We start from the raw sequence: 206,070 nt of genomic DNA on the forward strand, positions 1-206,070 counted from the left end.
ACAAGAGGGGTTTTCTTAAAAAAAAACCCATGTAAGATAAGTATTTCGAAGTGCCAGCTTTGTACACAGTGAAGATGGTGAAGGCGGTTGGATTTGCAAAATATTTCATGTGAAATGACTGGAAATGTCAAACAAATAATGTTAAAAGTTAAGAAAAAGTTAACATCAAATACTTTGATAATGTAAACATGCTTGATTATACAGCTCCTTCTGATTCTGATTTCAGTACGACAAAAACCTGAAGGCATTGAAAAGAAGATCTGACATGTTTCACGCGGACATTTCACAATTTAATAGTTTTTGAGCGTACACTGCCAGTCAAAGGCTGACAGGATAATAAAACGGTGAGAAATGTTTCTCATTGTCTTAAAAACCGTTTGAGGTGTATGCTTAAATGTATTTAATTGGTTTCATAGACAAAAACATAATAACAGCTGTTCATCAAATAATAGGTGTATTCCCAGGTATTTTATCACGAATTTCTGACAAAGTCAGTTTTGAAATTCTGAAGAATGCAGAATATTGCACACACGTTTTCAAATACAGCATTGTACACATAACCTTAACATGTATCTTTATCTGAATGCACCTATTGTTTCATTGCCCTTGTAAGACATTTAGCTTTATAACTCCCTGAAGTCCCTTTGGATAAAAGCGTCTGCTAAATGAATAAATATACATATAAGGGGACAACATCGTGGTCAACTTCATGCGTCACTGCACAGATTAATCAGCGGATGACATCAAAGTACGCAAGAGCAATTACATTGTATAAAGTAATAAATTGAGTTTACTTGGAAATTCTGAGGTAATCACTTTCCACAGGTTTTCTAAGTAAATTCATTCATCATTTCTGAGTTGGAGAAGCTATAACAACTTTGTAGAGTTAACTTGTTTATTTGCAAAAGCTACATGAAAACCTAAGTAATTACAACTCAGTATAACAAGTTCAGTTGAATTAAATCTTTAAGTTAGGCTTACAGATAACTCAAATAAAACTGTTAATTTAACATGTCTGCTAGTTCACATTACTAGAAAAATGTGTGGAAAGTGATTACCCTAAATTTCTCAAGCAAGTTGTACTCAAAACACGAAGTTGTTAAAACAAATACAGAGATTGAATAGATTGTTGGTACAAAACAGGGTCATTTATTTGTATAAAACAATAGTTATTCAAGTCCATACTTGAGGCGTAATGTTAATGTTAATCATACTTAATGTTTAGTGGTTTGTTTTAGTAACATTTTAGATGTTTTTTTTGATGTTTGATAAAGAGAACAAAAAACGTGTTCTTACATAATTGACATAAATGACATAATTTAAAAAAAAATGCACATACTGTACTCCATTGCAAAATAGATCAGTCGCCCCTTTTCACAAATGTAACTTTCTTATAAATAGGTATAATGCAAATTTGGAATCAAAGTAGATTACTCTGTAAACTACTGTGTAAATTAAATAAGTACAGTGTATTTTCTTGTCTTGTCTAACAAAAACATATCCTGTCTTATTTAAAAAAACACTTCACGTTAATCAAACTGTCAAGTTTTCAACAAGAAACAACGTACATTTTCCATTACACTATAGAAAGAAAGAAAAATCGCTGACCCCTTTTCACAGAGGTAAAATGAAGTACTGAAGTACATTGAAGACTAAGTATTTATGTAAAGAACACGTTTTTTGTTCTCTTTATCAAACATAAGAAAACATCTAAAATGTTACTAAAACAAACCACTAAACATTAAGTATGATTAACATTAACATTAAAGTGAAAGCTCACTTACCAATGTAAATTCTGTCATCATTTACTCTCCCTCAGATCGTTCCAACCTGTATTATTTTCTTTGTTCTGATGAAGACAGAGAAAGATATTTGGAAGAATGTCAGTAACAAAACAATCACTCATCCCCCATTTACTGTCATAGTAGGGAAAATAAATACTATAGGAGTCAATCGGGATGAGATCTGCTCAGTTTCTGACAATCTTCCAAATATATTATATCGTGTTTAGCAGAACAAATTAATTTACATAGGTTTGAAACAGTCTGAGGGTGAGAAAATAATATCAGAATTTAAATATGTGGGTGAACTGTCCTTTTAAGTAAGATTTCCAACAGGAAATAAAATACATTTTCAGTTGTGCTGTACCATTTTTTTAACTTAAAGTGGTTAATCATCGACAATGAAAATGCTCTGTCATGGCAGTTACATTACTGCAGTAGAAGAGTTTTGAGGGATTGTATTTTAGGCTTTAGAGACTTGTGAAATGGCTTTGGGAAGATTTCCCAGGTTATCCATTACAATGTTTACCTTCCAAAATAAGGGCAATGGATGCGGCATCAAGGTGCAGTGAGGACAGTATGGATTCAAAGTCCTCAAGGATCAGTGACACAAAATGCCGATTGAAATGCTGGACAACCCTTCTGCATCATCACCGTCATAAAAACACCATAACAAAAATAAAGGCAATTAACATTACACATTTTAAAATAACAAATCATTGCTGTCCGACATAAATTTTGTTCCTTTTTGCCTTACATATATTTTACTTTCTTGCCTTCTTTTGCCTTCTTTCATTCACATAAGTTGTGACTTTATTCTTCTGTCTTAATTTCCAGCCTCATTCCATCTTTTCAATGGTCTCCTTTTTAATTGTTTTCCCTTTCCTCATGCCATTTCTAACTTTTTTATTGTTTATCAACAAAGCTACTTACGAAACACGTATTGTAAAAATCAATTGGATCCTCTCGAGGAGGAGTGGGAGGCCATGAAGAAACAGCTGTTCGCCTTTCATTGGCGTCAGATTTCTGGAAAATGATTCAAAGTAAAGTTTAATAGCATTAACACAACACCTGCAAAACCAAAGAACTGGGATATGACTGTGGAGCTTACATTATTGTCAACCTGTTGTAGAATCTTCTTGAGTTAACACCCAAGTTTACTCCTCAAAACTGCACATAAGACAGTGAAATATCAAAGGGGTGTCATCACATGGACTGGCTTGGCTACAACACCTGATGTTAATGATTTTTCGTTAAATGCACGATTATTGAATTAAATGATTTAAATAAGCACAGACAATCTGGGGATTGGGATTGGAGTTGTTCAAGTGTACCCTCCATCTGTAATGTTTCAACAGCTGAGCCCTCTTTTCACACGAAATCATGCAGAATTTACACTTCCACTCCATGAGTTTAAGTCTCTTATTTAATGGCGTAATTTAATGGCGTAATTTAATGGCGTGTTAATGGAAAAAACGTAACTCGAGCGTCTCACTGTTCTTTTACACGTGAATGACACATGCACGACAAGTGAAAAGCTTTGCAGTTTTTTTACATAATAATGGTGGAACACCAACTAACGAAAGATTACATATCTTACAAACTGTACTTAAAATTATTTAGTTAAAAATCGACGTTTTAAACCTAGCTAGTTAGGCACTGGTCATATATGGCGGTAAGAGTTACCTTGCCTTTCCAGCTATTGCGCATGCGCACACGAATAGAGTCTGCCAACTCAAAAATATGTTTAGGTCATTAATAAAGCTATTCAACACATATTATAATTGCAGAAACACCATCAAAAAATTGAAAACTTTGATACAATGCACGATTGACTGATTACGATGGTCTTGCAATAAGAATATCATTTGGTAGTTTTGGTTCTTGATTGTAAAAAAGAGAAGATTCAGAATACACATTTGTTTTAGTGTGTGGAGAGAGAGAGAGAGAGAGAGAGAGAGATAAACAAGCATTGTTTTCACTATTAAATGTATTACCTTTGTGTGTGTGTGTGTGTGTGTGTGTGTGTGTGTGTGTGTGTGTGTGTGTGTGTGTGTGTGTGTGTGTGAGTGCGTGTGTGAGCGAGTGCGTACGTGCGTGTGTGTGGAGAGAGAGAGAAATTAAACAAGTGTTTTTTAATAACACCTTTGTCACCATGATATTTGCAAAAGTGAGACCTTTAGTACAGCTCACTCGATGCTCTAAGGTACAGTATATTTAAGTTGTTTAGTTTAACTATTGCATTCACCTAAAAGTTCACACAACACTAATTAAGTAAAACCAACAAATTTGTCAAAATCAGTTAAGGAAACTAGGCTTACTGAGTAGATTCAGTTATTACTTTTTAAGGTGTAGAATGCACTGCTTCCTCTTTCCGGCATGACCACCTCAAGTCTGTCCCAAATATTTTTTAATCTTTTACATTTCCACGTAAAACAAAGTGTAGTATGCTAAGCATAAGCTAAAATAAATTGTAGTGAAATGATTAGATATTATAGTGTTTTTGAACATTACCATAGTAAATGATACTTTAGTATTTACCACAGCCTGTCAGTTTACAATATTTAATACAACAGAATACTGCAATGAACATAAAAACAATTTATGAAAAAAATGTCCATTATACATCCTACTACTGGTTACTATTACTATGCACATTAATATAGGCTATTCTATAGTAAAAAATTGAGTTTATTTTACAGGATTTTTTATGTGTGCTAGTGAACGTTTTTAAGAATGTGTGCCATCAGCTTTATGTTTGTTCACTTCCTCGGCTTATGTTCTTTTGTTCTTAGTTATTTAACCTATCTATTCATTTACTTGTTATTCTTATGTTAATAAATTCATTATTTTTAACTATTATCCAACTATTATACAGCGTGTAGTCTGGCTGTGACATTATAACGGAATGCTTTAATTTAAGGGAAATTAAAAAAAAAAAATCTACAACCAGTAATAAAGAATCCTAAACAATGTGGGATGTCACAACAAAAAACTAAATGCAAAATCTTAAATCTAATGGATCTTACTTATAATCATAGTTCTTTGTAAGCAAAATGTTTAAACATGTAATGGCCACCCAATTATATTTGGCATCACATTTTGCTTTTTTTACTTGTGATATTGACACTATCGGCAATTGACCAAGGAACGAGAAATATTTTAAATGGTTTGTATTATTAATAAAGAAATTGGAGGACAAGAGGGGTTTTCTTTAAAAAAAATCATGTAAGATAAGTATTTCGAAGTGCCAGCTTTGTACACAGTGAAGATGGTGAAGGCGGTTGGATTTGCAAAATATTTCATGTGAAATTAATGGAAATGCCAAACAAATAATGTGTTAAAAGTTAAGAAAAAGTTAACATCAAATACCATAATAATGTAAACATACTTGATTTTACAGCTCCTTCTGATTCTGATATCAGTACGATAAAAACCTGAAGGTTCCATCGAACAAAGGAATGCATAGTTGACTTAAAAACTGGATGAGTAACAATTTTTTACTACTGAACTCAGACAAAACAGAAGTGTTACTTACTGGACCAAAAACCGCTATACGTAACAACCAAGAATACTGCTTAACTATTGACGGATGCTCCATAAAATCTTCGTTGTCAGCTAAAAATCTTGGCATTGTATTCGATAGTACTCTGTCAATCGAAAGACATGTTGCCAACACCTGTAAAATTGCATTTTTCCATCTTAAGAATATATCTAAACTACGTCATATGCTGTCACTGTCAGATGCAGAGAAATTAATTCATGCATTCATGACATCAAGACTAGATTACTGTAATGCACTTTTAGGTGGTTGCCCTGCAGGCCTATTACAAAAACTGCAACTTGTTCAAAACACGGCAGGTCGAGTTCTTACACGTACAAAAAAGTATGAGCATATAACTCCAGTTCTGTCAACCTTGCACTCATTACCTATAAAGCATCGCATTAACTTTAAGATCTTGCTTATTACTTATAAAGCCCTACATGGTCTAGCGCCGCATTATTTAAATGAACTTCTATCGTATTACAGTCCTCCACGTCTATTACGCTCTCAGGGGTCCTGTCAGTTGGTAATACCTAGAATTTCTAAATCAAGTGCAGGTGGTAGATCCTTTTCTTATCTAGAGCTTAAACTTTGGAATATTCTTCACTGCACTGTCCGGGAGGCAGACACACTCTGTCAGTTTAAATCTAGACTAAAGACGCATCTTTTTAATCTTGCATACACTACACTTCCATAAAATGAATCCTCAGAGGATTTAAGCTGCAATATTTAGATCAACCAGAAACAGGAACACATCCAACAACAAATGATGTACTTGTTGCATCAAAGAGTGCAGAACAGTACTCTACTCTCAGCCAGTCTTGTCTCTTTGTTCCAAGGTTACCGCAGGATGCAGTTCATACCCAGACCTGAGGGCAGAGCTGAGAATGGGAAGCGGTGACCTGACAAGAGCTGAGATGATAGAACTGTATAAAGGACGCGGCAACTTGGATTTTCCTACAACATTTCAAATGCTATTAGATTGTTAATGATAATCTTAAAACTATCATTTACCTTAAGTTTTTTTTATTTCAATTTTTTTATTTAGCCTTGTGCAAGCACTGTTGAGCTTGTGCAGAGGCAGCAGCTTTTGCCAGAGGGGAACTGGAATCCCGGAAATTTATAGTCCGTTTAATATTTGACCTGTGGTTCTCTCTCCTTTATCGCCAATGTGTGCTTTTACTGTGCGAGTGTGTTTGTGTGTGCGAGTGTGTGTGTGTGTGTGAGTGTGTTTGTGTGTGTGTGCGTCTATGTCTATTTGTGTAAGTATGTTTGCATATTGTGTGTGTGGAGCATGTGTGTGTCTGTTTTTTGTTGTTTTCACCTTTTTCTTGATTTTACAGGTATATGCCTTTAGTTGTTTTTACTTGTATTCAATGTGTCTCATGTACAGCTTCTTTGTAACAAAGAAAATTGTAAAAAGCGCTATTTAAATAAAGTTGAGTTGAGTTGAGTTGAAGGCATTGAAAAGAAGATCTGACATGTTTCAGTCGGACATTTCAAGTGTAATAGTTTGAGCATATACTACCAATCAAAAACTGACAGGATAAAAAAACTGTGAGAAATGTTTCTCATTGTCTTAAAAACCGTTTGAGGTGTATGCTTAAATGTATTCAATTGGTTTCAAAGACAGAAACATAATAACAGCTGTTCATCAAATATGACTCAGAGGTAACTGGCTGTTTTGGAATGGGAGATTGTGGTATTGCCAAGATGGATGTTGAGATCCTTGAGACTTTTAACAAACATTTTCCCATGTTTCAGAGGCCCTCCCTGAGAATAACTCAAATATGTGTGTAGGTGTATTCCCAGGTATTTCTCACGAATTTCTGACAGAAAGTCAGTTTCGAAATACTAAAGAATGCAGAATATTGCACACACTGTTGTGCCTTAGGGAACAGTCCCTTGGGGATAGTAACCGGATAGAAAACGTCGAGAAACAATACATTCAGCAGAAAGTTATTTTACACCAGCAGTTAAACACGTGTAGCCATACTCTCTACCACCGTAGCACCCACGTGCAATATCAGACTCTTTCCTATTTCCGGTTGTACAGAGGGGCGGAACATCCCATAATAGCTCCAATAAGACACCTTGACATAACGTTGAACCAATTACGTTTAAGTCTGATACTGACATTCAGTTGCATGGTTGCAATCTTATTTTACTCTTGGTGTACAACACCACAGCTCCTCCCCTGTAAGCTTATTTCTTCACCTCAACATAAAACATATCCTTAACACTTTAACCACATTGTATTACAAACACAGATTACCTTTAGGTATGTTATATACAGTTTCTGAACAGGTTTTTTTTTAATATAAATTCAACCTCTGTGGAGCACGCCTGCTACTGAGTTTGTTCAGAAAGTCTTTCAGTGACTTCTACTGAAGTAGACGATGATCCTTTTGCTTTATCTCTCAACGATGCAGTCTCCGTACTTGTTGAATTAACACTTTCATTGTCTTTTGCAATGTCCATGTCAATTTCCTCAGGGTTCCAGTGTCCTCTGTCCTGAACCAGGTGTGGTCAACAACCAAGTCAATCGGGACCATTGGAAAATGATTGAATGACGTTTTTGGGGGAACTACGTATACATTTAATCATGACTTGATTTAATTTGACATATTAGACATTATACACATGGCTTCTTGGAACATACTGAATTAGTTACATGATTTTCTTTTAAACGGGGTTTTCTTTTCTTTCATTTCTTTCCATTTTTTATTTTTCCACAAAGTTAAACTGGATATGGATTTGAGATGACACGGGCCTCCGACTTGCCGTAGAGCGTTTAAACCCAGAAGAGGTGGGGCTATATATATTTGTTTTAATATGTTTGCATTTTGAGTGACGTGTAACGTTAACTTAACGTCGATCGGCGCCCGCCGTTACTTAAACACGTGGCGGCGTTAAGAAATCGCTGTTTTATTATTAATGCGTTGATCCAAGAAACGCGAATTGTGATCCTGGCGGCTTTCGATATTTTGTCGGTGCTGAACGTGTCAATTAAGAAACTCCCCTGGAACTGCATGACAAATGTCAGTGACATAGGATTTTGACTGGATTAATGTACATAAATCTGTAAAAAATGAGACTATGTTCCTAATTGCTGTCAAATTATGTTTGCCATGTATTCTATTGAAGTGTTGAATTTTTTATTTTATTTTTTTAAACATTTTGTGTTGTCCCACATTGTCAAATGTGATTGAGAATGTGTGTCAGCATGCTCGGGGTAATCTGGGACGTCTTCAAATGGTGGAAATCTGAATTTAGGGACTTTATAAATCCAATAACAAGAGCTAATATGCCCGGATGAGAAATGGGTGTTAATGTAGATTACTAGAGGTTCTAACATTGGGGGGATGATGATGTTTCTCTCTCACCTGTAATGAGTTTTTGTTCCCTGATTAGCCCCGATTTTAATGGAGTATTTGAATAACCGAACGAATAATCTATCAATCAAATTGTTGCTTAGATTTTAGTAGGTTTTTTGTTTGTTAATGCAATATTAAACAAATGATAAAATGTTTGTAATAAATTCACTGGGGTAACAAAGGAAACAAGAAACACCTGGGGAAACTAATTAACAAGAAAAACTACAAAGGACTACAAACATGGCACGCAACAGGAAAGAAATTAAAATCAAATAGTCAGATAAGAAAAAGTCAGATATTGGATCATTGTTCAGCTTTAACATCTAACACAGAGTCTGTATGGTGTTAAATGTTTAGGGGAGGAGCCCTATTATATGAAATAATATGTGTTGTGAAAATTGCTTATCAGATGTGATTGATTCCTGAACAAGACTGCTTTTAATCAGCAACACTTACATTTACACTGATAGAGTCTCATGTTCCTCTGTGGGGTTCTGCTGTGTGTTGTGATTTTGATGACAGATGTTTCTGTTGTAGTAGTGTTGTGTGAATGAAGACTGTGATACAGACGATACATACATTTACAAAACTACTCTCAGAGGAGAAGACAGTGATTCTCAAATCCCACAATGAACTGAGAACATATCAGAGCCAAACATGACATGAAACTTCTCTCACTAGTTTACACACACGCACGCACACACAAACACACCAAGCACTCTATAATGTATAAACTGTGTGGATAATTGTATAAATAAAACACTTATTAATAGAACTATAATGTTAAAGTGTTGTATTGACTCACCTTTTTTCAGTATCAGTTCAGTCATCAGTGCAACAGCGTTGATTAAAACAACACCAACTGTTCCAAACACAAACAAAATACTATTGCTCCTGCTATATGTAAATAAGTACATGTAAATGAATAAATGTATTAATTTTAATTTATTTGACCCCAAAAAATAAAATGAACATTTAATTAATAAAATAAAAAGCTACTTTTTTTATTTGGAATTAATTTATTTATTTGTTTCCAGCTTTATTACTACTTATATTTTTCTACAGATGGATTTTGGCATTGTTTGACATCCTGCTCTAATGCTTTAAAAATGTCAATGTCAACACTTAAAGTGCGAGTTTCAAATTTATACTATGCACAGTATTTTAATTAGTGATTTTTCATCAAGTTTAACACAGATCTGGCAAAAATATTAAGTCTTGAGCGTCTTTAAGTGAAAAGATTAACCAGTCCACAAATATCTTTAAAACTACTGTGTATCACAAGATCAACAACACAGAGATCTTCGAATTAAAACATAACTTAAATAGTGTTTTTATTTGGCATTGTTGTGATTTGACTATAGTGAGCATGACCTTGAGGGAAGTATGTAGCAAATGGAAGATACACATTTTTGGCTACTTTTTGTCCACCCATGATGTTTATATACAGATACAAGATATGACTTCATTTTCATTGGTTGAATACAAACAAATTATTTTACATTAACATGCCATTGTTTTATCTTCTTATACAGCTTAACATGTAGCACAAAAAACACACATTAATCATTGTACTGTAGTATTCCAAATCCAGTGACTAAAAAATGTCTTCTGAAGTAAAAATATGTGTTTTATGTGAGATTGCATGAAGGTGATAACAATTTTGAGACAATTTTCATTGTGCTACTCTAAAGAAAACTTCACTATTTAAATGATCAAATGTTGTTATTTGTTTTCTAAAAGCATCTGAAGTCTGCCTGAGCGCAATATTGCCTGAGGGCAAGTATAATTTTATTATATTAAGTATTATTTTAATGATTAGTATTATTTAATTAAAACAACCCAAGTGTAGTTTGATTGATATTTCTTGGAATAAAACAGAGTTATCAGTTTTTTTTCATTTCTTAAAAGACCTTGCAGATCACAATGTATTAAATCCATATTACTGAGATAATACTCAAACATACCTCCAACTTTCTCAGGTTCAGACATGGCCTTAGTTGACTTCAAAATGCTGTTAAAAACATGCATGCTCTAGTCTGCTGTACTTAAGGCGATGGTTGATTTATGTTTTTAATTTGTTTAATAAAAAGCTCAAAAAACTGCTTGAAAAAAAAGATGCTACTTTGACAAACTGTAGAAATTGTTGATACGATCAAGGAGCCAGGTGCAGTGCCCTCTAGATGCTATCATTGGCATTCCAGCTGACAGGTTAGAAATAGGTCATTATTTGATAGAAATGGGGAAGTGTCACTGTGTTAAATTGGAGAAATACCCATGATGTTTTTACAGCAAGAGATGAAACACTTTAGACAAAGTGAATTTTTTATAGATTCAGTTTAATGGATTTCATTCGTTAAAAACATTATATATTTCAATTTACAGTCTTGAATATCATGGCAACTTTTTAGATTTTCATCACGTTTGCTAAACATATTTTAAGCAGTTTCTTCCTAAAACTAAGCAACATGTGGCTTTGATTGTCAGTCTGATGTTGGAGAACAAAAAGGCTTCATCATCCTTGGAGTTTGACAAAACAGTTTGTTTGATATATGAAAATACTAAATCTCCAGTCACATGATAATGTTGCTCAGATCATTTTGAATTGTTCATCACACTTGCCACAATAATAATAATGATGAGAATAATCCCGATCACCGCTCCAGCAATGTTCAGGTTCCTGGCTGTCCTGGAGGAATCACGAGCTTTGGTGGTATCTCCAGATTTATTAGCCGTGTCTGCCTACACAATTGCAATAATATGAATTAAAAAACATTAAATTAGCCTTATTATTTCTTTTAGACATTAATTTACATTTTTAAGAAATGGAACAGAAGGTGACTTACTCTGCATGAGAATACAATCGCTGCAATTCCAAGTGGAAAACAGCAACATAAAGTGTTGAAGATGGACCAAGCCAGAAAAGTTGTTTGATCCGAGGTTCCAGCCATCTTCTCAATAAATGTCTTCAAAGCTTCTAAACTGTAGATTCAGCTTATAATGTGGGCTTATTACAGTGACACGGCCTTAAATAGAGTGGTGTACTGCTGTCAGTCAGAGAAAAAAAAAACAGGAAAGGGGAGGTCTACAGCTCCAGACGTAATTGTGGACAGCTCAAGGCAACAACTCATTTTTTTGCTTTTTGCAGTCTTGTGAACCAGCAGATGTAGATGGTAACATGCCACACATTTACATTCCACTCCACATAATATAACTGAACTGTTGTGTAAAATATGTTTACAAAGATTTTTAATGCTTTTCAGTTCCAGGTGCATGAAATGTGTTAAACAGGACTCACAAAATCATTGTTGACAAAGAGTTTCACATGAGGAATGACCTTTTCTTTTGAGATCCTGTGAGTTGTATTTGTATATTACCGTCTCAAAACTCTTGACTGATCAAGTGCTTCTGTTTTTAATAGTAATTTCTTTGTCTCTAAGAGCTATTTTTCACCCTTCAACAGAAAATGGTTGGTTTCACACATTTCTAAACTTTTGTTGACCGACAATTATTCTTGTGTGATGTTTTAAGGTTACATTGTGTATTTGTTTTCGTATGTCTGTTGTCAGGTTTTTGTTTTGCAGAGAGCCTCTTTTGAGGTGTATGCTTAAATGTATTCAATTGGTTTCATAGACAAAAACATAATAACAGCTGTTCATCAAATATGAATCTGAGGTTACTGGCTGTTTTGGAATGGGAGATTGTGGTATTGCCAAGATGGATGTTTTGGATAGATGAGACTTTTAACAAACATTTGTCCCATGTTTCAGAGGCCCCCCCTGAGAATAACTCAAATATGTGTGTAGGTGTATTCCCAGGTATTTCTCACAGATTAATAAGCGGATGACATCAGAGTACCGTGAGAGCAATTAGAAACTAACGGCTTCCTCTTTCCGGCATGACCACCTCAAGTCTGTCCCCCAAAAATTTTAATCTTTTACACTTGCACGTAAAACAAAGTGTAGTATGCAATGCATTAGCTAAAATAAATTGTAGTGAAATGATTAGGTATTATAGTGTTTTTGAACATTACCATAGTAAATGATACTTTAGTATTTACCACATCTTGTCAGTTTATAATATTTAATACAACAGAATACTGCAATGAACATAAAAAATATAATTTCCATTATACATCCTACTACTGCTTACTATTACTATGCACATTAATATAGGCTATTCTATAGTAAACATTTGAGTGCATTACAGGATGTTTTATGTGTGCTAGTGAATGTTTTTAAAAATGTGTCAGCAGTTTTAAAGCCATAATTTATCTTCCTCTTGTATTTTGAAATCCCGGTACCCTTGTCTATGTCACTCTCAGAAAGAGAGAGAGGGTTAGTTTTTTTCTTCATTTGCCTGTCAAGTATTCGCAGAAGAGATAGGTTGTAAGTAGTTTTTTAATGTTATATGGGACAGGACATTCTGGTTTTCATAGTTCTGTATTTCATATGGTGATCTTTCCACCTGAGCATTACGCAGTAGATGTTTGTAATGCAACTGCTTATGTAGGCTATATTCATTTATTTACCTAATGTGCTTGTTGTACAAACAAAGAATGTCATCCTGACGGAGATTTATCGTGCTGAAGCTGTGGTTTCTTACTTAAGGAATGAGTTAAAAGTGTTTTCACACATGGGCCCTTAGTGTTGGTAAATGAGTGTAGACTGTATCAGTATTTCCAGATAAAACCACAGAGCTATGAATTTTGCCTAATGTAGATAACTTCACAATTTTGAGAGGCACTTTCAAGTTTGCAAAACAGATAATGTGTTTGCAGATGAGTTAAATAATTGATGCTCCATGTCAATTTACTGATGTGTAAGCGACTATAAAATAAAAAAATATTATCTTAAGTAAATTTCTGTGGTGTAAAGTAAATGCTTGCCAAAAATAAAGCCTATTGCCTTTTTGACATCCCCTTATAGCTGGAAATCATGTTTTTGTTATCCGGAGGATATAGATCTTCCCACCTGATAGTTCTTGTTTGCAAAATCATGTTTATGCGCGCTCTTAAATAAAGGGCAATGAAAAACATGGATGTTTAGTTTAGTTTAAGGTTGGTGATCTCTTAAACGGTCTCCATTTATTGTTCTGGTTACTTCCGGAGTGATCATGCTTCCGGGGTGGGTGCCATCGGCTTTATGTATATGCGGTTCCTCGGCTTATGTTCTTTTGTTCTTAGTTATTTAACCTATCTATTCATTTACTTGTTATTCTTATGTTAATAAATGTATAATTTTTTACTATTATTCAGCGTGTAGTTTCTTTCTTTTTCACGGCTTAAAGCCGGCTGTGACATTATACCAAAATGCTTTAATTTAAGGGAAATTACAAAAAATTCTACAAGCAGTAATAAAGAATCCTATAGAATGTGTGATGTCACAACAAAAAACTAAATGCAAAATCTTAAATCTAATGGATCTTACTGATAATCGTTGTTCATAGTTAAGCAATTATATTTGGCATCACATTTTGCTTTTTTTACTTGTGATATTGACACTATCGGCAATTGACCAAGGAATGAGAAATATTTTAAATGGTTTGTATTATTAATAAAGAAATTGGAGGACAAGAGGGGTTTTCTTTAAAAAAAATCATGTAAGATAAGTATTTCGAAGTGCCAGCTTTGAACACAGTGAAGATGGTGAAGGCGGTTGGATTTGCAAAATATTTCATGTGAAATTAATGGAAATGCCAAACAAATAATGTGTTAAAAGTTAAGAAAAAGCACTCCATCCAGGGTGTATCCTGCCTTGATGCCCGATGACTCCTGAGATAGGCACAGGATCCCCGTGACCCGAGGTAGTTCGGATAAAGCGGTAGAAAATGGATGGATGGAAGTTAAGAAAAAGTTAACATCAAATAACATAATAATGTAAACATACTTGATTTTACAGCTCCTTCTGATTCTGATATCAGTACGATAAAAACCTGAAGGTTCCATCGAACAAAGGAATGCATAGTTGACTTAAAAACTGGATGAGTAACAATTTTTTACTACTGAACTCAGACAAAACAGAAGTGTTACTTACTGGACCAAAAACCGCTATACGTAACAACCAAGAATACTGCTTAACTATTGACGGATGCTCCATAAAATCTTCGTCATCAGCTAAGAATCTTGGCGTTGAATTCGATAGTACTCTGTCATTTGAGAGCAATGTCGCCAACACCTGTAAAATTGCATTTTTCCATCTTAAGAATATATCTAAACTACGTCATATGCTGTCACTGTCAGATGCAGAGAAATTAATTCATGCATTCATGACATCAAGACTAGATTACTGTAATGCACTTTTAGGTGGTTGCCCTGCAGGCCTATTACAAAAACTGCAACTTGTTCAAAACGCGGCAGGTCGAGTTCTTACACGTACAAAAAAGTATGAGCATATAACTCCAGTTCTGTCAACCTTGCACTCATTACCTATAAAGCATCGCATTAACTTTAAGATCTTGCTTATTACTTATAAAGCCTTACATGGTCTAGCGCCGCATTATTTAAATGAACTTCTATCGTATTACAGTCCTCCACGTGCATTACGCTCTCAGGCGTCCTGTCAGTTGGTAATACCTAGAATTTCTAAATCAAGTGCAGGTGGTAGATCCTTTTCTTATCTATCGCCAAAGCTTTGGAATATTCTTCACTGCACTGTCCGGGAGGCAGACACACTCTTTCAGTTTAAATCTAGACTAAAGACGCATCTTTTTAATCTTGCATACACTACACTTCCATAAAATGAATCCTCAGAGGATTTAGGCTGCAATTTTTAGATCAACCAGAACCAGGAACACATCCAACAACAAATGATGTACTTGTTGCATCAAAGAGTGCAGAACAGTACTCTACTCTCAGCCAGTCTTGTCTCTTTGTTCCAAGGTTACCGCAGGATGCAGTTCATACCCAGACCTGATGGCAGAGCTGAGAATGGGAAGCGGTGACCTGACAAGAGCTGAGAATGATAGAGCTGTATAAAGGACGCGGCAACTTTGATTTCCCTACAACATTTCAAATGCTATTAGATTGTTAATGATAATCTTAAATCTATCATTTACCTTAAGTTTTTTTTATTTCAATTTTTTTATTTAGCCTTGTGCAAGCACTGTTGAGCTTGTACAGAGGCAGCAGCTTTTGCCAGAGGGGAACTGGAATCCCGGAAATGTATAGTCCATTTAATATTTGACCTGTGGTTCTCTCTCCTTTATCGCCAATGTGTGCTTTTACTGTGCGAGTGTGTTTGTGTGTGCGAGTGTGTGTGTGTGTGTGTGTGCGTGTGTGTGCGTGCGAGTGTGTTTGTGTGTGTGTGCGTCTATGTCAATTTGTGTAAGTCTGTTTGCATATTGTGTGTGTGGAGCATTTGTGTGTCTGTTTTTTGTTGTTTTCACCGTTTTCTTGATTTTACAGGTATATGCCTTTAGTTGTTTTTACTTGTATTCAATGTGTCTCATGTAAAGCTTCTTTGTAACAAAGAAAATTGTAAAAAGCGCTATTTAAATAAAGTTGAGTTGAGTTGAGTTGAGTTGAGTTGAGTTGAAGGCATTGAAAAGAAGATCTGACATGTTTCACTCGGACATTTCAAGTTTTTGAGCATATACTACCAATCAAAAACTGACAGGATAAAAAAACTGTGAGAAATGTTTCTCATTGTCTTAAAAACCGTTTGAGGTGTATGCTTAAATGTATTCAATTGGTTTCATAGACAAAAACATAACAGCTGTTCATCAAATATGACTCAGAGGTAACTGGCTGTTTTGGAATGGGAGATTGTGGTATTGCCAACATGGATGTTGAGATCCTTGAGACTTTTAACAAACATTTTTCCCATGTTTCAGAGGCCCTCCCTGAGAATAACTCAAATATGTGTGTAGGTGTATTCCCTGTTATTTCTCACGAATTTCTGACAGAAAGTCAGTTTTAAAATACTAAAGAATGCAGAATATTGCACACACTGTTGTGCCTTAGGGAACAGTCCCTTGGGGATAGTAACCGGATAGAAAACGGCGAGAAACAATACATTCAGCAGAAAGTTATTTTACACCAGCAGTTAAACACGTGTAGCCATACTCTCTACCACAGTAGCACCCACGTGCAATATCAGACTCTTTCCTATTTCCGGTTGTACAGAGGGGCAGAACATCCCATAATAGCTCCAATAAGACACCTTGACATAACGTTGAACCAATTATGTTTAAGTCTGATACTGACATTCAGTTGCATGGTTGCAATCTTATTTTACTCTTGGTGTACAACACCACAGCTCTTTTCTTCACCTCAACATAAAACATATCCTAACACTTTAACCACATTGTATTACAAACACAGATTACCTTTATGTATGTTATATACAGTTTCTGAACAGGTTTTTTTTTTTTATAAATTCAACCTCTGTGGAGCACGCATGCTACTGAGTTTGTTCAGAAAGTCTTTCAGTGACTTCTACTGAAGTAGACGATGATCCTTTTGCTTTATCTCTCAACGATGCAGTCTCCGTTCTTGTTGAATTAACACTTTCATTGTCTTTTGCAATGTCCATGTCAATTTCCTCAGGGTTCCAGTGTCCTCTGTCCTGAACCAGGTGTGGTCAACAACCTCACTGTTACACATAAATGTGCTACTCAACATCTGATTAACATGTCGTTTTACACAGTTTCCATTTACATCCACCATATAAGTTACTGGACCCAATACTTTTGAAATTGTGCCCTTTAACCATTTTTCCCCTCCCCTGTAATTTTTCACCAAAACCGCTTGACCAACCGTCAAGGTTCGGACTTTACCGGGCTTGTAAGTGTTTTTATATGGATCACACTGTATAACCTGAGAGAACTGTGGCTTGACCAGAGACAATCTGCTTCGAACTGACCTTTTTAGAAATAATTCTGCAGGTGTCTTGTGAGTAGCAGTATGAGGCGTATTGCGGTAGCTGTACAGAAAATTAGCTACGCAGTGCTGCAATGATTTACCACCTCCTGCATTGATCTTTGCAAGTGCTTGTTTAAGGTTCTGCACCAACCTCTCAGCTAAGCCATCAGAGGCAGGATGGTAAGCAGGCGATTTAGTGTGTTCTACCCCATTAAGCAACAAGAATTCCTCAAATTCTACGGAAGTAAATTGGGGCCCATTGTCCGTTACGACTTCTCTAGAAAGACCGTACGCAGCAAACAGATTTCTTAACACATCAATTGTTTTTGTAGAAGTACAGGTTTGCATAGGAAAAATTTCAGGCAATCTAGCGTACGCATCCATTACCACTAAAAACATTTGCTGTTGATACTCTGTTGAATTCTCTCTCATGGTGCTGAAGACCATTTCCATGTGTGTACAGGGACAGGGGCAGGCATACTTCTATGTTGCTGACACACATCACATTGACTCACTAACACCTCAATGTTTACATCAAGTGAGGGCCACCAAAGAAAACTTCGGGCCAGTGATTTCATCTTAACCATACCCCAGTGATTATCATGAATTGCCAAAAGTCTACCCTGTAATGTTTTAGGTATAACTACCCGATAGCCCCAAAGAAGACATCCCTGTTCAACAGAAAGCTCAAATCTCTTCGAAAAATATCGTTTGAACATGTCATCAGGACAATGTTTTGGCCAACCACGCATCACATGTTCCTTGACCTGTGTAAGCACAGAGGCAATTTCTGTTTCTTGTGCAATTTCTGTTGCTGTGACTGGTAATCTATCAAGGTATGACACTCTAAACACTCCACTGGATCTGACCGAATCAACATCTTGTATGTGAAGTCTCGATAGCGCATCAGCATTCCCATGCTGTTCTGATCTTTTGTAATGAATTTCGTATCTGTACGCAGACAAAATTAATGACCATCTCTGGATCCTAGCAGCTGCAAGTGGCACATCTGACGCTAATACCATATGTAAGAAAATTCACTCCATTAAAAGTTTTTATTTTTGAACAGTGGACTTACTTAGAAGTAAATATAACACGACTTGACACCAACCTTTTCTGTTTCAAGCTACTTCAATAAATATTTGTTTTTTTCTTTTCTTAAGCATTTGAGTCTGTCCTAACAGAACCTGACTAGGGTTTTGAAACAGAAGTAAAACATACAAACAAATAAATACAAAAACAATATATATATTTGTAAGAAGGGCACATAATTATGTCATACAAAATACAAAAAATATAATATTGTTACTCAATTAAAAATGAGCTAAATGATAATAAAACTGGCCTCAACATCCTTCGATTCCATTTATAGACTTTGTTCTCTGGTGTTTGAGGACCTCTTGTGGACATCAGATACAACTGCAGATGTATATTTTGTCCCAAAATATAAAAAACGTCATGAAAGTTGGTGTCAATTGTAATCTTTTACACTTCCACGTAAAACAAAGTGTAGTATGCTAAGCATTAGCTAAAATAAAGTGTAGTGAAACGATTAGATATTATAGTGTTTTTAAAAAATATAATTTCCATTATTCATCCTACTACTGCTTACTACATATTCAATAGTGTAAATAGATTACTGTCCAAATAACTCTGTCCAAAAAGTATTTAGTTACTTATACAAATTACTTTCTATATCCTACATCAATTACTTAGTAACTAGTTACACTCAACACTGGTAATGATTTATATTAAACGTCGAATAAGAATAGTCAAAATTGTATAATTATTTACCCACTCTCTTTACTTTTCAAACCTCTATGTATAATGTGTATACCGTATATAACTATTTTATGTTAGCACAACACAACTCCTTTATGTTGTCACAACATGAATGGATTCAGTTATATGACTAAACATAAAACAATCCTGTTGTAACCATATTTTCCAAAAGTTGTGTGGATTTAACTAAGTAAATTGAACAGGCAGCAAAACATTTTTTTTTTAGTGCATTGGTAAATGATGAGAGAAATTTCGTGGAAAAATGGTGGAAATCTGAATTTAGGGACTTTATAAATCCAATAACAAGAGCTAATATGCCCGGATGAGAAATGGGTGTTAATGTGGATTACTGGAGGTTCTAACATTGGGGGGATGATGATGATTCTCTCTCACCTGTTATGAGTGTTTGTTCCCTGAGCCCCGATTTTAATGGAGTATTTTAAAAAACAAACGAATAATCTATCAATCAAATTGTTGCTTAGATTTTAGTAGGTTTATTATTGTTAATGCAATATTAAACAAATGATAAAATTTTGTAATAAATTCACTGGGGTAACAAAGGAAACAAGAAACACCTGGGGAAACTAATTAACAAGAAAAACTACAAAGGACTACAAACATGGCACGCAACAGGAAAGAAATTAAAATCAAATAGTCAGATAAGAAAAAGTCAGATATTGGATCATTGTTCAGCTATAACATCTAACACAGAGTCTGTATGGTGTTAAATGTTTAGGGGAGGAGCCCTATTATATGAAATAATATGTGTTGTGAAAATTGCTTATCAGATGTGATTGATTCCTGAACAAGACTGCTTTTAATCAGCAACACTTACATTTACACTGATAGAGTCTCATGTTCCTCTGTGGGGTTCTGCTGTGTGTTGTGATTTTGATGACAGATGTGTCTGTTGTAGTAGTGTTGTGTGAATGAAGACTGTGATACAGACGATACATACATTTACAAAACTACATTACATCATCACTTAAGATCAAATGTAAATGATACAAAAAAACCTACTAACCTGACTGTGTAGCTTCTTTGATCAGTTGGACACTTTAGATGCTGGAAGAAATAATAAAAGTGAATCAAAATGAAATTCAGTAAATTATATATTATTTATGTCACTAGCTGACCACATAAATATGATACTTGAAACATGACCATTTCATTAGATAAAAATATATAAACAAACCAACAAATACGGTTTATGTCATAGCTCCCTAATGATTCAGCTTCTTTCTAGAAATAATGATGTAAAATCAAATAATTCAAGAACACATGAGATAAATTGTCGTCAAAACGGAAAATCTATTTTAAAATGTCATTAAACTAAAGTTTATACTTGCTGTCAAATAGTTGTATAAATAACAGACATATAACAGTGAGACTCTCAGAGGAGAAGACAGTGATTCTCAAATCCCACAATGAACTGAGAACATATCAGAGCCAAACATGACATGAAACTCCTCTCACTAGGTTCTTTACACACACACACGCACGCACGCACACACACACACACCAAGCACTCTATAATGTATAAAGTGTGTGGATAATTGTATAAATAAAACACTTATTAATAAAACTATAATGTCTAAGTGTTGTATTGACTCACCTGTTTTCAGTATCAGTTCAGTCATCAGTGCAACAGCGTTGATTAAAACAACACCAACTGTTCGAAACACAATACTATTGCTCCTGGTATCTGTAAATAAGTACATGTAAATGAATAAATCTATTAATTTAATTTATTTTACCCCAAAGAAGAAAATGAACATTTAATTAATAAAATAAAATAATTTTATTAAAATTTTGAATTAATTTATTTAAGACTGTTTCCAGATTTATTACTACTTATATTTTTCTACAGAAGGATTTTGGCATTGTTTGACATCCTGCTCTATTTAAAAATGTCAATGTCAACACTTAAAGTGCGAGTTTGAAATTTATACTATACACAGTATTTTAATTAGTGATTTTACATCAAGTTAAACACAGATCTGGCAAAAATATTAAGTCTTTAAGTGAAAAGATTAACCAGTCCACAAATATTTTACTGTTTATCACAAGATCAACAACACAGAGAAAGTAAAAGATACTGTACCCCAATGATTAAATAAATGTGTGAAGTTATTAAAAGACCATCATAATTGAAGAAACACAATTAAACAGATCCATCCTGCACAATCTACATTAAAAATAGCAATTATGGCGATTTATATGGTGAATTTAGTGAGATTTGTAATCAATCATTTTGTTTAAAGACACTTCATGAAAGTTTGGTGGTGTTATAAAACTATATACATTCAAAATACCATTTTCCAGTGCCATGGTGATGGGGTGTCTCGAAAATGATGATCTTCGAATTAAAAGATTAACTTAAATTGTGTGTTTATTTGGCATTGTTGTGATTTTCTGATTTAGTAGTATGATTTAATAAAGTGAGCATGACCTTGAGGGAAGTATGCAGCAAATGGAAGATACACATTTTTGGCTACTTTTTGTCCACCCATGATATTTATAGATACAAGATATGACTTCTATTCATTGGTTGAATACAAACAAATTATTTTACATTAACATGCCATTGTTTTATCTTCTTATACAGCTTAACATGTAGCACAAAAAACACACATTAATCATTGTACTGTAGTAATCCAATTCCAGTTACTAAAAAATGTCTTCTGAAGTAAAAATATGTGTTTTATGTGAGATTGCATGAAGGTGATAACAATTTTGAGACAATTTTCATTGTGCTACTCTAAAGAAAACTTCACTATTTAAATGATCAAATGTTGATATTTGTTTTATAAAAGCATCTGAAGTCTGCCTGAGCGCAAATATTGTTCACCCAGAAATGTAAGTAAGGTGACAGTATAAACACTTAACAACTGAAAAATGATTTAGCTGTAATTTACAAGTAAGTGATGAACCTATAACAGGAATCAGCATTTAAGTCCTTCTTTCCCACAAATATAACAAATATAAAAACATATTATAATTTATAAACCTTCTGAAATGCTCCTGTGTAAACAGGCAGTTATTAATCATAAATGATTGGAAGCTACAATCTATAAAGACATATACTCAAAAATCTCAATAATTTCCTCAATTGTTTCTATATATCAACCAATACAGTTAATTAAGACAATACACAATACTTACTGTAAATGATGATGAGGCCACACATAATATGCACTACTGCAAACAACGTTGTTATCATTCCTCTTTCAAACGCTGAATAATGCAGGAGTCTATTTACAACATTCTTATAGAGAACTAAGACCAAAACAAATGAACAGTTTTTATTTGTAAAATGAATCAACTCAAGAACACATGAAGAATCAGTGTGTTTTATCATCATGTTAATGAATGTGGTGAAAGTCTGTATTATACAGTACCTGAGAAAACAACAATGGTGAAAATAATATTATGTTGCAAAGTTCTTAATGGCTTTTCTCCACTGTATGCTTACTGCACCTTTTTCATGCTCCACATTTACTTTTTATTATTATTATATTTATAATGATATTTTATTTTAATTAAACAAATTTCATCTTATAAGGCAAACACACAAGTCTAGACAAGAGTAAAAATACTGCCTCTTTAGTGCATTAAACAATCTGTGCTGTAATGTGCTACATGGTTATTTCTTTTTTGTTATCTGTGCAGTCAACTTCTTTTTGCTCTTGAAAAAAGATTTTTTTAGAAAAAAAAATTATGAGGTGCCTATTTCCTACATTTGTATGGAGTGAATTGTAAACAATGTATGATTATTAGAAAAAAGCCAAAAATAAAGTACCACCCCTAACTCTGCCTCTATGTTTTTTATTGTTTTATGTTTTATTATATTAAGTATTATTTTAATGATTAGTATTACTTAATTCAAACAACCCAAGTGTAGTTTGATTGATATAATTTCTTTTCATTTCTTAAAAGACCTTGCACAACACAATGTATTAAATCCATATTACTGAGATAATACTCAAACATACCTCCAACTTTCTCAGGTTCAGACATGGCCTTAGTTGACTTCAAAATGCTGTTAAAAACATGCATGCTCTAGTCTGCTGTACTTAAGGCGATGGTTGATTTATGTTTTAAATTTGTTTAATAAAAAGCTTAAAAAACTGCTTGATAAAAAGATGCTACTTTGACAAACTGTAGAAATTGTTGATACGATCAAGGAGCCAGGTGCAGTGCCCTCTAGAGGCTATCATTGGCATTCCAGCTGACAGGTTAGAAATAGGTCATTATTTGATAGAAATGTGGAAGTGTCACTATGTTAAATTGGAGAAATACCCATGATGTTTTTACAGCAAGAGATGAAACACTTTAGACAAAGGGAATTTTTAATAGATTCAGTTGAATGGATTTCATTCGTTAAAAAGATTATATATTTCAATTTACAGTCTTGAATATCATGGCAACTTTTTAGATTTTCATCACATTTACTGAACATATTTTAAACTGTTTTTTCCTAAAACTAAGCAACATGTGGCTATGATTGTCAGTCTGATGTCGGAGAACAAGAAGGCTTCATCATCCTTGGAGTTTGACAAAACAGTTTGTTTGATATATGAAAATACTAAATCTCCAGTCACATGATAATGTTGCTCAGATCATTTTGAATTGTTCATCACACTTGCCACAATAATAATAATGATGAGAATAATCCCGATCACCGCTCCAGCAATGTTCAGGTTCCTGGCTGTCCTGGAGGAATCACGAGCTTTGTTGGTATCTCCAGATTTATTAGCCGTGTCTGCCTACACAATTGCAATAATATGAATTAAAAAACATTAAATTAGCCTTATTATTTCTTTTAGACATTAATTTACATTTTTAAGAAATGGAACAGAAGGTGACTTACTCTGCATGAGAATACAATCGCTGCAATCCCAAGTGGAAAACAGCAACATAAAGTGTTGAAGATGGACCAAGCCAGAAAAGTTGTTTGATCCGAGTGTCCAGCCATCGTTTCAGACTCAATAAATGTCTTCAAAGCTTCTAAACTGTAGATTCAGCTTATAATGTGGGCTTATTACAGTGGCACGGCCTTAAATAGAGTGGTGTACTGCTGTCAGTTAGAGAAAAAAACCCAGAAAATGGGAGGTCTACAGCTCCGGATGTAATTGAGGGCAGCTCAAGGCCATAACTCATTTTTTTGCTTTTTGCAGTCTTGTGAATCAGCCGATGTAGATGGTAACATGCCACACATTTACATTCCACTCCACATAATATAACAGAACTGTTGTGTAAAATATGTTTACAAAGATTTTTAATGCTTTTCAGTTCCAGGTGCATGAAATGTGTTAAACAGGACTCACAAAATCATTGTTGACAAAGAGTTTCACATGAGGAATGACTAAACAGATTTTGTTGATTTACAGTAATGATGGAGCTTAATGACTTCTCATTGCCACCAGGAAGTGTTCAGGCCACCTTTTCTTTTGAGATCCTGTGAATTGTATTTGTACATTACCGTCTCAAAACTCTTGACTGATTAAGTGCTTCTGTTTTTAATAGTAATTTCTTTGTCTCTAAGAGCTATTTTTCACCCTTCAACAGAAAATGATTGGTTTCACACATTTCTAAACTTTTGTTGACCGACAATTATTCTTGTGTGATTTTTTAAGGTTACATTGTGTATTTGTTTTCGTATGTCTGTGGTCAGGTTTTTGTTTTGCAGAGAGCCTCTTTTGATGAACTAATTTTCAGAAGTGGTTACACCTTGATGTGGCTGAGGTTGGTGTTCTCTTAAACGGTCTCCATTTATTGTTCTGGGTACATCCGGAGTGATCATGCTTCCGGCGTGGGTGCCATCGGCTTTATGTTCTTTTGTTCATAGTTATTTACCCTATCGATTCATTTTCTTGTTATTCTTATGTTAATAAATTCATTTTTTTTAACTATTATCCAACTCTTATACAGCATGTAGTCCGGCCGTGACATTATAACGGAATGCTATAATTTAAGGGAAATTACAAAAAAAAAAATTCAACCAGTAATAAAGAATCCTAAACAATGTGGGTTGTCACAACGAAATGCAAAACCTTAAATCTAATGGATCTCACTGATAATCATAGTTCTTTGTAAGCAAAATTATATTTGGCATCACATTTTGCTTTTTTTACTTGTGATATTGACACTATCGGCATTTGACCAAGGAATGAGAAATATTTCAAATGGTTTGTATTATTAATAAAGAAATTGGAGGACAAGAGGGGTTGTCTTTATAAACTCATGTAAGATGAAATATTTCGAAGTGCCAGCTTTGTACACAGTGAAGATGGTGAAGGCGGTTTGATTTGCAAAATATTTCATGTTAAATGAATGGAAATGCCAAACAAATAATGTGTTAAAAGTTAACATCAAATGACTTGTTAATGTAAACATACTTGGTAGGCAAAATGTGACTTTACTATTGTTTTTGAATTGCAACATAATTCCGAGTTACAGTATATACCTCCTTTAATCAATTTGAGGAGTTTAGTTTTATTCTGAATTCTGGAAAACTATGAGTAAGTACATAAATGTTCAAAAACGTTTGACCTGTAGCGTAGCTTTAAAAAATACCTTAAAAATATCATTATCGTAACCCTTTTGAAAATTTCAATACATTAGACGTTAGACAACATTAGAGACGCAGGTTGACCGATGGAAAGCCCACCGGAGTGTGTAACTTTAAACAAACATGTTTAACATGTTTCAGCGGCCCCCCCTGAGAATAACTCAAATATGTGTGTAGGCGTATTCCCTGATATTTCTCACGAATTTCTGACAGAAAGTCAGTTTTGAAAAACTAAAAAATGCAGAATATTGCACACAGGTTCATCTCACCTGCGCATTGCGCAACACTTTCCAGTTAATGGTTGTGAGTGCTACAGGGCAGTAGTCGTTCAGGCATGTCGGGCTGGAATGTTTCAGAATGGGCACAATGGAGGTGGATTTAAAACATGCTGGAACCACTGCCTGGGTGAGGGACAGGTTGAATATATCTGTGAAGACCCCAGCGAGCTGCTCTGCACATGCCATGAGTACGCGACCAGGGATGCCATTTGGGCCAGCCGCCTTGCGTGTGTTTATCCTGCTTAGTGCAGTATAAACATCTGTGGAGTTTAGTGTGATGATTTGGTGGTCAGTAGAAGGTGTGAGCCTGATGGCGGGTTCCTTATTGTCTCTCTCAAAGCGTGCATAAACGTCATTAAGCTCACTCAGGAAGGCGGCATCTGTGGCTATAGGGGTGGAGTGGTTGGGTGTGTAGTCACTAACGGCCTGGATGCCCTGCCACATGCCTCGAGGGTCAGATTTGGAAAAATGCTCCTCTAGTTTCAGCGGCCCTCCCTGAGAATAACTGAAATATGTGTGTAAGTGTATTCCCAGGTATTTCTCACGAATTTCTGACAGAAAGTCAGTTTCGAAAAACTAAAGAATGCAGAATATTGCACACACGTTTTCAAATACAGCATTGTCCACACAACCTTAACATTTATCTTTATCCGAATGCGTCTGTAAGATCAGTATTAGTATTCCGTCATATAATCTTATAATCAGGACTCATCTGTGGTCTGTGACCAACAGTGTTGTGCAAGTCAGGGGCGCAGTCAACTGTGCGTACCATAAGAGGACGCTAGTTATCAGTTTATTTATATGTTTAAATAGTATTTTAAATGTATTATTAATCTGTGTACAGTATGACATATTAAGGAAGCAAGTTAGAATAAGAGTAAATAAATGATATAAATAGTGTATGTTGTAAAATCAAATGTGTGCCCATGGGCGTAAATCCCGGCGGGGACGGAGGGGACACGGCCCCCTCCATCCGAGGGTTGCCCTCCCCTAAATCATTTACATTACATTTACATTTAGACATTTAGCAGACGCTTTTATCCAAAGCGACTTACAAAGAGTTTAGGAGCAATAAGCGATATGTCATAAAGGAGCCATAATACATTAGGTGCCACTACAAAGTTACTGGTTTCAACTAAAGCTTGACCACAACCTGTTGAGAGAAAGTGTAATTTTTTTTATTTGTCAGTCAAGTATTCACAGAAGAGATGGGTTTTAAGTAGTTTTTTAAATGTTTTGAGAGATCTGGTAGAATGGACAGAATGTTCCACCAGGAAGGAGTAGTGATGGAGAGTGAGCGGGAGAGCGATTTACTGCCCTAATGGGAAGGCAATATAAGACGCCGCTGGTTTGCTGAACGCAGGGATCTTGATGGGGTGTAGTAGTGCAGGAGGGTGTGAAAGTAAGCGGTGCAGATCCAGTGATAGTCCTGTAGACAATGATTAGTGACTTGAATCTGATACGGGCTTCAACCGGTAGCCAGTGGAGAGAGATGAAAAGGGGAGTCACGTGAGCCCTTTTGGGCTGTTGAAAGACGAGGCGTGCTGCTGCGTTCTGAACCAGCTGGAGCGGTTTGATAGCATTTGCTGGAAGACCAGCAAGGAGAGCATTGCAGCAGTCCAACCTTGAGATTACCAGGGCCTGGAGAAGGAATTGTACCGCATGCTCAGTGAGATAGGGTCTGACCTTTCTAATGTTGAATAAGGCATATCAGCATAACTGTGTTGTCTTTGCAATGTGATCATTGATCACTGTTTATCAAATATAACTCTGAGGTTCCTGGCTGTTTTGGAATGGGTGATTGTGGTATTGTCTTGGCAGGCTTCAGCTGGAGGTGATGCCCTTTCATCCAAGCTGAGATGTCCTCGAGGCAGGCTGTAATGCGAGCTGCTACATTGGTATCGTCTGGGTGAAACGAGATGTAGATCTGGGTGTCGTCGGCATAACACTGATATGAGAAGCCATGTGCCTGTATGATGGTTCCCAGTGATGTCGTGTAGATGGAAAAAAGCAGCGGTCCAAGCACCGACCCCTGAGGGACCCCAGTGATCATGTGGTGAGCAGTGGACAGCGAGCCCCTCCATGACACCCTGAAGGATCTGTCGGAGAGGTAGGATTTGAACCAGCGGAGGGGAGTGCCTGAGATTCCTAGCGATGACAGGGTTGCTAGCTGTATCTGGTGATTGACAGTGTCAAATGCTGCAGATAGATTTAGATTCCGCCTTGGCTAGCTTCTGTGACCGATAGCAGCACCGTCTCAGTGGAGTGGTTTGATTTGAAGCCAGACTGCTTGTCATCCAGTAGTTTGTTCTGGAATAGGCAGGAAGACACCTGGTTGAATGCTCCCCTTTCAAGTATTTTTGCAATAAGTAGAAGGGTCCAATGTTGGTTTCTTCGTAGGGGCGTGACCTGGGCCTGTTTTAAATCAATTAAACTCACATTCTCTACTGTCATACATATGTTTATGTTTACCTTAACTAATTGTGTTATTAGAAGGAATTACAAATGCAAAAAATTCGTTTTAAATTTAGAAACTGTTGAGTTCCCCCTCCCCTGTCTTTCACAGTGGATTGGCCCACTGCCTGCTATCCCCGTTCATTTACCTGCGCGTTGCGCAACACATTCAAATCAGTTATGCTGCTCAGAACATCATTGGTTGTTGAACTCCAGTAAGAAGTCTATTTTATTCACTTTAAATAAAGAGATTGTCTTTCATGTAGTTGATGCTGACTCATTAATAAATTAATTGTAGCAAAAAATGCTGATTACAGATGTATTATGTTAGCAATTAGCAATTCAAACATTACTTAGCTAGTTAACGTTAGCTTGTTACATAGGTTGAAGAAAGTCGTTAATGTCGATGTACGGTGACTGTCAGACGATGTTGCAGTATAAATCAAGATAACATTTGAAAAGTGTTTAAAAAGAGACTCATTGTTAACATGTAGCATAATGGGTAGTGTGTTTTTATATTTGTTTCCTGTCTTGACAACAGAGACAATAAATAAGCTGTAGGCCTATTGTTCACTTGTATTAGAGTATGTGATAGTTAAGTTCAGCTATAATATGACTGCAAGTCTGCATGATAAACCTGTGAACCTAATGCATATTGTCGCTTTGTGTCGTAGTAACTCCTCATAGTTAGTACAATTTTGACTGCATTATTTGTGTCCCCTTCAAAAAGTCCTCTTGAGAAATGTTATGTGTATTGTCCCCCCTACTGTTAAACGATGTGTGTGCCGTTCTAAAGATCGAGATACCTCTTGCTGTATGGAAGGCTGTTTTTGCAAATATCTCTTTAGATGTAACGTATACAGACGATATAACACGTGGACACTTTATTTTGCCTAAATACGTTATTTCATGTACAGACGTCTTTGTTTTAGCCAATTAAAAGTCCGAAAACGCGAAAATTGGCGTAAAATTGATTAAACAAAGTCGTGACGTCATCATTTACGTAACAACGTGTCATTCATGCGTGGTGTTGCACGTGGTCCTATGTCGTCTGTTTTTCTATGGAAGGCTCTTTTGGCAAATATTTCTTTAGACTTAACGTGTACAGACGATATAAGGCGTGGACGCTTAATTGCGTGTAGACGCGTAAACCAAACACTTCCGTTGTCAAAATAAAAGTCAAACCAAGCAACGTAGCCCTTACTATTTTTATTTTAGCAAGGCTTTCCTTGTTTACTCTTCATGTTTATTTGTTCTTTTGTTCTTGATGCCCGTTTTAAATATACTACGTTGCTTTATAACATGATGATCATTTTTAATACATTTTGATAATCAGACAAATCCTTTAAAACTATTTATATATGACAAACTCTTATTAATATAATGAGTTTGAAAATCAGGAAGACAAATAGGTTCATACAGTAAAATAAATAAAAGAAAACACTGTAAACTGGTTAAAAAATATTTTATTCTCTTTGTGAATTAGGGCTTTGTGAATGCTGGTGGTATGTTATATTTTTATTAGGGCTTTCAAACGATTAAAACGTTTAATCACATTAATCCGAAGGTTTCTTCCTGACCTGACCTAGGGCCCAGGTCAGGAAGGAGACAGAATGGCTTAACCAACTGTCTGCTTGCCGTCTCGCGTTACAGAATACACAAAATATACAACATGTAATAATCCCTTCTTACAAACAACATAAAATAGAGACTGTGTCTGTCCCCCGGATTAGCAAACATAAGATATTGCGTAAACCTCTTGAAAGTAATTTAATAAACGTTAAACAAATCAAACATGAACAAAATACAGATAATCAGCTGTTACGACTCGGATTGCTTAATATTAGATCTCTCTCAAATAAAGCACTTTTTGTTCACGATTTGATAACCGATCATAAAATAGACATGCTTTGTTTGACAGAAACATGGCTAAAGCCAGATGATTTTATTACTCTAAATGAATCCGTTCCCCATGATTATTACTATAAACACGAGCCTCGTCTAAAAGGTAGAGGGGGAGGTGTCGCTGCACTTTACAAGAATTCTTTTATTACCTCTCAGAAGTCTAATTTTAAATACAATTCTTTTGAAGTCATGGTACTTCACGTATCGACACCTAATACTAAGGACAAAACATTTTTAAAATTTATTCTAGCTATTGTATATAGGCCTCCAGGGCACCACACAGATTTTATTAAAGATTTTGGTGGGTTCTTATCAGAACTAGTACTGGCCGCAGATAGAGTCCTTGTCGTCGGTGACTTTAATATCCATGTAGACAATGATACAGATGCCTTGGGACTGGCTTTCAAAGACACTCTTAACTCCATGGGCGTTAGTCAACATGTGTCAGGACCCACTCACCTTCGTAATCATACTTTAGATTTAATACTTTCTTATGGTATAAATGTGGACGATGTTAAAATCGTTCAGCAGAGTGAAGATATTTCGGATCATCATCTGATATTATGTTTGCTTCAATGGCCTACGGCTGCAAATCAAACTCCTTGTTACAAATATGGTAGAACGATCACTTCAACTACCAAAGATGCGTTTCTCGATAATCTGCCTGAATTGTCTAAAATATCTAGCATGAGTAATAACGTTGACGATTTTGACACTACTATTGAAAATTTTAACTCTACTTTCTCGGAAATATTAGACATAGTTGCTCCTCTGCGTTTAAAGAAAATTAAAAATAGCAGCCCAACACCGTGGTATAATGAACACACTCAGACTCTAAAAAAGGCATCCCGTAAAATGGAGCGCAACTTTAAGAAAACGAATTTAGAGGTATTTCGTATAGCATGGAAGGATAGTACTCGAAATTACAGGAATGCATTAAAAACGTCTAGATCCGCCTACTTTTCAACACTAATAGAGGAAAACCATCACAACCCTAGGTTCTTATTTAACACCGTGGCTAAATTAACAAAAAATAAGTTGTCATCGACGTCAGATTCTGATTATCAGCATAACAGTGATGAATTTATGAACTACTTCACGAGTAAAATCCAAGATATAAGAGAAAAAATTATAACAATGCAACCTGTAGTGAAATCCGCTGAACAAACTAACTACAGCACCCCTAAGGAGAAATTGCAATTATTTTCTACAGTAGATCACGATGAACTCTCTAAAATCATTAGATCATCCAAATCAACAACATGCGTGCTAGACCCTATACCTACAAAACTACTGAAAGAAATGCTCCCAGAAATTATAGATCCTCTTCTTAGTATTATTAACTCATCTCTGACATTAGGACATGTGCCTAAAGCATTTAAGGTGGCTGTTATAAGGCCTCTTTTAAAAAAACCCAAACTCGACCCTAAAGAACTAGGGAATTACAGGCCTATATCGAATTTACCTTTTATATCTAAAGTTCTGGAAAAAGTAGTTTCAACTCAATTATGCTCCTTCCTCCAAAGGAATGACATTAATGATGAATTCCAGTCTGGATTTCGAGCATGTCACAGTACAGAGACTGCTTTGATCAGAGTTACAAATGATCTGCTTTTAGCGTCTGACCGTGGCTGTATTTCGTTATTGGTGCTGCTAGACCTCAGTGCTGCATTTGACACCATTGACCACAGCATACTTCTACATAGACTCGAAAATTACGTTGGCATTAACGGAATAGCATTGAAATGGTTTAAGTCTTATTTATCCGACCGTTTTCAATTTGTAGCAATAAACAATGAGGTGTCCCGCAAATCACAAGTCCAGTACGGTGTACCACAGGGCTCAGTCTTGGGACCCCTGCTCTTCGCATTATACATGCTACCTCTAGGAGATATAATAAAGCGACACGGAATTAGCTTTCACTGTTATGCTGATGATACTCAACTTTATATTTCCTCGATGCCTCATGAAACCCAGCAGTTTCATCGAATAAAGGATTGCATAGTTGACTTAAAAATGTGGATGAGTAACAATTTTTTACTACTAAACTCGGACAAAACAGAAGTGTTACTTACTGGACCGAAAACTGCTATGCGTAACAACCAAGAATACTGCTTAACGATTGACGGATGCTCCATAAAATCCTCGTCATCAGCTAAGAATCTTGGCGTTGTATTCGACAGTACTCTCTCATTTGAAAGCCATGTCGCAAACACCTGTAAAATTGCATTTTTCCATCTTAAGAATATATCTAAATTACGTCATATACTGTCACTTTCAGATGCAGAGAAATTAATTCATGCATTCATGACATCAAGACTAGATTACTGTAATGCACTTCTAGGTGGTTGCCCTGCGGGCCTATTACAAAAACTGCAACTGGTTCAAAACGCGGCAGCTCGAGTTCTTACACGTACAAAAAAGTATGAGCATATAACCCCGGTTCTGTCAACCTTGCACTGGTTACCTATAAAGCATCGCATTAACTTTAAGATCTTGCTTATTACCTATAAAGCCCTACATGGTCTAGCGCCGCAGTATTTGAATGAACTTCTATTGTATTACAGACCTCCACGTACATTACGCTCTAAGGGGTCCTGTCAGTTGGTAATACCTAGAATTTCAAAATCAAGTGCAGGTGGTAGATCGTTTTCTTATCTAGCGCCTAAACTTTGGAATATTCTTCCCTGCACGGTCCGGGAGGCAGACACACTCTGTCAGTTTAAATCTAGACTAAAGACTCATCTTTTTAATCTTGCATACACTACACCTCCATAATATTAATCCTCAGAGGATTTAGGCTGCATTATCTAGATCAACCGGAACCAGGAACACATCCAACAACAAATGATGCACTTGTTGCATCAAAGAGTGCAGAACAGTACTCTACTCTCAGCCAGTCTTGTCTCTTTGTTCCAAGGTTACCGCAGGATGCAGTTCATGCCCAGACCTGATGGCAGAGCTGAGAATGGAAAGCGGTGACCTGACAAGTGCTAAGAGGATAGAGCTGGATAAAGGACGCGACAACTTTGTTTTTCCTACAACATTTCAAATGGTATTAGATTGTTAATGATAATCTTTAATCCTTAATTTTTATATTTTTACTAAGCCTTGTTGTGCAAGCACTGAGCTTGTGCAGAGGCAGCAGCTTTTGCCAGAGGGGAACTGGAATCCCCTGGTTGGGCCTGGGTTCCCCTGAGGTTTTTTTTCTCGATGGGAGTTTTGGGTTCCTCACCACCGTTTGCATATTGTTTTGCACTATCTGCCTGGCCGGGGGGGCTGCTTTAGAATTCATACTTGTATTAAATGTGTCTCATGTACAGCTGCTTTGTAACAATGAAAATTGTAAAAAGCGCTATATAAATAAAGTTGAGTTGAGTTGAGTTTCTTGAATTAATTTCGATTAATCATAATCCTAAATATGACTGAAATATTCACATTTTCTGAGTACTGTTCTCAGAACAGAAAGATAAATGACAAGAAGCGGTTATTATATTTGTCTCTTCTTTTATATTAATGACAAATCCAAAAGATAATTTAAATTTTAAATAAGGGTGGCAACTCAGCCATTGCTCTTAGCAAATACAGGAAAGGTGAATGGAACATTTTTATTTTTGAACAAACAATTTGACTTTCACAGAATTGCATGAGGTCCTTTTATCTTTTATTTATTCATCTTTGAACAGGTTGTAGTGATGTGATGCGCCGTCACACCCAGATAATTGTTGTTAGTCAAGGAGGCCCAGTGCCTATACAACCTATCTCTTCTGTGAATACTTGACAGTCAAATGAAGAAAAAAACTAACCCTCTCTCTCTTTCTCTCAACAGGTGTTGTTCTGGCTTTTGTGGAAACTAGAAACTTGGTAATAGCACCTATTGTATTATTGACTCTGTAAGACATTTAGCTTTATAACTCCCTGAATTCCCTTCGTAGTAAAGCGTCTGCTAAATGACTAAATCTACATATAAGGGGACAACAGTGTGGTCAACTTCATGCGTCGCTGCACAGATTAATCAGCGGATGACATCAGAGTAATGCGAGAGCAATTACCCAGCTAACAATTTTACGTTATAAAAACGTTCCTGTAACGTTTCAATTAAGTTTTAAAAACGTTTATGTTCTAACGTTCTTAGAACGTTCAAAACGCCCAGTTTTTTAGACGTTGTATTAACGTTATTGTTTGGTTATAAGAACGTTATTCAAAACGTTTTTAGAACGGTTCCATTCGTTGTTATATTAATGTTCTAAGAACGTTTTTAAAAACGTTATAAAAACATTCCATTTGCCATTATAACAATGTTCTAAGAACGTTTTTAAAACGTTCCATTTGCCATTATATGAATGTTCTAAGAACGTTTTCCTAACGTTCACATTAAGTTTTAAAAACGTTTATGTTCTAACGTTCTTAGAACGTTCAAAACGTCCAGTTTTTTAGACGTTGTATTAACGTTATTGTTTGGTTATAAGAACGTTATTCAAAACGTTTTTAGAACGGTTCCATTTGTTGTTATATTAATGTTCTAAGAACGTTATAAAAACATTCCATTTGCCATTATAACAATGTTCTAAGAACGTTTTTAAAACGTTCACATTAAGTTTTAAAAACGTTTATGTTTTAACGTTCTAAGAACGTTCAAAACGTCCAGTTTTTTAGACGTTGTATTAACGTTATTGTTTGGTTATAAGAACGTGACTCAAAACGTTTTTAGAACGGTTCCACTTGTTGTTATGTTAATGTTCTAAAAACGTTTTTAAAAACGTTATAAAAACATTCCATTTGCCAATATAACAATGTTCTAAGAACGCTTTCCTAACGTTCACATTAAGTTTTAAAAACGTTAAGTTCTAAGAACGTTCAAAACGTCCAGTTTTTTAGACGTTGTATTAACGTTATTGTTTGGTTATAAGAACGTTATTCTAAACGTTATTAGAACGGTTCCATTTGTTGTTATATTAATGTTCTAAGAACGTTTTTAAACACGTTATAAAAACATTCCATTTGCCATTATAAAAACGTTCTAAGAACGTTCCATTTTCCATTATAGTAATGTTCCAAGAACGTTTTTTAAAATGTTATTAAAACGTTCCATTTGCCATTACATTAATATTTTAAGAACGTTTTCCTAACGTTCACATAAAGTTTTAAAAACGTTTATGTTTGAACATTCAAAACGTCCAGTTTTATAATCATTGTATTAACGTTATTGTTTGGTTGTAAGAACGTTATTCAAACGTTCCATTTGCAATCATATTAATGTTCTAAGAACGTTTTCCTACAGTTCACAGTTAATTATAAAAACAATATGTTTAAACATTCTTGGAACGTTCAAAACTACCAGTTTTAAAACATTGTATTAACGTTATTGTTTGGTTATAAGAAAGTTATTAAAATCTTTTAAGAACGTTCCAGTCTCTTGTTATAAAAATGTTCTAAGAACGTTATATAAAACATTAGGAAACTAAAAATACTATTCCGGTTCTTTGTAGCAACAGCAAACAATACATTGTATGGGTCAAATGTATAGATACTATGGATACAAAATCAATGACATGTACAAAGAATCAATTAAATGTATAATTTATATTTTAGTTAAATTCAGTTTATAATATAATTAACTTGCAGATCAAACAGTATTTCCAGTTCACATCAATATAAAACATGAAAAACAATCAAAACAAAACAAAATCAAGAACTTTAAGATTTTTAAATGGATTGAAATTATTCAAAATATTTAGAACATTCATAAAAAAAGGTAGACATGGCAATATTTTTTCATGAAAACAGCTTAAACACTTAAATCTAAAACATAGACAAAAAAAAAAAAAATATTTAAAGATGCAGAGAAATATTTTAAGATGCAGAGATGTATTATACATGACAAAAGTTTTTAAGGATGTCACTGTGACTCCATGTCAGCTTCAATCAACGGGACATCTTAGTGGACCTAAGCTTCAGATAATGTCGGGAGATACTGGAACGACAAAAAGACAACAGTATTGTAAGTGGAAGTTCACCCACAAATCAATTATGTGTGATTTTTTACTCACCCAGATGACGTTAAACAGGTTTAGAGAACTTCCGGCTTCTTTGGAGCACAAATGAAGATATTTAGGTGACATCAGAGAGACTTCCAGGCCTCCTCATAGACATCATGGTGTCAGTTTTGGCCAAAGTCCAGCAAAGTACTAAATACATGGTGAAATTGGTCCACCCGTGCATAGTGGCTCAGTTGAATTTTTTGAAGCGACAAGAATGCTTTATGTTTGAAAAACAAACCAAACTACCGTTTTGTGTCAGTGTCTGACGAATGTCAGTGTATGCCACGCGTTCACAAGAGCACTTCTTCTGCATGAAGAAACACAGAGTTGCGCTTCCGTGTTATGAGTAAGAATGCCCAATAGGGGCAATCCCCATGCGTTGTTCGGCACACAAACCTAATACGCATGCGTCAATGTGCTCTCATCCAAGAAGAAAAAGATGAAGAAGTGCTCTTGTGAATACACTGAAAAGACAGAGGAGAATATATTGATTAAATCTGTATTTTGGTGTGTTGTTCGCACATAAAGCATTCTCATCGCTTCAAAAAATTTCAACTGAGCCACAATGCACGGGTGGACCAATTTGATGATGTCTGTAGTACTTTTCTGGACCTTAGCAAAACTGACACCATGATGTCTATGAGGAGGCCTGGAAATTTCTCGGATGTCACCTAAATATCTTTATTTGTAGTCCAAAGATGCCGGAAGTTGTATAAACATGTTTAACGTCATGTGGGTGAGTAAAAAAAAAAAATCACACAAAGTATAATTTTTGGTGAACTTCTCCTTTAAGTGAGGCGAGATTTTGTATAAAACAAATGGAATGCTGTAGTTGCTCATGTTAAAGATCTTATGAAAAAAGGAGCTAATATTTTGCGTTAGTTTTATTTTAATAAGTTAGTATTTGCAGAGTATGTTCCAAAATGAGATAACAATAATTCCAAAATAAAGTTGTTTAAAAAAATGTATTGTTCATTCCAGTTGAGTGATATCAATCAAACTGCAGTTTGTTTGTTTCTATTTAAGACATACTAACTCAAAAAATACAGCAAACTAACACAATGAAACATAATAAAAAAACATGATTTTTGAAAATTGAAAACTGAGTTCTCTCATCTGGGAACCAAACTCTCTCATTTGTATTTACTACTAATATTCAAACACTGAGCATTACTGCATCTTGCTATTGTATCGTTAAAAATATTATTTATTTACAAGAGTTTCAAAAAGGATTTTCTACCTGGCGCAAAATAATATTTTAAAGATATTTTTAACATGGCAGATATTGAAAATAATTTAATTTAAATATAAAAAATAATTTAAATAAAAACCAGCATTCTCTAAAAGGGGGAACAAAATGGCCAGTCCCGGTCAGACTCAATGAGGGATATATTTTGTGAAATTACCACTGTCAAAGAAATGAGAAAAGACAGACAAATTAATTAATCTGAAAATAAAACAAGCCTGATGCGTTATAGTGAAAAATATTCTGATAATTTGACAGTTGGTTTGATAACTTTATCTGAAACGATGGCAGAGTTAAATGAATTTAAGTACAGTATATTAAAAATAAAAATATGGATTCAGTACCGTAGATGAAAACATAACACGTGCAAATGCCTAAATGTCTAATGAATATCAAACGTCAAACTAACTTTAACTCTTTGGGTAAAATTGCGCGTCTTGTTCATCCGGTCATCTAATCTTAGCCCAGTGAAGGCAACGTCGCTACTGGAGATCCGCGCTAGCAGAGTTTAACTCGATCCAACCCTTATCAAACACAAGTCTTGCTATCTGGGTTAATAACGTTAATCCCGAATACACAGATTAGCTTTTTAGGGTGTGTTTTATTAAGGTTGGAGCTATAAACTCTAACGCGGCCCTCCAGGACCGACGTTGCTCTTAGCCGATTTGGTTTATGAAGAAAGTGTTCAAACGAAAAACATTTCTATAAATCAAAAGAGTGAACTAAATGTTCGGGAAAATATCGCCTTAGCAAAAACATTTATCAACGACATTCGACTGTATTCCTTACGTTAAATAACGTTAGCCTATAGCTAACAGCTCTGTGAATAACGGCCGCAGTTTTCAAGATAATTCAATCCTACGGTTAACTCAATCATAACCTCATTAAAACAATAGTAACTGCTGCAAAACTAAGATTATCAACATTGTTATTAATGTATTTTTCATAGAATCAGCAAATGTCTCTATTCTTACCTGAAATTCGAAGTAGCTCTGAAGTCGTCCGTCCGTTAGTCACGCTGTTTGAAAACGCACGTGGTGTGCTCTCTTAAACCACGCCCATACTATCACGGTCATCAGCATCGTAAATACTTGAAAGTTTTTCATATGTATTTATATATTTTTTTAAATATGGAAATTTATAAGACTATATTTGATATTATACTGCCTTTATATCAAATTACAAGAAACAAACTAGTTAATGCTAATGTGGGGGTGTTTCTTATGCAGCTTCTGTAAATTTGATTTCATTCTCTCTGCTGACTGTATTCAGTTCTATATTTTCTCCTATTTTGGGCTATTTTGGCTATTTGAGCAAATGGGAATGGAAAATGAATATTTGTGGGATGCTCCCATTCACTTCAACTTCCGCTGCTGAGAAATGTTGTGGAATTTGAATAAGTAGTTTTGAGAATTGTACTTCGGATCTGAAATATGAGCAAGCGACTGAGCGAAAAAAATCTCCTGACAGATTCGCTTAATAGGACTAGTTGGTATAATCGCATTACAGCACAGTTGAATTGCCCAATAAGACATTTCCCATGCCTTATACAGAGGGAAGCAGTCAAGAATATGAATAGAAGAAACAATGTCTGAGGTTGCACTGGTTCGTCGGGTAGCCATCCTCTGTGTCTGGGCATAAATGATTATAATACATAGCATACTTACCTGTCCTTGCCATTATCAGAGAGACACCTCATGAGTTCTGTGTCCCAATTTCTTCACAATACCATGCCTTTTGGTCAGGTGCTGCTGATAGTGCCCTTTGTATGGTTCCCATCAATGCGACACATCGTCAGTTGTGTACCTCAGCCTCATTGGGTGTTTCGGCCCTTTATCACAAGACACCCTCAGCCAAGGTAGGCCCACCCCAGATTATTCAGACCTGGGTGTGTGTCGCATTGTCACAAAGTTATCTCGCAGAAGCAGTGTGCAGCTATCACAGTAGCTCAAATTTAAGGCACCACAGTCGTTACCTGGTGGCCCTGAGAAATCAAACCGGCAACCTTCTGCTCACGATTCCGTCTCTCTACACCATTAGGCCAAGACCCAAACCGATAATGTACGCTCAGTCCCCCCACAGTCCTGTATGGCATACCATTACAACACATCAACGCAACCATATGCACCAACCCATTGGCAAAGGCTGTTATAGCCCCACTGGCTCCGTTAATGTTAGCTCAGAGCCCCTGGTCCCATATGGCATCACAAAACAACACTATTTTATTACGTGGTCACTTGGCAGCCCATATTCCGTCATTCTGTTTCAACCAGAGCCAGTGGCCTAACTCGCAACGACAGTGGCAAGTTCTTTGACTAGTGTTCGTTTGGTCTGTCCTCTGATCCCCGCTTTCTTAAGCAGCCTTATAGTGGAATTGGAAACACAGCCCCTGCAGCCCACTTCCACCGGGGAACACTTTCAATGTCTATCTCCGATCTTTAGCCTGGTTGATCTAGTTGATCTATAACGTTTTTAATGCTTACGTTTTAAGAACATTACATTAAACGCAAAGGTAACATTTTCAATGCTAATGTTTTTAGAACGTTTGGCTAACAATGCAACTATAACGTTTTTAATGCTTACGTTTTAAGAACATTACATTAACAACGCAAAGGTAACGTTTTCAGTGCTCATGTTTTTAGAAAGTTTTGCTAACAATGCAACTATAACGTTTTTAATGCTAACGTTTTAAGAACATTACATTAACAACGCAAAGGTAACGTTTTCAGTGCTAATGTTTTTAGAACGTTTGGCTAACAATGCAACTATAACGTTTTTAATGCTAACGTTTTAAGAACATTACATTAAACGCAAAGGTAACGTTTTCAATGCTAATGTTTTTAGAACGTTTGGCTAACAATGCAACTATAACGTTTTTAATGCTTACGTTTTAAGAACATTACATTAACAACGCAAAGGTAACGTTTTCAGTGCTAATGTTTTTAGAACGTTTTGCTAACAATGCAACAATAACGTTTTTAATGCTAACGTTTTAAGAACGTTTTTCTAACAATGCAACTATAACGTTTTTAATGCTACAGTTTTAAGAACGTTTATAAATTGCAGATAACGTTAAGAAAACGTTCTACAAACGTTATTGCAAGAAAGTTTTTGATAACTTTGAGAGAACCTTCAGAGAACGTTAGCCAAAGTTACGGGAACGTTCCCTGTTAGCTGGTAGGAGGCCATAGTTCAATATTATTTACTTTTGCTTTGTGTTTTTGTGAGATTGCTGAATAAAATGATCTTGTCAGCCACGCCGACCACATCTTCTTCTTTCCACTACAAAGAACCCTGTTACAGTCTGTAAGATTAGTATTAGAATCTAATGCTTCTATCATATAATCTTATAATCAGGACTCATCTATGGTCTGTGACCAACAGTGTTGCGCAATGGCGCAGTCAACTGTGCGTACCATAAGAGGACGCTAGTTATAATTTTATTTATATGTTTACATTTTTAAATAGTATTTAAAATGTATTATTAATCTGTGTACAGTATGACATATTAAGGAAGCAGGATAGAATGACAGTAAATAAATGATATAAATAGTGTTGTAAAATCAAATGTGTTTGAATTGTGGGTAAAACATGGTGGGAATGCGTTGATGCGTTAAAAAAATGATCGCCGTTAATTACAAAAATTAATCATATCACGTTAACGCAGTAATTTTGACAGCCCTAATTTTTATCCACTGAAATTAACTTTATGTATCAGATTCCATTAAAGAGAAGACTCAAGAGATAGAGAAAAGCAAAGAGCCAAAACAAAATGTGAGACAGAATATAACAGAGTGAGAGACAGGTAGAGAATCAAACACAGCAGAACAATCAACCTAGGAAGCTATGGTTAGAGAAAGGCTGAAACATCCAGAAATACACAGAGTAACTGCACAAACCATTTAAAGAAACTACTACAGTCACAAGTTCAAATCAGGAGAAGATAACAATACCAATAATGACGGAATGACTGGGAACAGGTGTGATCACCATGCGCAGCACATGGATCATCAATTATTTAACTCATCTGCAAACGCATTATCAGTTTTGCAAATTTGAAAGTGCTTCACAAAATTGTGAAGTTATCTACATTAGACAAAATTCATTGCACTTGGGTGTCATCTGGAAATACTGCTACACTCTACTGTCTACACTCATTTACCAACACTATAGTTAGTTATTTTTGATAATTTGGGCATTAACTACTTTGCATCATTTGGGCTAATGGTTTGCACTAAAAGCCATTGGAGGATTCTTTTCAGAAATTGTGAATAAACAACAATGTACAAAGGTCTACCTGATTAACAGGTGCATGCTGATGCATGATCAAACGATTATATTTCTAGTATGTCAATCAACCACCAAAACCTCATGCCTTCTACAAAATATGTTTTATTGAAACATTTGCTTATCTCAGCAAACAAAAAATATCCTATGTGCATAAAATAAAAATAAAATTCAACAACAACGTCAACAACATATTTACATAAATAAATAAAATTATACTGAGTATTAGAAATTCTCTCTAGTGCAGCCGAACACCTGACTGACTAGGGCCTCACTGTCATCAGGAATTGCCTGCAGGCCAGGAGGACAATGATAACATTTTAACTCTTATCATTTCAGTTCACCCTCTACACCCCATAGGATTTCAATTTAAAACATTTTTTTTAAAATACAACATATTCCAGACTCAGAGAATTCAGACTAAAACTACTAAAGTAATGGTTGGTCATTATTTCACAAGTCTGAGAATAACTCAAAAACTATTAAAGTGTTAATAACAAGTTTGTTGAAATTTGTAGATTAGAAATGGAGGAGCGTTGGAATCCTGAACTTTAGTCTGATAAAATTACTTATATTTTACTCGAAAATAATATGTATGATGGCAATTTCTGATCAGATGTGATTGATTCCTGAACCAGACTTCTTTCATCCAGCAACACTTACATTTACACTGACAGAGTCTCATGTTCCTCTGTTGGGTTCTGCTGTGTGTTGTGATTTTGATGACAGGTGTGTCTATTGTAGTAGTTTTGTGTGAATGAAGACTGTGATAAAGACAAAAGATACATTTAAAAAACTATGTACATACATCATCACTTGAGATCAAATGTAAATGTCACAAAAAACCTGCTAACCTGCCGACGAAGCTTCTTTGATCGGTCGGACTCTTCAGACGCTGGAAGAAATAATAAAAGTGAATCAAAAAATGTCAGTAAATTATATAATATCTGACCACATAAATATGTTCCTAGAAACATTAAAAAATATAAACAATCAAACACTGTTTATCACACACAGCCCCCTAATGATTCAGCTTCATTCTGGAAATAAGGATGTTAAATCAAATAATTCAAGAACACATGAGATAAATTGTCATACTTAATTTAATGTCATTGCATCGTCAAAACAGCAAATCTAGTGTAAATGTCATTAAACTAAAGTTTATACTTACTGTCAAATAGTTGTAGAAATAACAGGCATATAACAGTGAGACTCTCAGAGGAGAAGACAGTGATTCTCAAATCTGTCAATGAACGCTCACCATTAACTGAGAACATAATATTCACATATCAGATCCAAACAAGACAGTGAAATATAAAAAATTATCTTTACTATGTTCTTCACACGCACACACACATGCACACACACACACGCTATAATGTATAAACTGAATAAAAAACAGTATAAATAAAACACTGTATGATGTTAAAGTGTTGTATTGACTCACCTGTTTTCAATATCAGTTCAGTCATCAAAGCAACAGCGTTGATTAAAACAACACCAACTGATCCAAACACAAACACAATACTATTGCTCCTGGTATCTGTAAATAAGTACATGTAAATTAATACATTTAATAATTTTATTTGACCTCAAAAAATAAAACGAACATTCCATTAATAAAATAAAATCATTTTATTTAAATTTTGCATAATTTCTTTTCTTTTAATTTATTCTATTTAATAATTTCAATACCAACACTTAAAATGCAAGTTTAAGATTTATACTATATTTAATACTATTTTAATTAGTGATTTCACATCACGTGAAACACAGATCTGGCAAAAATATTAAGTCTTGAGCGTCTATAAGTGAAAACATTAACCAGTCTGTAAATATCTTAAAAACTATGGTTTATAACCAGAACAACAACACAGAGAAAGAAAAAGATACTGTACCCCAATGATTAAAAGAACGTCTGAAGTTATTAAACGTCCATAATACTTGAAGAAACACAATTAAACAGATCCATCCTGCACGATCTACATTAAAAATAGAAATTATGCTGTTTTTTGGTGAATTTATTGAGATTTGTAATCAATCATTTTGTTTAAAGACACTTCATGAAAGTTTGGTGGTGTTGTAAAACTTTATACCAATCTCATTTTCCAGTGCCATGATGTAAAGTAAAGCCAATATCACGTTCATCAGCAATGTAAATATAATCCAGCCTGTTCCCATGACAACACGTGAACCTTGAAAGAGATAAATGTGTTAAAATATGGGGTTTAGAAACAAACTAAATAGTCAAGTTGCATTTAATCTTTTGTTAACATGTGTTATACGTCTGGTGATGGAGTCTCTCGAAATTGACGATCTTCGAATTAAAACATAACCTAAATTGTGTTTTTATTTGGCATTGTTGTGATTTTAGTATAGTGAGCATGACCTTGAAGAAACTATGCATCAAATGGAGGATGCACATTTTCTAGCTACTTTTTGTTCACCCATGATATTTATATATATACAGATATAACTTCCTTTTTATTGGTTGAATACAAACACATAATTTTACATTATGATGCCGTTGATGTAAATTCTTATACAGTTTAAAAAAAACACACAACAATCATTGTACTGTAGTAATCCAGGTCCAGTGTCTAAAAAACGTCTTCTGAAGTAAAAAATTTGTTTTATGTGAGACGGCATGAAAGTCATTTTGAGATAACTTTCATTGTGCTCCTTCACTATTTAAATGAGCAAATGTCTGTTTCGCAAATCTGTTTTCGTAAAGTATCTGAAGTCCTGAGCGCAATATTGTTCGCCCATAAATGTGAGTGTGAGGTGACAGTAAACACTTAACAATTGAAAATTGATCAAGGTGTAATTTATGAGTAAGTGATGAACCTATAAGAGGAATGTGTGTATACTTACATCTGAGTCCTTCTTTCCCACATATATAACTCCAATCGAATCTTGCCACAATAACAATCACTGGTAAAACTCCAGCAATGAGAAATGCTAAAAAAAATGTAAACAACAATAATTTTGAATAATTTATAAACCTTCTGAAATGCTCCAGTGTAAACATTATTCATAAATTATTGGAAGCTACAATCTATAAAGACATATACTTATAAATCTTAACAATTTCCTCTATTGTTTCTAAATATCAACCAATAAAGTTAATTAAGACCATGACAATGTCAAGGACAAAAGCATCATGACAACTCCAAACCCCCCGCATCTACACCTTCTCCAGGCCGTTCCCGTTCACTTTCACTCGACTTTTGAACTCACGGACTACACTTCCCATAATCCCTTGCACCCGATTATTGCCATGATTGCATCACACTTTAACCTCATCCCCAGAAGACTATTTATTCCATGTCTTTTGTTGTGTTCTTGGTCAATAGTTGTATAGGCCTATGCACTAGTTTAAACAGTTTTGATTCATAAGTTCCACATAAATTCAAATAATATCTTTAATAATTTATAAAAAGTGAACTTACTTCCTTTGGCAATTCCAAATGCATAGAACAGGAGGATGAGTTGTAATGGAGGCAGAATATCAAAGCTTATGAAAGCCATAATGTTGAGTGTCAATCGAGGTATCATTGCTGTAAATACTAAATAGGAAATGAAAATCTTTATATCTATATCTTCATATACACGATGAACACAAAATCGAATTTAATAAACATATGAAACAAAAATACTTACTGTAAATGATGATGAGGCCACACATGATAGGCACTATTGCAAACAACGTTGTTATCATTCCTCTTTCAAACACTGAATAATGCAGGAGTCTATTTATAACATTCTTATAGAGAACTAAGACCAAAACAAATGAACAGTTTTTTTTTGTAAAATGAATTAACTCAAGAACACATGAAGAATCAGTGTGTTTTATCATCATGTTAATGAATGTGGTGAAAGTCTATATTATACAGTACCTGAGAAAACAACAATGGTGAAAATAATATATTCTAGACGAAAGCCGTAACGCACCCAATGTCCGGTTATACCTGCAAACAGAAAAGCTTCAAATTCAGTTGTTTAAAGGTGCTGTACAATGTTCTAATGAAATATTTCCTATTATCTGATTTATATTACTACAATTCATCACATTTTTTACCCTGACATTCAATTACAGTACTTTGATGACACTAAACACTAAAATAAAGCTTATTTTCTCTTAATCAAATAAACCCCAATAATGTGCGGCTCAATCTCGGATGACAATATTCATAACCTCTCCCAACACATTTTGAGTTTGATGGAGAGTTCTCTTCTGACATGTGATTTGATACCTGATGATCTTTGTTCAACAAATACCTGAAAGTTCATTTGCTTTGGGTACAGTCCAAAGCAACATTAGAGGCCGTAGAAAAAACAGAGCACAGCAAGTAACCGTCTCGTTCAGAAAACCTGGAACAAAACCAGATAATGATGAGAAATCACTACAGTAGATGAAAATAAGCTGTAACAGAGATAAAATAAATGATCTGTAATTCATGTAAAACACTAACCATCAGAAACACCCCAGAAGACGAATGCAAAGAACATGATAATATTTGGACAAAGGATCAATAACATCTGGAGATGAATGACTGCATCTGAACAACAAAAAAATGTTTTTCTTCTAGTCGGAATCAAAGTTGTAATAGTTGTTTTTACATTTTGATTTTAATTATCTGATAAATCACTGACATCAATGACAAACACAATATAAATGTGTCCCTATAAACAGACCTTTATGTTTTGATCTGCAGTAGATGAGAGAACAGAAGAGAAGAGCAGATCCACATGCAGAAATACACAGAATCAACACCATTATGTGTAAAGAAGAGAAACCTGTAACGCAAAAATACATAAGGTAACAACAAATCACAGAACAATTCACCAGGGCTCTACGGTAACTTTTTAGGAGCACTTGTGCTTCTTAATTAAAAAATGTAGGAGCACAGAAAATTGAAGTAAAAAAAACATTAATATTTCACTGAATAACATGCACAAAGTATGAAAAAGCATGATACACTATAAGCTATTTGGTTATTATTGATGATACCAAGAGGGCAGTTGAATGCTTAATTGATAAAACACTCACACACAGTTGCTCTGCCACAGACTAAGGACAACACATCACCAAAAATCAAAAGTAAAAAGCACTAAATGGCGTGAAAGTGTATTTTCCTTTCTCAGAACAGTAAACGCCACTCAGTTGACTAGCATGAAAAGCAGCCGATCTCATAATGTCACACAATATACAGTACATGTAGGCACATTTGGGACTCGTAGTTTTTCAATTTATTGTATTTCAATGGGTTGTGAGTTTAGATCGGGTCGGTCGCACCAGGGTGCCTAAATGTTTTTTCGCGGTCGCACAGATTAATTTCCAGTCGCAAATGTAGAGCCCTACACACATATAAAGTAAATAGATCAGTATTTACACAGTGAACACAATATTGTGAAACATCTGCTGCTGTCGAATCAAAAGATTCAGTTTTGTAGGATTGACACCTACTGCTGCTTAAGAGAAAGATCTGTGTGACTCCTAAACAGATAAACATCTGTTTTTTATTTTGGTCCAAACCCATGTGAGATTCTATTGGAGCAAATTTGAAGAATGCTTGGTTATTTGTTATAAATTCACAAAAGATAATGCAGAGCAGTCAATATTGACTTTCATTAAGAACAGCATTAACATTTCTCGAAGTCTTCTTATTTAAAGTGGCACACTTGCATAATTGATATTGTATTGTCGTCTCTCTTATTTTTTCACTCACTCACCCAGTTGTCCCAGTGTTACAGTCGTGTTGTCTGAGAATCGTCCAGCAAACACTTGACACATGTAAAGTCCTTTATCTTCAGTTCTGACTTTCTTCAGTCTGAGAGAGAAGTTTCCTCTGTGGATTTCATCATTGAAGAACTCAACTCTGTCTCTGTATTGCGCGTCTGATGCTTCTGGTTGAGTTTCTTTGTTTTGATAGAGCAGAACTGTGATGTGTTCATCTTTAACTCTTTTCTTCCATGAAACCTCTTCAGCTGGGATGTGAGAGTCCACAGAGCAGTTCAGAGTCACGTCCTCACCCACATACACTGATAGAGACTTATTTGATCCTGACACAATCAAACGCTCTGAAAGAATAAATTATAGTGCAAATAAACTCAATATTTGAAAGTTTTTTAAGCCTCTGAAACACAAATGTTTGTGATCAAACTCACCAACATCTTTAATCTCCATCACAGTTTCACCAGACTCTTGTCCACTGTGAACTGTACATGTGTATTGACCTTCATCTTCAGCTGTCACATTCTTCAACAGTAGGGTGAAGTTTCCCTGTTTAATGTCGTCAGTGAAGAAATGAGCTCTATCATGATAATCCTCATTCTGGACTTCTGGTCTAATATCTCCATCTTGATACAGATGAATGAGAGTCTGTGAGTCTGATCTTTTCCATTCCACCTCCAGATCCTTCAGTGATGAGAGTGAATCAACAGAACAGGGCAGAAGAACTGAACCTCCCAGAGGAACAACCAGAGGACCTGATGGACCCTTAACTGTGAAACCTTAACAAAATAAAAAGTCTTAATTTACATAAAGGCTACAAATTTCACTTATTTGGCTAAATGGTTGTTTTACTCTGATTGTTTCTTTACTGTAGAGCAAACTTTCAGGTAGGTTATCTACTACAATCAGAACAATTCTTTGGTATGTGGTCCTGAAGAAATAAAGTTTCTAGGAAATCCGAGATGGCGTTTTTGTGTCCTTGAAGGGCACTGTGGGAAGGACAGGGCACACATGAGGTAAATCCCAATGTGGATTCTGCACACTTGAAGGACGCATTTGAAGGTTGCAAACGTCATTGAGCTATCGATTCTTTAATGTGAACAGCAGAAGCAGACATGTCGCGGTCTACTCCACTCACATCAGTCAGATTAGAGACATCGGTCAGAGGTCCAATAATGTCACTGACTGCATGTAACCACAATGTCACATCACACGATCTCACATTAACACTAAATGCACAGCAAACACTGTGTGTTCAAATATCTTGTCTTGTTTATTATTTCATCAGTCTTACTGGAAGCTCAAGTTCTTTGTGCTTTTGTTGCTTGTGTTTTGTGATTGTGTGTTTGTCTAGCTGTATGATGATGAGTGTGCTGAACTGCTAAATGCATTTCTCTGACTGGAGTTTCCAGAAGACGACATTAGTTTAATAAACAGTGATTTCAGACTACTTGTGGAAATCTGTTTTTCACGTATGTATCAGATGACATGAGATAAAGTGCAAAGACTACTTTGTGGCGATCATTTTGTGATCACTGGTGTTTTTTTTGCGTTTGTACATTCACAGCCACATGAGAGCATGTGCAGTTACAGTAATGCTCATCAATCCGCTTCCTGAAGAGTTTCTTTCCAAACACAATCTAACACACCTGACTGGGATGTTCAGCGGAAAAGAAGAATTATGATTAGATGCTTCAGGTGGGTTTTTTTCAGGTTGTGTCTATGATCTGCACGATTATAAACCTACCGGAGCAAGACTGAGCACCACGGTAACGCTGAAAAAATCCCATAACTTCTTCTTGAAATAAAGACACTACAATAGCTATCAACTGGTTAGTGTCTCAGTCAAAGATGTGTGGGGGGAAAATAATCTCTCGCTTTTCACTGCCAAACTAGATCTGCAAACTGAAATAGAAGCTCAGACATGTGCTTTTATATGTCGCTTTTGTAACAGTTTGTACTTGTGTTTCTCTTTTCAGATGATTTTGTTTACTCTTACATGAAATTTCCTTCAAACTACAAATATTTTCTCTTTTTTATAATGGATAATGTATGCTGTTGTCTTTGAGCGTGATAATCTTAGTTGAAACAAACTTTGAATCATGCATGAAAAATATTTGGTATCTCATCCAGAGACATGAGAGAAACGTCTGAATACATGAATATTGAAATCTGATGTAGATTAAGTGACTGTCACAGATGGAACAAGGCAAGAATAAATCTGACAGCATGATGTTAATCTCAGACTTTAAGAGACAGAATCTGATTCACACGCTGATCTGAACAATGACAAATATTACTTTCAAACTCATGTACATTTCTTATAAAATGACACTTGGTACATTCACACATTTATTTTTTTGCTTTTGAGATTATTTATTTCATTCAGAATGTTTTTAATTGTTACATTTTAACCATTTTCCCCTTGGATGATCTTTATTACTTTTCTTATGAATGTAAAGCCACTTTGCAACAATGAAATTGTGAAAAGCGCTATATAAATAAAATTGAATTGAATTCAGTATAAATGTTCTATATTTCGCTTTTGTTAATGTTTTCAACACTTTATTTCACGTTTCATATATTTCCGTGTATTACTAATTAACTTTAGGTTTGCAATACATACAGTTTTGTCTGGCCAATAAAGCACACTTAAATTGAAACTATTGATGTACTGGTATATCACTCACCATAAGCGATGCGCAGCAGTATTGACATCAAAAGAGAGTTAGACAAGTTCATCTTCAAATACACAATAAGGCTAAATAATCATGTCTGCTAAAACAATTATTATAAATGTGCGAACGCTGATCGTGTTGGTTAAAATGTCGAAAGATCAATGTCCACTTTCACTTTGAGTTGTTGGTTACACTTGAATAGGGCGTAGTCAGTCATGATATCAGTTTTACTGTTTGTTGAAGTGAGATAAGGGCAGTAGTAAGCTACAATAAACACATAAACACAGCAGGGCCGTAGCTGAGAATTCTGAGCCCCCTGAAAAAACACTGATGTGGGCCCCCACTGCCCTCCAACTAATAGAGAGACATTAACATCAAGTTTTATATCACTTTGACAAAGTCTATTTACAGGTAACAGAAAATGGTTATTATTGTTAACACTTTATTTTATAGCTTCTCATCACTATTGATCGGAACAGCGAGATAGTCAGTTATTTATGTCTTATTTCCTTGTAAAAATATCTGAAACTTCTTAAAACAAGATACAATTAACTTGACAATGAAAATGTCATATTTTTTTATATGAGAATTAGGTAAATTTATTTATAAAACAAGCAAATCATCTGTGCAAAAAACTTTAATTTAAATGAACTTTTTTTCCTAATGGAGTAGTTCACCTCAAAATGAAAATTCTGTCATCATTTATTCACCTTCTTGTCATATTAAACCTGTATGACTTTCTCTTTCCTGCAAAATACAAAATAAGATATTTTTAAGAACGTTGGTTACCAAAAACCATTGGTCCACATTCACTTTTATTGTATGGACACAAAACCAATGCAAGTCAATGGTGGCCAACGGTTTCTGTTAGCAACATTCTTCAAACTACCTTCTTTTGTGTTCTGCAGAGTAAAGAAAGCCATACAGGTTTGAAATTTCAACAGTGAATAAATAATGACATAATTTATTTTGGCACTGAATTACTCCTTTAAGGACCTCCAGTATTTTCTTACCCCACTGCAGTTTTATTCTTATAGTGTACAGGCTCAATAGTCTCAGCTTTTTAAACCTGGAGAAGTGCAGTACACTGTAAAGGGACTTATCTTAACAGGATCTGAACACAAAATGATCTTGCCAATGTATTAGACTGAACATATAACATGCAACGGTGCACATGCACTGTAACGAATTGCTGTAAAAACTACAGCGTTATTTTACAGAAGCTGACTGTATTTTAAATAATACAGAATATTGCTGTAAAGTGCAATGCATTCTGGGGTCACGTGACGGATTAACTCAATGTACAGAATATTGCTGTAAATTTCAAATCTACAATGGCGGGATGATCTTCAACAGTCGAGATTGGGGTAGTGCGCAAAATGAATGATTCACACCTGTGGTAAGTAACTTATTACGTATTTTTTTTTCATATTTGGTAACTATCATACTGGTAACTTTATATAGAGGTATCTAAATTCGCGGTTCATATTGCTAACCCCGGATTCAACCTCCATCCGCGGGGACCGAAGGAGTCTTGCGGGGTTTCAGCAGCGCCGTCGCGGTAAGATTTCAAACATTCTCCGTCGCTATAGCACCTGAGGACAGAAGTTGTTCATGTTATTTAGAGTTTTTGTTCACACCAGGAGTGAAGGCGGTATGTGACGAGCTACAGTTCATTGTATTAGTAAGTTGACGGTTGTTTTTTTAATGTTGAACATCGCGCCCGCCGTAGACTCGGTAAAAGTTACATGCTTCGACAGTTGGGATACCACACTCGCTCGTGATTATTTTGTGGTGTAATTCAAATTTGCAAATGCAGTCATCCGTTAAATCGAGCGCCCAAATTAAAATGAGTCACCATAGCTTGAGGTAAGTCGATGTTCACGGAGGATAGCCCGGTAAAGTGATTAATGTACGTAACCATCTAGATATACAGTTTATGTATCGGAGGCCAGCTGAGAGCTTGAGCAAAAGACGTTAGCGACACCCTCATTGTATAGCAGGCCTGTCTCCCAAATAGGACCGTTGGAGGGTGGGAGTGAGACCCGTTACAAAATACTAGTGTGACAATTTCTTGACCGTGACATCCCTAACGTTAGTTGGATTACATTTCTGTATAAGTACGGTTTAGTGTAAGTATAAGTGTAAGTTACTCTGTTTAATTTGCTTAGAGTTTGTTTGTAGAGTCACTTATACTAAAATGTAGTTTAAATGTAAAATGCTTAAAGATAATTGTATATTCACTATTAACTATTACTATTGTCACATGTATAATTGTTTGTTTTAGAACACACTTGCAGGCCACTGGATGCTGACTACTGAAGGTTAGGTTGTGTGTGACGGTGCTCAGCACAGCTTCATGTCTGGCCTTCCCACTCTGTTCATAACATGTTACATATTCAGGCTTGAGTACCAGGATGGGGCAGCATGTACTTGGAGTCCAATGAAAGGTATTAATTGAACAACTTCCTTACCTGCATTTTATAGATATGTTAATGTTATATACCTGTTAAGACCTTTAAAACAATATTTCTCAACGAGAGATGCAATTTTTTTGGGCAAATTATTTAGAAGTCTCCCCTATTTAACACTAGCAAGCTGATGATTTAATTCATGTGTTTTAATATAATATATTTTGTACATTTAATATATAACATTTAGTTTTTCCTGACTCTTTGTAGATATTAATCCAGAGAGTGGAACAAGCAGCGTCATCTAAAATGCCAGGATACAGAAGAAACAGGTTGCAGTGAACCCACATGTCGCCGCTCTTCTAAACACAATGATGAATATTCAGTGTAATCGATGAAAAGTAAGAAGCACACACACACACACACACACACACAGAGACACACACACACACACACACACACACACACAGATCTCATCATTGAATTACATCATTTTATTATTCTCTGACTGTAGATGTTGTCCTCTGTTTTTCTCTGACTATAAATTGAATATCTAACATTATTCTCTTGTTTCGTTTCCATAGTTCCAGCTACTTGTTGTGCTCTGATGGATCAAGATGTGGACCGTTTTACAGACTCACTTGGGCCTTGTTTTGCAATGTTGTTTCATGATGGTAATGTTGGTTAACGTGTTGTTTAAACATGAGTGTTTAAAGAGCCATGTTGGATACTATGAAGTTCTTACTGAATAAAATTATTTCATGTACAACAACGTACACAATTTGTCTGTAATGTATTTTTGTATCAATTAAAAAAAAATAAACACTGTATATCCAGTATGCAAAACATACTGGATATACAGTGATTTATGTATTTCTTCTAAATAAAGTAAATTAAAATCAAGCAATTTGCTGTAAAAAATACAGCATTATACTGTTGCTATTCAAAATTACAGTTTTTCCTGTATTCTGCAATTACAGTAAATGGCTGTAAATTAAATTACAGTACTGTGGCTGTACAATTTACAGTAACTGGCTGGCAACCCTGCTGCCAGTAGTTTACTGTAAATTTTACAGGATTTTTTTTACAGTGTGCTGTATATGTCCTCACTGTTTCATTTCATCAGTAAACAAATGTCTTTGATATATTCTTATTTGAAACATGTTATTCCAAATAAGATGTTCAACTTATCAGAAGTTGAGCTTCAAATAATAGACCGTTTCTTATATTTTGGCTGACGATGCAAAAAATATTCACAATGAAAGAAACCGGCTAAAGTCGCAAGTTTCTTGCCTCGCCACCGCACTGACCTCATTTTTCTTGGTTGATTTAATATTATGATCAGTTTTAACTTTCTTATGGTAAGAAGGTAGTTTCTGAAACGAATAATAAGAAGCATGAGGCGTCAAACAAAGAAAGTGTCACAGTCACCAGCTGGAGTGCCCTCTCAAATCCACTAGAGGTCACTCCCCTCATCACCTGGACTGTCATTGCACACTACATTTCCCATAACCCATTGCCCGGACTCATTGAACACTGATCATTCTCACCTGTTTGTAATAACCTGATTAACATAATCTGATCCTGACACTATTAGACGCTCTGAAAAATATCAAAGCATACAAAGTAAAAAAGGAAAATATATTTTCAACATGATATGAGGAACGAATGACTCCCAGTGGAACAACCAGAGGACCTGATGAACCCTTCTCTTTAAACCCTAAAAACATTGCTGAACTCATGAGATTATGATTCAACGCACAATTCCGTCTGATGCCACAACTGGTGCAGATAATAAAAAAGAGAGAACAGTGACAGATCTCATGTGTCAAATCAGTTTTCAGTGTAATTTAGTTGCATAATTGATTTTCTTCAGGTTGAGCACAATCTCTTTATTTTAAACATATATAAGATACATACCATCACACATCCTAAAGACTCCAGCTGATAAACATTAACAGGTTCATTTTCACATTAAACTATGATCCTGTAATTACATTCTTAAGAAGCAGTTGTGTGTAAACATCTTGAAGTAAACTGACATTTAATTTTGTTTTCATCTGTGGAGATAAAACTGCTGTAACAGATCCAGATGAACATGTTCATATCACATGACTTTTCCTCATTCTTAAGCTTTACAACACTAGAATGAAACATTGAGTCTGTTATAATTAGACAGATTTATCAAATTCCTACAATACATTTATACACGAGCCCTGTCTGCACACAAAAAAGTGAATGTGAATTGATATAGTGAACAAAATACATTTGCGTTCAGTTATATTTTGTGTTTAAATGAATTCATACGAAAAAATCCACAATGTTCAATCTATTTAATCGAGAAGACATTTTTAATAATTCAGTGTCATAACATAAAAAACATTTACAGATTCAGTGCTGCAAACTGATTTAAACCTGAATGTTAAGTGCAGCGTTGTGACACATGCTTAAATATTTACAATATTAACAATCTCTCACTGAAATGATCAGTATGGATGGAAATGATCCAGAAACTGAAGATTTATTGATCCTGTACAATACTGTCCTGACATCACTGTGAACTTGAGACTCAAACCATGAACTCTGATCATATACAGTGTATTTGAAAAGTTCAGCACAGAGATCTAACAGTGTTTATGAATCATCTTCTGTTATGTTTGTGAGATCACTGACTCAGGCTGAGTTTCATTATGTTCTTCAGTATCCTGATCTTTATTCTTCATGAGAGGTTTCAGTTCTGTTGTGTTCTGGTCTGATCCAGTAGCTGGAGACTCACCTGGTCGTGCTGCTCCTGTTCACGATTCATTAAACAATATTAATAACTAAGAATATTAATTAGGACTGTTATCCAACATGATATTAATCATTTTCTTATCATGCAGGTCAATTAAATTCATGAAGTCTTATAAGATCCTCACCGGTGAATGTTGATTCTGGTCCTGCTGTGATCTGTTGGCTAAAGTTCTCATTCTCGTCTGTTTTAAGAGCAAAACATGTTATTTAAATGGTGTGATTTTCAGAATACATGTAGTATGAAGCTAAAAGTGTCAAATCAATGCAGTTTTATACATGATACTGACCTGACAAGACTTCAGACACGCTTGAATCTCTGTGAGATCAGAACAGTGAGAGAAATTTTTTTATTCCATTTTCTAGTCTATCAGCTATTAAACATTTGCTGTCAATCAAACACAAACTTACAGATCAACACACACATGAATGACACACTTTCACACAAGACAACAACAGGACAACAAATCTAACGATCAAAGTGTTTACAAAAGACACATGACTGGTCAGATTTATAAGAATCTGAAAAGAAAACACATGAGAGACAGAAAGTCATATGAAGGTCCGCTCATAATGGGCCCTATCTTGCACCCAGCGCAATTGACTTTGTACACCGATGCATGTGTCATTCCGATTTTGCACCCGCGCAAAGCGCGCTTTTCCCTCCACAGAAGCACGTCGCTAAACTAGTGAATGAACTTGCGCTCCCTGGGCGGTTCAGCGCAAAAAAGGAGGTGTGTTCCGGCGCAAACAATCCCTGGTGCTATTTTGCTGTTCCATTAAACAATTGCGCCACTGACCAGAAAAAACCTAGTCTAAAGTCAATGGCGCGTTGCGCGTTGTTCATTATGCTATTTTAAGGGCGCATGCTTGACCATAATGTATAGCGTACACAACGCGCATACACTGTGCTCATGTAATCTAGACAGATGCAACAGTTATTTTTGCAAATCATAAATTGTTACAATAAAAAAATATGAACACATGAGATGACGGAAATCATTGTGGTGTGCCACGAAGATGTGAAAAAATAGGCATAAATCTAGCTTACAAATTATTCAGGCAAATTGTAGTAATTAAGGATCAGACCTGTTTGCCCAATAGTGGCAAGACATATATGTATATAAGGACATCTGACAAATTGGTTTGTCCGTCAAGAACCAGGAAAAAAAAAATCGACTGAAAAACTGAAAAATCTGAAAGACTGAAAAAAAAAAGACTGTGAAATCACCTTTACCATAATGTAAGTACATTAAAAACCTTAGTCTTCAACTTACCAGTTAAGTTGAGCGTGCGCCTGGTAAATACGCCATAATAATAGCAATCCATAATTGAACTTGCGCACCTGCTTTTAAAGGGAATGTTGGATGACGCTCTGATTGGTTTATTTCTCGTTACGCCCAAACCACACCTATGAATAATGAAGCTACTTCAGACCAACCCATTTTAGATTTGCGCCGGCTGCAAGAGCCATTTATCCCGCCGGGAAAATAGCAACAGCGCCGAGACCCGCCCACAAAGTTACTTGCGCTTCGCGCTTTGACACTTGCGTTTCAGATCGTTAAAATAGGGCCCATAATGTCACCTGATGGTTTAAATATACAAGATCAGTTTTTACTCACTGGATGAAAGTTGTCCAGAAATCATTACAGACAATAAGAAGAAACATTCAGAGGGAAAGAGAATAAATCTCAGATCCATCACTGCACGCTCGCCATTAACTGATGAGAAACAAAGAGAAGACATTTATATATTATCATCATAGGAAATGATAATAAATGTAATTAACAACAGATGAGAAATAATGATTTAAATGTTTATGTGCTTTAAATTTAACTAGTTTGATTTTAATCATTTGAGATAAAAAGTTGAAATATTTCTGTATTCAGTGTCTCAATAGAGACCTACAGCACTGAATCTTGTTAAAACCGCTGATATTAAAGTGTTTTGTGTTTTCACCTGTTTTCAGTATCAGTTCTGTTATCAGAACAAAAGCGCTGATTAAAACAACACCAACTGATCCAAACACATACAGAGAGACAAAACGATGAAAACCTGTAATGAAAGACAAAGATCAAGACATTACTGCACAAATCAACTTTACTGACAAAAACGCTTTAATAACATCATAATTATTTAAACACATTAGTTAAATAGTTATTCTACTATAAACAGATGAATAGATTTGTATGTAAGAAAATGAGGCCACGGCCAATAATTAGATCCACAAAAACTAAAACATCATAATAATATAAAATAATGTCTGACTCTTTGTAATATGTAATCTCTTTGTTTTACGTTTCATCTGTGTGATATTTCAGTCCTTCAAAAGTTAAGTAAAAATGCCGTATTAGATTCATATTTAATGTGTAACAGTGTGAAATCTGTCTTCCTAAAAACTCTGTCTCTTTTAAACACTAAAGATCTGTTTATAATAACACTGATCTCTTAAAGTCTATAACTGTACATGTAGACAAACTGATGAAGATTAAAGCAGAGAAACACAGAATCACACAGAGAAGATGTTTAAAGTAGATCATCAATACTGTACCCAGAGGAATAGATAACCCATAAGTCTGATCTGTGAATCTGACAACTGCCCAGAGTATCTGCAGATACACCATCACACAGGCCCATCCAACAGGATCTGTGAATTAAAAACACCATAATATTTTTTCTATAAGATTGACAGATTTACAGCAGACAGACGAGGATGAAGAGAGAGAGAGAGAGAGAGAGAGAGAAAGAGAGAGAATGAGATGGATACATGACAGATCAAAGTCACAACAGATCAGAATATCTTCAGTATGAGTATCATGTTTACTGCACATTTAATGAAGTTAACTGATAAATATAAAGATGAATTTTACTTTAACTTCACTTCACATCCCATCATTTCTTAACAAGTGTCATAAACCTCCACACAGTTCTGTATATTCTGTATGGAAGTGTTGTGTCTAAAGAAGAAGTTCATGAAGTGTTTGTGAGGTCTGATTATATTTTCTAGATCAAGAACACATTATGTTTCAATCTTATGTTGTTAAGATATTTTCATACCTGTTTTATTTTCCAGTGTAAAGATGAAGAAGCCGATCATAAGTGCATTAATCCCTAATGTGACAATGAGCATCACTGTTCTCATGACCTCACCTGACCCTGAAAAAGTGTGAGAGTGTTTTCATGAATAACACTTTACATACAAACACAAACAGTGATCATCAGAGTTTAACACAAGAAGAGTCACGTGAAGATGATCAGATATCAGATTAAACATCTAAACACAGATCAAGAATCACTGAAGAATTAAAGATGAAAATATTTCTGCTCTTGTTCAACTCAAAACAATCAAAGACATTTATTAATGAAGACTAATAATGATAAATAAATGAATAATCAGTGTTGGGAAAGTGATGTATATAAATACACTACATATGTATACTATTGTAACGGGGTTCAATAAAAGGGAAGGAAGGAGACGGGAACCGGAAAACATTTAAACAGACATTTATTAAAGTAACACTTGCCGGCGGCCCCTCACGGCCGACCGCCTGCGAACAAAACATAAATACAAATACAAATACAAATACAAATACAAATACAAATACAAATACAAATACAAATACAAACATGTTCGGGCCCGGTCCTCTCTCGTCGTGCCTTCTGTCAGCTCGTTCTTTTATGCTTCCGATCTCCACCGTCAGAAATGCGGAGCCGGTGTGCGCACAGCTGATAGCCATTATCACTCACGCCACCGGCCCCGCCCCTTTGTCTGACGGCTCTCGCCCCGCCTTCCTTGCTACAACTATGTTCTGTTTGAATACTCGATTCTGATTGGTTGGAGGGTGTGCAATAAAATCCTTTAACGCACAGATAGCTCCAGTCAGTTTGATTACATTTAAAATGACCTTACAAATATCTGCCATTGTCACCAGTTTGAGCTAAAATTACACTTTAAACATATATAAAAGCTTTAACTTGGCAGGTGATCGTGGTATATCCGCTTCGCGTCGGGTGTTACTAGGTCTCCACATCGTTGATAAAACCCTTATACACATGGCTAGCTGTGGTTTATCCCTTACTAATATATATCATACTTAGTTCTATGCGATTTAATAGTGATTAAACATCGTCACAAAACCACACTTATGTAAAAACATGTTGACTGTAATTGTGTAATATTTCATTGAGAAAGAGACGCTCTCATAAAGAAGTGAAAGCAGATGTGATTCATGTCATGAAGCGACACTCAATGTTTCCAGAACTGAACCTCATTCACTTCAGTGTTTCACTGCTCAGATGATGAAATAACTTCATCTTTGACTTTTGTTTGATGAATATTTTCACCAGTTAACATAAACACTTAATGTATATTTTTAACACTTGATTGACAGAATAAAGTGATGAATTTCATTATTAATTCCTCATGTTTATGGCTTCATGTGACTCTATGATTCACTGTATGATGTCAATAATGTCACTTCTGTGTTATTGTCTCAACACATGTGGTTACGGTGTCTAGGGATTTTTATTTTCTATTTTTTTGTCATTTCTGTACTTATGTGTATGTTTGTGTATATAGTAGTGATGTCTATTGTATTGTGTCTATCATCTGTGGAGGAGCATGCAAAAGAGTTGTTTCATGTACTCGTACAGAACATATAATTTACTGGACATAATATAATTTACTGTACATATACAGTACAACAAAGAACTTTGATGGAGAGTCTAAAGCAAGAGAAATCTCTAAAGTCACGGATGAAGGGAGCCCAAAGCTGTAAACAAATGTGTTTTTTCTTTCATTTGTCATGATTCTCAGGGTGGGTGAGGTGAGAGACAGAGGACCCAAGTGCAGACAGGGATAATAACACGACAAAACAAAAACCTACAGGGGGGTTAAACAACATAACATAACGGGAAACAGGAACAAGGGCTAACTACACATCAACAAGACTAAAGTTAAACATATGACATAACTACAAATGACCAGACCAGACTAGACTAGACTAGACTAGACTAGACTACCTCATCCACAAGAGACAGAAACAATGAACCAGCCCCAGACAAGAGACACAAGATCCATATAACCAAAGCCAAATCAAGAGGGGACAGGTGCAGGGGATAAACTATTTAACACTAACTAGGAAACAGGAGGGCAGGAACAATGACAAGACCGGAGAGAGAGAATGGCAACCAATAGGTCCCAAAATAGTCTCTCTCCAACATAAAACAAATGATCCTGTCTGATTCTGCCTCAAAACCAAGAAATACCTGACATGGTGAGGTAGAATCATGACATCATTTGTCTTTATTTAATAGAGGAAAATACTATGACATAACCAACAAACCTCTATCAGACGTGTCTGTCATAAGGAGATATTCTAATACAGTTTAAGAGATAATAATTTATTTTTCATTTTCATAATTGTTTTTGTTAAGTGCCTAATGTGTGTGTTTCTCGTTTAATTAAATAACAAAATAAAAGCATCATAAATCAAGCAAATCATGTTTTTCCTTAAATCTGTCATGCACAAGTTTGTGTTATGGTTAAGTTTTAGGAGGAGGACATAGAATTGATCTTACCATCAATGATGACTTTATAATGTCTCGACAAGTAAAGCAAAACGTGTGTGTGTGTGTGTGTGTATGTGGGCACACTAACCACACATCTTCGATGACTTGTGAGCAGAATGATGGAGAGATGGAAAAGAAGAAAAAGATAAGAGACTTAAAGGGCTTTGTTGTACTTTTTTTCCATACTTGGACCACTTTGTAGGTGCCATTGTTTTCTCAAATTTACATGTTTTATTTATGTCCATCTAAATGTCATCGCTTGGATTACAATGTCACGCGCCTGCACTTTGAATTAGATTTTTCTCCAATGAGGGGGGGGGGGGAGGGGCTGAATGTTTTGACGAAATACGTTGATAAAAACACAAGCTCAAAGTCGCGGATTATAAGCGGACTTACTATTGAACTGTTCCGTGTGGTCTCTCAACCAACTCTCCAACGTCTGATTTACGTGACGTATCCATTCACACACACAGAAAATCTGTCATCAAAATAAAAGTCTCAGTCAGAAAATACATTCAAATATTAATGCCGTTACATATGTGTCTCCAGAACTATCAGCACTGACTCCATCAAGTCTCTGATGTTTCTTCTCTTCTCTCTGTTCACCAACAATCTGTCAAACTACTGAAGTTTAGACCACACCTCCCTCACTGGACTCATCTATCTCTGATGAAGAATATCAGATTAATCTGGAGCTCAATGCTGTGAAAACAGTGGAGATGATGTTTGACTTCAGGAGGAACACAACACCAGCCGCCCATCACTCTGTGTGACTCCTCAGTCGATACTGTGAACTTCTTCTGTGTACCATCATCATCAGTCCAGGACCTCAAGTGTGAGCTGAACATCAACTCTCTGATATCAAAAGCTCATCAGAAGATGTTCCTCTTACAACAACTGAAGAAGTTTGACCTTCTAGAGACAAAGATGATGCACTTCTACACCTCCATCATTGAGTCTGTACTCTCCTCCATCATCATCTACACTGATACCACTGCTGAAGGTCAAGACAGACTGCATTGTGTCATTCATTCTTCTGAGAAGATGATGATGATGACTGCAATGTGTCGACTCTCTAAAGGATCTGAACACTTCCAGGAGCCTGAAGTGAGCTGTTAGGATTGTGTCTGACGTCTCTGGACACAAACTCTGTGAAAAACTCTCTCCTCCAGAAAGAGACAAATATACAACTGCAATTGACCTCATCAACAACACACACAACCACTTATACCCCACAGACACTACACACTACACTTCACACAAATATTGTGTCATATACACAGAAGAGAACTGTTGAAATTCATCTGTTTATCTCATTATCTCATGTGTTTTTACACTGAGCCCACTTTAAACATCCACCGGTGTTCAGTGAATGTCTCTTTTCTTTATATTTATATATTATGTGATTTATTGTTTCCTTCTTGGGAAAGTCATTGTTCAGCACAAACACACTAAACATATTCCTGATAAGGTTAAACCCACAGCACTTGATAATAAAAGTGATTGTGATTTATCTGACAGTTAGATACGGTTAAAGGACGTCTTTCTCTCACTATAAGATGATGAATGAGTCTCTATGAAGAAAGAAAAGCTCATCTCCTCTCTTTATTAATATATTCTGTAATAAAGTGTTCTGTTTACTGAAACTGGTTGTCTTGTTTATTTTACAGTATCTAATAAATGTCTTTGTTTGTTCAATTGTGCTGTTTTCTACATTCATTGATATTTACTTGTTGTGAATGTTTATGTGAATGTCTTAACATCAGTTCATATGAGGATGAAATTATGATCATAGAAGCACGAGAATCATATTACTGTAAATACTGTATATATTCTGTTATGTATTCTTCCTTTCAAAATCAAACACAAATAAACTGATAAATGTTGTGTCTCTATCACTCTCTAGACACAATGATGCTGTAAATGTAGTCAATGTTGTAATCATACTGTAGGAGAGTACGCAGGGCGAGACCGTGGTTCGAGACCGGTGAGTAATTGTGAATGAGTGCCAGCTGTGCGCGCACCGGTCTTGAATCACGTAGGAGATTGGGAGCATATGAAGGAAAGAGCGACTGGACCGTCGATGAGAGAGGACCGGGCCCGGACATGTTTTACATTTGTATTTATATTTGTATTTATGTTATTTCGCCGGCGGTCGTCTGTGAGGGGCCGCCGGCTGTTATTATTTATATTTAAACTTTATTTTAAATGTCTGCCGGTTCCCGCCTCCTTCCTTCCATACTTTGAATCTTGTTACACGTACATTTATCAAAAATGACTGTATAATAGTCGTCACACTTAAAGCTTTTGTAACAGGATGACAGCGTAGATCAAGAAATCTCAATATCAATCAATCTTTCTTATAATCACTAAATCACACCGTCACAGACAGTTTTAATACTATTCTTTATATTACTCAATGATATTATTATTGATTATTATTCTGTTAGAGGCGTGTTAACACGTAACAAACATGAGTGTGCAGTAAATACAGTAAATCAAATAATCGGATCACAGGAATCTCAGATGAAACACAACATTACATTTGATTTCTGTGTTACTGAGAGAAATAATCACATGACTGAAGTGTTTTACTGTCAACACTGATGATCACATAAAACATATGAATGCATTTATAACAATCACATCATAACTCGTCAGATACTTACAGCTGAAGTGGCGATAACATTTATAAAACATTCTTTCATTCGTCAGTGTTAGTAAAACTGGTAAAATGGCAACAATGATGATTCCTAAAAACAGAAGAGAAATGATATTAATACAGATGTTGAATATTAATGAACAGATTCAGTCTGTGTGTATAATGAGTGTTTTAAAGATTCTTCATCATCATCTGACATCATAACTGTCCTGATCCTCCTGCATCTCTACTACATACTACACACTACATACATCTACTATCAGAATAAAAGAATATATTACATTTATATACTTATTACTATCCTCTTCATCTCAATGTCTCTGTATGTATATTTGAATTTAGACTTTGTATTCATTTAATTATTGTTGTTTGACTTTTCTCCAAGCTGATTCTTACACAAGTGCTACACAAATGAAACTAGTTTTGTGACTCATTTCATTAAATGTTTTTAATTTATTGTATTTTAGCCCAGGGACAATATTTGAGCTTATTCACTAAAGTAAAAAGGAAAGTCTTGACTTCTCTAATGATAATATTGTAATATTTGCTGAGACAAAATCCCTTGAACATTATAAGATGACATAAAACAGGTGAAATATAATGACATAATGCATATTTCAAATAGTTTTGATATTTAAATAGTTGTCAGGTTCATATAACACAAGATCAGTAAGTACAGTAGCTTTTGACACTTGATAACTCATTTGATGTAAATGAAATATTTGCTCTCGGGTTCTTTATATCATTGAAGTTTTCTTGTGAATGAGACACTGATGGTTCATAACACGAGAGATGAAACATTTATTTACACGTCCTCTGATTTACAGTCGTGTGTTTCTTCTGTTATATTTGATAGTTTCAGGTGACAGGTGAAGGAGAATCGCGGCTCTTAACTGTATTTTACTCCTTAACTGTTATTATAATAAAGTTTAGACGTGAACACAGCTGATGAAAAGTGAATCCAGTTTAATTCATCACTTCATCACTTTATGTGCAGATGAGACAAACTCCAGATAAACCAGTTAAACTTCTCATCAATGTTATTCTTCATGTTGCTTTTAAATCTTCAATCTGTTAACAAGCTGCTAGAAATCAAGTGATCTGTTTAAGTGAGTTTAAGTTTTATTAAACTGAAACAGAATGTTGATCATGATGAAGGAGTTACTGTAGTGGACGAGTAAACTCTCTGAACATGAGCACTTCTCTTCTCTGTTCAGATTAAGATCATTCAACACAACAGAAGATCAAACTGATGCGTTCTGGACAGAGAAAAGACGATCATGTATCTGAACTAATACATTTCCTAACTTTTAGAAATCATATGACAGCCCTTTATGTTTCACTTCACTTATTAACCTCTAAATAAAGAGGTAAAGACGGTTAATAAAAAATTGCTCTGAGGTGAATTTCCCAAACAACCACATTTGCTGTTTTATCTTGACAACATTCCCACACTCCTCATTCAAACCACATTGGTTCAATAATATAATTGTTGACATCACACAGGTGATGATGTAATGACGTAATAACTCTGTTCAGACTGAATTAATATTAGATTATTTAAATAAACTCGGCATCTGAAGACAATTTTCTCCATTAGTTTAGTTTTCACTTCCATCACCACATCATACTAGAGGACATACACACCTCACACTGCTCAAAAACAACAACACTTTAATTCTCCTGACAAACTAAATGTAGAAGTAAATGAGTATATATTTAGAATAATGGATATAGAACGCACTATTATTTGCTTCTTTTAAAAGATCAAGATCTGTGTAAGTCTACATTTCACATTTCAACTGCTTCTGTCCACACCTCCAGATCTGTCATATCAACTACACAACTTCATGATGCTGTTTGTTTAAACAATGTCTTCAGGAAACACTGAATCTGTGCTCAATGACAAAACTTGTGACAATAGTTTGTTCACAGTATTTTTGGGAAACACATCACTTCTGGTTTTAGGCGAGTCTGTTTTTGCGAGCTCAGATTCTTGAGTCGGGGTAGATAGAGAATCGAGTTCAACTTTAAAATCTTTGTGTTGTTGTTTTGGTTTGTACTGTTATAATATCATCAGATGTGTCATCAATGCAATGTTCAGTTTTGTTGTCAGATAACAGGATTTCTTTGACAGTGACTTTCAGAAGCAGTGATTCAGAAATGATATGAAGTTTCTTAGATTTTGCAAACAGTTACAATCTGCAAACACTTTGTTTTCAGGCTCCTGGGACATGGCATTCTCCGCGGGAGTAATGCACATGAGACCGTTCTCAACATCGGCTTGTTCTCGGAGTCTAGTTCCGAGGACAGCGTGGCACACCGACAGCAGGCGCATGGTGATCACCCTAACCCCTTGGTCTTTCATGACCTTCCTCCGGGCGGGGATCCCCTCGGGCAGGTAGAGGCACGTTGTGGTGACGACGGCGCCTCGCTGCAGGGGTTGGGTGCAGTGTTCAACGGGCACGCAGTAGTGGGGCACGGGACGGGCCCCCTTCTGCGCTGGCATTCAATTGCCTGGAGTTGTGGGCTGTGTGGCGTGTGCTAGAAGGCTCCGGCCTCTAGTGCAGGGCCAGCACGTGTTGTACCTTCAGACAGCACGACAGCCGTAGCGTACATCGCCAGGGTGGCGTACCCTCACGGCAGCTAACACAACTTGCCCGACGCCTCCTCCTGTGGAGTTAGCAGGTGATCCGCTCCCTGCGGGCCACACATATCCCAGGCTAACACTTCTTTGCCTCCCGCGAAACCACCCATTGTCTGCTTTGGTACTCCCTGACCGAGGTCCCTCGCGGCACGGATGCCCAGGCGTTCTACTGACGGGCGGAAGCACACCACCCCCCCCAGGAGCCTCCTCGCACAGACACTGTGCGAGGTCAGGGAAGAGGAGCACCAAGTGTTAGGGGTTACACCGCACTGGTCTAACCGCACTTGGCATCAGAGTTGATGCTCTGGACGGCTACTCCCCCCGACCCATTCCCCTGACAGAAGACCTGCTCTCTCAGGGGAAGGACACGTTCTGGCATCCCAGATCAGACCTCTGAAATTCCCATGTCTGGTCTCTGGACGGGACGAGAAGATCCTGAGATGGTTACTCCGCCTTTATGGATGAGACCATCACCCAGGCTAGGGCCCCGTCTACTAGGCGGTAACACGCCTCTAGACGGCGCCTCTTCTCGTCCTGGTGTCTCTCTCTCAACGAGAAAGACCCACTGAGGTGCTCGATCAGGATTGTGTTGTGCTTATGAGACTGGAGACATCTCCCCTCCACGCTGAAAGAGTATGTAGTCGCTATCGCCACTCATCACAAATCAGTTGATGGAAGTTTCTAGGGCAACATGACCTGATCATTAGGTTCCTTCTGGGCCCCCCATGAGCCCCTCGGAGGTTCCGATCTTCCTCGCCTGAGTAGGACGGCCCTCCTGATGGCGCACGCTTCCTTCAAGAGGGTAGGGGACCTCTGAGTATCCTCCGTGTCCCCGGATTGCCTTGATTTCGGCCCTGGATACTCTCACGTTATCTTGAGACCCATGCCCGGATGCGTGCCGAAAAAGTTCCTACTACTCCCTTCTGGGGCAAAGTGGTGAACTTGCAGGCGCTCCCCACCGGGGAGGAAGGCCCAACCCGATTGTGTTGTGTCCTGCGCAAGTATTGCGCCTTTACCCGGACCGCACTCAGAGCTCTGAGCTCTGACCAGCTCAGTGTCTGAATTGGAGGACGGCAGAAGGGGAAGGCTGTCTCCAAGCCGAGGCTGGCGCACTGGGTCGTGGATGCCGTTACTACGGCATTCCGATCTCAGAATCTCCCATGTCCATTGGACACTGGCAGAAGCGCCCCCTTAGCAGAAATTTGTTGAGCTGCGGGTTGGGCTACGCTCAAACACCTTCGCAAGGGTTTACAACCTGCGTGTAAACCCGGTGTCAGCCCATGTCCTATGTGGCGACATGTAGGACTGGCATCCGGGGGGCGTATGCCTGCGAAAGCACCATTCCACCCTCCAGTAGGTTGGGTCAGTGTGCTATCTACCTCTCATCTTACCCAAACATATGGCTAAGAACAAGTACCTCACCAACCTCCCTTCTTACCCAGATACTGGTTAGGAACAGGTATTCCATCCATCACTAAGCAAGCACCCCCTGGGGGTTGGCTGGGCAGAGCAGTCTTGCCCCTTAGGCCGGGATACCATGTGAGCTATCACAGATAGCTCTAACCGGACCTAGTGCTACCGGACGTCTGTAACACCCCCTCCGTGGGTTGTTCCGTCTCATGTATCCTCATGAGTATGGTTCCCACTCCTGGTAACCCATGATCTTCATCAGGTGGACCTCCACCTCGCGGCGAGACCATACCTATATCCACCATTTTTCCTTCCCACGGGTAGGAGGTGGCCTCTGCAGCGCATCCCTAATTAAAGAAGTTGCACTTACCCGGTGTAAACCCGAGCCGGTCGGCCTCTCGCCAGTAGAGAGCTAAGGCCTCCGTCCGTGAAAGGTTACCGGTCAGGGCTGTTCCCATCTTTCTTCAAGAAAGTTCTGGAACCCCCCGACCACCACACTGGAAGGTAACAGTTTGCGAAAGCTTCGAGCTGAAACGCGCAGGCCTGTTATCGTAGCTTCGCTAGAGATTGTGACACGATACAGTGTTGTGGCATTTTCCAGGGGTAACCCCATCTGTCGTTCTCGACACAACGTCGAGAGACCGAAAGAAAGGGAACGTCTTGGTTACATATGTAACCTCAGTTCCCTGATGGAGGGAACAAGACGTTGTGTCCCTTATGCCACAAACACGTATCGTATTCTGCTGCAGTCGTGAGAGGCTCTCAGGCTCTTCAGAACAAAAGGTAAGTGAATGCTGCACACCGGCATCCTTTTTTTTTTATACCGGATATCCGGGGGCGGAGCCCGGCATGCAAATTGCATTCGCCAAATTTCATTGCCCTTTTCTATAGTAGTCAGAGTTGATTGGTTCTCAAGGGCAAACCCCATCTGTCGTTCTCAACACAACGTCTCGTTCCCTCCATCAGGGAACCGAGGTTACATACGTAACCAAGACGTTTCACTGAAGATGAGGAGTTCTCATGTGGGACAACAAACATTTCACATCCACGTAAAGACATAAATCTCTTTCCCTCTATTTTCAGATTAAATTTTTTTTTTTTAGATGGTTGTCATTCTGGTATAGAGTCTGTTTGTGTTCTCGGCTGAGACGTCTCAACATTTCTTTTGTTTAAAGTGATAAATCTGTTCCTAAACTCTGTCCTGTCAATCACTGTCAATAAAGTGAGTGTGTTACAGTAGAAAGAGTGAGATGATCCACACTCATAACAACAGAATAAATACACATTTAACTTTACAGGTTATGTGATCAAAGGTTATTAACTGGCACAATAGTTATTGTAGGTTATTAAAATACTGAAATAAGAGATTCTGTGACACTGACATTAAACATGATTTGTGAGACAATTGTGAGACAAAATTCCTTATATGAATTATACTGAATTCAAGCTCAATTCCACAGGAGTAGATGTGGTTCATTTGGACGTGTGGCTCACATGAATTGATTTTAAATTGATTTCACTTCATTAGTTATGACCCAGGAGATACAGAGACAGATACAATGATGTGTTACAATGACTTTTATCATCATTTTGATCCCACACACACTTGACTTTAACTAATGCATTAACTGAATCCAGATCAGTGATAAATGTGAACTCACCTCCTCTGGATGCAAATGTGTAGAACAGAAGAATGAATTGTAATGTCGGCAGAATTTCAAAGGTAAAATCAGCAACAATATCAACTATTTTAATTATTGTTCCGCTTTTGTTTCCAACCTCTGCTGCTAAAACTATAAGAGAAATAATAATATTGACATGATTGAATATCATTTCTCAGTATGTCACTGGTAAATGATGACATATGACAGATATTCATACAGAAACACTTACTGTAAACGACTTTACAGGAGCAGAACACAAACATGAGAACATAGAGGATTATTACCAAGACTCTGTCAAATACTGCTAAATTCAGAAGTTTCTGCCAAGTATTGACAAAAAGAGCTGAAAGACAGAGAAGATAAAATCAACAATTTTACATAAAAGCACAAACACAACTGAAAATATACAATTTAAACAGGTCACTAGAATTTTCAGGTCACCAACTTTATTGTTTAAAAATCCTTTTTAACATTCAATCTCTCTGTAATTCTGACAATAAAAACTGTTTATGCATGGTATAATGTGTTCATGATGATGTCTGTAAAGTGTGTTGGGTTTGTTTACCTGAATAAACAACAGCTGTCAAAACCATATATTCTGCAACGTAACTGTATTTCAGTATTAGTGTTTTTCCTTTGCCTGTAAAACAGAAAATATGTCATTGTTTTATTTATTATAGTTTTAACATTTGACAAATCACTCAAATAATGTGAAGATTCAGTGTTTTACACATATTTTTAAATTCATTCATTGATCTTCTCTGATACACAAACAAACATCAAACCTTCAAAATAATTTAAATATGGAGCCGTCCAGAGTAACAGGAGAGGTCTGAGAATATAAAGAGCACAACAGCAGACCGTCTCACTCACAGATCCTGAAACACAAACACAATAATAATGACAAACATTGAAGAACTTTGCACCTTAAAACATTGTTTACAAGTAAAAAAACAGAAGAGATGATTATTTGCTGTATTACTCACAGATGTGTAATGAATATATTGAGTAATATAAAGATTATAAACACTGACCTTCAGAAACACCCCAGAAGACAAAAGCAAAACACATGATGACATTTGGACAGAAGACCAGAAACATCTGAAGAAGGAAACCTGAATCTAAAATTGAAAACAGAAAGTACAACAACAATAAAGATTAAAAAAACACACATAAACCTTTTTAATAATATTTATACCTCCCTTCCATTTCAGGCAATACAATATTTTCTTTGTTTTTATAAATGTCAACACACTTGTCAACACATTAGATTCACATCCAGATGCATTATTGGAAATTTCTACACAGTTACAGAATATATAATAACTATATAATCAGTGTTTCACTCTTTCCAAAACATTATTGTTTCTAACATATGTAATATTTCAGCATTAACATGTGAGAGAAAGATTTCTATTGTGATAATAAGTGTAGATGTGATAGACACCATGACTCTGACTCAAAACACAACACTTCAGTAGTTTAATAGTGTTCAGTTTGATTGATCTTTATTTTTTTTTATTTAACTTGTTTATTTCACTACAGTCATGTTGAGAGCAATAAGAAAACACACACTGTTACTCCTCTGGCCTGCATCTGTTGTTACATTTTGTAACAAAGTTTAGTAAATGTACATAATTTATTTGATATGATGTAGAGAAAATAAATAATATAAATGAAGGAATGAAATGTCACATTGAAAAACACTTTATCTGTAAGTAATGTCAATTAAAGTTGTGTTATGTTGTAAAGTAGAAAATGTTCCTGTAGTTGGTCTTGTGAAGTACAGTGATGTGTTCAGGAGTTTGTACAGCGGTGGCACACAATTGTTTATTAAACAAACATAAAAATGCATTTAACTCATTTTTTATTATTAATTTGTGTGACTTTAAAAGACTTCAAATGTGCTTGAAGCTACACAAGATATTTATCAGGACTTTGGTCTGATCAGATCAGTTTTGTTAGTTTGTCTGTTGTGTTGAGCACATGACTGTTGTTGCTCTTCAGGGGCGGAATTCACAAAACATACTTAAGAAGAAAATTCTTCTTAACTCCCATGTTTTCTCTTATATTCTAATTTAAGAATAAGATTAGATCTTAGATAGATTGATTTTAGGACAAAAATGAAGAAGAATCCAAATTCTCGAAACAAAAGCTGTCGTATATATCATATATCATAAATCGCAGTTCTCTTAAATCTCAAAAGCTAAGATGTTTAATATGTATTTGGTTGTTTCGCATGTGACGTGTATTGTGTTGAGTCATAATCATAAGTTTGACATTTACTTATGCCATTAAGGAATATTTATCTTGATATAATAATGATAAGGTCTAGCTCCCTTATTTTAGCTTTCATTATTAAACACGGATTGCTTTTTACATTATTCGGGGACAAAGTGATTTGAAGCGGAGGATTCACAAGTATTATGCTGTAGTAACACAAAAAGTATTATAATAAGTATATTTTTTAACGCTTGCAAACATATTAATGCTGTTTAACACATCGCTTGTAATATACTGTATATAGCCTTTATAAGAATGCAATGTGCTTGTGTAGTAGAGTAGGCGGGGCGAGACCGTGGTTCGAGTCCGGTGAGTAATTGTGAATTAGTGCCAGCAGTTGTGAAGTTTCTCTATTTAATTATTTATTGTTAAATGGTTGACTGAATTAATACATCTACAGTCATATATATTTACTGTTCAAGGTCTGCCGTTTGTCAGTAACGTTATTCATTCCTCAGGGATGGTCCAGCATGTAATCATAGTCCTTACGTGATTCTTCATCCTTTAGGGTTTCGTATGCGGTGGCGATCAGCAGGAATTTCTGGTGCGGAGACTCCCGGCTCTCCTCGGCCACTCCGGGCTCGAACCACGGTCTCACCCCGCCTACTCTACTACAGCTTGTTAAACACATAAAGTTTTTTAGATAAACATCTACAGTTACCACAGGAGCAAGCGAGTGTAATCATATTATTTTAATTTACGACTTTATGGTCTGTAAATAAGTGCACAAATAACTGGCCTTGGAGAAACAACTTACAAACTTATCGTCTGATAACAAACTGCATTTAAAATACTTCACGCAAGCCCCCCGTCCTCCTATTCTTGGAGACATCATCTAACATCCTCACATGTGCTTCTGTCTTCCATAAAACACACATGAGTGTCACGACCGGCTCAAAGCCATGACAAATGAATGGAGGAAATACTCGAGTTGGTATAGTAACAATAAAAGTGTTTATTAACAATAATAGAATAATAAATAAAACATGAAAACAACAGAATCAAAGAATATTACGCCTAACGCCAACGCGTCAGACAGAACCAAATGTAAATCAAAACGAAATAAATGGGAGCCAGCCAACTTCACACCAACAAGGACCAAACGGTTTTATAGTGGGTAGACCAGGTGGACATTGTTGACTTGATGAGTCTCCTAGCCACACCCACCAACCGATAAAGATTTCTGATTGCCCAAAAATGCCATGCATAAAGCTGTCATGGTTCCACTACCATGTCATGTTTTATTCTTGTCTCAAGTGGAGCCATGGCATTGCCTGATGGTTTTATGCGGGAAAGACATAGTTCTTTCTCGTGTCTCGTCATTGTTCCCTACATCTTGTTCCTCGTCAGCCTCTCCTTACTGCTAATCCCCAGCACCTGTTTCTCGTTATGACCCTTTGTCTGTTTCCCCTATAAGGAGTCCTCATGTTCCCTTGTCCTGTGCTCGTGCATTGTTTGCGGTATCTGTTTGCTGTATGCTGTTCGATGTTCCTGTTCGATGTTCCTGTTCGATGTTCCTGTTCGATGTTCCTGTTCGATGTTCCTGTTCGATGTTCCTGTTCGATGTTCCTGTTCGATGTTCCTGTTCGATGTTCCTGTTCGATGTTCCTGTAAGCTGTACACGTTGTTGTTTGAAGTCCTCTGTCGTTGTACCTGTACCTGTACCTGTATTCATAGTAAGTTTAGTTCAGTCTAGTGTTTGTCTTAAGTCTTTGTAAGTTTAAGTGTAGTTAGTATAGTTCCTGTTTACACTTCATTGTTAATATTATCTTGTCCTGTTTTTACCCCATCGTGGGTCTTTGTTTTGCCTGTTTTGTTAAGTTTTTATTTGTTAATAAACGTCCTTGTTACCCTTACCGTCTGTGTCTGCCTGCAATTGGGTTCCCACGCCATGTCTCACCTTGAGATTCATGACATAAAGCAGCCATCCCATAGCCCCCCAGTATAAAAAAGAGACATGTCATTGTTTAATGCCCATCCATCCCCGAACAACCCCCACCAGCACATTAGACAAACACAAATTTAACCCTGTAGAAACAAGCACCACCTCATTAACCTTTGGTTAGGGTTCTGTAATGAGTGTAAAAAAACTAAAGGGTTGTGATCAGTAAAAACCACCAGAGGTCCCTCAGATGATCCTACATATACATCAAAATGTTGCAAGGCCCAAATCAGAGCAAGTGCTTCCTTCTCTATTACTGAATAGTTAAGCTGAAAAGAATTAAACTTTTTAGAAAAGAATCCAACTGGGTGGTTAATGCCATTTTCAGAAGTCTGCAACAGAACGGCACCAGCACCCACATTGCTGGCATCAACTTGCAAATGAAAGACTCAAAACAGGACCCTCTGTAAGGAGCATTTTTACCCTTTCAAACGCTTCTTGACAATACGAAGTCCAACAAAAGACCACACCTCCTCAGTAGTTGTATCATATACTGTGTGTCAAATAGTTTGATTGATTTATGACCCCCTGTCAAATTATCTGTCCACCAGTCACTCAAACTGAGACTTTTATGGTATGACAGCCCTGATGACAGATATGTTTTATGGTTGTTTTTGTGGGTATCCTCTGACCCCAACCCTTCCTTTAGTGGGTCTAACTACCTCACCCCCCTTCACTACTTCCTTATCAAAAATGATTGTTTTCATCCTGTTTAGCTTTTACTGCAGGATATTAGTGAATAACAATTGTCAACTAGTGTGATAAACTAAATGTAGTATAAGTGTTTTTCCTCTAAGAGTGTTGTTTCCTTTGCTTTGTGGTTTTTATCATGCAAATGAGTGAGTTGGTGCTTGTTGTTTGAAATCTTCTGAATGTTTGTGTGTCTCCCCACTTTCCCCCCTAAGCAAGTCATTTAATCAGTAAATCAAAGTAAGTGAGTTTTTTATGATCTGGCAGTCTTGTTTGATAGTTTACATATTATAGCTGTGTTAATGTGTATTTGTCCTCATCCTGCTGGCCTGACATCCTGATGGTCAGGCAATGTTTGATCTCTCATTAAACGAGTGAAAACCTGGCAGGGGGTGTGTTAGAGTGGCGTCCTAACGTTTAACGCAATGTTTCAACTAAGAGTGATCTGGGGACATAGTTTTAAGTTTTATATGATAAATGATTAAAAGCGATTGGGTTCCGTTTATCATCAATGAGACATAAATTACATATGCTTCAAGGATATGTCTCTGATCTGTTTCTTCTAATGTGTGTTATAAATATTTTATAGAATAAGAAATGACAACGATAGCCAGGTACGTTTTATCATGCGTTTGGTGTCGTTCGGGATGGCTGTGTATTTTTCACATATTAAACAGGGTGGTGTTGTCTAACGAAAAAAATTGTAACGTTTTAGAGTTAATGCAATGATCCATTTTTAAACAAATGGTGTTCTGAGTCGCGTCATGGGTTACCGACTGAGTGGTGAGACGTCAGTGTGTCTACGTGAACCAAGGTGTTTTAAATCGTATTCTTTGAAATGTCCGTCACCTGTACATCACTTTTTAAAATAAATACTTCCTTATGTCTGAGAGGATATCGTGGATCTACGATGATTTCAACATGATAAAGAGTTTTGGGGTTTGTTGGAGACGGTGTGAATGGTCATTCATGTTTATCACAGGTAGTCTAGTGTTAGTGCGAGTGCATATGTGTGTGTATTGTTACAATGACCGGGGGTGTGTTTTGCATATGTTAATAGGGTCACCCCTTAACTTTTTAACACCAAGCCCGTATGTCTTTATAAGTTGAAAATGTTTTGGTTTCTTTCGTTATGGAATCCTGTGTGTCAAGACAGTCGTCCAGAGTCGCGGTAAACAGACATTCATCTCTTTGTCATTTTGAAAAACTACCCAATCTTCTAAAATGGCAAGATTCATTTACGGTATGTGTTTTTCGTTTTTTCTTTGAATCAAATAAAAACAAAAAAAGTATAACTAGTCATTGTATTGGTGCCTTGTTTAAAAACATGTTGTGTGTAATGAAATAGGTACATTGAACGACCCCCGATATTCCTGGCTTATAGAAGAAATTAACAAACTAAATGGTCCAACTGGTATGTAAATATAAATTTGTATATTAATATGGATCATAATAATAAATACTAAAATATATAATAATTGTGTACAATTTTATCTACAGGTTCGCCCCCTGTTGTAACAACACAACACAGCAAAAACCCCGGATGTTTAAGAAGAGCCGTTGGTACGTAGGCCTGTATGTGTGTTTGAGATAGTAGTGATTATTGAAAATCATGTAATACAATGTTTTACTGCCTGCTGGCATGACACCCTGATGTTCTCACATCACAGTTTGAAACCTGACGGTTGTCTTTTTAAATTTGTGATAGATAATGGTTATGTCTTGTTTCATCTAAGAGTTATTTCATTCCAGGTTTAAGATTTTTATCTGATAAATGATTAACGTTTTTGGGTCACCATTTTATCATTGTGTCATAACTATATCTTTTTGATTCAATGACATGCCCTGCCATGTTCATTCTGGTCATGGAGGAATGGGGGATTGTTTTTTGTTAGCACCTCTAAGGGGTGTCTTTCTGACAAATGTTATAGTCTTAAGACCACGACCCCCCAAAAAAAGAACTTTTAAATCCAGGAATAAAAAAAAAAAAAAAATCTAGTCAATATCTTCATCTACAATTGTCATAGGTCTACACTGTTTTATTTAATAAATGTTGCGTTTCAGATGATATCTTAAGATCTTCAAGAAGGATGGTGCTACCACTTATAGCTCTAACCATGGGTTAAAATACAACTGTTTAGCACTCTTTACAAAATGAAAGATCTATTATTGTATTCTTTAAAAAATGTAGAATAGTCATATAACTATTTGGTATCATGTTGAGTAAAGACTGAGTCACAACAGTGGGGTTTTAAATGTAGCTTCTGTTAATGGAGTTGTAGGTGAGGATGTGTTTATGGTAATAGGTCAAAGAATTTTTGGGAGACTCAAACTGGGGGATTGTTTTTGTTAGCACCTCTAAGGGGTGTCTTTCTGACAAATGTTATAGTCTTAAGACCACGACCCCCCCCAAAAAAGAAGTTTTTTAAATCCAGGAATAAAAAAAAAAAAAAAATCTAGTCAATATCTTCATCTACAATTGTCATAGGTCTACACTGTTTTATTTAATAAATGTTGCGTTTCAGATGATATCTTAAGATCTTCAAGAAGGATGGTGCTACCACTTATAGCTCTAACCATGGGTTAAAATACAATTGTTTAGCACTCCTTTCAAAATGAAAGATCTATTATTGTATTCTTTAAAAAATGTTGAATAGTCATATACTTGGTATCATGTTGAGTAAAGACTGAGTCACAACAGTGGGGTTTTAAATGTAGCTTCTGTTAATGGAGTTGTAGGTAAGGATGTGTTTATGGTAATAGGTCAAAGAATTTTTGGGAGACTCAAACATCCCTACATCCACTTTTCACAGCTTAAGTCATGAGACTGTCTCAGTCTGAGACTATAGTAGTTTATTTTTCATTTCATCCCTCTACATCGGCATTATTTCAGGTTGTACATCTGATAGCAAAGAAGTCTTAACAGATAGTGTTTCCATTTCACATTGTTTTAAGGGCATATATTTGTAAGTGTTAAGTAAATGATAACATGTTTTTATAACGGTTCTCTTAAGATCTAAATATCACAAACAACGTATAAGTTGACTCAACTGGGCATGTTTTGTATATTTGTCATCCTTTTCTTATGTTGCATGCTTTTAACTACTCATGTAATTCCCTTTCTGACACAAACCATCTGAATGTATTAAAAATAATAATAAGAGAAGGCCACAGCAAGTTTTTTAAGTACCACTGTATTTTCCTGTATGTGTTAAATGCTTGGCCAGACAGATCTGACAGTGTGTGTGCTGGATTGTGCATTAAACATGATTGGTAAAATGTGGTTGCATTAAAGAATATCTTTCACATGTAAAAAAAAAAATCTATATTTAAAGTTCTAACAAACTAAACTAAAATAAACTAAAAATGGCTTTTGCCTGCAGGAAAATAGGCAACTTATGAAGACAATGCGTCTTGTGAAACGCTGTATGGGGTTTTTTAAATGTTTAAAAACATATCGAGCTACAGAGATAGATTTCCTTTTAAAAGATTGGATGTTACCTCTAGTTTTTAGCCAAGTTTGGTCTTTTCATCTTCTTTTCTCGATTGCTCAACAAGCACTGGCAAACATGCATATCAGTAGAATTTTATGTGATCTTCACCTTAGGTCTTTCAGTGGTGAAGACAAATGGGAAGCCCATGGGACACTACCCCAATCCGTATCTTACGTGTTACTTAAGTTAAAGATGGGTTAAGTCATAGAGAGACACTATTAACATTGCAACAATATCTCTATAAACCAGTGCGTCAGTAAATGAATCAGTCGATAAATAAATAATTACTTGAAGGCTGAACACACGTTTTGTGTTACCTTGTTTCCCTATTATATCGATATCCTTTGAGAAATGAGTTTTGTGAAGTAATCCTTATACTATACCCTCAAATACACATCATGCACGCAATGTGGTTCTCTCACTATATATCTACAGTGCTGATCAAAACTTTAGACCTGTTTTACTACACAAGTTTGTATCCTCACCATGTGCATGTCAGGAACATTTTACATTTCTTAAATTGTTCATCTTTTGTAAACCTTTTAAATGGTTTCAACTTTTTTTTTATTCAGTACAAAGTTGTCAGGTATTTACACTTAGGTTTTTAGAAGTTTTTTAGTTTGTCACTTTTTTGTGAATATTTACAAATGACGAATTTGATGTGATGGGTCAGTGACGTTTTGTTAGCTTCGTTACATGTTTTACCAAATCTAACGAATGAATCCGAAGGTCGGCATTTCAAATGATAGCCAAAAAATGTAGGACAGCTCTTTATACTGATATAATCTACAGAAAGGTGATAAAACAGACATGGTAAGGCTACGGATTTGTATTAATTGTATTATGTAAAGTTTCTCATTTGAACTTTTTCATAATGTTTTCATTAGTTTTTCTGCTTTATTTTCTTAATTTAACACTTCTTAGTTATAACTAGTGGCCTGTTTACTTCTTTGTGATTTTTAGTTTAATTCCTCAGATAGCCTTTTGTTATAAATTTGTTATTTGACTTCGTACAAAAAGCTAATCCATACATTTTGACCTGTTTATTGTTTTGAGATCTTGTTCAATTGTCTTATTTTCCTCACAAATTTATCCAAAATGTCTTGCTTTAATGCTGGTAAGATCAGTTGTTCTAAGTTTTCTCATCGTTCCAGCCGTGTTTTAGGGTTGATTTAGGTTTGCTTTGATTTAATAAAAAACAAGTATTTACATCCAAAACCTTCTTCATCTTAATGCCTCTATTTTATTACACAGCTAGTATTTTAGCTGTTGAGTATGTATGTTTTTATTTTATACATCGGCACCAATATTTGGCACAATATTTGCATGTAGTCCTTATGATCTAAATATAAGATTACTATGCTGTAGCTCAGTTGTATTTTACTAAAGAAAGCATCTTGATTTAGATTAGTCTTTCTTTGAAAGGAGGAAAGAAAAGTTGTTTAATGTCTCAATTAGAAAACTTGTTTCCATGGAAAGTGCTTACATACTAGTTTGGTTACAAGATTTACGACACAACCAGTGTTTGTGTGTGTGTGTGTCAACACAACACTTTTTACAATATCCATGATAGTCTGATTTATTTATTGCTTCATAGTCTGTATGCCGTTCTTATGGCAATTATAATAGCAAATAAAGGAAATATAATTATTTGTCCTGAAGGCAGAAACTATTCGAAGGTAACTTTCTGAAAAATATCTAATTAGATCATAATATTACTGTTTCATTAACCGATCAAAAGCCAATTTTAATTTTTACAGACCTCATTGACCCCCGTCTATCCAAAATCATACAGTTTTAGCTCAAGCTCATCCATATTAAAAACATTTAATAATAATGTTTAGTGTACCTTTGAACAATCACGTACATATTGAACAGTGACACTGATTTTTGAAGTGTCATTGAGTTGCAGACAAGCACTGGTGAGATAAAAGATTTTACAGCTATATGTTTGTTGTTTTGCTCTTTGGTGGTATTGTAAGTTCTTGTTGTGTGTCTGTTTTTCATCTGTTAATTAATTTGTTAATGTCCCAATCTTAAAAATACACTTTTCAAGCAATATTTAGAAATGTTACCTTCCGTATATCCTTCCACACCTAATGTGCTACACTTACTTTTAAGTACAGTAGTACGTCTTATTTTTATTTCTCTTTCGGCAGTCTTCTGCAGTTGTAACATTAGCTCTCGACTCCAGATTTTACAATTTGGAACTATTTTCACAAACATTTCATTATTTCAATTTCTACTAATTTCACAACGGATGATAAAAAATGCATTTAAATTATTGTTTTTAAACTTGTGTTATTTTGTTGCAATAATGGACGGACACATCAAAAAAAGTGATAAAAGCATTTTTGATTTTAACTCATTTACTTTCTAAAGAACTCATTCATTAAGTAACTTTTCTTTGTGAATCAATTCTATGTAAAGCATTTTGAATTACCTTTGTGTATGAATTGTGCTATATAAATAAATGTTGCCTTGCAATGCCCAACCGTGAGAGAATCGTTGATGGCAGAAAAAAGTATAGATGGAAATTCAAATCAGAGATAAACATTTTGTAGAGTATGAATCACGAATTCCTCATAAACGAGACGTAAACAATAATTTAAATGCATTTTTTATCATCCGTTGTGAAATTAGTAGAAATTGAAATAATGAAATGTTTGTGAAAATAGTTCCAAATTGTAAAATCTGGAGTCGAGAGCTAATGTTACAACTGCAGAAGACTACCGAAAGAGAAATAAAAATAAGACGTACTACTGTACTTAAAAGTAAGTGTAGCACATTAGGTGTGGAAGGATATACGGAAGGTAACATTTCTAAATATTGCTTGAAAAGTGTATTTTTAAGATTGGGACATTAACAAATTAATTAACAGATGAAAAACAGACACACAACAAGAACTTACAATACCACCAAAGAGCAAAACAACAAACATATAGCTGTAAAATCTTTTATCTCACCAGTGCTTGTCTGCAACTCAATGACACTTCAAAAATCAGTGTCACTGTTCAATATGTACGTGATTGTTCAAAGGTACACTAAATATTATTATTAAATGTTTTTAATATGGATGAGCTTGAGCTAAAACTGTATGATTTTGGATAGACGGGGGTCAATGAGGTCTGTAAAAATTAAAATTGGCTTTTGATCGGTTAATGAAACAGTAATATTATGATCTAATTAGATATTTTTCAGAAAGTTACCTTCGAATAGTTTCTGCCTTCAGGACAAATAATTATATTTCCTTTATTTGCTATTATAATTGCCATAAGAACGGCATACAGACTATGAAGCAATAAATAAATCAGACTATCATGGATATTGTAAAAAGTGTTGTGTTGACACACACACACACAAACACTGGTTGTGTCGTAAATCTTGTAACCAAACTAGTATGTAAGCACTTTCCATGGAAACAAGTTTTCTAATTGAGACATTAAACAACTTTTCTTTCCTCCTTTCAAAGAAAGACTAATCTAAATCAAGATGCTTTCTTTAGTAAAATACAACTGAGCTACAGCATAGTAATCTTATATTTAGATCATAAGGACTACATGCAAATATTGTGCCAAATATTGGTGCCGATGTATAAAATAAAAACATACATACTCAACAGCTAAAATACTAGCTGTGTAATAAAATAGAGGCATTAAGATGAAGAAGGTTTTGGATGTAAATACTTGTTTTTTATTAAATCAAAGCAAACCTAAATCAACCCTAAAACACGGCTGGAACGATGAGAAAACTTAGAACAACTGATCTTACCAGCATTAAAGCAAGACATTTTGGATAAATTTGTGAGGAAAATAAGACAATTGAACAAGATCTCAAAACAATAAACAGGTCAAAATGTATGGATTAGCTTTTTGTACGAAGTCAAATAACAAATTTATAACAAAAGGCTATCTGAGGAATTAAACTAAAAATCACAAAGAAGTAAACAGGCCACTAGTTATAACTAAGAAGTGTTAAATTAAGAAAATAAAGCAGAAAAACTAATGAAAACATTATGAAAAAGTTCAAATGAGAAACTTTACATAATACAATTAATACAAATCCGTAGCCTTACCATGTCTGTTTTATCACCTTTCTGTAGATTATATCAGTATAAAGAGCTGTCCTACATTTTTTGGCTATCATTTGAAATGCCGACCTTCGGATTCATTCGTTAGATTTGGTAAAACATGTAACGAAGCTAACAAAACGTCACTGACCCATCACATCAAATTCGTCATTTGTAAATATTCACAAAAAAGTGACAAACTAAAAAACTTCTAAAAACCTAAGTGTAAATACCTGACAACTTTGTACTGAATAAAAAAAAAGTTGAAACCATTTAAAAGGTTTACAAAAGATGAACAATTTAAGAAATGTAAAATGTTCCTGACATGCACATGGTGAGGATACAAACTTGTGTAGTAAAACAGGTCTAAAGTTTTGATCAGCACTGTAGATATATAGTGAGAGAACCACATTGCGTGCATGATGTGTATTTGAGGGTATAGTATAAGGATTACTTCACAAAACTCATTTCTCAAAGGATATCGATATAATAGGGAAACAAGGTAACACAAAACGTGTGTTCAGCCTTCAAGTAATTATTTATTTATCGACTGATTCATTTACTGACGCACTGGTTTATAGAGATATTGTTGCAATGTTAATAGTGTCTCTCTATGACTTAACCCATCTTTAACTTAAGTAACACGTAAGATACGGATTGGGGTAGTGTCCCATGGGCTTCCCATTTGTCTTCACCACTGAAAGACCTAAGGTGAAGATCACATAAAATTCTACTGATATGCATGTTTGCCAGTGCTTGTTGAGCAATCGAGAAAAGAAGATGAAAAGACCAAACTTGGCTAAAAACTAGAGGTAACATCCAATCTTTTAAAAGGAAATCTATCTCTGTAGCTCGGTATGTTTTTAAACATTTAAAAAACCCCATACAGCGTTTCACAAGACGCATTGTCTTCATAAGTTGCCTATTTTCCTGCAGGCAAAAGCCATTTTTAGTTTATTTTAGTTTAGTTTGTTAGAACTTTAAATATAGATTTTTTTTTTACATGTGAAAGATATTCTTTAATGCAACCACATTTTACCAATCATGTTTAATGCACAATCCAGCACACACACTGTCAGATCTGTCTGGCCAAGCATTTAACACATACAGGAAAATACAGTGGTACTTAAAAAACTTGCTGTGGCCTTCTCTTATTATTATTTTTAATACATTCAGATGGTTTGTGTCAGAAAGGGAATTACATGAGTAGTTAAAAGCATGCAACATAAGAAAAGGATGACAAATATACAAAACATGCCCAGTTGAGTCAACTTATACGTTGTTTGTGATATTTAGATCTTAAGAGAACCGTTATAAAAACATGTTATCATTTACTTAACACTTACAAATATATGCCCTTAAAACAATGTGAAATGGAAACACTATCTGTTAAGACTTCTTTGCTATCAGATGTACAACCTGAAATAATGCCGATGTAGAGGGATGAAATGAAAAATAAACTACTATAGTCTCAGACTGAGACAGTCTCATGACTTAAGCTGTGAAAAGTGGATGTAGGGATGTTTGAGTCTCCCAAAAATTCTTTGACCTATTACCATAAACACATCCTTACCTACAACTCCATTAACAGAAGCTACATTTAAAACCCCACTGTTGTGACTCAGTCTTTACTCAACATGATACCAAGTATATGACTATTCTACATTTTTTAAAGAATACAATAATAGATCTTTCATTTTGAAAGGAGTGCTAAACAATTGTATTTTAACCCATGGTTAGAGCTATAAGTGGTAGCACCATCCTTCTTGAAGATCTTAAGATATCATCTGAAACGCAACATTTATTAAATAAAACAGTGTAGACCTATGACAATTGTAGATGAAGATATTGACTAGATTTTTTTTTATTTTTTATTCCTGGATTTAAAAAACTTCTTTTTTGGGGGGGGTCGTGGTCTTAAGACTATAACATTTGTCAGAAAGACACCCCTTAGAGGTGCTAACAAAAACAATCCCCCAGTTTGAGTCTCCCAAAAATTCTTTGACCTATTACCATAAACACATCCTCACCTACAACTCCATTAACAGAAGCTACATTTAAAACCCCACTGTTGTGACTCAGTCTTTACTCAACATGATACCAAATAGTTATATGACTATTCTACATTTTTTAAAGAATACAATAATAGATCTTTCATTTTGTAAAGAGTGCTAAACAGTTGTATTTTAACCCATGGTTAGAGCTATAAGTGGTAGCACCATCCTTCTTGAAGATCTTAAGATATCATCTGAAACGCAACATTTATTAAATAAAACAGTGTAGACCTATGACAATTGTAGATGAAGATATTGACTAGATTTTTTTTTTTTTTTTATTCCTGGATTTAAAAGTTCTTTTTTTTGGGGGTCGTGGTCTTAAGACTATAACATTTGTCAGAAAGACACCCCTTAGAGGTGCTAACAAAAAACAATCCCCCATTCCTCCATGACCAGAATGAACATGGCAGGGCATGTCATTGAATCAAAAAGATATAGTTATGACACAATGATAAAATGGTGACCCAAAAACGTTAATCATTTATCAGATAAAAATCTTAAACCTGGAATGAAATAACTCTTAGATGAAACAAGACATAACCATTATCTATCACAAATTTAAAAAGACAACCGTCAGGTTTCAAACTGTGATGTGAGAACATCAGGGTGTCATGCCAGCAGGCAGTAAAACATTGTATTACATGATTTTCAATAATCACTACTATCTCAAACACACATACAGGCCTACGTACCAACGGCTCTTCTTAAACATCCGGGGTTTTTGCTGTGTTGTGTTGTTACAACAGGGGGCGAACCTGTAGATAAAATTGTACACAATTATTATATATTTTAGTATTTATTATTATGATCCATATTAATATACAAATTTATATTTACATACCAGTTGGACCATTTAGTTTGTTAATTTCTTCTATAAGCCAGGAATATCGGGGGTCGTTCAATGTACCTATTTCATTACACACAACCTGTTTTTAAACAAGGCACCAATACAATGACTAGTTATACTTTTTTTGTTTTTATTTGATTCAAAGAAAAAACGAAAAACACATACCGTAAATGAATCTTGCCATTTTAGAAGATTGGGTAGTTTTTCAAAATGACAAAGAGATGAATGTCTGTTTACCGCGACTCTGGACGACTGTCTTGACACACAGGATTCCATAACGAAAGAAACCAAAACATTTTCAACTTATAAAGACATACGGGCTTGGTGTTAAAAAGTTAAGGGGTGACCCTATTAACATATGCAAAACACACCCCCGGTCATTGTAACAATACACACACATATGCACTCGCACTAACACTAGACTACCTGTGATAAACATGAATGACCATTCACACCGTCTCCAACAAACCCCAAAACTCTTTATCATGTTGAAATCATCGTAGATCCACGATATCCTCTCAGACATAAGGAAGTATTTATTTTAAAAAGTGATGTACAGGTGACGGACATTTCAAAGAATACGATTTAAAACACCTTGGTTCACGTAGACACACTGACGTCTCACCACTCAGTCGGTAACCCATGACGCGACTCAGAACACCATTTGTTTAAAAATGGATCATTGCATTAACTCTAAAACGTTACAATTTTTTTCGTTAGACAACACCACCCTGTTTAATATGTGAAAAATACACAGCCATCCCGAACGACACCAAACGCATGATAAAACGTACCTGGCTATCGTTGTCATTTCTTATTCTATAAAATATTTATAACACACATTAGAAGAAACAGATCAGAGACATATCCTTGAAGCATATGTAATTTATGTCTCATTGATGATAAACGGAACCCAATCGCTTTTAATCATTTATCATATAAAACTTAAAACTATGTCCCCAGATCACTCTTAGTTGAAACATTGCGTTAAACGTTAGGACGCCACTCTAACACACCCCCTGCCAGGTTTTCACTCGTTTAATGAGAGATCAAACATTGCCTGACCATCAGGATGTCAGGCCAGCAGGATGAGGACAAATACACATTAACACAGCTATAATATGTAAACTATCAAACAAGACTGCCAGATCATAAAAAACTCACTTACTTTGATTTACTGATTAAATGACTTGCTTAGGGGGGAAAGTGGGGAGACACACAAACATTCAGAAGATTTCAAACAACAAGCACCAACTCACTCATTTGCATGATAAAAACCACAAAGCAAAGGAAACAACACTCTTAGAGGAAAAACACTTATACTACATTTAGTTTATCACACTAGTTGACAATTGTTATTCACTAATATCCTGCAGTAAAAGCTAAACAGGATGAAAACAATCATTTTTGATAAGGAAGTAGTGAAGGGGGGTGAGGTAGTTAGACCCACTAAAGGAAGGGTTGGGGTCAGAGGATACCCACAAAAACAACCATAAAACATATCTGTCATCAGGGCTGTCATACCATAAAAGTCTCAGTTTGAGTGACTGGTGGACAGATAATTTGACAGGGGGTCATAAATCAATCAAACTATTTGACACACAGTATATGATACAACTACTCTCCTCTTAGCAAATTTGTCAGGGGTGCCCCCACTGTAGAAAAATTTCGACAAAAACAACGTTAAAACCCCACCATTCCCAGAAATCGCAAAAAGTTCCTTCTTGGTGGTTGGAGTAGGGTAATTATCGATCACTTCCACTTTTGCACGGACAGGGCGCACTTGGCCTTGTCCCACTACCTTCCCCAAATATACAACTGTGGCCTTGGCGAACTCACACTTTAACAAGTTCACAGTCAAATTGGCGTTCAAAAAACGATCAAATAGTGCTCTAATTTGAACCATGTGTTCGTCCCATGTTTGACTAAAAACTACAACGTCATCCAAATACACTGCGCATCCCTCCAAGCCAGAAATGACTCGATTCATTAATCGCTGGAAAGTCGCGGGAGCGTTTCGCAAACCGAAACTCATAACCTTTTATGAAAACAATCCTGACGGCACAATAAATCTTGCCAGTAACCTTTTAGTAGATCGAACTTACTTACGAATTTACCGCTTCCCACCTGATCAATACAGGCCTCAATTGGCAATGGAAACGAATCCGGTTTTGTCACTGCATTTGACTTTCGATAATCGGTACAAAATCTGAATGATCCATCAGATTTATGCACCAACATCGACGGAGAAGCCCAACTAGAAAAGGAAGACTTAGCGATATCATTTTTCAACATATAGTCAAGTTCATCCTCTAGTTGTTTTTTCTTATTCGCAGATACTCTATAAAAGCACTGACGAATTGGAGCTGAATCTCCCACATCGATGTCGTCTGTAATCAAATTTGTACGAGTCGGAGTATCAGGAAACAGGGTAACATATTCAGAAAATCAAGCTAATCAGATCGTTACGCTTTGCTTCTGTTAAATTACTAAATCGACGGTGCAAAGAGGTTAACTCCTCCGAATTTCGTAATCGACCCTGAAGAATAGAATCTCCTGGATCAATCTCCTCTTGGTCCCCATTTATCAGAACTGAAGAGGAGAACTCGGCACCACCAAAAAAAGGGCCTGCAAGCAAAACAGGTTTAACACAAAAAACAGGTTTAACCACATTTACTTTAGAGTCATTGATTTTAGTGTCCACGAAATCTTCAGAACCATAAAACGGTTTTAACAAGTTTACATGACACACTTTATTTTCCTTCTTTGATCTGGTGTATTGATCAAATAATTAAGATCAGAAACTTGACGAGCCACAGTATATGGGCCTGCAAATTTGGCCTGAAATGGTGATCCTACAAAAGGCAACAAAACAAGTACTTGATCACCAGATTGAAATGAACATAATTCTGTTCGTCTATCAAAGAATCGTTTCATTCGATCTTGCGTTTTCCTCAAAGATGTCTTTGCCAACTGGCACGCTTCAAAAACTCGTCTGCGAAAGTCACTCACATATGACAAAACGTCTTTAGGTGGATCATTTCGTTTCCAATCCGCAGACAAAACAGATAATGGACCACGTACATCATGGCCAAAACAAGACTGTTTGGGCTAAATCCAATGCTTTCCTGAGCAGCTTCTCGAGCTGACATTATCAACCAAGGTAACCCAGTCTCCCAATCTTTACCCGTCTCAACACAGTATGATCTCAGTAACGATTTTAGTGTCTGATAAAAATTTTCCAGTGCTCCCTGACTTTGGGGATGATAAGCACTGGAAAGATTATGTTGAATATGAAGCTGTTTCAATACTTGACCAAACAGATGGGAAGTAAAATTACTCCCCTGATCTGACTGAATAACTCGAGGAATTTCGAACACTGAGATAAACTGAGTCAACGCTTTTACCACTAACTTTGCAGTTAGAGAACGTATAGGGTACACAGCTGGGTACCTAGTCACTTGGCACATAACAGTAAGCAAGTATTCATTCCCGGCTTTTGACCGAGGCGACGGGCCAACACAATCCACTATAAGATGTCCAAATGGTTGGCCAAGAGCAGGAATTGGATACAGAGGGTCAGGTTTTACAGACTGGTTTGGTTTTCCAGTAAGCTGACAAGTTTGACAAGACTTAATATATTTTGATATCTAACGCTTCAATTTTGGCCAAAAAAAACTTTTCAGTATCAACTTATGTGTTTTTTTTACTCCTAAATGTCCAGACATGTCATGTGCGGTTTGTAAGACAAGTTGATGCAGAACCTGAGGTACCACAATCTGTTGCACAGGGTCACCAATTTCAAACTCAAGTGTTTTTTCAATTAATTCATTCCGTGACACAGACAAGAGGGAAGGGATTTCTTGAGTTAGACTCACCATTTTAGTTACAGTTTCAACATCAGGTTGCGTTTTACTCATAGATCGTGTTACTGCGCATGATGGAAACACGTTCGAAGGACAGGAAAAAAATTCATGACCCGTCTCAACAGTCGACACAGATGGTGTAACCACCAAATTTGGTGTAACATCGTGCCAAACTCGATCGCCAGCTAAATCATTCCCCAAAATTACCTCTACTCCTTTCACAGGCAAGGAGGAACGTACCCCAATCTCCACTTCTCCCTGGATCAAATCAGAGCGCAAAACAATTTTATGCAGGGTAACAGATATAACATTCAACCCAATACCCCTTATCAACACGTTGTTGCCCGTGTAAGAGTCATTTGAAAAAGGTAAGACTGAATCCAAAACAAACGTTTCTGATGACCCGGTGTCGCGGAGAATTCTTACTGGTAGATCTTCCGTAGAATTAATCAATCTCACAAAACCGTCTGTAACAAATGGAGAAAACGTTGACACACAGGAAGAGCAATTATCCTGTAGGCCTACATTATTCAATGCGGAGGCCAGAGCAACTGATTTCACTGAAGATGAAAACTTCGTTTTTGCAAAACATCTTTTGCTTTCAAGACGGACAATCCTTCTTCCAGTGACCAAGCACATGACAATAATTACAACTCCCCTGGTTTATTCTTTCCTTTTCTCCAACAGAAATATGATGGTCAGGTGAAGCACGCACATTTTTTGAAAACGTGCTCCGATCATTCGACGAACTCTTTCTGGAAACTTCCTTCAGACTTTTTGTATCCAAAATAGGTTTTATGAATCAGAAAAAAATCATCAGCCATGATGGTGGCCTCACACGCAGATTCAGGTTTACGCTCACTAATGTATGTGGCTATACGATCTGAAACGGAATTCTTAAACTGTTTAAGCAAAATTAACTCCTTCAAATCGCCTAAGGTTTTCACGTCAGACGCAGTACACCAACGATTAAAACAAACAGAAATATCATGTACAAACTCGGCATGCGTTTGTTTTTCTTTTTTCTTCCAGGACCTAAATTTTTGTCTAGGCCTCTGGAACCAACTCGTAAGCCCTCAACACTGCATTCTTAACAACCAAATAATTCTTAGCATTTTCCACACTAAGAGACGAATACGCTTCTTGAGCTTTACCTGTAAAAACAGACTGCAGCATAAGTTTCCAATTTCATGCTTCTGCCACGCGTTCAAATAACAAAAAGAAACGTTCAACATCCTTTTCATCAAACCGGATCAACCTCATATTAGTCACTACCCTGAATTTACACGAAGTCAAATCAGGTGCCACACCAGTGAAAGGAAGTTTACCATCTCGTATCAGATCTAAACGGTAACGTTCAAGATCAAGCTGTTGTTGTTGAAACTGAAGTTTAGACCTCTCCATAACATTTTGCATTTCTAACATTTTTTCTCTCGTCTCCTTTTGAATCAGCAACAATTGTTTTTGTTGCTCAAATGTTAATGACATTGTAGACGACGTCGCATTTTCCATATCGGACTCGAATTCGAACAATTACAGACTAAAATTCCACGTGCAATTAATTCTGTTTTTATCACTGATTTTACACCATCTTTCAGACGTTTATCTTGGCCTAACAAACTAACTTCGTAGTGACTGGCAAGTTCTATCAATTGATCTCTAGTCAAATCATTTAACAAGTCTTCTGACGGAGCCCTAATGAATTCTTCAATTTTCGAAGTCATTGTGTCAAACAAACGTTAGTCTACATTAATTATTTTCAAAAACATCTGAGGAGAAAACAATTCCCTCTAACCAAATTTCAAAACTACCTAACCTCAACCCTAGTCTTCATATAGCTACTTGCAGCGGGTTCTTATACACTGTAAACCAGTGTTTGCAAAAGTGACCTATTAACGAGCCACCACAACAAAACACGGACGTGTTCCCGAGAGAACTGCTCTAACTGCTTTCACCATACAAAAAAACAAACTAAAATAAAAAAATCTAAGCATTCCGTTTAAGGACACCCCGCTAAACCTAACAGGGAAAAGTTTATCCAAAATAATTTCTCCTCAAATATAGTAGCGAACACTTACCAGAGTTGAAGCTCCCGCAAAACAATACGAAAAAAACACAACACCTACAAGAATAATCCTTCAAAAATTTCGGAAACAATACAAATTTTACCAAAAATAATACATACTTAACGAATATACTCGGTTTAACGAGACATAACATATTATTGAATTGAATTACAAATAAACTAACCTTTGACTTGAGAAAATTTACGACGAGCCCCCATATCTGACACAATGTTCATTTTGAAACTGTCTGTATTGTTATATTTGCTCATAAGCTTTTCCTCTTCATTAACAATAAAAATACATTTGCATTTATGAGTTTGGCAGATGCTTTAATCCAAAGTAACGTCTTGGTTACGTATGTAACCTCAGTTCCCTGATGGAGGGAACGAGACGTTGTGTTGAGAACGACAGATGGGGTTTGCCCTTGAGAACCAATCAACTCTGACTACTATAGAAAAGGCCAATGAAATTTGGCGAATGAAATTTGCATGCCGGGCTCCGCCCCCGGATATCCGGTATAAAATGAAGCCGGCGTGCAGCATTCATTTACCTCTTGTTCTGAAGAGCCTGAGAGCCTCTCACGACTGCAGCAGAATACGATACGTGTTTGTGGCATAAGGGACAAGACCAAGGGGTTAGGTTGCGTCGGCAGCAGGGCTACATCACCATGCGCCTGCTGCCGGTGTGCCATGCTATCCTCGGAACTCGACTCTGTAGCCAGTGTCGAAGCGGTCTCATGTGCATAAATCCGAGGGGTATTATCCCCGTGGAGGACGCCATGTGTCCCAGGAGCCTCTGAAATTGTTTCAGGGGGACCGCCGACTGCCTGAAGTTTTCCAGGCAGTTCAACACTGACTGGACGCGTGCTGCGGACAGCTGCGCCGTCATGGTGACAGAGTTTAGTTCCATACCGAGGAAGAGGATGCTCTGCACTGGGGAGAGTTTGCTCTTTTCTCAGTTGACCTGAAATCCCAATCGATCTAGATGCCGGAGCACCAGGTCCCTCTGTGTACACAACAGATCTCACGAGTGTGACAGGATAAGCCAGTCGTTGAGATAGTTTAGTACGCGCACACCTTTTTCCCGAAAGGGAGAAAGGGCGGCTTCCACGATCTTCGTGAAGACGTGTGGAGACAGGGACAGACCGAAAGGGAGGACTCTGTACTGATATGCGCACCCCTCGAACGCGAACCGTAGGAACGGCCGGTGTCAAGGGGATCGAGACATGAAAGTAAGTGTCCTTCAGGTCGATTGCCACGAACCAATCCTGACACCTAATAGATGTCAGGATGCGCCTCTGCGTGAGCATCTGAACAGCAGCTTGTGAAGGTGCTTGTTCAGGGTACGCAGACCAATGGGGCGCAACCCGCCGTCTTTCTTGGGAATGATGAAGTGCGGGTCGTGACCCACTGAACATCTTGGTTTGAGGGACGAGCTCGATGCATGTTTTGCCAGAAGGGTGGTGGTCGCGGTGAGAAAAATGTGGTTAATTGCCACTGTCTGCTTCACCGTCAAAAATTGCTGAGCGCAGTGCTCGACGGTGTTTACCAACAACCCACCCTGAGAGATGAGTGCATCAAGAAAGCGGACTTCCTTGGTGTCACTCTTCTGCACAAGGTTTAGCCGGGGGTTTCTCTCCTGGACCACTACCGTGGACATCGTCCGACCCAAGGCCTGTGCCGCCGCCTTAGTCGCCCGTAGAGCACTGTCAGCTCCGGCACGGAAATCCTGCATTATACCCAGGTCGGCCTTACCCTCGTGGGGCTCTGTCAATGGCTTTGCCTGGTGGAACTGCAGGCTGGCCATGGCGAAGAGAGAGGAGGCAGCCTTGGCTGCCCCACCATCGAGGGAAGTAAGGGAGGTGGAGCTGGTTTTCACTGGAGCGGTCCGTGAGTGGAGCGCTCCAAGTTTTACACAGCTCCTCATGCACCTCCGCAACCCGGGTTAGCATGAATGACATAATTTCTGCTTCCTCCTAACTCAACCGCTTGGGGAAATGGTGGCTGGTTCCCGTAGGAAGACAGCCACCCGTGACTGCAACTTCTGAATGACAATCTGCCTGCAGTGCGCGCAGATGTGTCAACGAAAGCTGCTTCAATGTGCTGGACGCCCACACACCTAATGCAGCGATCGTGTCAATCCCCTGCCGCACCCAAGAGAAGAGTGGGACATGTGGTTCTTAATGTGTGTGCGTGAGAATCCGGACGGTATGCCACCGCCGGTTGGGGAACGTTCAGAAAAGCGTAACGGGGTGCGATCGGCCCGTAAGCACTTAGCTGGCGGGTTTACATTTGCAGAGTTCTCCATATCACTAACGCTGCTAACGTGGGTTGTCAGCCACCCGTGACCGCAACTTCTGAATGACAATCTGCCCGCAGTGCGGGCAGATGTGTCAACGAACGCTGCTTCAGTGTGCTGGACGCCCACACACCTAATGCAGCGATCATGTCCATTCCCTGCCGCACCAAAGAGAACAGCCGTGCTGGAGAATGCTCAGTCAGTCCTGAAATGGACTTTTGAGTTCACACCTCGGAACTGCCGAGACACCCAGGGGAAGGTCGCTGCAGGTAGGAACGATCCGCTGCTACACGTCGTAGATCCGGGAATGAAGAAGAATTCATTGAATTCGTTCTGTTCGTAGTCATGAGCGAAGGCTCTGAAGAACAAAAGGTAAATGAATGCTGCAAATTTAATTCGCCAAATTTCAATGGCCTTTTCTATAGTAGTCAGAGTTGATTGGTTCTCAAGGGCGAACCCCATCTGTCGTTCTCGACACAACGTCGAGAGACCGACAGAAAGGGAACTTACAGTTTTTACAAGAAATACATTTGATCAGTTTGTGTGTTCTGTGGGAATTGATCTTTGTTCTGCTATCATAATGATCTACAAATGGGCGACAGGAACAAAATGAACAAGTAAACATCACTGTAAACACCTTTTAACTAAGTCTAAGACAAATTAAGACGATTCATCTTAACTGTGAGTGCCACAAGTTACAATTTCAACAATCGCTGGAGACCAATAGATCAGAGAGAGTTTCTGTTTGTTTGTTTTTCTATAAATATAGAGTCAATATTCAACATGTTCTTGTCAAATCACTTCCAGCGAATACACATACTGATAAATATAATATATACCTTGAATGCACGTCAAAAGTATGAGCACAGCCAAACACATAAACATAAATATAATGTAAATTGTGTAACATTTTGGTAATAATACAGGTTGTCGTCTCCTCACACAATAAGAGAATCATTGATTCTGTCTCTCTATAGTCTCCAAATCATTTCCATTGGCTGAGACAACTTCTTATAGTTACTGTCCTGTTCATTCTGTCCGACTAGAAACAACACATGAAGCTCATGGGCCCTATTTTAACGATCTGAAACGCAAGTGTCAAAGCGCGAAGCGCAAGTAACTTTGTGGGCGGGTTTCGGCGCTGTTGCTATTTTCCCGGCGGGATAAATGGCTCTTGCAGCCGGCGCAAATCTAAAATGGGTTGGTCTGAAGTAGCTTCATTATTCATAGGTGTGGTTTGGGCGTAACGTGAAATAAACCAATCAGAGCGTCATCCAACATTCCCTTTAAAAGCAGGTGCGCAAGTTCAATTATGGATTGCTATTATTATGGCGTATTTACCAGGCGCACGCTCAACTTAACTGGTAGGTTGAAGACTAAGGTTTTTAATGTACTTACATTATGGTAAAGGTGATTTCACAGTCTTTTTTTTTCAGTCTTTCAGTTTTTTCAGTTTTTCAGTCGATTTTTTTTTTCCTGGTTCTTGACGGACAAACCAATTTGTCAGATGTCCTTATATACATATATGTCTTGCCACTATTGGGCAAACAGGTCTGATCCTTAATTACTACAATTTGCCTGAATAGTTTGTAAGCTAGATTTATGCCTATTTTTTCACATCTTCGTGGCACACCACAATGATTTCCGTCATCTCATGTGTTCATATTTTTTTATTGTAACAATTTATGATTTGCAAAAATAACTCTTGCATCTGTCTAGATTACATGAGCACAGTGTATGCGCGTTGTGCACGCTATACATTATGGTCAAGCATGCGCCCTTAAAATAGCATAATGAACAACGCGCAACGCGCCATTGACTTTAGACTAGGTTTTTTCTGGTCAGTGGCGAAATTGTTTAATGGAACAGCAAAATAGCACCAGGGATTGTTTGCGCCGGAACACGCCTCCTTTTTTGCGCCGAACTGCCCAGGGAGCGCAAGCTCATTCACTAGTTTAGCGACGTGCTTCTGTGGAGGGAAAAGCGCGCTTTGCGCGGGTGCAAAATAGGAATGACACATGCGTCGGTGTACAAAGTCAATTGCGCTGGGTGCAAGATAGGGCCCCATATGTTAACATACTACAATCTCAAACATCAGGTGTTACAAACAGATTCAGCAAAAGCTTTCTCCCACAGGCCTTTCACTTTGAATATCTCCTTATTGATCTTGAGACAGACCAGTGGTGTAGTGTACATGATACACAGGTTTACGCCGTATACACACTAGAAAAGATCAAGAATTTCCATATACCCACTAAAATAAGCGTGATGAAACAGGGTTGTGAAACAAAAGGAGATCATGAAAGGCAAGCATTTAAACGACACTATTTCAGTGTTTTTGTAAACGTGCCTCTGAAGATACTGTCGCTTCAGGTGACGCCGCAGAAGGTGTTACAGAACAGACAAGGCTCATGAGACACTGTATGGGTGGTCCTCATCCCTCACTATAGTATCTTGGGGTCACAATCACACACACTGTTCACCGGTGTATTACACTTTCTGCTGATAACTTTTAAAACCACTGCGTAGTCTTTAATACAACAAGCATATTTGTTATCATTAACATAACTGTAAGAGGATTGTTGGAATATTAAATATAATTGTTTTAGATGATAAGAGATGAGAACTCCTGGACAGCCTTGTGAAAGTTAAACTAGAGACACTGACAGCAATCTAGAAGTGCATCGGGTACTAAAACTGCACAAATGTTCATTGTTTATTATTATAGTTAACTATCAATGTCAATAATAGGCACAACTGCACTCATAAGTGTGACCCAATCTAGTTATTAGTGACGAGCATCAGAGTTTGATTTTAACCATTTAACCATTTTTTAACCATTTATTTCAATATGATTCACTCTTTGACACATCCCTAGTCCAACTAAATCTAAATTCTAAAGATAATACTTTCACGTGATATATATTTACGTTAGTTGTCCTGCTGAAAAAATAACAGAATCTACCGCTTCCTAGGGTCACGGGGAGCCTGTGCCTATCTCACGCACTCACACCCTACGGACAATTTTTCCAGAGATGCCAATCAACCTACCATGCATGTCTTTGGACCAGGGGAGGAAACCGGAGTACCCCGAGGAAACCCCCGAGGCACGGGGAGAACATGCAAACTCCACACACACAAGTCGGAAGCGGGAATCGAACCCCCAACCTTGGAGGTGTGAGGCGAACGTGCTAACCACTAAGCCACCCTGGCCCCCTTATTTAGTACTCAACACATTTAAATAAAGTCAAAACTCATGAATTGTACAATAACTTTGAATGATTATCTGTTGACTTACCTAGTAGTCTTGGTTCCAGTTTTGTGCTGACTGACAACACACCATATCTATTTGGTCTGTAGACTTTACATGTGTATTCTCCTTTATCTTCTTGTCTCACATTCTTCAACAGTAGGGAGAAGTTTCCATGTTTAATATCGTTAGAGATGAAATGAGCTCGATCACGATAATCCTCATGCTGGACATCTGGTCTAATTTCTCCATCTTGATACAATAACACTGGTTTCTGTGATCCTGATTTACTCCATTTCACCTTCTTCATTTCTCCTTCAAAGGGTTCTTTATTAAACCAGGGCAGAAGAACTGAACCTCCCAGAGGAACAACCAGATCACAAGAATAGACCACTGTGAACCTTGAATCTGAAAAATACATAATATATCTGATATGAAGTCATTGTAAAGGCAATATAAAAGTAAAGGTTAATTTATGCATAATAATGTTTGAACCCTGTAATATTATGATTAAAGATGTTTATATCAGTCTCATTGGAAAATCTGCTTCTTCACATTTTAGTAAAACATTTTGTTTGTACCTGATGCAGTGTTGCCAGATACAGTTATTGACTTCCAGTCCAAAACAAAACACAAAAAAACATGTCCAAAATTTTTTATCAATATTTAGTTCAGTACTTTTACTACCATGAAACTATCCCACACTATATAGAGACAAACACCAGCAGCGGTCAACACTGAAACCCTGTCAATAAACAGTAAGTCAAATTGGACAGCGTGACCAGTTCAGATCACGTTCTCTGTGCATCTCACACACACTTAAATCATGTAAAATCATTTGAGCATATACAGAGGTGGTTTACCGTACAGGGTTAAGACTAGTCCTAGACTAAAATAAATGTTAGAACTGTTAGAACTGTTTTGTCTCAAAATGTTCCCCACAAGTAATGTTTTTTTGTAAGACATGTTTGTAAAAACTACTTCAATGTCCAAATTTAACTGAAGCCTAGTCCTGGTTTAAACTAATCCCTGTCTAGGAAACTGACCCACAATGTTAAATGAATAATATTTTTTCACTTCATATTTTCTATAGACAGGTGTGTGACACAAAGCTTCATTTGAATGCTTTTTGTAACGGTCCTGAGTTCCTGAAACAAGGTGTGATGACGGATTCAACAGGTGTTACAGGAGGGAGACGTGGAGAAACATTTGAGCAATGATGGATCAACTCAAGTCATAAGAGAATATATCAGTTACTTATTAGTTATAACAGTGATCACATGACAGATGAACCAATTCAGAGCACTTATGTGATATTACTAATTTTAAAGTTCTCAATTACAACCAGTTGAGGAATGAAAAAAGTATAATTGTAAAAAAGTCGTGTCCATCATTCCATCTTTTAGAAATGAAAAACTTCAGTTATCAGAAACAATCCTAATAATTTACTCAAATAAATCCGCCGGAGCTCTTGCCAGTTGTTGACTATAAGGCTTATTTTCAAGAATCATCTAAACATCGAACAACAGCCATCAGACTGACCAAAGTGTTTTACAAGAGAAAAGATTTATACTACATATACATAAACAGACCATACACAAATTTAATACAACCCTGTTAAAAATGAATGTGTCTTTGTAGTCAACAATTGAATACAGCCCGATTAAAAATTTAAAATGGCCAAATCAAAGTAGTTTATACACTAAGGAAAATAAATAAGTTTTTACCAGAGTCTTAAAAACAGACAGAGAATGGGCCGTTCTAGTTTCTAGACGCAGGGCATTCTAAAGTCTCGGCCCTGCCACTGCAAATGCACGTTCATCTCTACACTTAAGACTAACATGAAGGACTGTCAACAATGCCTGGTCACATGATCATAGGCTTCTGGATGAGGTCTAGAGATGAAGAAGTTCAGAGAGGCAGACAGGGCGCCATGTTGTGTAGGGATTTATATACAAAGAGGATAATTTTAATGTCTATTCTCTGACAAACCAGAAACCAGTGTAGAGATTTAAGAACTGGAGTGATGTGTTCATGTTTAAGACAATTAACAAGAAGTCTGGCCGCAGCATTTTGAACAAGCTGAAGACGCGCAATTTTTACGTTTAGACATATAAAGAATTGCAGTAATCTAGACGAGACGTAACAAAAGCATGGACGAGTGTGAGGATCTAAAAACAGATTTCTAAATAAGGGCTTATACAATTAGTTCGGTCTTTTCTTCATTTAAGAAGAGGAAATTGTGGGCTAGCCATGATTTAATCTCCTCTAAACATTTCGCAAGAGAAGTTATCGCAGTGGAATTATTTCTTTTAATTGATAGATAGATTTGAGGTTCATCTGTGTAAAAATGAAATGACACGCTGTGATTACGTAGAATAGAGCCCAGAGGGAGCATGTAAAGAGAAAATAGAGAGGAAGCTAAAATCAAGCCTTGTGGAAGGTCACAGGTCAGGGGTGCAGGAGAAGAGGTAAAGTTTCCCATCTTCACTAAAAACTTTCTATCAGACAGGTATGACTGAAACCATCTCAGAACACATTAAGACCCTCCCAAGAGTCCAATCTTGACATTAGTGAGGAGTGGTCTACGGTATCGAAGGCTGATGATACATCTAAAAGAATAAGAACCACAGAGTCTCTGGAATCAGTAGAGAGGTAAATATCATTTAACACTCTCAAAAGAGCGGACTGTGAGGAGATTTAAACCAGATTTAAAAAACTCATAAATACAGTTACTTGACAGAAAACATTGTAGTTGATTCAGCACAATTTTCTACAAAACCTTTGAAATGAAAGGCAGACAGATATTGGCCACACATTGTTTAGGTCAGAGGAATCCAGTGAAGGCTTCTTTAGCAGAGCAGTGACCGTAGAGACTTTAAGATTGGCAGGAACAGAGCCAGACACTTATTAATAAGAGACATCAGACCTGACCCAGTCGAATTAGTTATTCATTTAAAAAATCTGCGGTGAATGATATCACAGGAACAGAAAGAAGGTTTAAGCTTGACAATCACCTCCTTCAATTCCTGGAGACTGATAAGTTTAAAAGCATTTGAAACGGCTGAAGCAGATGATCTGATCGGGGACACAGTTAAAGTGGGGGAGACGCTAGGTCTTAAATTTAAGTCTCTCTCACGTACCTTCTGCTACAAGATCTGCAGATTATGTCGCCATCTTTAAGAACGCGTCTCTTATGCCAACTCCTGACTGATCAGTTCTGACTTCTATCTCTTCTCTACTCTTTAAAAAAAAAAACTTCTAACTTAGCTCTGTATACTGTGTTAGGTTATATGAGACCAGTCTTCTTTTTTTATTGCACTTATGCTTGTTGTTGTCCTTATACAGTCCCAATTGTTCCATTGCTTACCTCACCTGTAAGTCGCTTTGTATAAAAGCGTCTGCTTAATGACTAAATGTAAATGTAAGTTAGTAATTTTGTCACTGAAATATCTCAAAAAGCTTTCACAGAGAGCAACAGAGGCAACAGACAAAGTGTTAACAGAAGGATTTGTAACAGATTGAATCACTGAAAACAAAACTTTAGGTTGAGAGTGATTCATTTCAATGAGTTCAGAAAATATGCAGCTTTAGCAGACTTAGCTGCAGTCTGGTAAGCTTTAAGATACTCTCTGAACATTTGAAGAGAGAAATGCAGTCTGTCCTTTTTACATTTTCTTTCTGTCTTTCTACAATTTTGTTTTAGGAGAAGGGTGTCAGAGTTTTGTCACAGTTCAGATTTGGGTTTGTGTTGTGAGGCCTAAGAGGAGCAGCTGCATTTGCTACCTTAACTAAGCCAGGCAGAATTCATGAGTATAAGATGTTGATCAGCATCAAAGTCAGATAATGGTTGATCCAATTGTTACTGTGAGCAACATTCAGCAAAGCACAAGTTTAAATTTATGCTAAACTGAGGAGAGCAGAACCGAGACAGAATTACAGGTGTAGTCGAAGAATGAGAGACATCTGAAACAGGTAGTGAGAATAGTATGGGCTTATGGTCAGAGATCATAAAATCTGAGAGCACAATATCCATCACATCAAGCACATATGACAGTACAAGATCTAACGTATGGACCTGAATATGGGTAGAGTCACTGATCCACTGAGATAGATTAAAAGCGTCAATAAGATTAAGAAAGTCAAGTGAAGGGGGTTTGACGACAGCAGACATGGGTATAAAAATCGCAAACCAATTCAAAGCGCTCGTAATCAGTGGCGATATTGCCGATCAGTTCAGTGAAGTGCTGTATAAAATCCTTAGAAGAGTGCGGAGGACGGTAAATAACCCCTAAATATACAAGACCATTACGGTCTAACTGAAGAAACTGAGCTTCAAAACTGGAAAAAGCTTTTACAGGGACCAGTCGACAGCGTACAGAGAGAGAGTTCTTTAAAGTTGTTACTATCCCAGCCTGAGTCCACACGGACGAGGAGACTTAAAAAATGTTTGCCAATCTATATCCAGAATTCCCTGATGAACATAAAATCTAATTTATGAGATGAGTAGAAATCGTTTAATACAAAGTGTGACAGATCAAACTGGTTTTAACACAAACTTGGATCCAGTGTGAGAGATACATGAAGAACAGAAGCAGAACAAGAGCAGCTGTCAGTTTCATCTTAAACATGATGCTGAAACACAACTGAACATTGGATGAATTATCTTATAAAATGTCAATGTCTGAAAACTACCAATCTGATACCAAAGCAGCACAGATTTCGTCCGCCCACTCTTCCAAACCAACGTTTACCCGCACAATCAATTCAAAACTGGGTGTGAACTGCCCAATCTGGCAACACTGAGCTTCACTAAATGTGATTTATATGATGTTTAATTCCTGCAGCACAAAACTGATCACAGAGAAAATGTTTCTTCTCAAAACTGTTGGTAAGACACAAATGTAAGTGACGTAGGATCTGATTTATCTCTTCACTGGTGCTGTTTAATATCAGTTTATCTTTAATTATAACACAGGACTGTTGAATGATTTATTCTGACTGGCTGACAAACGGTCTATGTGTGTGTGTTATTTTTCATTCAAACGCACACTTATGAAGTAGTTCCAGATCTGTCGACCGAATCACAGTTCAATATCACTGCGCAAGTAATTGAATGAGGTTTTACTGTACTGTACTGTCCACTACAGACTACAGATCAAACAACAAACAAAATGACAACAAAACGTCAATTTCCATTGTCTGTTAATATTTATGGACAGCATGAACATGTTCAGGACTTTCCAGACGAAAAATGAAAGCGTATATGAAAGTTAACGGCAAACAACATGACACAATCACCGTGTTAAAGATAAAACACTAAGGCCAAGTTTCACAGTCAAGGTTTAAGGCTAGTCCCAGACTAAAATGAATGTGTGACCTGTTTTAACTGAATATAAATATCTCAAAATATATCGGTGCCATTGATTTGTCTCAAGACGCACACCGGTAATGTATTCTTCTAAGAATAAAAATATCTTAATTCAACTAAGACTTAGTCCTGGTTTAAACTAAACTGTGTCTGTGAAACCGGGCCTAAGATACATGAAACGACAGCTTAAAATGTGTTTTATGATTGGCTTAAAGTAAAAAATCATCTGTGGAAGAGCTAACCACAGCTTTAAATACACAGCAGAGAGCTTTCTATGCCTCTGTGAGAACATGCATGTGCGCTGTCTGTCTTCCTCTCACTATCTGATAATTGCATATACAGACTCAAACAACGGCTTCAGATGAGATGGGTAACAAATGAGTCCTGCTAACAAGTGCATCCTGAGACACATGTCATGAGATAAATCTGAACAACATCTTGTGGTGTGGTAACTGGGGTATAAAATTAATAATTGACTCCGGTCCGTTGAATTCTTAGAAAACAATGAATGCATCTCGGCCGCATCACCACCTCAGGTGTGCATTATTATCAAATAATTCAACGGCCCGTCGTTAGTTATTCCTTACATATCTCACATACACATCTATATCTCACTTCATATCTCATATTTCACTCTGAAATAGCAGCTGATCTTTAGACTGAAGGATTAAACCAGTTTATATAAACCAGTCCAGTGCTGGATATCAATATACTGATAGATTTACAGGACTTAATCAAACTCACTTTACTGTCTGGAAACACACATGTGATGTAATAGACTTTTGAATCTCTTCAACTTACCATAAATATCTTTCAAATTCACACTGAATGAAAACACAGATCTCTGTTTGTTGTTCACTGTACATGTGTATTGTCCTTCATCTTCTTCTCTCATATTCTTCAACAGGAGTGAGAAGTTTCCATGTTTAATGTCCTCAGTGTAGAAATGAGCTCGATCACGATAATCCTCATGCTGGACTTCTGATCCATCTTCATACACACACACTGGACTCTTTAAACCAGATCTTCTCCATTTTATCTTCAGACCCTCTGTTATTAAATGTGGATCAATGAAACAGGGCAGACTCACTGAACTTCCCATATTAACCCTATTAGAATCTTCCACACGGAACCCTGAAAAAGATTGAACATTAAGAAAAGGAAGTAAAGATTGTACATGATTGAGGAAATCGTTTAGACATTTGTATAGTTTCAGATAAGTGCAGACTTAGAATCACAGAGGTCAGTTTAACTAATTTATTATCTCAAGTGCCATGTGAAGTCAAGAACAAACAAAGTCTATGAACTGAAGAAAATGTTTATTTAATCTCTCATCAATATCAGCAACAAAGGCTTTTATCATGTCAAACTCAGACTATTACAACTAAATCAAAATCATAACACCACTAAAACCCCTATAAATAACAGACCAACACATATACAATAATTCAATTACCCTTAAAACTAAATAAAAATAAAATAACAGTTAAAGCACTTTAATAGTAAGATTTGATTAAAAAACTAAAATTATACGATTTAAATTGTTTATTTCTCATAAACATACCTGTGTTGTTTCTGCAGTAGATGAGAGAACAGAAGAGAAGAGCAGATCCACATGCAGAAATACACAGAATCAACACCATTATGTGTAAAGAAGAGAAACCTGTCACACACACACACACACACACACATTAGATTAAAAAAACTTATTTGACTGAATTATGAGCCTTTTTATTAGTGAGGACCAGTAAAATAATTCACTGTATTACTGAGGACATTTTGCCCTCACAAATGTAACTAGACCTGTACACAAGACATGACATAATGTGAATAACTTCATGATTATTGTCTTACACACTAAATATAAACACATCAATATTCACACAGTAAACACAATATTGTGAAACACAGGACATCTGCTGTGACAGTGTTGAGTCATTAGACTGAATTGTGTAATACTGACACCTACTGATATACATGAGAAAGATCTGTTTAACCCACAAGATTAAATATATCTGTCATCATTTACTGACTGACCTGTTTCATCCGTATGACCTTCTTTATTTTAGAAGAACACAGAAGAAACATAAGAATGTTGATGCTTTTTATCTTTAATACACAAAACATGACACTGGGCAGAACTTTAGTTTTTTATATTTACTATAAGTGTATTTTTAAAAATGATCACTGTCAATATTCTTTAACAATTATTCTCCTGATATCACTAGTTAGTGGCACAAATTTTTATATTACTAAATTATTGTCAAAATATTTGCATTGAAATTGATAAAAAAAATGATAACACTGAGAGAATATGGAGTAAATAACTAAACGTTTGAGCTGTAACATGTTTTGATATTTATTCATTCACTCACCCATTACGTGCAGTATTACAGTTGTGTTGTCTGAGAATCGTCCAGCAAACACTTGACACATGTAAAGTCCTTTATCTTCAGTTCTGACTCTCTTCAGTCTGAGAGAGAAGTTTCCTCTGTGGATTTCATCACTAAAGAACTCAACTCTGTCTGTGTATTGCTCATCTGATGCTTCTGGTTGAGTTTCTTTGTTTTGATAGAGCAGAACTGTGATGTGTTCATCTTTAACTCTTTTCTTCCATGAAACCTCTTCAGCTGGGATGTGAGAGTCCACAGAGCAGTTCAGAGTCACGTCTTCACCCACATACACTGATAAAGACTGATCTGATCCCGACACTATCAGACGCTCTGAAAGCATATCAAGCAAAACAAAACCATTTATAAAATTCTATGAAACATGATGTGAAGAACTCATGTGATCAAACTCACCAACATCTTTAATCTCCATCACAGTTTCACCAGACTCTTGTCCACTGTGAACTGTACATGTGTATTGACCTTCGTCTTCAGCTGTCACATTCTTCAACAGTAGAGAGAAGTTTCCATGTTTAATATCCTCAGTGAAGAAATGAGCTCGATCATGATAATCCTCATGCTGGACTTCTGGTCTAATATCTCCATCTTGATACAGATGAATGAGAGTCTGTGAGTCTGATCTTCTCCATTCCACCTCCAGATCCTTCAGTGATAAGAGTGAATCAACAGAACAGGGCAGAAGAACTGAACCTCCCAGAGGAACAACCAGAGGACCTGAGGAACCCTTCACTGTGAACCCTGAAACAAAAAAAGTATGAATTGAATAATAAAGGATAAATCAAAAGCAAACATTCGTCACTTTGCTGATTGCAAGGGCAAATTTAGTTAAGAAACTGAATCTTGTTCAAATAAAACATTATTTTAGCTTGTCACAACCGTAATATGTGGTAAAAAGAGTTTATTTTAGTAAGTGTGAGAATCTGGATTTCGTCCTGTCCTCTACAAATATTGCATCTGTGTACAATACAATATTCATATATCATATGTAGTCTTTCATATTCATTCGTATTAGTATTAGCTTCTATTTACATAATATGTGCCTTACTGTCCAGTTGTTTAACTTCGTTGAGAGTTGTATCATATCTTATGCTGTCATATGTTGATATAAGTATCTGTTGGTCTCCATCTCAAGGTTCCTTATGATGTCAAGGGACAATTGTTTTGATGCTGTAATATTGAGTACGTATATTAAATACGTACTTTGTGATATCTGATTGTTCTCAGGAGGAATAAGACTAAACAGAAAGTCTGGTGATTTTCCACTCTGGTGGTTTTATATGACACCTCCTGTTTCAAGCATATAAATATTAGTCCTTAACACAATAAACATTGGACACTGATTGAACAAGCACCAGTGTCTGTGTCAAACTTTGTCTCCAGGCCTGAAACTCTGTGTGTTCCGTCGACTAGACTCTTCAACCATAGAATAGGGTTTAGACAATGGGACATAAGAGTTTTACATTCTTACAGTAAGTAATATGTTTTATTCTTATTTTGTAAATGCAGGTCTATTGCAATATGAAGAGATCACTCATCGCAATATTATTTTAAGCTGTAGTAGTCGAAGGCTTTGTTTTATCAATGTGATCTATCAATGTGTCACTGTTATCAATTAAATCTAGGACTAAATCTATGTTACTTTGTAAGGACCTTCCACTAAGGAAGTCAGACTGAGTTTCAAAAAATACATTGAATCTGTGAGTATGTGGATCTATAAAGATTATTGTAAAACATAAAGACTTTTAGCATCTTTACATTCTACTACCTTAATAGTGAAACTAGATACAGATTGTTTATGTCTTCTATTCTCTAAATTTAAGAAATATAATCTATTTTTATATCTTCTTATTCCATCCACTTTGCTCAAGACCTAATAAATGCACCTTCATTTCAATTAATGATCAGTTAAAGGTGCTCAAGGTCAAATGCAAATTCTCTAAGTGAATCAGGTTAAAGCTATAATCAATCTGAGATTTACAGGTGTTGTTAGGTTGATACCAGGAATAACATATTGTTTTAAATTAATTTACGTCTAATGCATCTACTTCATTATAATAACAATAAATCATGTTATCAAATGAAACATTCCTAAAACTGTTTTATTTTTATAAATTGTATGAAATGTACAATTTAATTGTGATTAAATTTTAAATTAGCTCATTTTGTGTATAAAATTGTAAAATTTCTCAGTTCAAACATTTGTTATGTTATCTATGTTCTATTGTGAATAAAATACTGGCTCATGTGGTTTGAAATTCCTTTAGTTTTAATTTTACTCAAATATAAAAAACGTCCCAACAAACAAAACAGGCAAACAATCTTAACACAATATAGACACAAATGAGAATCTTTGGTTGAGCATATCAGTACTGAACAATGAAAAATACAAAACTGAGAAAAAAGAAATAAATAGAAAACCAGAATGAAAGAAAGAAAGAAATGGGAAAAAAGAGAGAGGCCTATTCAAATTAGCTTATATTCCTCAAAAAGTGAAATCAAAGTAAGGGCTTTTATATTGTTATACCATTAAAATGTTTTATACATTTGCTTTATCTCATTTAACCACTGATTGAAGTTGTGCTCTGATTTAAACAACCTACATTAATGAATGAAAAACTTTGCCATACAAACCAAATAGCTAATAACAAAATCTAAATGTTTGTTTTCTTCAAAATCCCAAATGAAAAAATGAATATTTGGATTGTAAGCACTGTACATCTCTCCAAAAATGTTTAACCAATTCACAAAGAAAGAAAACATGGTCTAAACTTTCAATATTAGTTTTACAAAATACACAATTATTCACATTTAAATGTAATTATAATCTTTATAACTCGTTTGTGGGACAAATCTCATTTACAATTTTACAGTTAACTTCCTTAGCCTAATTTTTTTTTTATTTCGCACTTATCAAAATCTTTCAACACAGGCCTATTCTGATTCATCAGGGCTTGGGGGACAATGCTTGTAAAAGAAGATTTCTTAGCTAGTTTCGATTTCAAAAATGATGTTTTATTAACAAAGTTCGGGAGGAGCACGTGCAAATAATTAAGCAGCTGCACGGCATTAGAAATCACGCAGCTGCCCGGCATTAGCAATCACATCACCTATCCTTCCAAACCAGAACGAGCTCTATAAATTGTGAAACCGCCTTACCTCCTCCACTCATAGATTTTCGCAGCATACAGCAGCATGTCTGAGTACGATACTTCAGAAATGGATATCAACGAATCGCTCGCCGCCCAGGGCCCCTCGGAAAACCAGGCCGCCCAACAGAGCACCAGCACCGGTCAAGAAGCCGCCACGGGTAAGACGACAGTAACACCAAGAGGCCGCCAGCCCTCCCGCACCGTCCGTCGCACCCCAAAACGACGAAGCAACGCAGAGTCGTCTCCTCCGCCATCCAGGGCATCAGCAGCTTCTTCAGCCTCTTCCTACACCTCGGCCCAACGCTCGATTCCTGAGATGAGGATATGGACCGTAGTAACCCTAAGACAGGCCCTGGAAAACGCAGACATCCCTTTCTCCAAGAAGGCAACAAAAGCGGAGTTGTATGATCTATTCACCTCCAGCCAGCCCGAAGTTCTAACAACCGCTCCCACAACAAAACCAAAAGCCACTGACAAGACTCGCAGCACCACAATCCTCCAACACCAGGAATCGACTACTCCAACCGCGGCTAGGAAGAGGCGCCATTCACCAAGCATCAAGGACGGCCCTCGGCCAGCCTAAGCCACGCCCCGGACCACGCGGACACCAGCAACCAGCCGGCTGCAGGATCACCCGAGTCCAACACCTCTGACGACTCTACGCCGGCAAGCACGCGCCCGCCAGCGGCAACCCTCCCTACCCTATCAAACTATCCTCCGTCCCACTTTCCCTCCAGTCTCCGGCCTGCAGCCCCACTGCCATCAGATACCGCGAGGCTGCCGCCGGCACAGGCGCAGGCCCAAACCTTTTTCCATTTTCCTATTGCCACAGGCTCTGGAGCTGCCCAAAGCGTGATGCTGCATCCGTACGCTGCTCCAGCAGCCGCCCCTTTTTTCCCACGCACTCTATCCTACCCTAGCCACTGGCCTCCAGCCACACTGCCAATTGATAACGCGAGGCTGCCTCCGTTACAGGCACAGGCTCAGGCTCAAGCTTTTTCTCCATTTCCTATTGCCTCAGGCCCTGGAGCCGCCCAAAACGTGATGCTGCATCCGTACGCGGCTCCAGCAGCCGCCCCTTTGTTCCCACACACCACACCCCGCTCCCTTGCCGCCTTCACCATTCACCCCGCAACACCAATGGCCATCCCCCCGAACGCTCCAGCCTGGGAACCTCCTCCCGTAGCCAGCAACATTACGGACCAGATATTAGCAGAAGTTCAGGCAGCTAGCTTCAGAAGCAGTCCAACACCCCACCCTAGTACCTCCCTATTCGGAACTAATATTCCCCTAGACCACCCACTGAAGCCCCTCCTTGACGTCTCTCTCAGCCACATCATCTCCTCAGTCTCCCCAAGGACCCTACAATCTTACCTCACAGCTTGGAAATGCTTCAAATCGTTCCACGCTAGATTCATCCTAACATTCCCAGACTTCTCAATGCTAGCCATCACCTCATTCATCTCCCACCTAAACACATCAAAAAACCTCCAAGCCAGGTCTATTAAAGGATACCTAAGCGGATTACAATTTTTCCACAAACTCCTATTCGGATCACCTTCACCCCAAATAGCCAGCTCACAGACCTCCATGCTAATCAAAGGCATCCAAAGAGCCCACCCCTCCCGCCCTGACCCCAGAAAACCCATAACACTAGAAATACTAACTAAGTGCATAAACACTCTCCGCCAAGGCTACCACTCCACGCACACTGCCGGCACACTGGACGCCATGTTCATGTTAGCTTTTTTCGGTTTCCTCAGATGTTCAGAACTAACCATCACATCCAAATTCAACCCAGACATCCACCCCACCATTTCAGATCTCTCCGTAATGGATGACGACACAATATCTTACTTAATTAAACAGAGTAAGACAGACCAAACAAAGAGAGGCCATCTAATATACATTTTTAATCTACCATCAGCTCTCCAACCATACCAAACCCTCCAAGCCTACCTCCAGCTCAGAAGCACACAAACCCTAATCCCCTCTGACCCTCTCTTCGTAGACGATTTCAACCGCCCCACCACGCGTTTCTGGTTCCAGAAACACCTCAAGCTAGTCCTGATCCAATCAGGCATCCCAGCAGATAACTTTTCCAGCCACTCCTTCAGAATCGGAGCAGCCACAACAGCGGCCCAAAAAGGACTCTCCCAGCACCAAATCCAAACACTCGGCCGCTGGCCTTCAGAAGCCTTCAAAAGCTACATTCGTTCCGATCGTTCCCACATTAAAGAAGCATCACCGAACCCTCATCAACCAAAACCGTTAACCCCAGTCCGCCGGCAATCCCCCACACACATCAGCAGCTCACAGCACAGCCTTTTCCTATTTTTCCACACTGGCGCAGCAGTGCCGCCCCAGCAGGGGTCTCTATCCACATCTCACACTGCAGCAGCAGTGCTACCCCAGCAGGGGTCCTTACCTATATTTCACACTGCAGAAGCAGTGCTTCCCCAGCAGGGGGGCTTTCACCTGCATTTCCCACCGCAGCAGCAGAGACACCCCAGCAGGGGCTTTTATCTATATTTCACATTGCAGCAGCAGTGCCACCCCAGCAGGGGTCTTTACCTGTATTTCGCACCGCACCGCAGCAGCAGTGCCACCCCACCAGGGGCCTTTATCTATATTTCACACCGCAGCAGGAGTGCTCTCCAGCAGGGGTTTCCATCTATATTTCCAACTGCAGCAGCAGTGCCACCGCAGCAGGGGTCTTTATCTACATTTCACACTGCAGCAGCAGTGCTTCCCCAGCAGGGGCCTTCACCTGTATTTCCCACTGCACAAGCAGTGACGGCCCAGCAGGGGCTTTTATTTCAACTGCAGCAGCAGTACCGCCTCAGCAGGGGCCTCTATCTCACACTGCCGCAGCAGTACAACCCCAGCAGGGGTCTTTATCTATTTCACACTGCAGCAGCAGTGCTTCCCCAGCAGGGGCCTTCACCTGTATTTCCACTGCACCAGCAGTGACGCCCCAGCAGGGGCTTTTATTTCACACTGCAGCAGCAGTACCGCCTCAGCAGGGGCCTCTATCTCACACTGCCGCAGCAGTACCACCCCAGCAGGGGTCTTTATCTATATTTCACACTGCAGCAGCAGTGCCTCCCCAGCAGGGGCCTTCATCTGTATTTCCCACTGCAACAGCAGTGACGCCCCAGCAGGGGTTCTACCTATGTTTCACACCGCAGCAGCAGCGCCACCCCAGCAGGGGTCTCTTATCTATATTTCACACCGCAGCAGCAGCGCCACCCCAGCAGGGGCCTTTATCTATATCTAAATCCGCCGCAGCAAATGCCGCCCCAGCAGAAGCTTTCTACCGCCTCAGCCATAGCGTCGTCCCAGTAAGGGCTCCCATACACGTTGTTTAAACCGCAGCAGCAGCACCTCCCGTACAGGGGCCTCCATCCACATTTCCCATGACCACACCAGTATCCGTACCGCACAGAAGCCCACAAAAACCAACCCCGCAGAGGCCCCAGCCGGGACCCCACTCAAAACGAAGGCCAGCAACTCACCGCTGTAAACCTTGCTAATTTTTGGGGGGGCAATAACGCCCAGCTTTGGCTGCTGTCCTGCACTAGTCACATTTTTTGGGGGAAAGTGCTCGGGGCACGGGCAAACACAGAGACCAGAGCCCTTGCCCCGAACAAAGGGGGAGCGCTCCGGGGTCGGTAGAGAATGCCGACCCCGGAGCCCTCTCCCCGGACAGCACGCCAAATATGCATACTAAATTCTCAGCGTAACCACGCTGCCCCCCCTTTAATTATTTGCTAAGGTGAACTCGTGAATTGTGTGCCCTCTAGCGGCGGAAACAACGTAAAGCGCCTTTAATTTGTCTTCATGATAAGGAGTGGGTGTATTTTATATTGTTTTTTTTTATGCAGTTCAGCAATTTATTGTTTATCTAAAATACAGACAGCAGTTCCATTTGTCTTTTATTAATTGTTTAAACATGTCGTCTAGCCTCAACAGTCCGTAAATAAAATAAAAAAAACAGAGCAGCACATTTAACCACATGTTCGTTCAGGGTTCGTTTAAAAAGAATCCAAAAACGTAGTTTGCAAATACGTTAAATACTCATTTAAAACGTCATTGTTATTAGAGAGAAACCGTGAGCTCGGTAGCTTCTGGTCGTTAGTATCACTCACCCTCTGCGATCCTCAGCAATATTACTATTAAAAACAAATAATGTAGAAACATCCTTAAACATACAAATTAGACGAAGCACTATATTCAGCTATAAATTGTCGTAAAATATAATTTGCTGACGGACGATCATGTCCTTCAAATGTCGGCAGACCAGCTTTCACTTTCAGATTTAACATAGACTACTTCCTCTTTTAAATTGTGGCAGGGGCGGAAACAGTCAAAAGATCAGGAAATGTTCATTTAGTGAAAAATAGGCACCACAATAAACGCATAAAGAGCACAGTGGGCTTACTTTACCATATAATACATCAAAAACTACACAAAACGAGAGAAAACAAACATACAGTCACAAAGATTCTACAAACTACTGCTCCCATAATGCATTGCTCGGCACTGTTCCGGGGTTCTGCCTTTACATGAAACTCGAACGCAGGAATTCAAGACCAGGCTAAGTTTTTTGTATATAAGAAATAGAAATTAATATGTTCAAAATTGGGTGACATTTTTTATTTATCATATTTACATACTGACCGCTCCCTAGATTATAATATACATATATTTATTGAATTATTGACATATATTATATGGTAAAAGCAGTGTATTAGTGTGCTTAAGTATAAACTTTAGAAAAATTGATCATATGTAGTACATTTTGTGGTTGGCAACCCTTCTAAATCTCAACAGGTGACAAAACATGTCTTTTATTAGCCAATTTATAGATTTTACTCGCCTGTGATTAAGGATTGATGCAAAGCATAAATTCAGCACAGATTTCATTTCAACGCCTGCTCGCCAGCTCTGACAGTCTTTTAACTGAGAGCGCATGTGTCCCATCACATTAAATGGTCTTCTTTCTTTACTTTACATTGGAGTAAATGGTAGATTCAGTGGAAATTTAATATGAAAACAAAGAAAAATTTAGAGGAGTATGTTTCATTTATGTTCTTTTGTTCATTTGCACTCAAGCTTCATTGTGTCCGTAGAGGGTTGGTATAACCTACTATATTTTTTAACATGTTTATTTATGTACTAATGTCCATTTGTTTTAATAGTGTTTGTAATGTTGAATAAGACAACATTTTGCTGATCTGTTATAATGAAGGATTCATTTTTACAGACCTACACCAAGTCCATTGTTTCTTTAGATCCTGTTAAACAGCAAAATGATTTCACGGACAAAGATTAGGCTCAATATTAGAAATGAATGATCATAAAAGTCTCAATAAATGCAGTATATGCCCTGTTTTCTTATATTAGGAGTATTTGAAAGTGAACGGTCAATAAAATGATATTACAGAGCTTTACTAATCTCTCTCTCTCTCTCTCTCTCTCTCTCTCTCTCCCTCTCTTTATTTATTTCTCAGGAGTAAACTGGTAAAGCAGTGTTGAAGCAGATGGACAAAAGAGGGGTCATTTCTTTTTGTATTTTATGCTAAAATAAATTTCGGAATCTAACAATCAAAATCATGTAACCCAGAATAATCCTTGTGTCTTTCCCCTTAACACAGAGCTCCTGGGTGAGTTGACCAAAAAGTTGAATCTGGATTAGAATGATCAGGATTTAAAAACCGACTGTACAGACCTCAGATCAGTGTGATCAAACACTTTATAACATGATCACAGGCTTTCCCGATTGTTATTAATAGAACAAGAAAAACAATGGTTTAATTTCGTGAGGGTCAACACAATGTCAATGATAAAATAAACTTTAACCGCGATGATGCTCTTCATCTTCTCGTATAAGTTACTCTGTCTGAACTTCATTTAGAAGAGATCATCCACATGTCCAACTCACTTCCAGATGAGGAGCCCTTGACCTGTGACCTCTGGAGGGAGTGACGTAGCGCAATTTGTGCCTGTTTGAAATACACTTGGAGAACGAAGTAAAAAAAATAACATCATTTTCTCTTTCTGGGAGGACTTTAAATGCGCCGTCGTCTTCCGAAGTGTCCTTGAAATAAACTTTTTTTTGTCATCATGGGACAAAACTAGCTTTTGAAATTGTTTTTCTTCTTTTATTTGAGAGGTGGTCGGCAACAAACAATAAGGTGCATCACCGCCACCTACTATACTGGAGTCAAATAATATATATAACATAAAGTGATGTTCATTTTCATATCAATAATTCATATAGAATAATTGCAGTTTGAGGAAATGGTGAGATAAAAGTTGTAAAGATACATGACAAACAAAACATGTTTTTCTTTGCCATAAGAACATAATTGAATCAACTCATGTTTCAGCATGACTGAAAAGCACCAATGAAAAAAAGATCATTGTAGAACTTATAGTAAAGTAATTCATCTTAAGTGTGCTTATGTAGATTCTCTCAACCTCCTGTCATAAAATGTGAGCCATGCAGTCTTGGTGGAAGTTGGCATTTGTGAGGAACAAATGTCAGTTTTTAACAAAGGGAACTATCTGTGAAATAACCTCATAGAAATGAGTAGGCTAATACTTCATTTAATAGAATTTCAAAAAATAATGTTTAGCTCTGTATTGTGTATTGTGTATTGTGTATTGTGTATTATGTATTGTGGCAATTCCAGTCCAGTATCTGTGGAATTTCAATAGAAACAAACCTCAGGAATGGGAAAGTCACTCAACATCAATCTGAGAAAGTTGTGAAAAAAGCCTTTCCATTATATACTCATTTTGTAAATGATCCTAAAACACATCTAAAATACATCCATCCATCCATTTTCTACCGCTTATCCGAACTACCTCGGGTCACGGGGAGCCTGCGCCTATCTCAGGAGTCATCGGGCATCAAGGCAGGATACACCCTGGATGGAGTGCCAACCCATCGCAGGGCACACACACTCACTCATTCACTCACGCACTCACACCCTATGGACAATTTTTTCAGAGATGCCAATCAGCCTACCATGCATGTCTTTGGACCAGGGGAGGAAACCCCCGAGGCACGGGGAGAACATGCAAACTCCACACACACAAGTCAGAAGCGGGAATCGAACCCCCAACCCTGGAGGTGTGAGGCGAACGTGCTAACCACTAAGCCACCGTCACAGGACAAAAGGGTTCAATAAATGATAGCGGCCACTATCGGTGGTGTTGATAATTGCAATCTACATCTCACAGGCGAACAACACACTGAAGTTACGGACACAGGACAGAGATGTCGTCGTCTGAGACAGCAGAGAGTAACCTTTGCAAATCAAGTGACGAGGTTTATTTACAAAGAAAAACAAATTAATTAAATTGACTTAATTCATTATTTACTCTAATCGTTATAGTGAAAATTATTGTTACTTGTATAACATTGTGTCAGTGATGTATTCGCTTATTTTGCATAGCATTTTTTGGCACGGTAACTTGGTTCGTAACATACAGCCTATTTAAACCGCTTGCTAATGCTAAAGTAAGGCATCACCCCAATTGATCAATTGTATCTTCTCAAATCTTCGTTGACACTGTATTACTGATAAACTATGCAACGTGGAAGTTTGGATTTTATCCTATCAATTATTAAATTACACATTTGTATGCACAGAAGCTAAGCAGTATTATAATATAATTTACGACCGATGTATGCAAATTATGATTGTAAAAATGATTTCTAACTTGATTTGCACACGGCCATGCAAAAAGGAATTATAGTACAATAACAAAGTGCTAAAAACAAGAAAAACTCACTTGATGCTCATGCTCATCTATTAGCCAAAGCTATCAAACAAACACTTCACTTATATAGCGGAAATTAGACAAACTTACCGGTCCAGCAGAAAGCTTGCAACTTCGGCGTCGCTTAGCAAACCCTTTTCCTGTTTCAGTGCCCTCCATTTGGGAAAAGCCATGCCGATGTTTATTCGGGTTTTCTGCAGTTTTTTGTCTCGACTTCGCCTTGCTGCGTCGTATTTTCTCTTTTTTGAACGAACAGATTGACGCTCTAACGGCTCTTGTGCGGAGTATGTGTGGTCCGCCATTAGCGCAAATTTTGCTTCTTACTGCAACAAAGAACCGTTTATATTTCTACTAAAAAACACGACAAGTAAATGCTGTTATTGTTCTTCCTCTTCTTCTGCTAATCCTTCTATGTAGTCGCTTTGAAGCTGCTCCAAAAAACAGCCGAAGAAGAAGAACATATTCTCGCGCATCCTTCGTTTTACGAAACGCGCTCAGTTTGTCCGTGTAGTGCTACTATAGAAACATGGCTGTGCACATTAATAAATTACATGTAAGGGTGTGCCCGCGGTGTATATACATAAAATGGCTCATTGTAAGGTAATATAAACATTTCGTTTCATTTTGTAAGGTATTTCTTCACCACTCACAACATAGTTTTTTATTATATATTACATTTAGGTGAATAAATCCTTCAAAATCCTACACATTGTACCTTTAAGTAAAAAATTCAAAAGAATTAAAAAGTTAATTTGACCCATTTGAAAGGCCACCAGCAGATGGCACTGTATACACATGGAATGCAACTCCAAGTGTTCACATGTTCCTTTTTACCAAAATGTCACATTTCGAATCGAAATCCCTAACAGATTCTACTTCCCCTAACATCAGAAAGAGTACAAACCTGTTGGTAGTCAAAGACCTTTATTTATCCTTATAACACAGATTTTTTCAAATGACAGAGAACATTCTTGAATTTGAGTTCAAATGGTGTATAAATGGAGCGTTATTGTCTCTCGGTGAAGATGGGGACATTTTGTTTAACTGGTCATATGTGTGATGCTGGGATCCATTTATGTAGTTTATTTTAATTTCAATTGTTGTTTTTTATTTTTATTTGTTATTTTATTTTCCCCTGACATTAGTTTGTACTTTGTCTGGGGAAATAATTTCATGCCTGTTTTCAGGAAAACTTTTTAATAAGGTGTGTTTAAGTCAAAAGTCTTTCTCTCTCTCTCTCTCTCTCTCTCTCTCTCTCTCTAGTTGGTTAAGCAGTGTTGAAGCAGATGGACAAAAGAGGGGTCATTTTGTATTTTATGCAAAAATAAATTTCAGTATCAAACAAACAAAAAATACTGTCATTTGAGCTCCTCTTGTTACAGTGTAGTCATCTGTGGTCGTTTTTTTGACAAGGGGTCTTGCAGCCACCTTATATGCTTTAGGCACATGTCCTAATGTCAGAGATGAGATAATAATACTAAGAAGAGGATCTATAATTTCAGGGAGCATCTCTTCCCTTAGATTTGTAGCGTGCATGTAGTTGACTTGGATTATCTAATGATTTAAGACAGTTCTTCGTGATCTACCGTAGAAAATAAAATTTATCCTAGAGAGAATGCATCTTTTGTTCTGACACTTCTTATTTTTACAATTTTACGTGTCTAATACATGCACGGGCAACTTATAAGACAGCAAAGAGACAGAAAAACACATATTAGTGACCCATTTAATACCAGATATTTCAGAGCGGGCAGAGTGTGGGATTTAAAATTGTTTGAGAAACATACACTTTGTGTGGAGTAACACTCAACATTCCATTCCATTTTCTACCGCTTATCCGAACTACCTCGGGTCACGGGGAGCCTGCGCCTATCTCAGGAGTCATCGGGCATCAAGGCAGGATACACCCTGGATGGAGTGCCAACCCATCGCAGGGCACACACACTCACTCATTCACACACTCACACCCTACGGACAATTTTTCCAGAGATGCCAATCAACCTACCATACATGTCTTTGGACCAGGGGAGGAAACTGGAGTACCCGGAGGAAACCCCCGAGGCACGGGGAGAACATGCAAACTCCACACACACAAGTCGGAAGCGGGAATCGAACCCCCAACCCTGGAGGTGTGAGGCGAACGTGCTAACCACTAAGCCACCGTGCCCCCCTATCACTCAACATCATAAACAAATTTTGACAAAGGAGGATTTTAGAGGGTTTTGCATCTGAACTCTTCAAATACTGTGGAAGTAACAGCTGAACTTGATCTCAGAAATCATTCTATAATGTATAACAATAAAAAGCAAATGTATTACAAACAGAAATATACAAATCTTACACATAATTACACTCATTTTCAATTTGCAAAAACAAAAAAAAACATTTACATTATATAAAAAACAGTCTCAGTGTAACAGAAAAGTTCTCCGGTGTGTTTCCCAAAAGCATCGTTCACCAACTTGTTCGCTAACAGTTCAAGTGTTTCCCGATTCATTCGCTAACAGCATCGCAAAGCTGCTCTCAAGCTGTGGTTAGAAGTGTAGTATATTTTTATAATGACATGCAGACTTACATCATGCTTTTTAGCAAAATAAACAATCACCATACAGTGCATCCTATATTAATCATCCTAAATATATACAAATCCCATGTTGTGTCTTTTGGTTTGTCAAAAGAATTAATGCAGTATTTTGGCCCTTGAGGACTTAATCTTTTCATGCAATGTACATTATTACAGCAACAATTTGAACTTAATTCCATCTGTACGTTTTTATTCCTAGATGATATTACTACACTCCACCACCTGCCTCAAGTCATCAACTAGAAACAACAGAGTTACTATGGTTTCGGGAAGCAGCCGTGACAACGGTTCATTTCCTCAACGATGGATTGTATTAAGTCGATGTTGTGAAACGCACCCCTGGTAGATGATCGTCTCTCATCTTTGTGATTCCATAGATTCAGGTTGAGTTTCTTCTTAACTTCTATCAGTCTCTTGTTTATTCAATAGAGGATTCACGTCAAGAGATTCTTTGTTCTGTTTGGATTCATCAGTGGCTGGAGTTTCTGGTGCATTCTGAGTTTGAGAAAAGACAACCCACACCATAAGAGACTACTGTATGATACAGTATGAGATCACGGTTTGGCTGATACAAATCTGCTGTTGCACATTATCATAAGCTATAAAGGCAAACGTTTGCGGCTTTTAACATGACAGGTTAGCGATTCATTAGTGAAGAGCTTGAGAATATGTATGTTTTTGGGGTCAAGTTAGCCGATCAGGATGAATACAGATATTGAAGTCTTTGGGTAGCCTATTAAATATCTTACTACTTATGGCCCAAACTGCTTTGTGTCAAAAAAGGGAGACACCCAAAAAGTGAAATGCTGTGTTACTTCAGAAACACAACTGAGAACAACATCTCTCTAAATATTAAGAGAATGATTTAAAACAATGTAGACTATCTTCATATAATACTAACTAACCTGAGAAAACCAGTTCAGGTTCCAGACTGATTCCAATGAATGTAGTTTAATTTGACCTTGTTGCATTCTTTGTTCACAAAAGTACATTATTTAAACCAATAATTTTATATGTATAATTGTAAAACTCAGGAAAGTGTTATATGAGGTACTCACGGTAGAATGTTCATCAGATTTCTGTGTGAATGAAACCATGAATAATAAACAATATGACACAACATCTTTATACTTTTGGACAGTTATTCAACAGTTGTTTTGTTTCTTCTCATTAAACAGTTATACTTAAAGGGGTCATATGACAGGGCTAAAACGAATATTATCGTTTGTTTAAGATGTAATGCAATGTGTATGCCCCCGTGCATGTTTGTATCTTCACTTTGCCCCGCCTCTCTGAAACGCAAATATTTTTTACAAAGCTCATCGCTCTGAAAAGGGTTGTGCTATGATTGGCCAGTTAACCAGTGCTGAGAGATTGGTCGAATTCCGCAAGCGTTTGACGAAAATTCAACGTAATTTTAAAATTTTACCATATTTGGAACATCAGGTTCCAACGCAATTGTACTGACAGGTACACCCACCTTACTTGTGTATACATTTGAGCGGTTTTATTCAAATCATACCACCAACTGACGTAGATTTGTGGAGGTGTGTGGTTACACCAAGTGTTTCAGGCAGGTCTTGGTGAGCATTCACCTAAATTTTGCAATTTTACGTGTCTAATACATGCATGGGCGACTCATAACACACCAAAAGACACAAAAAACCTATTCGCATCATATGAGCCCTTTAAATAAATGAACAAAATCTTTCACAGATATGTTAAAAATTCTGGAGATACGTATGACTCTAATTCATATAAATGGTCTTAATAAAATCTTTTATATTGAACATAATGATGTTATTCCTTCACTGTTGCCATTTTGATACTACATCATCATTTCTCACTTTATCTCAGGAACTTTTTCTATTATTGCAGAAAATGATAATGACAAAGAATATAATTTACAAAAACAGTAACCAAAAGCATTTGCTTTATCATGATCTTGAACCCATACTTAAACATCTAACAAGGTCATATTGGTAATTGAAGTATAGAGAAAACAGTACATGTTTCCTTTACTAGTGAAAGTTGAATATTTAAGCTCAACTATCACAAAAAAAGATTTATATGTTTACATTATATTTGATACCAACCTGGCAAGACCCCACACACGGTTTGATCCCTGTTCATTCAGAGCAATGGAGAAAAAGATCATTAGATTGTTATTTAGACAATGCTCTCGGCAGATAAACCTCATATCAAATCAGTCTCCAAAATAAAAACTCAATCTACATTTATTAAAAGTAGAATCACGAAATATTTAGAAATGAGAAAAAATGATGATCATATCAAATAAATATCAGTCCTGAAAGTCTTTCTGGATAAAAGGGTCTGCTAACTGCCTGAATGTATAAATGTCAGTTTTTCAAACACACACAATCAATCAAACACCAGCTACACACACACACAAAGGCAAATGGGGCATGTGCAAGAGAAAGGATAAAGTGTTAAGACATTTTGTTATATTGACACAATAAAATCAAGTAAAGGAGGAGACACATCATGATCAGAAGGCATTATTAACAAAATGTCTAATGAAGTTCAGTTTTGTACTCACATGGTGCAAACACCAGTAAAATCAGCACAGATGAGATAAAGAGAGTTTCACAGGAAAATGTGATGATTCTCAGATCACCCATCAGACCTTCACCATTAACTGAGAATAATATATTTAGAAATTAAACAGGAGGCTGTTTTGTTTGAATGTTTTTGCTGTTGTTCCCAAAAAAACATACAATTCTGACAATAATGATATTTATTCGTCAAGTATAATTGATCTAAATAGCGTTCAAATATGGGTGAACCTGAATTCTTATTCGATCAGAATGACTTTGAGATGAAGATAAAGAGTAAACTGACTAGATTTATAAAAAAACTTTTTCCAAGCAAGTTAAAGATGTATGATATTAAACTGTTGACTCACCGGTTTTCAGTATCAGTTCTGTCATCAGTCCAACAGCGCTGATTAAAACAACACCAACTGATCCAAACACATACACTGTGATGACACGGGGAAAATCTGTGAATTAACACATTTCACCATCATCATTTAGAGTTAATAAGACACATTAAGACCCCTAGGAATACACAGACAGAATTACTGTCAGTAAAAACACACATTATCTTGATTCTGAAGCATCTTGAGGATTTGATATTTATTTTCATTCATGCAGAGTTCTAATTGTTTATAGAATTCATTTACATTTAGTTAATTATGTTATGTTTTCATTCATTCTATGTTTGTGTTTTCATGTTTCATAGTTAAATAAAAGTATAGAAAAAGCTTGCCAGTTAATTACTAGTCTATAAAAATGCCTGTCCGTATAGTAAGTAAATACTAAAATAAATAACAGTGATTAATAAGAAGAAGTAATATGTGAATACACACACACACCATATTTCTCACAACAGATTCATGTATTACTATAGATTCATCAATAAAGGGCTAGAGAATATAGGAGTGGAAGATTTTCTTCTGGAGAGATAAATAGATGGGTTTGGAGACAATAAACAAGAGCTGATAAATAAACATCACACAGAGAAGATGATCAAATCAGATGATTAATAATGTACCTGTATCTTCAAATGCCAAGGAAAAGTTCCAAATTGTCCATAATACTTGAACAAACCCCATCATACAGGCCCATCCAACACGATCTAAACAAGGTTAAAAACAATGTAGCACAATTTTTTAATTGAAATCAGTAAAATGTGTATTTAATGTCTCAAGTTATTTTACAGTTACTATAACTTAACTTGGGCAACATGTGTTAAGAACCGTTCCATTTGTGCATGTACATTCATTGTTTTGCAGAAAAGGAAACATTGATTAATCCCTTTCCAAAAAAAAACAAGATTATCTTTAAAATACAGTATTCTGATAAAGGAACGTTTAAGAGCTTAAAGAACGTTTGAGTTAATATTGTATGCTTACATTTAATTCTAAAGAAAAACATGAATATACCTTTTTCCTTTTCCAGTGCCATGGTGTAGAAAAACATCATTACTGTAGTCACCAACAACATCATTACAAACCAAACTGATCTCATGACCAAAGGTGAACCTAAGAAATATATTCATAATTTAACAGCAATATAGTTTGACTGAATTGTAAAGACAAAACTTGAAGATCATCAGTAGAAACATGGTAACCATTTGCCATAAGATCCCATTTGTAAACTATAATAGTTGATATGAAATAATAAATAAATAACAATACCTCTGAAGCTTCTTTAGCAGCTACTTCTATATGAATATTAATGGTAATTTCAACATTTATCAATACATTTTTATATCAAAAGCCACAAACACATCTCTGCTACAAATAAACACTTAAAATTTGGGTGTGTAAACCATACCCATAATGCACCTTGAGGCACATACTATTTTCAACCGTCAAACTAAAGAGAAGATGAGGCACGCACTGACTTAAAGCATCATCAGAAGAACATGTTGGACAAGGAATGACCGAATGTTGTCTTGTGTAACTGTAATCTGATACTGAAAAGTTTGGGGACTTCCTTGCTTCTGGACAGGGACTGCCCGAGACCACATAAGACTTACCGGTATGCCACGATGTACAGTTTCGCATGGTAAGGTTTGTGAGCATGTAAATGTCACTGAAACCTCATTGAACTCACAAGGTCTGCTTGCAAAGGTTAAACGATTGTTTCGAGTTTACGGCGATAGTGATGAAGTCTTGTGTAGGTGATACCTGTGCTTGCAGATGAAGTTATTCCAGTGTGTGCATGATGCTTAGCTTTATGCGCAAGCAGAGAGACGCTGAGAGTGAGCATGATACCGTCACCCAAACGATCTCAATAAATTGCTGTTAAACCTTCAAATTGCTGTGATGTGCGTATGGGTCGAACACAAGTAATCATTTCAGAGTTGACATCAACACCTTTCCTGTAGCTCAGCGGTAAGAGCATCGTGTTAACAGTGCAAGGTTGTAGGTTCGATCCCAGGGGATTGCAAATACCTACGTATAAATGTATAGGATAAACCAATGTAAGTCGCTTTGGATAAAAGCATCAGACAAATGCTTAAATGTTTATGTAAACATTACGGCTGGTGTTTTTTTTATGGCACATTTAGTCAAACTCCAAAGAAAGGGTCAAACTTAAGCAACAGTGCTACTCTATGAACATTGGTTTGTTACTTTTGAAAACAGTGTTCTTTAAGAGAGCTGATAACTTTCACTCACTAAATGAGGTTTGTTAAGATAAAGTCCAAATGAATTATAGAAATTCTATTGACGAACTCAGTCTGTTGATCTTTAGTTGAAGCTGTAGAATCTCCCAGATTCTTCTGTTAACTTCTTGTTGTTCCAGTAGTTTTGGTGAGTTGACTTCTCATCCGTCTCTCCTGGCTGGATCGCCAAATTGTTAGATTTTCTTGAATTTGGCTGAGCAGTTGTTGGGTTGCTGGCCAACGTATTAGAATGCTTCTAATATGTAAAAGAAGAGTAAGCTGAGTTCGGGAGAAAAGCATTTATTGAAGATGCTCGTGTAGCATATCGGTCTTCTGGAACTTAACCCAAGGTACAGTCTGTTTGACCAGACTTTATACCTGGCAAAAAATGGCTTTCAGACAATAGACAGATACCATGAGGACCTCCTACTGGAGAACTTACAAAAGACAGGATGGAAGGGGCATCAGTTGATCGCACCTTACAAATATATTTTAATTACAGGTGGGGCACAGACACAATCAATGTCAGACAAACATACGAAATAATGACACACAATCCTTCAACAGTCATTTTGAAATTATCGCGTTGCAGGTTAGAATCCACCTCTCGTTTGTTTACATTTTCACATCACATATCATACAGGCATTTATTTTCATCAAAATGAAGAAATTATTTCAAAAATGCCTAACAAGTGTTTAATAATAAAGTGTATGGTAAGGTAAGGGGTCGTAGGAGCTCTTTATTATCGACATATGCCGATAAATTGGCATTTTTTATTTTTATTTGAACAGTAATATAACAATCTCATCTGCCTACGCCACATTTATAAATATTGGCACATTTATAATACTTGTTACGTTATCTGTGAATAATATAAAAATGTTCTCCATGTGCCGGTGTTGCGCAGTCGCTTTTTTTGCACTAAATATCCACACGTCTTTTGGATTATGCCTACTACTTCTGCAATAAACTGCGACAAGGTAAGACATGAATTATATTTAATCATGTTTGCTGTTAATTAAATTTTTTGTTAGGCCAATATTTTTCACTCTCACCCGTTTAACGTTGTCTTTGGTAACTGTTATGACAATATCTGGCAGTGAAGCGATTGTCTCACACAGTATAAACAGCAGATGGTTTAGATATTTTGTTGGATTCGCCCTTCTGCTGCAGAAATTAGAGCTTTAAAAAGCACATTTTAAACGATATGAGGGTAGTGTTGGTTATCTGTAAGTCTTTGTGCATGTTCGTGCGTTCAATCACATTTCTAATTTAAGCATTTGCCAGATGCTTTTATCCAAAGCGACTTACATTGCATTATCCTATACATTCATAGGTATGTGCAATCCACTGGGATCGAACCCACAACCTTGCGTTGTTAATGCAATGCTCTTACCACTGATTAACAGTAACAGAAGTTTGAAGATAAAAAGATAAACTATTGTGGTGATTTAATTCTGCATTTATATCAGAGATTAGAAGATAATTCAAACACTTACAGCCTACATTCCGCCCACATGTAACATCCCAATTCCATCTTGTCGCAGTTAGTATCACAGGTAAAACTGCTACAATGAAGAGACCTGAAAACAGAAGAATGATTCTATTTATACTCAGACTAACTGGCACAGATAAGACAACACATGTTATTTTGTGTTTTGATGAAAGATCTCAACACATCAGTTATAGTTATCATCAGTAATTATGGCTAAAGTATATAAAACGTAAGATATTTATAACTGGTATATATAAGTATAAGGAATTATAAAGAAATTTTATCAAAATCAACACTACTTTTCAGATTTGAATGAATGTCAATGAATGCTGAAATCTCAAAGTGTTTTACTACATTTACTTTTATGCATTTGGCAGACGATTTTATCCAAAGCGATTTACATTGAATTATCCTATACATTAATACAAAGGTATGTGCAATCCCCTGCTCTTAACTCTGAGCTAGAGGAAAGCTGTACTATCCACGTAAAATATTTAAATCCCTGCAATAATTTTATTCACACCCCATAAATGCACGTATATAATTTATAAAGATGATCTCACCTCCTCTGTCTGATCCAAAAGAGTAGAACATGAGGACTAATTGTAATGACGGCAGCACATCCAAGAATATATTAGCCAGAACATTAAATACTTTAATCACCAGTTCACTTAATTTCCCAGAGATTTTGCCAAACACTGAATAAGAAAAACATTACAATCAATAAAATGATTTAAATGCTTGATTCAGTTTTCAAATAATGTTGTGACAGTTACGGGAGACTTTACAAATTAAAAAATTGACCTAATGACTGAATGATAAGTGAAGAAACATATTGTACAAAAATATCAAATAACAAGAACAACTAATAACATAAGAAGACAAAACTCTTCAAAACAGGATTAAATAAGTTCCCCAAATTTTTGTGTGAAGATTTTCCAAATGTATCCATGTCTAAACCAATCATAAAACAATAAGTAAGGACAAGATTACTGATCTCTGAGTATATTTACTGTTGCAATGAATTTGTGAGCATGGAACGATGTGTTTAGTAAGAAAATGTTCACATTTCGGCGAACCAGCAGGACTACGGCTGAACATTGTTAAGTGCCTCTGTGATCATGCTTCTAGAAAGTACAAAAGTTCACCAAGCTTTTTTGCATATTCTTGATGTACCTCGAAGTGATTTTGTAAAGCATTGTGTGTGCTCTGCTCTTTATAATAAACATGCCTCTGCCTTGCCTTGGACAGTTGGGCAAGGTTTTATGAAAGAAAGAAACAAATAAGTAAAAAATACTCACCGTAAATACTGTAGAAGAGGTAGAACAGAAGTGCTAATACAAAGAGGACTTTTATTATAAGGGCTTCAAATCCAGCATAATTTAGACTTTTCCCCCAGGCAAGGTGAAAAAGTACTGGAAGACAGGAAAAGATAAAATAATAATTACCAAATATAAAACTGGCAAAATATTAAAAATAAAAAATAAAGATTTTAACACCATTGTTTTAACACCATTGAATTAGGTTGGCTGCTAAATGTTTACATTTTAAAATAACATATTTCAAATCAGGTAGATCAAACTAACATTTGATGGTTTTTCAATTTAATTACTGTAAATAAATCAAGTTAATAAAAGACAATTATTTTGAACTTAATCCATTTGAGTTGAGATACACAATGGACATTAGTTGTATAAAAGAAGCATTATAGAAACAGGATTTCCACTTCCCCTCATGCTTTGCACAGGGCTTAATTTTATCCGAAGCGACTTGCAAGTAGGAGAATACATTTTAGTTAAGTTAACTAGGCCATGGTGAGGATTAAAGCTGCAGTAAGCAAGGGAGAGAATGAACAACAAAATATATTTCATTAGACGGATAGTTATTGTTTAGTCAAATAGATGTGGAACAGGTATGTATTGAGCTGTATTTTAAAGGTTGTGAAGGATCGTCTTGGTAACGTATGTAACCTTAGTTCCCAGATGGAGGGAACAAGACGTTGTGTCGAACCGACAGTTGGGGTTTGTCTTGAGAACATATCAACTTCGACTAGACTTAGAAAAGGCCAACAGAAAGGAAACTGCTGTTCGGGTGGAGGCTGGCAGTTCATTCCACCACAGGGGAACCTAATCCCATACATTAAATATTTGAGTAGAGATACCATATATATGTTATGCGGAACCGCCGTCCATATTTTTTATTTATTTAGTTTTAAGTATAATTATAAAAAGTTAATTTCTACAAAAATTTCTAACACTGTACAGAGAAGCCATTCAGGGTCTGATTTATTTTACTATATCTTTTCCAGAAAATTTCCATGTAATGAGTTCCCCCCCCAATCAGCTGCATCAGAATGAATTGTGGAATGAAACCTGCAAATGTGGATTCTGGCATTAATCAGCATGTTTGACAATATCTAATGGGTGAAATTTCAGAGGTATTTACCTGAATACAGAACAGATGAGAACACAATATATTCTGTGTCATAACTGTAAACCAGGATCCACGTTTTCATAATGCCTAAAGAAAATGTCATAATGGAAATTAATAATCACTGACACAGATGTCTGTGCATCTATTTATGATTCATTTTGTGATCTTTGCTGATAGACTGACAATCATAAGAAGTAAATCAAACCTGTGAACTGTTGAACATATGGAGCAGTCCAGAGCAACATGACAGGTCTGACAACATAAAGAGCACAACAGCAGACCGCCTCATACACAGATCCTAAAACACAAACACGTTTGAATCACATCACTGTTTCAGATATTTAAAATGTTCACTGGCTCCATCACTATGCATTCTTAGACAGTTATATACTTTTTTAAATCTAACATGTTTCAATTGATAATGAAATTGTTAATGAATGTCTTAATTATAAACATTACTGTTAATAAATATATTAATTTGAAATGATTTACTATTTGGTCCAAATAGTAAAAACATTTAATAATGAAAGACTGATTATTAAAGAAACAGTACATGTCAACAAGTAGATCCAGCAATATAATGCTTATAAACACTGACCTTCAGAAACACCAAAGAAGAAAAAAGCAAAAAACATGAAGATATTTGGACAGAAGACCAGTAACAGCTGAAGATGAAGAACTGTGTTAAGAGAGGAAAAACGTATAAATGCCTAAATAACATCTAAAAAACATTTTTTTTCTTCATCAAACAACCTCCAAAGAAAGAAATCAAACACTCAAATGTTCATGTTATTGTCACGATCAACAGCTGAGTGCCCTCTGAGGCCCACTACAAAACATTACGATTAATAAATGTATCTATTTAAGTGTGGCATACTGGGATGTTCTGACACGCAAAGTAAAATGCGCACATGACTGAGCAGAAAGTGATGCTTTGTTTGTCATGGTGACGTGATTTCTCCGTTAATAACAAACACCGTTCATCTGGCACAAACATTTTTGCTTGACACACACCCCGATTTTAATATATATTCTTTAATATAAAAAAGAGGAAATGTATTATTTTACGTTCCAAATAAATTAGAAAGTGTATTAAAAGAAAAAAAAATATGGCAATTTATCAACTTGTCACCCATTTGGAAGATTTAAGAGGCCCTTTGATTTTAAATATATATGACATGATCCTTGTTATGAATTAAAGGAATAGCTCACCCTAAAAATTTAAATGTTGTTCACCTCCAGTTGTTTCAAACTAATATACATTTCTTCATAGCTCTGAACACAAATAAAGATGAATGGAAGAGTCTAACTTATCCATTTTTGGTCACTCGTAACTTCTATAGTAGTCTTTTGTCCTACTATGGGAGTCAACGGTGACCTAAAATGATTTAAATAAAAAAAATGTATATCTCCCTTCGTTCATTTGTTTTCAGCACAACAATGAAATGTATACAGGTTTGCACCAGCTGGAGTTTGAGCAAATGATGACAACCTTTTCATTTTGGGGTGAGCTGTTCCTTTAATCGTGTTTAGGACGTAAACTAAAAGCAACTAGTCTTATACCCTTTATTTTTTTATATTTAAATTAGAAAACGAGAATCAGATTGGGAAGATTTTTACATTTGATATATGCTATGAGAACCGTCAGCCAATGAATGTTTTTGTGTAAAGAAAGTTTACCTGTGTTGTTTGATCTGCAGTAGATGAGAGAACAGAAGAGAAGAGCAGATCCACATGCAGAAATACACAAAATCAACACCATTATGTCTAAACCAGACAAACCTGAAACACAAACACACATCAGTTACTGGACATAATATATAACTGTTCATGAAACAGATCTGTTTGTGGTTCAACATTCAAAGTTGTCTATGACAGCTGTTTAGTGGGCTACGGCAGGCGACTGACATGTGTAAATACTGGTTATCTAGCTGTAGCCAACAACATTTCAACATGTCGCTTTAATATTAAAACTGATACAATAATGTGTTTTTATCATCTACATACATACAAAAATAAATGAAAGAATACTCATTGTATGAAAACAAATGCATTTTGGAAAACCTTTGAATTAAAGACATGTTGAATTAAACAAATGGTGAAACTTTTTACATAAAATCCAGAGACAGAAACTCATGTAATCAAACTTACGAACACGTTTCAATGATATTTCCAGCACAGTTTCATGAGACTCGTGTCCACTGTGAACTGTACATGTGTATCTTCCCATATCTTGAGGTGTCACATGCTTCAACAGCAGAGAAAAATTTCCATGTCTAAAGTTATCAGTGAAGAAATGAGCTCGATCATCAAAGCTCTCCATATCTCCATCTTGATACAGAGAAATAAGAGTCTGTGTGTCTGATCTTCTCCATTCCACCTCCAGATCCTTCAGTGATGAGAGTGAATCAACAGAACAGGGCAGAAGAACTGAACCTCGCAGAGGAACAACCAGAGGACCTGATGCACCTTTTAACGTGAACCCTGAAAAAGACATTACAGGTTAATAATTGTTAAATAATAACTGTTCAAATATACAAAATATTGCGTAAAATATCTAGCCCATCCATCAAAAAGCTAAAGTTCTTACCAAACGTATCGCGTTACCAATAGAAATTACGATAACGCTGAGATGGCTGCTGTACCGAACTCACATAGACATAAATGGTTTCAAAGTGACAAGAACAAGAAATGTTACCGTGGACTGCCCTTAACTTCCAGTACACATTGACAAACAATAGAGTGCCTGTAGATTATTTCTGATAAGCAAGAGAAACAGGGAAGAACCATTAGTTGGCAAAACTTATCTCTCCGTTTAATTGAGTTTAGACAGTGAAACCAAGTTCAACCGCTAGATGTCAATAGACCATACGGTTACATTCAACACACACACGTGTGTGAAGATGTCCCACCTGTGTGTGTGTGTGTGTGAAGATGTCCCACTTGTGTGTGTGTTTGTGTGTGTGTGAAGATGCCCCACCTGTGTGTGTTTGTGTGTGTGTGAAGATGCCCCACCTGTGTGTGTTTGTGTGTGTGTGAAGATGTCCCACCCGTGAGTGTGTGTGAAGATGTCCCACCCATACCATACCAGCGAGCTTCTGCTTCTCAGGCTGTTGTGAATGGTCGGTCCTCCTCTCAGTGCACATGTATTCATAAACTTTGGCATCTATCCCAAATGGTGCACTCTGGTCTTGTGGACATCCTCTGAGTCTATACTTTGTGACGTCAGGAAGTGCAGACCTATAGGCACTAGGCACATATTTCTTTAAGATAGAGAAGCTGTGTTATTCAGCTTTACGGAGCCCAGGGACATCTAGATATAAATCTACACCAAAACATGGCTTATTACCTTGATTAAAGGATTTATTCTTGAACAGCTGGCATTATAGAAAATAGATAAGCAATAATGTGAATAAGAAACTTATTAATTTTGAATTTGATCAAAACATTCATTAAAAAATGTATCCTTCATCTTTACTCTGACATCCACGACACTGCTTCTATCGGTTCTGTGATTGGGGACTTCTGGGTTGGTAAAGTGTGTGAAGCCTGCAGCAGTGCGGGCTTCGCCAAAGACCCCATCAAGTGTGCAAAAGGGGCGCTGATGAGCACACTTCAGGGCGTAAAAATGAACATGCTATGGACTTGTGCACTAAGTGATAACGTGCAATTTAAGGCCACGAGACCACACGTCCACACGAAGTGCACCATTTGGGACAGGGCCTTTGTCTTTTAACAGTTAAAATGGCATTCACTTCACTTCATCAGTTAAAAACATACTCTGTTAACCTAACGCGCGGGGGAGAAGGTTTTCCTTAATAAACCCAGACTTTCTTTTGATCTCCTCCCCCTTTTTGTGGAGTACCTCATTCATTCATTCATTAAAACAGTCATTCATGGCACACATTTTGATCAAACAGAGACCATCTCAGTGACTAACAAGTGACCCTGGACAACAAAACCAGTCTTAAGTAACAGAACATTTTTAGTAATCGCCAAAAATAAAAGGTATGGATGAAAATTTACGATTTTTCTTTTCTGCGAAAAATCATTAGGATATTAAGTTAAGATCATGTTCCATGGAGACGATTTATAAATATCCTAATGTAAATGTATAAAAACTGCACGTTAGGTCTTTATGAAAAGGGCCTATAGACGTGTGAGAATGCGCTCATAATTCGTGTCTAACTGTTAATGGACGTGGCGAACTGTTTGTATGCTGAGGTACAATGTTCTTATTTGTATGTTGGGAGCTCAGAGCAATGAAACTTCAATCACTGTGTGAATCGAGTACAGTGTGAGTTCAACTCCAATGGGGACGTTTGTGGGATGCAGTACTTTGAGTAACCACTAGAGTGTAGTGTTGTGCCGCAAGTCATAACTGCATTTGTCATACAAGTCATACAAAACTGTGGGTGATTGAACCTGATGCATATATCTAACAGTTTGTTAATTGCCTAAACAATGTTTCAATAAAGGTGATATATATTTCCCCAAATATTCTGGTTTACTCTGTACCCGTCATTTTCTTTCATCGTCGGTCCTTCAGGGAGACGGGCGCAGGATGCTAAAGACCGCAGTCTCTAGCTGGGCTCCGTTACATATGCAAACTTGAATAAATAAAACAAGGCTACTCACCATCAGCGATCAGCAGCAGTATTGACATAAAAACACAGCTGGTAAAAAACATCTTTGAATAAACAGAATTAGACAAAACAAACAAGGCTTTCATATCAATGTATTATTGCAAGAACAGATTTCTTCTTCAGACGGGCGTTCATGTTTGGAAGTCGTCAGACTTTTACTTTCATTTTCGCTTTATTTGTTTCACTATGTCATGCTGGATCGAGTCAGGTGACCAAGAATTAATAAAATGGTGAAATACACTATAAACTATACAATCATAATGCGGATCAATATGAGGAATCATAATGTATTAGAAGTAGGTATTCATAACAAACAACAATAGACTATTGTTCCCACAGTAATAGATATTTGGAAAGAGGGGACGAAATTAATGCGGGCAGAAACTCAACCAAAGATCAGATAAAGCAGTTATAACCCATAAAGTAACACTTAAATAAATGTAAATATACACTCAAATGCAGCCTAAAAAAAGCCAGAGCAGTCGTATGTCGTGGTTAGTCATTTTACCAACAGAGAGCACTGTAAACCCTCTCACTGATTAACTGAAGACCAGAGCTCGCCATCCAATAAAAAGAGTGATTCTTCACTTACATGAAGTCCCATACTTACTACAAAATTAAAGTAGAAAGCAACATAGAATGCCTGCTTAGAAATGAAGGTCCATTCTTAACAGCACTTAAAAGTCAACAAAAAAGTAAATACTAATATAGATTCATTAAAAGTGAATGTAATAGCCTACAGCAGTGGTCTTCAACCCTGAACCTGGGGACCTACCACTCTTCACATTTTGTATTTCTCTTTTATATGACACAGTTGGTTCAATTCATGGACGTCTCCCTTAATAAGCTGATGATTTGAATCAGGTGTGTTAGATAAGGGAGACATTCAAAATGTGTAGTGGTGGGTCCCCGGGCTCAGGATTGAAAACCACTGGGTTACAGTATATAAGCATCTAGGCTATTATTTTCGATTCATTTCCGGTAGGCCTATTCCAATTCAAAGAGCACAGTGGCTGAGAGCGAAAATTAAACACATACAGGCCTATAGTAAAACAATTTACATAAACAGAGAACAGAAAAAACATCACATCAGACCCAACAATGCAGATGACCTGAAGGCCGCTATCAAAGCAACCTGGGCTTCCATTACACCTGAGCAGTGCCACAGAAATGAACACACTGTCCAGAAGCCTGACGTCTCTTTTTAAAATATCCTTTTTCTTTAGTGATCTTATGTAACATTCTAATTTTCTGAGACACTGAATTTGGGGTTTCAAATTTCAAGAAATAAAGCCTTGAAATGTTTCACTTTATGTGTAATGAGTCCATGTTATATTGTCCTTTTTGTCAAATGTGTATTTTCTCTCCCATATTTATTCCACCTCTTCTTACTTGTGCCTTGTCACTTGTTAACCTGTATGAGCACTGGAAGCTTCTGTCACTAAGACAAATTCCTTGTGTGTCAAAGCACACTGGCAATAAAGCTCTTTCTGATCCTGATACATGCAGTGTGCTGCTCGACTTTGGTCAGTTCAGAGTTCCTGCAACCGCAGCATAATGTCATCTGCTATTTCATGATTGCTTTCACTAAATCCTTGGTGTTTCGAAGTCTAATGTCATCATGCAACCGTTTTTTTTAGATGGATGGAGTAAGGTTAGGGTGCGGGTTAAGGCAGAGGTTTCGTAAGACTCGAAACACCAAAGATTTAGTGAGAGCCATTTCATGATTGGGAAGTGATATATTTACATTTACATTTAGTCATTTAGCAGAGGCTTTTATCCAAAGCAACTTGCAAAGAGTTTAGGGAGCAATAAGCAATATGTCATACAGGAGCCATAATACATTAGGTGCCAATACAGAGTTACTGGTTTCAACAATAGCTAGACCACTACCTGTTTAATTTTTTTTTTTCATTTGTCTGTCAAGTATTCACAGAAGAGATGTGTTTTAAGTAGTTTTTGAATGTTGTGAGAGATGTGGTTGACCAGACCGGGAAGGCAATTCAAGACCCCGCTGGTTTGCTGAACGCAGGGATCTTTATGGGGTGTAGGAGTGCAGGAGGATGTGAAAGTAAGCGGTGCAGATCCAGTGATACCCCTGTAGGCAAGAATTAGTGACTTGAATCTGATACGGGCTTCAACCGGTAGCCAGTGGAGAGAGATGAAAAGGGGTGTCATATGAACCCTTTTGGGCTGTTGGAAGAAGATATGGCCTCCGATATTTTATAATTACCATAGTCCCAGTGAAATAAAAAAGGACAATGCCAATTTTTTCAAGAATTATTGCAGCTCTTTTTAAAATTTGTGAGTCCTCACAACCCTTAGTTGAAATCTGAAAATGCACTTCACTCCTGTAATAATTTGTTTTAGGTGAAGTATGTTGGCGCTTCATCCGTTAACTCCTCCCCTTCAACTGTCAGTCTTCAGCCAGTTCCATTTCAATATGCAACGGCTGTTTTTAGACATTCAATTAAGTCACAGAGAAAGATGAAAGCCATCCCCACTACTTTCCTCCTTAGAAATTCTGTTCCAAGTAAAAACGATCGCAACTTCCGGTACACGGGGACTTATTTAGTTCAATAATTATGATTTACAATGAATTGTCATAAAGTTGAGCAATTATATAACAATCATATATTAAATACAGTTTTCTTTACTATATCCATGTTCTATATATACCCAATTTGATTTATATTGAAAACAATCACTAAACAAAATACATATACTGTACAGTAATCAATCACATCATCCACGGCCATGCAGAGTGGATTATCTGTGTTCTGGTATGTCATGTAGCGAAACAGCTGATGTCTTGTTAAGCATTCCTTTATTTATAGAGCTACAATGCTAAACATACACTTAAATACATACAGTTCATGCAAAATACATTTAAGAAGTGTGTATTTGCTCGGTCATTAAATGTGAATATGTATGTTTGAAACATAGAGACAAATACTAAACGGAAGTGGGGAGCATCCATCAGGAAGTCACTCACAGTAAACAAACCGCCGACTTGGCCACCAGTGATCCACCCCTTTATGTTATTTAAGGGTTGGACAGACGGGACAGCAAAATTTGTGCCGCGCAACAGTAGCATTTACATAGAGCTGCCGCAACCATAGCGTTAGATTAATGTACAATTAAAGGGGCTGTATGACACGGCTAAATCCAATATTATCATTTGTATTAGATGTAATACAATGTGCATACACAATTTATGTTTAAAACCACGATACTGTGCATGTTTGTATCTCCTCTTTTGCCCAACCTCTCTGAAAAACACAGATGTTTTACAAAGCTCATCGCACTGAAAAGCGAGGTGTGCTATGATTGGCCAGTTAACCAGTGCATAGTGATTGGTTGAATACTGCAAGCGTGTGACGGAAATGCGATGCCTCTAACCATATTTGGAACATCAGGTTCAAAAGCAATTGTACTGACAAGTACACCCACCTTATACCACGAACTGATGTAGATTTGTGGGGGTGTGGTTACACGAGACGGTTCAGGGAGGTCTGGGTGAGCTTTTGCTTTTAGATGGAATGCATTTTTTGTTCTGACACTTAAATATTTGCAATTGTGTCTAATACATGCAGGAGCATCTTATAATACATGAAAGACACAGAATTACATGTATACGAGCCATATGACCCCTTTAAAACCAACTTCAGCTGTCCAACAGGTCTGTAAGTGTCAGAGTTATCAAAAAAACAGATACACTGTAAAAACCTCTGCACAGTCTGAAATAACTGGTATTGTTGAAAGTAAATGTAGGAGCCTGATAAAAGTGCTCTGAACTTCATATAACCTAGTATGTCATGTTTAGTTATAACAGTTTTTTTCAAGGTTTAAAGAGGTCAAGCATTTGATATCATGCATACGGATAATGACTCTCAGTACAAATGAAAAACAACACAGAACTCAAAGTCCATCCTAAGAGTTTTCAATAATCAGTGTGTTAGTGATACTAGATCTGGTATATGATCATCTTTCATGTTTGTGAGTTTCTTCTTAACTTCTATCATTCTCTTGTTTGTTCTTTAGAGGATCATTTCATGAGATTCTTGTTACTGGTTTGATTCAGCGGCTGGAGATTCTGTTGTAGTCTGAGTTCGAAACAAGACAAATATAAACAACAACACGCACAACAGCCACTCCGTCCTTCACCTGGAGTTTCCAGCATTGCACAGATGTACTCCTTATCTAAAAATACTTCATGACTTTATAACTCTTTCCTTACTTGTAACAAGTGTTATTACATTATTATGTAAAAAAATACCATTAGTTATCACCAGTTTGACTCATTGAATGCTTTTGCATACTACTGTTTATAGAAGGGAAGTATGAATATTTTAATTAAGAATGAGAGTCAAGCAAAAACAAGACAGGTTGCATAGCAGAATTGGATTGGTTTGTGTTAAAGAAGTTCAGGTCTCCAAGATCAGGACTGAGACCCACTGTTTAATGCACTCTCTCTCCTTTTGAAAATGTTTTAATTATGAAAATATGTGCATATATTATGTCCAATCTTATATATGACACTAACCTGAGAGCACTGATTCATTCTGGACTCATTCAGCAGTTGCAGCTTTCTTACACATTGCTGGAATCCTCGTGGTAATTACCTGCCGTACACGATAAACATTTACAATAAATACACATCATGCTTTGGGACAGTTTTGTAAAGCTGTATTCTTATTAAAACTTTGTACAGCTAATGAAAGTAAAACACTATTTCATTTAACATGATGCTCTTATATTATGAGTTGGGCCTTATCCTTTTGAAACTTTTGACATTACGATTAGGTTTCACATTAAGCAACAGCCCATAGTAAATACATATTCCTAAACTATATGTAATCTATATGTATGTCTGGAGTCTACATGCAATAAGTCCATCGTGCTGTATCTGTCTTTTATACATGTGATCAAACTTAAGACTCTTCGAATAAACAAAGTATGCAATAGCATCTATAGGTAGTCAAGATTAAAATGAGATTGACAGAAACTTCGTGTTTGTACATCTGCTCTAACACAAACAGCAGCTACTGAATGAAAACAAATTCACAAACATTTGTTTTTATGTTTGTTCTGATTGCCCACAATCAGAAAAATATTTAATAAAACAGATACTCGTCTGTCAGGGAATGCGGGGTGAGGGAAGAACCCAATTGCAGGCAGCGGTCAATGACACTCGTCTGAATATAATTTTACCAGTGTACATGAATCCTCATGTTTGACTTAAGACACTTCAACTAAATCTTCAACTAAATATTTATTTTCTAAGAGGACTAGTGTGTAAAATGTGTTTACAAGTGTTTACACAGATACGTATATGGCCATAAAGATCACTTACTCAAAACACAAATATGAGAAGAATGGAAGAAGTTCAGTTTGTACTCACAGGGTGCGAGAATAATCATAATCAGCACAGATACAGTGAGGAGACTTTCAGAGGAAAACACGATGATCCTCAGATCCCCCACTAGACCTTCTCCATTAACTGAAAATAACAATGAATATGTATTAGACTGGACACAATTTCTTCACTATCTTTAACAGTTTTTTACAATTGCTATGAACATTTTTTCATTTCTCCAAACATTTCTCCTAAACTCTTAACACAGCAACACACCTAAAACACATAATTGGCAAACCTGTTCATTTCATTGTTACGTCCCTGTGATGGTTTAAAAGCACATTTCGGGTATGGGTCACCATACCTGACAAACAGGTCACTTTTACTTTCACTTTCATATGATGGACGACTAAATATGTCACTAAAGCAGAAGTTGTTCAGTTCGGTTCCACTCACGCTGCTTTAATGACACATTAGTGAACCGTGCGAACCGTACTTCTACAAATCAAGATTAAACACTTACAATATAAAGCATTATGTCGTTTTGACTTTTACTATACAGTTCAAACTTCTTATAAGTTATCAATGCAACAAGGGTGCGAGCTTAATTTAAACACATATTGTCTATCTTACCTCTACATTCTTGCACATTATGATTTTTAAAAGATGCTAGTTTGCACAGCGTCCATAATCCTGTCTTGAAGCTGAAATGGTTTCTTAAATATGGGGCCTAATTTTAAATACATGTAGGTACATCTCAAAAAACACATCCAGTGAGTAGTGAACACACGCACAGCAAGTGGTGAACACACGTACACCCGGAGCAGTGGGCAGCTATCACTGCAGCGCCTGGGGAGCAAGTAGCGGTAAGGTGCCTCGCTCAAGCGCACCTCAGTCGTTACCCGCCGGCCCTGAGAATCGAACCGACAACCTTCTGGTCACGAGTCCGACTCGCGAACTATTACAGGAACGGAACTACAGAACGGCAATGGCGTGTGCCCAGAAATAAACATGGTCGCAGGGATTTACTCCCATCCACACAAAGGAGCATGCCCATTTTCTAGAACATACATTTGTCCCCAAATTACTGAAATAGCCAAACCTGTTTTAGTTGTAAGGCAGGTGTCCACATACCTTTATCTGTATATTGAAAGTTTATTATAATTTAGATTGGATCTTATAAGCTGTGAAAATATGTTCTTCTAGTTTAACTAAATACTACATAAATAAAAATATATAAAATAAAGTACAGTATAAAGTGTTGCATTTACTCACGAGTTTTCAGTGTCAGCTCAGTCATCAGTCCAACAGCGCTGATTAAAATAACACCAACTGATCCAAACACATACACGATGGTAATACGGCTGAAACCTGTAAACGAACACGATTTGATGTCATCATTAAAATTACAATGTTTGACTGCCTTCAAATACAAATCACACTCTTGTTCCTACAATGACAATAGACAGAGCCTGACTTCTGTAGTTGTTGAGTGTTTACTTGTTCACACGTGAACACTTTTACTCACGAGAGATCTACCTGAGGGCTGATCCCAATACCCACACGTTTTTATCACTTCATCTTTAGATGAACAAAGCTTTATGCAAGGGAACATTTATTATATATTGTATTGTATATTATATACTTACTGTGTATAGAGTATTTATTTCTTGCGAGTGAAAAGACCACACGTGTGGGAATAAGTACAGGCCTAGAAACTGCTTATTTTGCTACACTCACATACTTTCACGAATTAACATTGTTTTTGTTCTATCAAAGCGTTTTGTATGCCAATAAAATTCATACATGGAGTTAGTTTGTGATAATTGTAAATCATCCTTTTTGAAGCTTCATAGATACTCTATCTGCAGGTTTATGCTTTATTATATCAGAATAATAAGACTGATTCCTGTTTGACTATAATACGCAGCTCCTCGTCTACGCTTAGGTTATATTTAGACTTGACTGCTGAAACGCTTTAATGAGCGGTCTTCCAGACAACATAACTAGTCTCTTTAGCTGATCCAGAACACATCAGCATGTCTTGTCTTCAAAAAAAAACACAAGCCCACAGTCCTCCTCATCTCACTCTAGTGGCAAAATATCGAGAGAGCGCAATTTAAAAAAAGCACTGATGGGAATGGACATTTCTGCAGGTGATTTACTAACAAGGCATATATTTAAAACACGATGGAATATCTCATTCCCGTGATGACCAACGCAATCTAGTTAGAGCAACCCACATTTTTACACCCAAATTATTTTTCAATATTTGTTTAATCTCAATGTAGTTGTCTTATGTTTCTGTTTTTTTCTCTTGTTTTAGTGATTTGGGATTGCGTCATTAAAATGGAAATAATGCAATCCAGAATAAACAAAACTTGACTGACGAAAAATACGGCAATAATTTCATATGGAACAATGTTTTGTGCAATGAATGGGGAGTGAATACTTTCACAATTGTACATTTCATGTCCTCAAAAGTTGATTGGTAGTCAAAGCATTAACACTAACATTTACACACAAACACACACGTAGAAAATGTCTCCTGCAACAGATTCATTGGTGAAGGAGAGCACAATGAGAGCAAATGATTAATATGTTAACAAGATGTAAAAACCATAAGGGTTTTGTAGACAATAAAGAGAGCTGATAATCGATAAAACAATATACAGAGGACACCAAAGCAGATTGTTAATACTGTACCCCAATCCTGAAATGAGTATAAACAATTCCAAGCCGTCCATATTAGTTGTAGAAATCCAATCGTACAGGCCCATCCAACAAGATCTGTACACAGAGAATTAAAACAATACCATCACATTCATTATTACATTTAAAAAAGATTTATTTTGCCACTTGTTTTAAACAAGAGACAAATGTGGAGAATGTTAAGCTACTTACAAAGTTTTTTGTTCCTAACGTTTTAAAAACATGATCTTACCTTTCTCACTTTGCAGTGCTACGATGTAGAAATAGATCAGCACTGAATTCATGAAACACATTAAAATCATCCACATTAATCTCATGACCAAAGGTGAACCTGAAAAACAAAAAACATTAACTGAGTTAAACTGCAACAATAGAAAGAAAAGACCCTTTAAAATCATTATCTCACACATGTCCAAAGCAAATAAACATATATGATCATGCTGAAATAATGGAGCTGGAAATATTTCTAGTTTTATTGAACTCAACATCCAAAATCAAAGATTCATGAACGCTAATGACACATGCAATTTAATATATAATCATTTAACTATTTCTGAATTTATAACAGGGATCAGATAAAAATTCACACTTACAGCCCAAATCGTCCCCACACACAATATTCCAATTGTATCTGGTCACTGATGTTATGACAGGTAAAAGTGCAACAATGAAGGAACCTGACAACAGCAAAGCAATTCTATTAAGATACATGCTGGACTTTACTGACAGACACACAGATGACACATCAGTTTAAATGCAAGAGGATCACTTATATTGTATTTACAGTAATCCACAACTCCACACGTATATAATATATTATGAATATAATAGAATCACTTGGACAAAAAGCAACATCAATTGAGAGGGTCAATTTCAGTTGACAAGCCAATAATCTTATACAGGATTAGGAGTTAAATGTTTAAACCATAAACTGTCAGTCACAACATTATAACCACCTACATAATATCATCTATATACCCCTGGTTTGCCGGAGTAACTCGGATGTGTCCAGGCATAAACTTTTCAAGACCTCTGAACGCATCTTGTGGTATCTGACACCATGACATTAGCTGCAGGTCTTTCATGTCCTGACAGTTACGAGATTGGACTTCAATGGATCATATTTGTTGATACGTCACATTCCATATTTGCACACGGATCGAGATCTGGGGATTTTGGAGTCCAGGACAACACTTTGAACACTTCATAATGTTTCTCAAACCATTCCTGAACAATATATGTAGTGCGGCAGGAGTATATTTGTCCTGCTGAAAGAGACCACGTCCATCAGAGAACACCATTGTATTGATTGGTGTACATGGCCTGCAAAATTGTTTGGGAAGGTAGAGTATCTACATGAGTGTTATGAATGTCTCTGTTTCGCAGGCGTACGCCTCACCGACTGCCGGTCTCACCTGGTGGTAACATGTAAGACTCAGGCTGATACCGGTTTCAAGCGGGGGCTGTAAAACGCACAGCTCTACATATGTCTGCCAGAGAGGCGCCTTGAGCCAGTGCCCACGAGGAGGCCACACCCCATAGAGTGTGCCCTCAATGCGAGCGGTCTCTGTGTGTACACAACAAATCTTGCGAGTGTCCCAAGATGAGCCAGTCGTCAAGATAGTTGAGTATGTGCACACCCTGCTTCCTGAGGGAGACAGGGAGAAACCAAAGGGGAGGACCCCGTACTGATATGCCCATCCCTCGAAAGGGCCAACAAGGCTCACAGGGACCGAGACAGGGGGACTCAGGGTTAGATCTGCTTCATCGACCCCACGGGGGGTGGTTTGATGAATAGCAGTACGACTCCTTCACCGTGGGGAGGCCCCCAGGAAAGAGAGTGGCTCTGCTGACTTACCTGGCCGGCGATTGTGCAGCTCATCGAACCATCGGACTGAGAGTGCTGATGGCTGCCGAGTATGCCCGATGTGACGCAATGTCGGGTTGCTGAACACTGTCCTGTTGAGGGTGAGAGCGGCTGTGAGAATGGGGGTGCAAGGGCCCAGCTGTTGATGGGCCGGGGCAGGGACCGCCCAGTCCGACTGGCCAGTGATGGAGAGGCTGGGGTCTGGCCTGTTGGTGGTCTCGATCTCCCTGGGTTCATCCCGTCAGGAATGACTCATCCCAAGAGGTCGCTCTCCAATGCTGTAAGCGACATATCATCATCACGCAAGGCTATCACGGCAGAACAGGGCGGAACAGGAAGCAGGCGAGTTCGTGGCTGATTCCCTAGAGAACACAGCCAACCGTGAACGCAACGTCTGGATCGCAGTCTGCCTTATATGTCTGGGTCTCCGGCATGCTGAGGCAGCGTTCGTGGATACGTCAAGCCCGCACTGTGTCCGCCCCCCTCCTCAATGAGTGCGTTGCACCCAAGAGCACAGCGGGACATGCCAGGCTGGAGAAATTTGCTCTGTTTGACGCTTCTAGTTTTCTGCCGAGACGCCCAGGGGAAGTTGCTGAGAGAAGGGACAATCCGCTGATCACGTCGTAAGATCCAGCAGTAGAGGCAGGTGTCATCAGCATGAGATGCGAAAAGGTGAATGAATGCAAATTTCATTCGCAAATTTCATTGGCCATTTCAAGTCATTCAGAGAGGATAGGTTCTCAAGTCAAACCCCATCCTGTTGACACAACATGGAGTCGAGAGAACGACAGAAAGGGAACAAAGGTTTCCCCAAAGATTGCCCAGAGCATCACACATCCTCCACTGGCCTGTCTTCTTCCTAGAGTGTGTCCTGGTGCAAACTGATCTGTATGTTATCCACACACACACACATCTGTCCACATGATCTAAAAGAAACCGTTTGTCAGACTAGGCTTCATGTTTCAGTTCTGAGGCACACCTACCCCTTGTAGATGTTTTCAAGAGTGGACAGGAGTAATAGTGGACTCTGACAGGTGAGATGAATAACATTGATTACATGGTTATAAGAGCACCTGTGCATGGGTGGGATATAATAGGCAGCCAGTAGAAATAAGGCAAGCAGGGGAACTAAGTAAGATTAATGTGATTTTTAATTGGGGTCAGATCATCCAAAACAGTAAGTCTTGTGTGCTCTTAGAATTGTTAGTACCTGTCAAAAGTGGTGCAAGAAAGGACAACCGGTGAACCGATGACAGGCTCATGAGTGCCCTGGGTGTTATTGATGTACATTAGTAGTGAAGTCTAGCCCGAATGGACCGATCACACAGAAGAACTACTGTACTGTAGCTCAAATTGCTGAAAAACGTAATGCTACAGTGATTTAATGTTGTGGCTGGTAAGAGTAAGAGTTTAACCTAATGGAAATAATTTTCCTTCACATAAATTAAGAGGATGAATTAATTTGATGAGTTGTAAATGGACAATTTTACACATTTCTCTTAAGATTTTCCTTGGACTGACACTGGATGCTGCAGGATGTGACACGACAAAACACAATAAAATTGGCCGTGGCGTGACAATCCCATTAGAAAAAGCCATGTGTGGTGTCATGTCGCACCGGTCACATCCAGTGTGTAGACAGATTTTTATTAATCTATTGATAATCGAATGATGATAAACGTAGTATTGCAGAAATAAGAAAAACGTAAGATTGTAAAGATTTATGAAGTTCTGTTCATCTAAATGTTTGTGTGTCGTAAATAGATCCTACCTAACTTACATTTCAAACTTAATTTACTTTTTCATGTGCAACTTCAAGTGAATCATTCATGCTGTTCATATTATACTTTAGTGTTATCAAAAGATATTTGGCTTTAGAATCACCATGAGTTCTGAGTCTCTAAAATATCTTCAGGACCGTTTTTTCATTTGATTTTATTTTATTTTAAAGATTATTTGTTCCTTCTTTGTTTCTCATGATGAATTCATTGTTAATGAAGGTGATCTCACCTCCTCTTGCTGATGCGAATGTGAAGAAAAGAAGGACGAATTGTAATGATGGTAGAACATAAAAGATTACAGCAGCCACAAGACCAAATATAGCTCTTAGCTGATCACTGATTTTCCCAGAGATTTCACACAACGTTGTATCAGAAAAACACAACAATAATGTGTATTAAAGTATTAAAGTGTTGTGAATTAATGTCAATACATATAGGAAAACATGGTAAGAACCATTGTTTTATCAATATCAGCATCATCAAAGAGAAACACTATTATTTAAATTCATGTTTTACTGGAAATAAAGACTAAGTTCATATGAAAAAGTTAGGACACCGTATTGAATTTTATGGTTTAACTGTGCCATTCACTGTCTATGATCACCAACAGTATGTTGCTAAAGAAATTGTGTGACAATTTTATTAGTGCCTTTATATTGTTTCAAACACAGACAATTTCATTTAATAAAGCATGATTTTATAACATGTGTTATAAATTACGACAAAATGTACGACATAATTACTACATAATTACGACAAACTGGTGTAATGGAAGGTATCACAGAAAAATACTTACTGTAAATGATGTAGGCGAGGCATAAAAGAAGCACTATTATAAAAAGCACAATTGTCATGACTCTATCAAATGCAGAGTAATTCAGACTTTTCTCCAATGCGGGTTTGATAAGAACTGGAAAAGATAAAAAACATCAGCACAGCTAAAACATATGTATACACCAGAATTAAAAAACCATTAAACAAATTTAAAGAGTAAGTAACATGTGATTTTTAAGGTCTTACTTTGGTTTATGGAGTTTCCAACAACACTTTATGTTCACAGAAGGTGTAAAAACACTATTATGTCGTAATTATAGTAGTTATAATAACCTTACTTTTTGACTGACTCTCAAATGATTCGTTCTGCGATTCATCCGTCTAATCCCCTCCTATCCGCTAGCCTCGTGTCATGTGATTGGTTTGATGGTATAGTCTGCTGTGATTGGTCAAACGCTTCGTAACGAGAGCCGTGAGAGAACGACGTGAGGCCGTGATGCGAGTGATAATGAGAGTGAGCTGTGTGTTGCATCGGTATCTCTAACGAAGGAGATCGGAAGCATTAAAGGACGAGTTATAGGAGTGTAGGACGAGAGAGGACCAGGCCTGGATTTTATGTTATGTTGTATTATGTTTGTCTGACGATATTTTACTTTCGTTTTGTGGTCTGCTTATTTTTTATTAAAAGTTGTTGACATTCATTTGTTGCAAATGTAATGCATACCATCATTGCTAGATTACGGTTTATAGGTGGTTGGATATTATATACAGTGTATAGATAGATAGACATTGAGGGGATTTGACCTTATCAGTTTGAGCCCGAGTCTGACGAAGAAACATTTTGTTCCTGTATTTTACAGAACATTTCGACTATAGGCTACTGCAAATGACACTTAACACATCCACAAAAACACGATAATAAGTGCTAAGTGGTATTTGCATTCGCTTACCTGAATAAAGAACAGTTGTGAAAGAAATATAATATGTATTCAAACTCCAATTTAAAAGTGTTTTGATTGTGCCTGTAAAGATGATAAAATATGTCATGATTAAAAAATGATATCATGTAAGCAGAAAACATTGAAATTGACATTCTAATTTAATAAGAATTGTATTTAAAAAAAGTCAGTGGAAAATCACTGACAAAGATGTGAAGAATATCTGGATTTCATGATTTATTTGATCTTTCCTGATAAAGAAATGAATCATACCTTTAAACTGTTCTTTATATGGAGCCACAAAAAGCAGCATGAGAGGTCTAAGAACATAAAGAGCACAGGAGAAGACTGTCTCATACACAGATCCTGAAACACAAACACATATAATCACAATTCGCTGGTGTATAAACAAAAAAAAAATGTTACAAGTATGGAAATACTTTACATTACATAAAACATTAACAGAATGACAAAATTAAGGTTGAACACTGTTGAACAATGTTTCAAAAGTATTACCCAGTGATGTGAAACAGATTAAGTGATATGAAGATTATAAACACTGACCTTCAGAAACACCCCAGAAGACAAAAGCAAAAAACATGATGAGATTTGGACAAACAACCAGAAACATCTGAAGACGAAGAACTCTGTCTAGAAAGATAATCATAAATACAAACATTGGTTAATTGGTTAATACAAATTGGTTAAATGTAGTCTAAACACCTTAACAGAAGATCAAATCTAGATGCATCATGAGTAGCAAGACTGATGTTGATTCATTTGTGTTACATGCGCTCACGCACACACGCAAAATATGTTAAGACGTACTTAAAGGTGCCATTTAGTTTTAAATTGAATAAATTCTTAGACAATGTGACATTTTTTTTATAAATTCACTGTATCTGATTTATCAGAAATTAAGCACTAAGCACCTGTAAAATCAGACAGACTCACACAGCTTCACACGATACACATTAAGACGTTAAATAATATTCCGAAAATGTGTATAAATCATAGTAGTTGTAAGAATGTAAATACATTAAATGTTTAGTAAGGGAATTGCATTACAATTACAACTCCATTTTGAGTCAGAAGAAAAGTTATCAAAGAAACGACCACAAGTGTCTCTTCTTTCAAATCGCACACAGAATGAAATCATAGCAGCCCTTGCTTTGTATGTTTGTAAGTGAAATCAAGGATGCATCCATTTTTTTCAATTTCACTTGATGGAACCACTGTGATCTTCCATACAGAGCAAGCATCATTTCCATAAGATTTGTGCATCAGATGGAAATAAAAGAGCGCTTCATTGTGACATTTGGATACCACAACAAGAGAAGAGCTTCCAAGAAAGCTGCTCAAATTCTCTTTATGGAGTTGAGGAAAGGGTGGTGGAGAACGTATGACTTATAATTTTGATCAAAGCTCATGATAATTTTTACATATTTAATGAAGAAAAGTTTTAAATAATATTGTTCCTCATTGAATCCACTACATTTGGTCCTAAACTTGTTTCAGCTGGTGAGGAACCGTCTTAAACCAGCTAAGGACCTGTGCATGACCAGTTTAGGTTCATCTTAAACAAGCACACGACAAGCTTAAACCAGCACAAACCAGCATCAAAACATAACTAACCCATACTGTTTTTTTCAACATGGAGATGCTATGAATTAATAAAAAGATTGTGACAAAATAAAAGAGAATATGCAGAATTTTGGCTTAACATTTAACACATTTATTTTATAAACAATTAAAAATCCAAAACAAAAACCGTCAAAGAAGCAGCGTAACAAAAACTATGCATGGGAGGTCGGGGGCTCTCGAGGGAAAGAAAGACGTTCTTTTTATTTGGAGAGAAAACGGCACGCCCAGGTGTTATCAATCTCCGCTACGGACTGCAACACCCACTGAATCACAAGAACAACTCCAATGATCCCATTGACAACATCAGCCGCAGGTGAACTAAAGCATAACCCCACACTGAATAACCACTCAAAATGAAAAAAGGAAAAATAACCAATAGCAGGTCCAAAACCTACCCAACAATTATAACAGTATAACCGTACAACCAAAAACTTTCTCCTATCAAACTAAGAACCACAATGCACACATAGACAAACACAAAATAAATTCAACTCATGTATTTATTGAACCAACAATAATCTATTCCATATTTATCTGTGGCTTACCTAGTAGTCTCAGTTCCAATGTTGTGGTGACAGACAACACATTACATTTTCCCCTGTAGACTTCACATGTGTATTCTCCTTCATCTTGAGCTGTCACATTCTTCAACAGGAGAGAGAAAATTCCATGTTTAATGTCGTCAGTGGAGAAATGAGCTCTGCCAGAATAACTCTTGGATCTCTCGTCTTGATAAACAAACATTGGACTTTCAGAGTCAGATTTTTTCCATTCCACCTTCAGTCCTTCTGCTGTTAAGGGTTTGTCATTAACACAGGGCAAAAGTACCGAAGCTCCCAGAGGAACAACCATACTCCATGAATAATCCACTCTGACATCTGAACCTGAAAAAGACATTCAATGTAAGATCATTTAAAATAAAATAAAAATATTACACAATAATGTTTACTCCTCTGACAATATGATGTTAACACTGCTGTATATACTGAACAATATCATCCTTATTGAAGCATCTGCTACTCTACAATTTAGAGAAAGATTGAGATTTGTTACAGAACTTCGAGCAAATGTGCTTATATGAAAATTATCGCAAAGATTAAAGCTTTTTCAGTCAAATGAAGGCTGCTCAGGGTCAGATCAACTTCTTCACTGGTTCAGTTTAACTTTCAGATATCCAACATAAGCACACACAAACACATCCTCATCTCAACAACATCACAAGATGACAACAGAGAAAACATCTACTGTCCAAACATACAAACTCACATTTCACTCTTTCATACTACAGTGCTGTATACGGCAACATTTATAAGTAGACAAAATTAAATTTGTTTTACTGTCTGGATCCCCACAGTGAATACTCATGTTCTTTAAGTTACAGAATGATCTGTTTAAATATCTGCAGACTTACCATCTTCATAATATTCCAAATTTACACTGACTGACAACACAGATCTGTGTCCACTGTGAACTGTACATGTGTATCGTCCCTTATCTTCAGTTCTCACATTCTTCAACAGTAGAGAGAAATTTCCAAGTGTGAAGTCACCACAGAGGAAATTTGCTCTATCAGAAAAACTTGCTGGATGCTGAACCTCTCCATCTTCAAATACACACAATGGATCCTTTAAACCGGATTTACTCCATTTCACCTTCTTTACATCTGCTGGTAAGTATTTGTTATTGAAACACGGCAGAACCGCTGAAGCTCCCAGAGGAACCCAATAATAACCTTCCAGATGGAGCCCTGCAAGAGATGTCATTTCATTTTAATGAAAAAATAGTTTGGAAAATAACATCTATTTTTACATAATAATCACGGAAATGTTTCATGTGTTTAATTGTTCATTAGGACTGTAGATTTAGAACTGTGGACTTCAGTAGTCAAATTGTCTCAGGTGTCTTTTTTGTCAAAACAAATGACGTGTAACTCACTGAAGTGGAGAATGTTTCATGTAAACATACCTGTTTGTGGTCTGCAGTAGATAAGAGAGAAGAACAGAAGAGCAGATCCACATGCGAAAATACAGAGAATCAACACCATTATGTGTAAAGAAGAGAAACCTGTAACACACACAAAAACACACACTAGATATAATGAATGTTGTCTTACGAATGTCATAAGTGCAGAAATAAATTTTACACAAACTAAATGTCAATACATCACACCGTATTCACACAGAGAGCACAATTTTGTAAAACATGTCATTAGATCCATTAGATTTTTTTTAAAGAAATCCTCAATAATGAAATGTATGGGGGGGGAATAATATTGTATTCACCCTAAAAACACAAAATGCAAAAATGTGGGCATTTTAAAATCAACATACTTTTTAAAACAAATTAAACTTCTATTTGAATGAATTATATTTTGCAGTAATAAACTCTGTGTAAACACTGCAAAATGTTTTGTCACAAACTCAACTAACAGGCAGTAATTGAAAAAAAATATGCTTTCTGCTTTCTTACAGCTGCATCTTTTTATAAAGAGCTGGTTTTCTCTATGGGCTTTTGCATAGTGCTAGCAGAGCTTTGCGATATTATTTATTAGTTTTACATAGTCACAATGGTTTAATTTCTATCCAAGATTTTCTATCCAAGATGGCGCCTCAGATGGCTCCCTCGGTGTGGAGCTCTCCAGTTGTTTTAATGCTTTTGTTAGCTTGTCCTGTTTTATGTTTTTCCCATACAATCAGTTTCACAAGATATGAACTGCTGAACATTGGGCACCACAAACCATCTGATCTTTTACCGGTTTTTGATTATTTAGACATTTTATTTAACATTGTAGTCGGAAGTGCTCCAGGTGCAGTGCATGTTTCTTTCCTGTTTCAAGCGCTCCACCATAATACCCATCCCAAAGAAACCTCAAATCACAGGACTGAATGACTACAGATCCATCACTCTCACATCTGTGGTCATGAAGTCATTCGAGAGACTGGTATTGTCTTATCTGAAGGACATCACAGAACCCTAACTGGACAAGAGCAAACAGATCTGTTGAGATGCAGTTAACATGGGGCTGCATTTTGTGCTGAAACATCTGGATAGACCAAGGACCTATGTAAGGATCCTGTTTGTGGTCTTCAGCTCGGCTTTCAACACCATCATGTCATCACTGCTCCAGACAAAGTTAACCCAGCTATCTGTTCCTATCTGTAACCATCACATCATCCTGTCCACCCTCAAGGCAATGGGGGTCTCTGGAATGGTGCTACAATGGTTCAGGTCTTACATCTCGGGTAGGTCCTTTAGAGTATCTCGGAGAGGTGAGGTGTCGGAGTCCCATCATCTCGACACAGGTGTACCTCAGGGCTCAGTGCTTGGTCCGTTGCTATTCTCTGTATACATGACATCCCTTGGCTCTGTCATTAGGAAACATGGCTTTTCCTATCACTGCTATGCGGATGATACTCAACTCTGCGTGTCTTTTCGCCCTGACGATCCGACTGTCTCTGCACGCATCTCAGCTTGCCAGCCGAACGCTGCGGCAAGAGTTATCTTTAATGAACCAAAGAGAGCACACGTCACTCCTCTACTCATTAAGCTACATTGGCTTCCCGTAGTTGCTCGCATCAAATTCAAGACTTTGCTCCTGGCCTACAAGACCACTACTGGTTCGGCACCACCTTATCTTAAATCGCTAATGTACCCGCCAGATCCCTACGCTCTGCAAAGCGTAGTGGTGCCATCCCATAAAGGTAAAAAATCTCTCTCGCGCACCTTCTCCGGATCTGTTCCACCTATGTGGAATGATCTGCCCGCTGCTACAAGATCTGCAGATTCTGTAGCCATCTTTAAGAAACGCCTGAAAACACATCTCTTCCGCCAACATCTGACTGATCTGTTCTGACTCTTTTCTTCTCTACTCTACTCTTAAAAAAAAAAATGTATGAATGAATGGTTCCGTATACTGTGTTAGGCTATATGAGACTAGTCTTCTTTTTGATTGCACTTATGCTTTTGTTGTACTTATGCTGTCCTAATTGCTTCCATTATCTACCCCACTTGTAAGTCGCTTTGGATAAAAGCGTCTGCTAAATGACTAAATGTAAATGTAAATGTTCCCCGCTCAATCTGTCAGTGGATCACCATGGTGATGAATCTGCTTACAGACAGGAGGTCGAGCAGCTGTCTGTCTGGTGCAGTCATAACAACTTGGAGCTGAACACGCTTAAAACAGTGAAGACGATTGTGGACTTCAGGAGGAACCCCCCTGTACTCCCCCCTGTCAGCATTATGAACAGCACAGTGGCAGCAGTGGAGTCATTCAGGTTCCTGTGCACCACCATCTCTCAGGACCTGAAGTGGGACAATCACATTGGCTCCATTGCTAAAAAAAGCCCAGCAGAGGTTGTACTTCTTACATCAGCTGAAGAAGTTCAACCTACCACAAACTCTATTAAAACAGTTTTACTCAGCAGTCTGTCCTCTGCACATCCCTCCCTGTCTGGTTTGGCTCAGCCACAAAGTCAGACATCAGAAGACTACAGAGGACGATTCGCACTTCTGAAAAGATCATTGGTGCTCCCCTGCCCTTATGTTCATTGTATTGTATTTCCTAATTTTTTATACCCATAGGCCCTTATTTAAATCATCTGTGTACTGTCTTCTACTGTGTTATGGTCTCTGTGTACTGTTGTTGCTGATTCTGTGTACTGGATGCTCCTGTCACCAAAACAAATTCCTTGTATTTATAAATCACATTTTTAGTCATAAAACCCCAAACAACTTCGAAGTTACACGCTTAAACTGGGTGTGATGAGGGGAAAGCGATCATATCACACTGTCAATCCTCCTTCCTCCACTGACTGAACCCTCATTTCTCATCATAGAGTCAGAGAAACCCTTCAAGCTATTTAAACATGTGTTCTATGCTTACATTGCATATAGTAAGAGACAGATGGTCGGTTTTCCAAGAGATTTGATTGTGAATGTTTTCAAGATAATGTCAGGTGCTGTTCAGTGGCCGAAAAAACTTCTGCATGCATGAGGCGCTGAAACGGATGAGAAAAATGCACACAAACATTGAAACCCGTCAGTCTAGCCTGTGTTTACGCGGATGGAAAATCACTGTTGTCTTTGAATGGCCGGGCAAGGTGTACCGTAACTTGTATCTCACAGTAAGTGCATACTTTGTGTAGTAATTGGCGTTGTTTCTTAAGTAATGAAAACAGATCGCACAACAGCAAAACGTGCACTATATATACATATATATATATATATATATATTCATTTCAGAGCTTGTCACACTCACAACTCCATTAAACAACTATTTAAAAATGAGTTTGTTTTACTTTTAACGGTTGTTTTTCTCACCCAGTTGTTTTAGTATAACAGTTGTGTTGTCTGATAATCGTCCAGCAAACACTTGACACATGTATTCTCCTTTATCTTCAGTTCTGACTCTCTTCAGTCTGAGAGAGAAGTTTCCTCTGTGGATTTCATCATTGAAGAACTCAACTCTGTGTCTGTATTGCGCGTCTGATGCTTCTGGATGAATCTTGTGGTTTTGATAGAGCAGAACCAGTATGTGTTCATCTTTATCCGTTTTCTTCCATGAAACCTCTTCAATGTCTTCAGGTTGGATGTGAGAGTCCACAGAGCAGTCTAGAGTCACGTCTTCACCCACATAAGCTGATAAAGACTTATCTGATCCAGACACAGTAAGACGCTCTGAAAGAATATGTCAATTAGAATACAGTCATTTTTTAATTATACAAAAAAAGGTCAAGAGCGCTGAAGGGAACCCAGGCGCAGACAGAAAGATGGTGGGAAACAATGACTTTAATTAGACAAACACAATGCAAAAAACCCACGAGGGGGTAAAACAACCAGGAACAGGGTGATGGTAATAAAGCAACTAAACAGGAAATAATAAACTCACTGGACTAGACTAAAACAACACTTGATATAAACTAGACTTACTCGACTTCACAAGAAGAATATACCTTATCAGCGCATGAAAATGATGCAACGTCTTCCACGGAGTACAAAGCAAAATGAACCAGCACAAGACAGAAAACACAAGGGCATTAAATAGAGAAGAGGTGAGGGGCATGAAACCATTATAAGATAATTAATGAGGAAACAAGAAGGTGGGAACAGAGACGAGACCGGAGAGTGCATGGTATGTCAAAACAAGCCATGCACATGCACTTCCACAAAAAATACATGGGACAATAAAAAAGCATAACAAGGCGAGGCAGGATCATGAAAAAAAAAATTACAATTTCAAAAATCGTATTAATAATTACGCATAAACTTGTATTATAAAACCTCACCAACAGCTTTAATCTCCACCACAGTTTCACCAGAAGCTTGTCCACTGAGAACTTTACATGTGTATTGTCCTTCATCTTCTGGTCTCACATTCTTCAACAGTAGGGAGAAGTTTCCCTGTTTAATGTTGTCAGTGAAGAAATGAGCTCTATCATGATAATCCTCATTCTGGACTTCTGGTCTAATATCTCCATCCTGATACAGATGAATGAGAGTCTGTGAGTCTGATCTTTTCCATTCCACCTCCAGATCCTTCAGTGATGAGAGTGAATCAACAGAACAGGGCAGAAGAACTGAACCTCCCAGAGGAACAACCAGAGGACCTGACGGACCCTTCACTGTAAACCCTAAAACAAAAAAACTATGAATTGAATATTAAAGGTTTATTCAAAAGCACACATTCAACACTTTGCTGTTTGCAAGGGCAATTTTAGTTAAGAAACTGAATCTGTTATAAATAAAACATTATTTTAGATTGCCACACCCTTAATATGTGGTAAAAATGTTTTTTATTTTAGTAAGTAATATGTTTTATTCTTATTTTGTAAATGCAGGTTATTGCATTATGAAGAGATCAATCATCGCAATATTTCTTTGAGCTGTAGTAATCAAAGGCTTTGTTTTTTCAATGTGATCTATCAATGTGTCACTGTTATCAATTAAATCTATAGGACTAAATGTATGTTATTTTGTAAGGACCTTCCACTAAGGAAGTCAGACTGAGTTTCGTTTATGATTTGGGAAACCTGTTTTCATTCTAGCAGCTTGTGTTTAGATGGGTGACATGTCTTAGATTATCCAATAGTCTTTTATATTCTCAATGTTTGGGAAAAAGTATTACTAGGCCTTGTTTCATTGTAGTCATTAATTGTTTCCTTTCATTCTAGAAAAGGACCGACCAACAAACACCCAATTTCTTTGCAAAAGAACCTATAAAATTACGTTGTGCACAGCTCATCTAACTCCTCTATTCTTAGATCTAACTCACAAAACTTTAAACGAGTCGCCAATTTTATAAAAGTCTTTTATTTTATAAAACAATTCATTGAATCTGACTGAAAGTATGTGGATCTATATTATTGTGAAACATAAATACTTTTAGCATCTTTACATTCTACTCCCTTAATAATGAAACTAGATACATATTGTTAATGTTTTCTCTTCACTAAATTAAAGAAATATAATGAATTTTTATTTCTCCTTCAATCCACTTTGCTCAGGACCTTACAAATGCACCTTGAGCTATTTTGCAGTAGAGATCATCCAATTCAGCTTGCAACGCAAAATTCTTCCCTTCTTTTAACCATTGTAATATTTTAACTGAAATTTTAATCTGATGAGGTCACATTTCGGGTATGGGTCACCAAACCTGACAAATAGGTCACTTTCACTTTCCATGCACAATATTATTCATTTTTAAACAAATCGGAGTTAAATTTCCAGTATGCTTTATTATTCCTTATTCGAACAACTTATTTTCATTTTAATTAATGATCAGTTAAAGGTGTTCAAGGTCAGATGCAAATTTTCTAAGTGAATCAGGGAAAAGCAATAATTAATCTGAGATTTACAGGTGTTGTTAGGTTGATAGCAGGAATAACCTATTGTATTAAATTCATTTACGTCTAATGCGTACACTTCATAATAATAACATTAAAATCATGTTATCAAGTGAAAAATTCCTAAAACTGTTTTATTTTTATAAATTTTATCAAATATACAATATAATTGTGATTACATTTTAAATGAGCTCATTTTGTGAATAAAATTGTAAAATTTCTCAGTTTAAACATTTGTTATGTTATCTATGTTCTATTGTGAATAAAATACTGGCTCATTTGATTTGAAATTCCTTTAGTTTTCATTTTATTAAAATATAAAAAATGTCCCAGCAAACAAAAAAGGCATAAAATCTTAACACAATATATATATACAAATGAGTATCTTTGGTTGAGCATACCAGTACTGAACAAAGAAAATACAAAATTGAGAAAAAAATAAATAAATAGAAATCAGAATGAAAGAAAGAAAGAAAGTATTGGGAAAAAAGAGAGAGGCCTATTCAAATTAGCTTATATTCCTCAAAAAGTGAAATCAAAGTAAAGGCTTTTATATAGTTATCCCATTTAAATGTTTTATACAATTGCTTTTTATCATTTAACCACTGCTTGAAGTTGTGTTTTGATTTAAACAACCTTCATTAATGAATGAAAAACTTTGCCATACAAACCAAAAAGCTAATAAAAAAATCTAAATGTTTGTTTTCTCCAAAATCCCAAACATGAATCTTTGGATTGTAAGCACTGTACATCTTTCCAAAAAGGTTTAACCGAATCACAAAGAAAGAAAACATGGTCTAAACTTTCAATATTAGTTTGTCGGACAAATCTCATTTACAATTTTTAAGTTAACTTCCTTAGACTTCCTAAACATTTTTTATTTCGCACTTGTCAAAATCTTCCAACACAGGCCTATTCTGATTCAATCTGGTTTGGGGGACAATGCTTGTGGAAGATGATTTCTTAGCTAGTTTTGATTTCGAAATTGTGTGCCCTCTAGCGGCGGAAGTTACGTAAAGGCCTTTAATTGGTCTTCGTGATAAAGAGTGTGTATTTTATATGGTTTGCAATTTATTATTTATCTAAAATACAGACAGCAGTTCCTTTTGTCTATTATTATGGCTTACACATGTCGTCCAGCTTCAACAGTCCGTAAATAAAATAAAAATAAAACAGAGAAGCACATTTAACCACAGTGGGTTCGTTTAAAAAGAATCTAAAAAACATAGTTTGCAAATACGTTAAATACTCATTTAAAACGTCGTTGTTTTTAGAGAGAACCCGTGAGCTCGGTAGCGTCTTGTCTTAAGTATCACTCACCCTCTGCGATCCTCAGCAATATTGATATTAAAAACAAATAATGCAGAAACATCCTTAAATATACAAAATTAGACTAAATAATAGCTTCTGCTATAAATTGTCGTAAAAAATAATTTGCTGATGTACGATCATGTCCCTCAGATGTCGGCACATCAGCTTTCACTTTCAGTGACTTTTACTTTCTCTTTTAAATTGTCGCAGTGGCGGGGTTGGTAAAAAGATCAGGAAATGTTAATTTAGTGAAAAAAAAGGCACCACAAAAAAAGCATAATGAGCACAGTAGACTAACTTTACCATATTATACACCAAAACCTACACAACACGAGAGAAAACAAATATACAGTCTCAAAGATTCTACAAACTACTGTTCCCATAATGCATTGCTCGGCACTGTTCCTCGGTTCTGCCGTTACATGTATATCGAACGCAGGAAAGAAGAACAGGGTAGGTTTTTTGTTTATAAGAAATATAAATTAATATTTTCAAAATTGGGGAACATTTAACTGTATTATCTATCATATTTACAAACGTTTTCATGACAATATTTTATTCAGGCAGCAATTTAGAAAGCCCTGCCCAGTTGAGGTCCTATGACGGTTGATGTTTCTTTTCAAATATTTGTTAAATATAAAAACAAGAATAAGTACATATGTCATACAATTGTTTCGAGTAGTGAGGAAATAAATTGTTGTTACTTTGCTTATTATTAGACATAATTTTTATGTGTGAGGAGAAAATAAACTTTACCTCTTTTAGCAGCTCCAAAACTGTAAAACAGAAGTAAATTGAAGTAAAGGGAGAACTCCACACCTTGTCTGAACACTGCTTGACTTTTTCTGCATTACCATGTTTTTAAACCATTATTACAAAATTCATAGTAAAAACCAAAAATTTCTGCATTAGGTAAACATCATCTAACAAAGGAGAAAACAAAAAGACTTAAAATGGACTAAACTAATTGTCACTGAATTTGTGAAAAACTTACTACCATTACTTACATAAGCATAATAATGTTCATAAGCTTTAAAAATGGAAAGACTAAATATCTGTATCAAATATCTTAATTTTCTTATCTTTAATGACTTTAATGAGACACAACAGAAGCAATAAAACAAAGAGAACTTCGATCATCACTTTATCAGCTTCTGTATACTGTATTGCGTGTCTAAAAAGAACTGTCACAAATACACAGAAACAAATGATAATGGCACACATGTAGTACCAACTACCAATAGTGTATTGCAGTAATAAAAATAAATGTAGAAATAAACAGAAATAAAATGTACATGAAAATACACACTGAAGCATTATAAAGTTTATAATTTTCAGTCAACAATCACAGTGCATTTATTTTTATTACTTACTTGAATAAAATAATACTGTAAAAACAGTAACTTGTATATTAATACTTGAAGAGTCAATCCATCTTCTTATAATGTCTGTAAATATAAAGAGATTTAATTAAATATACCACAATACTGAATACATTACTGCAAATCAACATGGTCAAGTCACAATAATTTGAAGTAAAATGAACAAAGTTATAAATAATAATTTATGCCAAAATAAAAAAATCCCCCAAATATCACTTTCTCATACATTGGTTGAACGTATAGCAGAAGAATGTTTTCTTTTGGTGCTCTTCAAAACAATTTAAGCTTTTTTACACTAAAATATACCACTTACCTTCAATAAGCCCCAGAGTAAGAACGTGAACAACAAAATGATGTTTGGACAAAACACAAGCAAAACCTGAAGATGCAAAACTACATAGAACATACAAAAAGAATGAGCCTCCACTAGAAATGAGTTAAATTTAGAGACTAATGGATGAATCAAAGAAACAGAACAGAAGAGAAGAGCAGATCCACATGCAGAAATACACATATTAACACCATTATTCGTAAAGATGAGAAGCCTTTGACACACGCACACCACACAAAACGTCACAGAGGAAAATGTTATTGAGTTTCTATGTCATAACTAGGACAACATATGTTTCAATTTTTCTCTGAAGTTTCCAGAGCCGTCGGAATCTTGGCACATTTTAAGTCTGGAAAAAAGCTCAACACTGGAACAACTGAGATCTGTTCAAATCATTTTAAACTCACCCAGTTGTTCCAGTGTTACAGTTGTGTTGTCTGTGAATGGTCCAGCAAACACTTGACACATGTACACATTGTCCTTTATCTTCAGTTCTGACTCTGTTCAGTCTGAGAGAGAAGTTTCCTCTGTGGATTTCATCACTGAAGAACTCAACATCTCTCATCTGATGCTTCTGGATAAACCTCATTGTTTTGATAGAGCAGAACTGTGATGTGTTCATCTTTATCTGTTTTCTTCCATGAAACCTCTTCAATGTCTTCAGGTGGGATGTGAGAGTCCACAGAGCAGTTCAGAGTCACGTCTTCACCAACATAGACAGATAAAGACTGATCTGATCCAGACACTATCAGACGAAAAAAATCAAAGCACAGAGTAAAAAATGAAAATATATTTTTTAAACATGATATGAGGAACGAATGTCTCCCACAGGAACAACAGGAGGACCTGAAGAACCCTTCTCTTTAAACCCAAAAAACATTATTGAACTCATGAGATCATGATTCAAAGCTCAATTCCGTCTGATGCCACAAATTTTCAGTGCATTTCAGGTGCATACAACATTGATTTTCTTCAGGTTGAGCAGAATCTCTTTACCATTTAAAACATATATAAAATACATACCACCACACATCCTAAAGACTCCAGCTGATAAACATTAAAAGGTTCATTTTCACATTAAACTATGATCCTGTAATTACATTCTTAAGAAGCAGTTGTGTGTAAACATCTTGAAGTAAACTTACATTTCCTTTTGTTTTCATCTGTGGAGATAAAACTGCTGTAACAGATCCAGATGAACATGTGCTTATCACATGACTTTTCCTCATTCTTAAGCTTTACAAAACTAGAATGAAACTTTGAGTCTGTTATAATTAGACAGATTTATTAAATTCCTATAATACATTTGTACATGAGCCCTGGCAGGTATCTGCACAGACTGCACTTTATACTGTTATTCATTTATTCAAAGTGAAACATTACGCATTCTGTGCAAGCATCACATAATGTAGAGGTAAATGTAGCTATATTCAAATCATGATTTAACACATTAAGCTGTTTTTCACATCTAACACACAAAGTTTGTCTAAGACGTTAAATGTTGAGGAGCCTTGAAATCCTAAACTCAACTACAGTCTGAAAACATGACTTTGATATTGTTTAAAGCAAATGAATGCAAATATTTATGTTTAAATGACAATATTACATTGATTTAACTTCATGTCAGAGTACTCAAAGTATTGTTTGTAACTTTGCAAAATAACAATACATGAAATCATCAGATGAGAAGTTTGACATTACAATAATAAATTAAACAAAAGAAGTGGAAACAGATGTATAAAGCGAACACGACTAGAACAAGCAGAAAAAACCTCCATATAAATAAAAATGTGTCATAATGTTGTGTATGATTGTGAGTCATTGAATGCTTGCTGAACACTGACTATGAAACTTCAGATGACCCAATAACACTTGTGAAGAGATGATGCTGTGAACACCAGCTCTGGATCACACAATTCTGTCAAATTCTATATCTTTATTGTCAGGAATGTTCGGGGAAAGAACCAAATTGCAGGCAGCGGTAACAAGGAAACATACACTTTAAGAACACATGCACAGACAAAACAAAAAGCCACAATGGGGTAAAACGCAAACTAAACAATACAAACTTAAAAAAAAGACTTCCCACGAGGAGGCAAAAAACAGGGAACAGGAAAACTAAAGGTGAGGGCAATAAAACACTGCGGGGAACCTAAACAAGGAAACAAGGGCGCGTGGTTAAGACGAGACAGGAGAGAGCGCATGGCATGTCAAAACAAACAATGCCATGTCTCTCTCTACACTAAACACGTTGGTCTATCAAGACTACATTTACATAAGCGTTGTCATATACATCTGTGGCGTTGCTAGGCCCTTTTTAGGGGAGCTAATGGCCCCCTAAAGTTCTAGCTTAGCCCCCCTAAAATATGGTGAGTAATAATGTAATCTGTACAAGAATTCGAGATCGCTTTATAGTCCCCTTTGAAACTCTTATTATGAAAACGGCATTAACGGAGTGAAAACGGAGTTATTTAGCGCATTCTTTAGTTCAGTCATACAGGTTTGAACAGTAAAGAGGGTGATTACAGAATTCTAACTATGCTTATGCGATTGTTAACATAAATCATTGCTAGTCTAGAGGTCAGCTCGGTCGGCTTGCAAAGGCTGTTGGTGAGGCTGTCTGGACGGTGTCGGGAGCGATTGAGAAATTTAGAATATACTAAAGTTTGTTGTGGAAAACAAGCTCTTTTTCCTGACTTTCTTTAATATTAACCACAAAATAAATGCTAAAATATAAATAAAAAATCCCTGTGACAAAGATAAACATAACAAGACAAACAAGGTAAATTCTGCAGCTGGTCCATGCGGGACTCGAACCAGTCAAAGACACATCATACCGTTGCAAGCCAACCAAGCTAACCTCTAGACTAGCAATGACTTAAATTGATTGTCGCATAAGCATAATCAAAATTCTGTAATCACCCTCTTTACTTTTCAAACTTGTATGACTGTATAATGTGTACACCGTATAAACACAAAAGAAGATATTTGAAAGAAAGTTAGTAACAGAAAACCGTTCGTCCACATTGACTTTTCTTCAAACACCAGAAGTCCATCCGGACCATTGGTAAATGATGACAGAAATTTCGTTTTGGGGGGAACTACGGTACCTTTAATCATGACTTGATTTAATTTGACATTTAACACATTTTACACATGGCTTACTGGAACATACTGCATTAGTAATGTGATTTTCTTTTCAGCGGGTTTTTCTTTCATTTCTTTCCATTTTTTGTTTTCCCATAAAGTTAAGCTGGATATGGATTTGAGATGACACAAGCCTCCGACTTGACGTAAAGCACGCAAACCCAGAAGAGGAGGGGCTATGTATATTAGCTAATACGTTTGCATTTTGAGTGACGTTAACTTAACGTCGATCGGCGCCCGGCATTACTTAAACCCAGGGCGGCGTTTGACGTTACTTAGGCACAAGACGGCGCTTATTTAACGCCTGGCGTCGTTAAGAAATCAGCGTTTTATATTAATACGATGATCTACACTACAGCTTCAGGGTTGCAAACTAATTTAAACCTAAATGTTAAGTGCAGTGTTGTGACATGTGCTGTAATATTTACAATATTATTAATTTCCTACTGAAATGAGCAGTATGGGTGGAAATGATCCAGAAACTGAAGATTTATTGATCCTGCACTGACCTGTCCTGACATCACTGTTAACTAGAGACACAAACAATAAACTCTGATCATAAATGGTGACCTCCAAAATGTTTGCAAAGTTCAGCTCAGAGATTTAACAGTGTTTATGAATCATCTTCTGTCATGTTTGTGAGATCACTGACTCAGGCTGAGTTTCATTATGTTCTTCAGTATCCTGATCTTTATTCTTCATGAGAGGTTTCAGTTCTGTTGTGTTCTGGTCTGATCCAGTAGCTGGAGTCTCACCTGATCCTGCTGCTCCTGTTCACGATCCATTAAACAATATTAATAACTAAGAATATTAATTAGGACTCTAGTCCAACATGATATTAATCATTTTCTTATCATGAAGGTCAATTACATTCATGAACTCTTATTAGATCCTCACCGGTGAATGTTGATTCTGGTCCTGCTGTGATCTGTTGGCTAAAGTTCTCATTCTCGTCTGTGTAAAGAGCAAAATATGTTATTTAAATGGTGTGATTTTCAGAATACATTTAGTATGAAGCTAGTCTCACATAATTGCAGTTTTATAAATGATACTGACCTGACAAGACTTCTGACACGCTTGAATCTTTGTGAGATCAGAACAGTGAGAGAAAAGATATTTAGTGCATTTTCTAGTCTATCAGCTATTAAACATTCGCTGTCAATCAAACACAAGCTTACAGATCAACACACACATGAATGACACACTTTCACACAAGACATCAACAGAACAACAAATCTACTGATCAAGTGTTTACAAGAGACACCAACCTGATCTCACGGCGAATTCGCACCAATTCATACGAGTTAACCAAGTGGCTAAGTCGTACGATATCAAACGACCTGTGTCGTATGAAAACGTACGTTTGGTTCATGGCGTTCAAGAAACGTGATCCCACTCTTATGCTCCAAACATCGCGTATGAATTAGTGCGAATTCGCCGTGAGATCAGGTTGGAGACCCATGAGTGGTCAGATTTATATTTATAATAATTCAAAAGCTTTATAAAAATTTCATGGGTGAAATGAAATGGAAACACATGAGCAGATGCAGCCCTGGGCATAGGCGGAGCAGGCCACCGATCCCTAGGGCGGTAAAATCAGTGAAGTTATTATTCGTTATTAATTAAATCACTTAGTGGGCTCTATGCAGCTAATCCCACTACCAGACTACAATCTACATTATGTTGTGAACATAATGAACAATTGCTTTACTTGCTCTTTATTACTCGCGGGAATAGTTTGTTATTCGCGCAAGGCGAACTTCTAGCCCGTGCTGATTTTTTTCAACTTGCACTGAAAACCGTTGCGCGTCATGCTCATCGCCTGCCGCGAGTATGAGTCTATTTCTTTGCATTGACATTGGACAAATAACTTAATTTGCGTATGAACCGGCTATTAATTTCCGGGTGGGCCTGCCCTGCACATAAGAGACACAAAGTCGTATGAAGATCAGCTCATATAATGTCACCTGACGGTTTAAATAAACAAGATCAGATTTTACTCACCGGATGAAAGTAGTCCAGAAATCACCACTGACAATAAGAAGAAACATTCAGAGGGAAAGAGAATAAATCTCAGGTCCATCACTGCACGCTCGCCATTAACTGATGAGAATCAAAGAGAAGACATTTATATTTATATATTATCAGCACATAAAATCATTATAAATTTAACTACAGATGAAAAATAATGATTTAAATGTTTATGTGCTTTAAATTCAGCTCAGAATAGTTTGATTTCAATAATTTTAGATGGAAAATTGGGTTACATTTTATATTAAGGTATACAAATTCATCATTACCTACTTGCTTATTTACATGTATATTGGTTGTACATTAGTATGTTTAAAGCACATATTGATGCCCTATTCTGCATTTCCTTGTTCTACATCGTAAATAATCTTAAACCTACCCAATAGCTAAACATAAAAACTACCTTTTAAGCAGTAATTAGGAGTTTATTGAGGCAAAAGTCGTAGTTAGTTACAGTGAGAATTGGTCCCTTTTCTAAAGTGTCACCGAAAATGATCATATTTTTTAATGCAGTGTCTCAAAAGAGACCTACAGCACTGCATCTTGTTTATAGATGTTTAAAACCGCTGATATTAAAGTGTTTTGTGTTTCCACCTGTTTTCAGTATCAGTTCTGTTATCAGAACAAAAGCGCCGATTAAAACAACACCAACTGATCCAAACACATACAGAGAGACAAAACGATGAAAATCTGTAATGAAAGACAAAGATCAAGACATTACTGCACAAATCAACTTTACTGACAAAAACGCTTTAATAACATCATCATTTATACACAGAAGTTCCATTTTTATTCTAATATAAACAGATGAATGGATTTTGATGTAGAAATTGAGAATATAGATGCACAAAAACTAAAACAGTTATGTAAAGATGGCTAATTGCATTCATATTCAATATGTAACAGCGTGAAATGTTCCTTCCTAAAAACTCTGTCTCTTTTAAACACATAAGATCTGTTTATAATAACACTGATCTCTGATCATAAAGTCTATAACTGTACATGTAGACAAACTGATGAAGATTAAAGCAGAGAAACACAGAATCACACAGGGAACATGTTAAAAGCAGATCCTCAATACTGTACCCAGAGAAATAGAGAACAAATAACTCTGATCTGACAATCTGACAACTGCCCAGAGTATCTGCAGGAAAACTATGACACACGCCCATCCAAGAAGATCTGTGAATTAAAAACACCAAAATATTTCTGACTTTATGAGATTGACAGATATACAGCAGACAGGAGAGGGAGAGAGAGAGAGAGAGAGAGAGAGAGAGAGACAGATGAATACATGACAGATCAAAGTCACAAAAGATTGTTATTTACAGAATATCTTCAGTATGTATCATGTTAACTTCACATTTAAAGATGTTAACTTATTAATAAAAAGATGAACTCTACTTTAACACGACTTCACGTCACATCACTGTGGAATGATCTGCCTGCTGCTACAAGATTATGTGGCCATCTTTAATTGTTAAAATATTTTATATATTTTCATACCTGTTTTATTTTCCAGTGTAAAGATGAAAAAGCCGATCATTACAGCCTTCATCACTAATGTGACTATGAGCATAAGTGCGGCTGTGAGCTCACTTGACCCTGAAAAAGTGTGAGAATGTTTTCATGAATAACACTTTACATTCAAACACAAACAGTGATCATCAGAGTTTAACACTCAACACAAGAAGATTGATTAAACATCTAATCACAGATTATGATGATATTACATTTACATTTATGCATTTTGCACACGCTTTTATCTAAAGCGACTTATATTGCTATATACATGTTTCTAAGTTTATTATCAAGAAATCACTGAAGAATTAAAGATATTTCTGCTCTAGTCAAAACCATCAAAGACAGAGATCAAAGTCGTATTAATGAAGACTAATAATGATAAATATATGTTGGTAAAATGATGTATATAAATCCACTACATATACAGATGTATATATGAAGACCTCTTTTCCAAAACGCATTAAACGCCAAATGAAATGCCATTTTGCTGTGTACTAAACCTATTCACTCTATGTTTCATGCCAAATCACTATATTTCCTTGTTTAAAATGTACTGTAAGATGCAGTTTCTTCTCAAAACACTATAGTCCCGAAACTGTTTAAGCCTAAATGCGTTATATCCTCTCAATCAATCAGAATTCGCTCCTTAGTTGTATTTGAATGTGTTATTTCTAAATTATTTGTTGTATGTGGTGGAAAATATTGAAACATGAAATTGAAAATATTTATTTTAGTTTACATTTTAGTTTACATTTTAGTTTGTTACTATTTATTTTATTAGGCTGCTATTTATTTCATGCATTTGCATTTATTTGATTTATATTAATTTATAATATGAGTTCCTGATGTCATATGTTTAATGTTCTCTTGTTTGTTTGTTTTTAAAAAGAAATAAACCAACATTTTTTGAAAAAAAGGATGAATTTGTAGTGTTTTGAAAAAAATAAAAAAATAAAATTTGAATTTATAATCGACAATATTGTTGTTTCATTTAACAATCATTGTTAAACATGTTCAGACTGAGTCAACAGACCATTTCAACAGGATAAATTGAATATTAACAAAATGTATGGGTCTAGGTAAAAAATTTTTTTTCATGAAAACTATTAAAATCGATTTATAGCGTTTTGGAAAAGAGCTCTTCATATACAGTATCATACTCATTGGTTCTATCAGTTTTTAATACTGAAAACAAAACCACACTGATGTAAAAACATGTTGACTGTAATTGTGTAATGTTTCATTGGGAAATAGACGCTCTCATAAAGAAGTGAAGCAGATGTGATTCATGTCATGACGCGACACTCAATGTTTCCAGAACTGAACCTCATTCATTTTAGTGTTTCACTGCTTAGATGATGAAAAAACTTCATCTTTTAGTTTTGTTTGATGAACATTATCACTAGTTAACATGAACAGTTATATTTTAACAATTGTTTGACAGAAAAAAGTGATGAAAATCATTAATAATTCATCATGTTTATGACTTCATGTGACGTCAGCACCTGACCGATCATTTCTGATATACTATAGTAGGCTTTGCGAGACATGTTTTTTTGGCACTTATGCTTTTTGTTTTCCTAATGTTGACCTAATTGCTTCCATTGTTTACCCAACTTGTAAGTCGCTTTGGATAAAAGCAGCTGCTAAATGATTAAATGTCTATGATTCACTTTATGATGTCAACAATGTCACTCTACAACTGATCACCTTCGTGTTATTTATCTTGTCACATACTGTTATATTGTCTCGTGATAATTATATTAAAAATATTTTTCATTCATTTTCATTTAAAAAAACACTGTATAATAGTCGTCACACAGAAGTGTGTGTATCAATAATCAATAAATATTTTTACAATCACTAAATCACACCGTCACAGACAGTTTTAATAATATTCTTTATATTACTCAATGATATTATTATTGATTATTATTCTGTTAGAGGCGAGTTAACCACGTAACAAACATGAGTGTGCAGTAAATACAGTAAATCAAATAATCTGATCACAGGAATCTCAGATGAAACACAACATTACATTTGATTTCTGTGTTACTGAGAGAAATAATCACATGACTGAAGTGTTTTACTGTCAACACTGATGATCACACAAAACATATTAATGCACTTATAACAATCACATCATAACTCATCAGATACTTACACTTGAAGTGCAGATAACATTTCCAAAACATTCTTTCATTCGTCAGTGTTAGTAAAACTGGTAAAATGGCAATAATGATGATTCCTAAAAACAGAGAACAGAGAAATTATATTAATATAGATGATGAATATTATCGCTGTCTCGCTGCCAAAGTATGACCAAACTCCCCATAACATTCATTCCCTTTATATAGACTACGCCGTTCCTGTCAAATGTTTTGCCAACTGATGTGCCTTGGGATAATAGGCTGTAATTGTAAACACTAACAACAATCAGTGTATTACAATTTTATCATGAAAACATTTCAAAAGCCTACACTGAGTGTATTTAACCTGAGTATTTTATTTGTAAAATAAAACTAAGTTAAAGTAAAAATGTAAATTTACATTTCATTAAACCAAGAAACTGCTTCTGTCCACACCTCTAGATCTGTAATATAAACCAAAAAACCTTGTGATGCTGTTGGTTAAAACAATGCCTTCAGAAAACACTGAATCTGTAAATTATTCTGTCAATGACAGATCTTGTGACAATAGTTTGCTCACAGTAGTTTGTGGAAACACACCACTTCTGGTTTTGGGTATGGGCGTAAATCCCGGGGGGGATGGAAGGGACATGTTCCCCTCTATCCGAGAGTTGTCCCCCCCTCGATCAATTAAACTCGCATTCGCTGTTGTCATAAATATATTTATGTTAACTAAACTAATTGTGTAATTAAAAGAAAATACAAACAAAAAAAATACTTTCAGAGTTTAAACAACTGTTGAGTTCCCCCTGCCCTGCCTCACAGTGGTTTGGTCCACTGCCTGCTCTCCCCGTTCATCTCACCTGCCCTTTGCGCTACACATTCAAGTCAGGTAAGCGGCTAAGTTCATCTGCAGTTGTTGACCTCCAGTAAGAAGTCTATTTTATTCACTTTAAATGAATTGATTCTCTTTAATGTAGGTGATGCTGATCCATTAATAAATTAGTTGTTGCACAAAATGCTTATTAGCGATACATTTTTCCATTTTTCCATAAAACTTTACTTAGCTAGTAAACGTTAGCTAATTAACGTTAGCTTGTTACATAGGACGTCACACACTGCAACTTTACACACCGAAGCTTTTCCCATGCATTGTGAACATTAACTGCAACAACCACCGATTCTGCCATTGAGGTCCTGTGTCATACACAGCCGCGAACATACCGGTTACAATTTTGTGACATTTGCACTATATTTAGCGTCCACAAAAGGTGCACAGATTTCATTCAGTTGGAGAAGGTTGTTTTCTCAGCGTCTATTGTGTGCAGTATGTGCGCGGCAGATAAGCTAAACATTCAGTTTACTGAAACTCGGGCGATACATCAATGAGTAAAACACAGAATTTCAGCATCTGTCACTGTTACTGACTGTTCGTTTGGGTACACGAACATGAACAAAGTTTGTTGGCGGAGGCAGTGCACTACAGGGGAAAATAACAACCACTCATTAATGTCGACGGTAACTTTTTCAGACTATGTTGCAGTATAAATCAAGACAAAAAGTGACTCATTGTCAATATGTAGTATCATGGGTAGTGTGTTTTTATATTTGTTCCTGTCTTCAAAACAAAGACAGGAAATATATAAATGGAAAAAAGCTTTATTGTTTACTTTTACTACAGTATGTGACAGTTCAGTTCATTTATAATATGGCTGTAAGTCAGCATGATGAACCTATAAACCTAATGTAAATTGTCCCTTAGTGTCATAGTAAGTACAATTTTGACTGTATTATTTGTGTCCTTTTCAAAATGTGCTCTTGAGAAATGTTAGATTTATTGTCCCCCCTACTGTCATATGAGATTTACGCCCCTGGTTTTGGGTGAGTCTGTTATTCCGAGCACTGATTCTGGAGTCGGGGGAGATTGAGAATCTAATTTCCCTTTCTGTCCGTCTCTTGACGTTGAGTCGAGACGACAGATGGGGTTCACCCTTGAGGACAAATCAACTCTGACTACTATAGAAACGGCCGATGAAATTTGGCGAATGAAATTTGCACTATTCATTTACCACTTGTTCTTCAGAGCCATCGCTCATGAGTAGAACAAAGAATTCAATGAATTAATATACTACTACATTGCCGGATCTACGCCGTGGAGCAGTGGATCGTCCCTACCTGAAGCGACCTTCCCCTGGGCTTCTCGCAGGTTGCAGTGGGGTCAAAGTTTATTTCCAAAAAGTCCTTTTCAGGACTGAGCACTCTACAGCAGGCATGTCCCGCTGTTCTCTTGGGTGCGGCACCCTTATCGAGGAGGGGACGGACACGATCGCTGCGTCAGGTTTCTGGGCATCCACCACACTGAGGCAGCGTTTGTTGACACATCTTGCTCGCACTGCGGGCAGGTTGTTATTCAGAAGTTGCGGTCACGGGTGGCTGTCTTCCTCCGGGAACCAGCCACCATTTTGTCTGCTACCCGGGCTGTGACATCGGTCGCTAAGGCCCCTACGTCCCCTAGTATTAGCAACGTTAGTGATGTGACCTCTGCGAACGTAAACCCCCCAGCCAAGTGCTCACGGGATTCGCTCTTCTGACCGTTCCCCAACCGATGGTGGCACACCATCCGGATCCTCAGCCACGCACTCGGAAACGATGTGTGACGCAGATGAGATGTCGCTCGCAGCATCGGAGGGAGACTTGCTGGCATCCCACCCTAACGACTCCGAGCTCCCCCCCAGGGGTGTCGAGCTCAGGAAAAAGCAGAGGTAGAGATGTCGGCCATGCTTACCCGGGCAGACACGAGTATTGGGTTGCAGTGTACGCCACTGCCTCTTCCCCAACGTAGCTTGATGACCTCCCCCCGCACAATACAGGCACACACCATCATTGACACGGCACATCTTTTCCTGGGCAGAGAGACGCAGTCTACCTAACTGCATGGGTTCAGCCTGACCCATGGAAACCAGAAAATTGCGGGGAGGAGACCAATGATCCATTTGAGCATTTGCAGACTTAGCACGTTGGCGGACCCCCTTTCTAGCATCTAGCCGAATGGCCAAATCAACGAGTTCGTCAAAATCATTAGGAGACTCACGAGAGTAGATTTCATCCTTGATGTCACTGACCAGGCCCTCCAGGAACCGTGCCGTAAGAGCCTCGGAATTCCAGGCGCAGGTGGCTGCTAGTGTACGAAATTCAATGGAATAGTCCGTGACTGACCTTCTGCCCTGCCGTAGGGACGCAAGGCGATGTGAAGCCTCTCTGCCGAAAACTGAGCGGTCGAAGACTGTAATCATCTCCGTCTTGAAGTCCTGGAAGTCATGCCGATAACAATCCTGTGCCTGCCACATGGCCGCTCCCCAATCGCGAGCCCATCCCGTGAGCAGAGATACCACGAATGCCACCTTGGACTTCTCTGAAGCGCAAGTGCGGGGCTGAAGAGAAAACACAACCTCACATTGTGTGATGAATGCTCTGCAGAGAGTTGGCTCACCATCGTACAGGGTTGGGTTATTCACCCGGGGTTCGGAGAGTGGGCTCTGTGAAGTTGCGCCAAGTAGGTGTGTCTGTTCCAGCCAGGTGGATAAATCGTCCGCTTTTGCATATTTTGCAGTTAACACAGTTTTTCTGTTTATTTAGTGTGAAATGCTCCCACACCTTGGATGACTTGGTTCGCACGGATTTCTCTGCCTTCGCCATGTATCTTTCCTCCGCTCGTTTCATTTTATTTTTGGTCCACCCTGTCCATGAGGCTCCGAAATCTGCTTGCATCTCGCTTGCGCGAGAGAGACCGAGTGTTCACTCCACTCCGCGCTAAAATAAAGTTTTTTTTTTAAATAATCCAACGTCTCCGCGTCGCGCGACACAACAAATCTATTATGAAATTCGTTGCCAACTCTTTTAGCAATCGATTTAATCGATTTGTTGTTGCAGCCCTAGTTCCCTCCATCAGGGAACTGAGGTTACAGACGTAACCTAGACGTTAACTTTAAAATCTTGCTCTCCTGACAGACACTGAAACATTTGTGTTGTTGTTTTGGTTTGTACTGTTTTAATATCATCCGATGTGTCATCAAAGCAATGTTCAGTTGTGTTGCCAGATAACAGGATTTTTTTAACAGCAACTTTCAGAAGTGATTCAGAAATGATATGATGCTTCTCAGATTTTGCAAACAGTTAAAATCTGCAAACACTTTTCTTTCAGTCACTTGAAGGACCGACTCTCGTGTTCAACAGTGATGTTATGTGTTGAAATGTCTCTTCAGTTTTCTCAGTATCATTGATGTGTTTACAGTGTTTCACTGAAGATGAGGAGTTCTAATGTGGGACAACAATCATTTCACATCCACATAAAGACATAAATCAGATCGCTTTCACTCTCCTGCCTGAGAATATACATTTTTTGTTTGGTTGTGGTTCTGATTTGGAGTCTGTTTGTTTTCTGGGCGGTGAAATCTCAACTTTTCTTTTGTTTAAAGTAGTGGTGGGCCGTTAACGCCGTTAACCTCTTATCGCGCGATAAAAAAATGTGGCCGTTAATCTATTCTCAAAGTTGGGTTGGGAGCTGGGTCTATACTACACAAGCTATGATGACTTTCACATTGATATTTTAGCGCGGATGTATACCAGCTTAACTGCACTGTACGGGGCGAGAACGAGATTTTTCAACTCGCGTGAATCGCATCATTCGCGGAAGCAGAAGCCGCCTCATCATCTCATAACCAGGGCTTCATTCGCGCGATTCGCGCAGCAAGTAGGTCTATTGGCTCTTTGCATTAACATATAAATCACTCGCGCTTGACACGCCATTCGCGTTTGGTCTGAACACAACATAACGTTACTGTGAAATTACCGCATCAAACGTGACGTGCTAACATGGATGCAGCTATGAAGCCGCCGGGTTTGCTTCAGGGAATATTAATTTTTAAGAAGCTTCCCAATAGAAACATCGACAAGACTAAGATTATTTGCACCTTGTGCAATGCGGAATTGGTTTAAAAAAACACTTTCTCTCAACAGGTACTGGTCTAGCTTTAGTTGAAACCAGTAACTTTGTATTGAGATCTAATGCATTATGGCTCCTGTATGACATATCGCTTGTTGCTCCCTCACTCTTTGTAAATCGCTTTGGATAAAAGCGTCTGCTAAATGACTAACTGTTAATGTACTGTAGGAGCTCTTCCAGTCTCAAGTACCACCTAAACGCAAATCATCCCTTAGCTAATGCGAAAGTAAACACAAGTTCATCTTATTGAACATAATTTAATTACCATCACCAATTATCATAGTAGAACAGCTTTCTCAAGCAGTTTGTGATGCATTTTGGAAACAGGAGATGAGCCCCTGGTCTAATGCGCCACCTGGCTTGAGAAACCCGTTCTCAAAGACTTACTTTTAGTCATTATTTGGGTAGCAAACATATTCTGAATGCCTTCGGCAGAATTCAAATGTGCCATTTTAATCTAGATTAATCTAGATTAATCTTGGAATTAATCTAGATTAATCTAGATTAAAAAAATTAATCTATGCCCACCACTAGTTTAAAGTTATAAATCTGTTCATATACTCTGTCCTGTCAATAAAGTGAGTGTGTGACAGTAGAAAGAGTGAGATGATCCACACTCAAGACAACAGAATAAATACATTATTTAACTTTACAGGTTATATGATTAAAGGTTATTAACTCGCACTATAATTATTGTAGGTTATGAAATACTGAAATTAACCAAGATTCTGTGGTTAATATTTTAATGAGACAATGATCATTGAACGAATTTATCTGAATTCCGCATGAATTCTACAGGACTAGATGTGATTTATCTGGATTTGTGATTCACATGAATTGATTTGAACTTTGATTGATTGAGACTTCTGCAGTGCTTCTGTTTGATTTGACTCGACAGCTTTAATGATTTGTTACATTATAGAGCAGCACAAATGCATTTAATGAATTTTATGATAATTTTGATCCCACACACACTTGATTCTCAATTAAATATAGCATTAAATTAATTCAGATCAGTGATAAATGTGACCTCACCTTCTCTGCCTGATGCAAATGTATAGAACAGAAGGATGAACTGTAAAGTCGGCAGAATTTCAAAGGACAGATCAGCAACAATGTCAAATATTTGTATTACTTTTCCAGTCCTGTCTCCAACCTCTGCAGCTAAAACTATAAGAGAAATAATAATATTGACATGATTGAATATCATTTCTCAGTATGTCACTGTTATATGATGACATATGACAGATATTCATACAGAAACACTTACTGTAAACGGCTTTGCAGGAGCAGAACACAAACATGAGAACATAGATGATTATTATAAAGACTCTGTCAAATTCTGCAAAATTCAGAAGTTTCTGCCAAGTATTGACAAAAAGAGCTGAAAGACAGAGAAGATAAAATCAACAATTCTACATAAAAGCACAAACACAATTTAAAATGAATAAACAGGGCTGCAAAAAAAAAAAGTTGTCTCCTAAGCGCGTTACGAAGACTCTAAAGGTACACCTTAACTCAAGGTATACCTTTTCTAGGCGTGTTCCCCGGACTATACCTTTTGAGGATACTTAAGGTAAACCTTCTTAAGTGTGATGTTAACAGCTGCTGTCTATTGTGGTGGTGCTGAATAGGTTGATATCCATGCCTCGAGAATCGATTGTTCGCTCTACCTTGCATTATAGAGTGGGTAAAGCATTGAGAAAACAATTTATTATAAAGAAACGCGGTAGAAATAGTAGAAATTGCATTTATCAGGGCTCACTGAACTAGTATAAAGAAAGAAAGAAGTATGTGTGCGAGTGTGTTTGTATGTATGTATTTATAATTTTGCAAGTGTCCGATGCCGCACCCTCATGTCCATACGTTTTCTGCGTTAGCCATTTACATTAACTGCCTGTTTGGCATCGCTTGTTTTTGAAAGGGTCATTTATATTCTCATAGTTTGTCATTGTGTTACGTTCTTCACGATCTGTGTTGATTCACATTATTGGTGTAAATCACCCATTTGCGTAAAGGGATAAGTGTCCAATCAAGAATGCCAATAAATAGCTGGACACCAACAATGGCATGGAAGCCTTGATGTGCCTCCATCACGTTGTGCTTGGCGAAAGCCGCCATGCAGCAGCTGATTTTCGGAGCTGAGGGGGTTCTCAGAATTTGCTCCCATGGTAGGCTAAATTTGTGTAGAATGCTTTTTGCATAGCGGTATGAACCATCAAAGGCGAAAAAGTTATAGCCAAGAGCGTTTCAGACCAACCATCCGAACAAATGACTTACAGAAGGTTTATTTAACTAAAAAGGTACAGCTTAATGTATAAATTAAGAATGATGTAGCAAGAAGGTTTCGGGGAAGCGCAGGCCTGGTCACTAGAATTACAAACTGTATGGTTAAAAATCTTGGTAGCACTTTAGTATAAGGACCAATTCTCACTATAAACAGGTTGCTTATTAGCATGCATATTATTAGCATGTTGGCTGTTTATTAGTACTTATAAAGTACATATTCTGCATGACCGTATTCTACATCCCTAATCCTACCAAAAGTATTACCAAAATATTTTTAGACCATTTAGTATATCTCACTGTAATTCTGTCAATAAAGCAGAATTGCACAAAAGAAAATTGTTAATGCACAATATAATGTGTTCATGATAATGTCTGTAAAGTGTTTTGGGTTTGTTTACCTGAATAAACAACAGCTGTCAAAACAAAATAGTCTAAAACATAAGTGTATTCCTGTATCAGTGTTTTATTTCTGTCTGTAAAACAAAAAAAATGTCATTGTTTCATTTATAACATTTTTGTTAATGTTTTTACAATTCACTCAAACACAGATTATATAAGGCTTCAGTTCTGCATTAAGAGTGAGAACAGAATGAGTCTTAAAATCTCATATTATAATTCATTGTGGATCTTCTCTGATACACAAACAAACATCAAACCTTTAAAATAATTTAAATATGGAGCCGTCCAGAGTAACAGGAGAGGTCTGAGAATATAAAGAGCACAACAGCAGATCGTCTCACTCTCAGATCCTGAAACACAAACACATAATAATAAAGACAAACATTAAAGAACTTTATTTCCAAGTTAAAAACAGAAGAGATGACTATTTGCTGTATTACTCACAGAGATGTGTAATGAATATTTTGAGTAAAGATTAATAACACTGACCTTCAGAAACACCCCAGAAGACAAAAGTAAAACACATGATGAGATTTGGACAGAAAACCAGAAACATCTGAAGAAGGAAACCTGAATCTAAAATTAAAAACAGAAAGTACAACAACAATATAGATTATAAAACATACATAAACCTGTTCAATAATTTTTACGGTATGCCTCCCTTCCATTTCAGACACTGAAATATTTTTATTTCATTTTTAAACTAGCAGAGTTACAGACAATTTGAATGAAATTTTTAACATTCTACTTAAAACTATGACCACAAATAAGTAAAAACTACAGACCCATGTTTGTAAATGTAAAGAAAGAAATAATTAATAAAAACTTTTGGGTTTCACTCTTTCCAAGACATTATTTTATCTAACACATGTAATGTTTCAGCAATAACATGTGGGAGAAAGATTTCTATTTTGATTATAAGTGTTGATGTGATGGAGATCATGACTCTGTCTATCTGTATCAAAACACATACTACTGCAGTAGTTAAAGAGTTCAGTTTCACTGATCTGTATTATTTTTATTTGTTTCACTACAGTCATGTTGAGACCAATAAGAAGACACACACTGGTATCCTCTAGCTTGCATTTGTTGTATCTTCCAGTATTACATTTTGTAACAAAAAAATTTAAATGTACATTTTTAAATAATATTTTGTAGACGAAATAAATGATATTATGAATGAAGGAAATGTCACATTTAAAATGCTATGTTTAACACAGTTCATGTCAGATGACAGTGGCACAGAATTGTCAGTAAGAGACACCGGTGACCTCCAGAACACCTCAAACACTTTATATGTAAGTAATGCCAATTACAGTTGTGTTATGTTGTAAAGTAGAAACTATTCCTGTAGTCTTGTGTAGTACAGTGAAGGGTTCAGGAGTTTGTAAAGCGGTGGCTCTTGTTATTCATCAGTTTGTTTTTGTTTTACCGCTCGCACATGTTCTCTGTTATCGCTCTCATTTCTTTCTCTTTTTATCCTTCTTGTGTTGTGACCCAGTCCAGTCCTAAATAAATCTCAATAAATCTGTGTCAGTTTCTGTCTTTGTCTATTCTCTTCTTTGTTACACTGTTGTCTTGTCCTGGTTTTTCTCTCCTGACTCATCTCTCATGAGTCTCTCTGCATCAGCCCCGTTCATCGCTGCCTGATGTCTTCTCTCTGTTTTGACCGGGTGTCATTTCTCTTGTGTTCTGGAACGCTCTGTCTGGTGAACTGTGTTCAATTTATTCTGGTCAAAAGCTTTCAAGAGTTTTTTTGCACCTCAACTAAACGTCGTGTTTATTCTTGACAATATTTCAGTACTGTCGGCCTATAACAATGTTTATATTTTAGAGAACTAGGTCGGATTCAGTGAGGAATCATGCTGACATGTTTGTAGAGTTTCAGAAATTAAGGTTTGCGAGTGGTTGTAGCTGGTGGTTATTATAATAGAGATAGTTGTGTAAATGTTGTCAGTTGCTGTCGGCTTTAATCTTACATCGTTCATTTTAACATCACTCAATCAATCATTTTATTTATATAGCATATTAAATAACAATAAATGTATGATTTACACACCCAAAATTACAATTAAAACATAAAAACACAAAATAAAACAAGATACAAATACTCCCGCATAACTACTAATGGTTAAAAGCAGCATTCTGCACCCGCTGCAGCCGTGAAAGAAAGTTCTCAGATAAACCCCAACTATGAGAACTACAATAATCACACCTAGACGAGATAAACACATGGATAACAATTTCCAAATCTAAAACCGATAGGAAGCCCTTCAATCTGGCAATCCCCCATAACTGAAAGAAGGTGTCCCTTACCACGACATTAATCTGTTTGTCAAATTTAATGTCGGAATAAAAGATTACACCAAGGTTGCTTACCTGAGAATTAGCTTTAGAGGCTAAAGAGCCCAAATCAAGTAAAAAATTGTGGGCCAAAGATAACTACTTCAACTTCTACTTCAACTCATTCAGTTGTAAAAAAAAAATGAAGCAATCCAAAGTTTTATTTTGTCCAGGCAGTCAAGCAGAACTGACCGCTTCGAAGTGGCACTACAATTCAAAGTAAGATACAGCTGGGTATCGTCAGCATAACAATGATAAGCCAGACCATGTTTTTGACAGATTAAACCAAGAGGGAGCATATACAGAGAAAATAAAACAGGGCCAAGACATAAACCTTGGGGAACCCCTGAACTGATAGGGCCGGAGGCGGAAACAGTGCTCCCTATTTCCACCGCAAAGGTCCATCCCTGTAAATAAGATGCAAACCACTTCAGTGCATCCCCTCTTATACCCACCGACCTACTCAAGTGATCGGGAAAAATCCCATGATCCAGCATGTCGAAAGTTGCGCTCTCATCAAGGAGCACTAACACCATACAATCCCCAGAATCCACCGACAGCAGCAAGTCATAATATACCTTAAGAACGTCAGTTTCTATATTATGATGCGCTCGAACCTGACTGAAAAGACTCAAAGATGTCATACTTATTCAAATAAGTCGATTATTGGTTGAGAACCACTTTCTCCAGCATTTTCTCTAGAAAAGGAACAATAGACACAGGTCTGTAATTGTTCAACACAGGCGATCTGAGCTTGTTTCTTTTTTAAAGAAGCTGGACTAACGCATGCTTAAAAAACAATGGCACCCGTCTCTCTGCTAAACTCTGATTCACTACAGAGAGTATTGTAGGGCCCACTGTATCTCAGATCTGAATTAAAAAAATGAGGTGGCATGAAATTAAGTGAGCAGTAAGTTTACTTCAGATTCATGTAGACAGGAAGCTACTAGTAGACTGAAGTAGGCTAAGAATGAAGCATGGTGGATTGGGGCCGAATAACACCTAGGGCATCAGCAGGGGGTGGCAGGGAGTGATCCCTGCAATCGCACCGCCATCAGGAGATGTGCTGGGGTTTAAGGAGCGAAAAATCCATGACTGGTGGTCCCCCGCTGATGATCCGTTTATGCCCAGAGAGGTGTTCAGAGGAGCACACCTGCACAAAAGGCACCGGTGGAGGTGTGTCAGGCAGTAATGCCCAGCAGGTCTACCATCAGACTGTATTTCTATAAATGAGATGATAAACTAAACAAAAATTAAACTGGCGGACCTGATGTAAACAAATCAGGATGGAACTGGAAATTACTTTGCAAACAAACAGAACTAGAAACACTAGCTCTAATTGTGGTGAACTTATCCATGAAAAATCGTAGAAAAAAAAAAAAAATCACAAGCTCTCCCCGGATTATCAATATCAAAAGGACAAACACAATTTGTAGCTGTATTAATCACCTGAAATAACACTTTAGGATATACTGATTCTTAGAGATGAAATCAGATAAACACTGTGTCTTAGACACTTTAACAAACTGTAGATAATACATCATACTGTGTCTAAGTATCTCATATGAGACCTGTTGAATGTCTTTTTTACATTTCCTCTCCACCTGCCGCTATTTTTGTATAAGCAGCCGACTCTCATCATTGATCATGTGCTTTTCCAAGGAGCAATACTGTCCAATATATAGTTACACCCAGAATGAAATTCCGAAACCAAAACTTTTCCTCTTTATTCACAATGAAAATACATTGATATTTATGCATTTGGCAGATACTCTTATCCAAAGTAACTTACAGTTTTTACAAACTATACATTTGATCAGTTTGTGTGTTCCCTGGGAATCGATCTTTGTACTGTCATCATAATGATCTACCAAATGACAAAGCCTTAAATTATGAAAGCGATTCATCTTCAGGAGCCATAAAAGTAATTGCCACAAATGTCAATTTCAACAATTGCTAGAGAGCAATCAAGATTAGAGGGAGTTTATGTTTGTTTGTTGAGATAATTTTTGTTTGTTTATTTTCTTTAAGTATAAAGTAAATATTCAACATGTTCTTGTCAAATCAATTCCAGCGAACACATATACTGATAAATGTCATGTATTCATTGAATATAAGTGACTTAAACGCATAAACATCAACCAAACACATAAATATATATTTTTGTACTGTGTTGAAATGTTGTGCCATACGGCTCTGGGGGCAATGAGCATCCATTTCAGGGTAGCCAGTTGTGAAGTAATGGCTAGAGAGTCAGATTCGTGACCAGAAGGCTGCCGGTTCGATTGGTTGAGGCGGATGGACACAGCATGGGCTGCCAGATGACCTTGCAACAATGCAACAAACACCCAGGTCTTATCAACCTGTGGTGGGCCTCCCTTGGGTGAGGGTGTCTTGTGATAGAGGCTACTGCTGTGCGATGAATGAGATCTGAAATCTCAACAAGTACGAACTTCAATAGTGGAAAATGGCCACTAGGTGGAGTACATACCCGATGATCATTTGAACGTTGTCAGTATTGACAGTGTCTCTAGCAATTTATTCACAGTGCTCTTCACTCAGTGTTTAAAAATGTTAAAGAGTGGGACGCGACTTTCTTTTAAAAGTCTCTCTCAGCACAACGCAAATTTAAGTGATTGTTTGGACTCAGTAGCAGAGGTTTAAATGTTATTCTGAGCTTGGATTCGGATAGTTCTGCGTTACATTTAAAACCAGGGGGTTGTTAAACACTACACACTTGTGCCGTCGAACGTATGTATAAATTCAATCGCTCTCGTATTTGTAATTGTAATCTTTTTCTGCATGAATATATAAGAAAACTACATACACTCCTACTCGAGCGATATTGCTTCAGTATCAATATTTTTCTCTTAACACAAAATATCCCATTTTTTTTCTTGTGTGCACGTAATGTTTTTTACACTCACCTCGTACAAATTCATACATATTGGCCACCGTGTAAATTAGTTTTAAAACAATTTGAGAAGAGGAACCGTCGACACAGAGCAGTCACAAATTTATTAAAAAATATGAAATAAGGCGAGAAATATTCCTTTAAAGGACATGACTCAGGGTTTGTGGTATTAGACTTGTTTTCATATCTATCTATCGATCGATCGATCTATCTATGTAATGTGATTTGTTGTTTTAATATTGTGGTTACAGTTTTGAGAAAATAGCTTCAGGTTTCGCACAACTGTAAAATTAATTTAATACAATTAAATAAAATTAAATCTAAACTCATTAATTGTACAATAACTTTCAATACTTATCTGTTGACTTGCCTAGTAGTCTTGGTTCCAGTTTTGTGCTGACTGACAACACACCAGACTCTTGTCCTCTGTAGACTTTACATGTGTATTCTCCTTTATCTTCTTGTCTCACATTCTTCAACAGTAGAGAGAAGTTTCCATGTTTAATGTCGTCAGAGATGAAATGAGCTCGATCACGATAATCCTCATGCTGGATTTCTGGTCTAATATCTCCATCTTCACACACAAACACTGGTTTCTGTAATCCTGATTTACTCCATTCCACCTTCTTTATTTCTCCTTGAAAGGGTTCTTTATTAAACCAGGGCAGAAGAACTGAACCTCCCAGAGGTACAACCAGATCACAAGAATAGACCACTGTGAAGCTGTATTCTGAAAGAGATAATATATCTGATATGAAGTCATTGTTAAGGCAAAATAAAAGTAATTTATAATTTATGCATAATAATGTATGGACCCTGTAATAATATTATTAAAGCGGTTTATTGCAGCCTTATTGGAAAATCTGCTTCTCTACATTTTAGAGAAAAAAATAGTTTTGTTTCTGATCCGGTGTTGCCAGAAATGGTTCTTGTCTTACAGTACAATAACAGTCCAAAACAAACCAAAACACGTCCAAAATGTTTAATCAAAATATTTAGTTCAGTACTTTTACCACCACAAAACTAACCCACACTACATAGAGAGAAGCACCAGCAGCGAAACCCTGTCAACATACAGACATGCTAAAATTGGTTGGTACCCTAACAGCTCATTGAAATAATGCTTCATTCCTCCTGAGGAGTGATGAAATTTAAAGCTAGTGTATCATGTATGATACACTAGAAAAATCTAGATTAAAGACACATCTTTTCAGCTTTCACTTAATGCATAGTTAATGAACAGCAGCTACGCTAATTATTTTCTTTATTCTCTTTCCGCCTCTGCCTCGGGATGCCCATCCCGAGGTAGGAAGAAGTTCCACCATGTCCAGACGACTGACAGATGCCCAACCCCAATTTGAGATTACGCCAGCTGTAGACTGACTGACCATCCAAGCTCCATCTAATGCAATTCCACCACCAGCCAAGAGAAATATGACCATCAGACCATCCCAGCTCAGACCACTACATCCCCAACCAAGAGCAAAGACGGACTATTTGTCTTATTAATGCTGAAGTTACAATCTTTGGTATTAAATGCTAAACTTAAATCACATGTCAGCAGTTTGAGTGCAGCTATGACACGTCAGAGGGGATCTGGAACCTTGTTTCTCCCAAGGTTTTTTTCTCCATTAATCAATCATTGGAGTTTGGGTTCCTCGCCACAGGTGGGCAGTGTTGGCCTGCTCACCGGGAGACTGCATTTATTTATTTATTTAGAAATTGGATATTATTTATTAGAATGATCTTACTCGTTGTATAAATACCATGCACTGTGCTGTGTTTTAACTTTTCTGTTTTTCCTGTAAAGCTGCTTTGAAACAATACACATTGTGAAAAGCGCTATATAAATAAACTTGAATTGAATTGAATGTATACTTATATAGAATAAAGAAAAGAAGCTGTGGAAAGAGATACATTTTTCCTAATTCTACAAAAATATAAAAAAAAGGTCTGGACACATATGTTGGTACCCCTTAGAAAAGATTAGGGGTGCTCCGATCAGGGTTTTTTGAGCCGATCACCGATCCTTGATCACTGAAAGCTGTATCGGCCGATACCGATCACCGATTATAGGAGCTATTTGAAGCTTTCTCAGTACCAGAAGAGAAAGTGTCATGAATTAACTAATGAATATTAGTAAGTAACATATTTGGTAACACTTTCCTTGAAGCATTTTTGTATAATGCATTATAAAGAATTATTAAAGGGTAAAATGCATTATTAATATTCATAATGTGTGTTGTAATGCATTATATGTAGTTGTAAATAATTATAACCAATTTAAAATGTGTCGTGTTACAATGAATTGCTTAGTGTTATAATGTATTAACTGTAATAACAATTATCTATTAGATATTACAATGCATTAAAATGTGCATTACACTGCTTGAAAACTACTTTTACAATAAATTAAACATGCATGCTTCAAGGAAAGTGTTACCACATATTTTCATAAAACATAGCAGCATGTGACATGAGTCCCAGAAACCCTTTGTCTTCCACAATATAAAGTGGCCATGATCAAAGCAAATTTATTACATTATTTTATCTGATAATATGATATTTCTTTATGCTTCTTACTGTCCTTGCAGTAGGGTTGATGCTTTAAAAAATGTCTCTGTTACTGACAGCTGAGGAGAGGTTGCGCTAGACTTAGACTTTTCATTTATTTTCAATGTTTCTGTTGTCGGACATAAAATAATAATCTAATTACAAGCAAATGTTTATGTTCTTATGTCCATACAATAACAAAAGGTGCCTGTAAAAGGTATTTTGTACTCACAAGAAAGCTGTGGTTTGGTCATATGTGACCCTGGATCACGAAACCTTAAGGAGCACGGGAATATTTTTAGTTATAGTCAAAAATGCATTGTATGGGTCAAAATGATCGAATTTTCTCATGTTCCATGAAGATATTTTGTAAATTCAATATACTAAATATATCAAAACTTTATTTTTGTGAGTGGATGGCCATTAACAGGGCCTTTTATTAACAACTTCAAAGGCAATTTTCTCAATATTTTGAATATTTTGCACCCTCAGATTCCAGAGTTGCAAACGGGTATATCTCCGCCAGATATGATCATATCATGACAACTTATACATCAATAGAAAGCTTAATTATTCAGCTTTATGTATAAATTATGTAAAAATCTTATTTTCCAAAAATGTACCAATAAGACTTCTTTTGTTGTCCTGCTTCACATATATGTGCTGCTTCACTAAACAGAGAAAACGCAGTTAGAGGTATTTTTCCACTCCCTGAAAGCTATTATTAATACAAAAAGACGCTATTTTATGAAGTAAAAACTCTGTAAAGACGGCACTTTGAAAACTACTCGCACTCCTTTACGTGACTAACCCTCAAACGTCTAAAGAGGTTGTTGGTGTAAAAATGTTTTGGTTGCTTCCCGCATCGTGGAATTCACATAGTACACACGTATCAGATTGATAAAGCATTGTCTATTTCACACACCTTGTAGAATTGCCAGACCGGTGAAGCCATTTTCATATCGCGTAAAATAAATTTCTCGTCAATTTTGCGTCATCTGATCAGCTTTTCTGGATCGGCCTTTTAGAGACCGCCGATCATACTTCACAAAGTGATTATCGGCCGATTAATCGGCCGATCAATCGGAGCACCTCTAGAAAAGATAATACATAATTGGAATACAGGGATATTTCAAACTAATCAGTATCTTTAATTGGTATCACACATGTATCCAATCTTGTATGCAGTCAATTAGCCTATTCAAATGGATAAATGCAGTCACTGGTTTGTTTAGTATCATTATGAGGAGCTCAGAAAGAAAATAATAGACAAGCATGGTAAAGGCTAAAAGATGCATGTCAAAGCAGCTTGATGTTCCTGTGACAACAGTTGCAAATACTATTAAGAAGTTTTTATAAGGAATTGCAGCCAACCTCTCTGGGTCCAGCATCAAGAGGAAAATCCAGCCCAGATTGAACAGAATGATAGTGTGGAATGGTAGAAAAAGAACCAAGGATAACTCCCAAACATATACAAGCTGAACTTCAAGGTAAAAGAAGTGAACACCATACCTACAATGAGACATGGAGGAGGCTCGGTTATGTTTTGGGGCTGCTTTGCTGCATCTGGCACAGGGTGCCTTTAATCTGTGCAGGACACAATGAAATCTCAAGACTATCAAGGCTTACCAATAACAGGTTCTGTATAAATGGTGAGCCCAAACCAACGGCCACGGAAAAGCCCATCAAAAGCATTGGACGTTGGTACACCACGGACCTTAAAGACGCTGAACAGGTGGAACAGATTTCTTCAAACCACCCAACTACCTGCCCGCTGGATCCCATCCCCACTCATATCCTCCAGGCCATCTCTCCATCGGTTGTTCCCTCTCTGACCCACATTATCAACTCGTCTCTCACCACTCATACATTTCCTACATTCTTCAAAGAGGCCCGTATTACCCCACTACTGAAGAAACGTACTCTTAATCCTGCACTGTTAGAAAACTACAGACCGGTATACCTACTCCCCTTCGTTGCTTAATCTCTAGAACGTGTTGTATGTAACCAGCTCTTATCCATTCTCACCCCAAAAAACCTCCTGGACAGCAACCAATCTGGTTTCAAGAGCGGTCATTCCACTGAGACTGCGGTGCTCTCTGTCATTGAAGCCCTGAGACTGGAAAGAGCTTCCTCTAACTCATCGGTTCTCATCCTACTGGATCTATCTGCCGCCTTTGACACCGATAACCATCACATCCTCCTGTCCACCCTCAAGGCTATGGGTGTCTCCGGAATGGTGCTACAATGGTTCAGGTCTTAGCTCTCAGGTAGGTCATTTAGAGTATCCTGGAGAGGTGAGGTGTCTGAGTCCCAACATCTCAACAACGGTGTGCCTAAGGGTTCAGTCCGTTGCTAATCTATGTATACATGACATCCCTAGGCTCTGTCATTCGGAAACATGGCTTTTCCTATCACTGCTATGCGGATGATACACAACTCTACCTGTGTTTTCGGCCTGACGATCCGACTGTTTCTGCACACATCTCAGCTTGCCTAGCCGACATCTCGCTCTGGATGAATGGCCATCACCTGCAGCTGAACCTTACAAAAACAGAACAGCTTCTAATCCCGGCCGGCACAAAGATTTATGAGTACACAAGTTTGGAAATGGCTCAGGCTGCCAAGATCAACATAGGGCTGTACGGGAATGGAGCTCTCTCTCTTCCCATGTCAAGCCTTGTGGAGGAATATAAAAGCACAAAGACAAAGATAGAGATGACGCTCAAAGAATCCTGTGATCCCTGTGTAAGAGATGCTGCTCCAACAGTGGTGACAGGAAGAAAATGGAACCCAACAACAGCAGTTGGAGATCCAAAGGCAGTCCTCAGACATAAGGACATCGTGGGACAAGTGCAATGTGGCGGATGGGGACTTGGTTTGGCATCAACCACATCTACGTTGCGACACAAAAGGAACAGTGTCACCTGGTAGTGGAGGAGATTTGGTGTCAAGAGGTAGCAAGTAGATGCGCCAGGGCATTCTCTCAAGCCCAGAAAGGCCATTGGAGGGGGTGGGAAGGCATTGAACAGCGCAAAATCACATGGAGTGAGCTGTGGAGTATGGAAACAAACAGGCAAAGTTTTATCATAAGAGTTACATATGATGTTCTGCCATCACCAACAAATCTGCATGTTTGGTATGGGTAGGATCAAGCCTGCCACCTATGTGCAGCTCCAGCAAACCTCAAACATATTCTTGTGGGTTGTAAGAGCTTGACACAAGGAAGATACAGATGTCACCACAATCAAGTACTAAAGTGCTTGGCTGCAGCAGTAGAGACCAAGAGAGTGACAGCAAATGTCATCCCCCATAACACCAAGGCTAACTCGCTAACATGGCAACCTTTTATTCGGGAGGGAAAGAAATCGCAGGCCAAGCATTTAATCCCAGATTCAGGTCTGCTGAGTATAGCCCGGTATTGGGAAATGCAAGTTAATTTAAACCACAGACTTACTTTCCCCTTTGAAATTCCATCGACCAACCTACGGCCGGACGTGGTTCTGTGGTCCAGCTCCAGTGGGACAGTCCTCATAGTTTAGTTGACTGTACCTTGGGAAGCGGCCATTAACGAAGCATTTGAAAAAAAGAATATCCGGTATGCCAACTTTGCAGCGGATGCTGAAGATCAGGGATGGACAGCGAAAGTGTTCCCGGTGGAAGTGGGCTGCAGGGGCTTTGTTTCCAATTCCACTACAAGGCTGCGTAAGAAAGTGAGTATCACAGGACATGCCCAATGGAAGGTAGTCAAAGAACTTGCCACTATCGCTGAGAGAAGCAACCACTGGCAGTGGGTGAAACGGAAGGACGTAATATGGGGTGCTAAGTGACCATTTAATAAAAATGGTGTTGGACTCATGAACAGAAGGTTGCCGGTTCCATTCTCAGGGCCGGCGGATTATGACTGTGGTGCCTTTAAGCTGCAGTGAAAGCTGCCTACTGCTTCTGCCAGACAGCCTTGTAACAATGCAACACACACCCAGGTTTAATCAACCTGCGGTGGGCCTCCCTTGTCTTGTGATAAAGGGCCAAATCAAGCAATGAAGCTGAGGTCCAAAACTGACGATGTGTTGCATCGATGGGAACCATACAAAAGGTAATATCAGCAGCACCTCACCAAAAGGCTTGTTTCACTTAGGATAATGTGATGAAATTGGGACAAATAACTCATGAGACGTCACTCTAATAATGGCAAGGAAAGGTAAGTATGCTGTGTATTTCTATAATCATTTATCCCCCAAACAGAGAGGATACACACCCGACGAACCAGTGGAACCTCAGACCTCCTTTCCTCAATTCATATTCTTGACTGCTTCCCCCCTGCACAAGGCGTGGGAAATGTCCTATTGGGCAATTCAACTTTGCTGAAATAGTGGGATTATGACAACTAGTCCTTTTAAGCGAATCTATCAAGGCATTCTGAAGCAAACTGTAATGTCCATTGTCAGAAAGCTCTGTCTCAGTCGCAGGTCACAGGATAATGACCCAAATTAGCTAAAATCAACCATGAATGGATAAGAACAACACATTTTACTATTCTGAAGTGGCCTTCCATGAGTCCTGATCTGAATCCTATCAAACATCTATGGAGGGTGTTTTGACAGCTCTCCATGTGCTCGGAGTCCGCGTGTGTGTGTCCCTCCATTTGTTATCCTCTCATAACTCATCTCCCGCTATCTCTTCTCTCTCTTTATAACTCCCTTTGTTCTGTGTCAGTCCGTTTTACTTTTATTTACTAAATTACTAACCCCACTGATTTCCAATCTAGCAACACGGTCTTGTCTTGTCTGTCTTGTTATCTAGTGGCTAATTGGTTTTGTTTGTCCAGGCTCCAGAGCTCTTTGCAACCTTTTTGGTGTTCCACTGTTCACGCAGATTGCTGCCCTGGCGACCTTGGCACCCTATCTGGCTGGCGATTCGATTGATTTTTTCCCCCAGGCGGATAGAGACTCTCCCTACATGGTTGTTTGAGTGGAGTATTCATCTCTACCTATGTGGTTGTTCGAACGGATAATTCATCTCTCCCCAGGTGGGTGTTCAAGCAGATCATTCATCTCTCCCTGCGGGGTTGTTCAAACGAAGTAGTCACCTCTCCCTGCGGGTTGCTCAGGCGGCTCTATCAGCTCTCCCTTTGTGGTTTTTCTATGAAACTTTCAACTGTACTCCCTGTGGGGTTTAACAACAGTCTCCCGGGACCACACGGAAAAGTTCCAGTATTCCAGGACTGTCTCTAGTTTTTTTCTGGCCACTCCCATCTCTCTCACCGGCCGAGCACTCCAGCCCTGTCCCTTTATTACCTTTGAATTTATTGGATTGTTGTGTTGTGGCTGCTTGTGTGAATAAAGTAAGATTTTTTGACCCTGCATCTGACTCTTGCCCTTCCGTCATAACAAGAGCATATATCAGTTACTTTTATAACAGTGAGTACATGACAGACAAACCAATTGAGTGCACTTATGTGATTTTACTCATTTAATAGTTCTCCGTTACAACCATTTGAGTGATGGAAAACGTATAATTTTAACTAGTTGTTGTCCATCATTCCATCTATTAAAAGGACAAACATTTTAGTTATTAGAAACAATCCTAATAATTAACTCAAATAAATCTCTCGGAGCTCTTGGCATAAACCCACATTCACTCTGAAAAAACATCTGATCTTTTAGACTAGGGGATAAAACCGGTTCATATAAACCAGTCCAGTGCTGGATATCAATATACTGATAGATGTATAACAGGACTCTCTACTGTCAGGAAACACACATGTGATGTAGAAGACTTTTGAATCCTGTTAACTTACCAGAAAAATCTTTCAAATTCACACTGAATGCAAACAAAGGTCTCAGTTTGTTGTTCACTGTACATATGTATTGTCCTTCATCTTCCTTTTTCACATTTTTCAACAGGAGGGAAAAGTTTCCATGTTTAATGTCCTCAGTGTAGAAATGAGCTCGATCATGATAATCCTGATGTTGGACTTCTGATCCATATTCATACACACACACTGGACTCTTTAAACCAGATCTTCTCCATTTTATCTTCAGACCCTCTGTTATTAAATGTGGATCAATGAAACAGGGCAGAACCACTAAACCTCCCATATCAACCTTATAAGAACCTTCCACACGAAACCCTGAAAGAGATTTAACATTTAGAAATTCAGAAATTAGACATAATATTGCATATAAGAATTTATAGTTTGTTTAATATTTGACCTGTGGTTCTCTTTCCTCTGTCGCCAATGTATGCTTTCACTGTGTGTGTGTGAGAGAGTGTGTTTGTGTGTGTCTATGTCGATGTGTGTAAGTATGTATGCATATTGTGTGTGTGGAGCATTTGTAAGTCTGTCTTTGTTGTTTTCACCTTTTTCTTGTTTTTCCAGGTATATGCCTTTAGTTGTTTTACTTGTATTCAATGTGTCTCATGTACAGCTGCTTTATATCAATGAAAATTGTAATAATCGCTATATAAATAAAGTTGAGTTGAGTTGTACATAATGACTGACGACACATTTTTATAGTTTATCAGAAGTGTCAAATTAGAATCACAGAGGTTAATTTGATTTGATTTTGTTTATTTATTTTGTTATGTGTTGTCAAGAAAAAATGTAGTCACTCGCTGAAGTCCGAACTGAAGGAAATGGTAATTTAATTTCTAAGTGATATCAGTAACAAAGGCTATTTTCATGGCAAACTCATGCTATTAAAACTTAATCAAAATCATTACGCCAAAAAAAAAACTATAAATAACTGAAAAATATATACAATCATTTAAGGACCCTTAAAACAAATAAAATAAAATAACATCAGAAAAAAGTTAAAGCACTTCCATATTAATATTTGATGAAAAAACATAAATTAGACCATGGGAAATCTTTTACAGAAGAATATTTTTCATAAACATACCTGTGTTGGTTCTGCTGAAGATGAGGGAAAAGAAGAGAAGAGCAGATCCACATGCAGAAATACACAGAATCAACACCATTATGTGTAAAGAAGAGAAACCTGAAACACACACACACACAGAGGTATGTATTGCTGTACTAGTGGGGATATTCAATAGACTTCCATTGATTTTATATCAGGCTTATGATCTTAACATAATAACTACGCAAACATGTGCAAGACATTAGATTGAAAGAAAAAACGAATAATTAGCCATTAGGTCACGACTGCCTACCCTGAAATGCATGCTCAGTGCTCCTAGTCCCGTATGGCACAACATTACAACACAGTACAAAAATCAATGCAACCATACGCGCCAACCCGTTGGCTAAGGCTGTTATAGCCCCACTAGCACCGTTAATGCATTCTCAGTGCCCCTGGTCCGAGCAGGATATAATGTGAATAAATTCATGGTTATAGTCTTACAGTAAATGTAAAAATATCAATATTCACACAGTAAACACAATATTGTAAAACACATGAAATCTTCTTAGATTGAATTGTGTAATACTGACACCTACTGATGTACATGAGAAATGTCTGTTTAACTCAAGATATTTAATATCTTGAATAAATTTACTGAATGACATTTTATATCTGTATGACCTTCTTTCTTTTAACACAGAAGAAACGTAAAAGAATGTTGATGCTTTTTATCTTTAATACACAAAACATGATACGGGGCAGAAAATAGACTTTAGATTAACTTTAGCTTTACTGTAGCTCAGTGGCAAGTGCATTACGTTAACAACGCAAGGTTTTGGGTCCGATGCCAGGGGATATACCTATAAATAAATACCAAATACCTATGTAAAATGTATAGGATAAAGCAATCGTAAACATTTGTCTGAGCTGGGCACAAAACTAATTTCACTTTCATCACAGTCCTACAGCTGGTTATAAGAATTCATCCACACACTTTCTAGGCTACCCAATGGTCAAATAACAGCTTCATGACTTTAACATCGGCTGTTAAAGTTGTTCTGTGTAATACACTGATATTGCGTGTGTGTGCTCCCTACCCTACCTCAATACACTTCAATGAAACGTTCTTCAAAATCCTGCTTGCAAATGTCTCCTAGTCAATCTGCTTGTAATTTCCCTTGCCATACTATGAAAAAAAAATGCAATCTCCAACAAAGATCGACGTTTGCACATGCACTAGCAGACCTCCGTTGCACTTCGATCGATCCGCATGTTTTTAACTAATACAGTGAAGTTGACACCATTGTTGTTTATTGATAAAAGTGTATGAATACACTGAGAGGGACACCGACCAATCATAACAGCCTGAGAAGCGGAAGTTCGCTTATATGTTATGGGTGAGATATCTTCATACACACACACTCCAGAGCCATTGAGAGAGAGAGTTCTGCCAACGGAAGTCCAAAACGCTGGAGCATCACGTGATTCATGGAGCCTTTAGATAGTTCCAGGAAGTTATGTTTTTTCTTTAAATGCTTTATTTTGTAAATTTGTATTCATTTAATGGCTTTTGACTTTAAATGGGTTAGCAGTTTCCTCCGTTGGTCTGTTTAGTCGCAGCCACATGCATTAGTAGTAACTTCTGGGAACTATTGAAACTGTTCCATTGGAGTCAACGGAGAATACGCGACTCTGTCTCTCTCAGTTGATGGCTCTAAGCTGGGAACCAATCACGACAGACTTGGTCAGCTTTAGTAATCAAAGCGTTTTGGAAGACTTTAAATAGACCGTAAAAAATCCAGTCGTTTTGTTAGAAGCGGTGAACAATAGACTTGAAATATGTGAAATATAAGCGTTTTTTATAAGAAACGTGAACATCCACTATTAAACACCCCAAAACATAATAAAAGCCTCAAAATAGCAAAGAATGGGTCCTTCAATATTTACCATCAGTGTATTTTTTTAAATGACCAGTGTCAAAATTCTTTAACAATTCTTCTCCAAATATCACTTTTTAGCGGCACATATTTTCATATTGTTAAATTATTGTCAAGATCTTTGCATTGAAAAAATCAAAATATTGAAACAATATGGAAGTAAATAACTAAATGCTTTAGCGTTTGTTTTCATATTTATTCATTGACTCACCCAGTTGTTTTAGTGTTACAGTCGTGTTGTCTGAGAATCGTCCAGCAAACACTTGACACATGTAAAGTCCTTTATCTTCAGTTCTGACTCTCTTCAGTCTGAGAGAGAAGTTTCCTCTGTGGATTTCATCACTGAAGAACTCAACTCTGTCTCTGTATTGCTCATCTGATGGTTCTGGATGAACCTCATTGTTTTGATAGAGCAGAACTGTGACGTATTCGTTTTTAACTCTTTTCTTCCATGAAACCTCTTCAATGTCTTCAGGTGGGATGTGAGAGTCCACAGAGCAGTTCAGAGTCACGTCTTCACCCACATACACGGAAATCAAATCATCTGATCCTGATACGATTAAACGCTCTGAAAGCATATCAAATAAAACATAAAACTGATTCCAAAAATGTTATTGAACATGATGTGAAGAACCCAAGTGATCAAACTCACCAACATCTTTAATCTCCACCACAGTTTCACCAGACTCTTGTCCACTGTGAACTTTACATGTGTATTGTCCTTCATCTTCTTGTCTCACATTCTTCAACAGTAGGGAGAAGTTTCCCTGTTTAATGTCGTCAGTGAAGAAATGAGCTCGATCATGATAATCCTCATTCTGGACTTCTGGTCTAATATCTCCATCTTGATACAGATGAATGAGAGTCTGTGAGTCTGATCTTCTCCATTCCACCTCCAGATCCTCCAGTGATGAGAGTGAATCAACAGAACAGGGCAGAAGAACTGAACCTCCCAGAGGAACAACCAGAGGACCTGAGGAACCCTTCACTGTGAACCCTGAAAATAAATGTATTTTCAATGAAAACTAAGGCAAGGCTTGTTTTGTATAATCAAAAATCAAATTATGCAAATGTCTGTGTTGTGACGCTCCAGACTGAAGTGTCTTTTGGCACAAGTGTGAAATACTGTATGTTTCCCTCGCATATTTTAAGAATTACTAGCAAAAAACTGTTGACATCATAGACAAGTGTAGCATTGAAGTGAAGCATTTTTTTGTTGATATACATTTCAAGCTTCCAGCTTCTCTTTGGTCCATCTTTCGTGTCCCTGACATTTTACACACACAATTTACACTTTCAAAATGTATATTTGTCTACAAAACTATTTTTTAATAATGAGTCTGAAAGATCACTAGAAACAAGTTTAGCTGTGTGTCTAAATTAGTGTGTGTGTGCAAGATTATAACTGAGGTTCTTTCTAGCATAATCTGAAAGTGAGATAAAATACATACCTACATACAGTGTCGGAATGGATGAAAAAATAAACAGATATAAGTTCATTTTCGATGAATAAATATTTCAGTTCATGCAGTCATGTCTTTGCATTATAAAAGTCAAAGTGCAGGTTTGTAAATGACTGTTTAGGTTCACGCAGCCATGTTTAAATCTGTTTTGTTTTCTTCCTTAAAGAGAAAGATTTTGGTGGAACTAGCCCTAGACAAAAAAATATTAGCAAAAAATATTAGATTTAGATTTAAGCATACTTGCAGTCGGACTAATGGTCAGTATTCTGAAAATATGCTATTGATTCATTACCTTAAACAATGCTATTTGAAAAAACGTATTTGTACTAAGTATATTTTAGTTGTAATTAAATTGTAGTAAAGTACAACTTAAAGTGTACTTCCTCGTGCTATAGTGGAACAACTTCAAGTATACCTGAAGTGTAATATTGTAATATTGAAGTATAATTTATAACAAAGGTCATAGCTGGATTAGAATAATATCTTTATCTGAATACACTGTAAATTATAATTATCTTTTAAAAAGTCAGTTAAAACAGACTCATCTTTAACTTGTTTTAATATATTTAGAATGTATTTTTATTGACAGCATAAAGCGAACATAAGGGTATACCAGGGGTGTCCTGGTACACAGTCCTGGATGGCCACAGTCCTGCAGAGGTGTACCTCAGTCCCTTATCAAACACACCTGAAACAGCTACACAAGATCTTACATGCAGACAAGAAAGCAGAAACCTTCAGGCAGGTGTGCTGAGGCAGGCTGGATCTAAACTGTGCAGGACAGCAGCACTCCAGGACAGAGTTTGGAAACCCCTACACACAACATTATACGAACATACAAAATGCGTTACAAAAAGTAACATTTATCAATATACATGATACAATTATTATACAATTACTATTTTGATTCAGTGGAGTTGTGTAGGATTGCATGCTGGTGGTGCTGGTTATGGGATCTGTCTGATGGTAACAGAGAGCATGTTATTGCTGGGGTGACTGGAGTAACTGATGATCCTCTGAGCTTTCCTCACACATCTCCTGCTGAAGATGTCCTGGAGGGAGAGAAGCTCACCTCCAACAATGTGATGGGCTGTTTATAACACCCTCTGCAGAGCTTTGCGTTTGGGGCGGTGCCGTTTCATACCGGGCTGCGATGTAAACAGTTAAGATGCTCTTCACAGTGCAGATGTAGAATAAGCTGAGGATGCAGGTGGAGCATTCAAAACTTCCTCAGTCATCTCAAGAAGAAAAGTCGTCACTGGGCGTTTTTCACCATGGTTTTTATATGAACGCCTAGGTCTTCTGTCCCCCGAAGTCCACCACTGGCACTGGATGTGGCAGAGCGCAACCTGACAAAGAATGCATTGGTATTCATTGTAATTTTTTATTTTGTCCACACTAAATTGTGTGCCTGTTGTAGACACGGTGTGAGGCTGAGATTGTTCTCCTGGCACCAGTGTGTCAGGGTATTCACCCCGTCCCTGTGAACAGTCTTATTGTTTCCAGTACTCAGTTCTTCTCATCAGTTCAGTAACTTTTTTCTGATGTCAAGAAAATTCAGTTTCAGATGTCTTTCCCAAAATCAACTTTAGTCTGACAGGTTTTGCTCCAGCCTTATTCCAGTTTGAAAAAGAGACGCAGAGGTTCAGTTAACAGGTGTATAATGTTAAGACATCATAAAATGTATTTAATCTACAGTTTATTGGATATTAGGCGAAAACAGCAACTCAGCAGACTTAATGTATTTATCTTAACTAAACTTGACTAGAATGTCATATTATGCACTAAGAGTTTTCATTAAAATGACTCACCATGGGTTGTCGAGGTCTTCCTCAAAGATGTCTCTTCAAAACTAAGTTTCAGAAGCAGTTATACAGCCAGCCCGGAAGGTACCAGTAGCCCTTAAAAAAAGACTGAGATCTGAATTACAATCCTTGTTTGAGACGGGAGAAGGGAGAGTACTCATTATAACACTGGGCTGTTGAATGCTTCAATCTGGTTGGTTGACAAACGTTCTATTGTTGTGCATTGACTTTCAGTAAATGCACAACAATGAAGGTGTTCCAGGTCAGCTGACCACATTACAGTTCCATATCACTTCGCCAAGTTTAAACAACAGAAAGGTTATAGTGCAGCCTACAGGCCATCACCTCACCCATCACCCTGCTCTTGATCTGAAGTTTATAATGTCTAACTTCACTGTTAATGGAAACGTGTGCAGTTTCGTTTCAATACACAACGCATTTCAAAAACAAGAAGTACATATACTACAATCGAATACAGGGAATAAATCATTTATTATTTTCACTGGCTTTTCTGTCACATTACTGAAAACACTTGGGTGTGTGTGTGTGTGTGGACTCTCGCTCTCTCTCTCACACACACACACACACTCGCCACGTGGCTCAAGCTTCCGAGTCCGTTCGCTCTAACAGATGCTTGAGATGCACAAGAAAGTAGTCCTCCCCTCAACACAAATTTAAAGACAATACCATGACAAACATTGAAATTAAATATTTGAACAATGTCCTGTGGTGTGGTAACCGTGGCATAAGCAGAAAATTGTACTCCGGGCCGTTCAATAATTTGAAAGTGAATGAACATCCGAGGTGTAAAGGCTATGTCGTCAAATATTCCTTACCTTATGGTTGTGTTATGGGGGTTAAAATAAAGGAACGCACATGGTGTTTGTAGATGGTGCATCAGCGTCTGTGTTCAATAAAAGACAAGTGATAAAATTCAACGTCACTGACGACACCATTTACAAAAGACGATAGTCTTAGGATAAATATATCATCAAATATAAAGTATCAGATATCAATTATGTTAATTTAATATTTTTCACTAATATATTTGTTTTAAATATATTTAATTACCATTAATTAGAAGTATGTTAAAAGTTTAATTTTTAAATTTAGTAAAAGCATATTTTACAAGTATTTTTAATACATTTAAAGATACAATTTCTGTCAGTATATGCGCAGTGTACTTTAAAAAAAAATGGGAAATGTATTTGAAATACAAAAAAGTGGAACATCTGATCCAGATGAACATGTTCTGATTGAGAAGATGATCCGAATGAATGAAAAAACAACAACACATATTTATTGTGTTAACACACAGAAACTACACATGAACCATCCACATTAAGAGCTAAGTTAATAAGAGCTAAGTTTGTCATGATCCTACTGGAGTTCGAAGGTTTGAAGGTGTCTCTAATAAATAATGTTTGTATCAGGTTTAGATGTGTACGATTTGTTTTCCTGATAGAAATACTTTGACTTATCTTTCTGCTCATCTTGTTTGTGTCCTCTTGGGTGTGTTTATGGAAGAAAAAAAATCCAAGTAGAATATAAAATTGATCTATGATTTAATGCCCTAAGGTGACCTGACAGAGTGGTCTTTAAAACCACAACATGTTAAATGCCCTTACATTTACAGGTTTTGACACTTTCATACAAAATAACTTGCAGTGCATAGTAATAATAATAGTAATAATATCCAACCCTCTTCATATGAAGATGGCTCTTCATAAAACAAAATAGTTATATGTTTATATTTTCATCAGCATGTTATGAGAAATATGTACAATAATGGATGGGACCATTTCAAGGCTGCTTTAAAAATCTTCAGAGATCTAAGAAGTCAAACTACCAAATGTTGACATCTGTGCTATCAGTATAAAGAAAACCTTTTCTTTGGTAAGGTTGACTTTCCATGGACTTGCTCACACTTCATTTATCAGTATGCTTGGGTGTTTCCTAGGTCAACCATCTAACCTACAACCCGATGCTTTCCTAGCAAAATCCTCTACCAACTAAGCAACATAAATATACAGTTCTAACATTATATTGAGATATAACTCGGAGTTCACCTGGGCTTGCTTCTGTGTTGCACAATAACTGTGGCTTGAATTTCTAAATGAATAACTTGCTTCTGACTTGTCAATCGCTTCGGGAAATATTGGTTATTTTTTGCATCTGTCTACATTAGCAATAAGACATGGCCTATTATAATTCATTAGTAATGTTTTCATCTAGCCACTTTTGTCTTTATTTAAATATTATGGTACCAATTGTCATTTCGTACGCCCTGTACTAACTAACATGAAATAGGCCTTAGACTATTGAGTCTCTAAATTAGGGTTGGGCCGATAAACGATGCCATCGTCCATAACCGATGGCTGACCGCTCACGATGTTAAGCCGGCATTAGCTAACTTTAGCAACTTACACATTTGCAGTCACCCAAAAAACAACGCATGTATGTGAACGTGTTTAGTAACCAATGCAAACTACCTATCTGATTTTATAACTGTACATACCCTGATAGCAAACGTTCATCCGGCAGACATCTATTTGATGTCTGCATTTTCATCTGCAAGACATCTGGCAGATGATGTTTGGTCATCTGATGCTGTCAGATTTCATCTAGTAGATGTCTATAAGATGTGTATGATTTAGAATAGATGTACAACAGCTCTTTCTTAGATGTTTAGCAGCTGTTTTACACAGCAGATGTTTTCCAGATCTTTAGCAGACATCTTACAGATGGACCTGTGCTATGTAGAAGAAGTGTCTCTGCGTCACTTATAATGTCGCAGCTTGATTAAAGAAGACAACGGTGTCGTCGTCTATCGCGATGTTTCACTGTAGACATAGTCCGATGCCAATTTGGTAGACATCGCCCAACCCTCTTTTACCAACAGGACAGGCATTTTTTTAGCTCGACATAGAAAGGACGGTCAGGAAACAGAATGCTTGCAAACTGAACCCTTTAGACATGTGTAAATGTGTCTAATGTGTTATATGTATGTGTGTATGTATGTATGTATATATAGTGAGAGAGAGAGAGAGTGAGAGAGAGGGAGGGAGAGAAGAGAGCTATGAAGCACATTCATCTTTATAAATAACACTTACCGTCAGCGATCAGCAGCAGCGATGACATAAGTAAGTAAGAGAGGTACATCTTGAAATAAACACTGTTAAAAATAACACACATTTCTAATATAAAATACCGTGAAATATCTGTTTGTGCGGACGATGTCGATGTTCGCAAGATGTCTGCAGACCCACTGCGATAGTTATGGGCGTATCGATCCTAATTTCAATAGCATCGATAACAACGTTAGTATTGGTATGGTGTCGATACTAGTCTGACGAGATCGACATTTTAATTTAAAGATTTCTAATCTATGCTTGCGTATTGCTTTCGTCTCACCAAAGATCAGACATGACTCTGAACACCCTTTCTCAGCTTACTTCTCTTCTTCTACGTTTTTATGGCGGATAGCACCAATGTAAGGCGCATTATCGCCACCTACTGTGTTGGAGTATGACCCAGAGTTTCCCCTTCCCCCAAAATAAATACATATAAATAAAAAATATGCTTTCATATTAACAATATTTAGATCATCTCAATCCTCTTAATTAACTCGGTTCTTTTAAGATGAAGAAATAAACTCTCTGTTCCATAAGTGTATTTATTTTTAAGCTTTACTTCATCCACCACCATCTTTCTTAGCTCATTCTTCATTATTTCTTGCTCATTGGAATACTTTTGACAAACGCAAATAAGGAACTTAAAGGAACTTAAAAACTATAATTTGTTAAACTATTTGACCATACATCTGTATGTCAATGACTCTTTTCCTAGTGAACAGTATTGTTTTTGTTTTATATACTGAAAACCTGAATCCCCATGCATTTGACTTTTTTCTACTACTTCAATTGCCTCTTGTATTTTCCTTGTAAGATGATTTATATTATTTCCTCTTTCCCACAATGCCCTAAAACAACGATAGCCCAATGTCTCCCTGAACTCGAGGAAATATATAATTTATCATTATAAAAATGTAACGCATAGTGGTTAAATCCAACAGGTACAACATGTTCCAATCCAAAATCAATATTTATTCAGACCAGAAAGCATGGGAACACATTTACTTAACAAAACTGGACACTGAACAAAGGAGCAGGATGTGTATAAATAGTCCCTGCATATCACTCTCTTATTTCTATCCATTACTTCAATTTGTATTAACCCATCCAAATCTAATTTCTTACAAGGATTATAATAATTTTTCCCTCTTTAGTCAAAATCTCTATGACTATGCTCCTATCTTTTCTCTATTTCACTAAATGCAATTTCTTCACTAATAAATGTAACATAACCACCCTCTGGTCCATCACACCTTGCACATTGATATCCCTTTATTCTAAAATCTAAATTTGATCTCCTAAATACAAATATCACTGGGTTTGGTAGAAAACATAAAAATATATTTTTTAAAGTCTTGCCCATGGCCAACAAACTTCTAGCATTCCATTGCATCAAGAGGATCACTATTAATATTATCCTACTCCTACCCATGCTTGTTCCTGGCCTGCCTGAACACTGAGGTCATTTCTCACCTCCTTCCATGTCCGCCCAATGTTATTTAGAAGATGTACCGCTGCCTTCACTATTATTTGTATTCTTTCTGTTTAAGATGTAAACTCCATTGTGGCATTAACTACCACTGCAATGAAGAGAACCATATTTTCTCTAAATCAACCATTACTTCTTTATTCACCTGTTCTGTATCTTTTGAGGTTTGATTGTCTGCTCTGCTTCTTTCATTTCCTCCTTCTCATGGATTTACATCATCATAGCTTGTGCATATGTAAACTTGTACTGAACTATACCTAGTTTTATTTCCCTTTTCCATCACGTCGCATTCCCCATAAGCCAAACAGTGATTCCCCCCACAGTTACAACATTTTGGTTGTTCTTGATCACACCGGCTATATTCATGATCTTCTCCACACCTGGCAAATCTCCGTCTGCCTTTACAACACTTTTTTGGATAGAAATTCCTCTTCAAAATAAAGTACAACAAACTCAGTGTCTTTCCTTACTCCCCCTCAAGTTTTTTTTCCTTGATTTGTTTCCATACTATTATCATTATACACTATATCAGAATCCCCCCAATCTGGTTCATTCACAACACAGCTTTGCTTACTCGCCACCGCTTTCTTCTTTTCTTTCCCATTCTTGTTAATTTTTCGCTTTCCCAACCTCCAGCTCTCAACAGTCTAGCTTTTGTTGAAACTAGTAACTTGGTATGAGCACCTATTGTTTTATTGCTCCTGTATGACATATCACTTATTGCTCCCTGAACTCTCTGTTAGTTAGTTTGGATAAAAGCGTCTGCTAGATGACTAAATGTAGATATAAATCATTTAGTTAATTAACAAATAATTCCCTTAGATTGTGTCCGACAAACAATAAAACGTGATTCAACAGCATATGTCAGTTACTGGTATGTGTTGGGATGAATCTCTTACTTTAAAAATACTTACTGTAAATGATAAATAAGAGGAATAACAGAAGGACTATTACAAAGAGGGCGATTATCATGGCTCTGTCAAACGCAGCATAATTCAGACTTTTCTCCCAAGCAGATTTGAAAAGTACTAAAAAAGGAACAAAAAAAAGATCAGCGTAGCCAAAATATAAATACAGCATGAATTTCAGACCACAATTCATGATTAACAGATTTATTCATATGCACAGTATTGTATGCAATACAATGATAGTGTCAGAGTATAAATGAGTATAGCACACTTTGACTTCTTATACAGTATACTGCTTATAACACTTGATATGGCCACTTGATACGGGCACTTGATACAGCCACAAAATATATGTAAGTCAAATCTAATGCAATTCAAGTCTAAGAAAATATAACATGATGTTTTGTGTAACATGTATTGCGGTTGTTAAAATAATCAGTTGCAGTTAAATCAATTTTGTAAGAGTAATCATGAATTGTGATCAAGGATTTAGCAATGAACACAAAGAATTTGAACTTCAAATGCAGTTTGAACATCTGGTTCCCTTTCGGTCGGTCTCACGTTGTGTTGAGAGACAGACAGGGGTTTGATCTTGAGAAGCTATCTTCTCGAAGAGTATTTAAAAATGAATTTGGGGAACCAGTCCCTGTCCCGTGCATTCGGGTATAAATGGATATGGCGGCGCCCATACATTCATCTTTTTGTTCTTTGGGACCTGCGTGACCGGATGTCAGGCAACTATTCTCTTCGAGAAAACTACTACACTGCTGGATTAAAGAAGCGTGCAGCGGCGATCCCCTGTGTTTGAGCGGACTTCCCCTGGGCGTTTCCGCATCGAGACACAGAGCATCTAGAAGAAAAAAATTGTCACAGTTACGGGCATATCTCGCAGCTGTGTTCTAGGGTGTGACAGACTCATCCCTAATTATGAATTAATACATTGAAAAAAAAATGTTTTAAATATATAACTATCCTTTGGAGAACATAAAACTGTAGTTTCGATGTTTACATACATTTTAATCACATCGTTATCTTCAGGCAGTAATTTAGAGAGCCATCTGAATTTAAGGTCTGATGCCGGTTGCGTGATATCTCTGACCTGGGATCGGATACTCCGTCCCCCCTCTAATAATTAAGATTGGAGTTTGGGTTGCTTAAGATGATCTGAGACAACCCTTTTACATTATTTCTTATATGGCAGCCTCCGTCGGACATTTTCTGAAACCTTTAGGTAAATGTAGATGTTGGATTTGTCTTGGATTTCCAATCCAACCCGTAAATTACTGCGTATGTTATATATATATATATATTTTTTAACCGCAATACCAGACGGGTAAATGTGTTTGTATATAACTCGGTTTGCATTAATATATTACATCTGTGCAAAATTTCACCAAATACCAACACAATGTATTAGGGATGCACCGATATGTGCATTTTGGCCTATAACGATAACCGATAATTATTTAATAAAGCCGATAATCGATATATATAGAATCTAAATATTGATATAACTTTTTCTTAGACCAAAACAAAATCCAAAATGTGGACTACTTCTTTTATTTGAAAACATTCACTGCAGAAAGCAAGGTTACAATTAGTTCTCTTTTTCCCTGAAAATCATGTACCAAGCCTACTTTACACTAGTTAAAGACTCTTTTCTGGTATGTTTATTTAATAAACTAATTGTAAATGTTCTTCCAGAGCAACCCAGAAAAGTGTTCTTAATAGCCACATGTGTAACAGGTGTCAAGACAGAAAAAATTCAGATAGCAATCGGCTTTAAAAAATTTGGTTTTGTCCTATAATTTACACATTAATAAATATCTACAAACTGCACCTAAATGAACAATGTTTTGCTAATAACAGTAAAATGAGCATGATAGAAAGACAGTACTGTGTTGGATTTGAACTGTGAGCAGCGTGCTGGTCTAAATTTTATTATATACGGTCGATAATTTATCGTGAATCCCCATATTTTGTCTGATGAGTGTTATAGATACCGTATTAAACGGATTAATTTGATTAGGAAGAATGCATAATGTGCAATATATTAACAGTATGCATGCATAAATATGTTTCTTATATTCTTCAATGATCATCAGTACATTCCATTCCATTCCATTCCATTCCATTCCATACCGCTTATCCAAACTACCTCAGGTCACGGGGAGCCTGCGCCTATCTCAGGAGTCATCGGGCATCAAGGCAGGATACACCCTGGATGGAGTGCCAACCCATCGCAGGGCACACATACTCACTCATTCACTCACGCACTCACACCCTACGGACAATTTTTTCCAGACATGCCAATCAACCTACCATGCATGTCTTTGGACCAGGGGAGGAAACCGGAGTACCCGGAGGAAACCCCCGAGGCACGGGGAGAACATGCAAACTCCACACACACAAATCAGAAGCGGGAATCGAACCCCCAACCCTGGAGGTGTGAGGCGAACGTGCTAACCACTAAGCCACCGTGCCCCCCCCTCATCATCAGTACATACCAATGTTAAATTATGTGCTAAGAGTTTCCCATAAAAATGCACAAGTATCAGTAAATGATGCTTGCAAGTAAATGCACCACAAAGAACGCTGAAAAATGAACAAGACAAACAATTTCTGTCAATAAGAGATTTTATGATAAAATAATAATTTATAGGGACAGGGTAGATTTTTTTTATATAATGAGCAGTAGTTATGCCAAGGTCGTGGGTTCGATCTCGGGGTGTTGTAAATAGTCAGGAACATACTGTATATGTATAGTATAATGCAATCTAAGTCGCTTTGGAGTAAATGTAAATGTTAAAGAGTGCTAATGGGCCTTTTTCACTCTTCTGGGTTTTTGACTTCCGTTCAACGCAGGGTAACGATTTTCCGGTTACAGCAGTCCAAGTCTAACAACAGTGTCTGAAACTTAGCACTCAGACACACATAAGAACTCACACCAGAGAGAAACATTTCACATGTCATCTGTGAAAAGAGCTTCACATCTGACAATCAATTAAAGAGACACTTGTGAATTCACACTGGGGAGAAACCATTCACGTGTCAGCCATGTGAAAGAGATTCAGAACTGAAAGTATCATTAAGGAACATGTGAGAATTCAAACTGGTGATAAGCCTTGCATACGTCATCCGTGTCAAAAGAGTTTCACGTGTAACACTAACCTTTAGACACGCATGAGAACTCACACCGGAGAGAAACCTCACGCATGCCATCCGTTTAAAAAGACTTTTGGGAGTGCAGGTAACCCTAAGAATCATAAGAACTCACACTGGAAAGAAGCCTTTCGCATGCCGTCAGTGCGGAAAGACTTTAGGCTGGAAAGAACAGATGCTACAGCACATTCACTCTGGAGAGAAACCTCACGTGTCCTTCAGACACACGTCAGAATTCACGGTGAAGAGATGTCTTCTTTCTTGTGTCATCAAAGTGGAATGAGCTTTACGCATAAATATAACCTTCAGGTACATGTGAGAATTCACGCTGGAGAAAAAAACTCACGCATGCCTTCAGTGTTTGCATATTGTTTTGCACTATCTGCCTGGCTGGGGGGGCTGCTTTCGAATTCATACTTGTATTCAATGTGTCTCATGTAAAGCTGCTTTGTAACAATGAAAATTGTAAAAAGCGCTATATAAATAAAGTTGAGTTGAGTTGAGTGTGAAAGGAGTTTTACAAATGCCAGTCGTTTGAAGAGACATCTGAGAATTTACACTGGAGAGAAACCTCACGCATGTCAGCATTGTGGAAAGCGTTTTACACAAACATGTCACCTTAAGACACACATGAGAATTCACACTGGAGAGAAAACTTTCACCGACCTTTCGGAGCTACCAAACTTTGAACCTGTCGAATTCTCCGGCTCCCGTGTTGATGGAATAAAGACTTTTATGTGTCATTTTACATCCACCAACAGCACTCCTTTGTTGGTTCTTAGACATTTTTTCGATGGCCAACAGTGTGTCTCTGGCGGAAGGTGGAACTACGTGCTCATAAGGCGGAGTCTGTAAATGGTCATAATCAATGTGACATCATATTGTTCGGGGATCGCCAACAGCCTGTTCTGTGTCACTGTTGTGGTTTAAAAGAGATTTCAAAAAGAAGAATAGATCTATTTCTATAATTAACGGTTGTTTCTAAACACACGCTGGTGACTCAACTTCTGGTAGAAAAACATTTAAAAGTACATTTTCTGTACCTTTAAACAGTAGCAAAAGGATGGAAAATTATATCAGGTTATAATGATACTGCAGCCATATTGCACCAGAACCCCCACCACAAACCAGCTGATTGGTTGAGAGGAGACAGAATTATGAAGCCAATTGGTACATATGGAGATGATTACGAGGCCATGAAGTATATATGCGAATGGGCGAATTTGGGCCCTGAGTCAGGACCTCAGTTTAACGTCTCATCCAAAGAACGGTGCTTTTTGACAGTATAGTGTCCCCATCACTATATGGGGCATTAGGACCCACACAGAGCACAGGGTGAGCACAGGGTGAGCACCCCCTACTGGTCTCACTAACACTCCTTCCAGCAGCAACCTCGTTTTCCCAACAGGTCTCCCATCCAGATACTGGCCAGGCTCAACCCTGCTTAGCTCTAGTGGGCAAACAGTCTTGGGCTAAAGACTGGTGACTTAGAAATGAGATTAGTATTTAATGAGTCCAAGACAACTTGGGCAAACAGGATATAGTGTATAATATTTCCTAAGTTTAACATAGGTATGTTCAGGAGATTCCGTTATCCATAACAGCTCTCAAGGTCATTTCAGGAACCAGTGGTTGAATACAAACCAAAACTCAAGACAGGAAAGTATTCATTGGCTACTGTCAACATCTCATAGGATTAGAACAGAACTCAGTTTTCAAAATTTATAATAATCAGAAATGTTTCTTGAGCACCAAATCAGTATATTAGAATGATTTCAGAAGGATCGTGTGACACTGAAGACTGGAGGAATGATGCTGTAAATGGTTCATTATTGTATTATTATTATTTTAAATTGTAAAAATATATTATGATATTACTGTTATAACTGTCTTTTGGATCAAATCAATGCAGGCCTTGTGAACAGAAATGATTTTTGAACAGTAGTGTATATCCAATAGAATAATTGAGCATTATTTACCAATGAGTATTTACTCTTTCCCCTTAAAACAACTGGATGATTGACACTTTGTGATAATAACGTTTGTTCCAAAAGACTTGTCTAAATGCAAGAAATTCGTTTATTAGATATAGAACATATCAATTGTCTTAAGGGATTTTTCAATGATTTCAGTGCAGTATACATAGTTACGTCCAATAGGTGGCGGCAAGGGACTGTTATGAGTGAGTCTGTCAGTCAGAAGATAGTTCAACCATTTCAGTCCAAAAGTCTGCTTTATTCAGGAACTAACTATGGCTATCAAAATGTCAATCAAAGCTATTTCAAGAGTGAATTCCGCATTTATATGCGGATGTAATTTCCGAAACTTGGCAGCGTGTAATGGCCGTTGGTCTAAGGAGCATGAAAAACAAGTTTTATACAATTCTGAATGGATTATATATAGCACAGAAACCGCACAACGAGCACTCCCTTTATAATAACTAAAAATCTGTCACTCATCTTCATCGAGATCATGAAATTTACCACTTCCCTTGAATTAATTTAATCACATTTTTCATTATCATTTTTACTTCAATAAAAATATGTAATACCAAAGTCTATTTTTTTATGGGGGTCCCGGATCCTCCAGCCCCCCTACAATTCGAGCACTGAACAAAAACAGCATCAAAATACATAATAAAATACACAAGATCCTCCTCAGCATAATAAAATAATGAGCTAACCCAACCACACACATCATCCTAAATAGTAGTGGAGAATGGGGGAGTCATACATTGGCAGGAGTCATTTATCAGCACCACACCGGCAGATGCGGACGGTATGTGTCCTGGAAGTGCCGTATGGTGACATTCATTTTACTTGTAAAGCAGGCCTTCCCAGGAGGGCCTGTAATTTGCTATAAAATCTTGACAAAAGGCACTTTGGGGGTTACGGGCTAAAGGGGCAGGTGCTCAAGTACCCTACACCCTACCCTGGCATTGTGTTAGAGATTTTTCAATCTTTTGAAAAGCGATAAAAAGAAATGAAAGATATTTTGAGAGTAAAAGAAAATCAATCAATCGCAAGCAAGTACATTTTATATAAAAAATGTATTCATGTAATGATCTCTGTGAATCTTAAAACACCATGTTCATGTTTGTAAATAATTCACCTGGTTCATGCAGGCATGTTTAAACCTGTTTGATTTTCTTAATATAGAAAGAGTTCAGTGGAACTACAGCTAATCCAGATGAACCGGTTTTCATTGAGATGGAGAATAATCAGTATGAAGAAACTCCAAAAAATAATGTTTATAAAAGCTGTACTCTTGCATATGAACTGGTCTGATGATTTTAATTGATCAGTTAAAGGGAAAGTTCACCCAAAAATGAAAATTCTGTCATGAATTACTTACTCTCTTGTTTTCCAAATCTGTATTGTGTTCC

General features: G+C 37.0%; 5 protein-coding genes and 2 long non-coding RNA genes across 13 annotated transcripts; 2 read left to right on the forward strand and 5 right to left on the reverse strand.

The window, feature by feature from the left end:
* Positions 1–36,363: 36,363 nt before the first annotated feature.
* On the reverse strand, positions 36,364–50,696 carry LOC130426861 (uncharacterized). Of its 6 annotated transcripts, XM_056753824.1 has the most exons (17): positions 50,560–50,696; positions 48,304–48,648; positions 47,869–48,216; positions 46,831–46,932; positions 46,608–46,694; positions 46,414–46,506; positions 46,032–46,103; positions 45,796–45,909; positions 45,585–45,701; positions 45,007–45,093; positions 44,229–44,327; positions 44,031–44,114; positions 43,580–43,675; positions 43,304–43,399; positions 42,987–43,027; positions 42,796–42,896; positions 36,364–36,532 (listed from the first exon to the last, which is right to left on the reverse strand). In XM_056753824.1, the coding sequence occupies exons 1-16, from the start codon at positions 50,609–50,611 to the stop codon at positions 42,798–42,800; spliced, it is 1,932 nt and encodes a 643-aa protein (XP_056609802.1). In that variant the 5' UTR covers positions 50,612–50,696; the 3' UTR covers positions 36,364–36,532; positions 42,796–42,797. The 6 variants fall into 6 exon arrangements, with proteins under 6 accessions (XP_056609802.1, XP_056609805.1, XP_056609804.1 ...); XM_056753827.1 differs by lacking the exon at positions 36,364–36,532 and having other exon boundaries at positions 41,548–42,896; positions 45,796–45,828; XM_056753826.1 differs by lacking the exon at positions 36,364–36,532 and having other exon boundaries at positions 41,548–42,896; positions 45,796–45,867.
* Positions 50,697–51,736: 1,040 nt separating this feature from the next.
* On the forward strand, positions 51,737–54,038 carry LOC130426620 (uncharacterized). Its single transcript, XR_008907201.1, has 4 exons — positions 51,737–51,946; positions 52,835–52,997; positions 53,229–53,359; positions 53,543–54,038. It is a non-coding gene; the product is annotated as an uncharacterized LOC130426620 (long non-coding RNA).
* Positions 54,039–54,854: 816 nt separating this feature from the next.
* On the reverse strand, positions 54,855–111,788 carry LOC130426941 (uncharacterized). Its single transcript, XM_056753955.1, has 19 exons — positions 111,647–111,788; positions 104,740–105,084; positions 104,311–104,658; positions 103,500–103,598; positions 102,737–103,069; positions 96,613–96,972; positions 70,737–70,823; positions 70,488–70,580; positions 70,268–70,342; positions 69,932–70,045; positions 69,700–69,831; positions 63,989–64,072; positions 58,806–58,904; positions 58,300–58,395; positions 57,708–57,803; positions 57,371–57,469; positions 56,039–56,067; positions 55,877–55,933; positions 54,855–55,749 (listed from the first exon to the last, which is right to left on the reverse strand). The coding sequence occupies exons 1-19, from the start codon at positions 111,696–111,698 to the stop codon at positions 55,690–55,692; spliced, it is 2,658 nt and encodes an 885-aa protein (XP_056609933.1). The 5' UTR covers positions 111,699–111,788; the 3' UTR covers positions 54,855–55,689.
* Positions 73,682–76,253, forward strand: LOC130426942 (uncharacterized). Its single transcript, XR_008907246.1, has 3 exons — positions 73,682–75,860; positions 75,966–76,031; positions 76,118–76,253. It is a non-coding gene; the product is annotated as an uncharacterized LOC130426942 (long non-coding RNA).
* Positions 111,789–117,055: 5,267 nt separating the features above from the next.
* On the reverse strand, positions 117,056–131,777 carry LOC130426400 (uncharacterized). 2 transcript variants are annotated; one of them, XM_056753156.1, is made up of 16 exons: positions 131,640–131,777; positions 129,153–129,485; positions 128,682–128,783; positions 127,600–127,680; positions 127,207–127,299; positions 127,014–127,088; positions 125,870–125,983; positions 125,132–125,266; positions 124,573–124,656; positions 121,844–121,942; positions 121,453–121,536; positions 120,803–120,898; positions 120,437–120,535; positions 119,973–120,001; positions 118,935–118,955; positions 117,056–118,371 (listed from the first exon to the last, which is right to left on the reverse strand). In XM_056753156.1, exons 1-16 carry the CDS (start codon positions 131,731–131,733, stop codon positions 118,273–118,275), a joined length of 1,638 nt encoding a protein of 545 aa, XP_056609134.1. In that variant the 5' UTR covers positions 131,734–131,777; the 3' UTR covers positions 117,056–118,272. The 2 variants fall into 2 exon arrangements, with proteins under 2 accessions (XP_056609134.1, XP_056609135.1); XM_056753157.1 differs by lacking the exon at positions 131,640–131,777 and adding an exon at positions 129,592–131,581.
* A 2,678-nt stretch (positions 131,778–134,455) lies between these two features.
* LOC130425530 (uncharacterized) lies at positions 134,456–156,189 on the reverse strand. The gene is made up of 17 exons (XM_056751747.1): positions 155,884–156,189; positions 153,007–153,351; positions 152,042–152,398; positions 148,688–148,786; positions 148,134–148,469; positions 147,268–147,606; positions 145,643–145,729; positions 145,352–145,444; positions 145,091–145,162; positions 144,163–144,276; positions 140,312–140,395; positions 139,951–140,049; positions 139,713–139,796; positions 138,282–138,377; positions 137,052–137,150; positions 136,194–136,272; positions 134,456–135,753 (listed from the first exon to the last, which is right to left on the reverse strand). The coding sequence occupies exons 1-16, from the start codon at positions 155,933–155,935 to the stop codon at positions 136,241–136,243; spliced, it is 2,388 nt and encodes a 795-aa protein (XP_056607725.1). The 5' UTR covers positions 155,936–156,189; the 3' UTR covers positions 134,456–135,753; positions 136,194–136,240.
* Positions 156,190–160,527: 4,338 nt separating this feature from the next.
* LOC130425773 (uncharacterized) lies at positions 160,528–198,609 on the reverse strand. The gene is made up of 20 exons (XM_056752152.1): positions 198,600–198,609; positions 192,801–192,884; positions 191,377–191,721; positions 190,936–191,292; positions 188,824–188,922; positions 187,719–188,051; positions 179,736–180,095; positions 174,598–174,684; positions 174,366–174,458; positions 174,108–174,182; positions 172,691–172,804; positions 172,456–172,590; positions 166,454–166,537; positions 164,272–164,370; positions 163,852–163,947; positions 163,360–163,455; positions 162,739–162,837; positions 161,791–161,817; positions 161,632–161,688; positions 160,528–161,504 (listed from the first exon to the last, which is right to left on the reverse strand). Exons 1-20 carry the CDS (start codon positions 198,607–198,609, stop codon positions 161,365–161,367), a joined length of 2,790 nt encoding a protein of 929 aa, XP_056608130.1. The 3' UTR covers positions 160,528–161,364.
* Positions 198,610–206,070: the final 7,461 nt, after the last annotated feature.

This window comes from Triplophysa dalaica, chromosome 7 (assembly GCF_015846415.1).
Source record: "Triplophysa dalaica isolate WHDGS20190420 chromosome 7, ASM1584641v1, whole genome shotgun sequence".
Lineage (NCBI taxonomy): Eukaryota > Metazoa > Chordata > Actinopteri > Cypriniformes > Nemacheilidae > Triplophysa > Triplophysa dalaica.

Coding starts and splice junctions, on each gene's coding strand:
- LOC130426861 (XM_056753824.1), bottom strand. CDS start 50,611: ATGAACTTGTCTAACTCTCTTTTGATGTCAATACTGCTGCGCATCGCT. Junction 46,507..46,607: donor CTTCTGGGGTGTTTCTGATG/GTTAGTGTTTTA, acceptor GTTTTGTTCCAG/GTTTTCTGAACGAGACGGTT. Junction 43,028..43,303: donor ATTTCTACAACTATTTGACA/GTAAGTATAAAC, acceptor TATTTCTTCCAG/CGTCTGAAGAGTCCGACCGA.
- LOC130426941 (XM_056753955.1), bottom strand. CDS start 111,698: ATGTTTCTACATTATTTGTTTTTAATAGTAATATTGCTGAGGATCGCA. Junction 105,085..111,646: donor ATTGCTGAGGATCGCAGAGG/GTGAGTGATACT, acceptor TTTTTGTTTCAG/GGTTCACAGTGAAGGGTTCC. Junction 70,046..70,267: donor GACAGCTGTTGTTTATTCAG/GTAAACAAACCC, acceptor TCTGTCTTTCAG/CTCTTTTTGTCAATACTTGG.
- LOC130426400 (XM_056753156.1), bottom strand. CDS start 131,733: ATGAAAGCCTTGTTTGTTTTGTCTAATTCTGTTTATTCAAAGATGTTT. Junction 127,681..128,681: donor CTGCAGATCAAACAACACAG/GTAAACTTTCTT, acceptor CTCTTAACACAG/TTCTTCATCTTCAGCTGTTA. Junction 120,536..120,802: donor AGAACTGATACTGAAAACCG/GTGAGTCAACAG, acceptor TATTATTCTCAG/TTAATGGTGAAGGTCTGATG.
- LOC130425530 (XM_056751747.1), bottom strand. CDS start 155,935: ATGTTTCTGCATTATTTGTTTTTAATATCAATATTGCTGAGGATCGCA. Junction 145,730..147,267: donor ATTGGAACTGAGACTACTAG/GTAAGCCACAGA, acceptor TTATCTTTCTAG/ACAGAGTTCTTCGTCTTCAG. Junction 140,050..140,311: donor GTGTGGGGACGATTTGGGCT/GTAAGTGTGAAT, acceptor TTTGTTTTTCAG/GTTCACCTTTGGTCATGAGA.
- LOC130425773 (XM_056752152.1), bottom strand. Junction 166,538..172,455: donor ATTTGCATCAGGCAGAGAAG/GTGAGGTCACAT, acceptor CTCTGTTTTTAG/GAATCATCATTATTGCCATT. Junction 164,371..166,453: donor ATGTTATCTGCACTTCAAGT/GTAAGTATCTGA, acceptor ACACTTTTTCAG/GGTCAAGTGAGCTCACAGCC.